The sequence below is a fragment of the Equus asinus genome, chromosome 5, assembly GCF_041296235.1.
Source record: "Equus asinus isolate D_3611 breed Donkey chromosome 5, EquAss-T2T_v2, whole genome shotgun sequence".
NCBI classification, from domain to species: Eukaryota; Metazoa; Chordata; class Mammalia; order Perissodactyla; family Equidae; genus Equus; species Equus asinus.
Window position 1 is genome coordinate 29,081,088 of NC_091794.1, and position 243,793 is coordinate 29,324,880.

General features: G+C 47.0%; 1 protein-coding gene and 4 long non-coding RNA genes across 16 annotated transcripts; 2 read left to right on the plus strand and 3 right to left on the minus strand.

The window, feature by feature from the left end:
* Positions 1-22,821: 22,821 nt before the first annotated feature.
* LOC106832573 (uncharacterized) lies at positions 22,822-51,664 on the plus strand. Of its 3 annotated transcripts, XR_011503223.1 has the most exons (4): positions 22,822-23,203; positions 46,426-46,738; positions 46,911-47,070; positions 47,157-51,664. It is a non-coding gene; the product is annotated as an uncharacterized lncRNA (long non-coding RNA). The 3 variants fall into 3 exon arrangements; XR_006528224.2 differs by having other exon boundaries at positions 22,824-23,203; positions 46,911-51,664; XR_006528225.2 differs by lacking the exon at positions 22,822-23,203 and adding an exon at positions 23,444-23,580 and having other exon boundaries at positions 46,911-51,664.
* A 7,986-nt stretch (positions 51,665-59,650) lies between these two features.
* On the minus strand, positions 59,651-75,498 carry LOC106832572 (uncharacterized). Its single transcript, XR_006528227.2, has 3 exons — positions 75,066-75,498; positions 67,392-67,578; positions 59,651-63,460 (listed from the first exon to the last, which is right to left on the minus strand). It is a non-coding gene; the product is annotated as an uncharacterized lncRNA (long non-coding RNA).
* LOC106832569 (uncharacterized) lies at positions 66,719-233,644 on the plus strand. 10 transcript variants are annotated; one of them, XR_011503227.1, is made up of 12 exons: positions 66,719-67,165; positions 67,399-67,570; positions 105,649-105,716; positions 197,610-199,334; positions 207,336-207,435; positions 207,874-207,955; positions 208,638-209,693; positions 210,832-210,933; positions 214,818-214,949; positions 215,767-215,861; positions 231,306-232,147; positions 232,246-233,644. It is a non-coding gene; the product is annotated as an uncharacterized lncRNA (long non-coding RNA). The 10 variants fall into 10 exon arrangements; XR_011503226.1 differs by lacking the exons at positions 66,719-67,165; positions 67,399-67,570 and adding exons at positions 82,394-82,448; positions 96,258-96,374; XR_011503224.1 differs by lacking the exons at positions 66,719-67,165; positions 67,399-67,570 and adding exons at positions 88,611-88,718; positions 96,258-96,374.
* Positions 78,743-82,420, minus strand: HES1 (hes family bHLH transcription factor 1). Its single transcript, XM_014843408.3, has 4 exons — positions 80,886-82,420; positions 80,660-80,755; positions 80,325-80,412; positions 78,743-79,667 (listed from the first exon to the last, which is right to left on the minus strand). The coding sequence occupies exons 1-4, from the start codon at positions 80,991-80,993 to the stop codon at positions 79,117-79,119; spliced, it is 843 nt and encodes a 280-aa protein (XP_014698894.1). The 5' UTR covers positions 80,994-82,420; the 3' UTR covers positions 78,743-79,116.
* On the minus strand, positions 224,437-231,299 carry LOC139045244 (uncharacterized). The gene is made up of 2 exons (XR_011503233.1): positions 225,655-231,299; positions 224,437-225,400 (listed from the first exon to the last, which is right to left on the minus strand). It is a non-coding gene; the product is annotated as an uncharacterized lncRNA (long non-coding RNA).
* Positions 233,645-243,793: the final 10,149 nt, after the last annotated feature.

Sequence of the window (243,793 nt, forward strand, 5' to 3'; positions counted from 1 at the left end):
CGAAGGACAAAGGAAAGATGTAGGCCTGGGGACCGAATCGCTTCAGGCCGCTTTTGAAATGACAATGAGGGTTTGAAAAACCCAGCACAACTTAGAACAGGAAGAGAAGGGGCTGCTTGTCTGTAAAGATGATGCCTTGGCCCTGGGTCAGCGGGATCTGGACTCAGCCGTGTTGGAGCTGTGTGTGGCCCACCAGGTCCTCTGGCCTTGTCCCTCCCACGGGCTGTGCTCTGCTCTCCACCCCCCACGCTGGGTTGCTGCCTCGGGCAAGCATCAGGCTCCAGGCTCCAGATCGAGGGATGTGAACTCATCTTCACGGAAGCTAAAACTCTGACACTTTAACTATCTACAACAGTTATGAAATTTTAAAAACAGCATTTTTATTATAAAAATAATATGTTATCTGAAGAAAGCTTAGGAAAAATAGAAAATCAGAAAAAAGTAGAATAAATTCTCCCAATCTCACTACCTATAGCCAATATTTGTTAAAAGTTTGATGTGTTTTCTTCCAGACTTAACAAAAAAAAAAAACCCCAGAGTGATATTTCTGAAAAAATATAGCTGTGATTATATCTTAACAATATTTCATAATGATTCTGTATAGTATTAAAAAAATTGTAGATATGATTGAATGGCTGTATACTATTCTATAAATAGATTCATTATAAGTGAATTAATATTCTTTTATAAAAAACATTTTGAATACTTCCTTTTTTACTAGTGTAAATAATGCTACAATGAACACTTTTTAAATAACTGCTTTATTGAGATATAATTCAATACCATAAAATTCACTTTTAAAGCGTAGAATTGAGTAGTTTTCAGCATATTCACAGTTGTACAACTATCACCACTATCGAATTCTAGAACGTTTTTATTACCCCTCAAAGAAATCCCAAACCCATTCCTCCTTCCCTCTCTCCAGTCCCAGGCAACACTAATTTCCTTCCTCTTTCCATGGATTTACCTATTCTGTACACTTCGTGTAAATGGGACCATACAATATGTGGTCTTTTGCATCTGGCTTCCTTCAATGAGCGTAGTATTTTCAAGTTCATCCATGTTGTAGCATGTGCCAATACTTCACTTCTTTTTATGGCCCAATCCTATTCCACTGTACAGATATACCACATTTTGTTTACGCATCCATCAATTGATGGACATTTGGGCTACTTCCACTTTTTTGACTATTAGGAACAATGCTGCTATGAACACTCATGTACAAATTTTTGTATGGACATGTATTTTCAATACTTAGCATATATACCTAAAAGAAGAATTACTGGGTCATATGGTAACTCTATGTTCAACTTTTTGAGGAACCGCCAGACTGTTTTCCAAAGTGACCGCACCATTTTACACTCCCACCATCGTTGTGTGGGGCTCCCAATTTCTTTATATCCTTGTCAGCACTTGTTATTTTCTGTTTGTTTGTCTTTTAAAACCATCCTAGTAAGTGTGAAGTGGTATGTCATTGTGGTTTTGATTTGCATTTTCCCGATGACTAATGGCAGCATCTTTTCATGTGCTTATCATCCGTTTGTATGTTTATCTGTGGAGAAATGCCTATTCAAATTCTTTGACCACTTTTAAATTGTGTTATTTTTCTTTTCATTGTTAAGTTGTAGGAGTTTTTTTTATATTCTGGATAAAAATCCCTTATCAGATATATGCAGAAAATGAAAATATTTTCTCCCATTCTGTTGTCTTTTCACTTTCTTGATAGTGTCATTTGACACGCAAAAGTTTTAAATTTTGATGAAGTCCAATTTGCCTATTTTTTCTTTGGCTACTTAATCTTTTGGTAGCATATCAAAAAACCATCACCTAGGCCAAGCTTGCAAGGATCTATACCTACGATGTGTTCCAAAAGTTCATAATTTAAGTTCTTATATTTAGGTCTCAGATTCTGTGTCCCATGAAACACCTAGGATTGTTTTCTAGAAGAGAATTTGCTAAGTTAAATGGCATGAAAATTTTGATGTCTCTGGATATATTGCTTTCCAACGTGGTTGTACCAATTTACCGGCCTATTAACAAGCACGAGAGCTCTTTCATTGCACTCCGTAAAGCTTTGTAAAAGGTTCCTATTACTCTTGTTAGACTAGGTATAACCAAATTCCAGCTGCGCTCTCTCCAATTGTGCCACTCATTCTTTTCTGACTGACATTTTTTAGGGATGAAGACACTCAGCAATGAGTAGAGCTTTTTGTGTTGCGGTAACTAACGTAATTGACTAAAAATTGAGGTAGCCATAGAGTGATTTATCTCCTTGTTGAAGGTGGACATCCACTGAGCCTCAGCTCTGTGCAAAGTGCTGTAGAGAACAGGGGAGGAAAAGGAGGAGAAGGGGATACAAAGATGGATGATACACAGCCCCTCGTGCCCAGGGCTCATACCCCAGTACGAGGAAAACTTCTTATGTTTGTAAGGAGCCCTGCCACAGCCTTCACTTCGGGGCCCTCCCAAACAGCTGGTGGTCGGCAGACACGATGTCATCCCTACTTCAATGATGAAGAAGTCAGCTCAGAGGTAAAATGACTTACCTAACGTCATGTGGCTAATGAGGCAAAAAGTAAGTCAACCAATATTTAGCGAGTGCTCACAACGTGCCAGGCACTGATCTAGAGATGTACACCAGTGATGAACGAGGAGCTCGCATTCTGGTTGAGGGGAGACAGACACAAACAGGTCAACAAATAAGTTAAAAAGAATCACGTGGGGTGGGGTGGAGGGCTACAGCTTTCCCTACTGTATGAGTCAGGGTTCCCTTGAGAAACAGAATTGATATATATTTTATGCATTTGTTATAGCAAATTCGCTCAAGAGATTATGGAGGCTGAAAAGACCCAAGATCTGCAGTCTGGAGACCCACAGAGCTGATGGTGCAGTTCTGGTCTGAGTCAGACAGCTTGAGAACAGGGAGAACTGATGGTGGGAGTTCCTGCCTGAAAGCTGGCAGGCTCAAAATACAAGAAGTCGATGTTTCAGGTTGAGTCCAAAGGCTGGAAAAGCCTGATATCTCACCTCAGGCAAGCCCCAGGAAATGCCCTCTTACCTGAGGGAGGGCCAGCCTTTTGTTCTATTCAGGCCTTCAGCGGATTGGATGAAGGCCTCTCACATTAGGGAGAGCATTGGCTTTACTCAGGCTACTGATTCAAATGTTAATCTCATCCAAAGATGCCTTCACAGAAACACCAGAATAATGTTTGACCATGTATGTGGGCACCCTGTAGCCCAGTCAAGTTGGCAAATAAAATTAACCATTGCATCTAGGTTTGGTGAATGCCTAACGGTGACATTTGAGCTACAAGTGTGAGCATTTGGGGAAGAGCATTTGAGGCAGAGGGAACAATAAATTCTGAGGTGAGAACAATTCTGAATATTCCAGAAATATAAAAAGGACCTGTATGGTTGGAAGGAGATAAACAAAGAGATAATTCATAGGAGAGGAAGCTGGAGATGGGCGCAGGGCCAGATGGAGTGAGGTCTGTGGACCATGGTTATAAGTTTGGATTTTATTCTAAGTGGGAAAGCATTAGAGTGATATCAGAAAGATCAAGGTGATGAAAAGGGTGCATGGGGTTTGTGTGCGTGTGTGTGTGTGTGTTGTGGCAGGGAGACCACTTGCAAGGTCAAGGTGACGGCAGCTAGAATTAAGGTGGTGGCTGTAAAGGCAGTGGTCAGAGGTTGGATATATTTTGGAAGTACAACTTGTAGAACTCATTAGTGGATTGAAAGTGAGAGGCAAAGATAACACATGAATCAAATATTACCTCTAGATTTTGGCCTGAGCAACTGGATGGATAGTGGTACCATTCAAGATGGGGAATGTTTGCCGGGCCTTTGGGGTGAGGAGTGGAGTTTTGGAGAAAATCGGAAGTTCTGTTTTGGCCTCATCAAGTTTGAGTTTGTTACCTCTGACTAGAACCTAGGCCTTCTAACCAGACAGGTGTTTTTCCTACAATGTCACCCTATTTATCCTTTCAAAATATCTTTATTGAGCACCTGTGTGCAAAGCTCTGTTCTAGATGCTGAGGAAACAGTACGGAACAAGCCAGACACAGTAGGGGCGTTATCACAAACAGTGCCAGACATCAGAACTAGCAACTCGTTCTTGAGGCTCTGCTGTGCGCCGAGCATTGTGCAGAATACACAATGAATCCGACACATCTCCACGTCGCCAAATGCTTTCAACTGAATTGGATAGTATAGGCAAAGAGACAAATAAACAACAATTGATAGCCATAAATTAGTTCAAAGTACATTTATCAAGGACCTGATATTCCAAGCACTCTGCGAACCATGCCACATGCTGGGAGTACAAAGATGAATTAAAATGCAGTCCTGTTCTCAAAAAGCTTACCTTCAAGTGGAGGAGACAGACACCTTCCAGGGGAGGCAAGATTAAGTGATTTTAGTCCAATGTGGTTGATGCAGGGCAAGAGGAAAGCACAAATATGCTTAGCAGGGACTATTATCCCACCTTAGGGGGGCGGCTGAGAAGAGATACTAACTCAGCCAGTCTTGAAGGAAGAGTCAGACCAAGAAAGAGCAAAGGCATTCCCCGCTAAGGAGAGAGCACAGGAACAGCGCCCCGCTGTAGAGTTTTCAGCAGAGCAGCGAATGGCTGGGCTTGCATTTTATAGCTTCATGTATGTAGATAACTGGTTGTTGAAATGAGGACCGGGGGCCAGGGGTGTCCTGGGGGGGGGGACTGGAGGTGGCAATGCCAGCCAGGAGGATGTGGCTAAGGATGACATCTAAGAGAGAGGAGATGGGAGCCTGAAATGAGTGACAAGAGAGGTTCAACGTGATGAGGGTTCTGCGATCCTGCAGACCTGGGTGGTCAGTTCTCAACCGGGAGGGGGCATTGAGAAGGGCTGAAAGGAGGGCTTGAGGGGGTTCAGATTTAAAGCAGATCAAGAGGCTGGCAGAGAGGGTTCAAGCAGAGGTGGTCCTTGATGACAACCAACAGGCACTTCCCTTGCCATTTAGCACTTCATGACGTCAGGTAATTCTCAGGGCGATGCTGTGGGTTAGGCACACAGCCCATTTCAAAGGCCAGGAGATTCAGGGGCAGAGGTTGGTGATGTGCCTGAGGTCAGACACTGCACAGGGGTGTGGGTTTCATTTTGGCTTATATCTGCCCTGGTGGAACTGGTTAGAACTGAGACAACACCACCCCAAGAGAGACCCTTGGCTTTACAACCGAAGACCTCAAGGAAATAGAACGAGAGAGGCTGAGCCAGAGCCTGTGGAGTTCCTGCCCAGCACTCTCGCCTCTTCCCGCCCGGCAGCCCCTCCCCCGCTGGGAGTGCCCTCCCCCACTCCCTGAGACGTGTCTCCCGCCTTCCCTGACCCCGACAGGCCTGACAGCCGTCAAGCTCATCACCTCTGAGATCAGAAAGACTGGGAAGTAGACATTAGTGGTCGTGAGCTGAGGAAACACACAGAAGGGCAATTAAAGCAGGCGCATGGTGGTAAGCTTGCCTTTAATGGTTTGCAGCTGTGGAAAGCACTCGCCTCCCCCTTCGGGCTCTGCCTTGCTGCTGGGGCAGCCTGTCTGTATTTCGCATCCTGACCAATTAGATCCCCATGTGTGCTGCAGGCGTGAAAAAATAGAAAGTGAATAATCCTTCATTCTCTGCATGGAGAGTGGCTTTGATCCTCGGCGCGGTGGCCCTGTTCCATCAGAAAGTGCATCCCTTCTCGGTTTCCTATTTTTTTTTCTAACCCAGTTTCCTTGTCTCAAAATGACATTAACCTCCACCCAGAGACCTGTGAAATGACCACAATTCATCTTCAGACCCTTCTGATCAAAGCTGGGTTGGGTTTTTTCTTCGTCTCTCTTTTAAACTCTAGCTGCACAGTCCCTCTTTTCTCACATTGGTTTGCTGCCAATGTTTCCAGGCTGAAATCAAAAGGAATAGTCTATTAATATCAGGCTTCTGCAACAAGGCCACCATTGTCTGCTTTACTGCAGAGTACCTATGGCCTTCTGGTGAGAGAGAGATCGTGAGCCTGTGTGTGTGTGTTTAGATAAGCAGTTTCAAAAATGAGCAGGAAGAGAGGGAGTTAATAATCCTGGTTTATTTCAAATGTGTGATAAATACCAATGACTCTGGCTGTAGATTCAAATACTGATCACCTGTTTTATTTTGAAAGCATTAAGGTCCTGGGGGCATATTTGGTAGGAAGATCTATTTTAATGCTACAAATAAGGTGGTGGTGGTGTAAGGGTACAGGCAACGAAGGAGGTGATGGTGGACGAGCAGGGGGAGGCGGGGTTGTGGGGATGACGTTGGTGTTGGTGTGGAGGGGATGGAGATAAAGTAGGGGGAGGGGAATGTGGGAGGAGAGGGGTGGTAGTGGGGATGATGTAGAAGAAATGGAAGAAGTGATGGTGGCATTAGAAGTATGAAGGAGGAAATATAGGAGGGGATGAAGGGAGTGGTGTGGTGGTGGAGGTAGAGGTGGTAGAGGGAGTGGAGAAGGAGGTAAAGGATGTGGTCTTGGTGGTAGTGGAGGCAGTGGTGGTGAAGGAAGTTGGAGGTGATGGGGCGGTGGTGGTGGTGGTGGAGGCGGTGGTGTGGAGGAAGTGGAAGAGGAAGTAAAGGAGGGGATAGGGGGTGCTGGTGGTGAAGGGAGAGATAAAGTGGGGCAGAGTTACTGAAAAAAGAACAAGCTGCTGTCTATGCTTCCTTCACCCTGTCTCAGTGGATCCCACAAACTGAGGAGAATCAAAAGCTTATCCCAGGAATCCCTGGTTTCACCCAGGGGTATGCAAGGCCTTTCCTCCTGGGTCACTGGGCAGGTTTTGGGTGGTGATCATTGCCAGCTGAGGCCTGTTTGGAAACAGCTCTCCCCGGATCAGTACCTCATAGACATATGTTCATATCTTCCAAGTTCACGACATACATCCATTACAGTGTAACCTTTCTGGAAGTGGCGGTGGAATGGGAGAAGTGATGGGGTAGACATCACCTGGATCATCCAAAGGAACGTGTTTACGGCTCTTGAGTGAACTGCGTGGTTCAGTAAGAAAAACTAACTGGGGGTCCTGGGGCCTGGCTTCTGGCCCTGCCTCTGCTAGCTGTGTGGCCTTCAATGGGCCACTTTTCCTCTTGGTTCCCTAGCCTCCCATTGGGTGAAATGAGGCTTTGAATCAGAAGACCTCTGCCAGCTCTGACACTCTGTTTCTACCTTGGAGAAATTAATGCAACCATCAGAGCTTTGCTTGAGTCCCATCCTGACTTTTTGAAGATGGAGTCCTATTTTTCATTTCTTCTAGCTGGTCCTTTTCTGAACGTAGATCAGAGGGGTCCTTAATTTACCTTTGTTAGCCTTGGATAAACGGATGGGCCACATCACTCAGTACCCATTCCCCTCAAGCCACGGCCAGAACCAAACCCAGATCAAAGTCAGACGGATTCTGTCCACACCTGCCTTGGAGGAAAGGTCACAAGTTTGGAAAGAGGGTTCCAAAGTGGCTGTTGTCACCTGTGATTGCACATTGCCAGAGGCGAGAAATGCAAGTCAGAGCCCCAGAAAAAAGTCAGACTATCTTGAGACCAGAGAGTAAGCAATTTCCATTGGTTCTAGAAAAGCTGGCAGAACAGGAGGAAGGGAGGGCATGAGGCAGGAAGGGCAATTCAGGAGGGAATTCTCTGCTGCGGATCATGAGTCAGGACAGTTGCTGGTGGTGAACTTTTGCACCAAAGGACAAAATTATCCTTGTCAGGATGCAGTGGTGTGGCAGGAGCACTGGAATTTTAGTCAAAGATTTGCCATTGCAACTTACTTCTGAGACATTGAACACATCACTCCCCCTCTCTAGACCTCAGCTTCCTCATTTGCATCGTAAGGGGACAGTAATAGCGCCAGCTGCCATGCTGCCTTGAGAGGAAGAGCAATTTGCGAACTGCTCAATATTCTATGTGTTAAAGGACTTTTGTTCCTGTAGCTCTCCTTGACCTTTGACTTGGCTCCATGAGGCAGGTGGGAGGAAAGGCGAGCTGGGTGGGGGCTCTTCTGACACACCTGAGCAGCCTGTAGCCATTGCTGATTTAATTACAGCTTTCCAACTGAGAAAGCACCACTTTGGGCACCTGCAATTGGAATATTCTCTGAGGGGCACTGGCTATCACCACATTTAAACGCCTCAAAGGATATAATTGAGGAGCCAGGCCTTGGAAGGAAGGACTTGGAATATGGACTACATGCTTTTCATAGATGATTGTGGTTAATTCTGGTAAGGTGGAAATGATTATCATTATTTTACAGATGAGGAAACTGAGGCTTGGAGACATTAAGTAACTCGCCCAAAGACACAGAACTGAATCTAAATTCAAAACCAGGCTTGTCTGTTTGTCCGCCTGTCTGTCTAGGTCACCATTACACCATATCGACATCTTACCAAAACAAGTTGAAATCTTTCTCTGATGGATTTTTAAACAAGGCACTTGCGGCCTGCCTGACACCCTAGATCCCTGAGTTGGCACTCCTTTCTCAAGGCCAGCTCTCCCCACCAGGGTCAACCACTGGGGAGGGCTGTAGGAACAGTGTGAGGGAAACCCTGAGTACTATTTCCCAGCATTAACTCTTATTCCTCCAAAAGAGGAATCTAAAGGTACCTCCAAAAAAAGCAAAGAAACAAAAGCATTCCTGGACAACCTCAGAGGGGAAGGAAGTTGACTGTTCTTGCTGTGGTTGCTGGTGGGCAGGGAGAGGACTGCTTAGAGGCTTTGTGAATGACACCCAAGTGATGGGGTCTGGGTGGTTGGTGCTGCTGCAGTGCTCAGGATACGGCAACCTCAGGATGCTTAGTGAAGCGGCCAAAACATCCCTCCCCTCTCCTGGGTCCTTCAGATTCAAGGCAGCAACAAATCTATAAGTGATAGAAAACGGTATGTGCTGTTCAGGAGCTTCTGTTTAAAGGTGGAGTTGGAAGCACATGTCACAGCTTTGGTTGTTTCCTCTTGTTGAAATCCTCCTCTGCTCTCTCTTCCCCGTCTGGATCCTTCTCATCTTTCGGGTTTTAGTTTAAATGTCACCTCCTCAGAGACGCCTTCTCAGATGATCAGATCCGAAGTCTGTCTCTCATAGCACACTGCGTCCTTCCCTGTCACAGGTGCACTAGTCACAACTTGCAATGATGCTTTTAATTATGTACCTGTGTAACGTCTGCCTCCACACCAGACTATTAGACCCACGACAAGAGAGACGCCAGGATGGGTCTGTTTCTTCGCCACATTTTACTGAGTGCCTAGCACACGGCAGGATGGATGGACACGTGAGAGTGGTTAGGATAAGCAGTTTTTGTGCTTGAAGGGTGAGCTCTAGGGGAAATCCTAGTATACAGAAGGAAGAGAAGACCTAATTCTATGCAGCTTTAAAAAGAAGGACATTTAGGGGCTGGCCCCGTGGCTGAGTGGTTAAGTTCACGCGCTCCGCTGCAGGTGGCCCGGTGTTTCGTTGGTTCGAATCCTGGGCGCGGACATGGGATTGCTCATCGAGCCATGCTGAGGTGGCGTCCCACATGCCACAACTAGAAGGACCCACAACGAAGAATATACAACTATGTACCGGGGGACTTTGGGGAGAAAAAGGAAAAAATAAAATCTTTTAAAAAAAAAAAAAGGACATTTATTACAGCACCTAACAAGGAGCCTTACAGCAGGTGCTTCCAGGATTGGCACAGCGGCTTCCTAATATCATCAGTGAGCTTCACCTGCAAGGAAGAAGGTGGGGGTGGGGTGAGGACGGGCTTGTGCATGGGCAACAGCTGTGTCCACTGCACTTCCTAGTTAAGGCCCTGGAGACCCCACGACTGGAGGCTAGACTTGTAGACAGTGGGGTTAAGAAAGAACATACCTTTTTACTAACTAAAGAAAAAGTCGAGATTACAATTGTTTCATGATTCATTGATGTAATGGTAAAGCTTCACGATCCAGAAATGCTAAGTAATTCATTAAACATCTGCCGTGAAATTAGCCCCACCTCCCTGCACAGAGAGATTAGACCTGGGCCCTTTTCTTGGAAGATTAAGTTAAAGAGTTTCCTGTGCTGAAACCACTAGGGAGTATCACCTGTGCAATGGCTGGGTGATGAAACTTGAGAAGAACTAAGAGGCCTCTCCTTTCCCACACCTACCTCCAGCCTTGGCCCACGTCTTCCTGTTAGACTTCAAAAATTCCTTGATTATTGTATATTCCTTGGGTTGCACACCTGGCTGCTTACTTGACACCTCCACTGGGCTGACTAATAGACCTCTTGAACTTAAAGCACCCCAAACCAACGCTTGGTTACCCTACCCTTACAAACTTGTTTCTTTCTCAATCTTCTCCTTATTAGGAAATGTACCACCATTCGCCTATACTCAAGCCAAAATCTAGGAGTCATGTTTGATTCATCTCTTCCCCTCACAGGCCACATCCAATCCATTAGCAATTTCTGTCAGCTCTATGTCCAAAATATATCCCAAGTCCAGTCACTTCTCCCAGTTTCCACTGCTACTGGCCTAGTTCTTGGACACTCCTCTCTTGGCTGGACCACTGCAGTGGTCTCTTAGTTTGTCTCCCTGCTGCTGCTCCACTTGGCAGCCAGACTTTTTGGTCATTTCAAAATGTGAAAAGATCATACCACTCCCCATCTTAAAAATATCCAATAGGGCCAGCCCGGTGGCATAGTGGTTAAGTCCAGCGTGCTCCACTTCAGCGGCCCAGGTTCATGGGTTCAGGTCCAGGGCGCAGACCTACATGGCTCGTAAGGCCATGTCATGGCGGTAACCCACATACAAAACAGTGGAAGATTGGCACAGATGTTGGTTCAGGGCTGACCGTCCTCAAGCAAGGAAAGAGGAAGATTGGCAACGGATGTTAGCTCAGAGTGAATCTTCTTCACCAAAAAAACAAACAAACAAAAATGTCCAATGGCTTCCCGATGCCTATGGGAGAAAATTCAATCTTCTTTCCTGGCCTACAAGACTCTACATGATCTGCCCTTTTCCCACCTCACTGACTTCTCACCAAGCTTTGTTCACTGTGTTCCAGCCATGGTCCAGGTGCTCCAGATTGTCACAATAGTAACTTCCTATGCCTGGAGTACTTGCCCCAAGAACTCTGCACACTGGGCTGTTCTCATTATTTGGTCTTAGCTTAAGTACGGCCTTCTCAGAGACGTCTTCTGTAACTCCTGATCAAAAACAGCACGTACCTTCAGTCTCTAACGTCTTACCATGTTTTATTTTCTTCATAGCACTTGTCACTCTCTGAAATTGTTTTTTCATTGGTTTACCTTTATTATTAGTCTTCCACAGCAGAATATATGCTCCATGAAGGCTTATATTGGTTATTGCTGTACCCCCGTACTAGAACAGTGTTCATATTTATGAGTACTCAGTGAATATCTGTTGAACAAGGACAAATTTTAAAGCCTTTGGATCTCATATTAAAATACAAAACTCTTTGCAAGAAGAAAGCAAGCGATGACCTTTTTGGGATATTGGAAAGACTGAGACACTGTAGGGGACAAAGGAAACCAAAAATATAGATAGGAGAGGCCTAAGACAATATTGTGATGGGTGAGCTTAAGAGCATAAAGGAAGGACGATAATGGGTGCACAGACAGGGGTCCATGATTTGGTCTTGGTCCATTAATGATAAATTTAGATACTGAAGATGCTAGAGTCAAGGTGAAGACAGTCACTCAAAGATCTCTCTGGAGTCCTTGGATTTCAGCATTGGCTGGACCAAGTTTGGAATCTCAGGCAGGTGGTTCAGCCCCTCTGGGCCTTAGCGTCTCAGGGCATTGGGCTGGGTGATCACTGAAGTTCTGGCCAACTCTGATTGCTCCATGTTCATTCAATGATTCATTCAGTAAGTATTAATTGAGTACCTACTGTGTTCCAAAACCTGTGCTACACACTAGGCTTACAGCAAAGGACAAGGCCTAGCCCCTCTCCTCATGGAGCTTCTTACTTCTAGATATTAGACACATAGGTATGCAAATAAATATGTATTTATCTGGGGAGGAGAAGCTTCCTTGCAGTCTGAAGAATGGTTTTCCTCTGTGCAGCAGATGAGGTGAAACTTGGCATTTTCAACATTTTATGCCAATCCCCTGACCCTACCTGGCAAAACTCCTACCAACAGGCGGCAAATAGCAGTTGGAGATGGAGGGAATGCCCTGTTCCCTCCTCAACTGTGTGATCTTGTGGTGGGTAAGAATCTTGGTGCATAAATTCTTTTGTGCAAGAAATACTACTTTATTTATTTTGTTTAAAATTATCTTAAATCCTTCTCCATGCCCCATCCTTTCAGGTGGAGGAAATCAATGCCAGTCATTACTGGGGCTCTCTCCTCTTCTCTCCCCAACAGGTCCTCGGGGAGGCATAGAACCCCTGAGCCCTCCCAGGCTTGGCCTTCTGGTGCACCCATGGAGCCATCCCGAGGAGGCCCTGCCACCTCCCCAAAGGGCTCAGACTGCCCAGGACTCCAGGGCCCTCTCTCCAAGGCTAGGAGAAATTTCTCATCACTCTTCTCTCCTGGGCTACTTTAAAAGGCCCCCAGAACACCCGGCATCTCTCTGCACTTTGGCCTCTACAAAAGACAGCAAGAGACTTGACTTTTAGGTGTTTTTTTGCTTCCCGTCCTACAGAAACTCCCAAGGCAAGGACTGTCTATCTGCATGCAGGGCTTGTGAAAATTCATGAAAATGCATCCGTATTAATTCTTTAAAAATGATCCTGCCATAAAACTTGGGCTTTGCAATCAAGGAAAATCTGCGTTGGTCCGCGTCCCAGCTTTACCTGGGCAAATCACCACCTCTCTAGTCCTCATTTCTCTCATCTGGAAATTGGGGAAATCATAGTAGACACTCCTTCGTGGAATTGTCATGAGAATTCAATATGGATGGCATGCAAAATACTTAGCCCAGTGTCTGGCACATGGCAAATACTCAATAAATATTAGCTATGATTTAATAATATACTATGTTAGCTATGGGTATAAAATAGACTGTTAACTTTGATCTCCTAGCTTAGCGACCACATATAGAAAGGTTTTGTGGAGGGTGGTTTCCCTGAGGTTGCTAAGCCCTCCCACCTTCCCGGACTGTGTGCAGGGCTTGGCGAGGCTGGCAGTGCTTTTCACGCCCCTTGAAGAGCAGGAGCTAGTCCAGTCATGACTTTTCCCATCAACCCTCTTGTCAAATCCATAAAGAGCGATGATCTCTCCTCCTCGGAGGTTCCTACTTACTGTGTGGCAGCTTTTGAATTACACCTCTCTTGTTCAGACAGATTGTTTTCCTTCCTTCTACTCCTCTTTCCCCTCCAAAACACCACAAATCAATATCATTTATATTGATTTTTTTTTTTAAGCCTACCCTCTGGGGAACTCATTCCCACCCTTTGAAAGTCTGGGCCAGCTTCTGATTATATTTTTCCTAAGGCTAAGTCAAATTTTCATTTGTTATGAAAATATTAAAACTTTTTAAAAAACAGCCTCAAGTCTTTGGGACTAACGTTGATGTGGGCTGTGTGCACACGTTGATGACAGGAGGGGCGAAGCCGGAGGGTAGTGTCAGGGAAGTGGAAGAATTCCCCCCACCGCCTTTCCTCAAGGTTCTTATGGCTGGTCAAATAATCTTCCAGCCAGAGAAGGTAAACTGGCCAGCCAGTGGGGATCCTGCCGACTACGCCAAAACTGTAGGGGAGGAGGACATTTCCTCTCCCCAAATGGGGGTTCGTCTGGCCGGAGAACAAATTAAATTCACATGAGACAGAACAGCAAGAGAAAATTAAACAAAGCTTTATGAGGAACCATGACCCGGGGCCTTTCTTCCCGAAGGAAGAAAGGGCACCGAAGAAGTGGGGTGCACACAGTGGTTATATACCCCCAAACAGGGTGTTTCACATGTGATTGAAATGTCCCTCCCACAATAGTCACAAGATTGCCCTGTCGGCACAGCGCTTGATGGACACAGCAGGTAGTGGTCTGCTATCTCAGAGGGCATAGCCAGAGGCAAGTTGATTGTCTGGAGCTGGGCGGTCACAGGTGAGCTCAGCAATCAGTTCCTAGCCTAAAGAAAGATGCTTAATCCTTAAAGAAATGCCAGCGTTGGGAGGGGGAGGGAAGTCAGTTACAGGAGGTTACCAGACTAGCACAGTAAAATGCAGATTTAAGTCCTTGCCTTTGGTATTGATTCAGAGTTTTTAGAGAGAAGGTCATCTCCTTTCTTCTTCCTGGTACAGAGAGGGAGGCACCTTTTACAGATAGAGATTTACCTTACAAATGTAAACGTGTCCTAAGGAAGGGCAAGTTCCATTCCTCAGAGCCTCCTTCCCTGTCCCAGTTTATCAAAAGCAATCAGACTCAAATAATCCTGATGCCAAAGAGACATATCTTGGGGTGGCCAATTCCAGTCCCCACAGTAGCAAGGCTTTTATTGATGGACATAGACAGAAAGGATGAAGCCTCAACGAAAGATGGGAAAAGGGGGACGAAGAGGAGTGTCCCTTTCTCATGCCTCATCTCCTGATCTCGTTAGGTGCTAATACAGTTTCTTCAAAATTCTGTGTTTACATTATGAAAATACAAACTAGATTCGCAATGGAGCCCTTCGGTTAACTGTGATTGCTTCTCCTTTCTCGAACTTAGTAACTATCTTGTTTTTCATTTGCTTTATTTTCTTCAGTATTAAACAACAATTAAAGTTCAAACTCTTTGCCAAAGAGCTAAACCTACTCCACAGTTGTTTGGATGGTCAAGTCTTCTAGCAAATTCATCTTTGTGCAGAAGTCCCTCCTGGAGCTCTGCCTGCCATGCTGGGGCCTGGTGCCCTCCATGCCTGGTGTTCAGCCCTCCTCCTGGGGGCCCCTTCCAGCATCATCCTGGGGCTCCCTTCACCGCCCCTCCGGGTTGGCGCTCCCCTTTCCTGCATCCCATGTCTTCCTCTTTCTCAGTTTACTCTCTTTTTTGTGAGGAGCTCATTTTCCAGTAAGTTCATGAGAAAGGGGGCATGCAGCCGTGCCTTTTTAATCTCAGTACCCCCCGGCGCTCGGCATTAGATGTGCTCAATAAATATTCATTAAATGAATGAAAGGATGAAAGAAGAAAGGAGGACAAGAAAACATCAGCAGAGAAAAAGTTATCACAGATCTAACAGATAGAAGGGAAGCAATAAATCCTTGATGATTTGATGTTTAAATGACTGACCCAAACTTTTAATTTATGATTGACATAAGTAATAATGAAAGTTCACAAGAACACCTGGATTTGGGGAACACTTCTCATCTTTTTAAAAGGCAGTTTGGTGTGGGGAAAGAACACAGGTTGTGAATGAATTACTTAACCTTTCCCTGTCTTGATTTTTTTGTCCATAAAAAAATAGGGATATTAGTACCTTCCTAGAAAAACTGTTGTGTCAAATAAGAACGAATCATTGCTGAGCACTTTCACATACTATCCCCTTAAAACGACGTATAAATTAAAGTAAAGTAAATCATTTATATGCAAAATACTGAGCTCAATGCCTAGCCTTTTGTAGTAATTGGTAAACGAAAATGACTTCCTTCCTTTCTTCTTTTAAGAACTCAGGCCACTCTGACTTGCCAAACACAACAGTATCAATTGTACTGAAAATGATTATAAAAAGCTTAGATTTGGATTCAGATGTGATGGCAGCGATGGTGGTGAGATGCTCCATTCTGATCTTGGCTCTCACGGTGACTTGCTGTGTATCCTTTGGCAAGACTCTCCCACTTTCTGAGCATCAGTGCTTTCTGCAGTAAAATGTGGGGCAGCGAGGGTGGTGACTAAGGTCCCCTACCCCCACCCCAACTCTGTCATGCTCTACTCTCATTCTATGAAATGCCCTTCCTAGAACCGACTCCACCCAGCTGCTGTCGGCACAGTTCGCCGCCTGTAAGACAGATGCTATCTCTGCCCCTGGCACCAGCCTCCTACCGGACTGGGGCCTCGGGTAGGTGTCCTCTGAGGCTGACTGGGGAGAAGAAGCCATTACATTCTTCTGCAATGTAATGCAAAACAGATTCAGCCTTGGCTCCAGCCAACACCAGGGAAGTGGACTTCATTGTAAAAGCCACCTTGTCAGCGTCAAGCCGGGGTGATTAATGACTCTTTAATCCCAGAGCAGAATACCTGACAAAATATGCTTGGGCCCAAAAGGCAGAACAAACCTAATTAGCCTGGTCAACCCACTCACAAGGTGTGGGTTGCTAAGGATCTCAACCGCGTGGAAAGGAAGCCTCTTCTTGCCTCTCCCTTTAGGTCTGTGAAAGAATCAAGTGGCCACAATGGGGAAGGGACTCCATTAAAAGGAGGGGACGGCCAATGAATAAACATGCAGGTTCCTGTGTTGGTATTTCACTGAATGCTGTTCTGAAGTGGGGTGCTTGGGGCCTCAGAGGCCGGCGCCCCCGGTATTGTGCTGGGGGAGGGACTGGCCATTTGAAGTCAAGGTGAGGACATACTGGGGGCAGATGGAACCTGCTTTGTTTGTGAAAGAGTTTTTCTGCTATTTATGCTAATGAGTGGGAAACACTTCTCAAGCATTTCAGATGATTCTGTAATGAGGCCCGGCAGAATGTGCCAACATTGTTGGCCCAGGACAATTTTAAACTCCCACTCGCCACATTAGCAGCTCCTTTCTTTACATGAAGGCCCTCGGAGGGTGAAAGAGGACAATGAAGGAAGAGTGAAAACATCACAAAGAGAGGCTTTTGTTTCGCGTTCCTTTGAACCCTCTCAAAAGCCCGGTTTCAAGGGGTGTGTTGGGCCTGCCTTTCAACGTTACTGAACCCAGAATCCCCTGTTGTTTAGCAACATAGAAAGCTGACCTTAATTGACTCCACTTCTGAGCAAGCTTTGTAAATCACTCTGCCCCAGAGTGAAATTTCCCGATGGGTCTGTATGTGATGTATACCACTCATACCCAGGATACCAACATGCCAATGCAACATACACACCTTCACACGTGCGCACTGACTTTCAGCTTACAACCCGCTTCATGGACCCAGTTTAGTTTAATTCTCACAAGCACCCAACCTCTGGATTAGGAATCATTATTCTCATGATACAGATAAGAGAACTGAGGTGCAGAGAAGGTAGGTGATCTGACCAGAGTTGTACATCAAGAAAGAATCAGGGGCCGGCCCTGTGGCCGAGTGGTTGGGTTCACGTGCTCTGCTTTGGCGGCCCAGCATCTCATGGGTTCAGATCCTGGGTGTGGACCTAGCACTGTTCATCAAGCCATGCTGAGGTGGCGTCCCACACAGCACAACCAGAAGGACCTACAACTAGAATATACAACTATGTACAGGGGGTTTTGGGGAAGAAGAAAAAAAAGAAAGAATCAGAGCTGTGACCAGAACTCAGGTCTCCCAGAAGTTTTCCACCCCATCACTGTTGTTCCAGGGACTGTACTTCATGTATATGTGTGTGCCAGAGAGAGATTGCCAGCAATGAATTTCCTAAAGACATTATTTTTTGGAGAAAGAAGGGCACCACTAGATTACAGCGACATTTTGGATTTCCCCTTAATTTCTGGTCATGATAGTATTCCCTTGACAAGACTTCTCCTTTCACTGTACTCTAGCTGTGCCCAGCTGATTTGTACCCATCCCCTTCCTGCCTCACCCCCCAAGTCACCCAGCTATAGACACATGGCTGGTGAGTGGAGCGGTGCTAGATACTTCCTCTTGCCTATGGGATGGCAGCTTTGTGAGCCTTATCAGTTCCAGGGGTGTTATGAGGAAGGGGTCCACCCGGGAGCTCATCTAGAAGTTTGGCTTCAGTTCAGTCCTGGGAGACATGTCTATATGCTCAAAGACTCCTGACTAATAATAATCAAAGTTGACTCTGATTTCTGACCAGGGCTGGCTTCATGGGCACGTGACCTGTGCGGTTGCACAGGACTCCATGCTCGAAAGGGCCCTGTGCTTGGTTTAACACTCTGCTGTCAATCTAGAGATTCTTAATCATTTCATTTTTGAACTTCTGTTTTGTAAATGAAGTCCAATGAGAGGGTGGAGTGAGGGAGATATATGCAGTTTGCGGGTCTACGCAATTCCTTGCTACTCCATTCGCATAGAGCATTCTCCACGGCCCAGGAGCACAGAAGTCCAGTGGGCCCACAAAGCACGGGAGTTCTGTGAAGCTCAAAGTGAGGTAAGAATGCTGCACTGCTAGTGAGTAAGCAGGCTGCTAATGGCCCCGAGAGGCCAGGCTTTCTGTTTAGACCAGAATGGAAGATGGAAGAATGCAGAAAGAAGACAATGGCGTTTTGTGAAACACAATTGACCAAAGAACCCATCATATCTTTCTTACTCATGTGACTCCCCCTATTAGCCAATATTTCCACTGAAAATGACCCCAGAAGGAAAGAGAGAGAGAGGAGGATGCAGTTGCTCATCCTTCCAGTAGCCTCAACAGCAAGCTAAAGGCAGAGGCTGGTGGGAGAATGTGCGTGTGTTACAAAGGGAACGAAAAACAATTGAGTTGGTTTTCAGCAGCACTTCCACTGTTCAGGTGTGAAGAAAAAACATATGCTTCTGTGAGCCACAAAGTCAAAATTCTGTAATTTTGGTGATTCTGCGTAGGAATTAAATGCTCTTATATTTGCATTTACAACTGGCATTGTACAATCTAAAGATGAACAGTAAAACTCAGGCTAATAATTAAAATTTTTAATTTCTCTTTCTTTAGAATGACATTAAAGAGCAAATAAAAACTACCATGACACGCTGAGAGAGAGAACACAGAGGAAATGAGAAAACTTTCTATTTGAGGGCCTATAATGGCACTTTTTTTCTGCTTTTTGGACAAGGGACGCCATACTTTCATTCTGCACTGGATCCCAAGTATTATGTAGCCAGCCCTGTTTCTGGCACAAGACATATAGACATGAATATTACGTGTTTAAAAAAAAAATCTGTGATCACATATCTCACAATTAAGTCAAAAAGAGCTGCTCTGTGAATGGTGCTGGTCCTTGTGTTCTATCTGGGTGCTGCTGGGGGCTGCTGCATGGTGCTGTGTTGCTCTGTGGGCAAAGGATGGTGGGGCACACCACGCTGGACGTACAACCTATGTGAATGTGGATAAGTCGCTTGTCCCCAGGCCTCTGTTTCCTTAATCTGCAAAATGGAGATAACTCATGCTTTACCCATTTCATCAGGAGTTCCAGTAAAAGAATGGATACGTTTTGAAAAATTTTAAATGTTGTACATGTATAAAGTACTTTATAATTTTTAGTATTATTAAAAAACTACAAAGCAGAAATCATGAACATGGCTGCCTTTGTTCCCTCTGACTTGCAAATTAATTTTGAATGAATTCCCACTGAATTTGTATAAATCCAAATTCATCTCTTCTCTTCTTTTAAACAAATCTGTTAATAACCGTTCAGAAGATAGTACGAAACTTCAATATATTCACTTTTTTTTCCCCTTGTAGTACAATATACATCAATATTCTTAAAGGCCAGAGTGGTTTGGCCAAAGGAAGGAAGTTTTACTCTACAGAAAACAGCAAAATATAAAGTAATTTATATAGTCTTCTATGATTACACAGTTGTCAAACCTGTGCAGAGAAAAATGACAGGGAAATAACCAAAAGCCTAACAATTGGAAAAATAACTTGGTACAGAAGACAAACGAGTCATAAGCACATAGGTCCCCTATTATTACATGGTTGACTGTTTTTATCACACCATTTAGATGACTTCTGGATTAAACATGTTTCTCCAAAGCTAACAGCCGCTCACAGGCAAAGTCTGGTTCATTAACCTGCTGAGACTAGAGAATGGCTGACCTTGTCCCTCCAATGCCAGCCTTATAAGTAGGTCTCTTCATACGGTAAGAACTTTATAGTAAGTGGCAGACCAGTACAGGAGAATAATGACTCTGCTGGGAGGGAAAACATTTTTGCCCTGTGACATTGGGAAAGCACCTTCTCTTAGCATGGGCCTCAGTTTCCCTATCTGACCTTGAGATGGAGTGGACCATGAACTCTAAAGGGCCATCCAGCACTGACATTCTGTGTTTTAATGGCTTTGATGTGACCTTCAAAGTCTTAGAGCCAATGTCACCTTCAGGACCACCTGACGTGAGGCGATGAGTACACGTGGGGACGTCCAATGTAGAGAGGTTCTCGGTCTCCAGGTGATGCAGCAGATCCGGGCTCTCGAATACCTGTTCCAAGTGCAAATCCACCGTGACCCTCAGCCTGATGTGCGCTTGTCTGGATGGGACTCAGTCTTCCCGATGCTGCGAGGAGTGGGCGCGGCCTTCTCTCTGCAGGTCGTCTGCATCTCCGCAGCACGCCAGCACAGCAGCTGACCTGTAAGTGTTTGTTGAGCAGTGCATTATGGTTTCATAATTTATTCCTCATTTTATTTCTCCTTTCAGACTGTAAGCCCTTTGAAAACGGAGGTCTCATCAAATTCTTCTCTCTCTTCCGGTAGTCCCTAGTGCACTCCCAGAACCATGCACATAGTAGGAGCTCAGCAGATGTGATTTCAAACATCTTGAGTAGACTTGAATGATGGCCAACACCCATTTTGCTGAGATAGATATTCTTGTTCATGAAGGACCCCAGGCTGCCCTAGATGTGTCCTGGTGTATGTCTCCTGCCCACTAGCAGGAGGAGTGGGGACTCACTTTGTGCTCCCTGGGGAAGATGTGGACAACCAGAAACGGTCAAGTTCCAGAAACTCTTCCTTGTCTTAACTAAAGACCACACCTTTCATGACCTTAGGCTTTCCTTGCTTTGCAGTCTTGTCTAAAATGGCATTTCGAATATATCCTATAAGCCAGAGATGAAAAATTGTAGAAGGCGGTTCATAGCAGCTGCGTTCATAATAGCCTCAAACTGGAAACAACCCAATATCCATCAGAGGGAGAATGGGCAAACGAAATGTGTTCTATCCTTACTTGGAAATACTACGCAGCAATAAAAAGGAGTGAACTATATGGATGAATCTTAAAAGCATGCTAAGTGAAAGAAGCCAGACACAAAAGAGGACACACTGGATGATTCCATTTAAATGCAGTTCTAAAACAGACACAACCTATCTAGAGTGAAAGAAATCAGAACAGTGATTGCCTGGGGGCAGGAGGGGGGATGATTTAACCGGAAAGAGGACACAAGGGAACTTTTGGGGGGGACGGAAATGTTCTAGATCTTGACTGGGGTGGTGGTCACATGGGTTACATTTGTCAAAACTCACTGAACTGTGCACTTAAAAAGCCGTCCATTGTATTGTTTGTCAAATTAACCCTCAATTAAAACCCCCACAATATTTTGAGATGCAGTTTCTCAGCCTTTCAATGGCTGCCTGTCTTTGGGCTCAGATAAGTGGGAGGGGAAGTGGTGATTCCTGCAGCTGTGACCACACTGCAGATTTCCTGACATACGCCTGGGGCAGCCCCAGCACGTGGCCCATTTCTCATCCAGGCACTTTGCTGGCACTTTCTGAATGCCTGTCTCTCCCTGCGCTCTCTCCGGGCCCACCGAAGACGTTCATCCTTCTCCCCCTTAGCATTTCTTCAGATCTCAAGTTCTCTCTGTGTGTTCTCTTCTCCAGGCTAATCCCCAGGTTTTCCGTCCACGCTTCACTGAAGGTGGTTTCCAAACCCTTCCTCCTTGTAATGTCCCTCCCCTGGACGCGTTCCAGCTGCCCAGGGCCCATTTAAATGATGCTCTGAACACTCTGGCACTTGACTTCTCCCTCCAAAGTGATTTCAGCAGGCGGAGGCAGGCTCTGAGCCTTTGAACGAACCAACAGGTTAAACTTTGTTTTTAGGGGAGAAGAGAAATGAAAACGTGGTGGGAATTCCACAAAGCCCCCTGTAACTGATTGACATGCATTTAAGCAGACAACGTATTTGTGCGATGCCAGGGGGCTGATGCATTAATAGATATAATTTGTAGGCTCCCAAGGAGAGGTTAAAGAGGCCAGCACAGAGTCCTTTGAGCCGACTTGGTGCTCCCGTGTCATCTGTCCCAGTCTTAATCAAGTTATCATATCAACCCACTGTCTCCTGGACCCCAGCTCTCTGTCTGAATGAGGAAAAGATTTGCAGACAAATTTCTAGCAGCAGGAAGTTGCTGCTCTCCTGCGAGCCTGGATAAAAAGTACCTGTAACCTCTTCAGGCCTCCCTCTCGCTCCTGCTGGGAGTTCAGTTCAAGTGGCTCCCTTATTTGATTATGCCTCTCAGGCCTTCACTGGTGTAGGTATCCAATCCACCACCATACCATGGGCTCCCTACAAAGCAGAAAACATTAGAGTCACTCTTTTGTGAAATTATGGGGAAGCTGAGTGGGCCAAGCGCTTGTGTGTGTGTGTGGGGTGTGTGTGTGTGTGTGTGTGCAGACACACAGATGTGTATAAAGAGAGGAATGCTGTTTGTTAGCAAATGTGGCATTGATTTATACTCGCTTCCTTTAGTCACAGAACAACTGAGTAGCATCTCTACCTTCTCACGATAAAAAAAAAAAGAGATAGAGGAAAAAAGAGACTCTTGCCAAGTGCTATATATCATTATTTTTTTTAGTGTTTGCAAAAGCTTTAGGACATGCATAATTTATAACCAATGGACCAAATTCTCCTGTTGTGGATTTCTTTGCTTCGTGACGATATAATTCAAATCACAGTGCTGTATGTTATTTTATAATGAGCATACAAATTATGACCATCTTTGGAAGTTTTCACGGGAGAGTATTATAAGACTAATGTTGATGTGTTGGTAGATTTGCGCATATCCGTCTCTCCTGTACATTACTTTCTGAGTGGTCAAAAAGAGTGGAGATGTATGTGTTTTAAGCATGTGCCTACTTTAGATTGTCTTTTTTCTTTTATTGGTTTTGTTAAAAAAAAAAAAAGGACATTTATTTCCCACACAATCACAAAAAGGAAAGAAAGAAAGAAAAAGCTTGGCAAAGCAATATTTTGTATTCATTTCAGGAACTCTCAACCTGATCGAGAAAAATGATGGAACATCTTCTCGTCTTCAGGTGCCCAAGACGTATTTAGTCCCTGAGAATCGTCCTAAGAGAGGCATTTTCCGGTTAGCCTGCAGCTTCAGGAAGACCCGGCACAGGAGAGAGGCTGGCAGAGCTGAAAGCTCAGAGGATGACATCGGACTTGCCGGGGCGCGTAGAGGACAGTGCTGGGCTGGTAAGAAATGGAGTTATCATTCATCTATTCATTCCTGGAAAAAAAGAAACACACCCTCCGAACTCAAGATGTCTATTGATTTATCCCCTTTAACAGGCAAGACACTTGAGAACCCACCGTCTTGGGGCTCCTTAGCGTTTTTATTGAGAGAAGAACATCCCTGGCGAGTTCCCACAGGGGCCGGGGAGTCCGAGGACCAGGCGGGGCGGGGGCGGCCGGGAGCGGCCGGCTTTTCTTTTCCGCCATAAAGGCCTTCACAATGTCTGCTGGAATCTCAACGGTTAAAGGGAGCTCGCTGCACAAAGGGGCGCTCTGGCTGTAATCGGGAAATAAATTTGATTTTCTGAATCCTTTGGCAGCTGGTGACAAAGGGCCAGGTATGGCGCCGCGGCGGGGGGGATCCTTGCAGAAGGGGCCGCTCGGCGGGGCGTGGGCCCAGGATGCACAAAGGCGGCCGCGCCCGTGGGGGGATCCAGCCGGGGCTCTGGCTGCCGGGTGCATGGCGAAGTCTGGCCCCCCGCCGAGCTCCGAGCCCCGGGCTCCCGGGGTGGGGGCCCTTAGCGGCTGGCCCCGGATCGGCCGGGGTGGGGTGTCGGGGGTGGGGGGGGGGCTCCAGTGGGGCGCCGGCCTGGTTGACCGAGGCCACTGTCCCCACTGCTGGCCTAGCTGCGCAGGGACTGAGTCCCAGGGACACCTCCTGAAGGAGAAGGGACCCCCACCCAGTGTCTTAAACCTGGAACTCCAAGGGCCTTTTGCTGGGGCCACAAACAGCAAGAGACTTAAAGCTTCAATCAGTTCATCCAGAAATGGCCACAAACCCCTTGCCTAATTCAGCCTTTTGCTGGGGTTTTCGAGAGGTCACCAGAAATTCTGCACTCATGAAGGTTTCCCAGATCATCCCAGGCTCCCTGAACTGGGGGACCCCTTTTGTCTTTATTTACGGCGTTATCTTCAGTGGCTTCATGAGCCTCGCCTGTCTGTCCTGTTTTAAGTCCCTTAAGGGCACTGGTGGATCTTATTTTTCCTTTGATGACCAAGGAGAAGAGCTGGGGAAACCTAGGGAATAGTAGCTGCAAGGCTTCTAAGGGCAGGAATTAATGCGTCGTTCATTCATTCAGAAACATTTACAGGGCACAGCTCACTGGCCTCCCAGCCCGGTACTGATGTCAGAATGTTTTCACCTCCTCTCCCCGTCTTGCTGCTGCGTCAGCTGCAGTAACAGTATCTGTCACACGCTCGGGGAACAGAAAGTGGCCTGCTCCCCCACCAGCCCTGAAGGCCCTTGAGGCAGAAGCACAGGCTCGCTCCTCCTCATGCTCAGAGTTGTGTGTGGCCATGTTTCCTCAGCCACCACTTCAGACACTAGCCAAAATGTGCACCATGAGGCAGTCCGTGGTGTCGATTTTATATGTAGGGGATGAAGGCATTCCAGCAAAGCAGGCTTATAAAGGAGCAAAATGTGTTAAATAACATACAGCTTACTAAGCCTCTTTCACACTCCGTCCGTGCCAATCTGTACGTAAATGGAGCCCAGTATCTCTAGCTGCTATTAAAATACAAGTGGCCATATATTTTTATTGCAGAAATGGGGTTTTCCTGCTGGACTAATTCTTCCTCAGGCTTGATTCATTTTGGCGGAATCTTCCACTTGACCCTTTCTCTCAGAATCAACGCCACCAAATATAATACCAAAACTTCTTGCTCCGTGTCCTTAGAATCTTTCTGAGAGGGGTCTTTTTTTTCTGCAGGAGCCATTTTATTTCAGGTTGATCCCTAATTAAATTCAGTAGAATCTAGGCCCTGTGTGCGTGAATGTGGACCCGTGCGTGTGAGAATGGTGTTTGCAATCAGCAGTAAGAAGCCTGGAAAAGAGCCCTGATTAAATGAGAATCTAAATATAGAACAAGTACCCCAGGATTTCTAGAAAGATAAATTATTCTCAACCCAGCACAGTGACAGCGGCTGACAACGTGTTTGTCTATGTCATAATGGAGTAGTTTTATTTGTGTGCTGTAATGCTGCTAGCATAAGAATATAATGATCATGCTCACAGAATGCCAGGTATAGGAAGGTTCCAACTGCTTCATTATGTTACTTATCTATCACTGCATAACAAATTACCACAAACATAGTGGCTTCAAATGACTGACATTTATTATCTCACAGTTTCTGTGGGTCTGGAGTCTAGGTACAGCTTAGCTGGATCCCCTGTTTCAGAGTCTCTCACAACGCTCTAATCCAGGTGTCCGCCAGGGCTGGGGTCTCATCTGAAACTTGACTGGGGAAGGATCCACTCCCCAGCTCATGTGGGTTGTTGACAGGATTCAGTTCCTTGGGGGTTCCTAGACTGAGGGCCTCGGCTCCTTGTGGGCTGTCAGCCAGAGGTCTCCCTCAGTTCCTTGCTGTGTGGACCTCTCTATATGGCAATTTACTGCATCAAAACCAGCAAGAGAGACAGTCAATAGACTGTGCTAGTAAGATGAGTGTTCCAGTCTTATGTAATATAATCATGGGAGTGACAACCCACCACCATTGCCAAATTTATTGGTTAGAAACAAGTCACAGGTCCTGCCCCCACTTGAAGGGAGGAGGAGGCATGGACCATAGGGGCCTCCTTAGAGTCTGTCCACCACATTCATTTCTCTTCCAGGTAGACTGAGGCCCTAAGATGGGCGTGTGCCTTGGTCTCAATCTCCGTGAGTTAGTTTAGTGGCTAGACTTTCATCCAGCACTTCTCTTCGGTCTGTGTTCTTTCCTTTATAGCATACCTCCATAATACAAGTTGAAAATTTGTGAAGTCTCTGGTTCTGGAAAGCAGACCATGGTCTCTACACCCTAGGTTGCTACCAGGTTAAATCTGCCTCCCCCGTAATCACTGTAGTCCCCTACAAAAGAATTCAATTCCCCTGGCCCCCACAAAATATCCCCAAACCAAAATGGTAGAAAGAATCCCCTTTCCAGATCAATTAAGTCAGAAAATTTTAAGAATCTCTGGATTTTCTTTGTCCCCCACCCCTACCCTGCCTAACTCCTTTTAACAGATAAGAAAACAGGTCTAGGAAAAAGAAGTGATTTATTCCAGCTCACGCTGACATGGCCTGGTTCTCTTTCTTTTTAACACATTTAAAACAATCACAGAGAATGTGCTGGCTTGAGCAACCGACCACAGGAAGGGCTGGCTCTCCATGGCAGCCTGCAACTCCAGGTCCCACCCAGGCCCTGAGACCAAAAAGAAAACAATCAAATAAATGAGGGTCCTAATCCCACAACCCATGTTGCCTTTTCAGGGAGAAAAATTACTCTGATCATAAATTCTGAACAGGCAAAGTCTACTTAAATCATTAATTCCCAAGGGACCACACATCACTGACAGATAAAGCACAGCTTAATGGGACCCTAGCTTTGCCTCTGTAATTTCAGTAAGATTACAATTCTCACCTCAAGAAATGGAAGTTAAGTCTAGTTTGACAAGAAGAGTGTGTGTGTGTGTTTTTTTGGGGGAGCAGGGGGTCCAAATCTTTGTCTTACCTCTTTGCTACACTAGAAAGGAAAGTAGCATATTCTGACCTCCAGTCACGGCATTTGGCCAAACAGTGTCCCAGCAAAGTTATGAACAAAATTTCCTCCTCCACTTGTGTTCTCATGAAAGGGGCCTCTGGCTGCATTCACCTTCCATTGTTCTCAGAGAATAATGAAGGAACAAATGAAACAGGATGCACTGAGTTTTGTGCCTGTTCATCTTGAGTTAAGATGCCATAAGTTACCTCTTTGCTGGCTTTGAAGGGCTGAAATTGCTCCATTTGTTGGAGTGGTTCGGAGACGAAGAGGGTGCTCCTAGGATGAGCTAAATAAGTACTTCTGATCCTGGGCTGCCTTGGTTTTATCTCCTGGGCCCAAATGGACTTTCTGAAGGTGCTTGTTTTCCAACATCGACAATCAGAAATATACTTCAGAAAAATAACCATTGAATCATTTGGGAAGAAATAAAGAAAGAACATTTACTTTAGCAATAAGATGATCTCTTCTGGGATGCATGACTAATTTGGTGGAAATGTTTCTATTTTAAATAAAGTCCACATGAGCATTAGAATAACATGGATTGATTTTCAGTGTGCTTAGACATGCTGACCTCACCATTTCCTGAATGTGGACTGTCAGGACTCTGTCTTTTTGCACGAGCTGCCCTCCATACCTGGAGTAGCTTGTGCCTCCTTTTTCTGACAAACTTCTTCCTACTCACCTGTTAGGGTCGACCGTCACCTCCTCTGTGAATCCCACCACCGCTCTCCTCACTACGCCCAGAGGCAGTCCCTTCCCTCTTTGGACTCCCACGGCCCTTCTTCATAGCTCTGTCTGGACATTGACTCCTTTTGCCGCCGAGAGACTGATAAACATGACAGTGGGGATTTGATCTCATTCATTTTCACTTTCATTTTGCAGGCCTTGCAGGACTTCTCCAGCTCACGGTGGCACATGTTTGATGGGTGGATGAATTGGTAAATTGCTTTGAGGAAAATCTCTTTGACTTGATTATTCTGAATCTTTGTTAACAAATTCTTACGAGCATTCCTGGGTCTCTGCAGCCAGATCTCGAACAGCATGGAAATGATAGAGAGCTGCTCTGTGCAAATGTTTGGTTTAGAGGGAACAGACAGACTTCCAGGTGGCAATGTGGCACAAATGAGTCAGAGCGCTCCTGGAAATCAGAAGGGGATTACTTCTCTACCATCCCATATTCCCAATCATTCCCTACATTTCCTGGGCGCTCAGTGTATCCTGACACTATACTATACACTTTACATGGACCATCACAAAGTCCCTTTGAGGTGGGCCCTATTGTGCTCATTTTACAGATGAGAAGACTGAGACACAAAGATGAAGTAGGTTGCCCTAGGTCTGCCAGCTAGTGACAGAGCAAGTGTTAGAGCCTGAGCTGTCTGACTGCAGAGCCCAGCTCGCCACCTCTAAAGGCTCCCAGAAGCTCTGTCCCAGGTATTCATTGGCTGTACCTGAGCATCTATGACACGCTAGTTCTTGCTTCCGGTGCCTCAGATACTTAGATGAAAGAGTTTGGGTCACTGCCCTTGAAGTTCTCTAAGGAGGGGTGGAGGTGGGAACTCAGATAAGCACACAAATTATTATAATGCAGGATGGACTGAAAGTGTCATAAAGAGGCGTGTGCTATGGGGAGGGAGCACGCACCATCTTGGGTATGGATCAGGACAGGCTTCTTGTAGGAGGTGGCATGTGCAGTAAGTCTTGAAGGATGGGAAGGATATTAACAGATTTGTGGGGAGGGATCCAGAGAGAGGCTATGGAGGAGAGCCCTAGTGGGCCCAGGTGGGAGCCGTGGGAAAGGAGGCTGGGAGGTGAGGCTGCGCCAGCACATAGAGGCCCCTCCTCCCCCCATCTGCCTGGAGGATGCGGCCAATCTGATAAGCAGAGCCAGGGGCTATTTTAAATGAGCGAGGAGAACCTGCAGGAGAGACGGATGAAGCACAGCCTGGTGGGGCTGAAGCTCCAACTAGTAGTTTAACGTCTCTGTTAAACAGGTTCCAAACTTGCCCCTCCTTCCTGAAGTGTCTACCTTCCCTGTTGGTTTCTGACAGTTCTCTATGCCAGCTCCCACATCCCCTACCCACCCCTCATTACCTTCTAATTTTGATTTGAGAGTTCCTTGGGAATTTCTTATTACCCTTCAGGTAGTTGGAGGGGGTGACTAACTTGTTTCTCGGTCTCCCCTACCGAGAGCCTTTCTGTTCCAGTTCTGTGATCATCCTCAGCTTTCCTTAGCTGCTCCTGCACAGCCCCAGTAGCACTCAGCCATGGAGCCCCAAGTTTTAAATATCACCTAAATGGTCCCTTTGCCCTCTCTCAGCCTACATAAACATTCTTAAAATCCCATTGTCTAATAAAGTGAGTTGAAACTCACTCATGTGAATCCACTTAATGGCTTTGAAATAAAGTGCTGTTGAGGAGTTCAACCGACAAGGTGTTCAGGGGAAGGGCTCAAGTCTGTCATTCCTGTGATGGTATCCTCCACCTCTGCCTGAATGTGTCCAGTTGTCGTGTTCACCATCTGGCGAGGAGCCTTGGCACCTTCCTCCCTCCCCTGTGTCACTAGCTGGGGTGATTCCAAACCCACTGGAGAAGCTGAGGCCACACTTTAGGAATTCAGTACTTCCACTTCTCCTCTCGGCCCTGTGGCTTCTGCTCACTCATGCCTTCCGCTCCCTGTGGCTTAGGGAGATTGTACAGCAATTGAAAACATTCTTTGAAGGGGGTGCCTTGTTTGTTCATCTTTGAATCCACTTAGCCTGGGCTCTGCTCACCAAGGTTATTCAATAAGTGTTTATTGACTTGCTTCTTTCCAGTTCACTAGACCTCATGGACTTGGAATCCATTCCCCACCTCTCCTCTGGTTGTGTCGCCCACAAGAGCGGTCCCAGCCATTCTGGCTCCCTTCACCCGGCTTTGTAAGTCTTGTTCCCTGACGCTGTATAATCATGTGCTTAGCTCCATTCTGAACCTCCTCCTACTTATCATGTCCCTCTAAACCTGCAACTTGGCGCTCAAAATGGAGACAATGGGCTTTGAAATAGTCTTTGAACTCCAAAGTGCTGGGCCAGTGTAGAGAATACAAGTATAGTGCTGTGGTTCCTATGAAGGACTATAACGGGTAAGAATAGTGGTGGGAGTGGGATGGTGGGATAAGAAATGACTTTAACATACACAGACAAGGCAAATGACCGTGAGTTGCACATACTAGTCTTAGGAGAATAATTATCTTCTTGCTTAACAAATATTGATTAGATATGCCTTGTATATTTTTAGTTGGAAAACAAAATGGATTTCTTTCACTAGTATATTTATGATTTCATTCCATCGACTTCCAAAATCTATTTGAGAAACATGCAGTGAGTTATCAATCAGGGAAAGAGAAAGAATTTATCTATTGGCCCCAGCTTTAAAACTGTGTGACCACTTCCGCTCTCTTGTCTCTCCTTTTGTAAAATGAGGAGGTTAGAAAAGATAATCTGTAAAGTCTCTCCTGGCAGTGACAGTCTATGGTTTATTGAGAAAACTAAACCATATTTTCTTTTTCGATTTCTTATAGGACCGAGTTCACCTTCTGTATGTCTCATCTTGATTTACATCTTGCTATTTGCCATTCTTTGTTGAAGTATAGTTTCCCCTGGCTAGACCATGTGCCCTCCCAGGTCAGGAATGTGTCTTGTTCAGCTTTGTGCTGTTCTAACATAGTACCTGGCATGTAACAGATGCTCAATAAATATTGTCAAATGGAGAGGTCAGAGATGCTGAAGACATCTCTGTCTTCAGATGATTAGGAGAATGGGCTAATGAATGAAAGTGAGCACTCATGTACTTGGAAAGGATTTTTACCGAGAGAAAAAGATTTCAAACAGCCTGTCTGAAAATGTTCTTCAGGGGTTGTTTCCCACATCATCTGAGGGTGGTGAACTAGGTAAGGCTAAAAGGATAGCATGTCTCTATTGTACCTGGTGTGTTCAGTTTGTATTCATTTTCTGACTTCTTTTGGATTTAGCTGGTGTCTGTCTGGCCATCTCCAATCCCTGACAGCATTTTAACATAATAAGCAGCTTCACAGGTTGATGGAGAAGAGCCTTCTGTACACACCTAGCTGCTTGTTCAGGAGTGACTGGGTTGTTGTGGTTGGCTCATCATTCCATCTGAGCTAAGGTGATGTCAAGACATCATTTCTAAGTGAAAAACTCAGTCATTCGTCCAGATGCTTTGTTTTCAAGAAGCAGATACCCTGACCTTTGGTAACATGTGTATATGAAGGTCTGTATCAGGGTCCATTAATTTGAAGGGGTCCAAGAATATCCTAAAAGTGGATACAAAATGTTGAGACTGTGCCAAGACTGCTGAGTTCGGGGACTGACTGAATGATTTCCTTCTTATCAGAACGACAGCCATGGTCTTAGTTTAGTCACTGCGTTTTTTTAGAGCAGTTTACGTTACTGTGGGTTTACTTTCCCTTGTGAAAAATTAATTTCATAAATAGGAGCATTCAGACAGGAAATGTTGTTTAGAGGATGCTACAGTTTTGGTAACAGCATGACATCTCATGCATCAGAATCCCTTGGTGTCATCTCCTTCAGGCCTGGAAAGGGTCCTAGACAGCACAGCTTCCAAGCTCTGTTGTCTGCTGGAGTCCAAGCCAAGAAGGTTCAATTCCTGAACAGATTCAGTGGGCAGAACGTACTCTGTAAACTCAAGTCAAGAGTCTGGAACATGGCCGGACAAGTGCTATGCCTTGCTTTGCTGAGCAGATAGAATGAGAAGGAAAAATAAATAGAGAAGATGAGGACTGAAATAATTAAAAAAGTAAAATTCAAGGGCAGATAAATAGAAAGAGGGGAAATATTTTACTGGTCTAAAATTGAAGAAATGTAGAACTGAGTATACAAGGAATTGTGAAATGAGTTCAGTCCTCTGTATAAATAGGGAAGCTGAGGCTCAGAGAAGGGCCAGGACTGCCCAGGGTCACACAGCTAGTTAGAGACACACCTGGCATTGGAAGCCAGGCCTTCTGACTCCGGTGCCAGTAATAGGAGACCATAAAGTCAGCCAAAACTTATTTTACTAAGGTCATTTATGTTTATTTAATAAAGCCAGAGAGTCAGAGAAGAAAAAGCAATTTAATTAGTTATGATCACCAGTTCTATTTATTGGCCCTCAATTCCTTCTGCCCTTTCTTTCTGTGAAGAGTGTTTGCTACGGTTCAGTTGTCCTCCCAAACTCTCCTTGAGGCCTTGCATCTTGCAAGAGGAAGAAACTCTCATCTGCTTTGTCTCAGGAGAGGAACCTGTAAAGACAGCCACCTGAGGACTTGCCAGAGCAGCCCCTCGGAGAATAAGATTTTATCCAAACCTGTTGTTTCTTTTGAAGCCCTTTTTTCAGTCTTTAAACATGGGACAGTTCGAACATTTCTTAGGTAGCATAGGCGTGTTTATTTGACTGCGTGGTAGATAATATTTTTGAAGAATTAACGGCTGTGTTCTCATTCCGCTCCCACCTCCACCCCCAGCAGACACTCACATCTGGGATTTTCTTCTGCCCCGAGGCCCTTCCTCTCTGGTCCAAACAGCTGGGGCCTAATCCCAGCACTGGCTGCTTCCAGGAAGGGTGTTGCAGAGAAACAGGCGTCAATTCCTGCATGTCCCAGGGAGTAGCTGGGGACAAGGCTGGAAGAGTAACCAGGGTCAGCTTATGAGGGCTTTAAATGCTCAATGAAAGCGTTTTTTCTTGATCCTATAGGCCGTGGGATGGCCAGAGGAAGTCTTTAAAGCAGAAATACTGTGATCAGATTTAGTGTTCAGAAAAGACCCTGGTTGAGCTGTGGAGGGTGGGGATAGCAGAGGGAGTTCGCAGTGGGGAGCCAAATGACTGGGCTCTTGCGATTGTCGAGGGAGAGGTGCTGATGGCTTGACCTTGGGCAGTTCCAATAAGGATGAAAAGGAGATGGATTCAATGGGAAAAAGCTAGAAGGAAGGTTTGGAAGGATCTGGCTGTGATGAGCAGAGGGTGGAGGAGGCCCATGAGGTTGGGGGTTTGAAGTGAGGGAGGGGTAGTCCAGGAAAATGAGAATTCTGGCTTGGGAGCTACAGCATATCTAGGGGAGTAGGTGGAGTGGAGAGGAGTGGCAGGATGCGGGGCAACGGGGGAGAGGCAATGACAAGTTCAGCTTCCGGCCCATTGAGTTAAGGAGCTTCCAGGACGTGTAGGTGGGTATTTCCTATAGGGAGCTGGAAATGCAGGTCTGGAATCAGGACTACAGCTGAACAGGTAGACGTTGCAAGCCAGGTGGTGACAGTAGCCATGGGCCTGAGTCTCAGATGAGTTTATGTCTAAACAAGTGTTCAACACTCTAACCATAGTGTCAGGGTTCTATACTGTCGCAGTACCAATCTTTCTAACGCACAACTGAGACTAAGTACCCTACTGCTATGCACAAACTTCAGTGGCTTTTTTAATGCAAAATCAAAGATTTCTTTCAAGGGCCTTCATGACCTGGCCTCACCCTGCTCTTCTGGAATTATTTCTTCTACATGTAAATACCCCTCCGCTCCTTACAAATTGAACTGTCTCTTCTTGAATGTGCTTTAGTTCTCCTGCCCGTTCTCATCTGTCTGCTTGGAACGCTTCTTCCATTTCTTCCAGTTGAAATCTTATCCATTCTTCAATGGATCAAATGAAATCTTTCCTGGTCACCCCCATAAGTGGTCTTTTGGATTCTTATACCTCATAGTTTGAATTGTGATAACGCTTCTGCTCTGTGACACCCCTCCACCCACCACCACCACGGCATACCTTGGACCCTCCGCAGCCCCCAGGACTTCCACATGGTACACCCAAGGAAGAGACACCTGTGCAGATGCAGAGAACAGATAGGGCAGATCTTGGCCTATCTTGAAATTCAAAAAAATTTCAAGTCGAGGATGTGGAATTACAAGAACCTGAACCTTTGAATTTTATACAGTAAGTAATAGATTTGCAAGACTACATTAACAACCTGGCTTCCTTACCCCAGATTGGATGAAGACTCTCCAGACTTGGGGAGAAGGGAGTTGGAGGGGACTTGATGAGGTTCAGGATGAGAGAACCAAGCCTGGGGGTACCACTCAGGCAGAAGAGGAATCAGCTTCTAGAGGTCACATAGGCTCTGTTCTGGTGGGCACTGACCCTCTGGTCTCCATCCACCCAGTCTCCATCCACCTGGTCTCCATCCACCCAGTCTCCATCCACCTGGTCTCCATCCACCCAGTCTCCATCCAACCCAATCTCTATCCCGCCCAGTCTCCATCCAACCCAGTCTCTGTCCCACCAGTCTCCATCGCCATCCCACCCAGTTTCCATCCCACCACCACATTGTTGGTGTCAAGGAGCCTCAGCAGCTGTCCTTCCTGTTGGACCATGGCCATGGACCATCCATCAGGAACCAGTCCTGTCAGTGCCCAGAGACTTTGGATAGTCCCTATCTGGCTTGCCCATGTAGACAACTCCTTTTCCTACAGCCTGGGACTCTCTTAAGCTCCCAAGATAAAGGGTGGGATCCCAGATATCCAGAGGACTGAGGGTGATGTGAACTTCTTCCCTACGTGTCTATACTTCTGTGACATTACATGGAAATAGCTCAAAATTTCTTCCTTGCAGAAATATCCTCCTGTTACATACTTCTCTATTGACATCAGATTATAATCTTTTTTGTGTTGTAGATATTTATTACTGCTGGCTATATTCTGTTTGCTTCTGCAGGTACACTCTCCACTCTGCTCTCTTCCCCAGAGGCTGGTCAGTGTGGGCCTCAGGCCTTTGGGTTTCTGTTGGGTTCAGCCAATGGGGAGCCCTGGCAGCAGGTTGGAGGCAGGGGGAGAGTGAGGTCAGGGCATTTATTTCCCTAGTTGTCTCCCTGTTGGGTTGTTTTCTCAGGGAAGCTCTTTCTGAACTCTTCTCTCCTGAGTTCCTGTAACCTCTCCTTCCTCTTGTTCCTTCCAAATGGGACGTAACCATTTCTCTGTTATGGCTGCGTCAGGTTACCACACTTATCTCATACTTCCCTACACCCTGCCTATATTGTCATGACTAGTGCCTTTATTCAGCTCCTTGAATTATCCTGATTTGGATGTGACATCTGTTTTCTGCTGGAACCCAGTTGCAGATTATATTTTCCAAAGAAGGTTAAAACACTATCTCCCATGCCACATACTCCTCTTACAAGGTGACTTTGACAATTCTCCCTTGAGAGGAAGTGACACTGTGACTTCTAAACTAGTCATAAAAGATGATATAGCTTCTACTCGATTCTCTTGGGACGTTCACCTTTGGCGCCCTGAGCTGTTACGTAAACAGTATGTCCTCAGGCTGCCATGTAGTGAGGAAGCCCAAGCTGGCCCACCCAGAGAGACAATATGGAGAGGCTCTGAGACTACAGGAGGGGACAGGTTCCTGGCCAGCCCCAGCTGCTTCAGCACTCCCTATCTGACTGCAGCTACAGGAAGGACTGGAGCTGGAATCTCTCAGCTGAGCTCTTCTCAAATCCGTGTCCCACAGATGCTATGAAAGATACTAAAACGATTGTTGTTTTAAGCTGCTAAAATTGGAGTGAACTGTTAGGCAGCAATAGATTACCAGGACAGACCCTGACAGATTTGTTATTTAAATGTTTCTCCCTTCTGAGCTGTGAGTTTTCTGTGGTGAAAGGATCATGCCTTACTCTATTCCTTAGAGCCCCTATCACACCACAGTCCATTCATGAATATTTGTGAATGGGTCCAAAGGATATGGATGATTTGAGTGTGGGTCCTTAAGGGAGATTTGAGTGTTCTGCTCACTTGGGAAATAAGAAAATAGAGAACATTGCGTTGTTGACCACATGAAGGCAGACTTGTGGGTCTACTTCTTCTCCTTACAAGTAGGCCTCTTTGAACCCCATTGACCAAGAGCAATGTCCCTTGGATTTAAGATATTCTTTTAAAATAATATTTGCCTTAAGAAGTAGAACACTAATTGTGCCAAAATGAGATCATGGACTTTCCCAAAAACTTATCTAAAGCCCCATGCTAGCTGTGGCCTCTGTGTTTTGTTTCGTGTGTGTGTGTGTGTGTGTGTGTGTTTTGTCGGTTCAAGGCCAGAAAGAGAACTGTCCCAAACTGGGAAATGGAGTTAAATGTGGGAAAAGAGGCCACTGCTCGGATAACATTCCTGAGATGATGGGTTTGAAAAGTGGGTGTGCCAGAAATTTCCTGGAAAGTTTATTTTTGCTGAGTTTTAAGCCTGACTTCAGGCCATTAGAGTTCTTGGACAATGCTAGTTTGTTGAAACATGTAGAAAACCAGCTGCCCCTAGAAATGAGGCGCTCTCTTGCCAGCTGAGAGTTTTGTGGTCTGGCTTGTCTGTGTGCTTGAACATTTAACTTTTAAAGCAAATGGTAAGGAAAGGTCAGAGGGACGCTGTGTCGCTCAGATGCAGGGCTGATCAGAGCTCATCTAGACCAGTGCCTCTCCCAGGGGAGCTTGTGAAAATGCAGATTCTGACTCAGGCCATCTGGAGGGGGGCTGACACTCTGTAGTTCTCACCACCTCCCAGGTGCGGCTGGTGCTGGTCCACTGACTACACTTTGAGGCCCACTGGAGGGCCTTGCTTACTCACTCTGGGGAGGCCCCCGATCTGACCACCTCCATTGGGCAGTGCTCCTATTGGGGCTCAAAGTTTTTTTTTAATTGCAAGAATCTTCTAGTAAGATGAAAATGCCCTTGGGTTGGGGGTGGGGTGGTGGTACAGAAAGGGTCTCCACCTGAATTTGTTCAGAAATATGTCATTGCTATTGAAAGTAAAAATGAATCATAACAACTAAACTTATGGAAATTCACCCTTTGGCGGGCTCTGTCCATGCTAAAGGCTTTGTGTGTTCTGTTGACTCATCTGATCTTTACAATCACCTGGTGAGCAGGTCCTATTGTGCCCTTCTAACACACGAGGAAACTGAAGCACAGAAAAGTTAAGTTCCCTGCCCCGGGCCAAACAGCCAGTGAGGAGCAGCACTGAGATTCGCTGTCAGGCATCGGAGCCCCAGGTCCTGAAGAGGACAAGGGAGGCTCCTGTACCTAGCAGGAGGGTCAGCTCCGGGAGGAGGCAGGAGACAGTGTGAAGGGTCAGCCTTGCCAACCTCTTAGTATTTCCAGAGACAATGTGGCTGCATGCTTGGCCTAAAGTGATGGTGTTTTGTCCACATTAAACAATTCATCCATGTCTTTATTTAGCATTTACTGAACATGCAGTGATGCACCAGACCCTGCACTGGGCGCTAGGGGGACACAGCTGAAGGAGCTTTATCCCTGCTGTCAGGGAGTTCAGAGTTGCCTGGAGGAGGATGAATAGCACCAATGCCAGGAGGACAGAAGCAAAAACATGCAACCACTCACAGCTAATCCCATTGCCATTATCGTGACCATGGAACAGCCCCTTTCAAATGCTGAGGTTATAAAGTCTCTGCCCCCAACACTTATTCTCTGAAGGATTGAGTAGATGCCTTGTGGCATCTTTATCGACCCCGTTTGCATAGTCCTGCTGCTCTGTCTTTCCTGCCGCTGTGTCCTCCTCTTTCTAAAGTACCTTTCAGCCCTTTCCCCTTTGTCTAAATCCTACCCAAGGGACAGGCCACCTCCCCCATGAAAGTTGTCCAGATCTCCCTCAACACATGTCACATGGGCCTGCCGTCATCCAGGGTGACCAACTGTCCCAGTTTGCCTGGGACTGAAGAGCTTCCTGGGGTACTGCGTTTTTACTGCTGCATAACGAATACCACAAATTGAGCAGCTTAGAACAGTACCCATGTTTGCTCACGGTTCTGTAGGGGGAAGTCCAGGCATGGCATGGCTGGGTCCTCTGCTTAGAGTCTCAAAGGCTGAAATTGAGGTGTCTGCCAGGCTGAATTTGCCTCGGGAGGCTCTGAGTCAAGATCCGTTTCCAAGCTCGTTCCGATTGTTGGGAGAATTCGGATTCTTGTAGCGTAGGGCTGAGATCCCTACTCAGCTGTCAGCTAGAGGCCACTCACCTCCAAGAGGCCACCCATCTTCCTTGCTATGTGACCACCTCCATCTTCAAAGCCTCAGTGCATCTCCTTGTGCTTTGGATCTCTCTGGCTTCTCCGTCTCTGACCTCCAGACCCAGATTTAAAGGGCTCCTCTGATAAGGTCAGGCCCACCCAGCAGATCTGCCTACCTTAAAGTCTACTTATTTACCCCTGCAAAGTCCCTTAATAGCAACACCTAAGTTTACTGTTTGGTTGAATAACTGAGTGGAGCTGTGTGTCCAGCAGGGGCCAGGAATTTGGGGAGTCGTCCTAGAATTCTTCCCGCCACATCTGGGGTGAAAGATTCTTGGTGCTAAAACTGGGACAGTCCCAGGCAAACTGGGATGGTTGGTCACTTTGTCAGCGAGTTCAGCAAGGATGAGCATTGCTTATTCATCTCTCTTCCTCACTTCTGACCATAACCCACAGCTCTGCACATAACTGATTCTTGGTAAGATGCACTGGATCTGGGTGACAGGCAGCTGCTGCTTTTGCATGTGCATCAATGCCATGCAGTGTTGGGACAAGAGGAGCATTGTGGCGGAGACCCCGTGGACACCAAGTCAGACAAACCTGGATTTGCATTCTAACTTGTCACCTTTCTAAGCTCTGGCTAGACACCGAAACTCTTCTATAAAACATAGACAGTAACAATACCCACCTATTAATGTTGCTATGAGGATCACATGCAATCATGTATATTAAGCGTTGAATTCAAGGCCTGGTGTGTAGTAAGTATTCAGTGAAACCAGCTATTATTAGCATTACCATACCCGAGTCAGCTGAGTCCTAGCAAACAGGTATTGTCTGGGGTGCATCTTAGGCAAGATGCAGAGGGAAGGGCTGTCTGGCTGACCATTTACGGTCCCCAGCCCTTGGAATAATAGAAGGGTTTTCCTGCAGTAATGTCCTGGCCAATCTAGGTAACTGAGCTCTAGTCTGAAAATTCCTTTGGTAATTTAGTGCAAGAAACACATCTTCCTTCAATTTAAAACTTTTGGGTGGTACAGCAGTACAGATGTTAAATATTTTCTGTGTATGACTCCAGAGGGTAGGGGGTGGGTCGGTAATTCTGAATCCTTTGAACATCTTAGCGGCCTCTCTGGATGAAAGGTGCGTGTTGAATGTGGCATTTTATGAAATTAAAAGAAAATAATTTTCTGCTAAAACAGCTGTGGGATCTCTACAGTCCAGAGGGATGTCTCAAAGCAGTCGGTGTACCTCGGGGCTCAGGGCCCTTTGGGAAACATCTGGAAACTGCACATCCAGCTCCAAATGGTAAATCAAGTATAAAGTTGTTTATTGAGGAATTTCTTCATGGCATTTCATTGCAAAAAAGAAGGAACTTCTAGGACAAGCTTGTGCCGCGAAAAGTGTACAAAGAGGATTTTATTGTTTTAATTAAAATAATTTCAACTTTGAATGATTCTTTACAAAACAACACACAGACAGAAACAAAAGATGTCCAAACATCTCCTACTCCTAGAGCACGCAGCTTTAGCTTTAAAGGGGGACGTACTGCCTTTGTCCCGGATCCAGCCAACCAGGTGGTCACACCATCGGCAAACCAATAACAATTACAGACATTACAATTTTCTGCTTCGCTGCCATCAACAAACATTGAGCAGTGGGGCAGAGAACGCCTGGAACATCAGCAGTGCGAATAGAAAAGGAAGACAAACAGACTTGTCTCCCAAGATTTAGAGTAGGCCTCAGGCAGCTCCAGAGCTAAAAAAAACCTCCTTCCTCCCTTCCTTCAACACAACTGTTCCAGCCAGGCTCCCGTAATACCTGAGCTTAGTGGAGCTTAGCGGACTGTAACAGGCCCCAACAGGGGCCCTGGTGACCTCCACAATAAATCACTTCAGTAAATCGTCCGTGAGATAGGGACTTCTCTCAGTCCCTGCCCGTCCCACGCTGCCTGCAGGTTGGTTTTAAGAAGCTGAAGTTGAGGGGAAATTTTTTTAAATTTCCTTTTCAACTCTGTTTGTTTGTGTGGATCGTATTTCCCATCATGAACGTTATTTTTCAAAATCTTAAATCTGTGAGCTGTTCGGCCCTTCTTTTCCGTGTCATTGAAAAGAAAGTTCCATCCCCAATGACTTTGATGTCATTGATAGTAACCCTTTTCAATGGCAGTCTCTGGGCCGGAGAGGACTTCAGAGGTCCAGGGGTTACCTAACATGGCTAGTCATCAGCACCAGCCTGGAGGTTCCCAGACCTCCGGAATCAGGATCTGGGGGTTGGTCCAGACAGTGTGTTTAAATGCCTGTGCCCCTCATCCAGCCCTTGGTGAATCTGATATGGCTTTTGTGAGATATACATCTGGGAACCGCAGGAGGCCTAAATCTTCTCCCCACCCTGTCATCCCAGTTTATAGATGTGAAAACTAGGTTCCAGAAAGAGGTCAAGATCTGTCCAAGGTCGTGTGGTAAGTGGCAGGGGTCTCCTGACTCAGTCCATCACTGTTTCCTTGGCCTGTCCATCTCCTGAAAAGGTCTCCTTGTTGGCCCATCAGGGATGGGGACGTTTCCCCAGCAGCTATGCATGTGGCGATTCTGACTCCAGGGCTCGGGAATGGCCCTGTAGTGAAGGGAGTGGCAGCAGAGTTTGAATTCATAGGACAGTTGCCTCTTCTGGCGACCACATTCACGTCACAGAAACCTCACTTGGAAGAAACTCAGTTCCTTGCCCGACTCACTCCATCTGGCTCAGCGCCCTGCGGGTCATTTCTCTTGTCTACTGTGTTTGTCCAAGACGGGTCATTGTAGCTAAATTTGAGATTTATAGCAGCAATGATATCACTACTGGTGGACTCTTTGTTTCCCTTTTCTCCTTTCCCCTTTCTTTCCTTCTTTCCTTCCTTCCTTCCTTCCTTCTTTCTAAGAAGAGAGAACAGTTATTTCCCCTAGCCACTAATCCTTAGAATAATTATTTGCTGGAACTTTATGAGCATCTGTGGCACGAAGCTGAGTGCAGACATCACCTCTGTGCACAGGAACCACCGGGGTGTTTGTTGGGAGCATCAGTTGAGGGCGCTGTATGTCCTGGATTCGTGCCTTCTTTCCTTTCTAAAAAAGGAAAAACAAGTTTTAATCAGTCTGTCATCACTCTTCAGTTCACTGCCGTCTGTGGGGGCAGCGGTGGGAGGGGGCAGTTTTCAACTCTAACATTCACGTGAAATAGTTTATTCATAATTTAGAAAACCAATGACTTTACTTAGGACCATTTTTTCTCTTTCTCACCTTCTCTTTTTTTTTTCTTTTCTCTCTTTTCTTCCTCAGTCTTTTTGTTTCTTCCCTTCACCCTTCCTTGTTGTTTGTCTCTCCCTTCTCCTCCTCATCTGTCGTCGTCGTCATCATCATCATCATCATTGTCATCATTGTTTCCTACCCTAGAGCTGGCATACAGAAGAGAGAGGAGGAGGGAGCGGGGGGGGGGGGAGAAGAAATTAGTGGATGAACGAATACAAGAATGTAATTATGATTACCACCGCTCTGGTTTGGGCACCTGTGCAGAGGTCTGAGATGGTATAATCCACATTTTGAACTGCTTAAACAGGAGATTTTCCTGGAATTCCCTCCTGCCTCATTGCATTTGATGTGGGGGAGCTCAGTAAAGGTTATAGTTCATTTTGAGAAGAGAGTGAATTTGAGGGTCTCCATCCTAAGCCAAAATTCTCTTCTCTCTCTGCCACCACACAATCTCGGACACTGCCTTTTATGTCTACACTAGATGGACCTCAGCTGCAGCTTGAGGGGTCTGAACACACGTGGAACAACTAAATGACACCCGCCAACTTCTACTCTAAACCAATTTCATCCCCCACTGACTTTGTTTTAAGCACCACAATTTTGTAACCTGGGAATCGTCTACATTCAGTGCCGTGCTGAGCCATATTGCAAACTGAGGCAAAAGGGAAAAATCAGTAATAGATCCTGTCTTTATTTAAAATTTTAATATTTTATACATCAGGAATGTTTTGCATTAATTTTTATTTTTAAAAATAATTTTTATTTTAAAAATATTGTTTATCTTGGTTATTGAGTTTTTTGACACCCCCTTCAATTCTTTTCTTTTTTTCTTTTTTTTTTTTTGCTGAGGAAGATTTACTCTGAGCTAACATCTATTGCGAATCTTCCTCTTTTTGCTTGAGGAAGATTTGCCCTGTGCTAACGTCTGTGCCAATCTTCCTCCATTTCATATGTGGGTCGCCACCACAGCACAGCCACGGATGAGTGGTGTAGGTCCATGCCCAGGAACCAAGCCCTGGCCGCCGAAGTGGAGTGCACTGGGTCAGCCCCAATTTTGCACAGTGGTCTCAGCTTTGCCTAACCACCCCCAACTCTCCAGTGCTCAGTTGACCAAGTCAAAAGTCCTGCTACTTCGACCTTGTAACTTTCTCTGTTCATCTCTCTCTTTCTCTCTGCCTGTCTGTCTCTCTCATTTCCAGTGCCACCACTTCGTATGAGGCCACGATCGTTTCTATCCAGGATATAGCAACAGCCTCCTAACTTGTCTTCCTGCTTCATCCACCCTTGCTCTCTCTCAGCCCTTTTTCTGCAGTGATTCCAGGGTGACTTTCTAAAACACAAAGCCTCTACTTGACTTCTTCCAGTGTGTTCCTATTGCCAACCAAATCGCTCCCACCATCCAGCTTGACATGGAGGCTCCTGTGAGGTTTCGCCTCAGCCTTCCCTCCATCTTTGCTTCCCCTGGTTCCCAAGGCATGAAACCAGTGCTCCCCCTTTTCCTGGTTGGGGAGGGTGGAACCTGAGCATACAGGAAGCACACCAGGCCTCTTGAGAGGGAAGGTACTTGTGAAAAACTAAATCAGAAGTCAAATAAGCTTCGACCTGGTTTCCTGTTTCCCCTTCTTGGTGATTCAGAATTGTTATAGCATGTTAAAGCCTCTGAGAAGAGTAGGGTAAGAAAACTCTTTACCTGTAATACAACATTTCCCTAATACTTGCCCTTTGAACCTCTTTTGAAAATTTAGAGTCAACTTTTTAAGAGAAATATTTTGCAGAGCAGTTTGAGAAACGTTGGTCTAATGGCAAAAACCGTTTGGACGATCAATCAAAACACCAAGGTTCTAGGGTTGCCACTGACGGTCATTCAGTCCATCATCCGTATTACAAGCAATGAATTCTGAGCAAACCAAAATGGACGTGACGTTAAGTTTTGGCCTCCAAGAGTGCACTGGGAAAATCGACAAACGAATTCGGTAAGAGATGTCACAGCCATTGGAACAAAACAAACGAACAAGTCCTGCTGGGGAGTCAGAAGGACCTTTGTAGCAGAAAGATTTTTGAACTGGATCTTGAAAGAGTAAGAGTTTGTGGATGGAAAAGCAAAGAGATACTTTTCTAAGAGCAGGACCAGTGTACGTAAAGAGCACAAAAGGACGTCAAATAGGTGGGAAAGGGTGAACGGCGCATGTGACGTCATGGGGTTGGAGGTGGCGAAGAGTTCCCCATGAGGACGAGTCCCACATTTCACAATCCAGAGGGCACTGTGTGAATGGCTAACCTTTGAGTTGTGCAGTGCACAGCCTGCATGCCTGAACATGGTGGCCTTGGAGCACATGTTAAAGAGTTGGGCAAGGCCATATCCTAGAGTGATACTAGACTTGAGACTTTAGTCAGAACACAGCCATGGCCTACTGAAATAACACTGCTATTGGTTTAACTTCTTTAAATCTATGTAATAGATGATTATTTAAAAATTTTAAAACATTTGAACAAAATATACATTTAGAATGAAAAGCAAAACCCCCACCCTTCCTTTATCCCACCCCAAAGCCAATCTTCTCCTCCTCGCTCTACTCCCAGATGACACCTCTATCAACAGTTTGGGTGTATCCTTCCAGAATTTACATGTATATATTTGTACACTTATGAATATATACTTGCTCTGTATTTCTAGAAAAAATAACTAGAAGTGGAATTGCTGAGCTGAAAGGTATGCATACTTTTATTTTGATTATACTCTCAAAAGGACAAACCACCACCAATAGAGTTGGAGGGTGCTCAGCGGTAAGATATTAAACCTATTGAACAGTGCAGATCCGTGAAGGGAGGTCTGGTAAGATAAGCTTCTGTTCATTGCTCTTTTTCTTGACTGTTTTTTGACACTGTCTCTCCCAGATAAAGTTTGTGCAAGGGGCCGGCCCCGTGGCTGTGTGGTTAGGTTCACGCACTCTGCTTCGGTGGCCCAGGGTTTCCTTGGTGCAGATCCTGAGTGCGGACATGGCACCGCTCGTCAGGCCATGCTGAGGTGGCGTCCCACATGCCTCAACTAGAAGCACCTGCAACTAGACTATACAACTCTATACCAGGGAGACTTTGGGGAGAAGTAAAAAGGAAGCTTGGCAACAGATGTTAGCTCAGGTGCCGATCTTTTTAAAAAAAAAAAGTTTATGCAAAAGGCTCTGATTTCTAGGTTGCTAATTTCATCCTCTGCTGGAGAAGGCATGTACCATTCCTTTCTGAGGCGAATCTTTGACCACGTCTACCAGCCATTCTTTGGGTCATTTTTCTGAATTAACTAGTTAGAACCAAAAATAAAGTGACAAGGTAGTCTAAAAGTCTCAGAGAGTTCAGTGCTGGGAAAAATGATGGATGGAAAGAGAAACCTCTCGGGCTGCTGTGTCCCATTTTACAAATGAGAACACTTGGATCAAGAGGTGAAGTGACGTGGGAAGGCCACACCGAGAGTGGGTGGCAGACGCAGCAGGGCGGTTCTGGGCTGCTGGGCTGCACCCCCTATGCCCACCTGCCCCAGGCCACGTGGCTTCTGTGTGGCAGTACTTCTGTGATGGGCACAGCCCTGTACAGCTTTCAGGACACGTTTGTGCTGATTATTTCGTGTTCCCTGCCTGCTCACAGACCTAGGAAGGGAGATGAGACAGTGCTGGAGTGCACGGGAGTCCTCGAAATCAGTGTCCCCAGGCCCTTCTGGAGACGTTCCTTTTTTTTCTTTTTCCCCAAATCCACTTTTAATTACTTAATTCTCACTTAATTATAAATGGCTCTTTACATGGATAGTCATAACTTTCATAAAATCTAAAGGATGTACCTAAACCACACAAAGTTTTACTAGCAACAATTCTTAAGCCATTGCAATGGTTAGTGACAGGGAGATGGCACCCAGCCCTTACACCTGCTTTCTGTTTAATTTGGTTATTTGGGTCTTACCATTTCAACATTCATACGTGGAATAAACTGACTGTCAACCATGAGGTCAAAAGTAAATGCTGCCCATGTTTTCTACATGTAACTCTCAACCTGCAGTTTTAAAACTTTAGCTAGAATCATCACAAAACCCACATTAATAACGCAAGCATTTAAACAAACAAATACTTTTAGTTTTCACTATTTCTCTTTTACCTGTGGAAACAAATGGTCCTTAAATGCTTCCAGACTGTGGCCTAGGCTAACGAGTCGACCAGTTGCAAAGATGAGGGGTGACTTTTCCTTCCTTCCCAGGCAGCGGTGCAGAAGTTTCCAGGCTTTCTCCCCTCTGCTCCAGCTGGAAAGGAACCCCAGAGGAGCTCAGAAAATCACGAATGGAGTGGAAGAACAGCCTCAGAAAAGTCAGGATGCCAAATCATCATGGTTTGATTTCTGCTTTCATGCACAAGCAGTTTTAGAGAAAGCAAAGCAAGACGTATCAGAGACACCACAAACCTAGTCTGGAGACACGTTCTTTAGCAGACAACCCCCGTACCCTGCTGTGTTGTCCTCATGCCGCTATCACCACTCAGAATGTGATTTATTTATTTCTATTTGCCATCCATCGTGCCCTCCCTCCCCCAGAACAGGAGCTCTGGGAGAGCAGGGACTTTTGTCCTAAGACAATGCCTGGCACGTACTAGCTGCTCAGTGAATGTTTGTGGAGTGACAGGATGCACTGACTGTCTGCCTTAGTTCTGCCGCTAGAACAGAACGCCACAGACTGGGCGGCTTGCAAACAACAGAAGTTTACTTTGTACAGCTCTGGAGGCTGGGAAGTCAGAGATCAAGGTGCCAGCAGATTTGGTATTTGGTAAGGACCCTCTTCCTGGTTCATAGACTGCCATCTTCCTACTGTGTCCCCACGTGGTGGAAGCGGCGAGGGAGCTCTCTCAGGTCTCTTTTATAAAGGCACTAATCCCATTCATGAGGGCTCCTCTCTCACATCCTGATTGCTGCCCAAAGGCCCCACCTCCTGTTACCATCTCATTGGGGGTCAGAGTTTCAACACTAGAATGTGGGGGAGACGCAAAACAGACCCTAGTGGTGACTGAGGAAGCTCTTGTAGGTGTATAGCCTGTCTCTCTAGGGAGATGAAAAAGCTGAGGCCAGTCAATGTCGTGGCCGTGTTGAGGTGTGAATCAGGCGGTGGGGGAGGGGGTGTGGAGACAAATAGAGACCGAGGACAGTCTCCCAACTCTTGGTGCCAGGGTACAATGACCTCAACCAAATAGCCCGAGGGAATTGAAACAGTTCTTTTCATCATTCACTGGATTTCTTTCCAAAACCTTCAAATCCTGTGGAGGAACAAAAGTAGGAGGATTATTTATGATCTTTGGTCCTTTTTTCTTTTTTTAACCTTGAAGCTGAGTGAACACAAACAATGGAGCTTACCCAAGAAGAATGTTGAAAGTTGCCCTTGGTTGTTTCACCCAAGTTCATCCGGCTGTTGAGAAGTGGCAGAGGAAATATGTCAGCCAGTGGTGTTGACAAATGTTGGTTTACGGAGAGTTCGGCCAAGTTCAGAGGATATTTGACACGCATGGCTCGCCACCCGCTTCTCAGGACCGGGAAAAAGGAACCACAAATATCTCATCATGTCCCTATGCCTTGGTCTCCTCATCTGTAAAAGAGAGTGACAAAGAACTAGCTCACCATGTTTGAGGATGCAGCAAGCTGGTGAGTACGAAAGTGCCCTGTAGACTGTCAGAGACTGTGCAGATGCATCGTGTTCCTTAGGAAAGGACCCGAATTCTGCCTGGCAGAGGTGGCATATCCCAGTGTTAGGATAATTTATTGAGACGTCCATTTGGAATTCGTTCTTACTGCATTTTTGTCTCTCTCATTCTAGGTAGATTGGCCTTTGGGTTTCCGTGTTTCAGGACTCTTTGGGCCACAGGATTGAAAGCAGGAGTTCTTCAAGATCGTTCTCTCTCCCTTTCTGGCCTGGCATTAGAGAAGATTGTGCTAATGGAGGAAGGAGGCAGCCGGGGGAGGCTGGGGAGCAGAAGGTGAGAGAAGGGGAGGGGGCAGAAAGCAGGCTGGAGAGGTTCTCTCAGACCTGAACTGTCCAGGTCCTTACTCCCTTCCCTCCCAGGGCCCCAGGGAGGAGGCAGAGCTTCCCTGGACCCATGGACCCCCATCTTCTGCAGAGGCCACGGCCCAGGAACAGGTGAGCGGCTGGCCTGTCAGGACCTTGGGCTGTGAGAACATCAATACCCAGAGGCCCTTCCATGACCCCCAGGTGGGTAGTGCCACTGTGCTTCCAGGATGAGCCTCGCTCACTTCTGACCAAATGGGTGACTTTCTCCACCAGCCTGGTGAACTGGACGCTCCTAATCAGAATTAATTTGTTTTCAGAAAAAAATCTTGTGGTGTTTCTTTCGTGCCCATGTTTGTGGAATAAAACCCATCGCCTGCTCCATACAGAACACTATCTAATAAATGCCCTCCGACAAAAATGCTAGGTAAATAGCCACACCTGGACGAGACATATCCTGAAAGAACCAGTAGGAGTCAGGAAATCTCAGTCCTGTTTTTGCCTCTGGCGCTAACTAGCTCCGTGACCTTAAGTCAGTCACTTCCCCGATCTGTGCTTCCATTTATTTATTGGCTGAATAAAGAGAACTGGCCTCAATTCCTGGTCTGTGTTACTGCAAATTTAGAATGGATTTGGGAAACATGGAATAGTCACGAAACCGTATTCTTAACCGAAGATATAGTTTAGAAGCTGTTCCAGGACTGCTAATCTCCTCTTCAAAAAGAATTGACTTTTCGGAAAAGCAGAGTTTCTGCAACGACAGAAGACAGCCCGAAAAAATGTGACATTATGTCTGTTACCTGCTTAAGCCACACTTGTTCATGCACTTGTGGTCTCTCTGTCGGGATTTTGGTCTTCATGGTAATGTGTACCTCTCGAGATTTTCATTCTAAAAAGAAAAGCGCCTTTGAAAAAAACCCATCCTTCCATAACGGGCTCATCTTTCACTGGGGCTGGAGCAGTGTAAACACAACCGCAGGAGGCTCCGTGTTTATGTTTTCTCAATGACTTCCAGATCAAATTTGCTGTGTTTACAAGATGGAGACACTTTTTCTAACCGCCAGCATTGCAGATTCAAAGTGGGGGGAGGAGGGGGCAGTGGGGACGCCCCAGCTGGGCTCTCTCTGCTTCCAGTTACGTTGCATCTCTGGCAGTGACTCCGTGGTGCCCCAGCAGGATGGGCGCCTAGCTCAGCAGCCCACTGTAGACACTGACTTTTCATACTTAAATCGAATCAAGATGCCAGGTTATTATGATGATGATTTTAAACTTTAAGCCTCAGGCCTAGAGGTAGGATCCTGACTACAGAGAGAATCTTTTTTTTCTATGCTTGGCAATTGTTTTACTGTTCCCTATGCCTCCCTCAGTTCTTGCCTCATCCAGACTCTGTGAATCTCATTTTGAAGTTTCTCTTAATTCCCTTGAATCGTGAACAGTGTTAACCAGAAGCCCCTAGGGGAGCATGAAATTTGCAGGTCATCTCTTAAGGTACCTGTTAGTATTCAGACATGAAGCCCTTGAATCTTTTACCTTGAAAAAACATATCCCTTTAAAACAACCATTTCACTTAAATGCCCTTATGTCAGATGCTTAATGCTTATTTTGACCATGGAGCTGGCACCCCAACTGGCTGTCACAATGTCCTTGCAGGGATTTGTCAGTGGGCAGTGGGAGGCATTGGTTCGTCCATCAGTGTCTTCCATTCTTTCATGGGGAGGAGAGCGGAATTGCCTTCAGGAGCCTGAGTCGCATCAGGAGCTGATCCACCAGCAGCACTGCCCGGCTGTGTGACATTGGCCGAGCTTGACTCTCTGAGGCCCAGTTTCCTCTTCTGCTTTGGGGATAAGCTGCCGTTCCATGGGAGATGCCAGGCATGAAAGGACCTTATACTTAGTAAAACACCATGGAAGTGAGAAGTTCTGTGACCATCAGGCTCAAGATTCTTGGGAAGGTGGCTAATGGGGGTCAGGGATGCTCTCTGTTGCTATGCAACTGGGGATGTTTGTAAAAACAAGTTAAAAATTTTTGTTTAAATCATTAACATCCCTGAAACTCAGACCTGAGGTGTCCAGTGTCTCTCCAGCACTCGCTTACCTTTCCTTGGACTCTGCCATTACCGTGGCAAACACGTCCCTCACTGGGATTCCAGTTGTCCCCCTGTCAACGGGAGGGTTGGACTTGCTGGGGTCTAAGGAGCCTTTCAGCTCCAATGGGCCGCCCTTTTGCTCCGTGCTTCTCAGGCTGGTGTGTAGGAAGACGTGATGGAGTTAGAGGGGAGAAAAGGAGAGTCTCCACTCATACTTCTACTGAAAGCTTTTTTGGAAATAAATAAGCAAATGCAAACTTTATTACCAGGAAACTCAGATCTGAACCGATTTTAATGAGCGCTCTTATTCGATGTTTTAATTTCAAATACGTGTTCTTTGACTGTCCCCATCTCACTCACAGACCACGCACACGTACAGGTGGGCATGCATCATACATACACACCTATTTCTACTCTCTCCCTCCCTCCCTCCTTTCTTTCTTTCTTCCTGATTTGATTGTAAGTGTCTTATTGTATGCTATTTAAAATTTTTTTGAAATTGAGTAAGTAAGAATATTATTTTTTTAAAAGCAAAAAAAAAGATGATTTATAAAGGAAGTGGGCTGTGCTCTTTTGTATTTTCAGTTCTGTAATTTTGTTGCTGCAACTCACGATGCAAGTTCTCTGCTGGCTGGTAATCAAATAAAGCCTTCACCTGGGTCTGGAGACGTTTTGTAGACCTGACCCTGATGTTGACTGCTGTGTGACCTTGGGACAATCACTTCCCCTCTCTGGACCACAGCTGCCTTATTTGGAAAATGAAGGGGTTAGACCAGATAGTCTCGGAGGTACCTTCCAGACTTAACTCTCTCAATATTGGTGTCTCTCACTTTAATAAAAAATCTGAAACAATTAATAAATAGAATCCACCCTCCCAAAACACCTTTTTACTGATGAAACAGGCAAATACAGTAAAACTGCTTGCATTACAAAAAAGAATTTTTAAAAAGAGCTGCTTCATTTTAGAAATAATTTGATTTACGTGTAGCTTTTCAAATTCTCTCATACCTATAATTGATAAAATTGTGGCTAATTGGACATTTCAGTGATGGTTCTTTATCCCTAGCAGCTGACCCTGCCACATCCATCAGACAGATTCCCAAGAAACATCCCTGTAACGTTCAGCTGAAATCTCTAATGGGTGTGATCAAATCAGGCTTAATGTTGGCTCCAGTGAACTGTCACTTTGAAAGCTTGTGTTGCTTTCTCATTATCATTTTATTTCTACCATTAGCCACATTCAAACATATAAATCACTCCTAACATCTTCCAGGATGAAGGTTAACTCTCCCTGCTCAGAGCTGATCATCACTACAAGTGAGGAGCAGGGCATTGTGGAAAGAGGGGGACACAGAGTTGAGGGGGCATGCATGAGGTGACCTTGGGTAAGTCACTTCTCTCTCGGGGCTCAGCTTCCTCGCACCTACGTGAATGCCAGGTTGGTCTAGGTCATTCCAAAGCGCCCTTCGGTGCTGATGTGCAAAGATGTTGTACAATAGTCCCAGCAGCCCCTGGGGCTGTGTATATAAGAGCATGATGCCATAAAGCATTTCTGATGACTGCCCCTGCCGCAGTCCGGTGTATAATGGACTGACCCATGACGTCCTTTAGCTTTAGAAGGCGGAAGTAGTTCTTCAGACCCAAGAAAAGCACCTTAAGGTGGGGGGTCAGCAAAAGGCTTTATTTATTAAGCTCCAACTGAGCCTTTCGCTTACGAGCTTCCTCCCTCCCACCCCCGCAGCAGCCCCAGCTCAGGCACCTCCTCGGTTGAATTGCGACGAGACCCAGTTTTCCTGTTCAGTCCTGCAAGAATAAGGTGAAGTCTGTGGATAGTGGGTCTCGGGGTCCTGGGGAGCAGGTGAAAAGGCTCAACTTCCCTTTGCTGCTCTAGAGAGGGGCTTTCAAACTTTTTGAGACACGGAATTCTTTTTAAAAAATGAAATCTAGGGGCCGGTCCCATGGCCGAGTGGTCAAGTTTGCGCACTCTGCTTCAGCGGCCCAGGGCTTTGCCGGTTGGATCCTGGGTATGGACGTAGCACCGCTCATCAAGCCATGCTGGGGTGGCGTGCCACATAGCAGAGCCAGAAGGACCTACAACTAGAATATACAACCATGTACTGGGGGGCTTTGGGGAGAAGAAGAAGAAAAAAAGAAATCTAATGTGAACCCAATAAATAAAACAAATAAAAGTGGTGTTTACCCAGCATAAACTTGTTTTGTACTGTATGTTCAGATTTATGACATTTATCATAAACTCAACAAGAGGTTGTTCTAACACAAAGTTTTGAAACTGGAGGGGCTGGCCCCGTGGCTGAGTGGTTAAGTTCGTGCGCTCCGCTGCAGGCGGACCAGTATTTCGTTAGTTCGAATCCTGGGCGCGGACATGGCACTGCTCATCAAACCACGCTGAGGCAGCGTCCCACATGCCACAACTAGAAGAACCCACAACGAAGAATACACAACTATGTACCGGGGGGCTTTGGGGAGAAAAAGGAAAAAATAAAAAAAAAATCTTAAAAAAAAAACACAAAGTTTTGAAACTGGAGAATATGGGTGACAGTTGCTGTCTTATCAGCCTCCACATCTGATAAACTTTTGTAATTTGTTTTGTTGCACCGTTTCCAGGTTGCAAATGGGAACTTGTTTTGAGGGTGGCATTGCCATCCCAGGACACTCAAGTATACAGAGATAAGAAACTTTTTATTCTGAGGTCAGCCCTAAAATGAGTTACAGATTTCTCTGTTAGTGGTTTCGGATGCGTTAATGCAGTATAATTTAGTGGAACGTGCATATTATTTCTTGTTTTCGTTTGAAAAAATATTTCTAACGATATTATAAAAATGCAGAATTAACTGTAATGCTTGTAGAGTTTCCGAATCACTTGTGTGGAATGTCTTTGGGCGGCAGACATGGAGAATTCTGGAGGCTTAGGGCAGCCCTGCTGGGGGCTCGGTAAAGTACGTTCTCTGCCACACAGGGGCAGGGAAAAGGGCCCACGGTGACGCGGAAGTTGCTGATATGTAAAGCCATGTTCCCAAACCAGATTCTCAAGACTTGGGGATCTTTCAGTGCCCTCCCTCTTGTGGTTTTCCATTCCCTTGATGGAATCTGTTTTTTTGATGTTCCCGCCTCTCCTCAGCAGGCTTCAGATGAGCTGGAAAGATCTTTAGGGCCAGCATGTTGGGAGAAGTACAGCCCTTCCCTGAGACCACCTGGAGGTGGGAGGAGAGGACTGAAGACCACTCCAAAGAGAAGGCTCGTCCTAGACACGCAATGAGGGTCACTGGACCTGCCTTCCCTGGACCCCCACCCTTCCTCTTAGATAGTCTCCTTCCAGTCCAACCCTGGAGGTTCTGGCCTTTATTTTTAGTAATAAAGCCAATATTTCCATAATACTCCAGTGTGCCAAGTTGTATATGAGGCACTGTGGGGACACAGAGATGAATAGGCTCAGGCCAGGCCCCCAGTGGCTAACAGTCAACAGAAACGTAAGCTCCTAGCCCGTTTCACCTGAAAGAGATACTAACTGGGTTCACGGTGCTCCTCAAATATTATTTTCAACAGCAACTCGGCTTGTCTCAACGATCTTTTGATACGAATTCATTTTTGAAGTCCCAGTAAGATCTCTTTGAATGCTCACATTCTTCTGCCCCCACTCCCACCCCGACCTCTGAAGTGTGAGAAAGCACACTTCGGGATGTCTGCCAATGATTGATGGCCCAGCTCTCTCTTTGTATTCCTTGGCCTGTAGGTTTAGATCTCAGATTGTTTCAAAATGGCCAGAAGCAGTCAGCATGTGGTATCTCTGAAATCTTAGAGACACCGGGTCACACGCTAGTATCATACAGCTGAAGAAATTATTAAAAAACAATAGAATTCTCAGTCAAGGTTGAAGCCTTTGCTTCTTGGGCAGTGAGGAATAGAATCCCAGGGAAAGCAATTTTGCAGAGGAAAATAATAAGGAAAATGAGAAGTAATGTCCGGCCTAAGCCCATATATTGTTTCTCCTTTCCCAGGGGTCCCCAACAGTGGAGGCGGGCCAGGGCCTGCTTCCCGTGTGCTTGCACACGTGTCCACTCCACAGCCCCACTGATGATCAAAGTGTCTGTCTCTTAGGTGCGGGGACGGGACTTTGCAGGTGATTCTCTCTCTCTGAGCGCACAGACTTCTAGGCATGGTTAAAGGTGTGGAAAATGAAAGGAGGTCTGTGAACAATTTTCTGTATTTCCAAGAGCTGGACGAGAATTCCGCGTTTGCTTGGCTATGGGTTTGCAGTCTCATCAAGATGCCCCCTTTCTTTGCTTTTGGTGTGTCTGGTCACACCAAGGACTACCTCTTGCAAACTAGAAGCTCTGCTGGGCCGAAGAGGACAGTGATGAATCACCTGGGGTTTGACAGCAGCCAGATCTGGGGTCAAGCTTGTGCTCATCCGCTTCCTAACCAAATGACTGATGGAGCTGCTTGATCTTTCTGAACCTCATTGTCCTCATCTGTAAAATAAAGACAATAATAATGCCCACCTCAGAGACTGGTTTGGGGTCGATCCACAGTAAGCCCTTGACTGAAGGCAGCTGTAATTGTTAGTAGCTTTGATTCATGAAAGATGAGAAACTGAATTACTATTTAAGAAAAGTAGCACATTGGTAGGCAAAAATCTTTCAAAACTTGTAGCTCAGAGGAGTTCTAGTTGACGAAAGGTGACACCGGCAACTGTAAGATTTTTTATTTTCAGTGGGGCAGAGCAGGAGACACCTGGGTGTGATTAAAATTTAATGGAGAAACTTTCATTTCGTTCCTTTGGGTTGTCTATGCCCATCTTCTGGTGTCATTAAACAGGCCCAGGACGATAGCACAGGCCACATGCCCCGTGGTGACCTCTTTCTAAGCCACCTCTGTGTTATCTAGATGGAAAACTGTTGATTGAAAAGAGTAGAACAATCTCCTCTGTCATGCAGATCACATTCGATCAGGACAGCATCCTGTTAATTCAAAAGACACCCACTCTTCCCAGATGGTGACATCAGTGACATCAGTGGGGAGGATGGGGGGGATTTGAGGACAGTTTACCTGGGAATGAAGGTTTCAATCATACTACCACCCAGTGGTGGGCGGAAGTAACTTGGATAAATGAAGCCTGTTCTAGGATTTGGCTTAATTCTCCATAATCTTACCACTACTCTTTGCTCTTGGAGGTCTTTCTTGGCTATATATTGAGACCCACAGTTTTTCTTCTTTTAAAAAAATATTGTAGACCTAAAACTGCTCTAAAAAATGAAGACTATATACGTATATTCAGCACAAGGTCATGAAACATTAAATTTGGTTCCCAACTTTTCTTCCTGTTCGTATGTTACATGACTTGAGGGCTGGAGTTTCATACCTAATATTATGGATTTCCCTATTTATTGAGCGTATGGGGAAATTTCCTGTTGAATGTCAACCCTCTTCCCCTCTTTCCTCCAACACACAGCCCTCCTACTCTCTTCCTGTGCAGTAGATGCTCTTTAGAAGGTCTCTTTTAGGTTTTCTTTCCGTCACACAAGGACGTTGCCGTGAATAACAAGGTCTTTCTTCTTGCAGTTGAAGACTTCAGCTTTATGACAAATGGGATATATTCATTTTCTTCTCTATGAGACACTTGAGATGGAATAGTTCATTGAAGGGGGAAGGGAAAACTCATTGTGGAAATCCATTTAGTTTTGTCTTGACTAAAATGAAAGGAATGGAGATTAACAATTCAAAAATGGAGCTTGTTAATTAAAATTAACTACAATTACACAACTTGTCATGCAGCTCACTGGGAATCATTTCTCTCCTGCTTGATTGTGATGATGAAAACTCATCTTCTTCTAGGATAAAATGAAGTCATTCTTATCACAGAGAAAATCTGTTTCCCAAGACTGGCAGCAGAAGTGTTTCTTTTTCTAGAACTAAAAAAAAAAAGCCCCAGGGCTGGCCCGGTGGCATAGGGGTTAAGTTTGTGCACTCTGCTTCAGAGGCCTGGGGTTCACCAGTTGGGATCCTGGGCACGGACCTACGCACCACTCATCAAGCCATGCTGTGGCAGCATCCCATATACAAAATAGAGGAAGATGGGCACCATGTTAGCTCAGGGCTAATATTCCTCAGCACAAAGAGGAAGATTGGCAACAGATGTTAGCTCAGGGCCAATCTTCCTCACCAAAAAAAAAAAATAATAATAAAAAATAAAAGCCCCTAAAATGGTATATTAAATCAAGTTGTTTTCCAGACTCAACTGTGTACTAGTGTATGTTTGAATATGGGGGAAAGTTCCAGAGTTTTAAATACCTGAACAGGTACACAATTTCAAAATAATTCTGATATGACTGAAGCTATACTCAAGATGCTCTGTGCCTGTATCATATGATTTGTTAGATATGATGATTACCATGTTCTAGAATTCCCCTCCCCACAAAGGAGATGAATTTATTCACATATGGTTACTGCTACACTGTCACGTAGATATGACAATGCTACTAAGTGAGACTTCGTCTTTTAAGAAGCTCTCCCAGAGAAATAAAGAGATTCAAAAGGAAGCAGAGGAGTGGGGGAAAATAGACTATGGGCTTTAATGTCTGGAATAATTCCAATTCTGTAACAAGGGAGAGCAAGACTGCCCTACCCCAAGAGGCGAACTCCACTGGCTCAAGTGATCATGAGGGACCCTCTCCAAGAGCGAAGCCATTCGCTGGCAATCGCAAATGGTTTTGCCCACCTCTGGCCTTTGGACAACCTGTTAGTAAGAGAAAGAAAGGTCCTTTTATGTTCAAATCTCCCTGCCTCTGAAACTGCCCTTCAGAAACGCTATCTTTCCCATTCTCTCTTTTCTTGGCAACACTCAAGTCCTTTGTAAACATCCTCCCGGAAAAGTCTCTGTAGATCTGTCTGATAAACTTCGAATGGGGGAGAGTTTAAACTTCTGTCTGAGAACAGATTGGATGGAGAGCTTAAAAGATTATTCCCTTTCAGAGAAATCACCCAGCTTGAAAACGTGTCGAGGTGACATAGAAATGATATAGTCCTGGTCTTTCCACACAGAGTTTTTTTTCTCTCTCCAGAACCCAAAGTTCTTATGAGGATTGTTGCTGATCAGGAGGATGGCAGGCCAAGGCTCTTGATTCTCAATCACAAAATTGGGAAAACCAAGGCAATGAAACATTAAGAGACAAAAATAGAGTTAACTAACATATAAACCACTCCAACCAACAGAAATAGCCCACTGGATCAGAAATGAATGCAAATTTTTTTTTAAAGAATTTGCTGGCAACTTAAATCTCATTTTTCAAATCCATCCATCTCCCCTTCTTCCCATCCTCTTCCATCACAGGCCAAAGGAAATATATTTGACTATTGAAAATATATTGATTTTCTCCCAAATTTAAGATTCCTAAGGAATCACATGAATGAAAGGATAGGGACCCCGATGGGTTTCAGGGGCAGCTCTCCACTTCCTCTTGTCTTACTCTGGTTTCTCCCCATTGGAAGTAGCGAGTTGCTTTATATGCAGTGATCAGTGGGCCTTTCCGATCCCAGAAGACATTGTCAGACAGCAGAGGATGGTTACTCCAAAGTAGAGGGGATTCCCACTCTGGATGGAGGTGGGACCAGAAGACCCTGAAGGTGTCTTCCAGGTCTAAGGCCCTGGGGACCAGTCCCTCAATCCCATCCCAGAGCTCCACTTGTGATTCAGAAGCAATTGGTGCACGTCTCAAGAAATCACACTTAGGTGTGTCCCCCTCCCACTCAAGTGATCAAACAGCAGGTATGGACGCTTGGTGGGAACAGCAGTGCATTGTCAGTTTGTTAGGCCAGGGTTGAGTGAGAGTGGAGAATGCTGGACTAGATGAGGTTAAAACAAAATAGACAAACAAATGAAAAGCCTTCTCTTCTTCAAGTGGTGTCTCTTAGGTGAGACCAGGACTCTGAGCTCCTAGATGACAGACTGTGTCTGATTTTTAAAATTAAGGCTTATTGAGGTATATTTGATGCAAAATAAACTGCACATATTTCAAATGTACAATTTGAGAAGTTTTGATATATGTATACACCCTGAAACCATCAACACAAACAAGATAGTGAGTATATCCATCACCCTCAGAAGTTGCCTCGTCTCCCTTTCCCCTAGTCTCTAGGCAACCACTGATTTGCCTTATGGTACTGTAGGTTAGTTTGTATTTTGTAGAGTTTTATATAAATGGAATCATAAAGGATGTACTCTGCTCTTTCTGGCTTCTTTCACTCAATATAATTATTTTGAGATTAATTCATGTTGTTGCATATATCAATAATTTATTTCATTTTATTGCTGAGTAGTAATCTATTGTATGGATATACTACAACTTCTTTGTCTATTCACTTATTGACAGACTTTTCTATTGTTTCCAGTTTTTGGGTATTAAAATAAAGCTGGGATAAGTCTTTATAATGACATACACTTTCATATCTCTTGGGTAAACACCTAGGAGTGGGTCCATATGTTAGGCCTATGCTTAACTTTTTAAGGAACTGTTTTTCAAAAACATTCCCACCAGTGGTGTGTGGGAGTTCTGGTTATTCTAACCAGAATCCGGTCTCCATCCTTGCCAACACTTGATATAGTCAGTCTTTTTAGTTTTAGACTAGTTTTAGTGGGTGTTTCATGGGTGTGTATCCCCTTGTGATTTTAATTTGTATTTCCCTAATGACTAATAATATACATCTTTTCATATGCCATCCATATTCTTCTTAAGATGAAATGTGTGTTTAAATCTTTTGCCCATTTTGTAATTGGTTGGTTTGTTTTCTTATTATTGAGTTTGGAAAGTTCTTTAGATAACCTGAAGAGAGGGAGGAGGAAAGACAAGCTTCATGGAAGAGATGAAATTTATTGGCAGGATTTTGACAAGTAGAGAGTAGAGAGAACATGAGTTATCAACTAGAGAGAATAATATAAAGTATATTCAGCAAGAATTCAATAGGATTGTAAGAAAGGCTGCATGAAGATAGTGGGTGGTCTTCATATTGTAGAAGCTCTTGAAAGGGAGGCTAAAGAGTTTGTGTTTAATTCTCCAGGCAATGAGGGGCCATGAAAACTTTTTTTTAAGACAGGTTTTTTAAGAGGGAGAGGATTGTTACGGGAGTTGAACCAACAGCACTAACGTGACCACTTCATGCTCACATCCTTTTACAGATGCAATCACACCTTGCCTGCTTGCTACCAGAGTCAGGAGGAGGTGAAAGGGAGGGCTAGGACTTATGGGAGAGGTTGATTGGCAGTGGGGTTTTAATCTCACTGGAATGTTTTCATGGGCATCGCCTTTCCCTTCCTGGATGGGTGGATGAGTGGAGTTTCCTTGGGCGTGTTTTTCTTGGGCACTTTTATTGGGTTTCAACTAAAAACACAGGATATTGGTATGGATCCTCATGGTTTAGGTTGAGCAGTCCACCTCCAAAACTTCCTTGAGGTTACATTTTATCTAACCCTCTCTCTGACTGTTCAAATGCCCGCCAAACACAGATTTATAGAATGCTGAAGCTGGAAAGGGCCTCTGGGACCATCTGAACCATCCTTATCCTCTTAGTTCCTCTGTTCTGTGAAGAAATGAGGGAGAGAGAATAACTCAATTCCAATGACGTGAATCTGATCACCCGGTTGACCTCTATAAAACCCTTCGACGGCAGCCCGAGGTCTTTAGCTAGAATGACTATATGTCCTGGTTTGCCCAGAATGGTCCTAGTTCTTGCTTGTTGCCCTGGTGCAATTACTCATAGTGACCCCATTCACTCCTTCAAAGCGAACCAGTTTGGATGATAAATTATATGGCCCCCTAAGGAATCCTTTCCAACATGTAGGGCTCGATGTAGAGACAGCATAGGGTGGGGGAAGTCTCAGAGTTACTGTGAGGGGTTTGTAAGCCCATCATGCTTATACAGTCCCTCAATCAGCAGAGAGGAAAATAACACAACTACATTTCAAGGGCCTAAGAAGAAGGTTGAAATTAAGCATAGGAATCACTTGAAAATGTTGGAAAAGAGGATCCAGCCCTCCTTATCCAGCCTCTCTCCTCACCTGCTCATCTCCTAATGCTCTGCTTCCCTCCTGTGGTCCAGCCCCAAGGGAGGGACAGTCGTGGTGCCTTGACGCTGCCATGCTGTTTCAGGGCTCTGTGCTTTTGAAAATGCATTCCCTCTGCTGGAAGATATCTGTCCCCCACCACCTCCCCTCTAGTCCACCAAATGAACTCCCCCCTTCCTTCAAAGCTCAGAGCTGCCCCTCCCTGTCGCTGCCTCCTACCACGGGGCAGAGCTGAGCTCTCCCTCTCCTGAGGCCTCCCTGTGCCCTGTAGTCTTTTTTGTCCTGGCACCCAGTAATAGACCGGCTGTATTTGTTTACGTGTTTGTCTCCTCCTGGACTGTGAGGCTGTCCCTAAGCTCTGGGCACAGTGATGGGCACAAGGAGGGGACAGAGGCAATATTTGTCAAGTGCGTTCATTCAATAAATATTTATTGAGCATTAACTTTATTCCAAGTGCTACATTGCAGGGGACCCAGCAGTGCATGCAACAATACCCCTGTCCCCAGGGTTATAGCCCAGTGGGTGAATGGATGTGGCGAGAGCATGGACCCATCTGTGCACCATGCATGAGCATACACAGGTATCTGTGCAGCTCAAGGAGCTTTCCTAGAACCTTGGGTTCCTCTCAGGAAGCCAAAGTCCTTCAGAACAAATCAGCCTTTTTCCATGCAGCTCCTTTGTGAATTAAACAGCATAAATCTCTGATCTATTTAAAAACAGGGAAAGGGAAGTCTGCAGAGGCTAAAATAACTTTCTCAAGGTCACTGAGTTGCATGGTTGGTCCCCCGGGAGAGAAGCCGTATGCCTTGGACCTGGCTTAGCCCAGGGTGAGGGTGGCTGTGGGCACAGCCGACTGTTTCCCACCGAGCTGCCCCTTCATCTGGGAAGCAGGGGCTCCCCATGGCTGAGTGTTTGAGAGAGGCAGGCTGTGGCTGTGACGGTGCCTGTCCCCAGGCAGGGGCCCTTCCCAGGAGCCGGTCCAAGGCCACAGAGGCTGAGCAGAAGCCCGCGTGCTGTTTGTGGTGAGGAGGGCTCTGTTCTCAGCGGTTTATTTGTGCAGTTCCTGGAGTGCAGAGGAGGACATACAGCTGGGGCTGAAGTGCATACCAGGTTCTGGGGAGTTTGGCAGATGACGATGCAAACCACTGAAGCAACAGAAGGGAGAGATGGCGAGGGAGTGGGGGGGGGCGAGGAGGAGAGAGGTTGAGCTATTGAGATTCTCAGGCCGAGCGAGCCCTGAGATCCGGCTGCAGAGAGAGGGGGCCAGGATTCTGTCTGTGCCCAGAACATTGTAAATCACTCTCTCTCGACATCCACCACCTTCCTCTCTCACCCCAATTCATTTCTGCTTTTAAACAATCCTCTCCACCGCAGCTCAGAATTTGTCTTCTTTCATTCGGAGGCTGCAAAACTTTGGGCTTCCTGGTTCCACGCTCCCTCTTCCTGCCCTCACCACCTGCGTAATTACATATAGGAACACCCCTCAGCACAGAGAGGAATGAGGGTAAGACGGCTCCTCTCAAAGTCCAGAAGGGAAAGGTGATCCCTCCCATAGGGGAAGGGGAATGGGTGGGGGTGTTAATCTCCAGATCTGACTGGGGATGGTGGGAGGGCCTTAACCCCAGCAGGAGCCCAGGTCTGCCTGCTCTGTCCATGGTCTAGGGGGGAGCTCGCCCCATGTCTTCTCAGGTTGGTGTCCTCCACCTCTGAGCATTGATTAGATTCCATGACAGCCTCTCCCAGTTCAAAGCAAACAAGGAGCCACAGGGAGGGGAAAGAAGGTGACTTGGAGGCGGCAGAGAAATGCCAGCTGCTGTCAAGTAACCTGAACCCTAAAAGCCAGATTACTCAGCTCCCCATGGCAGGCTTTGCCAGGAGCCTCACTCCAATGAGCCCTGGGCCTTCTCCTGCCCCCCACACGACTTCCTTCTGCTGCTTTAATCCTCTGCTGGTGGGCCAGTGCCCCTCCTTGCTTGCTTGTCACAACCACTCTCGCCCTTCCACTTCTTGGGGTCACTTGTCTCCTCTGTAGCCCATCAACAGACCCAAATATCCTTGAGTGTCAGGAGGCCAAAGGGACTGAAATGGCTTTCACTGGAGAGAGGAAGGAGGGAGATTCCTTCTAACTGAGGGGAGAGCAATGATGTGAGAAGGAGGGAATCTCGACTTTCATTTCGAAATGCTGAGTCTGAAGTGTGGTGGGAGATCCTTCTCTCTCCATTCCAGGAAATCTATTGAAAATCCAGAAAATCGATGGCCGCTGCAGCAGGCCCGCGCACAGTAGGAGAGGGCCCTCCCGGAGCTCAAGAGCCGAGCATCAGATTCCTGAGTCCAGCCTGACAGCACAGGAGAGCCCAGTCTCCTGGGCCCCCTCCCTGCCTTCTCTTCCTCCCTTTCCACCTAGAAAGTTCACCTCAGAGTGGGGTTCGGATCGATTGTGGTGCCTGATGTAGTGCACAGTACATGGTAGGTGCTAAATGTATTTGTTGAATGAATGGATGATTAAAACGTGAACCAAACAGAGAGGGGAGTAGAGGGAGACAAAGGAGGTAGAAATCAGGAGGGGGCAGAGACTGGGGACAGGCGGGATAAATGAGAGCCTGAAAGAGGCTCTGTGTCCTGGGGCATATCATGTATGCTTGCACCTCATGAATCATAAGCATCTAATTGCAACACCTGGCATAAAGCTTCCATAGTTCACATTATCTGCACATATAGACACCTATTCAGGGGCAGGCCTCTTGGGAGGGCAAATCAGGGGATTGTGGTCTCAAAGTTGGAGGAGCCCCGGGACCAAAGGATCCAACACTCTGACTTTACAGATAAAGAAACTGGAGTTAAATGAGTGCAAGGGACATTGCCAAGGTCACCATGAGTTGGGGCAGGGCCCATCTCCAGGTCAGGTTCTTCTGGCTCCACCTGGCCCCTCCAGGGTATTTAAAGAGGCAGCGTTTCCTGGGCCATGATTGACTGACTGATGGCTGTGACTCATTAGCTCCTGAAACCAGTCAGGCCCGGCCTCTCTCTGCCCTCCCTCTCAACACCACACCCAGGCTGGGAGCCTCTTCTCCCCTCTGCTCTGCATCTCCAGCTGCTCTCGCCTGCCCAGCTGCCTGGAAGCCCCAGTCTTTACAAAAAGAAGCATTCGTTTTGCTTGAGTTACCTCAGGGGGCCCCTTCAAAAAATACTGTATTTACACCTCAATTCCCCAGAGATTGAGAGGCCGCTGTCTCATTCATCTGTCTCTCTATAGTGACAGCACAGAGTAGGTGCTCAGTAAGAGTTTAGTGTTGGGAAGAGGTTGAAAAAGATGAAGACGGGGACTCTAGGCGGCCTCGGGAGCCATGAGCTTTATGAGATTTGTTTGCAGGTTTTCTCAGCAAAGCCCTGCACCCTGCGGGTCTGGCAAGAAGTGCCTTCATATGTCTGTTAGACCAGCAAAAAGTGTTCGCTGTTAGATCTCCATTTACAATCAAACACATGCAACTCTGAAGAAGGCTCCCAAACCAAGGTATAATTGAGCCACACGAAGTTAGTGGACAAGATGTGTCAGGGGATGGCGACTCCAGCTGGAACAGGCTTGGGAAGCCTTTGCCTGTTAATATTAATTTCCAGAGATGCAAGTGCACGCTTCCTTCGATAACAATTTATGACTCAGTTCACTTCCAGTCTAACTCTGGAGGTAATATCTCACATCCATAAATAGCCAAGAGCAGCTGTGTGACATGTACTGGCATGTGGACATCATGTGAATTTTGTTTCAATGTCTTGTTTGGAGTGGGGTCTGCAAAAAATTACATATTCGGTTACTTTAATGTTTCAACCGAGGGGAAAAAGAAAAACATGAGGATGGGCCTTCTACCATGCTTCAAAGATGGTGGCTAAGGTGCTCTTACAAGGTCTTAACCAAAGTCAAGGAGGATTGTAGAGATTCCCAGCCTGGACTTGTTATATCCCATGGTGCTTCTTGTAATTTCAAGTGATGTCGTAAGTTGCTCAAAATACAATTCAGGATACTTCCGCTTAAAATTTTGTGTGCACACACACACACACACACACATCCAGAATGACCCCTGATTACAGGCGTACATTTGCCGTTCATCACTTTTGCTAAGAGTTGGCTTCTGGGGTGAGAACAAACAAGAAATCAAGCAACAAGCAGACGACTCCTATCCAAATGTTGTAGGTCACTGGAATTGCCTTTAAAAGAAAAAAAAAAAAAAAAAACCTTTACAAAATAAAAACTATTAAATAAGAAAAAAATAGAGAACAGTTTTGTACAGAGAGGAAAACTACTATTAAAGGGAAACAATAAACAGAAACAAATCCTGAAAGCTTTCAATGTCTTACTGCGATTTTTACATGGTGTTTAAGAATATTTTGGGGAAAAAAACAAGATTATTTTCATTACTTTCATAAGTCACTGGGGCAAGTGTGATGACGTGGACCACGCTGGGTGCAGGGTTTGAACTGTGTGATATAAAAGGAGCCATGGGAAAGAAGGTCAAAAAGAGGGATGGGACTGCTTCCTGAGCAGTCTGTAGGCCTTCCACAGGTTCAGACTTCAAGGGGCAGCGGGAGCTTTGGCAGATTTGAAGGGGAGAAGGGAGAAGATGGAGCGGTGCTTCAGCAGAACATATCAGAAGTCTGGGGGAGAGAGATTGGGGAGGTAGAACAAAGGCAAAAAGTCAAAATCAGAGGATGTAGCAATAACCCATGTGCAAAATATTGGAGATGCTTAAGCCGGCGTAAAGATGTTGGGATAGATGCTGTGGTATTTAGATGAAATTATCTAAGCTCATGGTGGATGATGGCGGCAGGTAGCTGTGATGGGAAGGAAGAAATGAAAAACAGCTTGGAGCCTGGATATCCAGGAGGATGATGACCATTAGACTCTCCATTGCTCTGGCCAGTACAGTAGTCATCGGCCACAGGTGTCTAGGGAGCACTTGAAATGTGGCCAGTCTGAATTGAGATGTGCTGTAAGTATAATATATACACCTCTTTCAAAGACTTAGTACCAAAAAAAGAATGTAAATTATCCCATTAATAATTTTGCAGATGGATTACATGTCGAAATCATATTTTGTATATACTGGGTTATATAAAATATTAAAATTAATTCCACCTGTTTCTTTTTACTTTAAAAACGTGGCTACTAGAAAATTTAAGATTACGCTCTTGGCTCACATTTGATCTCAACTGGGCAGCACTGCTCCAGTGGCTTCCCATGGCACTTAGACTCAGATCCAAATTCCTCAGCATGACAGTCAAGGCCCTATGTGATCTGACCTCTGTCAGCCTTTCCAGCCTCCACGTGGGCCCTGTTCCCTGCGGTCAGCATGTTTTGCACTCGCTGGCCTTTCTGTTCCCTAGAACGGCAGTTCTCTTCCTGTCTCGTGGACTTTGCCCTGGCCGTGCCCCCACCTTAGTGTTCTCTACGCAGATCTTGACCTTTTGGATCCTTCCACCATTCACAGGTCATCCAGCCCAGAGGTCATCTTCTCAAGAGGATTTCTCTGACCACTCTTTCTCAAACAGCACTCTCTCCTTCCCCCAACAACACTCTAGCTCATTACCCTATTTTCCTCACGACATGTCATCAGTATAGAAATTACCTTAACTTTTGGTTTAATGTGGTTTTTTTTAGGAAGATTAGCCCTGAGCTAACATCTGCCGCCAATCCTCCTCCTTTTTGCTGAGGAAGACTGGCCCTGAGCTAACATCCATACCCATCTTCCTCTACTTTATATGTGGGATGCCTGCCACAGCATGGCTTGACAAGTGGTGCATAGGTCTATACCTGGGATCTGAACTGGTGAACCCTGGGCTGCTGAAGCAGAATGTGTAAACTTAACTGCTGAGCCACTGGGCTGGTCCCTGGTTTAATGTTTTATTGTCTATCTCTTCCTGACTATAATCCAACTCCTGACTATAATCTAAGCTCCGAGAGAGCAGGGACTGTATTTATCTTATTCTCCTTTATATCTTTGGTGCCTAGCGCCATGTCTGGCACATAATGGGTGTTCAATAAATATGTGATGAATGAATGAATTGAGAAATACAGAAACATTGAGAAGTTCAAGGTTTGGGGAGTGTCTTGATCCTTAATTGCTGTGTAACAAACCTTCTCCAAACTTAGTGGCTTGAGAACTAAAACCCACTAGTCCCACATTCAGCCTGGACACAGAACATAAACCACATCTTACTGTCTATATTAACATGACTTCATGCTATCTCTCTGTCTTCATTAGCAGAACTTTAATATTCCTCTTTCTTCGTTAGTATAACTTTATTTCTCCAGGAGTTCCCTGCCCGGGGAAAGGGTTTGACGGTTCATTAAAGGAACTTTCTCTCAACTCCCCAATGGGAAACATCAACAGACAGCTTGTGCCCTAAGATTCTTTGAATTCTTCGCCTGGAAATCCTTGCTTCGCTGTTTCAACCAATCTTGGATTCTTACATGGTGATTCTTGCCCAATTCTAACCATGTTCCCATACTGAAAGACTGCCTTAAATCAAGCTTCTAATTATCAGTAAATTCTGACACTGCCAAAGCTTTGCCGGGTGGTGTTCTCGCTTATTGCGATAAGCAATTAACTCAGCTGTGTCTTATCAACAGATTGTGTTGGTTTTATTTGGGAGCCAGCTTTGATAAGCTTCAAAGAACAGCCATTCTATTTTCTCTCCTCATTCTGTGGGTTGACTTGGCTCAGCTGGGCAACTCTTCTGCTCTCCATGTCACTGGCTGTGCCACAGTCCTCTTCAGACTCCATCAGCTGCAAAATCCAAGATGGCTCCCTGGCATGTCTGGCGCCTTGGCCGTGGTGTCTGGAAGGCTGGGCTCAGCTGGGACGCTGGGATGGCAGCTCTCTCCATGTAGTCTTGAGGTCTCTCCCTCTCCATGTGGCTGCTCTACCTGCTCTCCTCATCAGTGTAGCTGATTTCGTACGTGGCAGCTCAGGGCTCCTCAGCGTACAAAAGCAAAGGCTGCCAGCTCTTCTTAAGCTTAGGCCTGAAAGTGGCACAGTGGCACCTCTGCCGCCTTCTATTTGTTAAAACAGTCACAGGGCCCAACCACAACCAAGGGAGGAAAAAAAACTCCACCTCTCCACTGGGCGAATGACAACAAAATTGACTCTATCTTAATCCACTGGAGAGCTGAATTCAGAGACTTATTAGACACTCGTTAGCCGTCATGACTGGGGAAGAGAGTGGAGCCAGAGGTCAGGCAGGGCCGAGAAGGAGAGGAGCCTTCTCCTCAGTCCTCAGGCTGAGGCCCTGGGGCTGACTCACTCCTGGTGCACAAGCAAAGGAGCCCAGCAATGTTTGCTGAGCAGCCGCAACATGCCAGGCAGGCCCTGGGTTCATCTTAGCAGAGGGATGCAGCAAAAAGCATCAGATTGTCTCGTGTGCCAGTCTAGCAGTGAGAGACCTGAGCAAGATGGTCAGGAAGATAGTAGTTAAATGCCGAGCTGAGCTGTACCGACTATCAGTATAGCTGGCGTTCAGAAAAGGGAGAGACTTTCTCTAAGCTATTGTCAGACTTATTTTAAAAAATATAAACATTTCAGTTATAAAAGTAGCATAACCACCCTACAGAGTATTTGGAAAGTGAGGAAAGGAAAAAAAGAAACCACACCCATATTCTTCTTGACACAGCCACTCGGACAGCTCCAGTGTGTCCCTCCCAGTCTTAGTGTGTGAGTGGGTGCTGTTGGGGTGCTTAGGAAACTGCTAAGGAATGGGTGGCCCTGTGGGGCTGACCTGTGCTTATTCACAGGGTTGCAGAGAGGACTTCCCCGTCCTTTGCACAGGGATGCAGCTGGGAGAAAAGGGCTCAGTCAGGGCTCTTCTTGGGTCTCCTGTCGCTCACCAAACCAGAATGCCCAGATTGGGTGGCGGGTAAGCGCGGTGCGAACAGTCTCCCTGGCACTTTGTGGGGCAGGTCTCGGGGAAGCCCGGTGGAGCAAGCAGGTGCACTGGGGTTGGATATGGTGCCTGGAGATGGGAAAGGAAAGGAGGGAGGGAGGCGAGGAAGAAGGGAGGACAGGCAGAGAAAAGACTGCCTGGGGGGGCGAGGGGGGGGGGGCGCCGCAAGCTCAATATATTTGCCTGTTTGCCTACTTACTCAACAGAACTTCATTGACCTCTACTGTGTCCCAGACATTGTAAAGCTCCTGAGGCTGCAGTGCGACCATGAAGGACAACTCACGGGCGGTGCGATGAGCGGGTCGATGGGAGAAACACCCATGGCAGCACAGCACACAGTGCGAACACAGCAGGAAAATCCACGGGGAGGAGGCTCAGGTAGGGCTCTGGGGAGGAACAGCTTAAGGTGAGACTTGAAGGCTAAATATCAACCAGGTAGACAGGCGAGGGTGGGCTGGGGACAGGAGAAGTTTTTCCAGGTGGAAATAACAGTAAATACAAAGCTGAGAGATTTGAACAAAAGAAAAAAAAAGAATTGAAGCAGAAAAAGCCCAGGACTGGAAGTCTGGCGCCCGGGATTCTAGTCCTGGCTCCGCCCCTGGCTCGATGCAGGTGGGGTCCTGGAAGGATGGCTTTTGGCACTTTTCCTCCTAGGTGGCCTACACACCTGTTCCTCACTAGACTACGATCTCCTTGAAGGCCTTTCCCATTTTGTTCACCTCTGCATCCCCCAGGGTTCCCAGCCCCACACCGAGCACAAAGGGAAAGCTCAGAGGATGTCTACGGAATGACCAAATGAATGCAAAGCCCGCCAGTGCCACAGACCCCACTCATTCATGCAGGAAACAAAGGGATTGAATCAGCTGTCTCTGAATTAGCTTCCACCTCCAATATTTAAAGTGCTTTGCCAACTGTGGAGAAGTTTTTGTAATTGTATTATCATAAAAACAGCAGCAAATGACACTGGCCCTATTCGTGGCCCTGGGCGCCATGGTCAGCCTTTCATAAACCTTGCCTAGGCTGGCCAGTGGGGACATTTTCCACCTTCACTGACTGGGCCTGCCAAATTTGGTTGGGCTTTTTGTTGTACTGGCCTTCTTGGCTTCAGGAGTCCCCTTCTCAGTGAGGCCATCCCTGATCATCCATTCTGAGATGGACCCCCAGTCTTACTTCAGTCCCCTTCTCTCACAGCGCCCTATTTTAGTTTCTTCATAGCATTTACTATGAGCTGACATTCTCTCCTTCATTTATTTATTTTCTTTTTTGTTGTCTTCTCCATGGTGGAACGTGTGGCCTTAGAGAACTGTCGGCCTGCCTATCTTGTTTGCCCCAGAAACTCTGGTGCCAGGAAGGGTGCCTGGCACAGAGTATGCTTTGCACTAATCCTAGGTGAATGACTGATCAGCCAGCCCCCACTGGAGGCTGTTGTGGGGGCCAGTGACCTGTGCTGGGGCAGGATACCCCTTCCTTCAGGGACCCAATCCTGAGCGGCAGGTGACCTGAACGAACTGTAACATCTCTCCTAAAGAAATCCCTCAGGTAATAAACTCTCATTGTGATTTACCACGAAACTGGCATGCAAAACACCGGCAGTCACAGACAGGAAAGAAAAGCCCAGACAAATTATATCTGGAAAGTCAGTAACCGCTTTGTGGCTGGGGGACATTTGCGTACAGAGACTCTATTGATCTTGTTGCAAACAGCCACACGGTACTGGCAGTGTTTCTAGTGTGGCCTCACCAATAGCTGGTGCTCTGGAATCACCCGTTACACCCTTATATGCTTTTCCCACTGGTTTCTCTGGATCACAGTGTGACTCATTCACCTACGAAAGGATGACTCTTTTTCAAACCAGTCACACGAATATGATCTTCAAAATCTGATACTTTTCTTACTTCTTCAAGTTTAAGATTTAATTTCCCATTCTCTCTATAATTTTTGATTCTGAAAAATTCCTGGTAATTCATTTGTGCTGAGGATCATTAATCTTTATGTTTGAAAAAACATGCCTTTGATTGTATGAATTCTCATGCCACTTGGAAGACAGGAGGAAGGAAGGAACCTGCAGCTCCCATGCCCTCAGAGATTTTAGTTATGCGTGTTAAGGCCATGAAGCAGGAGTGCGGAGAACAGAGTTCCAGCTGCTCCCAATTGGTTCTGGATATATAGGTAGCAAAAGTGCGTGGACCATGGAGACTGAGTCCAGGTTGATTTGCCCTTGGCAGTCAGCAGGGAAGGGTACTCACGCAAACACAGATGGGCTGGAGGGAGTGGGGCTCAGGCCTGCCCATTTCCGCGAAGAACGAGGGAAGTCTGGCACCAGAGCCGGAAGATGTGGGTTCCAGAGACCCACCTCTGTTACTTTCCAGCTGTCGCCTTGGCCAAACCACCTACTCTCTTTGAGACTAATTATCCACATTTGCTATGAGGATAACATTACCAGTCCTAGTTACCCACATGGATTGTTTTTGGGATCAAATGAGACGGTGTTTGTAAAAACAATTTGTGAATCTTAAAATATTATTCAAATACGAGTTGTTATTTTTATTAATACCCTCCTTCCTACTGTACTAGTCTTATATAGCTTCCAGAATGACTTCTATATCGCAGGCACTGGGCCGCAGGCTGGGAGTACAGAAAAATACGTTGTTTTTGCTTCCAAAACTTGCACAGTCTTAGTTGGGGAGACAGATAAATGGATACTATAATCCAGTGTCAGTAGTGCTGTGTTAGATGCCCCAGGAGGGGGCAAGATGCTCCAGGGACAGGGGTCAGAGCAGGGAACTGGAGGCATCAGGATGGGCTTCCAGAAGCAGGTGAATCGAGCAAAGTCTTGAAGGACATATAACGTAGGAAGCCTCTGGATGAAGAATGGAGAAGGGACAGTGACAGCACAGGGACAATGTATGCAGAGGGATAGAAGCCAGAGAGAGCGTGCAGGGCTCAGGACACTAAAGCAGCTTTGTGTGTGGGTGGGACATGGACAGGATGCAGCTTTCTGGTAGGGAATAGGGTGGGAGAGTAGGCCAGGAGCACAGCACGCAAGTTTCTCTGGTCGTGTAGGCAATAGGAAGGCTTTGGAAGTTTCCTCACAGAGGCGTGGTTGTTTGGATATACAACTGGAGTATGACTGATGGGTTGGAGGGAGGCAAGGCTGAAGGTGAGGAGATCAGTCTGAAGGAGGTGAAAGCAAAATACTTGAAACTGCTACACAAAGGCAACGACAACAGGGGTTGAGATTCACAAGACAGGGAAGCCTGATGGTTGCTGGTGACCAGTGGGATGCAGGGAGGAGATAAGTGGTGGGGTTGAGGAAGACACGTTGAGCCTGGAAAACAGGGATAGAGCACCTCCTAGAGATGGGAACGGGGTCATGAAGTGAGTTTGAGACTCACTTCCATGTGGAGCTGTCCTGTGGGCAGCAGGATCCACAGTCCGGAGCTCAGGAAATCAATTCTGGAATGAAGATACCAGATTTGGTGGTCTTCGTCATGCAGATGACGATCACTGCCATGGGTGGATGAGTGACAAGAGCAAAAGGACATGGGTAGAATTTTCAGGGACCTCAATGCGGTGGGTAGAGGGAATCCCATGATGGATGTTGAGAAGTCTCGAGAGAGGTTGGAAGAAGTCAGGAAAAAGAGATGTCACAGGGGCTAAGGAAGGGGGGAATTTCCAGGATGGAGTTTGCATGTGGTCACAACCTCACAAATGTTGACAGAGGAAAGGCTAGAAAAGTGACCATCTGGTTTGTCCACTGAGCTGCCCTGACCACAGCCTGTCAGCAGAGAGGGGGAAACAGAAGCCTGGCTGCAAGGGTGGCAGAGGGAGAAGTGAGGCAGTGGAGGGTCCCAGCGAGACGTCAGGAGGAGAGAAATCCCAGGTAGAGGGCGAGGTGCAAGTTGGAGAAGCTGGCTCTGAAAGATGGTAGAGAAATAAATGTGTTTATATGCTGAGGAAAAAAGTCAAAACAGTAAGAGAGGTTGAAAATTCAGGAATAAAAGCAGATGTGTTGTGGGCCACCTCCCTGATGGGGCCAGGGATGGGACAGTCCCTGAGAAAGGAGGGAGGGAGGGAGTCAGGGGAAGGTAAGCTGAAGGGGAGAAGGCAGGAGATGAGCTGGACGGCACCTGGAAAGGCTTTTCACCTGAGGAAGGAGGAGCCGTGGTCTTGCCAGTGTACAGGAGGCAGAGATGTGTCCCTAACCCCCAGCCATGCTTCCCAGCCAACTCACGGCATTCCACTCCCCAGCCAGGTGCTTGTGCTCTCCATCCTCTACCCTGCTTCCCACCCTCCTCACATCTGAGGTGGGGAAAAGGAAGAGTCATCAGGCCAGCAGGCTCAAAAGAAAAGCAGAACCAGGCATGAGGGGGTTCACACCCAGGCTGCAGGTGGAGGGCATTTATTTACAACAGAACAAGTTTCCCGAGAGTGCAGTGGAAGAAGGGCTGAGGAGGGACCCATCAGATGAGGGAAAGCACAGAGCTGAGATCTGGATGCCTAGCTGGAGGTTGTACGCTAAACACGAAAACTTGGCTTTTTAAGAATTAAGTAGAATTCAGCTCAACATCAGGTTGGAAACTGATTGCCGTATCTCAAGACTATCAATTGTTTGAAATCCAACTTCTATTTGTAAACCAGTGTAAGTGTGTAAAGATGATAGCATTAGCTTTCTGATGTAGGAGCTCTGTGAATATCTGAGGCAAGAACAACATTGAAGTTACCCTTTTTGAACAGCTCCCAGCATTAAAGTGTTTCAAAATGTTTCTCCTTTGTATGGATCGTCCCTATTTTGAATTTAAAATGAAATCTCAAAGAGATCCCACTAAAGCAGTTTCAGACATTTCCAGAGGATCATAGATTACGGGCCCCCTCCAATCGTGGTGCCCCCCTCGTCACTCCCCCCAACTCTAAAACAAGAAAACCAAAATAACACAAGAGAGTTTTTAGTTTCAGTTTTTTTAGAGACTTGTTCTCCTCTGGAAGCCATGAATGGCCAATTCCACAATTACTCTGTTAGGTGGAGTTTTAATGGAAATATCTATCTCCAACATTCTATTTGTATAAAAATAATCATATGGGTCCTAATTATGGAGCAAACACAGGAAAGAATAACTTTGCATGTTCAAGAGTATTTGTTCTTCACAAATCTGGGACGTGCGAAGCCTTCTTTTATGTTTTTGTGTCCCATCCTGACCCCAGATCTCTCCTGGGTGTTCACTAAAAGGAAGAAATGGCTTAAGCATCTTTACACTCACCTTTACTCCTAAATGTCATATATGGCAGACGCTTCTGAAACTGATTTGACATTACGTTTGCCCTCTCCTGGCCCTGTTAAGGAATAACATTCCTGTTTTACATTTTGACGCCGTGGGGACAATTTTAAGGCTAAGAGGAAAAGCTGGTAGAAGAGAAACTGTAGCAGAAAACATGAGGTTTTGGGTGGTGGTGTTTGTCAATCACAGTAGTTTTTCTGTAGGCTACAGTTTTTTGTAAACGGGATTTATAAATTTCAAGTCTCATGCTGATGACTAAACTAGCAAAGTCAGTTTAACATGAAAACAGATCACATTTGTGAATAACAAAATAGTAAGTTGCAAATAGCTCTCCTTAAGTAACATTGCTATCACTAAGTGATACTTGCAATTCTAAGAGAAAAAAATGCATTGATTCCTGCTTGACTAAAGGCAAATTACAACTGGTAACATATCCAGGCATAGAAAGAATAGCTACAGTAAAGGCTTATTATTAATTTAAACTTCAATTATTTACTTGGGCTGCAATCACAGCTCCTCTTATCCTTACCGTAAAGATTTATAGTATAAATAATATTGCAAGAGCTATGTTTAACCTGCTTAAGAGAATACATTCTTTAAATGACTTTAATGCATTAGTTTAATGAAAGCAAGTGCTTCTGTAAACTACGAATTCAGACTCACTACAAGTATTTGCAAAGTTTATGGCTTTACCTATAGGATATTTAAAACTCAGATTTTTCACTAAGTCAGACTGACGTTCTTGTTTAATCAGATTAATTCAGTCAGTTTACTTAGTTCAGTAAGTGTACTACTGTAAAAACTCTAGACAGCCGAGGAAATATCTTTCCTAAACGGAAAGAGTCCTCGCAACCAATAGACCACATTTTCTTTTCAGAAAAGGAGTGGGCAACTGAAAAGGACGGGAAGAAATTTTTTAGGACGAAGAAGGGAAAGTGGTGATATTTCTAACTCTTGTTACTCTGTTTTCTGAGTAAGATAACAAGATATTACAGCAAAGGATGGGGCCTTAGTAGCAGACACGTGAGCAAATCCTGTCAGATGTGGTCTTCCTTTGAGGTTCCACACAGGGAACGTGATTCCCACTAACATGGCAGGTCTCCAAGAACCTAATACGTGTCCTATTTTCTTGCAACAGTGGAACTATAATGCCCATCCTTCAGGTCTGTTTCCACACCTTTAACTGCCGATGAAAATAGTTGGTTGTAAAAGCATCCCAGGACCTTGCTGGAAAGTTTTGAAAGATGCCCGACATCAGGTCTCACAGGCACAGAGCCTGTGTCAAAGCACAGAGGCACACAGAAGCACACTGAGGAAACAGAATCACAGCCCGTGGAGTTGAAAAGGACTTGGAGACTTCCGGTCCAACCTTCTCACCTTGTGAGGGAGGAAACCGAAGCTCAGACACTTAAGGGGACTTGCTCAGCATCTCACAGGTAGTGGCCAATTTGGAACCAGGACTCTCACTCCCAGTCCAGTTGCTTGACCACATCAAAGTGATTTTGCTCATTCTGAATTTGACTAGTTATTTGCTGTGCCAATAATTTCTAGGGTCACGAAAATTCACAAAGATTAATCATAATCTGGAGGACCCCAAAATTACCTGGTGTGACATGTCACCTTCTTTTGTACCACAGTGTACACTACTCCTCTTTTATGACACTTAACACAGAGTAATTAATTTTTTTCTGGTCTGTCACCTACTAGACTGTGAGCTTTATGGCTACAGAGACCACGTCCTTCTCCTCCCTTTGTTCCCATAGTACTTGGTTCAATAATTATCGAACGAATACCTGAAATTCAGAAACTAAGGGAGAAGCAGTTGTCCTTTCACATGGGGCATGGAGCAATTATGAGCCGATCCTGGAACCACCGGGCAGAGGACAGGGTTGGCTTTCTTGTTTGGTGAGCATCTCTCTCCATGGTTGTTTAGGAATCAGACTAGCTGACATGCATTGAGGGCTTCTGTGCCAAGCACCATTCCAATTGCTTTATGTGCATGTACTCCTTCCATCCTCACAACCCCATCAAATACTTCGCTACTAGCCCTAAATCACCAATGAGACACACAAAAGTAAGTAATTTGCCTTGATCTTACAACCTAAGCAATCTGAAGCCAGAGCACCAACGTTTAACCCCTGAGCTATTCTGCGGTAAGCCAAGGACCAAAGCAGACAACTTGGCCCTCTTTTTTTAAATTTGTTTGTGGGGAAGATTGTCACTGAGCTAACATCTGTGCCAATCTTCCTCTATTTTATGTGGGACGCCGCCATAGCATGGCCTGACCAGAGGTGCAATGTCCCTTTCCGGGGGGATCTGAACCTGCCAACCCTGGGCTGCCCAAGCCGAGGGTGAGAACTTAACCACTATGCCACCGGGCTGGCCCCTTGGCCCTCTTTTTTTTGACCTCTAAGCCAATTTATATATTTGAAAATTCAAATGCAACAACCAAGGCAAACTTCTTGAAATTCCCCCAAACTGGACCTATATATTTACCTGTCTCTGCGTTTCCCTTCACCTTCCTAGTCCTCTCTCTCCCTGCTGACCTCATCTTTCACCTCAGGCGGCTTCAAGGGCCAGCTCTTTGAAAAACTTACCTAGTTTCCTCTCAAAGCAGAATTAATCTCTCTGTTCTTAGGTGCCCTTTGTTTAAACTTCATTTCCACATCGTGCCGGGGCTGAGTCACGGGAGCGCTTCCCTACCTCCCTAGCTACACCGAGAGCTCTGGGAGGGAGGAGCTGTGTGGGAATTCCAGGGATCTTTCGGCGCTGGCAGTGGCACTGGCACTTAGTAGGTACTCCGCGTTTTCAGAAATGAGAATCATTTTTTAAGGAAGCCAGAGTTGCTGTCTGGAAGCTCTGTCTTTTTTGGGACGACTGTGTGGGTTAAGATGCCCTTGCCCCCCCCCCCGCCCCCTGCCCCTCTGCCCACTCCTGCCCTGGCTTGGCCTCCCGCTTGGCAGTGCCCCGCAGGCCGCGAGGGCCTCTGGTGCCCTGACACTGGCCTCGGCCCAGTTTCCCCGGCTTCTAAATGCGGCCCGGAGCTACCGGGGGAACTGGAAAAACACTGGCAGGCGGCCCCACCCCCGGGCCCTGGCTCGGCCGCGCGGCCGCATTTCTGCGGCTAGGGCCTGCTGCTTGGGAGGCGCTGGGGCCTGGGGCGGGGAAGCGGGGGAGGCGGCGGGCGCGGGCGGCTGCCTGCCTGTCAGCGGGAGCGGGCGCGGGCTCGTGTGTCAGCGGCTCCCTCCTCCCGCTCCCCGCCGCCGCCGCCCGCCCGCCCGCCCGCCGGGCCTCCCGGCCTCCCGCCGCCGCCGCCGCCCGCTCCCCCCGCGGCCTGGCAGGCTGCCGGCTGCACAGGCGGGGGTTCGCGCCGTTCTCACGACCTCTCAGGTTGCCTGAGCTCATCTGGGAGCTATTCATTTCCTGCCAGAAAGCAGCCGGGCCTGCTAAGCAAACCACCTTGGCCGCAGGGCCGCCGGGGCTGGCCCGGCGTGGCCGCCCTGGCCTGCTCGCGCCCGGGCCGCGGGCCGCGGCGGCCTCCCTGGAAGCCCCGGGCCGCCCCGGCGGGCGCGCGGCGGGGGCAGCTCGGCCGCCCATCTGGTTGCATTTAGAAGCCGGGGAGGAAGCGAGCAGCGGGTTGTTACCGGCCAAGGGGTGTGGGAAAAGTTAATTGACTTTAATGACAGGTTTCCCGGGACGGTGGTCACGATGAGGGGGTCCAGCTTAACCCCTGGGTCCCCACTCCGGAGACACGTGGCGTGGAATGGGCCGCGGGGAGCGAGCGCGCCTTCTGGTCGCGCTTAGTCACCACTTAGAGCAAGCTCCTGTCTTGACGGCCGAGGGCCCCCTTCCAGTTCAGCGCCTTTCCCGCTCCGGATGCTGCTGGGGCCGGCGGGGGGCCGGGGTCCCGGAGGGTCTCCATTGAGAGGCTAATACGCGCGGCGGCGGAGGCCGGCGGCCCGCATCCGGACGTGGAACTTGGAGCCTTATCTCCTGGAACCATCGGCACTGCCCCAGGCCAGGGAGAGGGGCTGACGGGTGTGCCCCGAGGCCGTATAATTAGCCCGGGCCCGAGGGGTCGGACGGAGGGTGGGCCCGGGGGGGGGGAGGGGGGAGTGAGGGGCGGGGGCAAGGTTGAAGTCGTCTTTGAAGCTTCCTCTCTCCCCCAACTAATTATTCCAGACACAGCCTGGGTGCAGGAGGGCACAAGGTCTTAGAAATAAACCCACTCACGTAATGGACTTGGAAATAAATGTCCCAGAAAAGGGAAATGACTCATCCAAAGTGACACAGTGAGTTTAGTGGCAGAGCTGGCACAAGAGCCTGAAAATCCCCATTGGGGCCTAGGGTCTCCTCCTTCTGCCCATAATGTACAGAACAAACTACCTCCTCTAATGGTCTAAACCCAAATTTCAGGGAAAAAGGACCATTTCAAACTACCAGTTATTTTCAAAGGGACAGATGTTGACTACTTTTCCTTAATGTGTTACTCTCTCCCCCGCGATATAGCTGTACTTTTGATGACATTAATAAAAATTCCCTTTTTCAGTTGTTCTCCTTCAGAACAGAGAAAGACAGAGATTGAGTTTTAAGTTGGTGTAGAGATTGCACGGGTTTGTGTGTGTCTGTGTGTGAATTTTGAAGAACATAAATGTACTTTTATAAAAATGAGACCCTGATGTATCCATTATTTCTGCCAGGACAGTTAAGAACTTCTTAGTGGGGCCAGAGGACGGGGTTACCAAATGAAGCATTTAAACTTGCATTGGATGTCTTAATAGAGCCATTGTTATTATATTTGGGTTTAAACAAGAGGGAAATCTCAGAAAAGTATGATAAAGAAGGGTGTATGTATGTATGTGTGTACATGTGTATATTGTTTTGGGGCGAGGGTGTGTTGGACACCTTTCACTTACGCAAAATGGGGCAAGTAGGAGCCCAATTTTAAAAAGTATCTTTTAAACCTCTCCCTCTGGGTCCGAAGCTGGGTGGAAGGTATTTGAGCAGTAAACTGACTGCTCCCTGCTAGATCATTCCTGCGGTAGAGCCGCTCTCCACACTGGCCTGTGGGAAACGCCAGAGCAAGGCGGGGGAGAGGTAAAGCTTTTGAAACAAGACAGAAAATCGTTGGCTTTATCTTTGTTAGGAAGGCTTCAAAGATTGATCTCTCCCGCCTCATCCTTCTCCTCCCAGAAGCCGTTCTAAAAGCAGGGGGGTGAGTGGAGGCCGGCGGGAGGGGCCGGCGCAGGGAGGAGGAGCGGCCGGCGGTTGGGGAGGAGGGCGCGCCCCCAGACCCACAGCGCGGCTGATGTGTCTGGTCTCGCAGGGCTCGTGGTTTTCATTTCCCCAACACCTGGATGCAGTCAAACACCTGGCCAAATCTGACAAAATCTGACAAGCCTTTGTGATGGGATTTGGAAGAAATTCCCTGCAGATCCTGGCACAGGTTAAAGCTGTCCGCTTTGAGTTAGGACTTGTTAAGGAGGGTTATGTGAGCTGAAACCCGAGACAACCCTTTTGCTTCTATCTGGAGCCCACATCTTGCCTGGAAATGGGGCATGACCAAGCGAAAGGGTCGCTTGCTGTTTGTATTAAAAGGGGAAGATGGCCTGTGTGCCTGCCAGCACGGCCCCCACATGCTTTCTCTATTAGAGCCAAGCACAGAAACTTATCAAAAACATATGTCCGGTGTTAATCATCTGGACTCGGGCTCCACTTGGGAGTCTAACTAGCTGTCCCTTGGCAGAAGGAATCTGTTGACCTTCTCAGCTTGCTCGAAGAGGGTGCAGAGAGGCATTTCAAACTTTTGGATGCTGGTACCAGGGTATGTTTAGCTGTACCTAAGGATTGACTAATTAAACGAAGACACCAACATCTGAAGGCTTGGAGGTTGCAGTGGTTAAGGGTGTTTTTACTCTGGACGTTGGTGAGCTACCCCAGGAGCCTCCCTTAATGTGCAGCCAGATGTACTACTGGCTCGATTAACTTCATGAATTCGGTCCTGTTCAACCTTCCTCAGAAGGAGCTAGTATGAGAACCAGGACTGAATGACAGAGATTGACCGCAAATTGATCAGGGAAGCCATATCAGAAGGGTTCTTCAACTTAAATGGAGTTTAGTTTGTGGAGGGGTGGTAAAAGTTTTAATGGATTTTAAAAAATGTTCCTTTAATAACAAAAGAGCCAGTTCTTGAATTCTCAGGTTGCATGTAATTCGAATTCTGCCAAGAGCCTTTTCTTTACATGTTCTGAAATAATCAGTTCTAAGACATAAAAGCCTTCCATCTTTTTTCTTTTATTATATTTTCTCAAATAAACTTCCCCAAAGGAAGATATTTTAAGAGCATTTTCAAACATCTTTGGCATCACATAAAAAAGAAATCTCGTGTAAAAAACGAAATGTCATCTGAACTTTTATAATACAAAGGCGCAATCCAATATGAACATATAAAATATATACAAATATAGTGCATGGTCAGTCACTTAATACAGGTCTCTACAAAAAAGTAACTTTTTAGAAATTAATAAAACCAGAGTAACCACTTAATCACAAAAGTCCTCTTCTCTCCTGGCGTCCAAGTTCCTGTTTAGTGTCTTGAGGGGAGAGAAGTGGGTTGGAGAGTTCAGGGGGAGGGGTGGCCTGAGCCCCTCAGTTCCGCCACGGCCTCCACATGGAGTCCGCCGTGAGCGAGGGGCCGCTGGAAGGGGACACTGCGTTGGGGCCCACGGAGGTCCCGCTGTTGCTGGTGTAGACTGGGATGACCGGACCGCTGTGAGCGAAGGCCCCGTTGGGGATGAGGAAGGCAAACTGGCCGTCGGGAGCCGGCACCACCTGGAAGCCGCCGAACACCTTAGCCGCCTCCCCAGCCGGGCTGCCCAGCTTGCAGGGCGCGCCGCCGGGAGGGGGCGCCGCGCCCCCGGGGATGGGCACGAGCGGAGGCGGCGGCGCGAATGGCGCGTGCTGAGGACCGCCGGGTCCTGGCGGGGGCGGCGGCGGCGCCTGCAAGGCGGGATGTGGCTGCCCGGGGTAGGTCATGGCGTTGATCTGGGTCATGCAGTTGGCCAGGTGGCCGAGCAGCCGGGTGCGCACCTCGGTGTTAACGCCCTCGCACGTGGACAGGAAGCGGGTCACCTCGTTCATGCACTCGCTGAAGCCGGCGCGGTACTTCCCCAGCACGCTCGGGTCTGTGCTTAGCGCGGCTGCGGGCCAGGAGGAGACAGACGGGTCACCGAACGGCCCTGGCCCCTAGGCCACCGCCTCCGCCCTGGGAGGTCCCCGCGACGCGCCTCCCTGACTATGGGCCTGCCGAACTGCCTCTGGCGAAGGGGGTGGGTTTAGAAAAACCAGCCACCTCTCCACACTAGCTTGGCGACCGAAGCTAGTGGCTTCCCTGTGGCTCCATTTAAACTGATCTCAGCTCCAGATCTGGCCGCCCCCCCCCCCCCCCCCGGCCCACGCGCGCGATGTGACCTTGGGTAATGCCCTTCCCCCCTTCCTCGCCATCTGAGCTTCATTTCCCCTTCTGTAATGGGGGAGGAGGGAGAGCTAAACCCGATGACCCCTAGGCTCCACGAAGCTCAAAACCGCCACGGTTCAAGTCCTTTCGCCCCCACCCGCTTTCCTGCTGCCAAGCCGCCCGCCGCCCTCGCTGCTACAACCTCTCTCCCTCCCTTTCCGGAACAGTAACAACTTGGAGTTGTGGCTATAAATAAGCCCCAGACCGTGGGAACGCAAGAGTGAGCCAAGGCAGTAAAATGTAGCTGAATGCCTCTCACAACCACGGACGGAAGTCTGGAAGAAATCACCGCGGGGCGAGAGGGACGCCCGCAGAGGGGGACGCGGCGAGCCGCCCTCACCCGTCATCTGCGCCCGCTGCAGGTTCCGGAGGTGCTTCACTGTCATTTCCAGAATGTCCGCCTTCTCCAGCTTGGAATGCCGCGAGCTCTGCACAGAAGAGGAGGCAGGGAAGGAAAGTGAGAGCCCCGCCAGTGACCTCGGAATGCTGGGGGTCCCTCCCCCAGGCCGCGGTGCCAACATCCCCAGACCCGGACGAGAGGCGCCCGACCCTCCCGCCTCAGAGACCGCAGTGCAGGCAGGGAAGATCCCGCCGGCGAGGAGCTTTCATTCTTAGTACCTGGGAAATAGTATTTCGGCTTTTTAATAATAAAAAAAAAAAGCACTACCCACTTACATCTTTCTTAAGAGCATCCAAAATCAGTGTTTTCAGCTGGCTCAGACTTTCATTTATTCTTGCTCTTCGTCTTTTCTCCATGATAGGCTTTGATGACTGTAAAGAAATCAAAGAGCCCTGAGTTTCCGTGAGATCTGCCATTTCACCCCGGGCTTTTAAGGGAGAGAGGAGCCCCCAACCCCGACTTAATTTCTTGGGGCTGCAGAGAGACAGGCACTGCCCTTACCTTTCTGTGCTCAGATGCTGTCTTTGGCTTATCCGGTGTCGTGTTGACACTAGCTGGGGTAGCAGCCACCGGGGACGAGGAATTTTTCTCCATTATATCAGCTGGCATTTTCTGTTTTTTTTTTTTTTTAATCCCTAGAGAATTTTATTTTTGGAGTCCTTCACACAGAAAAATTATTTTGTTTATGTCCCCTTTACTTGAGACTTTCACAAAACTACTGAGCAAGTGCTGAGGGTTTATTATAATCTCTTATGGCTACTTGGTGCTCGGTAGCGCTATTCCAGGACCAAGGAGAGAGGTAGACGGGGGATTCCGCTGTTATCAGCACCAGCTCCGGATCCTGTGTGATCCCCAGACCCTGGCGGCCTCTATATATATCTGGGACTGCACGCGAACGGCTCGTGTGAAACTTCCCAAACTTTCTTTCCCACAGTAACTTTCAGCCAATGGGAGGAGGAGACACGCGGCACCGCTCGTGGACCGCGCCCCCCCATTGGCCGCCAGGCACAAGGCCTGGCGGCCAATGGCGCGCGCCTGAGCCCGGGGCACCGGAGGCTACAACGTCAATCAAAAGGATTTTAACCCTTTGCTACTCTCCCTGCTGGGCTTTGTTTTAGAGAGGATTTTTCCGCATTGGTTTTGCTCTAGTCTAGTTTATTTTGGGGGGGGCGGGGCTAGGGTCTTTGCTCTTTATTTCCTTTAATATGTGTAATAGAGCTGCTTTGACACTAAGAAGAAGTTTGAAATATATTTTTTAAAAGGTTTAGAAGGACAGGGATAAAAGATTATACTTGCAGTGGCTAAGAGAAAAGGGGGAACGTGTGCAAGGGTGTGAGTTACCGAAACATCTAAGTGATTTCCCGCTCAGACTCTATACATTGGGAGGGGGTGAAAGTCGATCATGCAGAAAAAGGACAAAAAAATTCCTTTTTGGACGCAGAAAAAGGAAGAAATGCCTTCCACCTTACATTTGCAGGTTTTTCAGAGCAAGGTGGTTTTTGATGCCTCTCCACCATCCCCCTTCCTACCCCTCATTCCTCTTCTGGAGTTGGGGGCCTTAGACCCCGCGCTTCCCCAGGAAACAATCAGAATAATTTCCAACTGGGCAGAAAGGAAATGGAATTTCAAATGAAAGATGAACAACGGGGGCTTTGATGGCAATGCCTCAGGGACGCGCGCGCGCCCTCGCCACCCTTTCCCTTTCTACCCGCAGGCTCTCGGTTCTGCGGCACATTGCGGTGGCGGGCCAGGCGGCAGCCTCTCCCCTCCTTCTCGCCCGGCGGGCGGCCGAGGCAGCCTCGGCACCCGGCGCGCGCGGGCCCTTTAAGAGCTACACCAGCCGAGCTGCAGTTTGACATCAGCCGGCCGGCGAGGGCGCGCCTGGAGCCGAAGCACGTGCCAGGATGTTTTATTGCCGCCGCGGCTGCGGCCGGGCCGGGAGGATGTGTGTGTGCATGCGTGTGTGAGTGTGTGTGCGCGCGCCCCGGGGGCAGGGAGGCGGGGGGCGGCGGCGGGCGGCGGAGCGCGGGGGCTGGTTCCTGGTCCCCGGGAGAAGCCAAGAAGGTAAATAGCAGCTGCTGTGCTCGAGCCTGGGAAAACCCCGCCCCCTGCGCCTGGCCGGGGCTCATTGGCGCGCGCTGCGTGTGGGGTGTGTGTGTGTGTCCGGGGGCCCCCTCCTCCGGCCCCCGCCGGGCCAGGAATCCGAGGGGGCGGCGGGCTGGGAGCCGAGTCCCGGCGCTTACCACCACCGCCCCCCTCCCGCCTCCCCCCGGCCAAGGTCAGCCCTTCCGGGCGGGGAGCGCACGCCCCAGGGTGGAGAGTGGGGAATTATTCCAGTGCCCCACTCCACCCCTGATTTCGGGCTTGGGGTTTTAACTCGAAAAGCCTCACTAGCAACAGCCCGGGGGAGAGGTGGGGGCCTTCTGGTTTGATCCTTGCCCCGGCCCTCCCCCCCTCCTCCCTCCTCCCTCCTCCCGCGGGGCCCCGGCGCCCGCCGCGGTCACGAGATGCCTGACCGCACTTAGGAAGCAGCCGGGTCAGCCTCCTGCCTCCGCTCGGCGGCTGCGGTTAAAGCGTCTTCGCGCCGCCCGCTCCTTCTCGGGGCCCAGGGCGGCCAGGCAGCTCCCCCGCGCTGCGCCCGGGAGGCCGCCGGCGGGCGGCCGGGAGGAGGTGGGCGGCGCGGGCGGCTGCGTGCTGCCGGCTGGCCGGGCCGCGCGCCGGGAGGAGCCGCCGCCGCCGCCGCCGGGTGCCACGTGGCGGGCGCCGGGCCGGGAGCGCCAGGGCTCTGGCGGCGGCCTCCCTGGGGGATTTGCCGCGCGGGGCGGGCGACGCGCACTGCCCCGGCCGGCCGGCCGCCACCGCCGCCGCCCGCCCGCCTGCCTGCCCGGGTCGCCGGCCCCCGCGCCCCCACCCCCTCCGCCCTTCCCGCCGCCCGGGAGCTCGGCGCGCTGCTGCTCGGGCGGCTCGGGGCAGCCCAGGAGCCGAGCGTCTTGTTTGATGTCGGACCCCCGCCCTCCCAGGCTTGGAGGCCACCGGAGGCCTGGCACACATTTCTCAGACACTTCATTCCTTCCTTCCTCCGAGCTCCCTACTGAGATAATGTTGTAAATGATTTCACCAGATCTCGTCCCGGATGAGATTCAGTGGTTCCTGACTCTGGGTGACCTTGGGCGAGCCCCTCTCTTTCTTTCATTATGGAACGCACGCACCATGCCAGACAGTGTGTTAAACCCTGGGATTACGACGATGAGAGAGACAGTGGCAGCCTGAGAGGAGTTTCCAGTCAATTCTGGAGGCAGACAGACACTGAGTTTTTGATTGATGACTGGGCATTCCTCTATTATTCCTTTCTCTTAGGGCTTGGATGATGGCCTGAGAGATCAGGAGAACCTAAAAGAAACACTAAACTACACCTGTATGGGCCACAGCATTGCGAGTCTACTGGGGATCCAGGGATGAAAAAAATAGTTACTGCCCTCAAGAGGTGTACAGCCTAGAGGTACCATACTCCTGAGCTCAGCTAACATCTGTCTATTTCCTGTATATTCCTGTGGTAGGTCCTAGGTTCAAGAGAGACAGTTCTGTGTCTAGATAGAAGTAAAATGCTGTGGAGGTTTAGAATAAATTACTCAAGTTGGGGTACCCTGGAAAACCTCCTGGAGGAAGTGGCCTGTGCCTTGTGTCTTGAAAAATAGGTAAGATTGGGGCATTGGAATTCTGGTGTGCCATGGGCGGGCTGGAGAGGATGGGAGTACCCATGATGTTAAAGGCCTAGACTCTGGAGCTTGAGGTCCTCATTCAGGGGCTGTGGTCTGGGGCCCAGGGTGTGTGACAGGCGGGAGTATAAGAAGGGACAGAAGGAGGAGGCTCGAGGCCATGTCACAAGACCCTTAACCGTCTTGCTGAAGGACTTTGGACTTATCTGTAGACCATGGAGAGCTATGAAATGCTCTTGAGCAGAGAAGGGATGTCCAGGTTCTCTTTTAGAAAGACAGCTCTGGCAAAGGTCTGGAGAGTGGCTGGTAGGGTTTGGAGGCAGAATACCTGTGAGGAGGTTCAAGCCAGTAAAGGAGGCTCCTAAGTGACAGGTGTAGACTGACTCTCCCCCGGAAACACCTGCCTAGAACCAGCTCACCTGGGCGTTGACTGCACATGTCCAGTGTTCCAAGTTCAGCAGAAACCTGCCTTCCCTTTAATGCCATGTTCCCCCATGATCGGGAGTCTAACTAAGGAATCGTTGTGCCTCTGACCGTATTTACCTTCCAAGCCTCATTTCCATCTTCCAGGACAGCCCTCGAGTATGCAGCCAAACCTTTACCTCATTGCAGGCTTCGCTTACTCACTCCGGCCCCTCCAGCTAGTCTCTGGGATTTTTGGTGTTTCCTTAACACTGCAGAGTGGGCTGTGCGCTATCATGTTCTGCAGAAATGATGAACAATGCCTCCTTTGTTGACCTGCAACCTGGGCCAATGGGGGAGGACTTATCTTTCTTATTTTAAACAGATGGAAAAGTGGTGATGACAGAAAATTGTCTGTTGCTTTTGAAAGAAGTGGAGTTTTCCTGTGTGTTTGACATCCCCTTGGTGAAAGGTGACGAGCCTCTGAAGTTACCCTCCTTTTTGCCATGCACACTCTGGAAGCTTCTTAAAATGCTTCTGCTCAGCATCTGACTTTTTAAAAACTGCATAAATACATTGATCCAGATTCCTCCAAGGAGCTAAACTTTTCCCGCGGAAGCATGTTAACCTTTTCCAGGTTGCCCCCAAACCCAACAGAGCCAGTGACTTCCTCCACTATGCTCTGCTGCAACATTGACTGCTGTCCGCTCCTGGGCCCTAATTGACTAGCTGAGTATGCCACCCGCTGTCCCTGTAGCCTAGGAGCCTTGTTTGTCTCTGATTGTCCTCTCCTGAGGCCCCCTGAAGGTGCGTGGAGAATGTTGCATATAGTCAAGTCAGGGTCTCTCTGCACTGCCTGAAGCGGCCTTATTGGTCAGATAGTTAATAAGCAACTCGTTTATTGCCACTTTCGGAGTTTATTGCTTAGACTGGTAGAATGAACAAATCACGGACACACACATTTTTAGATAGACAAACGGGTCGGTCAAGTAACCAAAAATTTGCCATGAATTTGAGTCTGGGCCAAACAAAGGAAAAAACCAACCCAGGAAATCTCCAGCTCTCCACCCTTGTCATTCAAGAAGAAAGTTTCTTTGCAAATGTGTGCATAGACTGTTTTTCAGTGTCGTTATCCTGGGCAGTGAAAATAGCACCCATGGATACTCTCCCCACCCCTTCTCACATGGAGAACTAAGCTCGTAAGCTCGGGAGAAGACTTTTGGGTTTGGAAGGCTCCTCTGGGACAGAAACTGCCTTTATTTTTCAGTCATCCTCCCTCTGTCCCGAAGCAAAGAGAAAATTGAACCATGTTCATCCGTGGAAGTCACTTCTTTGATCCCGCTGCATGGTGCCCCATAAATACAGCCCTGTCTCCTTCCCCCCGTCTGCCCCGCGAAGGGTGATTTTTCTGTCTTATTGCATCACCTGTTTGCTTTAAACCATAAATACCTGCCTCTGGTGAGACTCTCTTTTGTCCTTAGGTATCGGAATGGTTTGTGGGTTTGGTTGAAAGCTAGAGAGGAGAGAGAGCGCAGAAGAAGAAAAAAGGTATTTTGCCTGAGGACTTGAAGCTCTTTTTTCCCTTTTCCTCCGCTTGACTGACTTTCTCACACTCAGATTCCCTGCAGCCTGCCAGAGACGTGGTAGCTGCCCTGCCAAGAGCTATCCTGGGAGGGCCATTGAAAGAGCCTCCAGTAAGTACACACTGGGTGGATTTTCTCCTCCCAGGACCTGCTCCGCACCTGTACAGGGAGCCGTCCCCCACGTATCACCTGATCGCAGCCCTTTCAGAGACCGTGAGAAAAATAAAGTCCAGGAGAGAAGACATGTTTGTCGTCTCTCCAGGGCTGCAGCCAGCTCCCTGTGGTCTGCGTGCCCAGAAACAGCACATTCCCCGCCGGGTATGCACGCGTGTCAGCGCGCATGCATGCCGGGTGGGGGCACCGGGAAGGAGAGGGAAGCCAGGGGTCACCTGCATAATGACTGCCTCTCTGCCTCTGTTTACTGGCATCCGCCTGACTGGTAGTTTTATGATCCTTTACTAGAAGCATTACTATGGTCTTCTAGATAAGACTCCATATATGCTGGTCACAGCAGAATCCATAACCAGGATTTCTTACCTTAAGGTTCATGGATGAATCCCCAGGGGGCCTATTAAGCTCCTGAAATAGAATTCAAAATTACTTCTCTACATGTGTATTTAGCAGGAACTTCATAAATACTTTTTGAATAAATGAACCAATGCATCACTTTTTCTTTTTCCTGAGGAGAGGATTCATAGCTTTCAGCAGAATCTCAAAGCTTTTTGTGACCCAAAATGGTTGAGGAAACTGATCCAGGCAATTTCTGCTTACAAGTGGGTACTCTAAGCCCCAGAGAGGGCAAGGGGCTAGCTCAAGGGCCTACAGCACCCCATGGCCAGAGTGGGGGTCAGAAGCCAGGTCAGAGCTCTTTCCACCACCCCACAGTGCTGGGGTCCTTGATAAATTTAGGATGGGGTTTTGGAGTTGTGATCACCACCAGAACCTGGCTTTAAACAGACATTAATAAAGAGACTGTGAATTTCCAGAACATTTTTTTTCCTTAATTCTGAAGCACTTGAGCTGCTCTGCACCCAAGTTTTGGATGGAGAAAGGGTTAGGCCAGAGAGCCAAGTGTCTACGGAGAGAAGAAGATTCAGGAATGCTTAGAGCAAGAGCCCTGGTTGCCATGCAGAGGCATTAGACACAACTGCAACTTTGCATTCCATCTTTGATAAAAATAAGTTGAAGAAAACTGCCTGGTTGGTTTCTGGCTGAGCTGGGACCTTGAAGGGCAAGCTAGGGGTGGCAGTGGAAAACACAAGCTTTTGACATGGGCTGATAGCAGCCTGTAATGCTTTCTGCCACCCCCGTCACTCCCCTTGGAAAACTTGACCAGAGCCAGTGAGCCCAAGGGAATGTGCCTTTTCTAATGGGCTCTGAAGGAGGATGGTTGCCAAGAAAGCCTTTCCCAGTGGCGGGGGGGCAGGGCCCTCTGGAATGGCTTAACTCCCACATTTGGCTCAGCCACAGCGGCATTGGTGGGAAGGTTCTAAGTGTGCTTGTAGCTTAACCTTTTCCCCTGTGAGCAGGGCTGCAGGGAAATGAGCCTGCAAGCCCAGGGATGAAGGAGGCCGTTCCTGAGGGGTTGCAGGCACGCTGGTTTGCACGCTTGTGTGTGAAAGGCTCAGAATTGCACTGGGGCCTCTGGCAGGCTCAGGAAGGTGGGATGAAGCCTAGCCCCTTTAAACCCAGGACATGCATTTCTTTGCCTTGCAGATGGCTGCTCCAACTGTGACATCAGATCACATTTCTCAAAAAAAATAAAAAACAAAACCAAAAAACTCAGCTAGCCAGGAAGACCATTTGGGTAAAACTTAGGACCTGAAAGTGATGTGAGATAAATTTGTACCACAGACTTTTAATTAAAATTGCCATCATTGTTATCCTTCCCTCATTTCTCAGCTTGTAGAAATGGGGTGAGGGGAGGCGGCGAAGGGACCAAAGAGGGGGCTGAGTTGGTCCATTCATTGAATGCATGGGAAAACAGCCCAGGAAGATGTGACTTGCCCAAGGTCAGACAGCCTCCCCAGAGAGGGAATAGCAAAACCAGAGTTAGGCTCAGGTTTCCTGCCCACTAGTCCAGAAACAGGCCCCACTTTATCTCTATAGGAGAAGAACATTTTGAAATATCATCCACAGGAAGTGACTAACGTTACCACCAAAGATGGATTTTCCAGTTGAGGACCAGAGCTGCCTGCTGCTGAGTGACTGTGGTAGTGTGGCGGAACATGCCCAGCACAGAACAAGGTTAAATTCCAGGCTTGCTGCACTGTGATTCTCTCTTGGATTTGCTCATCCCTCTATAACCTCTGGAAAAAAAGAGGTCTTGATTTCTAAGTTCCAGCAGATAAGAAGCCACTCACAGGGACCACACAGAATTGTCATCCTGCCTCTCAGTCAACCAAGCCAAGTCACATGTCATCCCTTCTTTCTTATAATTGCCCACCTGCTTCTCTTATTTGTTCTCTAAAAAGAAAGTTGGGAGAGAGAATATTTCTGGTCCCCTGAATCTTCTCCATCAATACTAGGTTTTTATCACAACCGAAGAAGATGTGATGCTAGGAATATCGAGAAGGCATTGGAGCACAAAGACATTGAGCTGCTGGCTGACTTCACATTTAGCAGAGCGAGAGGTGAGAAAAATAAGGATCCCAAGTGGTCGATAAATGATATTTGCATGTGAAAGATATATTTTCCTATTAGATACCAGGCTTAGGGAAGAAGAGAAGATGGTCCAGGTGGCTACCACGACTGCAGCTTAAGACTCTGGTGGGTTCCAGTGGGGTTGGGACCTTCTGGTCTCTCCCACCGTTGGCAGTACCTCTCCCCCAGTCTTATAGTACTTGACAGTTTACCAGGCACTTGCTAGTCCATTACAGCATTTTGTCCTCATGTCTAGCCTTATGATCTAGATTAGAGGGACTTTGGTGGAAGGCCCAGAGAGGGAGAGAGGATTCAAGCCATCAGTGCAGGAGACACTTGGTTGGACCATGGGCTGTTGGGGGCATAGGATATAGAATAGATGAGCTTTCTGGAAGACAGTACCTCTAGAGAGAAAAGGCAGGGCAGAGAGCTTAGAGGGCAGGAGAGAACCAACTTTTCTTTCTCAGCCACAGGGAAGAATAAGATTTCCAGAAACTGGAACAGAGGGGACAAGGGAGATGACTGTCAATTTGGTATAGAATGTCAGTGATCCAGAGGGCATCTTTGGAGCAAGGAGGAAAGGTCCTTTCTCGTGGAGCGAAGCCAGGAGGGAGGGAGAGGTGAGGGGAAGGAATCCCACTTAGCAAGAAGATGACTGAGCAGGTTCTGGAAAAGACACGGAAAGGGGATGACCATAGTCTCCCCTGGGCTGAGGCTAGAGCTGCTTAGTTCAGCAACCAAGGCCTCTGAGGGGCTTCTTGGAAAGAGCTTAAAAAGGGAGCCCAGCTCTGTGACTGAGGGCCCCTGTAGGATACTGGGAACTGCGTCCCTTCTCCTTACTCACTAGCTTTGTTCTATGCTGTCTGTACTGCTATAGGCATAACATAAAATCCCATAGACTGAAAGGGATTGTAGGATTGTTCGGGGGTGATGGCAGGGAACAGGGACAGTGGGGAGACTGCATCCTGTTCTGTAGCCAGGCTGAGGGTGGTGGTCGCGGAGAGGAGGTGGCGGGGTGAGGGTGCTCAGGACCAAGGGGGAGGCAAGCACATGGAATCCTTGTAGCACCAGGGAAAGAACCAAGGACCAAGGGTTCACCTCTGGCTCCCTGACCACTGTGGGCAACCGCCCACACAGTGCGGTGCATTCTGGGTCCCCTCAGTCCCACTCAGCAGGAGACGTTACGTGAGGCAGGGAGAAGAAACCTCTCCTCCTGCAGGGCTGGATTTCCACAGGCCAGCGTTAACTGAAATCTGAGAGGAGCCAGGGAGGGTGAGCTCTGTTGTAACATGCTCGAGTGTGGCAGGCTTGCCTGACCCAGGGAGGTCCCTTGATAAAGTCCCAGAGCATTGCTGGCTCCTGGAGGAGGTTGCCAAGCCCTGCATGTATCATACACACATCTAGCGGTGGTCTTTATCTCGATAGGCTCCCACAGTCCCGGAGGGACCCAATACTCAAGTTCAAGTATCGGATCTCCTTGTCCTGGGTGGTTATTCAACCTCTATACCCTCCTCACCTGTCCACAAAGTGGGCAGGACCGCACTGGGGGCAGTCCTAGATGTGGTGTCTAGACCCACCTGTCATCTGGACCGAGGGGTGGGCTCCCCGCTTGTTTTCTTTGTATCCAGTGAACCTGTATGGATGGTAGTCAGAGAGTAGAGTCAGGGTTAAAACCATCCAATTCTCAATTGCCTGAACTTAACTTGAATTAATTCAGTTCAATGAATATTTTTGGCACCTACTATGTAAAAGGAAGAATTACACACCTATTTTGACAGTTGCTTGCATCCCTGCTTGCTATTCCAATGCTATTCATCTGTGCAATGGTGACATCTCCAGTTTATGTTATAAAAATGTCCCCTTTACTTCCCACATTCTTCACCTCTATTGCTTCCCTGATAAAGAAGCTACAAAGCTCCTTATGGACTCCAGTATAACGCCCTTCACAGGGTAGGCACCCCCGGATATTGGGAGAATATATGCATGAATGAACTTTGACTTAAGGAAATATGTTTTATTAGCGATTCAGTGGAACCCTCAGAGAGTCAGCATATTTTGCCAGATTTTCTTTGGTTGCTGAATCAAAGGGGTGGGTTGACTTTGACCACTCCTGGTGACCACCTCTGGGCAGCCGGGATCCCCTGCAGACACTTCTACTCTGTTGCAATCAGGTGAATTCAGAGGAGTCTGTGGCTGTCCGTGTTTTCCCAGGCCTATCTTTATTGATGGTTATTAAAGACACACCACCACATGGCAATCCGAAAGTACAAAGCAATTCCCAGGGTAAGGTACGTGGGAAGAAGTGAGATACTGAGCTCCCAAACAATTCTACTGTAATCGCGGTGTGCCGTATCTACGTATAGTTAATAAGTAAGATTTAAGCAGGGGGGTTCCACCACTGGGCAGCAGATGGAAAGGAAAAAAAGGCCAGTGGGGACATCACTGGTCCTTCTGGAAAACTGGCAAAAAAAAAATGAGAAGGGGGACACCTGGGAAAGGTGACTCTGGTGGGCAGTCACCCAGGTGGTCTTGGCGCCCACAAAACGTCCTGAGGAAGGACCACTGATTACCTCTTCATCTGCCCTCATTCTCTATTTTCATGCCAACCCCTCATGGAAGATTCTGTATAACCAAGAAGTACCTAGTAGTCATGCCTAGACACACTGGGTTAAATAAGTGTAAATACGGCACACAAAAACACCTGTTTTTACAGAGCACCCCAACACACCTGTTGTTTTACGATGTTGAGTGATATCGATAAAGGAGGCTATAAAGTCGAGGTGAAATGGCCTCTTATATTTAAATAGCACCTTCCCCTGTGAACTTCAAGTGTTTTACAGCTGAGATTTGACTGCCCTGGTGATTATTTCTGTTAGGAATGTTGAACACATATCTCTGTATATGTTCAGGAAAAACTATAGTAGGTGGCTAAAAGGCAAAGATTCTGGAGCCACACTGCCTGGGTTCCTGTTCTAGCTTGTTTGCCTTCTTGCTATGTGACATCACCATTCTGTACCTCGATTTACTTACCTGTGAAATGGGGAGACATTCATGGTACTTACTGTATAAGACTGTCATGAGGACTAATTTATGTAATGTGCTTAGAATAGTGCCTGGCATATTGTAAATACAATATAAGTTGCCAGCTGCTTTTATCATTGCTATATATGTATCTCTGACATGTAAGACAGGTACGTACCCTCGTGCGTTTTTAAAAAAAATCATGAGATATTAATATTCTCGAAGAAATGGATGGACAGCCACTGTGGTAAATTGGTCCCTGAGTATTTGACAGATCAAAAGCTTCGGCCAGTCTTTTATGAATCCCAGGCTGTGAGAGGAGGAGAAATCTAAAGAATTATCTGGCTCCTCCTTCTTGTCCAGGGAGGAATGGTCTCTACCACGATCACTGTGGTGTGTGGGCACATGCAGAGCTTGGGGTAGCCCTGCCCTGAATAATTGAAACTCTCATTTTCTCATGGAAAGGAGAGTTGGGGATAGAGGCAAGGGCATCAGCATGGGCCTGGTGCACAGGATGTGTGGGCGAACCCTCCCCCCACAGGAAGGAATGGGAAGGGCTGCAGGGACACTTAATCCGGGAGAGTAAACACGGGCAGGCCCTCCCTGGATCCCAGTCTCACTTGTGCAAGATAAGATTGGTGGGAAAGATAAATGTCTGAGACCTTTCCTGCTGGCGTTCCCGCAGGTGACCATATCATTTATTAGGGACACTTTTGAGAGTGAAAGGTAGTGCTGTTAACAGTTATGTCAGGACAACTGGCATCCACTGGGCCACATGACCCTCCTAGTTCTGCGGGCCCACGATGGCACATGCTAGATTGCTCATCTGTCTATTCAGCTGTCTTTTCGTCAGAGATGCTTCCTATGAGAAAGTGAGAAGAAATATTATTTTTAAGTCGCTAATGTTTTAGCACTTGTATGTCTGTGGAAGGTGATACCATTGATCTGCCTTCCATAGTTGGGGGGGCGCCCCATCTTTGAACCTAGAGGACCTTGCTTACTGTATATAGGAGAAGGGAGGGGCAGAGGAGGCCCCAGGATGGTTGTGCTCAAGGCGTGTTTGACAGGCCTTGGTTTCTTCTTGATAGAGCAGGTGTGATCTGAACTTCCCCACCATCTGTTAGTTTGCAGCCAGGTTGTGGCTACAGCATAGCAATGCTGCCGTGGACTCTTGCAGCTACCGACCATGGCTGAGAACCTCCATTTGTCTGGGGCATGTGAATGTGAAAAAAGCTAGTGCTACCATTTGAAATCCAGGCCATTGTTTAATGGCCGAAGGAAGACCCCAAAGGAAGGAGCATTTTCCCACCTGAAATATTTGCCCTCTTAGCCTTGAATTTGACTAACTTTTTAAAGGTAAAAAAAACGAAAAACAAAAAAACCCAAACACCTTTTTTCTGAATAGGTCAAAGTCAAGGTTTGCTCTTTGTTAATTTCCTTAAGAAAAAAAAAAATAAGACAAGAAAGCAAAGAAAAATGGCTCCCTGGCTTGAGTGTTCTTATATGTGCCTCTTTAATGATTAATAATACCTTGTGGGCTATTGTTTGATGTGGCCTCTGCTGGTTTGAACAGGAGAATACTGATTCACTCTTAAGGCATTTATGAATCACAAGTGTTTACCCTGAGACAATAAATGAAAGGGGGAGATTAAAAAAAACACACACAAATATGCTGAGTTCTTTGAGTAAAACCTGGCGATAACGTGGGATCTGAGTCTTTGATACCCTGTGTGGGGCCCACTGCTGTCTCTCACGGGGTAAAGATTGTGTAGAATGACCAAATGCAGGTTTTCGAGTTGTATAGATTTTTCCTTTCACTTGCTGATAGTTGTGAGGCCACTTTTCCCCTCCATCTCTATGTCACATGCATTCCTTTTCTTCCCACCTGTCTGGTCACTCCATGTCAGTGGTTTGCAAAAGGGTCCTTAGGGACCCCCTTTCTCTTGAGTCTCACTTGCTACCCTCTTCGGTTTTCACCTGAACCTAGGCAAGGCTCCAGCGGGAACCCAGAGCGGGAGTTGGAGACCTGCCTTAATTAAAGTGGGGCCGGTGGGCTAGAGAGAATGGATTCAAGAGATTAGGAGATTGGTGACTGACTGGACCACGATGGGGAAGGAGGAGTCAAAAGATGACACCTGGCTTGTAGCTTGAGCAACTGTCTGCATAAACCCTTCTTCCACAGTTCCACTTTTAATAGAAACTGCTAGACTTATTTTCCCTTCTTTTCCCCCAAAGCCTAGAGTTTAGTGAAAAAAGTGCCAAATTTGCCCCTGACGATTCTTTTAAAAAGATGTTTTATTTTGAGATAATTTTAGACTTACAGAAAAGTTGCAAAAATAGTAGAGCTCTCTTATACCCTTAACCAGCTTCCCTTATGATGCCATCTTATGTAACTGTGGAATGATCATCAAAAGTAAGAAAATAATCTTGGTACGATACTATAAACTACAGACTTGTTTCGGATTTCACGATTTTTTCTACTAATGTTCTTTTGCCCTTCTGTTTCAGGACCTCATCCAAGAATACAGTGCATTCGGTTGTCTTGTCTCCTTAGTCTCCTTCACTCTGTGGCAGTTCCTCAGTCTTTCCTTGTCTTTCACGACACTTTTAAGAGTACTAGTTAGTTTTGTAGCATGTCCTCCACTGGCTTCTGTCTGAGGTTTTTCTCGTGATTACATCGAGGAGCTGTGTTATTGGGAAGAATGCCCTGAGGTGATTTGCCCTTCCCAGGTCAGGGGCTACATGATGTTGCTCTGTAGTCACGTGGTGTTCAACGACATGGATACGTTCTGGGAAATGCGTCGTTTAGTTGATTTTCTCATTGTGTGAACATTCCTAGAGTGTAACTACACAAACCTAGATGGTATAGCCTATACACACCTAGGCAGCGTGGTACTAATCTTATGGGATCACTATCGTATAAGCAGTCTGTCATTGGCTGAAATGTTGTTGTGCGGCTTGTGACTCTATCTCAGCGCTGTTGTAAACCATGATCACAGGTTAAGATGGTTTCTGCCAGTATTGCTCACTGTAAAGTCAAGATTTTTTTCCCTTTGTATTTCCTCAATGTTTTGGGGGCCATCTTTAAGACTGCAAATATGCTCTTTCTGCTTACGCTTCTGCCCACTAAATTTAGTCTGTCAAAGGATCTTGCCTGTGGCAATGAACACTGTGGTAATCTAATAGTGAATTTCCATTTCCCTCGTTCCTTCCACATTTATTAATTGGAACTCTTTTTTTTAAAGATTGGCACCTGAGCTAACAACTGTTGCCAATCTTCTTTTTTTTTTTTTCTGCTTTTTCTCCCTGAATCCCCCCAGTACATAGTTGTATATTTTTAGTTGTGGGTCCTTCTAGTTGTGGGATGTAGGACGCTGCCTCAGTGTGGCCTGATGAGCCGTGCCATGTCCACACACAGGATCCGAACCAGTGAAACCCTGGGCCACCGAAGTGGAGCGCACAAACTTAAACACTTGGCCATGGGGCCGGCCCCTGGAACTCTTCTTAAGGAGGGGTTACATGATGTTATATTGTAATAAAGTAGAAATTTAAAAATTCATACTCTTTTGGAGCTTAAATTTTAGATGGAGAGATAGACAAGCAAAATAAGTCAATGGGTTAGATAGTATTAAAAGGTGACAAGTACTATAGAGAGAAATCAAGTCATGAGGGGAGAAGGGAAATGCTGGGAGGTACAGGTTTAAATTGCGTGGTCAGCATAGGCCTTAGAGAGAAGACTTACAACTGGGGAGGGAACCAGCATGTGAATATCTGGGGTGTATAAGGGGGGAGCTTTGTAAAGAGAAGAAACAGCAGGTGCAAAGGTTCTGAGGCAGGACCATGCCTGCGTGCTCTAGGAAAGCCGGGAGGCCAGAGTGAGTGGGAAGAGGAGTGAGAGGGAGGAGAAGCAGAGTGACAAGGACAGATGGTGCAGGCATGGGGCCATTCTAATGACTTGGCTACTGCTCTGAGGGAGGCAGGAGCCATTGCAAGGTTTTGAGCAATGGGGTCACGTGATGCGCTTCACATTATTAAAAGATCTCTTCAGCTGGTCTGGTAGACAAGGATGGAGGCAAGGAGACCATGCTTAGGAAGCTATGCCATTCATTGCCAGGAAAGTCTCCCTTGTGGCCAGCAGCTTCAGGCCACCTCCTGAAGCCCCACGGCATATATCCTCCCCTCTCCACCTTGAAGTGGGGCTTCAGGAACAAGTTTGAGAAGCACTGGCTGGCCACGTGGACTCTAAGCTCTGCCACCCCTCATCGGGGCCTTCTGTTTTCTGCGTCCGCCTTTCTTCTCTCCACATGCACCACACACTTCTTTCTGCCCCGTTCCGCTCAGGTCAACCCCCCACCAACATTTGCTCACAATCTCTCGCCCCTCAGTGGTCTCTGCCAGTCAAGATCCTTCCATCGTTCCTGGCTCAGTTCTGCTACCCCCAGCCCCAGTCTCTGAACTTCTCCTCTCTTGGTCCAGGACACTAACTATGCACTGTTTCACGTGTGCAGCCCCTGGAGACAGACCTGGCCTTAAAGACCCCTGCAGCCTCAGGGCCCCTCAAACATGAGAACAGGCACGAGGTGCTTCATCAGCTTGGCGGTTGGTTTGCTGGTATATGGCATATGGTAAGAATGAAAATATTATCTTTCCTCTTAATCATCCAAGTACATTTGCATTATATTCCACATCTATTCCTATTTCTTTTGACATAAAAATAGTGTTTCGGCCTTTCCCTCTGCCCAACCCTTCAAGTAAAATTGAAATTCCAAATTTTCTCTTCTTGGGCCACTCTGTACTCCTGGGGGTCCTGTGTACTCCAGTTTGAGAAGTCAGATGAAGGGTAGAGGGAGAAGCAGGCATCACTGAGGGGTCATTTACTGCCAATGGATTTTTGTCTCTTTATCTATTGGTTGATTTAACTTGAAAATGCGTATAGTTAAAAATTTCGATGGGGCTGGCCCTGTGGCACAGCGATTAAGTTCACACGTTCTGCTTCAGTGGCCTGGGGTTCGCTGGTTCAGATCTCAGGTGCAGACCTACGCACCGCTCGTCAAGCCATGCTGTGGCAGGCGTCCCACATATAAAATAGAGGAAGATGGGCACGGATGTTAGCTCAGGGCCAATCTTCCTCAAAAAAAAAAAAAAAAAATTCAAGCAGTACAAAAGGGTTGATCCTGAAAGTGACCCTTTCATCTGTGGCCCCATCCTTCAAACCCTGTCCCAGAGGCAATTACTCTTCTCCTTCCCTTATATACCCATCCGGGGATTACTAATGAACAGTCAGTGGCTGGTAGCAGACAATAACTACCAATTGAAGGTAAACTGAGGCACTGTGAATACCAGCCAGCCCCCAGGACTGCACCTCCCAGGGCTAAAGGAGCTCCCGGGCAGAAGGGCCGGCTGCAGCACAGCCAACCTGCGGTGTTTATTGTTGTCTTTGGCTCAGACCACATGGGGTGAGTTTGCAAAGACTCCACACTCGAGTGGAATTGGGGCATCTGGTACCACCCTCTTTGGCTCCGGGTCTGTGCCCTCACAGGGAGAGTCGTTGTCATCGAGATTTCCCAGGTTGGCTGTTGTCTATCCCTCAAAATCAGCCAGCCAGAGAGAGGAGCACAGCCAAAAGCTACATCAGGAAGAAAGGCCGGTGGGAGAAGGGGCGGAGGAGGCCAGCCCCTGAGCTGCGATTGCAGGAATGCCCCGGAGATGACAGCGAGGTTTTGGGGGGGAGCTTTATGCTCCCTCCCCACTTCTCCTTGTGGCTCAGAGGCTCACCTGAAAGGCAGTCTGCTCCCTCTACCTTTCCCGTGGGAATTCAGCGCAGCCAGCAGAACCCCTGAACTCTGCTGGGCCACTGCCAGCGACTTTCAAGTCTTTCCCCCTGCCGATCACAGTGACATGATGTCGTTTTTATTGAGGCAAGATTAGATTTTTTTTTTTTAAGTTTTCAAAAGTGTGGTTCACATGATCTCTAGTACTTTTCCTATTGCTGGAAGACCACAGAGCTGCCAATTTCAATTTGCTTCAGCTTTTATCACTAGAAGAAGCTTAAAAGAATAAACAGAGGGGGAGAAAGGCTGGATGAAAATATTCCACTTGGCCCTGGCAGTTAGCATGAGGGTGGCAGGGGACACACGCATCGCCCACTCCCTTTTGTGTAACTGGTGTAACAGGAAGATGTCAGGAGACGGAAGTTGGGCCTGGCTGCTGCACAACACACAATGTCCACTGGACCAGAGAGTTTTCATGCCATAGGCACAGAGGGAACCTGTCACCTGGAGTCACTCACGGTAGCCAGGAAAGTGTTAGAGAGGATGCTGATCTATTGGCAGATGGGTAAAAGAGACTCATAGAAGAGTTGTCCTTCCTTTTAGTTCTAAATTTACTAATTCTCCTCTTTGGAGGCAAGATTTCCCATTCATTCATTCATTCCTTCAGCATATTTATTGAGTACCTACTGTGTGCCTGGCTCTGCTGGGAATGCAGGATGAATAAGGCAAAGTACATGCCATGCACCATTTTTAAGAAAAATTGAAGAATGCCTGTTTGCATGGCTCATGGTTTTTCAGGTGCCAACTCAGCCATCAAAACGGGTGGCGTGATGGAAAGTAGTGAAAAATGTGAGATCGAATCACATTATTTTGGCATAAAATTAGACAATGTGGTCTGCAGGAGTAAAGGACATGCTAGCGAAATGTCTCCCACTCCATGGTCGTCTTACAGTGGAAACAGCATTTTAATATCACCACCGTTGACAAGCCACTCTCAGATGCCTGATAGTCTGATTCTCACGAGAGCCTGTGCAGTGGAGAGGGGCAAATTTACCCCAGCTCTACACCTCACGCAGCACATAAGCAGTATGCAATGAGTGCCTGTTGAAGGAATGGTGAGTAAACCCCCAATTTAGGGGGGCGAGACAGGTTCAAGAGTAGTCAAGAGATTGGTCCCATGTCACCTCGTAGTAAGTGGCAGAGCCCAGACTGGAACCCAGAGGTCTTGCATACACACGTCAAGGCCTGTTGTCACTCCTACAGGCACCACTTTCTGGGGACTTCTCCAAACCGCTGTCCTTCCTTTGACTGGCAGGAAGGTGACTCTGGAGTCAGCTTCCTCGAAGGTGGCAGAGAGTCTTGGAGAGTAATTTCAATGGTCGGAGGCCAAACTGACCTCAGCTGTGGACAAGACACCTCGTGAGGAGACCCTGCCTCCTTGGAAGGTTCTCGCAGGGTTGGGTCGATTGGGCTAAGAAATCTGGGCTTCAGGTATTGTTTTTTGGGTATGGATTTCTAAACTGTCCCAAACTGAGTTGGAAATCTCCTTTTGAAAGCCTATGCGTCTCCCCAACTCCTTCTGTCTCTGTCAGTTATGTGGATCAGAAAAAGCTGGATTCAGAGCAATCTTGTGGAGAAACGACTCCCTGTTTGTGCCTTTAAAGCCTTGGTTTTTCTCCTCTCCAGTGGAATGGGGGCCGTCATGGGAGCTGGCTAATTCCCAGGGAGTTTAAAGTCTTCCTCAGCTTATAGGGCAAGGCAGCCTAATTGCAGCTGCAGTATCTGGGCCGGGAGAGACCCAGAGAGTCATTGAGTCCCTTCCGCTGCCTCCAGGGGAAGAGGATCCGAGTTCCTGCCCAGGAGCCAGTGCTGTGTATGTCCCTGCCAGGAAATGCAATGTGGGGCCAAGGAGGAGGCCACAGGAGAGGAGAGTCTGTCTGGATTTAAAGGGAGACCAGAGGGTTGTGAAACCCCATCTTCTTGTCCACTTTACCCTAAGAACGTGAGGTAGTGCAGAAAGCTTTGGACTGGAAGTTAGAGAAGGATCTGAGTTCTGGTCCGACCTCCTCTGTAGACTCACGGTGAAGGCGAAGATGGCATTCTTTGCCACCTCTCTGGGCTTCAGTTTCCCCATCAGTGGTCTAATCGTTTCCAGCCAATGCTGGAGGAGGAGTTTCCTGCCTAGGAGTGCAGGGTCAGAGCCTGGAGGTGGCGCTGAGCAGGGGGGCCTTGCAAGCCCTCTCATCGTCCTACCAGAACGGACGGCTCCTGCCTGTGCACGCATTGCATGGCCTCACGAGATTCCGTTCAAAGAAAGTCTTCCATTGGTTTTTGTGTTTAAGTTTGAAAACTACCAGCTAAGATGCTCTGAAAAATTCTCTCCAACTCTAGAATCTTATGATTCTTCCCTGTGCCTCCCTGGCTTCTGGACCTTGTCTCCTGTAACCTGGAGCACATTGTTCTTTAACCATTTGTATGCTTATTTTTCTCTTTTTTCAAAGGCTCCCTGCAGCCCAGTTCCACAAATGATTATGAGCACATGGACCTGGTGCACAGACTGCCTGGGGCAGAGTATCTGCCCTTAAACTGCTGGAACAAAGTTGAACCAAAGTTCAAAGAACAAAAATCGAACAAAGAATTACAGAACTACCCAGTGTCTTACTTCTAATATCCTTCGCCGATAACCGGCGCCTTGTCTCATCTCTCTAACCCTCAGCCAGCATGTGTAGGACACTTAGTAGGAGCTTGGTGAATATTTGCTGAGAGGATTCGTGAATGAATGGCTTGCTCCCCTCTTTGGGAGGAAGCACAGATGTACCCGTAGCTCAGGGCCTTCCCAGGACTGGCTGGAGCTGTGTGGACGCCGTGGGCTCTGGGTTTTCCTCTTACGAGCTGGGCTGATTACAACTGTTGGTTGTTGTCACCTGTTATCAGCTGAATTGTGTCCTCTGAAAAAAACATATTGAAGTTCTAACCCCCGGTACCTTAGGATGAGACCTTATTTAGAAATAAGGATTATTAAAGATTTGTGGCAGGGTTGTTGCAGATGTAATTAGCTAAAATGAGGTCAAACTGGAGTAGGATGGAGAAGAGACACAGAAGCAGAGACACACAGGGAGAAGGTGGCCGTGCGACCATGGAAGCAGAGGATGGACTGATGCATCTACAAACCAAGGCACTCTAAAGAATGCTGGCAAACACCAGAAGCTAGCAGAGGCAAGCCAGGATTCTCCCTTATGGGTTTCCGAGGGAGCGTGGCCCAGCTGACTCCTTGATGTCAGCCTTCCAGACTCCAGAACTGTGAGACCAGAAATGCCTGTTGTTTTCAGCCCCCCCAGTTTGCGGTACTTTGTTATGGCAGCTCTGGGAAACTGGTAACCACCCCACCCTCGATATTATGCGTAAAAGGAAAATCTATGACCTCTTTTCCTTTAACTTCTGTGAAATGTTCATGGGAAAAGCTCTTTGGCTTGAACTTACTTTTTGGAAGCGTTAACTATAGTTTCTCATCAAAATATTTCATGTATTTAAAGCTCTAAAAGCTTGGTATGTTGGGTTATATGTGTGGCATATATTCGATACTGAAACAAACAAATCAAAAAGCAAACATCCTCCCCCCAGACAAACAAAAAAAGCTCCCCCCTTAGTCTTCATCTCTTTTAAGGCTAATTTGCTGAGAGTAGGCTGCTAAGTTTGACCTGAGAGCTTGCATACTGTTCAGTGTGACGGTGACTGTTACTTCCCCCTCTAGGAGGGGGCATGAATATCTGGGTTAAATATGGTGCAGAGTCATTGTCCATCTCTCCACAGAAATGATGCCTCTTGCTTCTGCATATCTTCCTCGTGCTTTGTTTCATCGAGCCATCCTCCTGGGGGCAGATTTCCAGCTCTGGCTGCTCCTCTGGTGCCCTTGATCAAGGAAGCATGGCCCTTCCCCCTCAATCCTCAAGGAGATTGAGGAATTTGTAGGACCCACCTCATTTCTGGTTATTGAATAACTGGCAGGGCATCGAATGTCAGGGCTAAGAAAACAGACCAGCCTACCTGTTAAAGCAAATGACATCATAGCCCAGGCAGTTCTCATGGTGTCGGCTTGCACTGTCTGTCAGCAACTCTTTCATCACAAGCCCCACTTACATCATACTGTTCTGAACACCTAACCTGATCATTGTCACTGTGCCTACAACATGGGTGAGTGACAGCAGCTTAAGGTTCTGATTAAGCCTGGGCAGTCTTGCATGAGGGGGAAGGGGTCTTTTTTTTTCAACCTTAAGAATGGAAGATATCAATGGGGAAGAAATGAGGGGCTTATTGTGTTTTAATTCAAAATTCACCATTAACTTCCCAACCTGGATTTCCAGCCCACGGCTTCCCTCAGCAGTAGATGGGGAGAAGGGCAAACCATTAGCTCCCCCATCCTTCCCTAAATCTGGCCTACCTTACTAGGCCTTTCCTGCGGGGAAAAGAAGGTTCTGGCACCATTTCTCTGGCATGGGTACCACAGCAGCAACACTTATGGAACTCTGTGATCCACAAATCTTTGATGTGGAAAACAATGTTCTCTGGGCTTTGGCGGATGATCAGATGGCCTCCCTTAGGTTTTATTTATTTGTGGAACTGCTTTTCACCGCTGGTCCTGGATTCCCAGTTAATGTCTCTGAAAGATCACCACGAAGATGAGAAGAACAAAAAATGATCTTGAAGAGTAAGTCATGGTTTCCTCAAGTTAGAGTTGGGAAAATTGGGGGGAAACTGAAAGGGATTTCATTATTTTCAGTGATGTTAAATTCATTCATTTTCTCACTCATTCATTGACTTATTCATTCATTCATTCAACAGACATTTTCTAAATGCCACTATAGGCCATGCACTGTGTGATGTGTTGGGGAAATAAAGACAATGTCACAGTTCATTGATGCCAGTGTGACTTGTGCCTAAGGAGATGTCTGTCCAGGGGGCTGAGAGAGTTGTAGGGAAGAAGGGAGCTCAGCCAGTGGCCTGGGGAAGAAGGGAGGGGAGTTTTGTCCTGGGACTAGAAGAGTGATATTTTCAAAGCATAGGCCTTAGACCTCAGAATTTCCTGGGGGAGTTTGTTAAGATGCAGATTCTAGCCTCCCATTCCAAACCCACTGAGCCAGAGTCTTGGGGATGGGTCTGGGGAGTCTGCATGTTGACTCTTAGGTACTAAGTTGGAAAATGTCTGCTTCAGGATGCTTTAGGCTGTTGCATCAAAAAAGATGTTTCCAGTGAGAGCTGGAGTCAGTGAATGCATAAGGAAGGAAGTCTGGCCTTGGGGTAGGGGCTCAGAGCCCCCTATATCTATAAATTCATTTATAACTGAGCCATTGGCTGTTGTAGAGCTGAGCAAGGGACAGCCTATGACGTCTTTTTGCAAAATGTGATAGAGCCCTATGTCCCGTAACTGATTTCGTCTCAAAGCTTCAGGGATCTCCTTTCTTTTTGTTGTTTCCCCTTGTCTTTTCTAAGGAAATCGTTTGTATAGGAGGTTCGAAGACCTCCGTACGACTCTGAGGACATCACTGGGATGAATGGTTTCTGTTGCCTGTTGCTCAGCCACCTGCTCGGGGAGAGTTAACGTTCTCCTTCGAGGCTTCTTTTGTGGAGGACCTGCTACAGCGCTTGCTCAAGTCTCCAGGTGATCTTCAGCTAAGGAGAGAAAGCCCTCACCAGTTCTCGATAGTTTTCCTTAGCTCTCAATAAAAAACGGGAGAAAGTGCAGTGAAGGGGCAGGCTGCACACCACCACATGTAACGTGCCGTTTGTTCAGTGAGTAACCACAGCTGGAGGAAATCAAAACTGCAAATGGGGTTCCCTTACCATCCATTTGTTCCTTTGACAGAAATCTATTGAGTTGGTATTACGTGAGTTGCTGGAGTTTGGGCTGAATAAGACAGACACAGCCTCTGCCCTCATGGCAGGTATGATCTAAGGGAAGAGAAACGAGGAAACGATGGATTGCAATGAAGTGTGCTGGGAGCTAGGCTAATTCTCCCGTGGGTCCTCAGTGCCCACAGAGACTGCCCCTGACTAGGGCTGGATGGCTCGTTGGTACTCAGATATGCTTGTCCTGCATTCATTTCTTCCTTCATTCGCAAACATTGGCTGAACCCCTGTTATGTGTCATGTTGAATGAATTATGTCCCAGACTCTGCACTAATAACCTTAGAGGCAGATTTAAAAAAATGAATGTACAACCTTGTCCCGAGGAGCTCAGAGTCAAGTGAGGGAGTCAGACAAACACATTGCTTCAAGGCTGGAATGAGTCAGGTGTGCAGTCGGGGTCTGTACCAGGCCACAGGGGCATGTGGGATGGGGTGGGTGCAGCCAGGGCAGAGCGGTTGAGCGGGGACTGCTGCGCTGTAACTGGAAGCGTATGTAGGAGTTTTTTCGTTCTTTCAGTACAGTCATGCTCCGCGTAAGGACGTTTCGGTCAACGACAGACTGCATATGTGACAGTGGTCCCATATGACTAGCATCATACAGCCTAGATGTGTAGGAGGCTATACTATCCAGGTTTGTGTAAGTACACTCTGTGATGTTCGCACAATGACACAATCGCCTCATGATGCATTTCTTAGAACGTATCCCCGTTGTTAAGCGATGCATAACTGTACTTCTTTCTAGTCAAGAGGTTAACTGATATCTATTTCATCATTCAATCATTTAGGAACTATGGCTTGAGTCCCTGTGACGTTCTTAGTGAAGCAGCTAGACAAATCATTACGACTCGCTGGTCTCCTGGCAGGTGACAAGCTACAGTCGAGCCCTGGGAGCAAAATAGAAAAAGTGGAAGAATCTGTCTCTTGCCCTCAGGGAGCCCACAGTTGCCCTGAGATGGCCAAATGTGTCCAGTCACCTCCAAAGCTCCTAGTTCAAAACAAGGGACATGCTGCCCACCAGCAACAGTGGGTGTCCTTGTGGGTGGGAGTGAGATGCCCCCTCCCCAGGGTGAGGCAGTAAGTATAGCTCTCAATTTTTGGAACAGAATGTCAGCTCTGTTGTCTTCCAGGCTGGTATCTAAAGTATGAGGATCTATGGACAGCTGATATATATATACATATTAACAATAAAGTTTATTTTATTTCCAATTATAACATAATATATGCTCATTAACGAAATAGAAAAATACAGAAAATGTGAAAGATAGCATCCTCATTATTTGATATTTTTCTTCTTCTTCTTTTTCTTCTTTTTTCTGGTGAGGAAGATTGGCCCTGAGCTAACATCTGTGCCAGTCTTCCTCTGTTTTGTTTGTGGGATGCCACCACAGCGTGGCTTGATGAGCAGTGTGCAGGTCTGTGCCCAGGATCCGAACCGGCAAACCCCAGGCCGCCAAAGCAGAGCATGCGAACTTAACCACTACACCACTGGGCCAGCCTCATATTTTCCTTCTTTTTCTTTCGTGATTTTTCATGGTTATGATCATTGTACATATACAATTTTATTCACTTTTTCTATTTAACATGATAACCACATAAACTTCATTTCATATCACTGCATGATCTTTCATCATTTATATACCATGATTTACTTAATACATTTAAGCATATAACTTTTTAAAAATTTATTTCCCTTAAGATAGATCCCCAGAAGTGGAATTGCTAATGAGAGGAGCATTATTGAGACTCTCAATACATACTCCCAAATTGTTTTCTGAAGGGTCATACCAGTTTTTATTTCCATAGAATATGGGAGTGCATGAGTTTAATTCTAAATTGTCTGCTATTTATTCTTGCCGAAAACATGATTAAGACAATGAGTTAAGTGCTATCCTGGTATCTGATTGGGCCAACACACAGAAATAGGTTTGAATTACATTAGTTTAGTTCCTTTACGTTGAATTATAAATTAATACTATGTCTTTAACTTTTATTACAGACTATTACAAAACAAAAAAGACTCTTTTGGCATCTTCTGCTAAAGCATTATTGATGACCTCATCCATTGGACTACTCATGTTCCCTTGTATCAGGACATATTCCTCTTTAACTTCAGCCGTATTTCCATTTGTGATCAAATAATGATACCTTGGCTATCAGAAGCTCATTGTTCGCATCCGTGTTTGCTGGAAGTAAGGACTCTAAAACCATCTCTCCTCCTTTTTCAGGGTGATTGGGAAGACGACCCGACCATTAGCCAAATGCCCATCAGCCTATTAGCTTAACTGATGGTGAGGTAAGCTTCCAAAACTACAGGTTCTCTTTTAACCTCTGTATGGGAATGAAGTGGGACCTCCTATTCCCTCCCTGAGCTAGACATTGGGACCTGCATGTTCTGCCCAGAAGATGCTGAGTCTACTTATTAAGCTACTGCAAGGAAAAGATTGTGGGTCTACTTCTAGAAACCTAGGGGGGTAGGAGCAGTGGGGAAATGGTGACCGTCCTGCTGGGTGGTGGTGGTCGGGGTTGGGGGAACAATGAGGGGTGATTCCATGGGCAGGTGGCTTATCATAGAAACTCAGGGAGCAGAGAGCAGGAGCCTGTCCTGCTCCAGTGAGACCAAGGAGCATGAGGCAGTGACTGCATCACAGTGCCCCTGACTCAGCGACCCCCTGCTGGCACTCATTTCCTTGGTTAGTCCTCCTCTCTGAGAGAGAGAGAGACAGAGAGAGATGGGAAGGTTCCACTCCAACCCTCCCTTTTTGTGGGCTGAGGAGGGCAAGTCTGGAAAACGAGGATCATCGCCAAGGGTACTTAACTGCAGTAGCCAGCTTAACCTGGATGTCTACTATAATTGTCCTTTTCCTCCTGCAGTGATGTGTCTGATTTTTCCCTCCATTTGTATCTTGAGCTTTGCTGTTATAAATGTACTTATTTTTCAATTGTAAGCAACATGAATTTTTGTTTTATATTACATACAAGTAGGTAGCCATAAGCTTGGAGTTGTAAGGCTAACATGAGCAAGACACAATGAACAAACCAAGACATTTGACGAATGAGGCCTTAAAAGCTGGAGTCAGTGAGAACCCGATTTGTCAGGCACCATTTCTCTGTGTGGCAGGGCCAGAGCTGGGTTCCACTGCGTGGAAGAGTCATGAGATCAAAGGCAGGGCTGGAGGAGGGACTGATCGTGACTAGAGACGAACAATTGTCATTTCCTTAGCCCTTTACAGTTTGTAAAGTTCTTTAACACCCATTACACCGCTTAATCCTCATGCCAACCCTATGAGGTGAATATTGTTATCATTCCCATTTTACCCATGGGGAACTAGGCTCAGAGAGGTCAAATGGCAGATCTGGGTCTCCTGGCTCCAAATTTCATCTTCATCCCCATCCCCTGTCCAACACTGTCTGAGCTGGATGAGGAGACCAACTTGACTAAGGGGGAAGAAGTGGTCTAGAGAGCAGTGGGAAACAATGTGTTGAGTTAAGGCCAAGCCAGGCTAAGGAGGTCCCTGAGAGGCAGGCCATGCAGATTTCATGCAGAGGAAATAGGGAGCCATGGATGGCTTTCAAGCAGGGGTATCACATGATACAAGTGGTGAGATCCATGAGTCTGTTAGCTAGTGTGCATAGCGGATTGGGAGATAGAAAGAGGGAGTTTGGGAATAGAGATGCTAGTGACGAGGGTTCTAGAAGAAGCCTGGGTCTCCAGATGATAATGTTAGTACCCAGGATATCATCAGTTTCTTTCTTGCGATTCATCACTGTCCCAAGGAGCTGGAACTGGACAGCACTGAAACATTCTGTCCCCTTCATTCACTGTCTTTATTACTGAGCCAGTATCTCTGAGATTTGGTCCATGCTATTGTCAGCATTTCTGCTTTACCCTACCACAGGGCCCTCTTTAAGTAAAGTTGTGATTAAAACAATGCATGAATATGACTTAGAGTTGGAGCAAACAGTGACTTGACTTTTATTATCTTTAATGAATATTTACTGAGAACTGACTATATGCTCAGCACTGTGCAAAGTTCCTCTGTTGGAGAGACAGACAGAACGGGTGGCAGAACAGCTTGTTCAGGTGGCTCGTGGGCTCTGGGGTGGGGGTGGGGCTGTAAGAGAGGGTGTGGAGGAGGGGAAGGGGTAAGAGGTTAGACAGGGACACAAAGAAAGTGAGACAGGGCTACCAAGCCCGGCTCCTTTTCACGCTGGGGAGGTGAGGATTAGGTATGGATCCACCCGCAGCAGTGAATGTCCCACTCCGAGCGAGGTTGCCTTTGTCGTGTGATCAAAGGGTGTCCTGAGATGCCAACAACCCCAGCCGCAGCTAACTGTTCCTTTCTGCTCTGGTGGGGCCTGCGCTCTGAAACTGGCTGCTCCAGAAGAGTGAGTGGGGAGTCTGTCCCCTCCCCCACCTCCCCCCACATCTGCTCCCTTGGGGCTGCAGTGGAGAGCCCCATCCTCTAAGGGGAAGTCTGGGCTGTGAGGTGTAGCAGGACACCTGAGTCCAGCCACACTGACTCACTGGGTGCCCTTGGGCAAGTTATTTCCTCTCTCTCGTTCCTTCCTCTTTCAGAATTGGAGCAGCTCCTTGTAGCTCTAAAGATTTGATGGTGATTACTGCAGAATTGCAACGTGTGTGTGTGCATGTGCGTGTGTGTGTGTGTGTGTGTGACTTGCTGTTTAATAGGGTGCTAAGACAGCGGGGGGGCCGTCCTTCCCACCCCCCAGCCCCGCACGTGTGGCTCTCATTACTGTCAGGAGGCCTTAAGTCGGTCCCATGGAGATGAGAACAGACCCTTTAATTAGGCACCGTTCCCAGAGCGAGAGAGGGACCAGCCTGGGCCTGGCTGCCCTGGCGTCGCGGGGAGCCCAGCCTGCAGGGCTGGAGGGGGTTGGGAGGGGGAGGCTGCGGCCGGGGCATCTGAAGGACTCAGCAGGTTTACACTTCGCTGACCCGATGGATGAATGGGGCCCTGTCCACCCACATGGGGGCCTGGAATCTTCAATTATGGCAATTACATCAACAGGTCGGAAGGGCAGCACTTTCCACTGAAGAGGTTCGGGGCTTAAAAGAAAAATCCTAAAGCCACTGTTTTTTTTCTTTCTTTTAATGGGATTGGGTTGATGGAAGAAGACCCCATCTGCAGTCTAATTGGGCTGTGGGTAGAAAACAAAGATGTGGCATATTTTTTGGGTAAAATCTGGCTGGCACGTGCTCGCCTGACTCTGGACTCCCGGCTCTTCTCTCAGTCGACTTTGTGTTACAGTTCCAGGGACGCGTGCATCTCCCTTGTCGTTTTCCCGAGAGTGGGACGTGGCGCCTTCACCTCTGAGTTCTCCCAGCACGCGGTACAGTGGGTGGCAGTCAAGGGAGCACTGAACTGGAGTCAGGAGGCCTGCATGAGATCTTGGAGAAGTCGCTTAGTCTCTCCGATCCTCAGTTTCCGTATCTGTAAAATGGGCATAACGCTTTCTATTCTTTCTGCTTCCTAAGATTTTAAGGAAGACTCTAGCTCCTGCTATATACACAAGCTGGTAGGATATTTTCTCTTTCTAAGCCACTTTGACAGGTCTGCAAGCCTCAGAGTGAGGCCCTTGCCCCAGGAGCATGGGTGTCACCTGGGAGCTTGTTAGAAATGCAGACTCTCCAGCCCCACCCAGATCTGCTGAATCAGAATCTGCATTTTACCAAGTTCCCCAGGAACTTGTGTGCACGTTCAGGTGTGAGAAGCTGTCCTCTAGACCGAAACTCACGTACAATGAACATCAGTTACGTGAGTGAATGGGAGCGTGAGTGAATGTGGCCATGTTCTCGTCTGTAAAATGAGGACAGTAATGTTTTTCTTTCCCATATGAGGGGTGCCGTGAGGCCAAATAAAGAAGTAGTTTGTAATTGTAAGGGTATTTGATTCGGTCACTCGCTAAGCCATTCAATAAACATTTGCTGAGCAGCTACTATAAGGCAGGTTTGGGGTTTATAAAATATATTCTCTGCTTAGGAACCATTTGAAGTATTCTGAAAGTCTGATTTTTAAAAGAACTAAGTACAAGAAAATGTGGTAAGTGCTGTCAGATAGCTATGCTCAAAATAGGGGGTGACGGGGGAACAATCAATTCTGATTGGCGTTCAGGGCTGGGTGGGGTGGAAGAGGCTCCGTGGAGGGGGTGCATTGAGCTTCTGTTGGCCTGAGCCAGCCAGAGAAGGAAAAGCTCCTTCTAGACATCAGAGGCTTTGAGTTAGGAGAGAGGGTGCAAGATCTTGGGGTGGCCTTTAGCCCCAGGGTCTAACAAGAAGGACTAAAGTGACGGTGTATTTGCAGATGGTGCCATGACTTGTTGGCTAAGTATGGACAGGAGAGGTCTTGCTGCCTTGTTAGTTTCTTTTGGGCCCATCGTCTAGTTTATTTTAGGTTCCCGTCCTGCACTGGGACCATCAGCCTGAAAGTTATTCTCCTGCCTGCATGGTCAACTGCCAAAGAGCAAGATCCTGGTTTTTGTTATTTTGTTTGTTTTTCTTTTTATTCCTCATCTGCTGTAATGGGTGGACTTTATTGCCAACACCAACGTCCTACTTCCTAAGATTTTTACCGTAACCCTGAGTAGCAGAGTTTAGTTGAGCAACAGTATTAGGTTTTCAGATATGTCATTTAGTTTTACGACCCAGTTGGAAAGGCAAGTTGGCGCCCATGGTAACTGAGAATTGAGATGTCAGCATGTTTAGAAAATGGCCAAAGCCCTCTTCCAGCACCACGGAGATCTCTCACTGACCTGCTCCACCGCTGCCACCTGTGTCCACAGCAAGTGTGTCACAGGCTCAGGGCAGCGTGTCTCTGGTCTCTGCCTGGTCACAGTAGGTGAGACCAAGAGCGAGAGTGGGTGACATCATATGGGCGAGTGCAGAAGCAGACACAGAGTAGAGCAGGTGCAGGGCGCATTGTGAGTTCTCCTGCTGGTCAGGAGACTTCCAGCTTGATGTGAGGGCTGAGCTCTTTCTTGCTTGTCCAGGCCCTGGGGAGGGGAAGGGCCCCGTGTTGGGGCTCCTCAGTAGGGGAGCAAAGCCGTGTGGCAGATGCGTGGCTCCGAGCTCCGAAACTAAAGGCAAGGACTTTGTCTTGCTTGTATGGGACAGCGCCCTTGGGTGCTGAGTTAATATTTAACCAAACACGCAAATAAAGGTTATCTGTTTGTCTCTGGCAAGGACATTAGGGCAAATGGCTTTCTGAACCACTGCCCTTGGTATTAGTATTTATTCTCTTTGGGCAAAGGAAAGAGATAGAACATTCTTTTATCACTGGTCCCTTTTAGTTCTCTCTTGCCGTCCGTGGCCAACTTTTAAAAAAAATGATCCCAGGGGTTCTTGCTTGGGGTGGGTCTTCGCTAAATGCTTGAGAGGCAGCACAATGAAGAGAAATAACCTGAGATTTACAGCCAGGTAGGACCGGATTCAAATCTGGGCTCCTCCACTTATGAATTGTGGTACTTAGGAAAGTACCTTCATGGCGTCATGCCTCAGTTTCCCCGTCAGGAGTGAAGTGCCTTCCTTGCTGGGTGGTGAGGACTAAAGGACAGCACAGTGACAGCTGCTGTGCTTGCTGGTTGGCTCAGAATCTGGATGTGACCCAGCCCCCCGTGGCCCAGAGATGGAGAATTGCGAAGCCTTCAGTTCATGAAGACCGTTTCAGTGTCAGAGCTGGAGCAAGCAGAGGAGCCTCATGTCAACCCCTCATCAGCTAGAAAAGGCCACTGCAGCCAGGAATGCCCCACCCTGCAGCGCCCCCGTGGCCACCACGCCTCTGGGAGCCGCAGTGCCCTCAGGTTTCCCGGACCTGTTCTCAGCATCCATCCTCCCTCCACCTGACCCGGCGTTTGCTCTCCCAGCTCCGGCTGTCTTGCTTTGGACTTGACCCTTGTCGATTCCTTGCTATGGCCTTGAATCCACTCACAAGTGACTCTAATGGCACCCCCAGTGGGTTACTTCTGCTGCCTCTGGTGCACACCCCTCTCTTTCGGTGGGGCCAGGGGCTCAAGGCTTCAGAAGCATGTTCTCCCCTCTCCCCCTTCTCCTGGGTGCTCTGTCGATTTCCGGGGTGGCATTTCCTCTCTCTCTTTGTCTTTTATTTTTTATATTTTATAGCTGTGCGGAGCGGTCTTGGAGGCTTTTTGGGGGGTGAACACGCCATGTGCCTGCTTCATCAAGCAGAAGGATTCAGCAGGAGGAAAATCAATGTCCTTAAAGCGCCATGAAGAAATCAAAAGGGCTCTCAGCCTCGGCTTCAAAGGGCAGAGGGAAAATCCTGAGCGAGCTCCTGATGTAAAGGACGGAGGCTACCCCCTCCAGAGTCTATGGGGTGTCCTAAAACATCCATCTCCCTGCTCTGAGCCTTAGTTTCCCCTTCTGTAAAACGGGGACAGTAACGATTCCAATCTAGGCAACTTCATCAAGTTGCTGTCTGGACCACAGCAGATACTGGGTGTGAATGTTCTTGGTAAGCTACACAGCCCCGTGTACTCGGCGGGGGCTGCCCGTGTCAGTTCTCAGCCCTGTTCTGGGTTGAGTCTGTGTATCCTCAACTGGGCCAGTCCGGGGTCTGCTAAGCAGCCCCTTGCAAAGGCCCCTCGGCTTCCAGGACTGGAGAGCAGCAGCTCTGAGTTCCATCTGGTCCCTGTCCTCAGGCTCTTCTCCCGGATGCAGTGTGCCTTGTGGGTGATGAGAAGCCTCAAGGGATGCTCAAGGGTTACTTTGCTGAGAGGCTCCGGATGGGATTTCCCATAGCAAACACACCTGAACCGAGGACCCCACTCCCATTACCCCCAGTTAGAGGGGGCAGAATGGTGCCCTGGGAGATGTGTGGGGCTGCATGGGTGACGCTGCATCCCCAGGTAAGCAGGAAAAGATAGGACAGCCATCCCTATTGTCTAAGCAGTAACCTGGCCACCTGTGGCATCTGCATAAGGCATTTACATTCACCATAAAGGAAGCAGGAGAGTTGTCATAAGCTTTCCTTCGAGAAAGCAGCACCGGTCTGGAAGTATTGACTCGTTCATTCATTTGTTCAGTTACTTGTTTGTGTATTTCTTCCATCACGACATATTTAGCAAGGACTTGCTATGTATCAGAGCTGTGCTAAGGGTCCTACATACATTATGTCTTGTATTAGTCAGGATGGCTTAGGTAATGCTGTGGTAACAAACAATCCCCAGATCTCAGTGGCTGGAAGCAATGTGAGTTTATTTCTTACTGATGTCACATTCCCAATACAGCTCTTCAGGGAGGCGCTGCTCACGATTGCCACCCTGGTGGGGCTTCACCATCTCATGATGTCACCGTTTCCACATGAGCCCTCAGGATTCACCAAGGCAGGGGAAGAGAACATGGAGAAACGTGCACCAGCTGCTAAATGATCCTGCCTGGAAGTGACATGCACCACTTCTGCTCACATTTCAATGGCTGGAGGATGGCATATTGCCACACCTAATCTCAAGCAGGGGATAGGGGAGTGTAATCCTTCTCTGGGCCTTAAAGAGAGGAAATATGAAAAAAACATGAACTCTGTTAATTTCTCCCACATTGCTAACCCCCACGACAACCCTGGAGGTAGTTAGTATTCTGATTTTACACGTGAAGAAAGAGGATAAGAAGGGTACATTTGCACGGCTAGTAAGAGGGACGTGTGAGATTTGAACTTGGGACAGTCTGACTGCAAAGGCTTTATTGGTCCCTTTATCTCACCCTGTCAAGTACACAAAATGGCTCTGTCACAAGGTAGAAAATGACACAGGTCAGCCAAAGAAGGATGGGTAATGTGCTGTGTAGTTTTAGATTAGACGAAGGCGAGATCCCTTCCAGTTGGAGAAATCCAGGAAACCTTCACTGAGGAGGTGACTTTTGCCACCAGGTCTTGAAGAATAGGCCAGATTTGGACGTTCAGAGATGTTTATTCTTTCAATCTGTCAGTTATTCATTCGGGGTGCCATGTGGGTGGCTTCTGGGGAATCTTTATAAAATCCGTTTAGTTCGCAGCCTTAGCTTAGTTCCCACTCTTCTCTCACAAGAGAAGTCCTAGACTGGTGGGGATGGGAAGGGAAGGCGTTGCGAACTGGGTTTGACTAAGGAACTTTCCTGGAACAGGCTCTGGGGAGAGATCTGATACAGCGGGTCAATTAAGAACTGGATTTTATTGCAGATTTATTGCAGCCTGCCTTCCTTCCTCCCTTCCTTCCTTCCTCTCTCCCTCCCTCTCTCCCTCGTGTCCTCAGTGCCTGCTATCGGCCTAGGGCAAGTGCTGAGAGCCGGGGAAGGGGAGGGGGGAGCCCACTCTGACACAGTTTTGGGCCCCCTGGGAGTCTCAGTGTTTAATGAAGGGAGAGATAGGGTTGCAGGGCCCCTGGGTCTCAGTGTTTGCCTAGAAACCCAAGAAGAAGCCCTCAGTGTGGGGCAGAGTGACCCCAATGAGGGGTGTGGGTAACTGGAGTAAAAGAAAATAAGCTAGCCATGCAGAGCAGGGGGAGAAGCGCGCAGGGGGAGTCCCAGGCCTGCTGTTGAGAGGGGTGGAATGAGCAGGACCAGCCAGCACTGCTCCCCGACTCGGGCGGCAGCTGGGCCTCTGGGCTCACCCAGCGGCCGCTGACTGCACCTGGCTTTGCCCACAGCTGTGCTCCCGCGAGCGCCCACGCCAGCAGCCAGCTTTCGTCAGCGCCACTAGAGCAGAACTTGGCTGCTTTGCAGATTTTCTTCTGCCTCTCCCTCCCACTCAGGGAGAACTTGAGTTTCGAGGACAGAAGTCTGCCTACATCAGGGATGGTTCGGGTAAACCAGGAGGAGGGGTGCTGGAAGGCATCCTGGCACACACGCGGAGGCTGGGCCGTGCACATCTCCCTCCTAAGCATCACGGGCTGTCCGCAAAGCACCTGAGGTTTCTACTCTGGCGAAACTGTCATCAGGGTCATTCCTGGGGTGCATGGGATGGACGTGTGACCTTTCATGGAGCCTGCACGTCTTCTGCTTCTCTTTTCCCAGTCACACCATCAAAGGCTCTCAGTGTTGGAAGGATCTCAGAGGGTATACTGAGCTGGAAGTTGCTAAACCGACTGACGGTCACCTGGGAAGCTTTAAAAAATACACATTGCCAGACTCTGCGCCCAGATGTTCTAACTCAGTAGGTCGTTCAGTCATTGACTCTGCAGGTCGCATGCTCAGAGGGGTGGCCCCCTGGGCCCAGTGAGGCTGGAGAGTACTTTCTTTACTTATGCTTGGCAACCAGCCTTTTCTTGTGAATTTATCGTTCTCATTAAGGGAATGGCTCTCAAAGCCCGCTGAGAGGACCAACACTATTGTGCTCCTGAATGCAGGGCCCACCAGCCAGGAGAGGGTCTCTGCGCTGGCTCAGGTCCACGTCATCAAGGAGAAAGAGGGCTTCCCTGGGGTGGGGAGCATTGTCTGTGTCACCCCAGTTGCCTTGAGAAGCTTCTCCTGAGCCGTGGGGAGAGCTGATCAGCAAGAACCATCCTCACCAGGGTTCGGGTCTGCCCGGCTGAAAGGAGGGGCTGTGGAGACACACAGCAGACGCCCCCCTGCACCCACTCCCCAGTCTGAAGAGCAGGCTGTCTTCTGGAGGAATTGAGATCCTGGGCATTTCTCTGGGGAAACACTTTAATTTTCGTTTCTAAATTCCAAGAAGTGCTTAGCAAGAAGATAAGAGTGATTCTGCTCCATGTGCCCAGGATCTGCTAGTGCGGGCTGTCATGTGCTCCTTGTGACTGTGCGCTGGGAGGAGCAAGGGGTTGTCGTCCCGTGCTGGACCCAAGCAAGCTGAGCCCAGAAAGGATGTGGGGTTCCCTGGTATTTGTCATAAAGGGCCATGATGTGTGTAAGTTTCCCTCAAATTGTTCTGAAAGAAATTTTGTGTGTTTGTGCGTGTGTTTGTGTATATAGAGAGAGAGAGAGAGAGAGGGAGAGAGAGAGAACAACTGGTAAAACAAATGGAGTAAAATGTTGACAATAGAGAATCATCTAAATAAAAAACATACAGGTGTTCCTGTACTAATTTTATTTTTTCACTTTTTTTAAATTTAAAATTTACATTCAAATGAAAAATTTATTTTCCTTTTTTGGTGAGGAAGATTTGCCCTAACCTGACATCCATGTCAATCTTCCTCTATTTTTGAGTATGCAAGCTGCCGCCAGAGCATGGCTGTTAACAGAGTGGTGTAGGTCCGTGCCCAGGAACTGAACCCAGGCTGCCAAAGCGGAGTGTGCCGAACTTAACCACTAGGCCACCAGGGCTGGCCCTTAAAAAATTTCTTTAAAAAAGGGGATGTGGTTTACTCGAGGACAGAGCAAATTACTAGCGGGGCCCCTGTCCATGTAGTGCCGACTTGTTGCATCTTATCACCTCTACCGTTATACATTTCTTAGGTGCAACTTGAATGCCAGTCCTTGAGCAAACATCTGAGGCCTCCCAGACTAGATCATGTGCCCCGGTTTCATGCACTTTTCCTGCCACTTATCACAACGGGTAGGAGTGAATTATGTTTAACTTAATGCCTGTTTTGCCCACTGGACTGTAAGCTCCATGAGGGCAGGGCCTCATTTGTCTTGTTCCTGCTGCATCCCAAGGGTATAACACAGTGACTGGACTGCAGTAGATGCCCAACTAATATTTGTTGAAAGGATGAAGGAACGAGCGAGTGAAGGCCGGAGTGTGGGCCACAGATGTGCCCAAGTGGACACACACGTGTGCAGACATGCTCGCACTCTACTTTCTTCGTTCCATTGCTCTGTGTCATGGGCAGGCTGGAGGGGCCAGGATTTAGAGGGCAGCTGGTAGAGTGGCATCACGCCTCTGGAAATGACATCTGGGAATGAACGACATCCTTTGGGAAGAGAGGATGATGCCCCTTCCCAGCCAGCGGCTCCCTCCCCTCCCCACCCCAAGCCCAGAGGCTCTTCCGGGGGAGAAATGATGCTCTTGCAGCAGGTGGTGAAGGGGGAGCAGGCTGGAAGAGGGGGGCAGGGATGCCGAGTGGAAACCGCTGCCTTTCCGGAAACAAAAGAGCCCTTTAAAGTCACTTGATATCATGTCTTCCTGCCCTGGGCCTCTGCCAAGCCTCCTTCCTATTGTGGAGCAGGGGGAACAACAGAGACCTGTCTTTGCTCCTGCTGACGCCCTGCCCTGAGGAATGGGGACAAGGCCTGTGCTGGGCAGGCCTCCTGTGTCTAAAGTGTGCCCCATTGACTGAGGAGTTGTGATTTTAGTTTTCGAATAAGTAATACATTCACATATTTCAAAATTCAAAAGCGGTAAACATACATGAGGTGAAAGGCCCCTCGCACCTCTGCCTCCCATCCATCCTGTCCTCCCTATTCATGTTTTTAGTTTTTATGAATTCTCCAGATAGTTTATGCATACACAGCCAAATACACATATTCCCTGAAGGGGCAGCATTCCATAGACAGTAGTCCCCCCTTACCACGGAGGGGACATTCTGAGGCCCCCAGTGGATGCCTGAAACCGTGGATAGTACCAAACCCTGTGTATACTACGATTTTTCCTACACACTGATATCTATGATAAAGTTTAATTTATAAATTGGGCACGGTAAGAGATTAGCAGCAATAACTAATAATAAAATAGAACAATTCTAACAATAGACAGTAGTAAAAGCTATGTGAACATGGTTTCTCTCTCTCAAAATATCTCATGGTACCAGGCTTGATCTCGGGTAACTGAAACTGTGGAAGGTGAAACCGTGCATGAGGGGGCACTGCTATGTGCTGTAGCTTGTGTTTTTCACTTGATATATCTTGGCGCTCTTTGCTTATAAGTCAATAAAAGAGTGTCTTTGGTTGTTTTTCTTGGCTATATAGTATTCCATAGTGTCAGTGCACTGGGGAAAATGCCCAGCATATCTAAGGAGCCATGCTCCAGCCTTCCCTGGCCATGCTGTGTGTGTGAATTGCACACTTTTGTTCCTGGAATGGACTGAGCACTGAGGAAGGTTAGAGTCAGAGATGGGAGGGAGCGTACACCCAGGCTGTCCAGGACAGGAACCACTAGCCTCGTGTGGCTATTGAGCACTTAACATATGGCTAGCCAAATGTCAACTACTCACTGTATTTTGAAGATTTAATTAAAAACTGTAAAATACCATATTAATTAATTTTTAATATTTATTACAAACTGAAATTATAATTTTTGAATTTATTGGTTACATAAAATATATCATTAAAAGAAATTTCATCTTAAAAATTTTTTTTTAAATGTGGCTACTAGAATTTTCAAATGATATACGTGGCTTGCGTTTGTGACCAGCCTATTTCTATTGGACTAGGCGGCTTCCTTGGAGCCTCAGAGCCCACAGAGAGAGCTGTGGATGGGAAGGAACTCAACAGAGCAGAAGGGGAGAAACAGACGGATGGCAGCAGCCTGTTGAAAGCTCCAGGGCTGGGAGCCAGGAAGACTGGGTCCCTACCCATTTCATGGTGACTCTCTGGGTAACCCCAGGACCAGCCTTCTCCCTTCTCCATCTCGGTTTCCTCTCCTGAGCAGGATGATGACTAGGATTGGAGAACCTTGCCTCTAGGAGGGTAGGGATTCCTCTCTGCTTTGTTTTCTGCTCACTTCCTAGAGCTACAACAGTGCCTGGCACAGACTGGGTGCGTGCTGACTGACTGAATGAAAGTAGGAAGTGAAATGGCAAATTCGAGTTTTCCTTTCTAGGTGAGTATTAGACTCATCAAGGTATCAGGACTTGGGGTCTCTAGAGATGGTAGGATGCCTCAGACTATGAAGCCAAGACTCAGAACGCAGGAATGACTTCCCCGAGGTCTCTCTGGGGTGTTGATGGCAGAACCAGGACCACCTCCAGTTTCTTCATTCCTACAACCAAAGAACACCATCCAGAAAAAAGACTGCTACAAATTAGCATCTGCTCTTGGTAATGTCTGCCGCAAAGCAGTCTGGCCTTGGCACCCTCCTTCTTCCCCTCGACCTGTCTTCAGAGTGTGGGATGACATTTCCTGCTCCCGTGAGGCAGAAGGGCTGAGGAAGAATGGGATCAAGAGGGACTCACTCAGAACCAAGGGCTCAGCGGTTTCCAACGACCTTCAGACAGAAGGGCCTTGCTCCGGCATGAATCCCCAGGCGGAGGCCCTGTCATCTGCCCTGGCCTCCTGGCCCCAGGCCGCTAGCCTGGAGAAGCTGGAGTCCAGCCCTGAGGCCGTGAGGAGCCAGCGGGCAGCGATCAGCAGCCAGAAAACAGCCTCTAAATCATTCCTGCTTGGGTGGGAGGGGCCCTCGAGGCAGTGCAGGGGATTTTCATAGATTATATTGAAAGAATTACAATGGGGAGGGAAAGGAGCTGAGTTTCCAGAGTGTCCGGTCACTCCTGTGGGGGGCTGTGGGAGCCCGGCCCGGCTGCCTTTTTCTCTCTGGGCAGCAGCACACACAGTTTTTAATAATTAAGTAACTTTAATTGTCCTGGGAAAGCTGAGCTTGCCTTGGGGCATGCCGCACAAACTCATAATTAATGTTACCAAGAGAGATTAGCAAAGGAGAACTGAGAAATGATTCACTTTTTAAAAAGCACCTCACTGTGAAGCCTTATTATCCTAAGTTTAGAACCTCATTTATCTGCTTTGAGGGGGGGAAAAGAAAAAAAGACCTGAGACCCAGAAATGAATGCATGTGAAATGAAAACTCCATGTCTTTGTAATCTGGCTTAAAAACATCAGACGGGAAAATGTTGCCATTTATTGATTCCATTCTGGTGACTGAGGGAAAATTTAAGACAGAGGAAGATAATTAATAAATAATAATGCCTTAGTAAAAACTCAAGCTTTTTACTGCTATCCCTGTTCCTCAGAAATTACTTCATTTCAGGATTTTTTTGGAACAGCTTTTTTCTCTCTGGCTGTCTATGAAAGACATACCAAATTCTGTGTCATTTTTCTATGATTATTCGTATCAAATGGTCTAGTGGAGTGTCTGGCATTTCAGTGTTTGGTACATATTTGATGAATTAATGAGTGAGTGAGCACGTTAATGAAAGATGGGAGGACCCCAAAAAGGAGAGCTCTGTGCACAGACATCCTTAGTCAATATGAAGGGCAAGCTCAGCCCGTGCCTGGGGAAGATGTTTGTGATGGTGACGAAAGGAGGGTGCACGGAGAAAGAGGGGACAATGTGGCTGTGATGCAACAGCTGGGTGAGAGGGGGAGGAGAGAGAAGCCATGAAAGTTGGGATGGGTGTAAGAGCAAGGACATGGGACTAAGTGGGGCAGAGAACTCGGGGCCTCATGTGGTCCTCATGCATAATCAGTAGTCCATAGATAGTTCGTGACCGAGGGCCCTAGAGTAGTGAGTGTGAATCCTTCCAAAGTCCTAGTGTCGCCACAGCACTGCCCTGCTTTCTTCTTCCATTCAGACAACAAACATTTGTGTTATAAATGATGGGGGTCCCACCCTTTCACAGCGCCATTGCGGGTTTTTCTTCCATTTAGTCAATTAACAGTGACCGAATGCATGCTGTGTCCCAGGCACCATTTTACATGGACATAGATGGAAATGGGTGGAAGGCAGGTGGGGGCCTTTGGCTCTAAAACTTGATATATGATTCCCTTCTTCTCTCTGAGCCTCAGTTTCCTCATCCACAAGATGGGATCAATAGTAGGGGCTGCCTTGAGGCTCTCCTGAGAGTGTGGATGGCAGCTCATTGGGGGTGGGAAGATGATCCTAGCAATTCTTGGAGCCACTCTTCCAGGTAACTGTGGAGGAGTTTCCCTGATGGGTGCTTCTTTCCTTCTGGCTTCTCGGCAGCCTTGGTCCTACCCCGGCGTACTGTTCCCACCACATGCCCACCAGATCGGGCTCCCATGGCCCCTCCTCCCTTGTCCTAGAGTGGAGCTGCAGGTGATTCATCCCATGGGGCCACCTGCGAGGGCGCTCGGGCTGTCTCCTGGATGTCAAGTTAATCCCAACCAAGAGGCTGGTGGGTAGATAATGAGATGGTGGCTGATTCTGCTCAAGGTGTGACTCGTCTCAAGGTTTCTCCATGTGACCAGACAACTTACAAAAAATGAAAGCTTTTCAGACATGAAGGAAGGAAGCCATTCTCTTCCTGGTGCTGCCCCTTTGTGACCTCAGGCAAATTGTGACTGGGCCTGGGTTCCCTGAGGGGAATGGGGAGAAGGGGCATCAAAGAGGCCCCCCCAGAGCTTTTCCTGAGCACGTAGAAACTCAGGCACCAGGTGCTGAGGTGGCAGAGGCTGGGGAGGGCGTTCAGACCTGTAGGTGGAGAGGAGAGGCGTAGGGGGAACAGGGTTTGCCAGGCTCAGTGGCCGTGAATAGAAGTCATTCTTGGAAACTTGACTAATTAAGGGCGCTGATCGGAGAAAGTACACTCTGAAAATAATTAGTATTTCTAACGATGAGCACGATCCCTCAACCTGTTCCAAACATTAGACATTGTGACGTGCTTTCCCATCCTTATCTCATTTGATCCACACACAAATTCCAGGAAGGAGACATTGCTCATGTTGCAGATGAGGAAGCTGAGGTTTCTGAGGTTTTAGTTGACCAAGAACTTGAGCCCAGGTTCTCAGACGCCTACCACTCTGCCTGTCGTGAAGCTGCCATGATAATCCTAACACTTCCTTCCAGCTCTTAAGTACTGTGACACATTCCTGGTCTTTTCCAAAATGTGATGCCATATATTTCATCATTACCTTGGAGCTCAGGAAATTTTTGTTCATTTGCTCATCTTCCAATCACCGATTCATTGTTCATTCAGCTTCTATTTCTTGAGAACCTACTGTGTGTTGTAGCTAATCAGGATCCCTGATGCCCAGTCTTGGGCTGGGTGCGATTTTTGGATTTTACATAGGTCACACGGGTCCATGTTAACCGATCCAAATTGTAAGAGAAAAAAGGAAAAAGTAAGCCCCTCCCCTCTTATTCTTGATTCCCTGTCCCTCAGGGCTTCTCCTGACACAACCACCATTGCCAGTTTCCTATGCATCCTTAAGAAGTAGTCTATGCGTGTGCAAGCACACACACATGCGTGTGTGTGTCTTTCCCTTCTTCCAAAATAGCAGCGAGCTGTCTGTACTGTTCCTACATCTTGTTTTCTTGCTTGTAAAACTATGTGAGGGAGATAGCTCCATATCAGAACACGGAGAGCCGTGCCAAGCGTTCTAAATGGTGGATTAGCATTTCATTTTGTTTAACCGACATTTCGTTTTCTAAACTACGTATTTGCCTACTGGTGGACATTTGGGTGGTTTTCATTGTTTTGCCATTCTCATTTGCTTAATCCAAGCCTTCACGTTATCTTGGAGTAATTTGGTGTAGTAGAAGTTGCTAGGGATGGAGAATTGAGAGAGAAGAGTTCTATCCTGAGTCTTTATTAATTAGCTCTTTGACTTTTGGCAAGTCCACTGTCTCCCTGGGCCTCAGTTTTACCATCTGTCAAATGAGGACATTGGGCTCTAGCTAGTATCTAGCATCCTTCCCAGCCTGTCTGTCTCTGAGCCCTTGAGTCTCCCCAAACTCCAGAAGCAGCAGAGCATCCCACCGAGGGTCAGCCCCTGTGGCTTTGGGTGGGGTCTGCTGGGCCTGGTGACCTGGGAGCCTCTCCCGTAGCTGATCCCGGTGATGCAATATTGAACTTGGGCAAGTTCGGCCCTGCTCTCCCCTGGATCCGGCGTGATTCAGGGCCTGTAGCGTGGCTTCCTCACCAGCAAATGAGCTGCGAGACACCTTTCTTGGCAATGGGCTTAACGCCGGCTCTGGGAATGTCTGATTACTCATCTGTTGCAGCAGCAAACTCCCGGCTGAGAAGAGCAGGCAGCAGCGTGGCTTCCTTCCTGAATTAGTGACTTAAGCGCTATGGATGACTAATCAGTTCAACACCAAGGAGAACTGGGTGGTCGAGGCGGGGCTGGGGGTGGCAGCGAGGCAGATGGTGCCGCGTGATGAGTGGGATTTCGCCTCTCCAGCCCTCCACTGGAATGCCTTTGGGTCTCCACGCTCTCCTTCTAGGGGGCAGAAGAGGGGTCAGAAGAGGGGTCAGACTGCGTCCGCAGACGCCAGTCTCCGCCGTCTCCTAGAGCCTGTTTACCTGGGACGTCGTTGCTATCAGCCCGTGGCAAGCTTCCCCTCCAGCCTCAGCTTTAGTCCTGCAGAGGGAAAGCTAACTGCTTACAGAGACACCCAGTAGTGAAATCCAAAATGGATCATTTTGTATAATGTATTCTACTGTGTACAAGAAGCATTTTTTCTTTTTTTTTCTTTTTTGAAATTAATCTGCTACTGGAAGACGGCCTGAAGGTGGTGGGGAGTGTTCTTTTTGCCACATGTCTGGGGCGAGAACCACAGATGGAGAAATACTTCCCTGGCTGGTTCCCTGGCCTCTCTTATCTCAGGCAGTAGGATCTAGATTAATGGGGACACAAGGGGCTATTTCTCCTGTAAAGCGAGGTCCCCAGCTTCACAGTCCACCCCTCCTTTCTTTCTTCAAGTTTCTCCCGTCAGGCGTGCCCGGGCCCAGCCCTCTGCTTTCCAGCAGGGATTAGGCAACCTCCCTTTGCGGTGGCCCGAGGGCATGCCTGGACTGTCGCTGTGCAGCACAATCCAGGTGGCACCTCCTGCCCTGGCCTCACTTGGTCCAGTCCCAGAAGTGCTGACATAAGCTCCTTGGGTCTGGGCACTGTGTCCTGCCGGGAGTCTCTCTCTTCTTCTCCCAGGCCAGGTTGAGCTCTCTCCATCAGCCCCCTGACTCCTTGGAGAAGAGGGGTCCTTTCCTTCTGGCTCCTCCCCTTTGACTTTATTTTGAAATTGCTGTCCTGACTGATACACAAGACCCGTGGCCTCAGTCTATGCCCTTTTGGGCCCAGGCCACGGGAAATCTCCGAGCCTGTGTGTGTTGGGCCACCTGTCTCCAGCAACATGTGCTGGGCCCTGACTCTGGGGTTTGTATTCAGATGTTTCTCCTCGCCCTTCCACAGTCGACCAACTCATTGGGGGTTCTCTAAATTTCCTGTTCTTCCCACCCTCTCTTCTTTCCAGGGCTTGGTGGGCCCACATGCCCTCTTGAGGTTGAAAGGAATCACCATTTAACACAGAGCTCTGCCCAACGTAGATGCTCAATTGTTGAACGACTAGATGGGTGGGTGGTTGTTATCCTGGGCAGAGACACATTTCCTTTGCCTTCAAAACTCTAAAATTGCCTTTTGCTACATCTACCTGGACCAAGCGCTTAGTCCTCCATCACTTTCTTGGGTACAACTCCACCTTCCTTGTAACAATGGCATCAAAGTTCATCACGTTAGAGCGGCCCTGTTGCTTACAAGTCCATCACCTTCGCAACCCAAGTGAGAGGAGTTGGGCTTCGTGGAAATCATCTTCAGCGAAAATCTTTAATAATTTAGGATGAGTCACTCTACTTGCCCTTTTTCTAGAAATCCCCCCACGAAGTCACTTTATATGCTCCGAGTAGGCCACAGAGGACCTCCCCAAGAGGGAGGCACATGCTGGAGAAGTAGGACTTCATAAATGTGAGGTGAATTTTATCCTTTCTCACTGCAATTCAGAGCCTTTTAACATGTGGATAAGCCTAAAGCTCAGTGTAAAAATGCCCCCGGGAGTGCTCCCTCTCACTCCTTCCTCTGCCCAGTGCCTCTGGGCTCCAGGCCTTGGGTTTCCACCCCTTCCTCCATGGATTGCTCGTCAGTCGTCCCCAGCCCCTTTCCAGACCCTGGTCCTCAGCAAAGAGGTAAATGCCTAGGGATGAAACACACACCCACGCCGGGAAGGGGCAGAAACCGACGTGTGTATTTCCTGAGACCAGAGACGAAAGCTCACACATTGCCTGCTTTCAGATTAACAAGCTATTTGACTAAAGAGATTCTTTTCTTTCTGTTCTTCACCCTATCCCCATCCTTTCGGGTACTTTTCACACCAGGACACTGAAATCAGAGGGTATGGGAGGTATTTTTCTCTTTAGAAACCCTTTTTCAGGCAGCTATGTCAAGAATGTTTTCATACTTTGGGTTGGATGGGGAGGAAGGGGAAAAAAAAGTCTTAATCCCTCGAGATGGGTATTTCTCTGAAAACAGACATGCAAATGTTGGGCTTGTCAAACCATAAAATGTTTTCTTTATTCTTGAGAATTATGGTGTGCTGCCTGCTGAGCCTGGGTGATGTGACAAGTGAAGGAGGGAGTGCTGGTGGCAGAGCAGGCAAAGTGTGGGAAAGGGCTGGTGGCAGAGGCACGCGCCAGATAAGCGGGGACCAGGGGCAACTGCCCTGCACATGAGGCCATCCCTCCCCGGCCCCTCAGGCGCTGTTAGATTGGAGCTCGCCTTCTAGGAAACTGGAGAAAGCCAGATGCATGCTCTCAGACATCCTCATGCTGCTCTGCAGGTGGGGGCTAGCTGGTGTCACCTGTGTCCCGGCCAGCTGGCTGAAGCTCATACCTGCCAACCTGAGGGTAACAATACAGGCTTTGAGAGAAATTGTCATGCCTGGGTAGCCACCAGAGGCTTCTGGTAAGGAATCTCTCTAGATTCGCCACCACCAAAAGACCTCGGGCTGGGAGAGGGACAGATTTAGCAAATGCTTCCTGTGGGCACCTAAATGATTGCAAAGCACCTCAGGAGAACTTGCTGTCCCTGGGTGATGAGTTCACAGCTCTGCGGGAGAGAGAGACAAGAAAGCATGCATGCTAAAGCAAGGCAGCCTGGGCAGAATGCAAAAAAGCAGGGTGTAACCTTCCCCCCCACACAAATATGGTAAAACATTTATACCAGGTGAGAAAATGACTTTAAAATATTCCACTGCATCTGTAGCTCTAGAAAAGAGCCATTCTCATTTTTTTTAGGTTTTCGTTTCTCGCTCCCCAAGCCTTTGCCTCATGAAAGCATGGAAACAGGGCAGAAGGGGGCCTACTCTCCGTGGTGGGGTGCTTGGTGTAGGCACAGTCTCACTGAGGCTGCAGGGAGAACCGAGCAGTGGGCTGCCATCTGACCTACCTCTCCGGGTTATCGTTCTGAGGATCAAATGTGGTAATGGCTATGATTTCGTTTTATATATTATAAATCAGTAAATAACTGAAATGTAGTATTATTTCCTTGAGAATGACAGCTCTGAAGGCCCTAATGATGCCTACAATTTATTGAGCATCCACTATGTTCTAGGCACTGTCTAGGGGCTTAACACATGTTTCAACCAATAGAATGTATTGTGATGAGGGTCAGGACTTGGCCTTGCTCCCTGCTGTAGTCCCAGGGCCTAGCAGAGAGCTGGGCACAGAGAAATTCTTCAACAGACACTTTTTAGAGGCTGAAAAAGTGATTTCTAATCCTGACAGCCCCCTAGGGCATTGGCTCTGCTCTGCAGACGGGGATATGGAGGGCTGGAAAGGTTGAGTGGCCTGCTCTAGGTCCCATCGCTAGTTAATTGCTGAGTTGGGACTGGAGCTCAGCCCATCTGTCTACGTCTACGGAGGTCAGGCCCTTTCCTTGATGCTCAGGCCTGCTCTGGGGCCCTTCATTGGGCTTAACTGTCCTCAGCAAAGCAGGCTGCTGTGCCAGGAAGATGTGGGATCCTAGGGACAACGTCAGGGACAGGCAGGCTCTCGTCTCCTGGTTCTAAGGACCATGCAGAAAGTCTGTCCCAACTAACTTCATAAATGCCCCGAGCTCTTCTTTTCAGAAAGAGGTGAAACAGTATCTGTGGTAGGCAGAAAAATGGTCCCCCAAAGATGTCCATGACCTGATCTCTGGAACCTGTGAATATGTTGTGTTACATGTCAAAGGGGAATTAAGGTTGCCAACCAGCTGACCTTGAGATGCAGAAAGTGTCCTGGCTTATCCGGGTGGCCCCAATGTAATCATGGGGGGGTCCTTATAATGTGGAAGAGGGAGCTCGGAGAGTCATTATCAGAATGATGTGATGTGAGAAAGGCTGGCCATGGCTGGCTTCAGAGATGGAGGAGGGGGCCACAAACCAAGGAGTGCAGATACCTTCTAGAAGCTGGAAAAAGCAAGAAAACAGATTCCCTTCTAGAGCTTCTAGAAAGGAAACAGCCTGGCCAACCCGTTGCTTGGGCCCAGTGAGACCCATCTGGGACTTCTGAGCTCCAGTGTGTCGGGTAACACATTTGCATTGTTCTAAGGCATTAAGTTTGTGTGATTTGTTGCAGCAGCAACAGGAAACTAACACAGCATCTTAGCGAGGAGCAGGCCTCAGGTGGGTTTAACCTCTGCCTTGAACTCCAGGGGCAGACATAGTAGAAGCAGATATAGCTCTCCAAGGCTTTCCAGAAGACTCCTCTTCAGGCCCCCTCTTACTCCAGCCATGGTGTGGCCCCCAGGTGCTCACAGGCTTTGAGCAGCTTCATGGAGCTGGTCCTGCTGCGCCTCCCCCTGGGCCACCTCACGTCCCTCTTGTTTCCTGTCCTGGGACTCTCTGCCAAGTGGCATTGACACTAACCAGTGTGCACCCTGGAAGTGCATGGGACCACCCCTGACCAACAGTGGACAGGAACCTATGGTCAACGCGTCCCCCTTTCTACTCTTAGGCGGGCAGTTCTGAGATGCTTTCCACAAAGCTCTTTAGGAGTCCCGAGGAACTGAGCCTCATTTCCCAGGGGGAGGCTGCCTCAGTAACGCAGCCTTGCATTGGCTCTCCCCTCTTCTCCGTTTCCCTCTCAACTGAACCTCACTCTTGTCCCCTGGCATCATCACCCGAATGAACCTTTGTTTCCAGCCCTGCGTTTGGAGAAAACTGCTAAGACAATATGCCTGAACAGAACAGCTGCTCGCCTAGTATTTGCTCAGAAGTATATCCCCTGCGCAGCCTCACAGAGCTGTGGGGAGCTCGGGAGGGCGAGGGGTTGGGGGTGGCCGCGAGCCCTGGGACTGGCAGAGAGCAGCACAGCTGTGGATGAGCCTGTCCTGGCGTCTTGGCTGAGGGTACTTCCTGCTCTAGAGATGGGTGAAATCTGGAGAGAGAGTTTCCAGGCTCTTGGGGACTAAAAGGGCCCTGCTGGTTTAGCCACCCAAGTCCCCTGACTCTGGTGGGCTTTCCTCAGAGCATAACTACTGTGCCTATCATTCAGAGCAGATGTTTTTCTGATGAACTTAACTGCATCATTAGCAACTGACCTACAAGATGGGTGATTTGAGAGTGATTGGGACACTGGGAGCCTCCTGGCCCCACGGCTGGGCAGCTGTTCCCAGGGCTGGCGGAGCATGCCTTTGCAGCAGGCTCCTTCCCTGCCCCCACCCAAAGCTGCCTCTGTCACGCTCATCGGCCACGCTGCCCATGTGGATCCCCAGGCTTTCCCACCAGCCATGTCCAGAACAGGTGGAAATGGATCTTCTGGGCATCTCCAGCTGATGCAGATTTCACAGCGGGCGGAAGGGAATGAGGGGGAGCAGACGACCCAGCCCCTTCCCACGGCCACTTCGGAGGCCACACTGGTTGTTCAGCTGTCCACCCTCACTCCTTGCGAAAGAGGTGGGGCTTGAAATTGGGAGATCCTTTCAGTGGAGGTGAGCCGAGAAGCTAGGGATACAAAATAACCCAGTTCCTTATGGTATTAAACCTGAGCTTCAAGGAGCCATGGAGAGTGGGGACCCCTTTCCATCACTGCTTCAGCCAGAGCAGTTTCTTTCCAGCCTTATTGGATAGCACCACTGCCTAGAAGGCTAGACTGGTCGCTAGTCCCCAAATGCCCCCTCTCTGCCCACTTCCTGCCTTGCAGCCTCTGCTCTTTGCTCCCATCCCAATCCCCTTTCTGCACAAGCACATCCACCTTGTCCCTCTAGACCTGGCTCAGATGCTGCTTTCCCCAGGAAGCAATCCCCTGCCCTCTTCCCTCCCCGCTAGTTTTAGCAGTAATCCATTGCTCTTTCCTCTGAAGTCACCAAGGCTCCATCCACATCACTCCGATTAAACTGATCACTCTATGCCCGGGATCGTGATTACTTCTGTACTTGGTCATTTCTCCTACTGGACTGGGTCTTCTTCAGAGCAGGGAACAGCTCTTTCTTGGCTCTGTCGTCCCCATGGGAGATACTTGGTAGAATGTCTTTTTTGTTTGTTTGTTTTGTTTTGTTTTTATTTTTAATGAAAAAGCTGGTGTCAAAAGCTGCTCTTCCTAAAGACCCTGTCTTATTCTCAGCTGGCTGCTATAACAAAATACCATAGACCCAGTGGCTTAAACCATAATGGTTTATTGCTCACAGTTCTGAAGGCCGGGAAGTCCAAGATCAAGGTGCCCCGAGACGCGGTGTCTGGCGAGAGCTCTCTTCCTAGTTTGCAGGCTGCCGCCTTCTTCATGTTTTCACGTGGTGGAGAGAACGAGAGGGCTCTGGTCTCTTGCTGTGACAAGGACATTAATCCCATCATGGGGGCCCTGCTCTCATGACCTCATCTAAACTAATCACCTCCAGATACCACCACACTGGGGATTAGGGCTTCAACATATGATTTTGGAGTGGAGGAGGGGAGAATGCACAAACATTTAGTCCATAGCCTATCTTGTAATAACAGCCTCTGAATTCACTATCAGGAACTCTGTTCACAACAACTTTCTCCGGAGTATCTGCTGGGATGGGCACTGGGTTTGGAAGGAGGTAGTCAGTGGTGGGTGAGACCCAGTCCCTGCCCTCCAGGAGCTCACAGGCCAGCGGAGTTGCCATTGCACATTCGGACACCCACGCATCTTGTCTTCAGTGCTGGGATCGTTGGGGAGGGGAGGTTGAGTCGGGGGTCAGTGTGTGCCTGGGGCCTGGGAGGGAGAAGAGACATCCTGGTGGGTCATGCTGCCTGTCAGCTGTCTCAGGGTGGGCTCTGCCGCCAACTCTGGCCAGATTCTAATGGACTTTGAAAATACGGTCCCAGGTAAACGCCAAATGAGAGTTAAGAAGCCTTCTCCTCCTTTTAGTTGGTCTGTTTATTGCCTTATTCAGGTTTTTCAAGGCTTTACAAGTCCCCAAATACTTGAAGTTTTATAATGTTTTTGGATGAGTAGAGTTGTGCTATCCAACACGGTAGCTACCAGACACATATGGCTATTTAAATTTATTTAAATAAATGCAATAAAATTTAAAATTTGTTTTTTTAGTCACCTTATCCACATTTCAAGTGCTCGGTAGCCAGATGTGGCTGGTTGCTACCATATTGGACAGCACAGAGTGGAACTGCCCCATCATCACAGAACATCCTATTGGATAGCCCTGGTACAAGAAGTTGCTTTTTAGCCACTAGCTTTTAGTGTTTTATTTTTAAAGGGTGACCTACTTTTTGTCTTCTCCTTCTACCTTTCTTCCTAAATGATCTCTCCCTTTGGCCTCTTCCCGAATAATTTTTTGGGGACTCAAATTGGGAGTGCTCATGTTGATACCCTGGAGGTCCAGTCTCACCTCCATTGTTATTCGTTTCACTGGAGCAAATAGTTTTGCTTTTCTGTGCCTAGTTTTTGCTGGGCTGGTAATACTGTCCCCCTCAAGCCACTGTGAGAACAAATGAAAAGGGCTTGAAGCCAGCCGGAAGAGAAAGTAGCCAAGAGGCCAAAGTGATAATGATCTTTTTGTACCTGGGGAGAACCTGCCCTTACTCAGGGTGGGTCACACTGACCTGGTGCCTCCCTTCAAGGGGGGGTTGGGATGGAAGCCAGATGGTCTGGGAGCCAGCTTTTCTTAAGTTCAGCCAGAATGCTTTAAAACCCTGCCCCTATCCGATGAGCTGAAGAGAACAAGACAAGCTTCATTGGAGTTATAAACGTGCTACGATGATAATGCATTTATATTATATTTTCCTCCAGGCCAGTGTGATCTCTTTCACATATATTACTATGTTTATACTTTGGATATTCCAAGAGGAAATGGGGGCATCTTTGGTGTAACAGCCAATGCCATGTCCAGAGCATTTTGCAGCCTGCTGGGAGCCCAGGCGTATGTAACACCCCTGCGCTACATGCAGAGAGTGTCACTCACCGCAGGGGATAAGGAGGCCACACTGATAGGTTTTCCAGGGCAATCACTATACAGACAAGCCCCTATGCCAGGGACAGAGTTGGCAGACTGAAGAGGAAAACCTCAGTGGGCGACATCATTCACTCATTCCTTCCCACAAACTTCACTGGTTTGTGTACCCCATCACTGTGTTAGTAGTGGGCAGAGAGATGATAGAACCAGATTCTTGTCCTCCGGATGTAAAACTAGTTACCTAGAACATAGTGAAGTGACTAGTTTTGCTGAAGTAAAAACCTCAGTTTCACGTGGAAGTGATTCCCTGAGGTCTCCACCCACCCAGCTTCCTTCTTCCAGCTGTGGCTTTAAATTCAGGTGTTGGCTTATTAAGGATTTATTGAGTACCTCCTGCATGCCGGGTCCTGGGCTTGGAGCTGAGAGGGATGCAGAGATCATCAGTGAGGGCGCTCACAGTCCACAGTGGAGATGCAAGATCCTGCTTGCATCGAAGCAGACTGTGGTCAGCCCTCTAAGTGGGGCCCCACAGACAAGAGCCTCTGAGAAAGAACACAGACTCACAGAAGAACCCTCTGCGTCAGAGCTGGCAAAGTGCCCTTAGAGCTCTCCTCTTCAGTGGGTTGGTGCCACCTTCTCCCAGCGTCCTTACCTCAAGGCTCCCTATGGGTTTGAGCGGCCTCAGTAGCTGGTGTTTGACAGGCATGGGTGGGGAGGCCCACTCCTGCTCTCCCAGTATTCCGTGCGCCTCTGTTTCCTTGGCAGTGTCAGGAGACAGAAGCCATTTCTCAAGCCCTCAGTGAATGTTAGCCCTGGAAAAGGCTCCAACGAGGGTTTATACCAATTTCCCTCATTTGGGGAAACTGAGGCCCCAAGAAGGGAAGCAGCTTCCTTTGGCCTCCATGAAGGAAAGCAGTGACTCAGCCTGTCCTGGCGACCTTGATGTTTGCATTGTTGCTCTTAAGGTATCTGAAGACGGACACAAAGCAGGAGGGATGTCCCGCTGCCTACAACACGTTCACAGAGATAATCTGTCAAGAGAATGAGGGGCAAAAACAACAGCGAACAAGCCGTCTATTCTTGTCTGTGCCATTTTCCCATGTCAGCAGCAGACTGTGCTGAGAAATTTAGGTTTCTCCTTTCATGTTTCTTTTCACTGCGCCCCAGACAAAATGCCTTTCTTTCCCCCCTTGTCTTTGGCAGGATCCTGATCAAGGCTGTAGAAAAAGAATCTTTTAAGAACACATATATCTATCTATCGATATACATTCAGCCCCTGACAGCGACACGGAACTGTAGGGCCTCTTAATTACCCAGGAAGTGACAAGGTCAAGAGGTGTCTGAGAGCTGCCTTGTGGTTCTGGGCATTGATTTCTCACCATTGTCGCCGCTTCACAAGCTGAAGTGTGGGCCATGGCGCCTGTTTTTGTCCACCGTTTGGATTTCTTCCTCTCTTCTTAACCTCGCTTTCTTTTTTTTAATTATTAATTTGTAAAGAAACTTCTGGCATTTTGGGTATTGGTTGGAAATTCATAAAAGCAGGAGTCATTTTGGGTTGGATGACCAATCATAATGGCTGCTTGGGTGCTTGGGTAGGAGGTCAACTTCTTATAGAGGCACCTTCTCCTGATGCCCCCATTCTCTGGCTATTCTCTCCCACGTTTTTCCTATTAGTTTTGGACTTTCCGGGAGAAAATGACAAAGAAAATTTTTGTGTGTGTGTGAGGAAGATTGGCCCTGAGCTAACATCTGTGCCAATCCTCCTCTATTTTGTATGTGGGATACCACAACAGCATGGCTTGATGAGTGGTGTGTAGGTCTGCACCCGGGATCTGGGCCTGCAAACCCTGGGCTGCTGTAGCAGAGCATGTGAACTTAACCACTACACCACTGGGCCAGCCCAGACAAAGAAAAATTTAAATGCCCATGAGTAGTCACTGGCTGTATTTATAATGCATAGATAAGTTGTGCCCTTTGTTCTTTCTTCTTCTTCTTCTTCTCCCCAAAGCCCCCCAGTACATAGTTGTACATTCTAGCTGTAGATCCCTCCAGTTGTGGCATGTGGGATGCCACCTCAGCATGGCCTGAGGAGCAGTGCCTTGTCCACGCCCAGGATTCCAACCAGTGAAACCCTGGGCTGCCAAAGCAGACTTAATCACTTGGCCACAGGGCTGGCCCCACCCTTTGTTCTTCATGCAGAGTTTTGAGGCAGATAGTGGTATTTTTAAAGGAAGGGAGCTGATATTTTGAATCATGGTTATCAAGAAATTATATTACACTAGAAAAATAGAACTGAAGGTGTCTCTGGAAACTTTGGTTCAAAGTTTTAGAAATTCCTGGGAAGTATTGTGTTATATTTTGGGATAGAGAAGCCAGAGTCTTCTCGAGGGAAGTCAGAGAAATCAGCAATGCACAGAGGCTTATCTGAGTATTTTGTTCTTCAATAAAAACTGTGCATGAGCCAGCTCTGATGGTCTAGTGGTTACAGTTCCATGCTCTCTGCTTTGAGGGCCCAGGTTCGCTTCCCAGTCACAGAACCACACCACTCGTCTGTCAGTGCCATGCTGTGGTGGTGGCTCACACAGAAGAACTAGAAGGACTTACAACTAGGATACAACCATGCCCTGGTGCTTTGGGGAGAAGAGAGAAAAAAAGAGAAGACGATTGGCAACAGATATTAGCTCAGGGCGAATCCTTCCTGGCAAGAAAAAAAAAAAACTGTGGAAAGTGATTACATTGCCAGAGCAAAGAAATGGTTAATTCTTGGTTTGATAATAGAGGAGTTAAAAATGTTGCCAAGTCCTAGTGGATGTTAGAATTTCTACTAAGAAGAAAAGTCGGAGCCTACAGCATACAGGTCTCCAGTCTTTCATTTTCCACGTCAGACAGGAGCTGACCACGTGAACACAACTCCAGGATCCTCCAAAGCTCTCAGGAAGGAGTTGGGCATAGCATTTTTCTCTTCAGTGTACAAATGACGCCTTAGAAAGTTAAGGCCCCAAATCTAATAGGGTTAGACATAGAAAGAATCTATAATGAAGGAAATCTTACCTCTCTTTGGAGAAGTCTTGGATTTTCTTCCCAAACCTCCCTGCTTTTCATCAAGGTTTGAGGCATTCCTAGAATGGATAAGCCAGCTGTTTGGCTTTAAGTTTTTAGCTACAAAGGACAGAGTGAGGAGCTTGGGGTCGAGGCAGAGTTTTAGTCTCGCTCTGTATCTGATCTTGTACGAGCCACTTCCTCTCTCCAGATCTTGGTTTCCTCACCTGAAAAATGAGCACTTGGACTGGTTGACCTCACATTCAGCTGGGACCCAAAGAGCAGAAATAAGAAATATATTGACGCCTACTTTAGAAAGCTGGTAACTCACCAGGCTTCAGGTTAGGGACAAATTAAAATATATCTGGCCCTTTGTCATCTGTGAATATTGACTGCACAGGACCTGGGATCCAGCCTGAATTAAATATTCCCAATGCCTGTTCCTGAGATCAGAAATAGATTGTGGATAGATAGACAAGACATAGGAGCTGTTGAATAAAAACTGAACAAGTAAATATTTTAACATGATGCAGACACCGAGACATGAGTGTGTTTCATAGGTCTAGGAAATATCCCTGGCCTGTTATCTATCTATCTCCTCAATGATTCATATACATTCTCTGCATCCATCCATGCATCCATCCGTGTATCCATTAACCCATCCACCCATCCACTCACCAGTCTGCCCATCTATACATCTCATTCGTCCATACACTATGAGGGAGATGGGGAGAAGTGCCGTTAACAAGGAGGTTTAGAAAAGTGCCAAGGGGTCAGATGAAGGGAAAGAGCCCTTCTAGCTGGAGACTTTAGAGAAGGCTTCATGGAGGAGCTGGCGTTTGAGCTGAGTTTTGAAGGATGGGTAATGTGTGAAGAAGGGAGTGTGGGAGGGACGTCGTGAGCAAAGGCACAGAGAGAGGAAAGTACTATGCTTGTCTGAGGCACTTCGAGTAGCCAAAAAGAAGGTCAAATAAGAAAGAGGACTGAAGAACATGAACTTTGGGGGTCAAGGCAATTCAGGAGAGTAGCCAGCAGTATTTGGAGGACCTCGGACCTGGCTGTTTTCACAATAGAGAGAGTGCCAATGAGAATGAAGTTAACGAGGTGGGAGCGGGGGAGTGGGACTAGACAATGGCTAGCACATTTTGTTATGGGAAACGGTGTGTGAAGAAAATATGGAAAGGCAAAAGGAAACCCTGTGTATTGTGTGAAGTTTTACAAGTGCTTCATATTCAGTCTCCAAGAGTTCTACAAGCAACTCTTTATAAAACTTTGAAAAGTCAAGGAGACTTTACGTTCCTAAGAGACTCATTAAGGAGCGGGAGTTAGGAGGGTGTGAAAGGAATTTTACTGTTTTTGTGTGAGACAAGAGCCTTTCCACCTTCCTGCACCTGGCCCTCTTGTGCTATTTTTCTGGAACTGCAGAAATGGAAGCTCGAGTGGGAGTGGGTGGAGTCCACTGCTGTGCCCTGAGCCAGATGGTTTTCCAGCCTGGAAGCACTATGTGGATTGAGGACTGGAAGAGGAGCAGAGACCTGGCTGGAATCCTGTCCTCCTCTTTCGGTGCATGACTTGGGAGAGTGCACAACCTCTTTAAAATGGTATCATTAAAATGTTGATAGTAAGGATTAATTACAATGACATAGGAAAAATGCAACTAACCCTGAACTTGAAATCCCCCTAACATGCTGGCTCTTTCACAGGTTATCTCATTTATCCTTAAGATAGCCCACAGAGGTAGCAACTGTTTCCCCTTTTTTGCAAATAAGAAAATTGAGGCCAGAGAGTTTGAGCAATGTTCTCAGGATCACACAGCTAGTTAAGTGGTGGCAGAATGATGTTCCAAACTCAACACACTGGATGACCTTTGACGAGTTAGCTATTTAATGATTTTTGTTCTTCAGTTCTAGTAGAACTCTCGGAGATAGGGGTTCCTGACTGCTGTGGGCTATTACATAATTAGCATACATTTCTAGAAGCATCTTTAAGTAGAAGAGGGATGGCAGGTTGCAGATGGGAGACTGAGTGCTGGAGGAAAATATGAGGGCGAGGAGAGAATTGGGAGGCAAAGTAACTTTGCAAGTTCCTTAAATGGATTCCTTATGCATTTAAGGGGTGGAGGAAAGATGAGCTGAGCTGTGGGGATGACTGGGCCAGACGACCTCAGTGCCCTCGGGCTGCCAGCCCATACTCTGCCCTGTGGCTGAGGGACCTAGTAACCACAGTGGGTGGCAAAGCAAATAATGCTTTGTTGGCTTTGCTAAAAGAAAATAAGAGAAACACAGTTTACTCCCTGAGGCCCGTACGCTGAGCCAGCTGTTTCATAGCCCCCATGCTGGGCCCCTGTTCCTAAGTTACCTTGAATGTTCAAGTGAAGGGAAATCCAGGCTTTTTAGCTGTGGTGCCTTTTTCTTTTCTTATAATTTATAAACAGTGAAATGCTTAGATCTTAAGTGTTGCATTTTCAACGCTACATATCAAGGCTCAGAACATTTCTATCACCCCAGAAAGTTTGCTCAGGGTCCTTCCCAGTCAATTCCCACCTCCCCCAGCAACCACGATCTGATTTCTATCACCATTGGTTTGTTTTGACTATTCTAGAATTTCATAGAAATGCAATCATGCAGGATATTCTTCTCACATTTGTCTTCTTTCACATAGCGTGATATTTTTGAGATTCATCTGTGTGGTTGCTTGTCTCAATAGATGGTTCATTTTTATCAATAAGTAGTATTCCATTGTATGACTATAGTGCAACTTATTTGTCTTTGCTGTTATAATGGGCCTCTGGGTTGTTTCCAATTTTGGCCTATAATGAGAAAAGCTGTTGCAAACATTCTTTTGAGACTTTTTGTAGATGTATGTTTTCATTTCTCTTAGGTGAATACCTAAGAATAGAATCACGGAGTAGAAGCAACGGTGTGCTGGAGTGGACTAGTATGAGTTAGCAAAAGACAATTGTGCTCATCTCTTCCCAACTCTGCTTTCAATGATGTCATATTGGCACCTTGAAATTGGCCATGGTGGGATATTCACACCAGGGAAATCAGCAAATGCCACAAGCCAGGCTGAGTTTTCTTCCAGGGAGCCAGTTGCTAAAGATTTACCGGTATACCACTGGGTAGGTGTATGTTTAACTTTTGAAGAAACTATGAGTTTTTCAAGGTGGCTGCAGCATTTAACATTCCTACTAGTGACGGATTAGAGTTCCAACTGCGCCACATCCTCTCCATGATCTGGTGGTGTCAGCTTTTAATTTTAGCCATTCTGGTAGGCGTGTAGTGGTATCTCATTGTTTTAATTTGCATTTTTCTGCTGACTGATGATGTTGAGGGCTTTCACACATGCTTATTGTGTCATTTGTGTATCTTTCTTAAAGTGTCTCTTTTAGTGTTTGGCCATTCTTTAAAAATTGGGTTATTTGTCTTTTTATTATTGAGTGCCAAAAGTTCTTTACATATTCTGCATGTAAGTCCTTTGTCAAATATATGTCTTGTGAATATTTTCTCTTAGTCTGTGGTTTGCCTGTTTATTTTCTTGATGGTATATTCTTTTTCTGTGAGCAGACATTTTAAATTTTAATGCTGTACAATTTATCAAGTTTTCATTTATGGTTTATACTTTCCATGTCATCTCTAAGATATGTCATGTTTCCTCTGCCTGGATTGGCCCCTGTTGCCTCTGTCTGGAGAACCACTCATTTTTCAGGGCCCAACATAAAGGGCACCTCTCTAGTGAACCCTTCCTGGGCTTCAACTGGCAGCATTCTCGCCTCTGTGCCCTCAGTTCATACCTCCCTGACCATGCCGTGATGTAATTGTCTCTTTATGGGTCTTTGTAACCTATCTGATTGGGAGCCCCAACTCAGGACTGTGGGTCATATTCTCCTTTGTACCTTCTCTTCCTCCTCTTCTGCTCCTCGTGCCCTCTCTCATCTCCATCAGCACCCTGCTAGGAGTCTGGCGTATAGTAGGTTTATACTGAATGCTAATGGATTGAGTAAATTAACCTGAAGGTACCCAGGACGCCATGAATCTCCATGGTTGACCTCTTTGTCCTCTCATTGTGTTGTAATGGTTGAGAATATATTGATTGTGGATCAGACGATGGGGGTAGTTTATCCCACAGAGCAAAAATGAGCTTGAAAAATTCTACCAGGTTCTACCAAAGTCAGAGTCATTGAAGATCCTCACTGAGGATCCACTGAGGATCAAGTGTGATTCTGCTCTGAGAAGGTTAAGGGTGGTAGGCATGAGTGTGCTATGAGAAGGTTGGGGGAGAGAGTGTGTGCATGGAATGTAATCTGAACTGCATCTAAACTTTGAGACCCAGCTGACAAAGCACTGGGCTGGTGGTTAGACAAACCTGGGGTCAAGCACATTTATAGCCATATGACCTCAGGCAAGAGGTCTCACCTCTTTAAGTCTCAGTTTCTTTAGGTATAAACCAGGGGCAATGACACCACCCATCTCCCTAGTAGTCGTTGGGAAGAAAGGTAATGTACATGAGACAACTCTGGAAATGGTGCAGCTTCCAAAACACTGCCTGACCCTAGGGTCTCGGCAGTTCCTTTGGGGGACACTTGGTGGGTTCCTTATTCTGTGGGTTTTACTTGAGTGAAAGCTCCAGAGGTGTCTGCCCTGGGCAGTTAGATATGTACCAGAGAAAACAGAGTCAGAGGGGTCGTGAGGAGTCCACACAGAAGGGAAGAAGAATACAGGAGACCTTGCCATCCCATAGGAACGAATGTCCACCTCAGAATCAGAGAGCCCATTTTTTGAGGAGTTTTCTAATTATTTCTGCAGCTCTCAAATGGTTGCCAGAGGGGACTGTGATCAAGGCTTTCACAGGCCATTGATGAATAGGGTCTCAGACAGAGATTGGCAGACCCCTTATTACAAACTCAGAGGCGGAGGATGCGCATGCTGGAGAGTGACCCCAGGCCACATCCCTTTGGCAGATCCCATCTGAATCTAGAGGCGAGAGGGGAGCTGCCCTAGCAAGTCACTTCTCCCGGAGTCCAGTTTTCCTGGGGATGCCACTAACCCCCTCCCGCACTCTTCAGGGACTTTTCAAGAATGTCAGAGAGAGGGGGAGTCAGAGCTTTGGAAATTGCAAATAACTGTACAGAGACGTCGCGTGTGCACGCCAGGAGGGGCTCCCTTTAGCGTTCCTTCTTTCCTTCATTCATTTATCCATTCTGCATTTCTTCAACAGCCTGGTGAGCCACACTCTGGGATTCAAAACCCCTAGGCGCAGTTGTGTCCAGACTCCCAGGGGTTAAGCGGGCGCCACCCCCGCGTCCCCGTGCGCGGCCAGAGTCGGGACCTGCTCGGCGGCGCCCGCGCTGCCTTGACTCGCGGCCAGGCCTGGCGCGGCCGCCGGCGGTGGAATGTGCGAGCGCCATGTGTCACCGCCCCAGACTGTGGGAAAAGGCTGCTCCGCTCACCTCCCAGCAGCAGCCCGGCCGCCCGCCCGCCCAGCCGGGAAACAGGAGCCGCGGCCACCCGGCCCGGGCACTGCCGAGCGCGCGCCACCGCCCCGGCCGCCGGGCCCTCGCCGCAGGGCCCTTTGCCTGCCCTCCGTATTCTGCTGGGCTCATCTAGTCTCTCTCGGTTTAATCCGGTCTCGTTCGTCCACACAGAGAGGCCCTGTTGGGTGCAGGGAATGAAGGGGTCGGAGGCGCTGTGATTTAGAAGCTGGAGGGACGCCCAGCCACTGGGGGTGTCCGAGCCAGCACCTTCTTGGTCCCCTGCCAGGGGCCCTGGGGTGGGGCTCAGTGATGAGAGAGCTCTGAGCAGGAGGCCCCGCTGTACCTGCTTCCCGCAGATCAGAAACCACCGCCTGCAGGGGCTGGGCAGGAGATCTGCACCTCCCCGAGGGGTCCCGCCCCCACTCTCGGGAGGACCCCCAACTCTAGCCCGGCGCCTGGTGTGAGTGCCATCCCGTGGTGCTCAGAAATCCCCCGAGGCCACGACCTTCCGACTCCAGTCATCGCGGGAAACTTATTCAAGGTCACCCTGCTGGGTGGCAGCAGAGCTGCTTCTAGAATCCTAGTCCAGCGCCCCTTTTGCCGCTCCTCCACGCTCCTCTCCTAGGCATGTGCCCCTTCTCAGCAGCCTAGTGCCCCTAACTGAGGTCCCTGACTTAACTAGAGAAGTTGGGAGTGGGACACACGGGGACGGGGGTAAACCATGTGTCCTAGGACCCCAGCAGCTTTGCTTAACGTCAGCCTCATGCTGCCAGAGGTCCTACTCCTGTTACCTCAGCCCGTCTTCCTGGGAGTACATCGCCCTACAAGTCTTCCATCCTGGTTAGTGAATCCGCCACTGCATCCCAGCGCTCTACCACCACCTTTCCATTTCTGCGCCTTGTTCCTGCTTGTCCTTCAATGTCCCGTCCCGAGGTCACCTCCTCTGTGGAGCCTTCCCAGATATCCCCAATCAGGGCTCAACCAGTCCCTGTCCTGAACTCCTTTAACACTTGATTCCTGTCCTTTCTTATGGCATTTGTAGCCCCCTATAAGTCATGATCTACATGTTCTTTCCTCCTTTCTACAATTTCTCTTTTCTTTTTTTTAAAGATTGGCACCTGAGCGAACAACTTTTTTTTTCTTCTGCTTTTTCTCCCCCAAATCCTCCCAGTATATAGTTGTACATTTCTTAGTTGTGGGTCCTCCTAGTTGTGGCAGGTGGGATGTCGCCTCACTGTGGCCTGACCAGTGCTGCCCTGTGTGCGCCCAGGATCCAAAGTGGTGAAACCCTGGACCACCGAAGCGGAGTGCGCGATCTTAACCACTCGGCCACGGGGCCGGGCCCTACAGAGACTGCTGCCCTCCTTTCTCTATCCCCCACAAACAGCAGTCTGGGGCGGTCTGCTTTTGGAATCTGCTCGTTTGTGGCTGAATGAACTAACAAATGGATGCTTTTCAAATGCAATCTATCCCTGGCTCACATTTCGCTTACCAAGTGTGTGACCTTGGGCAAGTTGCTTAACTTCCTTCAGTCTCAGTTTTCTCACCTGTAAAATGGAGATAAGTTCATTGGTATTGGGTGTGAAGCGGGTCTGTGTGGCTGGCACACAGCAGGTGCTGAATAAAATATATGTACCTATATATGAAACTGCTAAAATATTTAGTATATAAATGCTTTTCAGTATACACATGGAATATGCAAATAAATGACACATATTTTCAATGTCTATTTCAGTATGGTACCTCTATCTCTGTTAGCTACCCTGGTGGTTGGGGAAACTCCTTGTTGTGTCAGCGTGCATCATCTTTAGTGTGCTTGCCCCTTCCTAGGGTCCTGCTGGGGGCTTTGGTGACACAGCCAAGATTGGACACAGAGAAGCCAATGTCTGGGTGAGGGAAAGTGTGTGCCTCTGAAGGTGTCCCTCAGCCACACTGGGAAGACTCTGCCCTTAAGGACCACTGATCCTCCTCCATCAGTGCATGAGTTTTAACCAGCTGGGCATGTCAGGAGCATCTGCTGGGTGCAATGCTTTGTGCTGGGCCTGTGGGTGATACAGACCCTCACACTCCCACCTGCAAAGAGCTTCTCTGCTTATGCAGGAGCAAAATGGGCGCATGCAGGGGAAATTACTGTCAGCAAGATAGAGCAACATTAATTTAGCGCTGTCATGTGAGGGGCAGGTGACTAGTGACACTGGGTTCCGAGGAAGGAGAGAACAGTGATGGTGGGTGTGTTATCTCCTGGGGCTGCCATAATGAAATACCATAGACCAGTGGCTTCAACAACAGAGATTTATTTTCTCACAGTTCTGGAGGCTGGGAAGTCTAAGATCAATGTGCCGGCCAATTTGGATTGTGGTGAGAGCTCTCTTCCTGGCTTGCAGATGGCTACCTTCTTCCTGTGTCCTCACATGGGGAGGTAGGGGAGAGAAAGAGAGAGTGAAAGAGCACGAGAGAAAGTAGCAAAGGCACGCTCTCAGGTGTCTTTTCTTCTAAGGACACTAATGCTATCGGATTAGAGTCCTACTCTTATAACTTCATTTAACCTTAACTACTTTCTTAAAGGCCCTGACCCCAAATACAGTTCATGTTAAGGGAGTTAGGGTGTCAACAGGTGAGTTTTCGGGGGGACATGGTTCAGTCCACAGCAGTGGGGCAAGGGTGTGACTCAGTCTAGAGAGAGACCTCCCTGGACAGGTTGGTGGAAGGCATGCCGGGGGCTGGGAACAGCTTGTGCAGAAATGCAGAGGCAGGAGTGAGTGAGCCGTGAGAAGCCTGGCCTGCCTGGTACCAAAAGCATGTGCTGGGTGGGAAGTAAGTTTGAGAAGCTTAGGATACGGCCAGATTATGGAAAGTTTTGAAAGCTGGGTGTTTGGAGGGTTTTGAATGCTGAGTTTGTGCTTGATGTGCCTAGAAATAGCTGAAGAGGTTTAGGAGTGGAAGAGTCAATGTTTATTAAATGACACAGCAACAATAAGGCTTTGAAAATGCTTCTCATGGGCCCAAGATATGAGACACCTGATCCCAGTTTTCAATGGAGGGCACCGAGGCTGAGAAAGGTCAGGTGAGCAGACGCAGGTCAAAAGCAGGTTGGTGGGGTGGCAGGATGGGCTATGCCGCTTGGCTGGCTCCACAGTGGACCCACATCCCATTGTCCACCTTGGCCCCTGAGTGCCAGGTGGGGAGAGCGTCTCAGGAAGGTCCACATTGCTGGGCTTGTGACAAGTGGATTAGGGGGAGGTAAGAGGCAAAAGCAGCTGGAACCTCTAGCAGCGTTCTAGATGAGAGCCGCCCGCCCGGCTAGGGCAGCCTCAGCCCACACGAAACTCTTACGCAGCAGTGGAGAGTGGATTTGAGTTGAGTCTTGAGGAATGAGGAGGATTCGGAAAGGATGGGTAGGAAGACAGAAGGGCATTTTATATCTGTTGGGATGTTTTGGCTGCTGTGATTGTAGCTGTTCAAGATGGCGCTCTGAACCATACATTTAAGTTAATGTTTTAACTGGAACACGCCAGATTAGACCCAAATCTAAACAATATGACAGTACAGACAGAACGGCAGAAACATCTGTAAGATATTAAGTGTCTGTGAGCAGTGGTGTTTCTGGTAAGTCAAAATCCATGGGGCTGACTTATAGGGAAACTAACCATTTTCTAGATGAAGAAACTGAGGCTCAGAAATAATAAAAGCTGCCGAAAGCCACACAGACAGTAAGTGTCAGGGCTGCTTGACCCAAGATCCATCTGGCTCTAATATCTGTCCTCTTTCCACCCTCATGATGCTGACACTGGGTCTGTTTGACACTTGGATATCAGGTATCCATGTGGTAAGTATATTTTCCAAACCCCAAATAGGGACACATGGTCTGACAAGTGTGAAGTCACTTATGGGGACCAGAGGCTAGAATGTTTTAAATTAGGACCATCCCAGCAAATCCAGGACATCTGGTCATCATAGATATCTAGGGGCTGCCCACACCCTTGGCACGAGTCTGGCTTTTGCCATTTAATACTCTTTCCCATCCTGAATGCCCACGGTCTATTTTTTGGTCAGAGCATATGCCACAGACAAGTGAGAGACATTTAAAAAAGATCAAACAGCTGGAGAGAGATCGCAATGGACATTCTTTTGAGGGCAGCCTAAGAAGGGAGAGAGCAGGAGAGGGCAGGGAAGTGGCAGAAGGTCAGAGGAAGAACCCCCAGATTCTGAATCCCAGGAGGAGGAAGGCACTGCCAGCCGAGAGCAGGTTACGCTGGAGGACCTTTCACCAGGATCAGGAATGTGGCCGCCCCTCCTCCTCTCCCTGCCTCTTTGCCCGTCTCTTTCCCTTACTCTTCTCATTTTTTGAACATCAACTACGCCCTTCCTGCCTCCCACTTGGAGAAGAAGGGTCTGCAGCTGTGGCGACGGCACCTAAGGGTGGAGGCTGCTGGCTTCTGTGGAGTGGAGACAACTTACTAGCTAGCTATGTGACTGCTTCGAACCCTTGTCTATAAAAAGGGCCCAAGAGTAACACGTTATTGTAGACTTTACCATTCTCCATGGGATCATATGTGAAACTGTCCTGTCAACTGTAAAGAATTGGACACATGTGGCGCTCAGTTTTGTAGTCAGTGGGAGTTGAGGTCAATGCCATGTTGATATTGTTAGAGAAAATGCTAGTCTTAGGAGCATTCGTCTGGAGAGGCCTAACAACAGTAGTTTGAGGTTTGTGTGTAAAGGAGAAGTGAGGTGGGAGGGGGTATGTGTGTGCGTGTCTGCATATATGTGGGTGTGTGTGTGGAGAGAGAGAGATTTGGCGTTTGCTAGAAAACACGTAATCATAGAGTATTAGGAACAGGCCTCAAAGAATGTATGACCATCCTCTTCACTTTACAGATGGGCACGCTAAAGTCCAGGCAGAAGAAGTTAATTTTCGAGGTCATTAGCTAGTCAGTGGTCACAACACGCATGGTCTCTAGGTCTTCCTGTCCAAGGATAAGGCTCCCCATGCCAGGCCCTGTTCAGCCCGTACCATACAGACAGCCCGAGGCTAGGAGCAGTGGGGGAGGCCGAGGGGAGAGCAGAGGTGCCCTCTAGTCTCAGGGTCTCACAGACTCATTGGGAAGGCCATGACCCAGCCGGAGAACAGCTCCAAACGGAACTGGCTGGGGTGCGGGACCCAGGGGACTGTGAGAATTAGATACAATGGCCACCCAGGCTGGGGTGGCTGGGGAGATGAGGGAATAGCTGGCGGAGTGGACGCGGACAGTTGGAATGCTGTAGCGTTTCCTTCAATGATACTTTTTGGTCCACCACTTGTCTAGAGGTAGCTAGTGACTTTTTACCAGCATCTCTATTTTGAATTGAAATGTACCAGTGCTTTGCCTTCCCCGAAAAGCTTATTAAATTACACATGGACGGCTCCTAAAACCTCTCTGCAAAGGGCTATATATCTGTGACAGAGACAGAGAGGCTCACCAGTTAATGTCTGCTTCTTAATCAGCACAATGTGCCAAAGGAAGGCGGCTCGTGAGTGGTTGGCAAAGCTCATTTGGCATTGCGGTGTTTTAACCTATTGTGCTTTTAAAGCGTTATTCTTCCAAAGCATTTCAAAAGTCTCTCTAGCTTCTTTCTCTGGGGGAGAACCAATTAGCAAGCAGTCTTTACATGCAATGAGTCATCATTAAAGTTACTCATCTAGTTTTTCTTTTTGTCTGGAAACTTGGTTGGGAACCTCTGGAAGAAGGGGACCCTGGCTGGTTCCTCTCTACACCCTCCGTGGTACCTCCCGTGAGTTCTTGCCAAGGGTCGGCTCTGAGAGAGCTTTTGTTCCATTACACTGATGATCAGAGCTGGTGGCATGCTCCAGTTACCCCCAACCCTCCTGACCCCCAAGCCTCGAGTTGTGAGCAACTAGCTTTACCAGCTCTGAACCTGTGGTTGTAGTAATACCTCCCATGAATTCCCACTGTCAGCAATGTCACCTGATGGCGAGTGTCTTGAGGCAGGGACTGACTCCTACTCATCTTGGTATCTTTATGCTTAGCCCAGTACCTGGTACATAGGCAGTGCTCAATAAATGTTTATTGGATTAGACAGAAATGAAACACACTTTCTTTCTTTTTTTAAAGGCAATCTTTTTATAAGAGTGTCAAGCTTCTTTTTCTTTTTTTTTTAGTGCTTTTTTTGGTGAGGAAGATTGGCCCTGAGCTAACATTTGTTGCCAGTCTTCCTCTTTTTTTTTTTCTTTCCCCAAATCCCCAGTACATAGTTGTATTTCCTAGTTGCAAGTCATTCTAGTTCCTCCATGTGGGATGCTGCCACAGCATGGCCTGATGAGCGGTGTGTCGTCCACACCCAGGATCTGAACTGGTGAACCCCAAGATGCCAAAGCAGAGTGTGCAAACTTAACCACTTGGTCACAGGGCCAGCCCCCAAACTGCATTTTCATTAAGCTACTTCTTTCCCCAGACTTGGACTATGTATCATTACAGGTAAAAGACATTTTAAAAAAAGATCATTTCCTTCTTTGGAAACTGTACTATTAACATTTTTTCTCAAGGTCAGCATTTCTGATCTGATCCCTACAGTTCACACAAGAAGTGATAACTTCCCTATTAAAGTCCCTTTCTCTTACCTAGACTGATTTTTTAATTTTAATTTTTGTTGCTGAGGAAGATTTGCCCTGAGCTAACATCTGTGCCAATCTTCTTCTATTTTATATGTGGGTTGCCACCACAGCATGGCTGCCAACGAGTGGTGTAGGTCTGCGCCCAGGAACTGAACCCAGGCTGCTGAAGCAGAATGCACTAAAATTAACCACTAGGCCACGAGGCCAACCCCTAATTTTAATTTTTTTCAAGCACAGACCCATCTTTGTTCTATGCAGGACAATGTATCTGGATTGACAAGATATTTCCTCCCAGTTCCCTCATTTAAGCAAGCTTTATCAGTTCGTTTCTGCCTTGTTCTAGTCCTGAAATGATTTTTTTTTTTGGACCCAGAGTTTATCACAGAAATTCACATTAGAGAACATTTCTGCATCCTTCTGGGATTTTCATCTTTAGATTGTTAGGATAAATCCACCCCCACTCCCCATTCTTTGGATGATAACTTGATTAAGAACATGATCTTGGGCTGCATATTCATTCATGTGACTATTAACTGATCCAGATGAACTTTCCAGGAATGTAAATACTGTAGCTGGAAGGCAAGATCAAAACCATTCCCTGTACAGAAATGTTCATCTTTCTATCGCAAGGGTAAACAGCAGTTCTACATGTAAGGCGATTTCATGCATTGTTACATCAAGTAGACTCTTGTGTCCGTTCTGTATGGTCAAGATTGTTTACAAGAAACAGGTAGAGGCCCAAGGGCCACAGAATCACCTGATGTTGCCGTGTGAATGTCAGTCCCACCAGAGATGTTCGGAGAAATCTCTGCTCTGACCGCAATTATCAACTCATACCGCCTAGTAGTATTTCATCCACCTGAACTATGTCACCAGAGGTTGAATAAAAAACTGTGTGTCCATTTATGACTATACCGGCGTTTTTTTTTTTTTTTTTTTTTTTTGAGGAAGATTAGCCCTGAGCTAACATCTGCTGCCAATCCTCCTCTTTTTGCTGAGGAAGACTGGCCCTGAGCTAACATCCTAGCCCATCTTCCTCTACTTTATATGTAGGGTGCCTGCCACAGCATGGTTTGACAAGCAGTGCATAGGTCTGCACCCGGGATCTGAACCAGTGAACGCCCGGCTGCCAAAGTGGAACGTGTGAACTTAACCGCTGCACCACCGGGCTGGCCCCCAGACTTTTTTTTAATGAAACAAACTCTCTAGGTTTCTTCTGTGTATCAAGAAATCAGTAGATCCTTCCGTAAAGAAAAAGTAAGTCTTTTTTGACTTGTAAGAATGTTTGAACTTTCTCTGGGTACTTATGTCATTGGGTCACATTTAGATGGAGAGCTTTGGAAAATTTGCCCCCCTCTAATAGACCCCAAATTGAGAGACCAAGAGTACATAAAATAGTGTAGGGCCTTTTGGGATTCAAATGGCTCTGGGCTGACCTTTCATCCAGGCTTCCATACGTCAACTAACTCCAGCTCAGGCCGGTGTCTTAGGCCAGGTCTAAAATAGGCTGTTTTCAAAGAATGGGTATTACCCTTGGGTTAAATAAATATTTTGTGTGATTCTTTTTCACCTGGCCAATCGATTATTGGATCAGATGGACCTAGAACCTTCTGGTTATTGTAACACTCTTCCATGTCTACCCCCGAAGAAAACGTCATCTATTATCTCAACAACGCACACACACACATTTACAGCATTTTGAAGCTGTGGTGAGATGGCTTAACTTCTTTAAGCAAATTACACAAATAAAGTAAAAAGCTCACATCTGTTTTGAGATCGACTCTGGTAGCACTAGCGTTATGGGATTTTATAGAAAGGCATTCCAGTCACAGCAACTACTTTCATAAAAGCACAACAGGGGTGCATGAAATTGGAGGAGTTCACTAGGTTAGATCAGTATTCAATCCGGGCTGCACATTCACCCGGGGAGCTTCTGAAAAATCCCGATGCCTGGGCCACCCGTCAGGCCAATTATATCAGAATCTCTGGGCGTGTGGCCTGAGCATCTGTATCTTTAAAAGCTCTTCCAGAAGATTCGCATGTGCAGCCAGTGTTGAGAACTCCAGAGTGAGATAAATGGAACTAGGGAGTCAGGAAAGTAGTCATGAAAAGGATGCCATGTCCAACAACAGCCTGAAGAGTCTGAGCTTTTATTTAGGATACATCTTCCGATGCCAGAGCTTGACAGGCCTTTAGAGATAATGTCTCATTTCAGAGAGGGGGACCTGAGGCTCAGACGCTTACTAAGTTTGGATGGCAAGATAATATAGTCAGCACCAGCTCTAGAAACCTTTCAATGTGTGCCTCCTGCCCTAAAAGTTATACTGAAAATTCAGAGAAAAGATCAGATACAACTCTACGTTTTTAACCATCCTCTTACTTAGAAATACTGGAGGCCGATGCTATGGATCTTCCACCTTTCTAGAAACATGAAATATCAGAATTATTCTCTTATTCACTGTCATAGCTGCAGCATTTATAGCTTATGTTTCACCACGAGGCCAAATATCCTGAGATGCAACAGTCATTACAAATCTCCTTTCAGCTCTTCCCTGCATTGGTACCAACCTCGCTGAAGGAATCTGCTGCGTATGCCCTCTGAGCCTGTCTTCTAATCTGTAGAATAGGAATTAAGAATAACTACGCCCTAACATTCTCACAAATGAGCTGACAAGTCAAACGCGTAGTATGTGCTCAGTAAACTAAATGGTAATTGTAATTATTAACTGCACTTCAAAAACACGTTGGGCTTTGTGTAGAAATAGCTGCAGAGGGGATAGAAAGATGTCTTGGTGTTTCTTTGCTTGAAATATCTTAATCTTGCAAAGGTTGTTTTGGTTTCCATTGATTGAAAACACAAATAAACCCCAACCAAAGCACTTCTTATGAAGGAATGAATGGATTTCCAATCTGTTTTCTTGTTTACGATGGAAAGTATGCAATCCAAGGAAAACACAGGTGGTTAGACCGTTCAGTTCAGTGCCTCTATTTTTATCGTATGTAGAGGTCTCTAAGTATACAAATGCAGATATTTTAAGTAATAGAAAATGAAGACTAACTTCTCAAGGTTAAACGGCTTCAGGTTTCCTATGACACATTTAGGTTTTTCTCTTTTTGCCATTTATTGGGAAAAAAAAATCCAGATCCGAGACAGGCTGAATTCCAAAACCTTTTTTCTTTTTTTTTTTTAAAAAAGCTCACAATTATCATTTTCAAAGAAGCGTTACTTTTCCCTTAAGGTCGTTTTGTTTTGCATCCCTTTTGTTTTGCAAAAGTCATATCTGCTTTGGCAGAGGAAAGCCATGTTCCCCGGTTGCACGGTTGCGAAATGAGGATGGGAACAGAGACTTGGCAGGTCCCCGGAGAAGGTGGCGCGACCCCGCGGCCCCCAGCCCTGCGCCCCCCGCCCGGGCTTGTGCGGACGTGTCTCGGGCGTGACCTCCCAGCAGCTGCGCCACCGGCTCAGCCTGCGGCGGGAGAAACCCGAGCTCCCAACCAAACAGTTCCATCTTTGGCAAGTCCTCTGGTATTTCAGGCGCTGCCGGTGGGAGGGAGGCCGCGTGCCTCGGAGGCTCTGGGAACGCACAAGCCTTCGCTTCCCCGGGTTTTACATTTCTGAAGGGTCTGAACATCTGCGTTGGAACCTCGAGTGAGGGCAGGGGTGGGGGCTGGGGCGAAAGCAGCAAACAGCAAACGGATCTTCAAGGAGGCTCCAGGGAACCTGGTGCATTCTCCTCCGTGGGGCTGATTTTTCTTTTCTTTTCCCCTTCTCCGCTGATAGAATGTGGCCAACAAGGGCTGAGATATTTAAGCCTTTGCAAGAGGAAATCTTTCTAGTCTCATTCTCCTTTCCCAAAATGGATAGAAGTTTTTACAAGACTGAGCCGCCTCTCCCTGCCTGAAGGACTGAGGTGCAGAGTTGCCATGGACAAAAAAGAATGGATTCTTTCCAGGAAAGAAGTTTCGAGGCCACGTAATAGTGTATAGTTAACATTTATCGAGTACTTACTCTGTGCTAAGCACTTTAATAGGATAACTCATTTAATTCTCACAACAACCCTATGAATCTTCTGCAGTAGGATTTTTTTTTTTTTTTGAGGAAGATTAGCCCTGAGCTAACTGCTGCCAATCCTCCTCTTTTTGCTGAGGAAGACTGGCCCTGAGCTAACATCTGTGCCCATCTTCCTCTACTTTATATGTGGGACGCCTGCCACAGCGTGGCTTGCCAAGCAGTGCCATGTCCGCATCCGGGATCCAAACCAGTGAACCCAGGGCCGCTGAAGCAGAACGTGGGCACTTAACCGTGGTGCCACCGGGCTGGCCCCTAAAGTAGGAATTCTTACTATCCCCATTTTACAGGCAACAAAACAGGCACAGAAAGGCTGAACAGCTTGCTCAGGGTCACACAGCTAGTAAACGGCAGGGCTGGGGTTTAAATTTAGGCAATCTTGTTGCAGAGCCTGTGTTTGTAACCTGCCATGCTGACGAGATGAAAGATGCTGTCTTCCCGAATTCCTCTCCTAGCATGACAGATCTCAACCAGGCGGACAAAGAAGCTCTGGAAAGTTTAGAAGTCAGACAGCAAGTCAGGAACTTCCTAAACGACCTGATTTGGTCAGAAGGAGCTGGGTACCGTGGGGTGGTGTATCCAACACCCTCTAGGCATTGTGTACGTGCTGTTTGTTTCGGACGTGTTGGTGGTCTGTTGATGCTCACGCTGTCGTGCTCAGGAAGGGCTCCCCGGCAGTGTGACCTATTGGGAAGGGCTAGGCCAGGCAGTGACAGCAGGTGAGGGCTGCAGTGGGTCTGCTACGGGCGTTGGTCCGAAAAGAGAAGAAAGAGGTATGAGAACAATGTGCCACCTGGCAGCCCAGCCAGGGCCTGACCTGAGAGTCAGCGGAGGGGCCTGGTCTCATCCTCTCTGCACTCCGGCAGTGTGCCAGGCCCTGGGAGGCCTCCTGCCCTGGAGCCTGAGTCTGCCAGGCCAGTTTATTGATGGACAAGGTTGGCTGGACTGTCGAGGCGTCAGAATTCGTGTCCTCATCTAGGACACCCCCTCCTGGTGTGGAGATATGAGGAGTGGATGGGGTCATGAGCGGTGCCTTTGAGGAGAGAGCAGTGAAATGGTTCGGGATGGTTTGGGGCTCATTTCCCCGGAGGGCGGAAGAACTAGGCTGCAGTCTTCCCTGCACCCGCCGCAGCAAGCTCCCTTCCGCCGGGCCCAGCCCAACGTCTCTCCAGCCTGATCCGGCCTTGCGGATTCCGCTACCTTTGCGCCAACAGCTCCTAAGGTGCTGTGTTATACCAGCCACGCACCCAGCACGTTTGCCTTCAGTCACGTGGAAGAGCCTTTCCCGCATGATCCCCTCTGCCGGCACTGCCCTTAGAGCCAGGGGCCTGGCACAGCAGAAGCAGAGAAAGTGCGTCCCCCTCCCCCACTCCATGGGACAGTGATGATAAGGGCACAGAGCAGTCCTGGGCCTGTCGTGTTCCCAGGCCAACCCTCAGAGTACAGTACTCCTTCAGGTGAGTGTGCTGCTGGGATGGGACATGCATAGCTTTTGTGAGTTCCTATGTGGCTCTGTCACTGGCTTACTGTGTGACCTTGGGCAAGTTACTTAACTTTCCTGTGCTTCTGTCTTGTCATGAGCAAAATGGTGAGAATACTGATAACCAGTTCAAAGGGTTGTTGTAAGAATTAGAATGAGTTAATAAATGTAAAATGCCTGGCATATGGTAAGTGCTTAATAAATACTAGCTTCTGTTTTTACTACTACTGCTACTACGATTATCATTATTATGCAAAACTCAGCAGCTACCTTACCTCTCTGAATCTCATTGTCCTCATCTGTAGGATTGGTGTAATACTGTCTGTTTTATAGGCTTGTTGTGAGAATGAAATAGTGTTAATTACTATTGTAAAGTTTGCATTAAGTGACTAAATGTGTTGCTTTAGCCTAGCTTATCTCCCAGGGGGTGGCTTTATTTTCAAATATGAGCAGGTTTCTTGTCAGAGCTTCAAAATACTGACCACAGCCAGTGAGGGCGCTGGGACAGTCTGCCTAACCTCAGCTACATCCCTTTTCCCAGCTGTAAAATGGTCTGGTAATAACCACCCCTAGGTTTCTTGAGGATATTACGAGGGAAAAATAGACAGCAATATACGAAGCACTTTGAGCTCCTGTGAAGAGAGACGCACATAAATGGAAGGGGGTGTTATAAGGCAGGGTAATCACTGGTTTCTGTCCCCCCCATTTTATTTAATTAGGAGAAAACTAGTAATTGGGAAGCATGGCCTTGTTAAAGCTGTGGCCTGGGAAATGGTTCTCTTGGCACCTAATCAGGACTTGTGACACGGCAAGTTTCTGCAAAGTGTGGGCAGCAGGGGACTTTCCCCCAGGCTCAGCGACAGGTCTGCAGATGGTGAGGAATCTGCTGTCTGAGGGCCATGGCCTGAGGGAGCTGACGCAGAGCTGGTGGGGGAGCCTGCCTGGTTGCCTGCTCCCCAGGAGGTCTCCCTGCGGGTCAGCGAGGAGACTCCACCCAGTAGCCTTCATCCCTGGGGGCTTGAAGTCACCCTTATCTGCAGGTTTCAGCTTGCTGCAGACCTGGATCCAGGCTTTTCCGTCACGGGGCATTCTTGGCCCCACTGGCTCCAGGGCTCTGAGAGCACCTCCCAGCTGGGCTTTTCTCTCTAGTTCAGTACTGGGAGGAAGACATCTGCCTGCTCTCCTTTAAATGGGCCAGACAGAGCAGAGACGGTGCCCGGGGCCCTGCGCCCGCCCCTCACTGTGCCCTCGTTCCTGAAGCAGCCTCCAGCTGGAAAGACTCGCTCCTCTCTGCAAGTCCTAGTCTGCCCATTCTCCTGGCTTCCACTGGAAGGCTGCCTCTGCCAGGAGGCCTTCCCAGTTACTATTACAGTCACGTGTTGCTTAATGATGGGGATACATTCTGAGAAACGTGTCATTAGGCTATTTCGTCATTGTGTCAACCTCATAGAGTATACTTACACAAATCTAGATTGTATAGCCTGCCACACACCAAGGCTGTGTGATGTTAATCTGATGAGACCACTATCATGTATGCAGTCTGTTGTTGACTGAAACGTCGTTATGTGGCACATGACTGTCCGCTCTTCCTCTTCTAGACTCTATTTGGTATAGTGTGGTTTTGTGTTAGTCCTTAACTTATCTCACCTTTGACTCTGAGCTCCTGGAAGGAAGGGAAAGAAAGTAAGGTAGAGAAATGAGGTATGCCTAGCCACATGTCATAGCCAGAATACCAGCAGAATTGATGGTGTTGATTTCCCCTCGTGGCATTGACAAAGCAAGCGGGAATCTTTCTGAAGAACCCTGAGATGAGCAGTTCTTTTTAAAATTATGAATTATCTTAAATATACAGAAAATATTATGAGGCACCCATGTATCCACCATTCAGATTACCAGGTGTTAATATTTTACCCTATTTGCCTTAAATATCTTCTTATATATTTTTTAAAAGAAATGAAACTTTTAGATACAGCTAAGCCTGTGCCTCTGCACTGGGGTCACCACTTTCCCCTCCCTCCTTGGGGTCACCACTTCCCCTTGGCATTTCATAAGGGGCCCTTTTCCTGCAAGCTGCATCCATGGATGGGATTTAGGAGCTTGGTAAACTGTTCCATTGTATGTGAAGTCATATATACACATCTTTCTCACACACGGCAGCTATTCAGGAAATCCTCTTGACTCAACCTTCTCTTGGTCTCCACTGCTCCCACTGCTCCAAGCCACCATTGGACCATTTACTCCCTTCCACAGCCACGGACATTTTAGAGTCTTAGATCACGTTACCCCTTTGCTCAAATCCACTAATGGCTCCTGATTTAATTCAGAGTCAAAGTCTTTGTGGCCTGTAAGGCCCTATGCAATATCCATCCCACCGCCCGCCCCTCCAGCCCCCCCTCCAGACCCCCCCACCTTCCTGCCTCTCTGACCTCGGTCTCCCGCTGAGAGCCATGCTCTTCTCACTTTTCCTGAGACACACCAGCATGGCCCCGCCCTCAGGCTGCTCCCTCTGGCTGCCACACTTTCTGCAGATACTCCCATAGTGAAACCTCTTACCTTCTTCATTTCTTTGCTAATATTTCACTTCTCAATGGGGACAACCTGGCATACCCTATTTAAACACAACCTCATCCCCATCAATCTCCTCTTACCCTGCTTGAATTTTTCTTTTTCCATAGCACCAGCAAATTGTTTATTTAGTTATTTATTCAATTTGTTATTTATTGCCTATCTCTTTCTGCTAGAATGTAAGCTCCAGGAGAGTAAGGATTTTTGTCTATTTTTGTCTGCTGATGTTTCCTTAGTCCCTGCAGTCATGCCCAGCAGATAGATGTTCCATAAATATTTGTTGAATGATTAAATAAATGGATGGATAAATGAATATGAGCATTTCTTGCTGGAGAGGGTCCTGAACTTCCATCAGATTTGCAAAAGTGTCTGTGACACAAAAAAATGATAGAAACCATTGACATGGTAAATCATCACAAAGTTTGCTGAAGGGGGCCAGCCCTGTGGCCGAGTGGTTAAGTTTGCACACTCCACTTTGGCTGCCTGGGTCTCCCAGGTTCGGATCCTGGACGTGGACCTATGCACTGCTCATCGAGCCATGCTGTGGCGGCATCCTATATAGAAGAACTAGAAGGACCTACAACTATGTACTGGGGCTTTAGGGAGAAAGGGGGGAAAAAAGAGAGAAAGATTGGCAACAGATGTTAGCTCAGGGCCAATCTTCCACGAAACAAAACAAAAAAAAGCTCGCTGGAAATTTTTGGCATGCCGGGTAGCCTGCCAAATGAAGCAGAAACTCGTGAGGGGTTTCTCTCTTTCTTCAACTTATGTCTCTCTGGAGACTACTGCTGGCAGCTACTGGGACATCCTTCCCCAGGGCTGGCTATGAGTCTCCCTGGATCAGCCTCAGCCTGACTGAGGTAGGGAGCTGGGGAGGCATCAGTGGAGAGTGTGGGCAGGAGCTCGGGCAGTGGGCCAGTTCAAGAGAAGCTGTAATTTTCTTTACTCCTTCTGCGTCTGGGGGCAGAGGCTGAACGTGGCTGTAGCCTCCTGAGTTTCCTTAGGGGAGCTAGGCAAGATGCCCAGACCAACAGGAACCACTTCCTGCCTTACAGCCTTCAAGCCTAGGCAAGGAGTAGGACCAGGAAGTCTCTTCAGAGCTCCAACTAGGGGAGACCAGACATTGGCCTGTGATGCAGAGAGAGATAATAGGTGAGTGGGGGGAAACCTGGAAAGCAAAAAGATACCAAAGGCCATCTCGAGGTAATAGTGGGAGTGAATTGGAGGTGAGTCAGCCAGCTCTCGGGGCAGTTAAAAGACAAGTGGGTAATTGTGGATGTAGTCAGCAGGGCACACACAGAAAATGAGGAACAAGTGGGTAATTGGGCCCATAGGCCCAGGATCCTGCCTGTAATTAGCAAATGGCGGGGCTTTGATATTTGCTTTGGTAACAACTTGTGTAGTAAATTGCAGGGAGGACCAGTGAACCGCCAGCCTTAGAGGTGACCCTGTGTCTATACTCCCCGAACCATTTTCTCACAAACTCTCACAGGCCGTGCACCCATGAATATAGGCCCAGAGTCGAGTGGGGGAGTGTGTGCAACTTTCTGCAGGCTGACAGAAGCCTGTGACAGCTTCTGTGTTCCCTGTTACCTCTTGCTTAAGTTTTTGCCAACTTGGGGCTGAAGCTGATGAGTGTGTGTGCTCCCACTGTTCATACACTGATTCCCACCTTCCTTTAAGCCACAGCCCTGGGACAGAGCTCCTGTGGCCAGAGATATAACCTAGGAATGGCCATGGGGAATTCTTGTGCAAGTGCCAGAGTAGAAGAGGGGGCACAAGGGAGTTCTGCTACAGTCTTGTTGAAATTTTGTCCATGAGGATGGCCTGTGCTGGTCCCTGATCAGGGACTGGCCTTCACAGATTTCAGATCTGTGTTTGCCTTTGTAAGCTTCTGAGAGGTTCTAACCAAAGTGCAGACCAGAAGCATAGGAAAATTGCATTGGGATTGTCATGGCAAATATTATCAATTGCCACAGATGCAGAGAGACTAGTGAGCACAGGTACTGGAAAGAGTGCCATGTGAAAGTGTCAGGAGACCTAGTTTGAATTTGGACTCTCTACTGACTCTTTTTTGGGTCTTGACCAGTGACTTAAACACTTGTGAGTCATCTCTGTCATTTATTGGTCTGTTTTTATTGACTGATTTTTCTCTTGGTTGTGAGTAAACATTTTCCTGTTTCTTTATATGTCTAGTAATTTTTTATTAGATAGTAGACATTGTGAAGCTATGTCATTAACTATTTGGACTTGACTGCCTTCTTTTAAAGAGTGTTAGACTTTGTTTTGGCAGGTGGTTAACTTACTCATGAAATTGTTTGATGCCTTTGAGTCCCTCTCTAAGCTTTGTTATGGAGGGTCCAGAGTAACCTTCACTCCAGGAATAGTTCAGCCACTTTACTCAGGTGTGACTCCTCTGGGCTCTCCATTGAATGCCCCAGAGGATCACCAGGGACTCTACCCTTTGGCTGATTGGTGCACAACCATTTTCCCACCTTCTGAGAGCTCTGGGTTGCTCAGCTTACTACTCTCTGGTTATTTCTTTTGCCTCGTCTTGTTGAATTTCATGTCATACTCAGGACTCAAGAGGATACCTCAGCAGACTTATGGTGCTCCTTTTCTGTGTATCTCCGCTCCTTTCTGGAATTGTTATCCTCAACTCCTAGCCACTTCAGCTTCCCCAATCTCCAGTCTCTCTCTCCTCTGCTTAGTGAATCTGCCAGGCTGTGCTTGTGATTTCCAGACAGAAATTACCTCAAGCATAAATCCAGGGTTATTTTAAGCTCACCTCACTGATCCTTCCTCGGGGGGAATCACAGTTTTGCACCGCCTATTGCCCAATGTCTTAAAGCTGTTGTAATTCTGTCAAGACTAGAAGTTGAAGTCTTCTCAAGTTAATAAAATTTCAGTTTCCCCAAGTGTAGAAACAGAGCGTAATAATATTTTCTTCAAAAGTTAATTATGATAACTGAAATACATAATAGAAATGGAATACAATGATGCATAAAATAAGCCAAGAAGCATAAAATAAGAAGAGTTAATAAATACTGGTAAATTGGTATTCTGAGACTTAATTTGCAGCGTGTGGGTGGGAAGTTCCCCACACCTCCAACAGGCAATTCTCAGACATCAGCAGGCTGTCCAAGAATTCAACTTAATTATGACGTTATCTATCTGGAGATAGCATCAGATTCCACAGATTGAGAGCTCAGTCCTACAAGATTGCACAGCCACCCTTGCCCACTTCAGATGCCAGTCGCAAGCCCAGGCTCTTAGCTGTGCTTCTGACCGAATGGCTGTAGGCTGGAGGTTCCAACAACCTCTCCTTGGACTTCAGATGCTAGTTGCAAGTCCAGGCTGTTCCCTGTACTTCTGACTGACTGGCTATATGTCAGATGTTCCCATGACCCCCTCTCCTCAGGTTCGATTAATTTGCTAGAGTGGGTCACAGAATTCAGAGAAACATGTTACTTGTGAGATCACTAGTTTATTTTAAAAGGATATAACTCAGGAACAGCCAGATGGAAGAGATGCGTAGGGCAAGGTGTGTGGGAAGGGGTGCAGATCTTCCATGCCCTCTCTGGGCACGCCACTCTTCCACAGCTTGCAAGTGTTCACAACCTGGAAACTCTCTGAACCCTGTACTTTTAGGGTTTTATGGAGGCTTCATTGCATAGGCATGACTGATTAAATCATTGGCCATTGACGATTGAACTCAATCTCTACCGGTTCTCGCTTCCCTGGAGGTTGGGTGGGGGGGGGGGGTGCGGTTTGGAAGGGAGTGGAGGGTGAGGGGGAGACTGAAAGTTCCAACACTCTAATCACATGATTTGTTCTCCTGGCAACTAGCTCCCATTCTTAGGTGCTTCCAAAAGTCACCTTATTCACATAACAACAGACACCTTTATCATTCCCAACACTTAGGAAATTCCAAGCGTTTTTGGGAGCTGTGAGCCAGGAACTGTGGATGAAGACCAAATATATAAGAGAAATACATTTTGGTCACCTGAATGACCAAATATATATTTCTTATAAATCCCAATATCATAACTAGTTCCATCTTTCTTTTCCTTGACACCACTAGTATAAATGAATTTAGCGTTTTCCTGAAATTGTAGAATTTTAGAGCTGCAGGGGATTTACCTCAGAGAAGATGAGTTTGTCCAAGAGCCTCATTTTACAGTTGAACAGACTGAGGCTTAATGAGGGGAAGTGATTTTCCCAAGACTTCATGGCCAGTAAGTAGGAAAATGAGGCTGGCATTTGGGTGTCCTTGCTTTCAGCCTAGAAGGCATCCATTCATTCAACTCACACTTATTGAATATTTACTAAGTTCAGAGCACTGAACTAACTGTTGTGTTGCCTGTATATAAAGTTCTGGATTGCAGAAATGTTTCAAAATTGATTTTGGAACATATTAGTAGATTTAATAAATCAGCATATAATTTTGGGCTTCTCAAGAGTGAGCAGATCTGACTGGCGTTAATTGGGGCAGCCTCTGTTGTCCAAGGCAGAAATGCAAAGTGCTTCCGGCGTGCAGCAACATGAGCTATTCCATTATCATGCTTCAGACATATGAACATTTCAGGTAATTACTGTGGTTTTATGCCTCCGTCCATCACGGTTATAGAGAAACTAAGGATTTGCTTTGCACGCGGCCATTCCAGGCACTCAATGCAGAAATGGATGATGAAACTTTAAGGAAAGTGATCAGGATATTGCAAGATGTGAAAAGAGCAATATAAGGTGTCAGGAAGCCTGGGTTCTAGACCTAGTTTGTTACTGCTCTTCTCTGGGCCGAGATTTTCCTGCCTGTAAAATGAGTGCAATAGACTAGATGACCTGCAATGTCCATTCCAGCCTGGAGACTCTTTACATCTGGAGCTCTACGCTGAGCTCTCCCTAGTGAGAGGCACCATGAGGCTTGGCCGGGGGGAGGGGAGGAGCCAAGTATGGAGGACGTGGAAAGGCATTCTAAAGCAAAGGGGCAACAAGAATCAAGGTGATGGAGCAGAGATATGGTTAAAATGGAATTTGTGATCTGATGCACAGCTGGAATGTAGAGAAGAACTGGAGGACCCAGGAGCAAGCATCCCTGCCCCCTCAGATGTTCTGTGAACCCCGTCTGAGAAACTCTGCATTATAGGTTAAGAGCTGTCACCTGAGGGGCCGGCCTATTCACATAGCGGTTAAGTTCATGCACTCCGCTTCAGTGGCCTGGGGCTGGCCAGTTTGGATCCTGGGCACGGACCTACACACTGCTTATCAAGCCATGCTGTGGTGGCATCCCACATAGAAGAACTAGAAGGGCTTACAACTAGGATATACAGTATGTACTGGGGCTTTGGGGAGAAAAAAAAAAAGAGGAAGATTGGCAACAGATGTTAGCTCAGGGCCAGTCTTCCTCACCAAAAAGGCATACCAAAAAAGCAAAAAAAAAAAAAGAACCTATGAATTAAAAAAACAGAAAAGATGTCACTTGAGTTGTCCCTTTGACATCAGAGGTTGCAAACACAAGTATGAGTAGTACAGAGATTGAATAGTGAGGCAGGATTGAGCAGAAGGTAGATATTTTATGTATGTATATATATAATTTAGATTACGGCTGAAACAAAGACAGAAAATTTCAAAATATCATGTAGAACTCCTGTCTTCTCCCAGAACAATGCTCAGATCTTTTTGGACTCTGGTTTGCAAAGCAGTGGTGAAAGGGATAGTGGTAGATGAGATGGGAACTGTTGGTCAGGAGGACATTCTAGAAAGCCTTGAATACCAGGCTTAAGGATTGGTAATTTATTCTGTAGGTTGTAGGGAGTGATTGGAACTTTATGGGCAAAAGACTTATGTGTTCAGGTCTGTGTTCCTGCTTTCTCTGGTTATAGTGTGGAGGATGGACAGGAGTGGATTGAGACAGAAGGACCCACCGGCGGGGGGACTGGCACAATAGTCCAGGAGAGAAAGGATGAAGGATGACGAAAGAATGAGGCCCCTGACATAGAGTGAGTGGTGGAAGGATGCTGAGGTTGAAGAACGACTGGAGCCTGCCTGCTGACTGACACGGAGGTGAGGGAGGAGCCCACCTTGCTTCCAAGGGCCCCCGCCCCTGTGATGGAGCAGCAGGTCACTGTGGAATCACCTCTGAGCCTGAGCAACGATAGAAAGGGGTTTAGGAAATAGACAAATCTGGGTGTTTACTTGATTCATTCTGAATTTCTTCCATGGGAAATAAGGATAAGTGCACCCATTCCTTGGAGTTTTTGTAAGGACTGATGAATTAGTATATACGAAAGTGCTAGGACATGTTAGCCACATAGTAAATTCCCAGTAAATGGTACTTTATTCCATCCATCTATTTATTAAATCCACGCAAGTTTGGAGGGAAATAATTAGTAGAGTTAGACCATAGCAAACATTTTAAACCTATTTTGAGTAGAGAGATCAGGGCTGAGGGGGTCTCTGTAGTGTCAGACCATCCCAGCCACGAGGCTGGGCCACTATTCAAGGCCAGAAAGTTGTTTCCAGCAGCATCAGGTCTGTTTCTTTCCCCTCCTTTCATTACCAACCCCCCGCTGTGATCCATTTCTAGGTCTCTAATGTAGTAAACGACAAAAAAAGAAAGAAAGGAAGAAAGGAAAGGAAGGAAGAAAGGGAGGAAGGAAAGAAGGAAAACACAAACATTAAATTGATCCGTTTATTTTCTCCTTGATCTTTTCTGAGGACACACCTGTGCCAGGCACTCATCCCCAGGTGTGTAGGAGGCCGTGCTGTTCTCCTCTGCTCCATGATCAGACAGTAACATCAGGTCTGACGCCCGCGTGGTGGCCTTGCCTTGGGAGATGCAGGCTTCGGTGGCGGTGCTCCATGGAGCCTAACCTCAGTTGCAGGTCTCCCATGTAATGAGCAACTCTGGGCATTATTTCTCAGGCTCCTGATCCCTGCTTGATTTGCCCATTGCTCAGATCAGACACACCCTTCCACGCTGGCCTCCTCCCCTCTTCTCAGTTCCAGGGGCCCAGTGTCTGGAGCAGGAGAAACCCTTCACTCAGCTCTTTAGTCAGGACTGCAGCCCTGGGTGCAGAGCTGTCTGCCAGCCAAGCACAAGCGGGAGCAGGGAACACTGTCAGGAGAGCAGAGATTTAGCCACGTCAGATCCCTCCTTCCCAGTTCCCTCCCTGCCTGTGCCCTAGGTCACAAATCCCCAGGCAAAGCAGCTGCAGCTATGATCTCAGACTCAGAGAAAGCCTGCAGGCTCGCACCTCCCCTCTTAGCTTCTAACCCAAATTGGAAGTTGCACTTTACACAGCCTACCATTGAGGGGTTGGGTTTGAGTCCCTTCCCCTTGAATCTGGGTGTGTTTGTGACTGCTTTGACGTGTAGTATGGCAGAGGTGACCCTATATGACTCCAAAGCTAGGTCATAAAAAGCCACGTAGCTTCCACTTTGTTCACAGGAGACTTGGTTCTCTGATCAACAGTCCCCACTGAGCCCAACCTTTCAGCAAGGTCCACCCGTGAGCCTGACGTGTGAGTGAAGCCATCTCAGACCCTTCCCACCAGCCCATCTGCCAGCTGAATACCTCTGAGTAACCGTCGTTCGTGCCACGGGGAACAGAATTGTTCAGCCAAGCCCGGCCTGAATTCCTGACCCATGCAAATCATGAAATATAATAAAATAGCTGTTTTAATTCACTAAGTTTTGCGATACTTTGATATGCGGCAATAGATAACTAGAACACTAGACATAAATAGAAGAAACTTTGCTGATGGCTTCTGATAAATTTAGGCTGATTTCATGTGATTCACCCTATCCATCTGCTCCGGACCATGATAATTCTATCTTGCTTATACTTGGATCAAGTTACCTCTTAGTTGAGCCAAAACTTCACCTGGGTTCACAGACAGCTCCCGGAGCCACAGCAGAGCTTTCAAGCTTCCCAACTCTGGTTGGGTTGTCAGTAAACTTCCCTATCCAGCCACACATTCCACTTAGTTCAACACCATGGTTGTGTGCTACCTTAATCCAAATGATTTGCAAAAAATGCTACAAAATGAAGTGTGACCGCAAAAGTCATTTTCTGTGGATCCGGATAAACAATGTAGAGACAGCATTTCCTTAGCATCGCCACATACAGAAAGGACATCTTTCTATTTCTTGGCTTTCACCTCCCCTCACATGTTGAGTGCAGGATTTCCACATGGCAGTTTTTCTCCCCTGTTAGCATGATTCTTGTCCTTACTTCACAGGGAGTGCTAGAATGGAGACATTTTAGAGGAATAAAAAGTCAATGAGAACTAAGCGAAACCAAATCATCAGCCTAGATTTCAGCTTTGATTTGGGGAACGTTCCCAGTTTCCTGAGTGGGGTGAGTGTGGCAGTAGAGGTGGGCTGTGTCCCCATGATCAAGCAGTATGCTTATGTGAGCACTTCTCTCAGCACGCTAACAGGACAGGCATGGACTTAGAGTTAGAGGATGTGGGCTCAGACCTGAGCTCTACCACATGCTCGCCATGTGGTCTTAGACAAGTTATTTAATCTCTTTGAGTCTTCTCATTAGTCAAAAGGATACAGTTTTAACCCATCTCAACTGTCTTAGTTTGGGTTTGGCCAGAAGCAGATGCTGAGACAAGGATGTGAATGCAAATGGTCTACTTGGAAGGAGGAGGGAGCACAGGGAGAGGTGTGGGCAGTGATAGAGGGAAGGGAAGGCAACCAGTAAAGGGTTCGTTATCAAGCCAGTTACCCCTGTGGGCAACTGCAGCTTAATCTCAATGAGGCTCCCAGAAAGGTGTAAACCACGTGTCTCAAAATTCTCCTCTTTGAGGGGTGAGGGAGCTGGGGTATTTACACACTAGCTCCTCTCAGCCATTGGCTGAAGGCTGGTCCCCAGAGGGGGTTAATTTCTCAGAGAGTGCTAATTTCCTAGCTCATCTGGACTGCTCCCATTCTGGAAGAAGCTCTCAGGCCCAGAGACTCAGATACCAGTAGTTGGAAAATTTGGAGCATACTAAAAGGATGAAATTGGAGGCTGCCAGGCAGTGCTCTGATAGCATCTGTTAGAAAGGATTGAACAAGATGTGTGTAAAAAGCTGGGATACGGCGGGCATCCAACGAACGCCAGCTCATTTCTCTTCTCCCGTTTCTTGATTGCCGCAGGCCACAGTGACCTCTGCCTTCTCTTGTCCTTATTAAATACTCAGCACTTGGTACGTACTGTTTTACCCACTGAGAGCTTGTCCCCCAGATAAACAGTAAATGCATCAAGGGTCAGCTTCTCCCATTTCTTACACTTTGCTGCACCTCCCACAGTACCCGGCTTAGCAGGAAATATATGGTAGTAGTAAATACTAGCCAGACAACACGAGCCAAAGAACCTGGTTTGTAATGGGAAGAGTTTGTATAGGTCTGGTGGGGTGATACATGTAAAAGTAAGTTGACATATATAACGTACTGTACTAATGTGGGAGGACGATTAATTATCCAGTTGATCGTTCTTCTTTTATTTGTGGTAGTCTAGATCATGAGGTTAAAGACAGCAATAACACTTTGAGGATACAATGACTCTCAAAGTGAAAAAGAAAGAATTTCTTCTGGGAAATCAGTTTTCCAGTCTCCCTTTTACTTTCCCCAATTATTGGGAAACAAACTAATTCTCTGTTATCCTCTGCTTCATTTGCATGGTACTTAATATTTAGCCATCGGCATTGGCCATGTGGTGTGTAGATTATGGGGCAACGAAGGATAGCAGAAGTTATTGACTGCAGGCATTCTCTAATGATTTTGTTGTTAGTGCTGTTGTGTCGATTTCAACTCCCAGCAACTCTGTGGACAGCAGAGCACAAGGCTGCCCGAACCCTTTGCGCCATCCTCTCACCTTCCGGTGCTCTATCAGACAATGCTTTGCTGTTATTCATACAGTTTTCATGGCCAAGTTTTTCAGAAGTGAGTGGCCAGGTCCGTCTTCCTAGTCTGTCTTAGTCTGGAAGCTCCGCTGAAACCTGTCCACCATGGGTGACCCTGCTGGTATTTGAAATACTGGTGACATAGCTTTCAGCATCACAGCAACACGCAGCCGCCACAGTGTGACAACGGACAGATGGGTGGAGTGGTTCCCTGACTGGATATGTATTAATTCTCATGATAACTCTATGAAGGCAATTCTGTTATTTCTATTTTATAGATGAGGAAATGAAGGTACAGAGAGATATTAGGCAACCTGCCCAAGGTCACACAGCTATTAAGTGGCGGAGCCAGGATTTAACCAGCTTGCCTGCTCCTGTGGTCATAATTATGCATGCACATAACACTTTTTTCTAAATTAACTATAGAGCAGCATAGTGTTGGTGTCCTGAATCATTTTTTCCCTTCCAGCACCAGTGCACAATAAAGCAATATGTATACGGTTATTGGGAAATTGGTCCTGACGAATCTCACATTGTTGCTTTCTGTCTACTTTCTCGTATATTGCTAATAGGTCCATTGTGATCAGAAGTTCGCCGAAGTGCCTAGCTGGATAGAGACTGACTTCCCAGTGTCATATGTGCTCTGAAGAGTCTGCTTCTTGGGGAGCAGAGGGTGTAGGTGAGCGAGCCAGAGCCTGCATGGGGAGTCAGGAGGCGCGGGCTCCTGTGAGGCTGGACACTCGCTGAGGGGACGAGATGGTCTGAGCTCACGCTAAGGTGACCAACTGTCACCGTTTGCTCGGGACTGAGGGGATCCCTGGGATGTGGGACTTTTAGTGCTAAAATGAGCATAGTTCTGGGGAAATCGAGATGATTGGTCACTCAAACTCATATGCCAAAGTATTCAATAAGGATGTTGTTTTTAACCGGAAAACAAGAAGGAACAGCTCTGTGGTTTTTCAAAGTGATAAGAAGAAAGCTCCTAGCTGTATCTCAAACGTCAAGTTTCTGAGACAATAAGAAAGTTGCAGTGGGAGGAAATTTGAGCCAGAAGACCTGAAGTCCCATTTATGGACTTTGTACTGTGTTACTTAGGAAATCATTCTAACCTCTCTGACCCTCGGTTCGCTTACCTGAGGAATGGAGATGATAGCCCAGCCTGTCTTACTCACACAGGTTGTGGCTGCCATCAAGGGACATAATGAAATTGGAAAGTTTATGCATTATGCATTACACATTTGGAAAGTTATGCATTTATGCTCACCACGTTACTACAGGATGACTAAGACCTGCTGCCAACAACCATCATGGCAGACAGTAAGTTCAGGTCATCTTGATGAATAAGGGGGAGGTCAGCCCCACAGGGAAACACAACATCTCCATACATACCTCTAATACGATGTGGAAAGAGTCATAGGATCCTGTCAACTGAATAGACCAACCCAGGTTCAGCCAGCATTTGAGAATGCATCAATTCCTTCTGAGGTCTCCAAGAGTCAAGATTTGTCCCTAGAAACTCAGAGGAAAGTATATATTGATAATGAAATATCCAAGACATTAGAACTCTTATATCCCAAGAATCTGTAATGACTTGCTCGTCTCTCCCTCTGCCTCCCGCTAACATTGCTCCTGTGACCTGGGTAAGCTGCCTGGAAACCTAGATTCTGATGTCCCCTGAGCCTACATCCCTCCCTTCAGAGCATAGAGGCCGTATTTCTTACTTCAGTCTCATGCATCAGCTGTGTTTCCTTGTGTTAACGTCTGCTGTGGTCTCAACTCAGGTCAAGACTCGGCTCTGGACCCGGCCTCTCCCATCTGCCTTTTCCACAATTAAATCTATGGATGTGGGACCTTGGAAGCTGGGGCCACAGGACTGGGGCTCCAACAGATTTCTGTGTACTCGAGTCTCCTCTTTTGAGGGGCCCAGGGTTTGGCTGCTGAAGGACATACAGAGAGAAGTTTTCCATGACTCTTCTGCAGCACATCGTGGAGCTTCCAGATTAGTGGTTCTCAAACTTCAGCACGCGGAAGAACGCCCTAAAGTGCCTGTTAAAATGCAGTTTCTGGGCCCTGTCTCCCAGAGTTCCTGATTCAGTACATCGCAAGAATCCGGGCTTTTCAGTAAGCTGCTGGGTTGCTTCTGAGACATGCGCTCTGTGAGTTGTACTGTGTAGAACTTCTGCTGGGAATTGGGGCGCTCTAGTTAAAGGGAGATTCAAGCTAAGCTAGAAAGATGTATCAAGAACTTTTAGAAACTGAGAATCTGATATTTAAAAAATAACTTAGTCTTTGGTGCTGTGCCTCAGGGCACTATTATTGGCTGAGGTAGTCATCGGTTAGAATTGAAGCAAGTTTTGGGGTCTTTTTCATTTTCTGATTGTTTGGATGTTGGTGAAATGAAAAACTGACCCAAGATCTTGAATACTTTTGCAAATCTTACCTCTTCTGTCCTCCTGATGTTTGGGAAAGCGAGAACATAGATTATTGTCTCTGTTAGAAGGAGAACTCGGCCAAATTATTTGACTTTAAAAAAACCCATAACTGTGCATTATTTTACTATTTCCATGCATTTGTGCATGCATTCCCTCACTCAACCCTCACAGGAAACTGCGTTGCAGCTGATATCATTGTCTCTATTTCCCAGGGGAGGGAATTGAGGCTCAGAGAAGTTATGGGACCTGCTCAAGGTCACAGAGTGAATAAGTGATGACACCAGGACCGAACTGGCTGCTCTGGCTCCTGATGTCACACTCTTTTCAATACCTTCAACGGCCTCTCTAGAGAAGACAGCTGCACAGCTGATACTGGAACCAGGAGACCCCGATTGTTGGGGAAGGAAATGGTTTTTCCAGGCCCATGGACACCTCTGCTCCCAAGATTTAAGATCCACTGTGACAGTTTGCTAGACATGCCCATCACATCACCTCCCAAGCAGGGGAAAATGAAAAGGAGCCAGCTCCAGATGGTTCCTTTAGGACTTTCTAGATAAAAAAAGGACAGATGGCAACTTAATTTAAAAGAAATGGAGGAAAAAATGGGAGATAACAGTGACAAATGGACATGGATGTGTTCCTACAGACATGACCTTCTGGCTGCGTACTTGCCTCTTGTCACAGCTCTTTCTGTGTCTAGCACCTTTGTCTCACCCCTCGGGGCACCTGGGGAGGTGAGGTGGTGAGCACCGACAGTTGCTGGAATTTATGGGACCAGCGCAGCCCCTCTTCCCACCCTCGTGGTAGGAAGGGGAAGCATGATCCATTTCCTCCCGGGTAAACAGTTTCACAGGAAGCATTTATCAAATGTCACAGGGGCAGTGGCGGGGTCTGGGATCAGTCAGACAGGATCTGCGTCTCTCCGACTCTCCCAGGCAAAGGCTATGGGTTTTCTCCTGCACAGTCCCACCCTCTCTGTCTCGTCTCCCATCTTCTCCCAACCCGCTGAGCCAAGGGAGAAGAGGACAGACCTGGAGCCCTCCAAGTCCACTCCACCCCTTGGAGTAAACAGAGTTTCTGTCAGGCTGGGCACCTATAATATAGCTGAATGCCAAGATCCTTCCAGAAGAAAAGCTGATAAGGAAATGTCTGGAAAAGCCTCCAGCAAATACAGCTCCATTACTCCTCATGGCTGGACTTCGACTCTGAAACCATCCCCCCTACTCTGAGGGGGAACCTGAGACTCATACTTGACTCTTCTTAGGCTGGGGAAGGTTGGCCATGCAGGACGGCTGCTTTAGGGTTCTCTCCTGCATTTTCAGGCTCCAGCCCCCTTGTACCAAAGCCAAGGAAAGAAGCCTTCCCTCACCTCGCCTGCTTTGCCCTCACAGGGCCCACAACTTGGTGTCTTTTCTTTGATGAGAAGCAGTGTGAAGTGGTAGTTAAGCCAGAGGCGTTTCAATCTCAACTCTGCTGGCTGTGAACTGCATGACCTTAGGCCAGTTACTGCGCCTTCCTGGGCCCAGCTTCCTCGTCTGTCATTTCCTTTTATACATTTCCTGAGCCTCATCTCTGTCTTAGGCACTGTGCTAGGTGCTGGATAAAAATGGTACCTCTGTGGATGTGAAGGTGATCTGGCCACGAAATCTGCTACCCATGGGTCGCCAGGGTTGATTTGGCTGATCTGGCTGGCTCAGCGGGTGTCCCCCTCCTCCCTTCCCTGCTCCCTGTGCATCACTCCAGAAGCTGCGGCTCAGTGTGAGAGGATGGCCTTCCCAGATAGAGGAGGGCCATTCTTTGTTCTTCCGTCATGGGTATCCGAGTAGCTGTGCTCGGCTGCTAGACCCTCCAAACAAGCTCTCAAGGTCCATTTGTAGGAGAACGAAGGGTAGTCAAGCTTCCAAGATTCTAGACATATCCAAATGAGGTGCTGCGTGGGGCAGTCTGCCTTTCTTAAAAAAAAAGCAAAAGCAAAAGTTACCTCCTTATAGATTTGTTGTGAAGATTAAGTGAGACAATTCAGTCAAACACTTAGCAAATCAGCATAGGATAGGTACTCAATAGCTGTTAGCAAGACAGTTATTCTCACTATTATGATTTCTATGTCTTTGCAGAAGAGTAGAATTTGCAAGGCCATTTGCAGCCTTGCATGCCTCTGACCCTCTCCAGCCATCCCAGAGAACCTTTCTGCCCTTGTCATTGAGTGAGGGCTGCCGTCTCCCTGAACTTCTCTGTGGAACCACAGCCCATTTACTCACTCACTCTGTTATTTCAATCAGTCAATAAAAATGTATGCGAGTGTGTCCTCTGTGCTGGCCTGTAGGTTAAGCGTAATGGAAGATGCCAAGAGGAAGATGAAAGACTACAGCCCAGCAGCCCCTGGCGGGCGAGGACATAACCAACTGCAGCTGAATCAAAGACAGAAAGAGGAGAGACTCCAGAAGAGCCGGAAAGTGGCAGTCCTTCGGGCAAAGAAGAGGATGTTTCCAGCTGGGGGTCTGAAGAAAGGCTTGGAACGGCTTCACGGAGGAGGTGGCATTTGGGCTGTGCTTCGAAGAAGGGAGAGGATTTGGTGGGTCCTGTGGAGGTGGGAAGAAGGGGCATGCCCGAGCTGGGAGGCCTGTTGCCTGGGCAAAGGAAACCACGTTAGCTCGAGAAAATGAAGCCCCTGGTCTCCAGGCTGTCAGTTAATTGTGCAGACATTCTAAAGCTTCCATTGTACTGTCAATAATACTTATGGGCCATTTTTCACATACATTATATTGTTTGAATTTCACAAAAATTGAGTGAGTCAGGTAGAGCAAGAATTATTACGCCCACTTTCCAGATGAGGAAATTGTGACTCAGAGAGGTGAAGGGATTTGACTAAGTCCACGAAGGTGGCCAGCAGGAATGTGGTCACTGAGCTCAGGTCTCCTGGCTCCAAATCCAGAGCACTTTTGGTGGCATAAAGCTACTACCTTCCTCTGCCCCAGTCCCTCCACCCCAGGCTGGTAACGCTGGTCTTTGGAGCCTCGAGAAGAGCTTCGAGCTGGTCCTTCAGCCTCAGTTGATGCCCCATCAGCACTTGCCACGACTCTGCGATCACATCCTTAGACGTCTCCCTCCTCCCTTCGGATGGCCTCCAATCCGTTTTCTATAATCACATCTGCTACACTGAGTACCCTTTCTGAAGCTAGATCTGATCATGCTATGCTCTTGCTTTAGACCTCCAGGAGCTCTGCTGCCCCTTGCAGGACCAACCCACACACCTTCCCCTGTTCCTGTAGGTCCTTCAGGATCCATCCTGTCCTTTCGGCCTCCCCAGCCTCCTTCCTTTGCTGGCTTCCCCTGTGCTTCCTGTGTGTGAGACACTGAATTTCTTGCAGTTCCCCAAATGCTCCAAGCTGTCCCATCATAGCTTTGTGCCCACATGGGCTCCAGAGCCAGATTTCCTGGGTTTAAAACTCAGACCCACCACTTAAATAGCTGTGAGATTGAGAACAAACTCCTTAACTTCACTGTGTCTGAGCTTCCTTATCTGTAAAATGGGCATAATGATAGGCCCCATCTTGTGGGGGTGCTGTGCAGACTCACTGACTTAATATACATAAAGATTAGTCCAAGGCCTGGCACATAGTAGGTGCTTAATACTGTTGTGCAGGAACGACTTTCCCTGGCTGTGTGAATTTTCCTGGCAAGCCCAGCCCTCTCAGGCTCCCTTCTCCTGGTGTCCCCTTTGGGAAGCCTGCCGTCACTGCCCGGGGTGAATACCTCTCTCCCACGTTCACAGACGCCCCGCACACGTCTTTCCTGCGCTCCGCACACTGTGCACACTGTAATGACCTGCCTAAGTCAGCCTCCTCACCACTGTTGGAGGTCCTTGAGGGCAGGGTCTTGTCATTTTTGAGAGCTGGGGCCTCTCTGAGTCACTGTGGTGCTTGCCACACCCAGCCACGGGTCTGTGGAGGGAGTGAGTGGTGTGCAGGGCTGGCACTGAGGGCCTCGTGGTGGCACGGCCACTGACATGTTGGGTAACTGACCACGCATATCTCCACTCCTTTGCCTCCCCAGAAATAAAATGGATGGCTGGCCTCCCTGGTCTGACAGGTGTCCCAAAGATGGCAGTACCTACAGGACCACAGAGGCCCAGATGTGGAGGGTACAAGATTTGGAAATGAAATGCTCAGTTAGCGTGTCACCCAGAGTGGATTTACAGGGAGGAAATGGAGCTATGAGTCAGGGCCTCTCACATGCCCAGGCCCCCTCCAAGGCCCTGTGCTTCGTGTTGTACTTGTCATTTTGTGTTCTTTTTCTTAAAGACGGCCCCCACCTTGTACAAGCTTCAGGACCCCCAGGTCCCAGTGGCCCCTGGACTTCATCCTTCCCAGCGAGCTTCCTCATCTTCTGTGCCTCTGGGACTCCGAGTCAGGGAGGAGGACCTGGCCCCCGGCTCCTGTCACGCTCTGCCCTCTCCTGCCTTCCCCACACTCACCAGTGCCTGAAAAGCAGCTGTGGGAGTTGCCCAAATCCATGCAGAGCACCTCCCATCGCCCGCACCCACTGTACCTCCCACGGGGTTTCTTGGGTCCTCAAAACCTCCTTGTTGGTTTTGGCTCTGAATCATGCCCCACCCTTCCCCACATGTCTCCCCCGCCCCATTTTGGGCCAGCCTCCTTGAGTGAAGGCTTGCTTGGACTTTGGGCGTTGAAGCCTCTCCCTTCCAGGGCATGGCCTCCAGCTCGATAAACCACAGCTGTGGAAAACAGCCCCTGCCCCCAACCCGCACTGCAGGCCTGCGGGCCAGTGAGGCCCGCCTGTCCCTTGGCCAGTTCCCATGTGTGGGAGGAGGGAGTGGGGGAGATGGCGGGGCGACGTTAGACACATTCAAACCATTTCCTTCTGGAGGAAATGTCATTTTCATAAAGACGCTATTTGAAGGCTACCTATACACACCCTACGGGGCGCAGTTCTCAGTCCTGGTTGTGCTTTTGATTTACTTGGGGAGCTTAAAATAATCCATCGATGCCTGGGTCCCACTCCAGAGATTCTGTTTTAATTGGGGTGGGATGCAGCCCGGCTGCAAGGACTTTTTAAAGCTGTCCAGATGATTCTAATGTGTGGCCAAGACTGAGTACCACTGCTTTAGGACAACATTCTGTAAATGTGAAGGCTGACAAAAAGTGAGGGTTTGGAGCAAAATGAGTTTTCGTGTAAATGACATAACAACGCTTGATCCCTTTGCCTCCCTGGTTTGACTGGAAGAGATACACTTTTGCCTCCCGGTCCTCCAGTCCAGGGGATGGGAAGCAGGCCCAAAACTCTGTGCGGTGGGTGAGGGTCACACTGGCTCAGCTCCCCCTGCCCAGGAGGGTGTGAATTTTAGGACAGAAACAGTGACTTTTAGGGGAGCAGGGCCAAATCGTCTTCATTTTGGCATGCCCTAGGCCTGAGTCAGAGGTCACCGGCTTGCCAGGAGCTTGAGACAAGGGTTCAGTGTTCGTATTCCAGCCCAGCCCCTGGGGCCGCCCCAGGCCTGCTCCTCCTTTTGGCTCCTCAGCTCAGAGAATTGCACCATTATTGCCTGAGCTGTTTAGTCTCCAAAACTCACCCTAGACTCTGCCTCTACTCCTCTCCAAACCCAGGCCATCGCCACGTTCTGTGCACACATCCACTGGCCATTCTCTACGCCATCCTTCCTCTCCAGTCCCACTGCCCAGGCCCTCCTCACGACCCGGCTCCCTACTTCTACTAGAAGCCCCTGCATTAGCTCCAGGCTGCTCCGGACTTTCCATGCTCTCCCTCCACACCAGATCAACGTTCCTGTCTTACTAAAGTCTCTCTGTCTCTCTCAAACACAGCCTACAAGTGATCCAAGAGCCAAAACTTTTGGTGACTTCTCTTTGCTTACACAGTGGTTCTTAAAGTGTCTTCTAAGGACCAGCAGCATCAACGTTATTTGGGAACTTGCTAGAAATGCAACTTCTTGGGTCCCAGCCCAGAGTCACTGAGTCAGAGACTCCGAGGGTGGGGGCCCACACTCTGCTTTAACCAGCCCTTCAGGTGATTCTGCTGTGCAGCCTAGACAATTCCGTCTACACTCCTGAGTGTGGCATTCAAGGCCTCCCCGTCTCCGGTCCCAGTCTACCTGTTAGCCCAATCCTCAGCTGTTACATCTCTCAGATCTCTGCCTATGGGACTCTGCTCATTGTTCCCTCCCTTTTTACCACTTCCAAGTGTCTAAAGCCATTTCTCCTTCAAGATCCAGCTCCAACATAATTTATTTTGATAGATTCCAAGATACCTCCTATAGGAAAATTTGTCCCTTGCCGACCTCCGTAGCATTGTCTTCCTCTCTCTTTCTCTTGGTTTTACCTTTAAAGCAGGGCTTCCCTCAATCATGGCAACTTATTAGAATCACTCAAGGAACTTTAAAACGTATGTATGCCAAGGCCATACTCCAGAGCAATTAAATCAGAATTTCAGGATGAAATCCGCCATTATATATTTTTAAAGTTCCCCAGATAATTTTAACGTGCACCTGAGATTAAGACTCTCTCCCCTAAAATAGTGAGAAGGGAAACCATGTTGGGAAGAGAGAGGAATTTAAAGCTAGGAGACCCAGGGTCCTATCAGGGCTCTCTCCCCACTGGCAAGTCACAGTGGCATGTCACTCTCCTTCTCCTGTTTCCAAACTGCCAGATGGGGCGCTCTGTTAGATCAGTGGCTCTCAAAGTTAGCAGATGCCCAGATCCCACCCCTAAAGATTTCCATTTAATTGGTCTGGGGGTGTGGATTCTAATGTGCAGCCAGAGTTGAGAACTACTCTCTTAGATCTTATCCAAGGGCCCATGAAACTGTGGCCAGCGGTTTACTTTTGGGAGCAAGGATGTCTGTCTCTTCAAATACTTGAACTTCTTCACCCTGGCGCCTATTAACTTTTCGTCCCAGGAGGATGAATCCTCCCACCTGGTGTCAGTGATGAAGGGCGGTGAAGTTCCCTTATCTGATGGCAGGAGAGCCAGAGGTATTTTGAACCTACCACAGGCAGCCACATTGGGTATGTTTGGCTGTCGTGGCAGGAGGTGGATTAAGGACCAGATGAAAATCCTCACCAGAGGCCTGGTGGAGGGTCAGTGAAGGGGCTCATTCTTCAGCCCCCTCATGGCCTCACATCCTGTTTCTCTGCTCTAAAACAACCTTGTCACACCAGCACAGACAGGGAGACAAGCTTTCCTGCACCGTCAGGTCAGGCTAGGGTCTTCTTTAAAGGCGGGTGTGAAAAGAGAACTCATAAGTAGCAGAAGGCAGGATGCACCGAGGGCAGCTGAGGTCTGACGCGGGCTGAGCAGGCAGGCACCAGCCTGAGGTAGGCAAAGTGACCAGCCACGAGGGGCAGCGGAAACAGCCTGCTTACTTAAGGGAGGGGGCGGGGAAGGGAAGGGAGTGCTTACATACACGCCTCTCTGATGACTGTGTTGCTGATCCCCAGAGACACCCCACAGCCTCCAGCAGGCCCCTCTGTTTATCTGCCCAGCAGGCTCTTCCCTCGCAAAAGGAAGCGGCCCACGTGCGGGGGAGCCCAGAGCAGAGACCCTCACCTCGGGGCCAGGAGAGCGGGGAAGGTGAACACGAGAGAGACAGTGCCCGAAACCTTCTTCCCCAGGCCACTCACCCCATGTACAACGGACCTTCTTCTTACTCTCTGCTGTCTTCTTCCACCCCCTACCCCGCAATGATCCCCTCTCCTGAAGATGGCCGGCTCCTGCGGAGGAGGGAGGGGCTGTGTTTTACAGCGAGAGGCGATGCCGGCTTAGGGAGGCCCGAGTTGTTTTGCAGATGAGAAAACAGTCCTGGAGGTGTGGTGTCTGGCCCAGGCCAGACCAGGCCGCCAGGACAGAGGTCAAGCTGTCTGTCTGGAGCTTGGAGCACTAGACCATGCTTCCTGATGACTTTACAGTCAGCCATTGAGGAAGAAAACGCACATGGAAAAGGAGCTTTGTTTTGACTCCTTGACGCTGGCTGGGACCGGCTCTCCCGCTGGGGGATGAAGGTGTCACAGGCAGTGGGTGTGATGCGTTCCACTCCAGCCCCCTCCCTGCGAGGTGTCTGGTGAAGGCTGAGGTGGGTAGTTCCCCAAGGTTAAGATTCCTGGGGTTGCTCCAGGTAAAAGTTTTTGGGCTTGAATGTTGGTCAAATAAAGCTTTCTGGTCCCAAGGAGGGAGATAAGTCTTAAAAGTCCCCCCCACCCCCCCTCCCCCGTGGAAGGCTCATCAAGGGTTTGGAGGCATTGAATCCCCTTTGCAAGGCCAGTTCTTGGTTGCCTTTGAGGTAGATGGATCAGAATGGTCTGAATTTCATTTCCTTGGCACGGGCTGGGGTCGGGGAGAAGGGGGCACGTGGGGAAGAGTGGGCGTGGTGGGGGGCGCGGGGAGGGGGGGGCAGCTGGGAGCTGCATTTTCGGTTTGTATCCCTTCCCCGGCCCCTGCCCCCTACACTCTTTGCAAATAGGAAAAGGCATAGGGGGCATTTTCAGACCCTTAAATTGTAAAGTCATCGGAGAATCCCCAAACTTGGAAGGGAGCTTAGATCAATTCTGCTTCAGATGGCCCGCCTGCTGGTTTTCCAGCTGACGAGTGAGACTGATGCCTGGGGCTGAGTTCTCCAGGCAGCCGTAAGCAGAGTTGGGCCCAGGCTCCCTCCTTGGCTCCCTGGATGCTTTCAGCCTCAGGACTTGTCTATGCCCTTTGGTCTGCTCTCACTATCCCTGTACTCTGGGAGGGCCATCCCCAGCTCTGTGATTTTTGGCAAATCTCTTAACCCACGCTGTCACTCAGTCCAACCCAGATGGGAAGCCAGACACGACCCAGGCACCTGGGAAACCAGCTGTGGCATCCACTTGGCCCTTCTCTGCCAAATCCTTCACAGCCTTGGAGAGAAGTCCTGGTTGGGCAGGAAGGTTGGGGAAAGTGTGACACAGCTTAGCAACACCTTGACAAAGGCTTGGCCTATGCAATGCACCCCCTCAAAAAAAAAAAAAAAAAACCCTAGAAAGAATGTAAAGAAGAACTACCCTAAACAACAAGCCTTTACAAGGATATCTTCATTGGTTTCTTCCCACACTAATCCACAGGAGTTTTTTTTAAGAAAAAAACAAAAAGGAGGAAAAGGATTGAAATGAGGCCAGACATGGTGACTGCTTTCAGAGAGAACAGGCCAAGAAGCCACCGCCAACTGCATCAATTAAGCTGCTCAGGGAAACCCACTGAAGGACCCACAGTTCACAATGTTACTATTTTTTCTCCAGAGAATTTTAGAACTGCCAGACCCCTAAGGTCTATCCCACCCAAAAAGGGGAAAACATAGATTCAGAGCAGGGAAGGATGTTGTGCAAGCTCCAGCAGCAGGATGATGGTGGCAGGGTCAAGAGAAACCCCAGCTCTTTCCTGCCTGTTTAGGGCTGAACTCCATCACAAGGGCTGTTTGCACAGGCGAAGATCAGGGTGCATCTCCGTGTTGCTCAAACAGCCACTGATGGCCACCTGCCAGGTGAAAGCATGGGCGAGACCCCTGGCCTGATGCTGGGCTAATCTTGAACGTCTGTGACGGATCACGCTCCCTTTGGAGCTCCTGTAGGCACATTAGGGGAAGTCATAGGTCCTGAGATGTGGGTAGAAGAGCTTCCTGAAGGGAAGTGATCAAAGAGCCGAGAGCGTTCATTCGTACTGTTAGCCTTGACACTTGAGGCTCCCTTTAGCATCCCAGAGACACACCCCTTCAACAATGGAGCTGAGGCAGCTGGGGAACAGACCTCGGCAGAGCCCCTGAGAACTGACAGATGCATCAGGATGGGCTGCACACTGCGGAGAAACCTGAAAATCTACTGCAGAGAAAGAGCGGGGTGTAGTGAGTGCATAGAAGTGACAGGGCCACTCTGCGGCTGGTCAGCATGGGGGTGGTTCCAGAAAGATGGACAGGAGGGGGGCCGCAGATGCTCTAAGAAGTGTACAGGGGGGCATTCCGCTGGCCCCACCCAGCAAGTGACCCGTGTTGTCAGAGCCACAGAGTTTAGAGATTAAGAATACAGGCTCCACAGTCGGACAGAAGGTCCTGACTCCGCCTCTTTCTAGCTGCGTGAGCCTGAGCCAGTTAGTTACCTTCTTTGAGCCTTCGTTTCCTCATTAGTAGGATGGGGCTTAGAATACCTATCTCATAGGTCATTGTGAGAATTCAGTACAACCACGAATGGCAATGTTTATCATAGGGCCTGGCAGTCAATATAAAATTATGATTATTACTTTTTCTTTCAGGGCTTGTTTCCAGATTCCATGAAGCCGCTGGCTTATAGAACAGCAGTCTTTCTTCTGGCACCGAGGAGAGAGAGTGTAGAGGGAGAACAGAGGCTAGAGTGCTCCTGTGGGACAGCACCTGTCTGGTGCTTTTTACTTCCAATGGAGCATGTGGGGGCAGCAAGGTGAGGAGGTCTCCTCGGTGGCCTGCAGCTGCGCGAACTCTTTAAATGCTTCTGAAGCACAAAGAGGGGTTGCTTCCTTCTTAGGACATGGGCTGGAGAGGAGGTCCCTCCATCTCCTGCTCTCACTCGAGCCACTCTTACCCAAGTTCCCTCTCACACTGTGACATGCCTGTCAGGTTTCTCACAATGTGGCCTGGGCTCAGACAGCTAATTCAGTTCTGGTCGACTGGGTGTGACCTGCCACCTCTGGGAACTACCACGGTCTCGGCCTCCCCAGCTAGAATCAGGTGTCCTCTGTGGCCTCCCTCTCTCTGAGGGCATGGGCTTGCTGGGCCTATGTGGTTCTTCTGCGAGATTCTTTGTCTCAGAGGTACCTCCTCACAGGGGGCCGGAGGACCCTCCCGCAGCCTTTGGGCTGCATGGCACTCCAGGGCTCTTATTTGCACGAGGATTAGGAAAATGTTGCATTTTCAGGGAGCCCTGAGAGGGACTGGGAATCTTCATCAGATCTGGAGGCAGCTCAGGAACCAGAGCAAGGGTTTGGGCAGAAATTGCTCAGGTCAAGATACAGCTCTCTTCTTCCCTACTACCATACAGATCTTAGTTTCTTCTCAAGATAAACTTTGAACAAATATTTAAAGAGTTGAAGGGGAAGGAGCAAATTATTAATCTGCCTAGGGTATGAACCTGACTCCATATCAGTCCTTAATCCAACAAACTGTGGCAGAGACTGCCAGTAGCCAAGAAAACCTTGTTCTCTTCTTCCTGGTCACCAGCTAGACAGACTACATTTCCCAGACTCCCTTGCAGCAAGGCATGGCCATGTGACTGAGTTCTAGCCAAGGGCATGTGAGCAGGAGTGATAAGTGCTACTTCCATGTCTGGCCCATCTAAACATCTCAGGTGCTCTCCTACATATTCTGTTCCCCTTTTGGCTGAATGAGGATAATGCCTGGGTGCCCTTGTAAGCCACATGTTGTAATGGCAGAGTCCATCTAGCCTGGATTCCTACAGAGCTGAGTGGAAGAGGGTCCCTGGGCTGACCTATTCACCAGTTCAAAACTCATATGTGAATAAGAAAAAAGCAGCCATTGCATTTGAACTCTAAGAATATTGGGGTCTGTTTGCTAGAGCAGTACACTGTCTCATATAGGAACAAACATTTGAGCCAGACAGGCAGCCTTTAGTCTTTGTGATCTATAAGCCTAGACAGTCTGTTCTTGTTATTTGTAGCAACTGTGTTTCATAGTTTCTGTGAATACTGAATTAGCAAATACCGAGCCATTGCTCATAGGAGAAATTCAGGATTATCTTCCTGTGAGAAGACACTTCTATTTAAAGACACCTTATTTAACTATGTTATTGATTCATTAACAATGAACTCACAGCCAACAGTACTATAACTCATGCCTGAAGAAACTTATCTAACACACATATTGTTTGCTCTATAAGGCACATCATAGCCTTCTTGTGCTAAGGAACAGCACTTTAGCACTATGCTTAGGGCCAATTTTAAACAATGAAATTACAAAAAAAAAAAAACCCACACAAATGCAAAAAATGTGGCACTAACTAGACTGGGAAAAGGACACTTGTTTACAGTATGAGAGCTGAAACAAGAAGCCAGAGCACGGACCGCAGCTGAGAATGTGTCAAGGGACTAAAGTTTTTTGCCTCTCTGTGAATATCCATGAATGATGGCCAAAGGGCCATGAATATTGACTTTGGGGTTTCAAGTAGGTGAAATATTTACAAATATGGAATTGGCAAGTGATGAGGATAGATTATAACTGGATATCACCAGAGTCCTCTGTCTTGATGTCTTGCTGTCTTGATGTGCACATCCTGGCTGGTAAGGAGGATTGGGACTACATGGATTGAGGGAGGGCTTAGGCGAGTACAGGGAGTGTGGGGAAGAGCACAGAGACCATGTGTGTGGCTCTCAAAGACCTGATGGGTCAGTACCTGTTGCCTCTACTTGCCCTGCTCATGGAGGATGCCTGTAGGCTGAAGATGGCACCAGGGTCTGGTCATCAGGCTGTAATTAATTGAAAAGGGATGGTAGAATCCCTGGCAGGATCCACAGTAACCACACTCTCAGTGGCTGCTTTTTAAGATAGGACCAAACCATGGGACCGTTTTTGGTTGCCTGAAAGCACCATGGTCTTTGTCCTGTAAGTCTTTGCACATATTGCTCTGTCTGTGTGGAGCTCTACACTCTCCCTCTTCTTTTTCTTCTTCCCCTCACATTGCCTGTCTAATGCTTATCCACCCATCAAATCTTGGCCAATTCTTTCAAGTTGGGATCCCAAATTTAGGCCAGGTGGCCCAGCTCTCTGCCTCCTAATACCCTCTACTTCCTCCAGCTTAGTGCTCATTATGTTCCGCACTTTTCTCTCTCCTTGGCTGGATAAACTCCATGAGGGCAGGAAACTTATCTATTGTAATCCCAAATCAAACTGCCTTAAATAACAAAGATGTGTATTGACTCTTAGAAAAAAGATATTCTAGATGGTAGGCCTCAACACTGCTTTAATTCAGTGGCTCAGGGATATAACCAAGAACCCAGTTTCTTTTGCGCTCTCTGCTCTGCCTTCTTTGTGTTAGCTTCATCCTAAGATAGGGTCCCATTCTGGTTATATAGTAACTGCTAAGAGCTCCCAGGATACCTGCTTCTCTGTCCACATGCAGAGAAAGAAACAAAGCACAGATTGTTGGCCTTCAATCGTCAAGCCAAAGTCCTGGTGTTTCATCTGACTGAATGATCTGAAGTCGTAGGCCCGCTCCTGAACTGTGGAAAGAGGAAGAGGATTACTATGATTGATTTAGATCTTTAGCTAGAGTGGGACCAGTTGTACAAGACTGAATGACTGTTAGAAAGTGGGAGAAGGGTGGATTGGGTGGTAGGGAGGCCAACTGTAGTGTCCAGGAGAGTAAGGACTGGTGGCAGGAAGGTCCCTGAGAGAGCGAGTCCTAGATGAGCTGGTTACTGGACATGTTATTAGAGAAGAGCCTCAGACTCATATGGACCCAGAGTGGAACCACTGCCTTCTTACTGAAGTAGGGGGATTTTCAGCAAGGCAGGCACCACTTTCAGAATGAAAACCCATTAGGACCAAAGCTAGAATGCAGTGATCCAAGAGGAGGAGAGCATGGTGAGAGGAGGTTGGAGAGCTGGGGCGGGGCCAGATCGTGCAGAGTGGTGCAGGCCATTTTAAGCTTTGCGAGATTAAGCATGAGCAGGTCATGTTTCCCCAGCTTCCCCAGAGAGGACTGTCAGACATACCACCACTGGAGAAGCTTCCCCTTTGCATCGAGTCATAGGAATGTTGCTCACCTATCAAAAACCTTTCTTGGTGACAACTGAAAATAAAATAGGGCAGCTGTCCAAACGTGTCTCCAGCATGGTTGGCCAGATCTTTGCTTCTCCAAGAGAAGCGACTGTTTGGGACTACGTTCCTCAAACTGAGGTACACAGTTTCCCTTTGGGGTGGTGACCAGAGAATTACCTTAATCCACAGGGTAAACTTGGTATATCCTCATGGGATATAAGTTCATTTAGTGGTAAGTAATTTGAAATATTTTTAGAGTAAAACAGAGATATAGTATGGAATAGTAGGGTGCAAATTCTGCATGGATTTCTAAACTTAACCACAGGCTTCAGGGAAAATTTGGGCTTGAGTGTAGTTGGGAGGGAGGTTGCGGGTGAGAATATAAAATACCCAGGGCCCTTGTTGGCAAGCCTCTGGGACTATGATTTCATTTTCCTCTCCTATTTGGGATACTTTCGGGAGAAACAAGAAGCACTGGCTTCAAATGGCAGAGCCACTAATGCCTGTGCTTCAGGGCTGGGCACTAACATCATTCTTAGGACACCATAATACTACAGAGCTGGATTAGGGGGCAGGCCCCTCCACTCCCCATCACATTATAACAAGATCCTTCGGGAACTTTTGATAGGTAATGCCCCTTGGATTTATCCAAGACAGAAGACTGCATCAGAGTGAAATCTGTGCTCGAACCAGTTATCTTAACGTGAAGTTGGGGCTAGAGTCTGCTGGCCTCATACGTGATGCCATTCGAACTCCTGGCTGTGACCCAAGGAAGAAGCGGGGTGGGGATGGGGTGTGGGCACCTCATAGACATTCTGCCTGCCGTTCGCCTCAGTGCAGTAAAGGTTATGTTTGTTTGAGATCATTGCTTTTTGTCTTTTCTTTTTCATAAATCTCAGTTCTTGGCAACCAATTTCCTTTCTCCCAGCGCACTTATTGCTCTCCGCATTTCTTCTGGACAATGGGTGCTAAGCTTTTAATCTTCGCGATTTTTCTCTGAGCGCCCACTCAGATCAGGAGGGCAGTGTCTCTTTGGTTACTCAATGAGTTTTTGTCCCTGAGAGCTATAAGGAGGTGAAAGGATTTGGAATTCTTTTTCTTTTTTATGAAGAACTTTCTCTATTCGTCCATGGGCAGTTCTTGAATGATCAAGTCCTGGGGGCGATTAACCTCTTGATATCTGTGAGTGTTTGAAATTTCCTGTGTGTGCCTCAGCAACAGCCTCCCTGGAATGTGTTCCTGAAATTCTGCAGGGTGGCCTCCCTCCCACAAAGTGGGACCTGTTCTACATGGGCCGCGGAGAGGAAGGAAATGTCAGACAGGTGGAGTTATGAGAATTACACGGAGGAAACAGTCAAAATGTCACTCTATAACTAATTCAAGTGTAATAGAAATTTAATAACGTACAGTGACCCATTTTGCATTTACATACCATCTTTCATCTGACCTTGGAAAATATTAATCTTTTCAGCCCCATGGTCTGGTTTATGTGAGGAGTCCTGTCTGTGTTTTGGTTTTTTTCTTCCTCCCCAAGGTGAAGAAAGAGTAACTGACTTATTCAAGTTTGCACAATAGCTCCTCAGATTTGAGAGAAGTTGGTGTTGGTGTTATTTTCAGGCCCCAGGGACAGGAGGGGGGATGGAAAACAAAGATGGCTTTTCTCTGGCCAAATGGTCACCCAGTGAAATCCCTTCCTGATGGGCAGCTCTTTCAGGTGAGCACACTGATTCAGTTAAAAAATATGAAAACAAAACCAAACCAGACCAGTGTGGCCTGTACTTTTCACAAGTGTCTGGTGAGAGGCGCTGGTGGGGCATGGCCCTTTGCCTCTGAGATCTCTGACCGGCGATTTAGGAATTTGTCTGGTTTATTTCATGAATGCCGCTGAACACGTGGCCGGGCATATTTCAGGGTCCTAAGGCAGGTCTTTGAAGGCAGTGGTGTCAGAATTTGGGGATAACATGAAAACATTAGCAACATCCAGGAAGAGGGGTGGGGCACATTTTATTTTGTGATCTGATCCGCGTTCTTCCCAATCCATGTCTGGGGAATAAATGAAATGCTTCTAGAAGCTAAATTTAGATGACTTATGGACCTCACTTGATACGATTTATGGAGATCACCTGATCTCCCTCCATCTCTATTTATTTATTTATGATTTCCATCTCATCTATTTCCACAAGAGATTTTAAGGGTCTTATTACAAATGCCTGAAATGAAAATCAAGATCAAAAACAATGGAAAAGGGGAGGAAAAATGTACTTCAAGTCGTAAACTACTAGATTCACTATGATCAGGTAGCAGCTTTAACTCTGAACCAAAAGACATGTGGCTAGAAGAGAAACAGCAGGTTATGCGATTCGTTTTGTCTGGTAGAAAGAAAAATGACAGTTGGTCAGAAGAGAGGACCTTTATCGAGCACTGTAGTGATTTCTAAAATAAATTCATGTAAAGATCTGTAAACAAGGCACTTTAGAAAACATGATGCTGTATTTTTAGCAGCACTTTTGCAACAGATGCAGCTGTGTATGTATGTGTGGGGTGCAATTGTGACATTTTATCAGACACTCCCAGGAATTCCCTTCTGTCCCTCACCCTTTGAGGACGGGGTGGGGGGGGCTTAGGGACGTTGGATCCAGGCAGGGGTCTCCATCACAGTTTTGGGTTACAGGCAATAAACACCTCTTCTGGTCAACTCAGCAGAAGAGGAAGCCTTTCAGAGGACGGGATAGTAGCACCAGTCTTGGTGACCCCCCTCCCCCCACGCCCCGGCATCTAGGTCCTGGTAGACCGTCCCTTTGGGGCTCAGCAGCTGAAGGGATGACATGCAGCTCTTCCTTCTGGTAGCACTGAGCTTGGGACAAAAATCCCAGAAGAGAGTCCAAGCAGCAATGTGTGGGTCATGTGGCAAGTCCTGGTTAGGGGATGTCAAGGAACTTTGACAACCTCACCAAAACTGCACACAATGAGGGGACAGGATGGTCCCCTAAAGGGAAGTGGAATGCGCTTATCAAAAGGAAGACTTGCTCCCAGCAGGTTCTTTACTCCATCCCACGCTGGCTTTGCTTAAGGAAATGTCCCTGATTCAAAAATAAGTTTTACTGTTTGCGATTATCTGAGCTTATCCTAGCAGTGTTTTCATGCTTAACTGACCTGATGATTGTCCAATGATCAGTCTGAGGAATTTTCTGTCATCAACAAAGGGACCTGGTGGGCAGTTTCCCAGGGCTGCCGCATCACATTACCACAAACTCGGGGACTTAACACAGCAGAAATTTATTCTCTTACAGTTCTGGAGGCCAGAGTCTGAAATCAAGGTGTCGGCAGGGCCGTGCTCCCTCTGGAGGAAGGCTCTAGGGGAGAACCCTTCCACGCCCCTTCCTGGCTTCTGGTGGTGGCCGGCACTCCTCGGCCTTCCTTGACTTGCAGCTGTATCACTCCAACCTCTGTCTCCGTTGTCACATGGCCTTCTCCCCCAAGTGTCTGTGTCTTCACATGGCGTTTTCCTCTCTGTGTGTGTCTCCTCTTCTTTAAGGACATCAGTTATTTTGATTTAGGGCCCACTCTAATCTCGTATGACCTCATCTGCTATGTTCTGAATGTTTGTGTCTCCCAAAAATGCGTATATTGAGATCCTAACCCTTAGTTGTAATGGTATTCGCAGGTGGGGCCTTTGGGAGGTAATTAGGCCATGAGAGTGGAGCCCTCATGAATGGGATTAGTGCCCTGATGAAAGAGGCCCCTGAGAGTGCCCTCACTTCTTCCACCATCTGAGGACACTGCCTATGAACCAGGAAGAGGGCCCTCACCCCATCATGCTGGCACCCTGACTTCCAGCCTCCAAAACTGTGAAAAATAAATATCTATTGTTAATAAGTCACCAAGTCTGTGGTATTTTTGTTACAGCAGCCCAAATGGACTAAGACAAAACCAGGACAAACTCCTCTTTTTTTTTGAGGATGATTAGTCCTGAGCTAACATCTGCCGCCAATCCTCCTCTTTTTGCTGAGGAAGACTGGCTCTGAGCTCACATCCATGCCCATCTTCCTCTACTTTATATGTGGGACGTCTGCCACAGAATGGCTTGTCAAGCAGTGCCATGTCTGCACCCGGGATCCGAACTGGCGAACCCCAGGCCGCCGAAGTGGAACGTGTGAAATTAACTGCTGCACCACTGGGCCGGCCCCAACGTCATCTTAACTTACATTTTAATAATGATTGCAAAGACCCTATTTCCAAATAAGGTCACATTCACAGATTTCAGAGAGACATGCGTTTCGGGGGGGACACTATTTAATGGAGGACGGGCAGAGAATGAAGTTTGTTCCTCTGGTAGTTGAGGAAGTCATCTTTAGACACCAAAGCAAACAGGTGTGACCTGGAGTTCATTGAGAAGGAAGCTCCCTTCAGAGGGATTCAACAGAGACCTTTGTTTTCCGACTCTAAACTCCTTTAAAAGTGCTTGGATTGTATAATTGGGGAAAACAGGTATTATAAAGTTTGGGGACTAGTATGTCAAGCCTTAGTTTTTAGGGAGTCTAACATCAAGCCAGTTTAACTTGCTTTGCCATGAAAGAAAAAAACGTTTTTGTTCTTTGGATGAATTAGTTTTTGGAGCACGGGCAGTCCTCAACCCTAACGTTTCTGTTTATCTCAGCGTGTTGTCCCCTTGGCTTCAGGCCTCCTTTGTTTCTGTTCTGCCCCTTCTTACTTTGCTTTTCCCAAATTTAGGACTGACAGTCCCTTGAGTTACTTAAGAGCAGAAACAAGGGGTCTGGTCTCTAAGGGAGCTGGAGAAAGAGAACAGGAACTCAGAAACAGAACACGTTCTGTCCCTCTCAGCTTTTACGCTCGCTCTGGACTAAGTCACCGAGATGTGGTTCCCATGGTGACCCACCGGCATGGTCATAGAGACTTTGCTGGGTGTCAACTCAGCTATTTTTTCCTAATCTCATATAACACATATAATAGCAGTCCTATGGAGAAACGCAATTGGGCTTGACGTGAACGTGGCTTTTTATTTTTCCTGACGCAGGTCTGGCTGGCAGGATTAGAGGCGGGGTTTTGAGCAGTGAGGCTGGAGTGGTGGACAGGGGCCAGATGACCAGGGTCACCGAAAGCCATGCTAAAAGTGGACTTTATCCAGGAGGCCTCCCTTTCTCAAATTGTGGGGTCGGACCACCTACATCAGAATCTCTTGTGGGTGCGCGTTAAAAATCTAGATTCCTGAGCTCCACCCCCATCTCCTAAACCAGAAACCAGGGAGTGGCTCCGAAGTTTGCATTTTTTGCAAGCCCTCCAGGGGATTCTTGTGCAAACTGAAGTTTGAGAACTACTGCTCTAGATTATGTGGAGCCTGGCAGGCGGTCAGCAGACTTGGGCTTCAGCAAGAAGTATTTTGGTGTTGTAGGAGGAGAATGAAGCTAGGAGGCTGTTTAATGATCCAGCATTTTATGAAACACGTAAATACTGTGCTTACTATGTGCCATGCACTATTTTTGTTGCTTTAGAAACATTAACTCGTTTAATTCTCCTAATAACCTCAGGAATAGGTTCTGTTATTATCTCCACTTTCTGGATGAGGAAACTGAGACACAGAATCTTGCCCAAGGTCATGCGTGGTGTAACTTCAGAGCGCATGTCCTCGACTACTATGATCTGCTGAGATGTAAGAGGGGGCCACCTCTTGGAGGGGGGACTTGAAGAAGGAAGACTCAAGTTCAATGGAGGATAATGGAACCATTCACCAGAACCTGAATGTGAAGATGTGCTGGGCTTTATGTACTTACGTTACCAGGACCTCCTCTATTGGTTGTGAGCTCTTTAAAGGTAGAGACATTGAAATTACTCACAGCTTCCAAAATGTAGCACATGTCAGATTGCACAGGCTCTAGGCTGTAAACCAGGGGTCAAGGTCCTAATCAGCTCTGTCAATATTTTGGCTGTGTGGTGAGTTACCAAACGTCAGTTTCTCCATCAGTAAAATGAGGGTGCTGGAGATGTGATGTTTCTTCCACTGTAACATGAGCAAGGCTGCAGGGTTGCACAGCTCCAGGGGTACCACTCACTTGGTGCTCTCAAACACAATGTGAACCCTGGTACTTGGGATTGTACGAGATGAGGTCACCGAGGAGGCGATGATAGGAGCACCTGCTGTGGGATTAAATGAGTTAATACAGGTCAAGTGTTTAGATGATGGCTGGGATAGGCAACTATTAGTTATTATCATCTTTAAATTTCTTCCAGTTTGAACATTGGCCATCTGGGATCCTTTGAATGTCGTTTTCTCCTCAGAAATAGGAAAAGTGAATTGGAACTTGAAGGACAAACATAGTCTATAGCAGACAATTTTCTCTGTTAACTGGTTTGTTCCTACCTAGTTGCCTGTATTGAATTCCTTTGACCTTCTTTCTAGTATCTTCTTCCCTGGAAATTTCCACCTTCAGGTAAGTGAGGAAAGCACAGGTCTTAGCAGAGGCTGCCTCAACCAGCACCTTCTCTGCTTGTCTGGCTCTGTCTCTGCAGCTGATCAAAGTCATCTGTGACAGTACATTTTTCCAGTGAAGGCTGCTTTGCCTAATGGTAAACATTTACTGCTGGGATGTCTGTACATTGTTGCAAGAAACCTGGAGAAACAGAGATGGGTGTTCTTAAACTACTTCATATAATTATTTAACAAAGAAATCTAGACTGGAGGAAATGCTTCTGCTGTTCCTAAACAATACGAATCAGGCAAAGACACTTTCCTGAGGATGCGTCATCTCATACTTAAATTTGGAAATGGTGTCTTCGGAGGGATTTCAAGAAATTTAGTTTCTTTTCATTCATTCATTCAATAAACCTTTATTATGTGTTTATTAACTACATGCCAAGCATACATTACATGTTAATAACCCTGCATACTATTTATGTAGATTTGAGGTCAGAAGACTGGCTTCAAAATCCTCCACAATCCACTAATTTTGCCAACTCTGCGAGCCTGTTTTCCTAGGCTACCTCACAGGGATGCACTTTGGGTAAATGACTTCATATACATTATGGATGTCCTACGTAAATGGGAGATGCCAATATTAGGACTATTAGGAATGTGCTTTCAGGGCAAGCCTTAACTTTGTAGATGATTATGAAATTCTTTCTGGTTAGAAAGAAGTCACTTAGGTAACTTCTCTTAGGACAGGCAACAGCAGAGAGCCTGGGTTGTTATAGTGGGTAAGCAGGCTTTGGGCCACTTGCTTTATCTCTGGGCATGGATTAAACCTTTAAAACCCTTTGGAGAGTTGGGGATGCCCCACTTCCCGTAAAATTTTCCAAAGCCAGAAATCCTCTAACGCCATTTGACTTCCAAAGTTTTTCACCAACCATTCGTCGCTTCCTCATTTTTCTGTCTCAGTGAATATTTCCTTATATCGCTTCATCATAATACACTTGCTAGTCTGCAGGAAAAATCCTCCTTCCCATCTCCGTGGTGATGGATTTACTAGAAGAGCCAGCCTGAAAGGAAAGAGAGGCAAGGGCAGGTAACATAACCCTTCTTGTTAGGCCTGTTCGATTCCTGTTGGGCGTAGGCTTAGACGATTTGGCCAAAATTTTCGGCAGTCAGTGGCAGAAGGCTGAAGTGAGTGCCCTGTCTTGGTCCTATTTATCAAGTCAGAGCTGAGTGGAGTGAGCTGCCCTGCTCCTGAGTCACGCCCTTGGTTAGCCCATAAGGTCTTGAGTTTGGAAAGGCACCGTCTGATGGGGGTCCATTCACAAGTTTCTAGGCAGCTCCAGGAGTTCTAGAAGGTACTGACTACTCTTGAGAACCTCATGAAAATCTCTTTAATTTCAGGCCAACCCTGCCCCTTCATTAAACCCTCAGACTTCTGTTTGGAGCATAAGAAAGGTCAGTTTCCTGGGCCACTGCGGACCTGACCACTCTAGATCTATACTGTCTAGAACGGCAGCCTCCAGCCACACGTGGGTATTGAGCACTAGAAATGGGGCTAGTCAGTATTGACACGTGCTGTAAGGGTAAAACAGTCACCAGAGCCTGAAGACCTAACACCAAAATAGGAATGTAAAAGATCTCCGTAACAATTTTTCAATATTGATTACATATAGAAATGATAATATTTTGACTATATTGAGCTAGATAATGTATATTTTAAAATTAATTCCACCTTTTTTTTTTTAATGTGGCTACTAGAATATTAAAAATTACCTGTATGGCTCACGTTATATTTCTATTGTTGAGTGCTGGTCTTGTTTCCAAGACTCTTATCTGAAAAGTCTTGGAACCCTGATCAAGAGGTTTGGCTAGAAGGGACAAGACCAAGTTTTCGTCAACTGGGCCATCTTTCTCTTGCTCTTAGCTCAGGCCCCTCTCAGCCCAGGACAACAGTGTGAACTCAATCACACTTCTTAGGTGACCTGCTTTGAAAACTTTGAGATCCTCCTAACTGGTTGAATTTTAGCACCCTGTTTTGAAAAGTACTCTTTCTAACTCTTGTGGGCTGAAATATGTCCCTTCAAAATTCATATATTGAAGTCCTAACCCCCAGTGCCTCAGAAGGTGACTGTATATGGAAATCAAACCTTTAAAGAGGTGAATAATTTAAAATGAGGCTGAGTGGGTCTTAATCCAGTCTGACTAGTGTCCTTATAAGAACAGGAAAATTGGACACAAAAGGAGACCCCGGGGATGTGCGCGCACAGAGGAAAGACCGTGTGAGGACACAGCGAGAAGGCTGCATCTGTTAAGTCAAGGAGAGGGGCCTCAGGAGAAACCAAATCTGCCAACATCTTGGTCTTGGCCTTCCAGCCTCCAGAACTGTGAGAAAATTAATTTCTGTTGTTTAAGCCCTGCAGACTGTGGTATTCTGTTATGGCAGCCCTAAAAACCAAATACACTAACCTATTTCTTGGTAGAGCCGGAGAAAGCTTAGTGACAAGAGAAAACAATTTCTCTAAGGCCAGAAATCTGGCTTCCTGCAACAATCTGTTGGGACCTCAAAGAAACCTGCAAACGTTTCTCTCCCCTGTTGCCTCTGCCTGAGATTTGCATCTGTTTTCCAGTCCCCGTGTCCACATCGTATGCTCTTCTGTCTCCTCTTCTGTTAGCAGTCTTCTTTGTTCTCTGACAGATGATGAAGATTTAAGAAGCAGTAGCATCAGAGATTTTGGCATTTGAAGATTTGAAGGAAGAGCTGACCTCAAGATTTCATATCTAGGTCTATGTAAACACACTAAGTCCCTTTTTCTCCATCTAAAATTCCTTCAATAAACTCATTTGAATGAAAAATAAAGTCATATGTATTAAAATTTCTATGAGATTCTGAATATGTTTATTGGTAGAAAGAATTTCCTTTTCTAGAAAACTTATTTCTGCTAGGCAGTGGGGGTAGCCACCAAGTTGGAAGGAAGGATGCTGGGCCAATCCCCTCTCGAGTTTTCTTGGAGTTCTAAGATCCACAAATCTGTAACTCCCTATTCCATCTACTAGGATGAAACCAGGGTTTCATCCACTGTGGATGGGAGCCATCTCAGGGATGGAGAGAGAGCACTCAGACCAGGTACATCTTGGGGCTGGTGAACTTCAGTGGAAGCTTCATCTTCAGAGCCACTCGCCCTCCAGAAACAGAGTTAAGGTAAATTCCTTTGCCAAGAAGTCAACAAACTGCCTTCTCAACTAGGTCAGTAGAATAAGCGTAAAAGGCCTCAAGCAACATCAATTTTCTTTAAAGAGACTTTTTGAACTTTTGGAACACGTGTCTATAAACTGGCTTGGATCCAAAATTCACTGAAGGGAGAAAAAATACGAAAGACGATGATAGACCCGAGGATTATCTTCTTGGCATTCCCTAGAACAGCTGTCTGGCAAATGTTCCACCGTGTCTGAGATTATTTTAGAAACTTTGTCTTGAAGAAGAACATGTAGGGAGAATACCAGACAGATCTGCCCTCAGTTTTTGGTCACAGAATAAGAATTTCAAGGACATTTGTGCTTTCAATGAGATCATCCTGGCGATGGTCTTATCATTTTTTGAAACTCAAATCATGTCACATCTAATAAATTTATAGCCAAGTGTGGTTACAACGAGTTGATACACAAATAACTGTTTAGGTCTTTCTCCTATTTTTCCTGTACCTTTTTCTCATTACAATGATAAATAAAATATTTTAAAGATGTTTTATTCCACTAAGTATCAATAGAAGCCCATGCTAAATGAAATACATATTTAGTGGTAAAATGATAAATGATATCTGTTTTCCTTAATTTTCTTTCAGGCCTTATTTTCTGCCCAAATGTTATATTTTCTGGGCTCAGTGAAACAGATTATGCCTGAGAGAGAGAAAGAGAGCTGTGAGGGGTGGGATAAAAAGTACAGCAAGACAATGATCAGAGTATCATAAAACTCAGTGTAGGCTCTTGGGGTCTATACCCGTGGGGGTGAGTGAGAGAAGGGCCTAGCATGAACCCCTCGCCACTTCTTGTTCACGTCAGAATTGCAAGGGAAGGAGCCATTTGTCAACCTGTATCACTTACATCAAGATAGTGTCTGAACTATGAACCCTTGACTCACAGCCATTACTTGAAAATGCCACCTTAGCAGTGCCGATGTTGAAGTCTGGGATTTTGGGGGGTGTGTGTTGGTTACTTTATATACTAATTATGGGGAGTATTTGTGTCTAATCTGGAAATCAGACTGTAATTTGTAACGTTATTTCCAAACTCTAAATAATAGTTTTAAAAAGAACTTTTGGTACGTGGCAGGATTTTGAGTTGGGGACAGCCTGGTCCACTTGGAGAGAATGGAGGGTCAGTGAGCATTCCCCAGATGTGTTATGTCTTTGAAAAAGAAGAGCTGAAACAGCCAGAGATGTGAGTTAGCCCAGCACACATAGGAACTGCTGGATGTTTGCAGACTATTCACATTCTCACAGAGGAAATGGGTATGTGCTAAGTGCATGTCTCTTCTTATTCACAGCCTTTATTTTCTTTCTCTTCTGCCTTCCCCAGGTTATATTAAGCTTAATTATAGGTTCACTAGGTGTTGTAGATTTCCTAAAGTCTGCAAGAAAAATAGACTTTCTGATCGACCCAGACAATGCTGAGTGCATTAAGACAAGGAGGAAGGAAGGAAGGAAAGCAGAGAGCGAGGGCAATCCAATCGCTGGTAAACAAGAAGAGACACACACTGTGTAATACTTCGTTGGCAATGCAGCATTTAGCAGGAAGGCAGCAGAGAACACAGGAGAATTCAGCCCAGGGAGGCGTAGTGTTCTGTGTGTGAGCTGGTGTTGGTTTTGTTCATCTTACACTTTGAGGACAGCACTTTCTTTTCTGGTGGTCTCCCCTTTTAAGAAAACCAGCATTCACATTACAAAATTAGATTTTGGGGTTTTTTTTAAAAGACATTTATTAAAGTGTTCTTTTCATGGGAACCATTTCAAAACCCTTAAGCGTTTTGTTTTTCAGAACATTTTTTCATTGAACGGGTCAGATTTAAGGGTAAAATGAAAGCCACTGCTAACTAAAGGCTGACGACAGGTGATCATCAGGCATCATCCGTTTAAACTCGTGAGGCTATAGGACTGCTTTACTGCGGTCGTTCCACACAGGTCTTTCTAGCAGCTCACCAGGCTGCCTCAACTGACACGTTACTACCCTGTCCTTGAAGGAGGCGGCCTATTTCCTGGAAGAAGAGACAAAAATATGTTTAATAGTCACAACTTTGACTTGTTTGTGTCTGAATTTCTTTAAATTTTTTATTCTGAAAGAATTTCATATTCACACAAAAGTTGCAAAAATGGTACAAAGAACTTTTTTCCCGAACCTGAATACTTTAGTGTGTAATTCCTACAAACAAGGAAATTCTCTTACATAGTTATGATGCAATCATCAAGATAAGGGAATTAACGTTGACACATTACCACCCATCCTCAGATGCCATGGTAGGTTTGACAATTAATCAGATCACGTTTATTATGACAAAAGGATCCAATTGAGGATCACTTGTGGCATTCATTTGTGCTGTGTGTTTAGACTCTCAGGTAAGTTCCTCAGTCTTCCCTTGACTTTCATAATTGTGATACTTTTGAATATTCCATGCTGATTATTTTGTAAAATGCCCCTCAATTTGCATTTGTCTGATACTTTCTCCTGATTACTTTCACATTATGCCTTCTGGGGAAGAATACGACAAAAGTGATGAGGCGTTCTCATGGGATCTGATCAGGTGGTACGAGATTTCAATTTGACCCACTATTGGTGATGTTCACTTTAGTCACTCAATTGAGGTGGTATCTGTTAGGATTTTTCATTGTAAAATTGCTCTTTTCCTCTTTGTAATTGCTAAGAATTGCCTGTGGAGGTATTCTGAAACTATGCAAATTTCCCATTTCTCATTAAACTTTCACCCACTGGGTTTAACACCTACTGATGTTTCTTGGTTGAATTATCACTACGATGGTTGCTAAATGATGATTTTTCTAATTCCCTCATTTCTTCATTTATTAGTTGACATTTTACTGTAATAAAATGTATTCTTTCCATTTATGTATTTGCATCAGTATGGACTTATAGATTCCTATCTCAATGATTACAATCTGTTACTATCATTATTTATTTTGATAAGTAAACTGTCCCAGAATTTAGACCAGTGGGAGCACCTTCAAACTGACTTCTGTGTCTTTTTGACACATCCCCATCATTCTTTGAGAGGCTGTGAGTCTTTGAATGGTGACTTTGCTGGGCTCAACAGAAAGGGGGCTCTTTGTAGAGTCTGAAGACCTGATTTCAGTCTTCTCGGCTCCTTCCACTCCTAGGGGGAGTACCCTTTCTGCTCTAAGGCTTAACATGGGGTACTCAGTCCCTCCTACCATCTGGAGCAGTTGCTATGAAGTTTAACCTGAGTGGGAGATTATAGTATAGGCTGACTTCCATTCCTAGAGACTTTCCAGAATCATTCTGTGCATTGATATTTCATGATGGCTTAATCAGTTGCGGAGGCACCGTTTGAAAAATCTGTCTGCCTGTCCTGCTTGTGGCCTGTAGGAGTTATATGTTTCAATAAAATAAATATATGCTTAAATGGCTCTTGCCTCTCCCAGGTGTTTGATGCAATGCAGACTAGAACCTTCTCCCCAAGGGTGCCCTGGCCTGGGTGGTATAGGGGTCCGTGAAGGAAAGTCATTTCCTGGGAGGATGAAGCCCAGTCCCTCTGACCCTGGAAGGATGCCTGCCTTATCTTCCATCCCCAGCAAGGCCCTATATCAGCTGGCTTTGGGCCATAAAACAGATGGAAATGGGTGTGGGTTGGCACAGGACTCCCAGTCATGCCAGGAAGCTGTTTAGAGGCAAGAATCCAGAACCAGGAATGTCTCCCATGGCTGCCTAGGGTGCAGGTGGCAAGGGGAGGTAAGAATGGCATGTGAAGTCATTTGCAATCTGGCCGCAGCTTGGTTTTCAAATCTTAGAGGAGATTACGGCTACAGTGTCTGGCTCAGTGCTGGACCTGAGGCAGATCCTTAAAAACCAGTCTCCTGCTACTTCCCTCACCTGCACTCAGCCCCAGAGCCACAGGCCGTTTGCTAGATGTTTCATGCGCTGCCACCTCGCTCTGCCTACCTTACATCCTACACTATCCTTCACGTGAAGGCCTCTCTGAACACTTCCCAATCCCCAAATTAAAAGACAAACTTGAAATTAATATCTGTATTGATTGAATTAAGTCTGTACAGAAGGAAGCTTGCTATCAATCATATTCATCATAAAATTTAGCATTCACAAAAATTTCATTGCATTTGAAAACAATCCATGTTAGATTTTCCTGGGTCTGTATGAGGACTGCTGAGAACATTATAGAAAATCTAAAATCAAAGAAGTTACTTACAGACCATTACTTTCAAAAGGAAAAATTACTGGAGAACCAGGAAAAACTTTAAAAATAAAAATGACATTTCACGTGGGATGAACATGCATTTTAAGATGTTTAAGATGATGTGGAGCAGGGCCCTCCAACTAGAAAAGTTGAGAGCTTACAAAGGACCTAAGCCAGCCAGACCAGTTAGGCGGCGAGCCCCCTGTGCCTGGGAGGTAGTACCACAGAGACTGCACTGCCAGAGTTTCGTGAAGTAAGCATCTTCCTGTGCTGGGTGGTGGAGCGGGAATCAGCCCCTAATGAGTTTGCGACCCTGGACGAATGGTGCCCCTCTCTGGGCCTCAAGGTTCTTTAACAGAACCAAAAAATAAACAAATATGCAAAAATCCTTTAAGCTCCCTTATATCTCTAAAAACTCCGTCTGCAGATGTGGGACTACACGATCTCTCTCCGTCCTTGAGACTCTCAAATTCTATGCATCGTCCCCTGAGCTTTGATTCCAGGAGCTATTTATTTTGAGCATCAGGTTCTGCACAGCCCGTAATCAAGGATTCAGCTCTCGCACTGCTGGTGTCTCCTCTGAAGAGGAAGTAGACCAGTCGGGTTTTGTGAGCTGGCATCTCCCCTGCTTTAAACATAATTGAGGCCCTGCCCTGGGGAAGGGGTAGGGAGAAAGAGAGGCATTCACTCTAATCCGTTAGTATACTGGTTTGTAGTTCTTGCCTTTAAGAATTACATCAAAGGCGGGGACGCATGAAGAAAAGATATTTTGCTAAGGTGAAGGAAGTATTAGCATTCTACAGTTGCCATAACAAATTACCATAAGCTGCGTGGCTTAAAACAATGGGATTTTATTCTCTCACCGTTCTGGAGGCCAGACGTCTGAAATCAAGGTGTCAGCAGGACCGCAGACTCTCCAGAAGCTCTAGGGGTGAATGCCCTTTGCCCCTGTCAGCTTCTGGTGGCTCCAGGTGTTCTTTGGTTTGTGGCTGCATCACTCCAACTTCTGCCCCTGTCTTCTCCTCTCCATCTTTCATGAGGACCCTTGTCACTGGATTGAGAGTGTTCTCAGGTAATCCAGGATGGCCTCATCTAGAGATCCTTACAACATTACATCTGCAAAGACCTTTTTTCCAAGTAAGGTCACATTCTCAGGTTTTTGGAATTAGGACACGGACGTATCTTTTCGGGGGGCTACCATTCAACCCCACTGCAGGCGGCATGACTGATGGATCCTGGCTCCTTGCCTAGCTCTGGGGTGCTTTGGGTGATGGTGGATAGGGAGGGTACCGCTAACAGTGTCAGGGAGAGGAAAGGATGGGAAGAGTGAGGAGTGGGCACATGACCCCTGCTGACAGTGGCTGGTGCTGTCATCAGTAGCCCTGCAGGTTAGCGAGGGCCATTTTGAGCACCCACCTCTCTTTCTTTCCAAAGGAGGATGCTGTCTCAGTAAGTTAGGCTTGGCTCTGCTGCAGTCACAAACAGCTCCAAAATCTCCACGGCTTACAACACCAAACATTTTTTCTGGCACTAGCCTCAGGTCTATGACAGGTTGACCACAGGATCTCTCCAGGTCACCTTCACTCTGGGACCAGGCCGATGGAGTGGTAGATTTGGAACATGGCCAGTCTGTGGCAGAAGGAGAAGAGTGCACGGTAAACTTTGAGCTAGCTCTTGAATCTTCTGCTTGGCAGTGATGGATGTCACTTCTCATTTCACTGCCCACGGCAAGTCACACGGCTAAGTCTGATGTCAGTGAGGAGGAGACATATCATCCTTTCCCAGGGAGGGGCAGTGAATATTTATGAACCACAGGAAGGCAGGCCACAGGTGCTGTAGGAAGTGCCCCTCCGTCTGTTAAGAAGCTGCATAGCTTCCTCTACCACTCCCCATACAGGGAATATTGCTGCTCATCCAGGCTTTCTCGAAACTCTTAGCATTCACTCCTCCAAGGACTGTACTGTCCACATGTTCTGACTACAACCTACTCTTTTTTTTTTTTTTTTTTTTGAGGAAGATTAGCCCTGAGCTAACATCTGCTGCCAATCCTCCTCTTTTTGCTGAGGAAGACTGGCCCTGAGCTAACATCCGTGCCCATCTTCCTCTGCTTTATATGTGGGACGCCTGCCACAGCATGGCTTGCCAAGCGGTGTGTACGTCTGCACCTGGGATCCAAACCGGCAAACCCTGGGTGGCCAAAGTGAAACGTGGGAACTTAACTGCTGCGCCACGAGGCCAGCCCCACAATTACTGTTTATCCCATACTGTCTAGGCCTCCCATCCCTCCTCATCCCTGTCTCCCAGGAAGAAACCATCAAATTGTAGTTTCATGCCATTGTCCAGAAGAGCTACTGCTGGGACTGTGCTTTCCAAACATAACCGACACAGAGTGTTTACTGCATGGTCACTTTCATAGCAGCCACAGGAAGAGCACTCTGCCCCTTCCTCTGTTCGCAGAGGCTCTGAGAAATGGTCAAGGGCTTGGCCCTGAAGCCGCAGATGGAATCGTCTGTGGATCCCAACAGTCTTCCACAATTAAGGCAGAAGAGGCCTTAGAGAGGTGGAGGGCAGCTCCCGTGAATGCAGAGGTCCACAGAGGAACTGCCAGGCTTCTGTAAAGCCCCTAAATTGTAAGTAAAATAGTGTGAAAGTACGTGTTCAGTGCATATGTATTTTCTGGGGTCAGGAGCCATAGCTTACATCTGACTCTCCAAGAATCTGTGAACCCAGGAAGGTGAAGGACCACAGAATCTAACCCAATCCTATCGTTGTACTGGTGATACAGAGATTGAAGTTTGGTTCCTGACACCAGATGGACTGACTCTACGTAATATATTAGCTAATAACTTCATCAAAAGCTTTTCCCTAGACCTTGGTTTCGTTTCAATGAGTAATTTCTCTAATATTACAACCTACTCTGGGAGAAAGGAAGACTCTTTGGAAAGTTACATTGACTTTTAAAGCCACAAGGGTGTCATTTGGTGCATTCCTACCCAGGCAATTATTACCCTTTGAGTGCCTGAAGAGCTCCCTCCTGCCTTCCCTTTGGTCTCCGCAGGGACTCATTCTGTTTCTACCAGGCCAGTGTGAAACGTACAGCGCTGGCTTACCAGAAGGGTTTACTTCGGGAATTTCACAGACAGGGCTGCTTCCGTCTTGCAAGGAAATTTGCATCCCATGATGCAGAATAGAGAATGACTATGGAAGACGATGGCAATAGGATTGCGTCAATATTACATGTCTGCCAGGCAGACAACAAATAGGTTTTAATAGCACAGGTCTGTTCATCCTTCTCTTCCTCCTCCATGAAGCTGGTTGGAGGTGAGTAGTATTTCCTTTTCACAGATAAGGAAATAGAGGGTCATTATTTTATTAGCCTCTGAGCAGAGATTCTTAACAGGGTCCCTGGATGGAGCTTTAGGGGTCTGTGAACCTGTGAAATGATTTGCAAAGACAAGTATGTACTTGTATGTGTATTTGGGGAGAGGGCAGAGGAGCATGTGATTTTCATCAGGTTCTACAAAGTTCTGTGACTGTATCTTATAGAATAACTGGCAGATTAGCCCAATCTTGACGTTCAGCTCTATCTTTTTTGATAGGTTCTGTCCTTTTTTTCCTTGGTTGCTGACCTCCACACAGCAGACAAAATTGAAAGCAAGAACAATTTTGTGGAGGAGTCACATTTAGATGTTTCCCTTACCTATCTCTGTTCTGGAAAGTTTACAATCTTTTACTCCCGATGGTCCCACGTAGGTTAGAGTCCCAGTATGAGGGGAAAGAAACCTTAACAATCACCAGGATTCATGGATGGGAAAACTGAGGCCTAGAGAGTCAGTCGCATTCACGTGATAAATCAGTGATGGACTTAGTGTTCATTCCTTTTTGAGAAATCAACTCCAAACTCAGAGGGGAACCTCTTGCCAATATTTCTTAACAAATGACAATTCAGCGTGACTCATTTTTCTTGACAGCATGCAAATGAAGGAAACAAGACTGAGCGGCCTTCTGTCCAGAAAGCAGGAAATGAAGCCTGTCTGGGACCACATATTCCCTTGGGACACGTCGTAGTGTCAGAAATGGGTTCTGGAAGAAGCTGGCCTTTGTTCATTTCTGTTTCGTGAGTGAGCTCCTCCTCTTGGCCCTGGCTGGAGGGGTGGCTTCCAACCCACATTCCCCAGGAGTGTTAAACCAAAGAGAATCTCATCAGGACTCCAGTCAGGCTCTGCTATCTCTAGAGCCGCCATCAGAAGCGCCCGCCCTCCTCAGCCTTGCTTTCCACTGACAGAAACATTGACTTTTCCAGATGAGATGTTCTGAGCCAACCAGTTGCTCTTACATGAAGCAGAACCACAGTCACGAGGAGGCAGCTTATCCTCGGGCCCTAAGAGGCGCGGAGCTGATGCTGTTGCACTTGGCTGGATTGATGTTTAAATGTCCTTTGCCTCACAGGCAGCCTTCCCTCCAGCCGGAGGGACCCTGGACCTCTGTAACCTCTGTGAGAGGTAAAGTCTACTGTTAATCTCACTAACGAGGGGTCTGTTTCACAAACCGGCCAAGCCCTGGTTTCTTCCAAGGAGACATAACAGTGTTTTCTGCAGAGGGGCCTGTGATAAGATATCTCAGAAATGGAGTGATTTAGGGCTAGCCCGGTGGCGCAGCAAAGTTCACACGTTCTGCTTCGGTGGCCTGGGGTTCGCTGGGTTTGGATCCCAGGTGCATAGGGCACAGCTTGGTAAGCCATGCTGTCTCAGGCATTCCACATATAAAATAGAAGATGATGGACACTGATGTTAGCTCAGGGCCAGGCTTCCTCAGCAAAAAGAGGAGGATTGGCGGCAGATGTTACCTCAGGGCCAATCTTCCTCAAAAAAGAAAAGAAAAAGAAATGAGGTGATTTATAAAAAGGATGTTATTTCCTACAGAGTAGGAAGCTGGAAGATCCTTTTAGATATTATTTACTCATTAGACAGACCGATAAAGAAACTAAAGCCCAGAGCAGGGCAGTAGCTGCTGGAGGGCCCAGAGCCACGTGGTAGGAGAGCTGGGAGAGAGGCCTGGGTACTGAGAGAGCTGCTGTGTTTGGGCTGCTCTACACATCCCCGTGTTTCTGTATTCCTCCATGCTCACGGAGTCTTCCTCAGACTTCAGTCTCCAGATGTGCCATAGTTTAATTTGGGGGTCCTCAAGTCAAAATTTCAAGAACTGAAGAATACGGATCATGAGACCTGCTGAATAACATCGAAGGAACTTCTGAACACGCCACCATTTAAGCGGAGAGGGTCCCTCCCTTCCGCTGCAATCAGGCTATTACAGGCTCGCTCTGCCTCTTACCCGCTGGGCGCAGGCCAAGCCCAGAGCCCGGGGCTCCTACTATGACTTGGCTGAGCAGCAAGCTATTCATCCACACGTCCAAGGCCACTTTTGTGCGAACAGCTTCGCATCACCTGCCCCTGGAGACTTCGGATCACCCCTCTGCTCCCCCGCCCTCCCCTGCTCCAGCCCCTCTCTGGCTGTGCAGGAGCCAAAGGGGATTTGTGATAACAGAGTCACAGGCACAGGCCCAACCCAGGCCCGAGGAGCTTGACCTGAGGCAAGAGCATAGCCCAGAACAACACACGCCACTCCCCAGCAAGGAGGGGTGGCCCGGCACTCAAATCGAAAACTCCTGGGCTTTTGATGGAAGCCATAAAACAAAGGTGAGGGGTTTCTGGGTGGGGGAAGAATGCATGATTATTTACGGCTCTGGTCTGGAGAGGAGGAGAGCAGGGAACTCTTTCCAACTTGGCGCGTGATTCATGTCCCCCGGGAGCCGCAGCGCCGCGGCGGGCGTGCGCGCCGGCAGCCCCGGGCCAGCCGCACGCCCGGCGCTCGTTTATTTATGGTGGCTTATCAGCGGCTGTGCACGGCGATAAAGTTTATGAAAAGAGGCGGCGTCGCCGGCAGGCGGGCCGGCCGCGCTCCTTTCCCACACTGATTAGGATCAGCCAGGGCTCTGGGAGCTGCAGTTAAGGATCTCGGGTGCCCGGAGCCGCGTCGCCCCCTTCCTGCCCCGCCCGCCGGCTGGCCGGCCGCTGCCCCGAGTGGGAGCCGAGGTCAGGGCTGCGGCCGGCCGTTCCGGGAGGGGCTGGGAGGGACCGCCCCGCGGGGGAGGGAGCGCTGCCCCGGAAGCCGGGAAGGAAGAGAAAAATGCCCTTCCAAGAAAAATCCGCAGTCCCCTTGTTAGGTGGAAAGGGGTGATGGGAATTTTTCTCCTTTGAAGATGTGGCGAATTCGCATCCTCTGCCTTGACTTTTCGGCATTCCTTTCCATCGTTGCATCTTCATTGCTTTCTCGTTGCCTTCGGACTCGACTCATTTTTTTTTCCTCGTCATGACCACGTTTTGTTTGTCCCTTCAGAGGATAGTAATTAAACCCCTACCTTGCCATGGGACACCTGTAAGCGCTGCAGAGAGAGAGATTCAGAGAGGAAGAGCCCGTGGTCCTGGCTCTCAAGGTTCTCAAGGTCATAAGGACAGACAGTCAAGTATAGAGTGACAGCAGCCCGGGGTTCTGAGTAAGCGGGAGCAGACATGGGGCTGGCGCTGCGCTGATGCTTTGGGGGCATTAATTTGTTTAATGCTCATAGCCACTTGAGGAGAGAGGTGCCATTATTATGCCATTTTACAGATGGTGAAACTAAGGCCCAGACAGGGTAAGTGACTTGCCTAAGAGGACTCAGAGAGTCAGTGGCTGAGCCAGGCTTTGAACCCAGGCAGAATGCCACAGAGCCTGTGCACCTAACCGCTAAATTTCCCTGACTCTCTAGACAGACAGTGAGCTGAGGGCGTGCAGCAGCCAGGACAGCTAATCCTGCAAGGCAAAGTCGATGTGGGCTTTCTGGGGGCGGGGGGCGGGGTGGAGACGCGTTATTCTGGTTGGGGCTTGAAGGGTCGGCATTCACAAGACAGACATGACGGTAAGAGGAAGGCAGTTTTACACTGTGGTCCTGGGTTCTCAGGGCGCGGCTCCTTTCACCTTCTGGTCTGCATTCTTTCTCCAAGGACTGAGAGAGCAGACGTGCAGAGCCTTTATATGGTGTGAAAACGGGATCACCTTCTTTAATCTGGAAGGTTCTATCTGCAGCTACTGAAATCCCACCAGCTCTCAAGTCTTAGCAATGGTCATCACCTCCTGGAAGCTTTCTGGACTGCCCCTTATCTCCCTGCCAATGACGAAAGCAATCCTGTCGTCTCCTCTCCTCTCTTGCACTTGCCTGTACACATGGAAGCTCTTGGGTTGGGGTTCCATCTGTCTTGATTACTAGTTGGTGGGTTCCTGGAGGGCGCTGGTGGACTCCCTCCTCCTTACCCACTTCTGTCTCAGGCCTCGTTTAATATCCTGCCCATAGGAGGTCCTTAGTGACGGCGCTCGGTGAATAAATATGGGAGATCCAGAAAGCTTCTGATCTCATAGGGGCCTCATTTACTCCTTGATGGATTTCATAATCAAGCAAGCTAAAAATGGAGACGACGTGTCCCCATCAGAGAAGGTCTGGACCACCCTCTGCCAGGAGAACACAAAAGCAGAGTTACCCAAGCTCAGAGTCCCCTATAATCCCTCCAGACTGGGAGCAGGATTAGTCCTGAGGCCCGGGTGTAGCAGGAAGTCTTGTGGCCCCAGTTATGGGGAAGGGTTGTGAGGGCTGGGAGCCAGGCAGATCGTTGCATAATCCTTCTTGATTTCAGTGAAGCTTTTCCTAGGGCCACTGGTGTGGTGTGGACATTTGACTCCAAAGGGTATGGTGTCAACTATGAGCACCTGTCAGCGCCACTGCTCAGGGGGTCAGGGCGGTGTCTTGTGTTTTGTTGTGTTTTTTGTTTGTTTAGAGCTAGCTTTTAAAAAATTTAATTGGAAAAGTAGTACATGCACATGATTTAAAAATTAAAATGGGGACCGGCCCCATGGCGTGATGGTTAAGTTCATGTGCTCTGGTTCAGTGGTTCACCAGTTCGGATCCCAGGCATGGACCTATGCAAAGCTCATCAAGCCATGCTGTGGTGGTGTCCCACATACAAAATAGAGGAAAAGTGGCACAGATGTTAGCTCAGGGCCACTCTTCCTCAGCAGAAAAAATTAAATTAATTAAAAATTAAAATTAATTAAAATGAGTCAAAAGGATATACAATGAAAATTCTATCCCCCACCGTAGACTCCTTAACTCATCCTCTCCCTCCTCAAGGGCAGCCATCAAGAGTTTCTCTTCCCAGAAATGCTATATACACATATATACAATATTTTTGTGTTTCTTATCATGACCTAATGAGGTGGCTGTGAACAGACTCAACGCGTTTGCACGTGATGGTGATGTTGTTATGGTTGTTGGTGCTCTGGAATAGAGGGTTAAGGTTTATTGACCTTGAGAACTAGAGAAGTTGTCTTGCACATTCTGAATAACGTTTAGTAATAAAAACTGTTTAGTAATAAAATCTGGATATCTCAAATACTACCTGGAAAAAGACTGATCTGGTCCAAGGGTAGTGGAAACAGGATCTGCGAAGGCAGAGTTGGCCACAGATTTGATCTGGATAGGAAATGCTGCCAGGGAGGTTCATGAGTATAATTGGTAGAGCTCAGCAGATTATTTGTTGGGTAGACTCATTAAAGTATTTATAAATGTCCTGTTATTTGTTGGTTACTCTGTTATACACTGGAAGGAGGGAGAGTCATAGAGGTGAAAAAGATAACTTATAATTGAATAAGAAGAACCCAAATACATTCACCTGATGTTACAATAAAGGGTGCCCTCAATAGACTGGTTGATGGAACTGGCATCATTTAATCTAGACAAGAAAAGGACAAAAGGTGACTTAATTATTTAAAGTACATGGAAAAGTGAGCTAGGTGTCCCTAGGTCTCCCCACCTGAGTACAGATGACTTCTTAGTGGCACTATACCCTAAGGCTGTCTGTAGCAAAGGATTTCCAGACCTCTGCACAGCCTCTCTGAGTTGTCCTCGGACCCCCCTGGGGCTGTTCCTGCTCACCACTCTAGTTACCCCTGGGCACCGCTAGGTGCTCTGGAACCAAAGCTCTGGGGAATGAGAAGAAGGTTCTTTGCTCCCTCCCCTTTGTGTGATCTTCCAGCTGTGCGGTCCCAAAGTTCTTCTGTCTGCACTCTGGTTTCCCGCAAAACTCCAACACAATGGTCTTTTCAGTTTTCCTTATGGTCCTGCTGCTCTTGATAGGACTCAGATATGAATCCAAAGTCTGTTTGGCCAAGGGATACTCACAATTAATTGTTTTTCTCCTCCAATGAACAGGACTGTCTTCCTGGCTCCCCCCCGGGCCTCTCAGATCTCCTTTCCCGCAGAACGAACTCCCTCCCAGGAGGCTCCTCGGCCTCTCACACAGTTGTCAGACATGCTCAGACACGTCAGACTCCAGCTTAGGTTCAAACCAGGACCTCAGTGCCCCCTAATAATAACTAGCAAGGGCTCAGTTGTCTTGATGAAAGATTCTGATCAATTGTTCCATAAGGAAGGCCAAATAAGAGGCTGTGGATATTAACGAAAGCAGGAAAGATTTTAGTGAGTGAAAAGGATTTCTTAGATCAGGATGATAAGGAAAGTTATTTTCCTCTCCCCAGGGAAAAGTCTGCCATCTGTCTTGAATAGTTCAGGAATTGGAGTCCTAGTTCTTGCCAAGCTGAGCCCTTGGTATTCCAGAGGGGGACTGAGATGTCCCACCTTTAAAATCCAATAGTAGTGGCCTTTGCCCTAGGTCAGGTAATGCAATTTTTCCATGTAAATTTTTTTCCATACCTTTTTCTTAAGTCTTAAACCCTTAGCACCTGCAGGCAACAAAACTAATGAACAAGTAGTAAACAGATATGAGTGGGGAAGCTTGAAAACCACCGATCGTGCTGGGTTTGTTGCTTTTTTTAAAGAACATGTGTGCTTGTGGTTTTATACTGCCTGCCCATAATGTAGCCATATTTTCTGCTATTAAACTTGTTCCTACTTCATGGATAGAATGAAACAGACCATTATTCCAGGGTGTTCCTGGAAGAGCCTCATGTTTCAGGAAACTCACCACGACTGTTAGTTTTCTACCGCTTGAGTACAGCCATGTGCCACGTAACGACGTTTCAGTCAACGATAGACCTCCTAAACGATGATGCTCCCCTGTGATTAGTACCATACAGCCTAGGTGTGTAGTAGGCTATCCCATCTAGGTTTGTGTAAGTATACCCTGTGATCTTCGCACAACGATGCAATCGCCGAATGCCGCATTTCTCAGGATGTGTCCCCGTCGTGAAGCCACATATGACTGTACACTTGAGCACCATTCTTGCAGACTCTCAAGTATTAGTTTCCTTTCCTCCTTCCCCTCCTCCCTCTGCTGTCTCACATCATGGCCCAGACTGACTCCCAGCCTCTGCCAGGCTGAAGATAACCTCTCTGTCTGGCATATCACCCATGGGCTAAATTTATTCTCAGGGGTGAGCTGAGGCTACTCTGACCAGTGACTCCAGGCAAGCATTTGAGCACCCATATCTTGGGAAGTGGAGGGGACCTACAGGGAGGAATGAAAGATGCAGAGAGAGATTGACAGGAAGCTGGCAAAGGGGCTTTGGAGAAATGGTGACACATCATGATACACAGTGACTATAGCATAAGTTGAGACAGCCTGAAGGATTTGACTGCTCCCAGCAAAGATTCCTTTTCTGTCAGTTATAGTGTTACTGTAATACAACCCCCGAAGGGAAACGCTTAGTGCTAATCAGGGCTCAAGAAGTCAGTGGACTTGATGTACAGAATGGGGTGTTTCATTTTATGATGTGGCTATGGGTTACATGAGAGACTAATAAAAGAACTCCATAAAATGTGGCTTGGAGCAGTGGGGTTGCAGCCCCTGCCAGAGGGTCAGCCTGCTCAGAAGTGGTTGTAGAGCAGGGCTGATGTCTAGCTGGTGTGCGCTTGCATGCGTTCTGGTTCTTAAACTACTGAAAGCCTTCTGTACCAGTTGTTAAGAGGCTGCCACTCTTAGCTTTCTAAGCACTCTCCTGCTGCCGTGACTGCCCCTACTCCAGGACCTCCCCAGGATCCAGCGACCAAATGCAGAAAGCCTGAAAGTCCTGTTCTATGCCATATCTCCAGTGCCACCTTGTTTCTGAGTGGCTGGTGCCCATGCAGTATCAGTTGTTAAGTACTTAAAATATCACCCGTCTTACAGCATGTCTTCCTGGGGATTGGGCCCGTCAGATACCTGTGGGGCAGAACAGGGACACAGTTTCATAAGACTGTTATTTCGGATTCCGGGCCAGTGCAGGATGCCCAAAAGAGGCTTTCTTAAGGGGTGCCTGTCACTCTCCTGGTGGCTGCAATGACACACCCAACCGTTCCCTTGAATCATATTTGGTTACCTCAAAGTAGAGTTTTAATAGGCCCAGGGACGACTTCAGGATTGAAGAGTATATTTGGAAGAAACAGACAAATTTGCATAAGGTTTCCCAACCAAGAATTGCATTTGCCATAGAATTTGTATTAGAAGGATACTTAGAAGACATCGGGTCTCTCTTCCCAGCCAGCACAGACTCCTTCTGAATCACCCGCCAACGGGGGATAGCCAACCCTTCTAGGTCATGTCTGCTGAAAGGGAACTCAGCTCTTTGAAAGAAGCCTTCTGTGTGAACCAGCAGGAGCTGAAATCTTCCTAAACAAATCAAAGTGTGAACTCCTTTTGTTGAATTGCAATCTTCTTACACATCTCAAATTTTGTTCCCTCACTTAGATGGAATAGCAAGCCAAAGATGGCTCCAAAGCAAGCAATGCCATCTACTAACATGTCCTTTAGTACCAAGTAAGCTGAGAGGGCCTACAATCATTCATTCATTCAGCCAATGTTTGTTGAGTGGCCCCCAGGTGCCGGGCAGTGTGCCTGGTGCTGGAGATTCAGCACTGAGCTGAAGGTGGTCCTGCTCTGAAAGACTGCCCAGTCCATTGGGGACCCTCTTTGCAGCTACGCACAGAGCTATTGTCAATTAAGGGACCCACAGAGGTGGCCCTGAGGCCTCAAAGAACAGATAAAAGAAAACAACTCTGCACCTGAGGGCTCAGTGGTCAGAGAGAGGGAGAAGAAGAACGCACCAAACAGCCCCTTGAGGAAATAACACCATTAGAATAGACAACCCGAGCAGAAGAAACAAGGACGTTCAAACACAGTACAAAAAAAAAAAAGGACTTCCTGGAACTAAAACGTATTTTTAAGTGAACTACTCATTGGATGAATTAAAGCAGAATATGGGCTTAGCAGATCAAGTGGGAGGATATCCCAAGTACAGAACAAAAGTACAAAGAGATGGAAATCCTGAGGGCAAAATCAGAGACAAGGAGGCTACTGGGAGGAGACCCAAGATGTCAGTAGTCGGAGTTCCAGGAGGAGAAGAAAAATAAACAGAGGAAGGAGAGCGAATGATTAGACAAGTGACAGAAGTCTTCATGAGTGAAGACTTGGATTCGAGGTTTAAAAAGAACTCCTGAGTTCCCTGTGTCTGAAAGGCAGGTACCCAAGCCCATCCAGATAAAATTCGTGAGCAGCAGGTGTAAAGAGAGCCGCTTGTCCCATTCAGTACAAAGAGGAAAACGTTAATTACAACGGGAAAGGAAAGAAGTGGGTGTCGCATTTCTCACCTACAATGATGGGAACTTGGACACACCTACAAAATACTAGAGCCAGGCAAAATGCTTCTTGCTGGTTAGGTCAAAAAAAAAAAAATGTTTCACCCAGATACAGAGGCACGTGTCTGATTAAAATACTCTAGAAAGAACCTGAAGCCAAAGAAACAGTCAACAGATAACTCAAGATAGGAGAAGATGAAGAAGAAAGAAGTCAGTGGTGAGCAATTGGGCTTCTCAGTCTCTCTCTGTCTCTGTCTGTCTGTCTGTCTGTGTCTCTCTTCCTCTTTCACTCTCAGGCAGTTGTAACAGAGGCCTCAGCTGAACCCAAGGGGGAACTTTGGAGCTAGAGTTGTTCTGAATAGAGATAAGTCTGACTTTTTCATCCGAGCCTTGACTAGTAGTTGCATGGAGGGTGCCCCAGGGAAGGGAGCACACCTGGGGTGTGGCCGTGCCCTTCAGCTTCAGGCAGTTCCTGGAGAGGGATTCAGCTGTAAGCTGTCAGCAGCCAACAGTCTTCAGCTGGAGGGAGGTTGTGGGGATACAGGCTGTGTACCCAGCATCCACAAGGCATGCGCGGTGCCGTTTATGTGAAATTATATATACACACTTAGGTATGTATGTGCCGTGGTGTGCTGGGAAATGTTTAACAATTGGCTCTGGGGTGGGAGGAAGCTCTGATTTGTAGCTTCTGTTGATTTCTGTGGTGTAAATACTTCTATCATGGCTGATATCAAACTACTAATGTGATGTCACTGCACATGGAGCTGGGACAAGATGCACACAACTGTCTATCCTGAGCTGGTGCAAGCTGGCTCCTACCCACCACTGTGCGTGCACGAGGAAATTTAGGCGCAGCATGTGGGCAAGGGGAGAGCATGAGGGGCAGCCCTGGCTGCATCTTGTTCGGTGGGAGCACTCTGTCACTGGGAGAATTTCTCTTTGGGCTCATTTTCTCTTTGTTGTCACTTTTCTAACCCTCGCCCCTACAATCCCCTGCCCTTTGACTCCCTTCACCCCAGTAAGTTGGTATTCTTTGCAGGTAGTATTCCAGAAGGAATCTCAGATCCTTGTTCATACTGGAGCCCAAGTGACCATTAAAACAAGAGGCTGCTTCTCCATAGGCAGTTCCGAGGATCAAGGTGAGAGCCATGGAGGGACTGGCAAAGCTCTGGGAGGGGCCCGGCGGTGCATATTTTTGGCTTTGTGGGACATATGGTCTCCGTTGCAACTGTGGATGCCCCTCAGGACAGTCTGCCAACTCCTGCTGTGTATGATCCCATTGTATCATAAACCTCCGCGTAAGTGTTAATTATGGCTATTTCAAAGGGCCCAGAGGAAGGAACCCCTTAACTCTACACCTTCAGCCCAAACATCGCAGAGCAGAGACTTAGGCCTCGGGGGAGGTTTTGTGGTTCAGCTGGCTTTGTGAATGTAGCTTTACCCAGGAATGTTCTTTGCACTTCTTTTTCTCCATGATTAAGTCAAGCGAGGAAAAGAGAACTCCTGAATTAAAAAAAAAAACCCCAAAACCCAAAACCAAAACCCCAATTCTACCAACAAACCCTTTTATCTGTTAGGTTTCTGTTAATTCTGGATTTGGAAAAACATACCTGGGAAGGAGGCAGGCACTCCCACTGCATTACCTCTGAGAAAGACACAGTAAGTAGATTAACAGCAAACCAGGTCAGGCCGGGGGAGCCTTTATATGGCTAAGAAATTAAACTCTTCGGCTTTCCAGCAAGTGAATTATTTGAATGGTAGTATGAAATCCACAAGTTTTCTATTTGTAAAAATGGCTCATGTAGGACCTTTTTTGGGCATCTGAGGAGCACCCCTAGCATGGGGGTGTAGATACTAAAGCTACAGCTTTCCAAACATATTTGGGGCAAGGCTCTTTTCTCCTAGCTTCAAGTTTTCCATCTTTAAATGAATACTTTAGATTTCTTGGACAGCCTTACAAATCTTTGTGAATTTGTGCTGCCATAGATTTCTAAATGTCATTAAAATGATTAAGCCCCTTACTGAAAAGAAATTCCTTGCCTTCTGACCACTTCTTGCATTGTAACCCCATAAGGTTGACAGCATGAGAGGCCAATTCTGTTTTGGCTTCCAATTTTCTTACAATGTGTGTGTGTGTGTGCGCGTGTGCATGCATCTGCGTGGGTGTTCATATTTTGGTGGTGAGAGAGTTATTTTCCAATAGAAAGTCTTTGCCTTATCACTACTTTGTTGATTTCCCCCTCGTAACCAGGAAGCTTAGAGCTGAATTTAGTGTCCAGACAAGCCCGCCCTGGGTATGTTGCAATTATCTTTTGGTGATTCTTCATCTTTTCTGATTCAGAGATTTCTATGGGAATTTGATGGAAACAAGGGGGAATGCCCCAGGAAGCATCCATAGATTCCCACAAAACATGCATAGAGAGTGGATGCTCATCGCTTCTTTTGGAGATCCTCAACTACCATGTTTTATGTTTTATTTGTATTACTTTCTGGTGTCCAAAATGCTGATGTACCTGAGGACTTCGAGACACAGAGGAGATGTGGCCAAGCGTTGGAAGGGTTTGTTCGTTTGTTTGAATGCAAAGGGAAGAGATAGTCAATAGTGTCTGAGGAAGAGCATTTCTCCGGGAACGTGTCACAACTTCATCCTGCAGTCAAGGGGGAAAGTGCTAGACCAAACTGAAGCCCTGGTTTTATCACTAGCCAGTTCTGAACTTAAACCTGTCCTCACTTCAGTGAGCCTCCGTCACCTTAACTGTCACCTGAGAACACCGCACAGGGTGGTGGGAGATTGAGAGACTGGAGAAGTGCTGTCTGCACTGTGAAGTGTGGCGCCGAGAAGAGGATTCAGTCAGGCTGCTTCCTCAGGCTCCTCTGTGATCAGCACTCAGATTAAATCCTGACCTGCAGGGACATGCAGAGGCCATCACCTCACCTTGTGCAGCAATTGCTACTTGCTGATAATGCAACAGTCCCGTGCCTCCGGGAAAAAGAGGAATCTTGAGGAAGGCTCTAAGACTTCTAAGGCTTGAAATGAGCATGTAGAAACTGCCAGGCTAATGAGGCCATGGGCCATTCCTCCGGGGTGCCCACGAGAGATGCTTTTATCTACCACAGATCCTCTCTCTCCCGTCCTCCACATGTGCACACTTAGCCCCCGCTTTGAGCTGCAATGCAAGGACCAGCCCCTCTCAAGGCCTTCCCTGACTGTGTTCTGTTCTCGTCTCTAGGCCACAGGATTCTCGTCCATCTGATTCCAGTAGCATCTACCACTCGTTCTGCTCATCTGTTACTAAAGTTAAATTAAATAGTTTATGGAGTACTCACTATGTGGAAGGCTTTATGCTGATCATAATCCTATAGTGCCTTGATTAATTTTTCCAGATTGTTCATCTCTGTACGTATCATACCCCCAATGGGATCACTTGCGCTGCATGCATTCTTCCTGACATCTAGCACACGGAGTTGAGAGCTAAAGTCCATGTACGAGCTAACCCACTTCCTGCTAGAACTCTGGTATAACACGGGAGTGAGTCGAACACATAATTATTAAAGTTATATGTGTTCAATTTAAAAAGTTGGGAAATATATACAAGTATAAATTTACCCATAATCCTGTCATCCAGAGATAACTGCTTTTAATATTTTGGTCTATTTCATTTTAACCTTCTTTAATCTATGTCTCTGTTTACCTAATTTGGAACATTCTGTATTCAAACTTTTATACTCTACATTTTCCCATGCCATTAAAATTTTTGAAAACATAGTTTAAATGGCTGTGTAATACTCCATTATATTGATGAACCATCATTTATTTATCAATTTCCTTATTAGACGTGTAGGCTGCTGTCAATTTTTTCGCTATTACAAAAATTATTACAATGAGCAGTTTTTATACATATATCTACACATCTATAAGTCTACATATCTGATTATTTCCCTGTGATGTATTCATGGAATTTAAATTACCATCCAAGGGGTACGGAACTTTGAAAGTCCTTGGTTTGTATTACCAAATTGCTGTCAGAAAGGTTTATGTTTTCTAGTCCCATCAGTGGAGAAGAATGCCTGGTTTATCATTCCTACATTCATTATCTTTTTCAATATTTATAAATTTGATTAGAGTACACGAGTTTTAGTCTTTTACATATTTCTTTAATCATTAATGAGCTCAAACATTTTAATATATTTCTTAGCAACTTTATTTCTTCTCTGAATTATCTGTTTATGTTTTTGACCATTTTAAACAATGGAAGCGTTAGTATTTTTCTGTTGATGTGCTACTCATGCATTATTGAAGGCTTTAAAGGCCATTTTAAAATCACCTGCGTATTTTTTTATGCCACATCATCCATAGCCACCTTAGAAGAAAGACCAGTCCCAGAGGCATAGAGCAGTTCCTTCAAAGATGACCTCAGTTATTTTGGGTTGTTGAATAATTTCTTCCTTGGGTAAAAATGCACGAGAAAATGTGCGTGCAGTTTTTTCGTCAGCACACTTACTTTCTATTAAGTGGATATTTTGTGCTGAAACAGATTCGCAGATCCACCAAACCAGACGATGCTGCTGGCGGAAAAATGTGCACGCTCTGGTGTTCGTGCAAGAATGAGAAGACCTCTGTGGCGCAGTGGCAGGAGGTCAGACCATCCATTGAATTTTCTTTCTTTTCCTTCCTTCCCTCCTCCCTGCCCTCCTTCCTTCTCTTCTTCCTTCCTGTGTCTTTCTTTTTACTTGTTGTAGGTCTAATGTGTCAGGAATGGCTTGACTCGTTAGATGATACATATTTTTCAGAAAGTCTCTATTTTATCTATTTTCCTCAGATAATATAGATTCCTGAAAGCATTGAAAGCATAAAGACTTTTTTTTGAAATCCATTCATAAGATGCACAAGAAGAATTCATCACAGAAACTTGAATCAATCTTTAAAAAAAAACAGGCTTCAGGGGCTGGCCCCGTGGCCGAGTGGTTAAGTTCGCGCGCTCCGCAGCAGGCGGCCCAGTGTTTCGTTAGTTCGAATCCTGGGCGCAGACATGGCACTGCTCATCAGACCACGCTGAGGCAGCGTCCCACATGCCACAACTAGAAGAACCCACAACGAAGAATACACAACTATGTACCGGGGGGCTTTGGGGAGAAAAAGGAAAAAATAAAATCTAACAAAAAAAAAAAAAAAAACAGGCTTCAGCAACTCCCTTGAGATGGGGCTTAGCATTATCTTGATTTTACAGATGAGGCTCAGAGAAGTTGAGCAATTTGCTCAAGGTCAACAGCCAGTAAAACAACAGCACCAAAACTTGGACCCAGTTCTGCTGATGCCAAAGCGCATACTCCATCTATACCACTCAGCTAGCCTAGTTAGTTATAGTTCTTAATTATGTATGATCAGAAAACCCGTAGCACATGCATGAGGCAGGCCCTGCTGGGGACAGGGCACAGTGGTGGGACATTGGCCAGAGTATTGGACTACCGGTCTAGGAGAGTCAGCAAACTCATAGATGAGAGAGAATCCTTAATGGAGGCCAGAGTGACTGTCTTCCTGACAAAATGGCCAAAGGGGAAATTGGTCACATTGATATAGAAAGGAAATGGTTAGTGAAAGGAATTAGGCAGTTCCTTTCCCTACTGAAAGACTTCAGGAGCTCCACGTGTGTGAGTCTGTTTCAGCGTCATTGTGAAAGGCTGTGGCATTTCTAGGACTACGAGGAAGAACAATGGGCCCCAGGAAGATGGAAGTGACCCCGGTGAAGCTCTGTCAATGTGTAGCAATAAGGCCCCAAAAGTCAGGGGAATGAGCTTCAGGTGTGGTGGGACTCGAACAGGAGGAAGGCGTGCCAGTGGATTGACAGGGGAATGGATGCTCCCTGTTTCATATGGCAGCCTCTTTCATGAGGTGTGTGATGAGTTATTTCCATTAACTGAGCTCCCCATCATGACTGCAAACAGTGCTCTCGGGAACCGGGACGTGGATGAGAGGAAGGAGCGCTTTCTGGTGGGGTGGAATAGATCCTCTAAGACGGTGGCTTTCATACTTTTTTGGACTGTGACTCGCAGTGAGGAGTACCTTTCCTATCACAAGCCAGTGACACACACATATGTATGAAACTGAAGCAATATTTCATGATATAATACTTGCCCTTATATGCAAGATACACTCTGATATTTTCTATTCTCTTCTATTTCATTTGAGCAAAAGTGCTGGTACCTCTTGCTAAATTAATTTCTCAGTCCATTAGAGGGTCATGACTTATTGAGTGAAAAATCACTGTTCTGAGTTGTACCGTGTATCAGCAAAACAGAATGTCCACAGAAGGCATCATTTGGGCTCTTAATAGCCATCATCGACAGAAAGTTACATATAGAGTTTTTTCCAAGGAGAAGAGATAAAATATAGATCTTTTAATTCTGGTTAACCTCTATCCTTCTAGCCTGCAAATAACGTCCACTGTGGTGGATTTGGGATTGTCCAGAATGTGACTGTGTAAGGCTGGGATTGGAAGCCCGTTCTGAATATGTGCCTGAGTACCACGTCGGTTCAGCCGTGCTGAGCCTGAACTAGGCGTCCTCCCTCACAAGCTTCCCAGGACCCCTTGGCTGTGCACACAAAGAGAAGCCGGCTTTTCTTGTTTGCGCCTTTGCTCCTTCCTATTTGATTGAATTTGAAGAGGAACTGTTTGCCTTTGGCTGCACATCCTGAATCATAATCAGGATGCTGCTGGCACAGAAAACCTGCTCCCACCCTTGCCTGAAATAACTGAACAGGGAAGTCGAGATCCTCCCCTCTCCAAACTTAAAGAAAGAGGCTCATAATTTATGGAGTGCTGGCAAAGCATCAAAAGTCAATCCAGTCACTTACAGTAAAATCAAGGAGGGCGGAACAATGAATATAAAGTGAGATTCAAACACCTCATTAAGGGAACAAAGTGTCCAGTTGACACCAGATTAATGATGCTTACATATTTGTAAGCCAGAGTCCAGTGGCCTTCTGAGAGACTTCCTTGTCCGCGGGATATGAAAGGTATAAAGCCACACCCTCAGCTTTTTCAGTCTTTCAACAAATATGCTTTGCTGAAACCATCTATCAAGCATGGTGCTACTAAGGTATATTGGTTTCTTAGGGCTGCTGTCACAAATTACTATAAACTTGGTGGCTTAAAGCAACATAAATTTATTCCCTCATAGTTCCAGAGGCCAGAAGTCTGAAGTCAAGGTGTTGGGAGGGCCAGACTCCCTCTGAAGCCTCTAGAGAACTTTCCTTGTTTCTTCCAGCTTCTGGTGGCTCCAGATATTTCTTGGCTTGTGGCTGCATCACTCCAGTCTCTGCCTCTGGCTTGGAGTGACCTCCTTCTCCTCCCTGAGTGTCTGTCTTCTGTGTGTCTCTGATAAGGGTACTTGTCATTGGATTTAGGGCCCGCTTGGACAATCGAGGCTGATCTCATCTGGAGATCCATAATTTAATTGCATTTGTGAAGACCCTTTTTCCAAATATGATCACATTCCTAAGTACTAGGAGTTAGGACTTGGTCATATCTTTTTGGGGGCCACCGTTCAAGATCCAGAGGGTACAAAGTTGAAAAGGACAGGATTGTTGTTCTCAAGGAGTTCAGGCTAGTAGGGGAGACAAATAGTTAAATAACTATATCAAAAGAATAACTGCATCCAAAGCTGCGTTCCAGGTGCTGAGGGATCTTAGAAGAGATTGTACTGGGAGCTGATGCCGAGGTTGTGGTGGGGCAGAAGTAGGGTGTGTGTTTTTTTTAACCTTTGAACTCTACAATTTCCTGGCATCTAGAAATCACTATAGAACGTCATCAGGTTGAAAAAACAAGTCCAGTTTGAATAGTGAGGATTAACACCGGCCCGGCCAGATCTGTTGGGTCTGGCTGAGTTCAGCTAACCCTTTTGGTTGCCTCGAGGTTTTGGAGAGTCGGCAGGAAAAGGCGAGAAAGCCGAAGCCCATGAATTGGTTGAGATTTTTGATGGCTATATTTCTGAGAGGTCAAGAGCTGGATGCCATGAAATGGGTCATTGGCTTTCTCTGTGGCAGAGAATGGGGAAGAGGACCGCTTGCATCTGCCATCCATCCCAGGTCGGAGCGTGTGTGCCCCTGCAGGGCCACCTCGGGCCAAGGCTGTTGCCCCACTGAGATCTCCTCCTCTGCTCCAAGGCCTTGGGCCGGATGTTCTGTCTGAGCCTGGTGTGGTGGGGGAAGGCAGCTACTGCCCCAAGACACGCTAGAGAGAAAAGACAGAACTGTTACTCACTTCTTTTTTGGGACAGCATTTTTACAAGCTTTGCAGAACATCACCTGCAGCTTTTTACATTCTCCTGGGACTTTACCTTCTTTCTGATTGTTTATTATATTAAAAAGGTTCTTGGTAATGGCTATTATGGAATTATTGTTAATGTTCTTGTGCATAATATGCTTGTTGTGAAAAATGTCTTTATGCCTTTTTTTTTTTTAAAGATTCACCCTGAGCTAAAATCTGTTGCCAATCTTCCTCTTCTTCTTTTTCCTCCCCAGAGCCCCAGTGCATGGTTGTATATCCTAGTTGTAAGTTCTGGTTCTTCTATGTGAGCTGCCGCCACAACATGGCAACTGTCAGATGCGTAGTGCAGTTCTGAGACCAGGAAGGGAACCCGGGCCACTGAAGAGGTGAGAGCACTGAACTTTAACCACCAGGCCATCAGGCTGGCTCAGACGTCTTTATTCTTAAGGAGCGCATGCGGAAGTGTTTATGGGTGATATGTGATAATGTCTACAATTTTCAAACACTTCAGTGACCATATGGGCACATAAACCTAATAACACAAAAATGTTAAGAATTGCTAGGTCTAGGCAGAAAGTATATGGATGTTCATTGCTCTATTCTTTCACCTTTTCTCTATGCTTGAAATTATTCATAATAAAAAACTTGAGATAGATTTGGAGAAGAAAATTCTTGAAACAGAGTTTGTTGACCTGTGTTTCATGGGCTCCGGCGGGAGAGGTGGATGGGTGTCGGGGACCAGGAAGCTTCTAAATTTACATGTAAACTTTTGTGCTGTGTGTGTGTGTGTGTTTCTTCCCTCTTTGTGGGGAGGGATTTATTGTTTGTGCTTCTCCTCTCATTCTCAAATGAGTCTATGACTGCCCCCCACAAGGTTAAACATCCTTGCTTAAAGCTTGAGATAAATTTGCATGCATTATACTTTTTGTAAATCGATGCAAACAGAGGAGCAGAGTCTGTTGCTTATGTATCATTAGTATTTTGTTGCAAAATTTAAATTAGATTATAAAACTAATTTGGATTCTACTTTCCCGTTATCTTCATTAACTGATTTCTTGATTTTTCTTAATTAATTCTTTTCCTATCATAGTTGAATTCTTATACTCTTTTACAAGTTTAAAATATTGGTTGCTAACATGAACAAATCTGTTTTCCTTTGCACTAATTTAAAACTGAAATAATAATTTTGGTATCCCTTTCTAGGTTATAAAAATAACACAGACTCACTGTATACAACTTGTAAAATACAGAAGTGTATAAAGAAGGAAATAAAACTACCATTAACCCGTGCTCCAGAGGTAACCACTAATAGTATTTTGATGTATTTCTTGCTTTTGGTATTTATGCACCTGTGTGTATGCATATGTATATGTGAACAAAGTTGGATAAGACTGAATGTGCAGGTTTATATTATGCAAAAAGAACACTTTAAACTTATATACTTTTTGATGCTTCCCCAATTTTTATAAAGAAGCATTTAAATGGATTTCTTCTGTCTTTGTATTAAATATGGTTGCTCAAATCCACGCTTTTAGGTTTTAGTGAAGATACCTTTCCCTTGAAATCTATCTCTTCTGAGTACTTACTACCCTCAGTAATATTAATTATGTGAAGTGCCTCACGTTACAATATATTTTGCCCCATTGAGTTGCCCCTCTGAGATGGGTAAGAAAAATTTTTTTTTTTGCTTTTTTTGGCAAGGAAGATTGGCCCTGAGCTAACATCTGTTGCCAATCTTCCTCTTTTTTTTCCCTCCCCACAGCCCCAGCACATACTTGTATACCCTAGTTGTAAGTCCTTCTAGTTCTTCTATGTGAGATGCTGTCACAGCGTGGCTTGATGAGTGGTGTGTAGGTCTGTGCCCAGAATCTGAACCAGTGAACCCTGGGCCACCGAAGTGGAGTGCGTGAACTTAACCACTTGGCCATGAGGTTGGCCTCAGAAAACATTTTTTTTTAAAGTCCATGCTGGTTATTGAGGATGGAACCAGGACAGACTTAACCCCAAACTGTTGGAAATCTGGCTGGTTGCAGTTGGGGTGGAGAGATTTGAATAAAACTCTTATTCGTGCGTGCACTGGTGTGTGTATACAGGTTTGATATTTGGTGAAATCAGAATAGGGCCAAGAAATCATGCTATGGCTGCCTGCATGAGCCTCCTTCCCAGGGGCCAGGAGGTTGCTGACCTTCTGAGCCATAGAGACCTCACGGGAGCAGAGGAGAGAAGAGGAGCCCCAAGAGGGAAAGCAGAGTTGATGGGGCCTGGAGAGATGGGCAGTGCGACACTTGTCCTACTCTGACTTTCCTTGGTGCTTGGTGAGGCCCTCATCAGATTTGATTGGAACCAGAGTTGTTTGTTTACTTACGTTAATATATGGTGTAAAGCACCAACAAAGCATCTTGCACTTAATCGGCAGAAAATGAATCCTATAAGACGGTACCTTCATGGGAGGCATTTGTGTCGTTCAGCAGTAAATTAGAGCATGGGGCTAGGATCCAGACAAACCCTGTGTAGGTTCTTGAGTTTGGCCTTTATTAGCACTATGACTTGAGGAAACTTGGTTAATGCTTCTAAACCCATTTTCTTACCTGTGAAATGGAGCAAGTAATAGTTCCCATCTCATTGGGATATTGAAAGGATTAAGTAAAAACATTCCTGTAGTAGTGGCTGATATTTGTCAGGGGCTGATCTCATTCCTAGAACTGATCTAAGTGCTGTGGCCCTGACCATCTTATTTCATTCTTAGGACTCTGTGAACTGGGTGCTAGCATCCCCATTTTGCAGATAGGGAAACTGAGGCCTAGAGAAGTTGAGTAACATGCCCAAGGTCACAGAGCCATTAAATAGGAGAACTGAGATGTGAACTGAGGGAGCTGAGTCCTCTCTCTGCTATCTTTACATCCCACTTTGCACAGCACCTCGCCCCTAGCCATCCCCTCATGAGGCGTTTGTGTGACTACACACCTGGGGAAGGCCCGCTGACACCTACAGGATTGTTCTTCCAGGTTGTTAGTTAGAAGGGCGTGAAATGTATTCCTGTTGTGGAAGAGAAAATGTGATTGTTTAGAAAAGACACCCATTCTGGGAGGCTGATGTTCAGTCCTTTGAAACAGGAGCTTTAAAAACTCATGTTGGAATAAGCTTGTGGGAGAAGGGTTGGTCTGGTGAAGATTTCTGCTGTTCCTTCTTCCAATCAGCTGCTGAGTTGGGCTGCCGCCAGACTGATGACTCTTCCCCCGCATGCAAGAGGGTGAAGCAGGAGGGTGTTACCGGGAACCGAGACCTGGACAGGCTTGCAGGGCTGGGCACCCAGCCGAGTCACACCCAAGTGGTGGGCGCTTGCCAGCTTCGGGGCTAAGCTCTTGCCCCTGTGAAGCTGGGCAGGGCGGGCAGCTCCTTGCTTGCTGATTCTCTTGTCTCCCAGGGCAACAGCCTGGAGCAGACTATGGTCACCCGTGGGAATGCTCCTCTTGAGTCAGCGAGGCCTGCAGTGGCCCTGGCCCAGGGTGTGGCTGTGTGTTCCTTTGGGCCCTGCACAGATGGCCTTTATCTCAGAGGATGTCACTGCACCATCACGGGTTAAGGGCTGGAGCTGTAGGACAGAAGCTGCTTGTTTTGAGCCCTGTTAAGTCCCCAGAAAGTATCAACTTTTAGGCCTTTTCATTGGGCTGCTGCTGTATGCATAAAGTGTTTAAGTTGGGGACACTTTAAGTCTGTTAGGAGATCCGTGCACGGCCATCAGAAAGAGACCAGAGACCGTGGTTCTAGAATCAACTCTTTTTTCTGATTTGTTGTATAAATTGGGAAGACCGCTTTCTCTCCTCTAGGCCTCAGTTTCCGCATCTGGAGAATTAAAATAACTCCTGTCCTGCCTGTATCTCTAGATTATGCTGAGAACCAAAGGGGAGGATGAATGTAAAAAGGGTCAGTAAATGGCAGAGTGTTGCCCTAAGGCCAGGAGCCATTTCTTTTCATGCTTTGGATATTACAGCCCTGGCTCCTTCTGGTTGTTCTCCTGTTTGAAGAGTCTGGCCACGGCCAGCCTTAAAGGACTGGCATTTGATTTCATGAAGAGAGGTGGCTGGATTGCTGACCTGAGATGCCAGCAGGGATATGTAAGAAACGGGAAGAGCTTGGAGAGCCAGTGTTGGAGGCCGTGGGATCCAGGCACCCCCACCCAGTCTGGGAGCCTCCTTCCATTTCTGCCTTCCCTGCACTGGGGTCTCATTTGATTAAGGGGAAATGAAGGTTTCTCCATCAGGGCCCCTCAGTCTTCTGCGGTACTCTTTGGGAACTCTTCTGTTTTGGCGGCACACGTTGGGGGTGATCCACCATGATGAAAATGTCTTTTAGGACTGTCGTGCTAGATCTTTCTCCATAGAGATAAGCCTTTGAGGTGCTGTGAAGCTCCACTCCCCTCTGGTTTTGCTGGGAGGGGAGATGGCCCACATTTGTCATTCTGGTTTCGGACTAGCCCCCTCTTTCATGTTTCCTGTTCCTTCTTTACTCTGTTTGTTGCTCTTGGCACGAGAATTTGTGTGGATTTGTTCATAACAATTACCCTCTGCCTTGAGAAGCATGTGGAATGTTTTAGGGGTATTTTCACAAAGTCCTGGGCCATATTTTTATGGCTGGAAATTAACCAGAGAACTGCAAAAATATAGGCTTGCTTATTCAGCTTTGCACCCCGAGAATAATTTCTTCTCGCCTCCTACTTCTATATTCTAGATCTTTGGGCCATATGTACTTCTTGGACTGGCTCCTTCCTCTCTACAGGACTTTGGGGTTACTTGTAGCTCCATGTTTTTATTGTCAAGTCTTCTGGTCCTTTTCTCACCTCCCAGCTATCATCATTCTCCTTGATTTCATTTTTTCTCACTTCAGTCCTCACCTCCTCCCCATGTCCCCTATTTCTTCCATCTTAGAAATCTCTCCTCTTTGAGGTGGAGGTGCCTGTCCACCCCAGTCTTTACCCCTGCTTCCTGGAAGGACTCATAGAGATCATGGATATTGGCTGGGAGCTGAGGTGGGTGGCCTTTAGTTACCTTTGAAATGGCTTTAGCCACTCAGACTACCATTTCTCTTGGGAAATGAATTGACACAATGGAAAACTCCAGCAAACATCCTTTTGCTCAGCCATGGTTGTAAAGTCCTGGTTCATTTCCACGTTTTAATCATTCTTTTCAGACTCTGGCATAAAGACCTGTTTCTGGTGCCTTTTATTTTCTGATTTAAGAAGGTAAAGCCTGGGGAAAACTGAATCTTGAATGTGATTCTACAGAGTTCTGTTTGTTGCTCCATCATTCCCCATTAGCTGGGCATCCACTCAGTGACAGGCATGGGGTAGGCACCGAGGACAAAGGAATTGGTATGATGACTTCCTGCTCCCAGGCACTCGGAATCTAGTCAAGGAGACTCCCCTGTGACACATGGTCAGGGCCAAACAAGGTGACATGGGCACACCGAGGAGGAAGTCTTGAATTCTGCTTGAGTAGAGATGGCATGGGGCAGTGGTGAAGCCTTTTCAGCTGAAAAGGTGAGATTTCAGATGGTCTTAAAGTACATGATTTTACTAGGGAGACAAGGAATTATGGGCAAGGCTCAGCATTAGGAAAAGCGAGGGATGATGAGAGGAGTGGTATATTTAGGGATCAAGAACAGCCAGATACAGTGGATGCAGTGGAGGTGGTAGAAATGGAGGAGAGATTGGGGAGTCATCTTAGAGAGCCCTCGTAAAGGGCCTTGGGCACCATATGAAGACGTTTGGACCTTGCTGATGGGAATCATTGCTCTCTACCCCTACTCCATCACCTTGACCTTTCTGTAGGGCTTTCCTGCCCCCAACCCACTATGAGATACTCTGAAAGACCTGCGTGAGTTTGTGGGTTTCCGGCTACAAAATGAAGGACAAACAGAAATAGCCGGAGACCAACTACAAGGAGATGCACTGGAGGATTCTGTGAAAATCCAGATGAGAACTGCAGAGTGTCCATGAATCCAGCAGCCTCTGCCTCACGGACTGCGTGTCAGTACTGCCCCGCCACACCCAGTGACATGCACTTCTCCTGGTACTGGGGCCGCTTCCGGCTTGACTCCTGGCCTCTGCGGTCACCCATCACCTCCCTTACCAGCACTCATCCTCTCATTTAGAGTGGCCTGGACTGGGGCCTCATCACCCACACTCAGGGACTCCCCCCTAGGACACGCATGCCAGAGACGTGGCAGGATGGCTGAGGTGTGGCCGCGAGCCCCCGGGGAGGAAACGCTTACAGGAACACAGAGGTTGTGTGTGTCTCCACTGAGTTTGGGTCAGGCTCACCATTTCCTTACTATCAAGCGCAGCCCTTATTGCCGTCCTCGTTTGAGGAAACGGATTCGCATGGGCTAGGGAGGCCTGCCTGCTTTCATGTGAACTCAGAGGCTTCCTGCTCGCGGCATGGGATGGCTTCAGACATGTTTCTGCCGGTCTTTTGGCTGCACCTAGGTAGGGTCTCCTATTACCTCACCAGCTGAACATCTCCTGGTGTCATCCTCAGGGGCGCTGGGAGCTCTGGGATCCTCTCCAGCTTCCATCTCCCAGCGAAGAAGGCCTGCAATCCCAAGTCTTCCCTTGACTCTTGGCCTCCAAAGGTTTGGAGCAGCGTTTGCCTGAATGTTCTAGGTGTTTGGCAGACAAAAGATCTCAAAACCTTTGGGAAAACATTGGGTTGAGCGATCCTAAGCAGTTTAATTTACTGCAGGCCTTCTCGAGATCTCTAATTTGCTCTCTCTCTCTATACATATATTTTGCATCTCCCAGAGTGGGTAAGAGTATGAACAGTCCGTTTCTCACACTTATTTGACCAAGGCTCTCCTCATGCCCCACACTTTGCCATTGTAGAGGCTTTTTACCAGGGGAAAAGGAGCTCAACTGATGCCCAGCTTTGTCTGGAGTAGACCCTGAGGACAGCTACACTTTATCTCCTAGACTTTGGAGGGACTCATAATTAGGGTCAGGAATGCCCCAGCTTGTCTAGGGCAGTCTTGGCTTATATGCCTTACTCCAGTATAACTCCAATAGACTCCGCCACTTTTACTATCAAAAGTGCCCCAATTTGGGGAATAAACTATTTGGTCACGCTGACCGTATCTCATTGCAGACTCCAGAGCCCAGCCACTTGGCACTTTGGAGCCCAAAGGGCAGTTCATTGTGAGGCTTGCTTCTGCCCATCAGAGAGTCTGATGTCCCCCTTTGACTCACCACTTGCTCTCTGATAACCTCTGATATTTGCCGGTGGGTCCCGAATTCTTTCCCCTTTGCTCAGCCACCATATTTGGCTTGGTGAAATGCCTCACCTTCTCAAAAGTGGTTCTGCAAGGGGGTTGACAGAAAATCAGTGCCCCTAAGAAATGAGACCTTTTGTGTGAGGTGTCCCTTTACAATGCATGACTTTAGTTGTGGCATTTCTGGACCTCCTGTGCTCGTGCACTTTTGGACTCCGCATCTGCTGGTCTGCTGCTGAATTGTTGGCCTGTGTCATTCTTTCTCCTCCTCCTCCTGTCTCCTTTTTATTCCTGCTACTGGAACAGCCACCTTCCTGCTGTCAAAGGCTCTGAAGGAATGTGCATTAGAAAATATCAAGAAACCACTCTCCTTTAGGGGATGAGAGAAATGAAAGGAAAAATGCCAAGCAAGCCAGCCAGGAACCAAGTACCTGATGAATTAGGGACGTCACAGAATGTATTGAGAAAAATGAAAGAGTTGGAAATTTTCTTGATTCTTTTGAAGGGGCAATTAGCCTCTAGGATTTGATGATTTGATTTCAACTTTTATTCATTTTTTTTTTTTTGGATACGTTTGCTGATAAATTCATTTTCAAAATGTTTGATGTTTGGCTTTCCAAAATTTTTTAGCAGGAGATTCAAAGTGGAAAGATAAGGATTTATTGAAGAAATGCTTTCCTTTTTATTTGACAAAGTAAACAGTGAGAAGCATCTTTAATATTTGCAAAAGCCTCAAAAAAACTTACCAGTTAGAAACACAAAAGGAAATTAGTGACCAAGTATTTGGATCTTTTTTTATCATGAGATGTTTTTGGATTTAAATCCTACATACCTGAGTTTTATCTGGTTGTCAATGTCCCAAGCAATAGGGTTTCCACTATTTCTTCATGGATGGTTTGTTTCACGTTCTTAAAGATGTCTGGGACAGACTCTTAAAACCCTGTCTCTTTCCCAAAAAAAGGTAACTATTTGGTCTTTAAATTTTATCCTTTTAAAAATTGCTCAAGTTATAGACCTTAAAAATTGACTGCCCTATTTTTGGTAACCATTTTGGCATTTTTTTCTTTGCCGCCCCCTGCCCCCGCCCCCAACAACTGCATAGTTGAGCTTTGCCTTCTTTCGAGCATGTGAAGGAAGTATTTTTTGCTAATTCTTTTAAAAGTATGGGGTTATTTGGCTTTAACACTGTCATCTAGGCTTTTCTTGTATGTGTGTGTTTATAGCAGTTTTTAATTGACCTAAATACCATAGATTTCAGCTCATCCGCCTGTTGTGGGGTCTTCGTGATTTTCTCTGATCAAACCAAACGAAAATCAAATCAGAACACACTCTTAAAAATACAACCAAATGGTCCCTCTGCTTCTCAGGAGATAACTAAGATTACTTTCTTCTTGTTTTTTTTTTTTTAAATATATCCATGCACATAAATATATGCATATATATCAGTATATCAAATTTTGTTTCAAAAAATGCTTCAACTGATTATGTAAATCCTGACTGAAAAATTTAAAAGAGATATTTGTACCTGGACATTAACATCAAACCTTGATTCCACAAGCTCCATCTTATTTTGTTGACTTTATTTTTAAGAAGGAAGGCCATTTAATTAAAAAAAATTCTCCTTTTCTTTCTTTTCTTCCCTGCTCCCCTCCCCCACCCCTGCGATTGTCTCCTAGGACCAGGAAGTTTATATGTAAACAGAAGCCGTAATCAGACCCCTGACCTCCTCTGGGCTTTCAACCCAATGTTTCCACCAAAGGATTAACCCCAAATACCAACTTGCTCTCAGAGGCAAAATGGTTCCCGAGGCGGGCATCACCAAAGGGTTTTCTTCTCTCTAGTCTTTCACATTTACCCTGCAAATAAGGTCTTCTCAAAGGGAGGCTTAAAGGCAGCCATTGGAAAGCAAATTGCCAGGCAGGCTGGAGCCGCGAGGGAGGGATGCTAAGAATTCTCTGGGCTCTCAAGCCTCTTAGCCTGTCCTCCTCTGCCACTGAGCGCTCATAACCTTCCAGATCCACGGGTGCTATGGGAAAGGGCCAGGTTGCTTGGTTTAATAATACATCGCTCTGTGCCTGTGTGTGTGTATGTGTGTGTGCACCCATCTTTGGATTTACACACAGGGAGTCCTGTGGATGGCCAGGCATCTCACAGACGCTGGCAGGGAGGGGGCTGCGGGGGTGGGTGGGGATCAGGATTTCCTTCCCAGGGGAGCCAGGAGCAATAACCCTGGCCTGTTGCACAGAACCACAGCTGTGTGCCTACCTGGGGAACGTTAGCAAATCGTTCTGTTTTATCCTTCGCTGCAGGTCTTAGAATGTCCATCAGGAGGGAACGCTTTGAACCAGGCATCACGCTCTGGGCGGGATTCCAAGTCAGCCCTGAAAACAGTCAGAGCTACCCCGGGTCCCCTCCTGGCTGCGCAGAATGGCTGAAAGAGTGGGTTCTCCCTTCTGCCCGGCCCCCCACCCCGGCTCGGTTCCCCACGTCGTCTGAAGAGCCCGCTCTGAGCCCAGACAGCGACGAGACAAGGCGCTTTTCTTACGGCAGGACATCCTCTCCTCACCCAGACCTCCAAGGATTTCTCATCAGAGAGACAAAGTGTCTTTATTTTAAAGGCTCCATGTAGCAGGGCCAGAAGTTTCTTGTGTTATTAAGAAGGGGGTGGGGGAGGGGAAAGGGCCGATGAGGCTACTTACTTAATAGCTCCTAACAGCTGTGGAAAGTTTGATGCAGCAGGAGCACCCGGACAGAAAATTAAAAAACTAATAAAGTCCTCAGTGTGGGGGCGCTGGCATCAGGACAGCTTTACTTCTCCAGACACCTAATAAAGAGACATTCCGGGACACTCACTCATAAGGGGAGTCTGCAGGGGTCACCGGGAACAGTGGAAAGTGAGCCATGGAAACCTAGCAGTCACTCACAGCGCCGTGGGGAAGTTTCGTTTGCTTCTCCTCTTCCCCGCCCCCCCCCCACCTCCGCTTTTCGCCGTTTTGGAAGAATGGCAGGGTGCTCAGGACCCAAAGAAGGAAAAGGAGGACTGAAAAAAGAGAAAAAGAGGAGGGGGGCGATTCCAGGAGCCTCGATGTAGAAATCATGCACTTTCATGGAGGGAACGAGCGTGAAGCTGAGGTTGGCAGTTTAGACATAGCAGGACGGGAGGTGATGGTCACCATGCAGGGGCACGTTGAGATCCCGAGGCGGCTGGCTTCTGGAGGTAGCAGAGAAAGGCGGTTTAGAGAAATGAGGTTTATTCAGCTGGATTTTATGAAGCACCCTCCTCACGAAAGGTTTTCTCGTGTGGGTTTTTCCACTGTCGTTACGAGGTCATTTTGGATCTGAGCTCCTTGGGGTCTGCTAGGTTCTGGGTTGCTGGGTTGGGACTTTTGCTTTAAAGGACATTTATGTTGTTTTGTCTTGGTCCTCAAGTTGGGCTTTGTGTATTTGAAGAAAAAATATGATGACTTGGGACAACCAAACCATCAGCCAGTTGTGGAGGCATCCACTGAGCTGGTGGGGCCAGTCTTCTCACACACACAACGTGCCAGCACCAAAGGTAGACTGCAGTGGCCTGCTAACAAAAGGAGAGTACAGTGGAATGAGTCAGCCAGAGCAAGACAAATACTGTGGGATCTCACTCACATGTGAAATCTAAAAGAATCGAACTCATAGAAACAAAACAGATAGGTGTTTGCCAGAGGCGGGTGGAAGGGGTGTGTGGGTATGTGTGTGACGGGGTGGGGTTTGGGGCAGGGGGAGGGATAGGTGGGGAAAAAAGAAAAGCAGGAAGAAAAGACAGTAAAAAGAAAATTGGCTCCATTTTCTAACCTGATGTTCAATTCCGGTCGTGTTTTTGAGATGGGCTCCGGCTAATTCTCACTTTCTGTGTAACATTCTGGTTGATCTGTAATCTGGAGACCAGCAGCCAAACTGGATCCTCAGGATCACCTCTCCACAGCAGTGGTTACCACCGGCTAATGTTACATTTGCTTAAGAAGAATACAGTTTGTGTTGTGCAAATTTGTGAAATGGCTTTTGCCCACTGGCCTCGAGGAGGTCCTTGCACAAATTTCCCAAGGGCTCCTGGTGTGATGGAAAGAGAACCGGAGACAAGGCACTCGGGCCCAATTCCAGCCGCCTGTGCCACTCACGGGCATGGAGGGGTTGAGCAATCACTTGTCCGTGTGGGCCTCAGTTTCTTGTTCTGTAGGATGAAGGGATGGGCAATGACTTCTAAGGCCCCTTCCAGCTCCCACACGCTGTGATTCCGTGAGGTTGCAACGTTGGTCTCTGTATTGATGTTCCTGGCTCTCCTGTGTCAGAAAGTGTTTTCCTTCTGGCTTTTCCTTTGGTTGTGGCTTGGCAGAGGCCGAGCTGCAGCCGTTGGGTGTGATGGAGGAGACTTCTGTGGTTATGTGAGTAAAATGAAATACAGGCTTTTGAACTTCTCAAGTGCAGAAACCCTTTCTTGGTCTTTTCTGTTTCTTTGGGCTTTTTCTTTAAAATAAGAAAAAAAAAGGTTTTTCTCCCATGAGAACAGTTCCACGTTTAAGAAAAGAAAAATGGTGCCATTGGGGTGGGCATGGAGTGGCTTGTGGTAGGTAGATCTCTCTGAGGGGGTCCTGGGAAGTTCTGATTTATACTGGAAGGATCTAGAGCTTCTCAAATTTCAAAGTGCAGAAGGATCACTGAGGGTCTTGTTAAATCCAGATTCTGATTGAATAGTGTGGGGTGGGGCCTGGGATTCTGCATTTCCAATGAGCTCCCAGGTGATGCTGCCTATGCTGGCCCATGGGCTACACTTTTAGTAAGAAGGCTAGGTGATCCCAACTTAGGCCTCCCTGAGGCTGGCCCAGAGAGCAGCAGGAGCTCACAGGATGGGGACATTGCAACCAGGCCCACCATCCTGGGGTTCTTTAGGTGTCTAGGTTCAGTTTATGCCCAGAATGAACCTGCAAGGTCAGCTCTTAACATAGGGAGTCCTATCCCTCCGGAAGGTGGGTCTGTCACAGTCTGGCTGGCAATCAGTCTTATGTAGGTTCTCCCTTTTGCCATCTGATACTTCAGTGTTTTTCTTTCTCTTTCTCTCTCTTTCTCTGTTTCCAGCATTGGGAGAAGAAAAATTGGGCAGTGGGGGTAAGAAAGGATAACGCATCAATTAGTTACAGAGCTACAGTATAGAATTAAATGAGCCCCATACTCTGGCTCATGAACAACATTATATTAGCAAGCCTAGAACTGGTGTTGGTTTTAGCTAAATAAAGAAATCTAAATCATTTAATACACCTTTCCTAATTGAGCCGCACACCAGGGGCACCTTCCTAATGGCATTATGGCACCAATTACCTCATTAGGAGAGACGAGCTGCTTTTATGACAGGTTTTGGAAATTAAAATGGCAGAGGGGTGTCCTTCAAGAGGACTAATTCTGGGCTGGGCTGAGCTCAGCAATGAGCAGGGGTCAGAAGGGTGCATGGGGGCCCGGGAACTGAAGGCGGGACGATGATCCCTGTTTGGTTTGACCCCTGGCTTGGGGCTGAGATCTGGATTCACTCTTCATGTGCTGTTTCATCAAGTATGTAAACTCCAGTGGCTCTTGCACTTGAGTTTGTGTAAGATCCAGTGGGAAGGCTTGTTAGGAATTCAGGTTCCAGGGCCCCACCCTGAGATTCTGACCCAAGAAGGCTGGGCTAGGCTCCAGCCAAACCATACTTCTAACAAGGTCCCTGGGCAGCTTTCTTGCAGGAAGCTCACAGACACTATCTCTTTGTAGAAATCAGTAGAGAGGCTCCTAGTGACTTCACCCAAAACTCAGCGAAGTATATGCAGGTTCCTCCATCACCAGGGGTTTTCATCTTACCAAAGAACAGACCAAATGAGATTTATGTGGATTTGCTTCTTTAGACACGCACAGCTAATTTTCTCTCTTTCTGTCCAGCGTGCTTTGGTTGGTTTGTGTGGTTGAGTACTAGGGAGACTGGGTTTGACTATTATCTTGGATGCTTACGTGCTGTGTGACACTGGGCAGGTCATTGTGCCCTGGGGGCTACAGTCTCCTCAACTCACAATGGGCACAGTCATGTGGGAATTGTAAAGTGCAAGGACATATTATTGGTCGAGACACTGTCTTTTGGCAACTCAGTTTCCTTCGCTGTAAAATGAGCGTGTTGCACCTAAGTATGAATTTGATTAGTCTAGGTAGCAAGTGGCTTCTCTTTCTGGCAGCTTTTCATGTTTTCTTTCCCTGTAGTAACAAGAACTTCAACCTCCAGATTTTGTGTAAATATTGAATTTATAGCAATGGTTTTGTAGAGTGTTCCAGTTTCCCGGGTTGATGATTAATGTGGCTTTCTCAGAGTGCACTGTGCCTTCTCAAAAGGCCTTGCCTGAGAGTCCTGTGAACTTCACGGTGGCTGAGTGTTGTTTCTGCTCTTCTCTCTATTGTCATGTGGAAGAGGGAGCAGATGCAGTCTGTGTGACCCCAGAGGGCAGAAGCAGCATCAGCCGATAGACATGTAGGGAGGTGAAATTAGGCTTAAAAATTAGAATTTCCTGATAATTAGAATGACTTCTCCGATCTAAAACTTTGCTCGCTTTACATTGCTTACCATGTCATGCACAAACTTCTCTTGTTTGGCTTTCAATGTCTCCATCACTTGGCTTTCACAGGCTTTTTCAATCCTCTGTCCTCTCCCTAATTACTTGAATTGTGGGCTTTAACTCACTTTTGTGATGGTCACTCTCCAAGCCATATTTCCAACCCAGATCCTGTTCTGCATTTCCAACAGCCTGCAAAGCATCTCCAGTGAGCTGTCTCGTCATTACTGCAAATTCAAAATGTCCTCAGGGGCACCCATCAAATTCCCCTTAACCTTGCCGCTCTTCCCATCTCCCTCATTTATGTTTGTGGAAGTATGATCTAGCCTTAGGGAATGAAAACTAACTTGGAAGATCCCAAACCTTCTCATTCTAGCATCTGATCATTTACTAGGACCCATTGTTTTGAAATATCTCACAGTTTAATAGTTACAAGAAATCTTATAGCCCATACTATTTCTTCTTCCTCCAAATCCACAGTGAAACCTGTCTAGGTTTTATAGCTTCTAGGTCTGGTTAGATCTCCTGTGTAGAGGAGAATCGTTTGTTAGCAATACATGTGCAAATGAGGTTTGTAGACAGCGTAAGCCAAGTGTAAATCTACAGTATGGGGATGCCAAAGAAACTCACCTACAGCATGCTTTATTAAGAAAAATACAGCCTCTAAAATGAGCAAAGTTATTGTCCTGACCAACTTGGCATTGACTGAAACACCCTTGGAGTGCTTCTTAACTTACTAGTATAGTGTTGTATGTGTATTACTTTTCTGAGCTGTCAAAGATGTTGGCTAAAAGTCTCCCATTACTATTATATTTCTATTGATTTTCCCCAAATGTCTAAGAATTCTTGCTTTATTTTTATTCTATATTATGTGGCAAAAAGGGTTTATGACAGTTATGTTTTCTTTATGGGTTGTTCACTTTGTCAATATTTATTTATCTAAATTTCACTTAAGCTTTTTGCTTTCAATTCTACTTTGATAAAAATATTGTGATCCTGATTTCTTTATAGATTGTGTGTCTGTGTGTATAATATATTTGCTAGTTTATCATTCCTTATTCTTATACTTTTTTTTCTTTAAGTACCTATCTTGGGATAGCATGGGTTTAGTTTTTCAAATATGAGAATTTAAGCCATTTACATTTATTATCATGGTTACTATGTTGTTACTTCAGTCAAGTTGCTTATGTTTCTGTTTTTTAAAATGTTTTATTGTTCTTTACTTAAAATTGTCTTTTGCTGAGGCTGGCCCCATGGCCGAGTGGTTAAGTTCACGCGCTCCACTGCAGGTGGCCCAGTGTTTCGTTGGTTTGAATCCTGGGGGCGGACATGGTACTGCTCATCAGGCCATGCTGAGGCAGTGTCACACATGCCACAACTAGAAGGACACACAACGAAGAATATACAACTATGTACTGGGGGGCTTTGGGGAGAAAAAGGAAAAAAAATAAAATCTTTAAAAAAAATTGTCTTTTGCTATGTTGTTTGTTTTTTCTTTTTTTTTCACTACTGATGTGGAATGTGTAAGTCCTATTTTTAAATTCTATTTGAATTGCCTTGAAAATTTTAAAAATATATGAACCTATATTTTCCTAATTATTGATTTCAAGAAGTGGTACATATTGGTTGTCTCTCTTGTAAGGTTAAGAAATAAACACACTTTTATTTCTTCCTTCTTCCCTATTTCACTCAGTTGCCTATTTTATTTATTTAATCTGGGATTTTAGATTCAAATATTACTTTTTTGCCTCAACATTTTGTTTTATGAAAATTTTCAAACCTACAGAAAAGTTGAAAGAATTTTACAGTGAACACCCATGTATCCACCATCTAGTTTCCACTAATGTCATTTTACCTTGCTTGCATTATCATGTATCTATCCAGTCTTCATCCATCCATCAGCCCATCTTTTAATCAATGCATTTCAAAATAAATAGAAGATATCACTGTGCTCCTCCCTAAATACTTCAGCACAAATATCATTATCTAGAGTTTAATAATTGCTTGCAGTTTTCTTTTTCCTTTGACGTAAAATTTACAAACAATGAAATGCACAAATCTTATGTGTATTTTCATTGAATTTTGACAAATGTATACCAGGTGTTATTTTTTAACATTATTTTCTCTTTCAATAATTATTGTTTTGTATTTAAAGACTATTTTACAATCACACTTTAAAAATTATTTAGGTGACATATAATTGATTTTGGTAATCACTATGAGTCCCATTTCATCAGAACTTCCCCATTCATTATTTTGATTCATCTCTCAGTTGGTTGGGGTATAATTTAAGTACTTTGTTCAAGAAGAATGTGAGTGATATTCTTTAGTAGTCTCTGAGTAGCTGAAACTTTTCTTCTATTTTCTTAAGACATGAAAGACAACTTGGATGAGTTTAGAATTCTTGTCTGACAATATTTTGCACTCAAAACTAGTTGTTCTCTATTGTCATCAGATATTTAATGTTATAGAGCTATTTGAAGTGAGCCTGAATGTATTTTTCACCTAGATAATTATAAAATCATTTTATTGTTCTTGAGGTTGACTATATCCAGTAGTCTTTGAGGTAATTATTATGAGTACTCTTGAGATCCTCTGATCTGCCAACATACATTTTTACTGTTATGTCAGAGGTTGGTAGTGGTCCCCCCAAATCCACATTTTCCTTCCTAGTAACATAATTCTTGATTTTCATATGGACACATAGCTTCTTGGAATAAAAATGATATTTCCCAGACTCCCTTGAAGCTTATTGTTGCAATTCCATCATAGGCTGCCCACTCTGATCCTTATGAATATGTCAGTTCAGGAAAGTTTTCTTCATTTATGTTTTTGGTTATTTTGTTTATTTTATTTATTCTGTTCTCTTTTGTTTTTTTCCAGGAACATCTCCTATCTACATTTTCTGTATTATCTGTTCTTCAAATCCAACAATTTTTCTCTCATTATTTTTAATCACTTTGTCTTTTTCCTCCTCATTCATGGCAGTTTTTCAAGTTTCTCATCTGTACCTCTGGTTGTGACTTTTTGCAATGCCTCTTCCTCTCTCTATTGCTTTTAATGAAAATTTTAATTAGCTATTGCTTTTTTGTTCCCTTAACTCTCTTGCAAATTTTGCCTCCGCTGGGCCAGCATCCTGTTCATTGCTGCCTCTGGCCCGCCAAACTTCACAATTGAAAGGGCGGCCAGTCATGTTTGGTGGGGATCTTAGTCTCCCTGCCGCTTACCTCCTGTAACCACTGCTGTTTCTCAGGAGGCCAAGCTGCAAGGTGGCCTTCGATGTCTCCTCCCTCTGCTCCTATCTGCACCATTGTTGAGCAGGATGACACCAAACTTTCCACCACGTGGAAGGCACACTGTCTTGTACCTGTCCTCCTTCCCCCCATTGCTTTTTCTTTTTCACTCTTCTTCAGGTTATTTCAGAGGGGATCTGGTGTAGAAGAAGTTAAACATTAACTCCAATGCCTTTTTACCCAGGAGTCTGTGAAAGACATGCTTTAAGCTTTCTCATATTGTGTGAGTGTATATTGTATGCTATAAATTTATTTAAAAAAAACCCAAGTCTTTGTAGGCAGGGGGGTAAAGGTATAAGAGAACAGAATTTGGAGTTAGGAGACCAAGGCTTGAGCCCCGATTCAGCCACTTATGATCACCACATGATCCTGCTCATCTGCTCTTCAGTTTACTCATCTGTACAATGAGCCGAACACCTTGGACTGAATGAAGCAAGTATTTGAAAGCATTTTTAAGTTCTTAAAAGCTGAAAAAAGATAAGAAATGGCAATCATTCTTTTGATGTTCTTTCTCTTTTTGCCTCTCATAGGCTGGGCCCATGGTATGGAAGGTATCAATAAATCCTTGTCGGTGACTTACTTGGAATGAATGTCCAGAAAATGCTCAAGAATATCTAAGGATCCAAAAAGGAGCGACAGAATAATTGAATATATAATTACTGCTTTCTTTGATATTTATGTTTACAAGCTTTCTTTGAACTGGTGGTATTATCTGCCTAGAAAGTACCAGAGTTTATTAACCATTTTCACATTTTCTCTCTGACTCCTCCATCTAACCCTCACTATCCATTCCCCCAACACTCAAAATTTATTGTAAAAAGGTGTCCTTTGAAAGGCTTTTTAAAAGAAATGTGATTATCTACAGCTCAGTGTCACTTTTAAAGTTGTCCCTTGATACTTTCTGGAGGCTGCAAAATATATTTAATTTCCAAACATTCTTGAAAGTCATCCAATAAATTCAGGCAGGGAGGGAATGGCCAGGGTACAGGGTGTGCGAGGGACCGCACTGTGAGTTGGCCGGTATCATTTATTATAAGCAATCCGGCAGGTGCGTAAATAACTCCTACCAGGAGGTTTTCCGCTCAGCTTCCCAAAATGGCTCCATTTCAACATCCAGCAGTGACGCTGTATTCTCAGAATTGGATTAGCCAAGGCCTGGGCGAGGTAAAATCCACTGGAATGAACCAAAGGAAAGGTTTGCTCCTACATCAACAGCATGAGTATGAAATAGACTTTTGTTTATTAAGAATGGTAGGATTCATCAGCTAATTGAAAAATCCAATTCTTTGAAGGGCAGATGTGCATTTCATATGATGTGGTTCAGTCCTAGAGATTCAGGTTTTGAGCACTTATGAAGTCTAAGACATCGTGCTGGGTGCCATGGAGGATAAAGAGATAAGCAAGACCTGGCCTTGGCTTTGGGAGTTCACACACTTGTTGGGAGACAGACGTATCTATCATCTCATCACAGGAGAGATTGAAAAATTAGAAACGCAAGCAAAATGCTGTTGGGTTAGAGAGGAAAACTTGGAGATGTCTCTTGGTTGAGGAGGCATTCAAACTAGGCATTCTTCCATTCATTTATTACTCAGACAATTGTGGAATGCCAAACTGGTTTCATACACTATACCATGAACACTCAGAGAGGGCCAATTGTAGTTGTTTAATTATTTACAGAAGAATAAAGTTCAACAGGCAGAAAAGGGAAGGGAGGGCATTCCAGGGAGTAGGAATTGAGTTGAGGCCTTGAGGCTGCATGGCATGCCCAAGAAACAGGGAGGACACAGGTGTGGCTCTGACCCAGGAGGTGTGTGTGCGAGTGGGGGATGGTGGGGGCTGGAGTGAAGGTAAAGATGGAAGATAATGAGAGCAAAACTGCAGAGGGCTCTGAATAGCCAGGAAAGGAAAAATAAATTGTACTTTTATTTATTTAGTTAGTTTTTTTTTTAGATCACATTTTTATGAGTCATTCTAAGTTTACCAAGATTGCTCCCTTTTAGGTGTAACAGTTGGAAGTGCACTAGCTTGGAATCAGACTAAACTTTGAATCTGAGCTGTACCATTTGCCAGATGAATAACTTTGGACAAGTGTCACCTAACCGTTCTGATGCTCAGTTTTCTCATCTGCGAAAATAGGGTTTGTGCAGATTAAGTTAGAAGAGATAGGTGAGGGCGCCAAGGACATTGCCCCCCTTCAGTGGATACTCGGTAAATGCTAGCTGCTTCTCCTTCTTTCCCTTCCCTTCCCTCTTCTCTTCTCCGTTTCCCACAGGAGGGCTTTGATGAAGAATATATTTCAGTAACATCACTGAGTCCTCAAGCTTGGTTGCTAATTTTTTTCTCAACTTTATCCCAGTGGTTCTCAAACCTGAGCAGGTGTCAGAATCTTCTGGAGGGCTTGGTTAGAAGACAGAGTACTGGGCCCCACCCAGAGTTTCTGATTCAGGAGGTCTGCTGGGGCCCGAGAATCTGCATTTCTAACAAGTTCCCAGATGCTGCTGATGTGGGAACCACACTCTGGGGACCGCTGCTTTATCTTGTTTTGCCCTGGGGCAGACCCTGTTGGTTGCTTACCCAGCAGCCATCCCCTCTTGGCTGCTGACAGAGCCCTGACTTGTTTTGGTGGCACAGAAAGATTCTTTGCTTTCAGAGTTAGGTCTCTATCTCAGTGCCTGAAGATGATGACGATGGGTCTAGACCAGTCATGGCAACCCCCGTTCCCTTACCCATTGGTTGGTCTGAAGGTAGGCAAGTGCCCCACAGTGTCTAAAGAGATGTGAGGGTGAATCTGCTGACAAAGACTCACAAGGGCAAGGGCTTTGTCCCTTGCCTCTTCTTCCTGAATGTGTACATGTTGCTCAAGTTACAGTAGCCATCTTGTGACCAAGAGATGATGAGCATGAGGAAGAGAACCACCATGGCAAGGATGTTAGGGCAGAAATACAGAAAGAACCTGGATCCCCAAAGGCCTCAGTGAGTTGCATGCCCTGGACTGCCCACCTCAACTTGTTCTTATGTGAGAAAAGAACACTCTCATTTGTTGAAGTCACCATAATCCGTTTTTTTTGTTACTTGCAGCCAAACACACTCCTAACTGATACAACCTGTTGTAGTTCTGTGATGTTGGTAGCATCAGCAATATTAACCGATTTTATAGATGAAAACACTGAGGCTCAGAAAAATGAAGGTGACACAATATATAGTGGTAGAGCTTAGATTCCAACTCAAGTTTCCTGATTATAAATCTTTGGCATTTTCCACTGACCTATAGCTCAGACATTCTAATTATTTCTTCCTACTAATATATATATATTATTCCGTTTTCTATTAAGGAAAAAGAAATTGATAAGTCCCTATCTATTCCGAGCTTTACTTGTACCTCTGCTGTTGTCAGCCATCTGACTTCTGATTGTGATTCATTAATTATTTAAGTAATTAATTTCACTCACATTTACATATGTATTATATAAATTATATATCTATATATATGGGATTTGGACTTTGAGATATCTTTTTTTGTAACGGACAACCTTGCATTTGTTCAGATTTTATCCCTTACAGAAAGAAGCTTTTCGAATTAGCTTTGCATCCTAACTTATAGAAGTGCGCTTCAGTTTATACTTCCAAATCTTTGATGACTTTGAAGTTCCAATCAAACAAAAATTATGGAGCAATACTAGAAATCTCCCAGAAAATGCAACTGGACCCAGACTTCTCTATAAGCCAATCCCAGTCTCAGACTTGGATATATATTCTCAGCCCACCAACCCCTTCATCATACTTGGGCCCTCCCAGCTCTGTTACCTCAAGCTGTCAAGCTTAGTGCAAATTTATTGAAGAGACCAGTGTCCCAATCACACTAACACATAGGTCTGTTCCCCCATTGCCTGGTTAGGATGATGGCTCATAGCCCTCTGGACCCTTAGGGAAGACTGAAATTCCATTTATTACCAGCTATTAGATCAGAGCTGGACATTGATGATGGGACCTAAATTAATTACCATCTCTAACAATATTTTCTTTAGTATAAGAAGAAGTGTTATTTATCTCAGTTGAATTACCTTAAGTAGTTCATTCATTCATTTCTCAAATATTTATTGAATGTCCTATATACCATCCATTTATACAGTTGCTCATCCATAGTTTATAAAAGGCACTTTCATAGCCTTAAGAGCGGCAACTGGGTTACAACAGAGAAGGAAACCAGTGCATATCGACTAAGTATACTGATCTCATTGTTCACATAGGTTGATATAGTTATGTGAACTTGTACACGTGTGGTTTTACTTGTTTTTATCACCATTATATGTTAACATAGTTATGTGCATATTGCTTGTATCTTATTACTCTTTTCTGGTTGGAGATCTTGACCCCCCGCCATCTTTTCCTCTTCTTAGTGTTACTATCAGTAACAAGGTAAGGAATCAGTTTGCTGTGCTGTCTTCCCATCTAGTAAGGAAGAAGGGCTTGGTAAGTCCCTATCTGTTGTGAGCTTTGCTTGTACCTCTGCTCTCTGCTGTCAGCCACCTGGCTTCCGGTTGTCATTATTAATTATTTAAGTAATTAATTCCACCCACACTTACTGAGCAGAGTTCACCTAAGCTTGGCGCTTTGGAGTAGGCAGAGATGAATAAGCTCAGGGCTCTGTCGGAAGGAGCTCATCATACAGGAAGAGAGAAAATGTGCACAAAAAAACTGCCGTTGATAACACCAGAAATCAAATGATAAATGTTATAGGAAAAGAGTGGCTAGGAGACCAAAGGTAAGAGAGAGGACTTCCAGCGGGAGAATCGAAGAGGTCTTCATGGTGGAGGTGGCCTATGCACTGGGTTGTTAAGGACCCAGCAGGATTTGGGTACTTTAACTGAATCAGAGACTATGGAATAAAATATGGAGAAAGCTCTCTCCACTGTGCCTGAGGGGCCAACAAACCCAGCTATGAGATGGGGACAATACTTACCAACTAGCTCAAGTCCTGGTACCACAATGTGACAGGACTGCCCCCAATATCGATATTTGTCTAGAATGGCTCTTGTACCAAACAGTTCACTTGCAGAGGCTTCACCATCTTTTGTGTAGAGGTTTGGCTGAAATGGTTTGCACATTTGCTGGAAGGGGTTGCTCCATATACTTCTCGGGGATGGAGAAAAGCCGAATTGCTGGCACTGGGAGAGCGCCGTATATTCTCAGTTCAGGAAGCGTTTGGGTGCGTTTCTGTAATGCCGTTTCTTTTCCCATAGCACAAAGGAATGACAGGAGGAGGAGCGGGGGGATCAGACAGCAAAATAGTGCTCGATACTTTAAACCAGCTCCTTTGAGTTATCCAAATGTACAACATGCTCCCCCACCCCGAGTTACGAGCAGCTGAATTGAATTAAAAAAACAGTCCCTGCTTTGCCGCGACCTGGCCTGCCAAATTCTCAGCTGGCGTGAGTTTTTATAGCTCCGTTATAAACCCCCGAAAAGTGAGGCATATAATGGAAACATTGACATAACTTGAACTCCTAGGAGCGGCTTGTGCCACAATAATTATCCTTACGTTTCATTGGCCCGTTTCTCTCCGTCCGCTGGCAGGACCTGCTGCAGCGGCTCTGCCTAACGGGCCAGGGGGCTGGAGGTTTGAAGCTGGGGTTTGCTGGGGAATAATGGGATAGTGTCTGCTGGTGGGAAGCCCCCTGTTCCATACATACCAGCCCCTCCCTTTTCCCTTCCTTCCCTTCTTCTCCCCTTGCTCCACAGCCCCCAACCCTCCCTCCTTCCAAAAAAAAAAGGCAGAACAGTTCAGTTGGTTGTAAAAATTAATGAGTTCAGATACAGACTTGCCTTATTCCGGTCCAGCTGCGTAACCAGGGCGATTCCGACCAGCATTCTAGACGCTGACATCAGCTCCACACCCCGGTACAATGCTGCTCTGTTTGATCTCAGAAACAGATCAGGCTCCTGGGCTTTATACATCCTGCTTCCTCCCTACGTAGACTCATTTTATTACCCACCGGGAGAGCTCATCTCAACTGCTCTCCCCCTGGGCAGCCAATACCAGAGGGTCAGGCCCTGCAGCCCACTCTTCTGTTACCAGCTGGACACTTTGATCTAGTTTTTCTGGTCCTCTTGGAGGACTCCCCCGCCCCCTGCCCCCCAGGCGTTGACAACTGGTGGAGAATGAGGACGATGATGATTTCACCACTTTCCACTTGCACAGCACTTCACGATTTGTCCTTGTCCATGCACTTCCACGTTCTTAATTGATAAGAACCACCCTGGGCGGTAGAGGTGGGACACCCATTTTATAGATGCAGAAAGTCTGGGAGAGCTGGTGAGTGGCAAAACCAGGAATGGATCATGGGGTCCTGGACTTCTAGTCCAGGACTCATCCTGTGGACTCAGGGTGTTTACCTCTTCGCACAGGCACCAGGCGAGGTAGATTTGGTTTCTGTTGGTGAACTGAGCTGGAAGAAAGCTTTGTGGACCCACTTTCCATCAGCTAAAGAAGAGGGGCAGTGACAAATCCACTGTAGGCCCTTCGAAAGTGTGGCATGGTGTTCTTATCTGCCCGAGCCCGCCTCTTCTGCAGAATGCTGCTTCCTCTACTTCCCAGGAGGTCCAGACAGACCTCTTGCTTATAGTGGTTCCAGAGGCACCAACCCCAAAGGTGTGTTGTAAGCACTTCCCAAAAGAGATTTCGGGAGAAGCTGCTAAAACAATGACAACGTTCTTTAGAAATAAGACATAGAAGTGTAAACCTTCTTACAGGTAGGGCTTCCTTCTGGAGTTTGGAGAGGTCTTCCAGGGTAAGGCGTTAGCAAGTATCAGTCAAGCAGGGAAGAGGAGCATAGAGGTTTGGATGGGTTTCCTATGGCTGCCATACAAAGTATTGTAGACGGGGTGGCTTAAACAACAGAAATTCATGCTCTCACAGTTCTAGAACCTAGAAGTTTGAAATCGAGATGTCAGCAGGGCCATGCTCCCTCTGAGACTCTGAGTAGACTCCTTCCTTGCCTCTTCCCAGCTTCTGATGGTGGCCGGCACTCCTTGGCTTGCCTGTGCATCACTTCAATCTCCACCTCTGTTGTCACATGGCGTTCTCCCTGTGTGTCTCTGTCTTCACATGCTTTCTTCTTCTTATAAGAACATCAGTCATGTTGGATTAGGGTCCATCCTAAATTAAGAGGTGGTACTCAATTGGGGGTGGTTCCTAATCCAATGACTAATGCCCTTATAAGAAGAGATCATTAATTTCATTACATCTGCGAAGATCCTACTTCCGAAGAAGGTCACATTCACAGGTACTGGGAGTTAGGACTTCAATGTATCTTTTTGGGGGACATAATCCAACCCATTACAGGGTCTTATGTTTCTTTCATGGTTGTCTAACTGCTTGTTTCTCTCAGAAGCTAGAGAATTGGACTGGTTACCAATACCCATTGACTGTGGTGTTAAGAATTTCTTATACTCGTTCGAATTTTTACATAAGTGTTTTCATCCTCACTCAATTCATACAGAAATCCTGCAAATGGCAAAGGGTTCTGATTCCCATTTCACAGGTGAAGAAATGGAGATGAGACGGGATGCTATTTCTTTAAGACTGCTAACATCGTACGTTGGATGGCTCTGGGAGCATCACTCGGAGCTCCTGACTCCCTGTCTTGGCTCTTCTCTGTTGACCACAAGAATGAGTCTCAGAGAGGTTATCTAACGGGCCAAGGACTCCGGCTGGGAAACTGAGCTGGTGTGCAGGTTCCCAAGCCCACATTCATTCCATTCCATCTTGTCTTTGGTGGACTTTGAACGTGACTCAGCCCTCCCCTTGACCCTCCATGAAGGTGCTGGGAACCAAGGCCAGCGAAGCCGCTTCTCTGAAGCCTCCTGGAACTCAGCAGCTGAGTCAGAAGCACAACTTCAAGGTCCTCACCCTGGGTCTCGTGCTCTGCCCTCCGGTCAGGCCTCAGCGTTATCAGAGAGCCCAGCTCCCTTTAAAGTTGCCTTAACTCGTGTTTATCATCATCTTCTGTCATTTCTAACCATTTCTCTGTGTCTCTTTCCTTTATAGACAACATAAACTCAGCACGTTTAGCTTTCGAAGTAGATTTGCTGCACAGTCTCATGGTTCTGTAGTGGCTTCAAATGTATTGTTTTGTGAGTCTCTCGTGCCACAGTGTTCACTGTGGGGAGCGGCAGGACACCAGGCAGGCTGATGTTTATTCAATTTTAGGGGGGGTTTCAGGCATTCCACGGACCATACAGATTATAAATACCCTGTCTCATTGTCCCTGAAGCTACTAAAATATTCCAGAAATGAGCGTGTTTCCACATCTAAGCTACATATTTCAGATTACCTCTTGTCCCCAGAAATGACTTCCATAAACAGCTTTCCATAAGCCACTACAACAGTCCTGAAATGGGAACAACATGGTCACTCCATCACTTATGGCCCTCCCGCCATCGGACTGGACGTGCATTGCTGTTTTCTGCCAGGGCTCTGATTTATCAGATGCTGTGTGAGTTCTGTGTTCAATGTATGTGACCAGCTGCTCTCAGTGCGCACAGCTTGCTGGTATTTTTTTTCACATGATTACATGGATCACATTTATGTCATATTTGTTGTTTAGGCTACAGATAGCCCTCGCTTTGCACAATACCAGTTAAGGAACACATGTACTTGTTGGGAATGGTCCTCACTTTGCACTCTCCTGTGGTAACCGCAAAGTGAGAACGCGTATCTGATACGCACGAGTTTCAGTGAACACAGTGCTGAGCAAAGCAAGGACTACCTATAGCTGCTTTTGGATACAATTGGGATAAAGAACGTAACTACAGCACTTCTCATTTTTTAAAGAAACAGTGAGTGCCCACCGGGTGCAGGGTGCCGTGCTTGTCTCTGTTCTGAAATACAACTGGCACAGACCCCACACTTGAGCAAAGTGGTAGGAGAGGTCAGAGTGTGTACAGAAATGACTGAATGAAGACGAAGACAGCTGGAAGTTGTAAGAGATGAAGTGCTGAAGGAGCTCAGAGGGTGCGTGGTCATTTTCTACTTGGGGCAGGAGAATCAGAGAAAGCTTATGGAGGAGTTAACATTTGGATCAAGCCTTGAGAGAGGAGTGGATTTAATACAGAAGAAAGAAATGGAAGGTGGGCATTGCAGGCTGAGCCAACAACAGGAGCAAAAGCCCAGGGGTGAGAAATCGTGAACCCCGGAGCTGAGAGGTTATAAATGGTGATTGGTGGGTGACGTTGACCAAGGAGGGAATCTCTGCTTCACAGTCCTCACACCAAAGGTGGGTGGCGATAACCAGTCGTTCATTAGGGATCCCACAGTGCTGTCACCTTCATGACCTTGTTTGATCCCAAAACAAACCTGTAAAGGACAGACCTTAAAGTCCCCATTTTACAGATGAAGAAGCAGAGAGTCGAAAGGCAAAGACTTGTCCGTGCCCTCACGACTAGCACGTGACTAAGCAAGGAGAAGAACGCAGGTTTTCTGAGGTCCAATCCAATCCTTTATCTACTGGGCCACATTGAGAAGTTGGTGCTCTTGACAATTGCATTTGATCTATGCTGAATTGTCCAGCTTCCTGAAAATACTAATTATTATAGCTAATCTCTCCTGAAGGAAACACCCATCGAGGGAAAAACAAGAAAATCAACCTAGGCATGTCTAATGGCTTTGAGTTTCATTGCTCACTTGCTGCCTCTATACTTAGTTTTACTTTGACAATTAATGTTGATTGCATTTTAGGAAATTGTTCCCCATAGGTTCAATCGTTAAAAATAAATAAATAAAGGACACTACCATAAAGGGGGGTTCTCATCGTGGCACCAAGCTGTCTTCTATTTTGGGTGGATTTTCCTTTTGTTTAGCCGGTAATTACTGCAGGACTGGGCCACTCCAGGCAAAGGCTGATGGATCTCCTAAGGAATATTGCCTGAACTCTTCCATCCTCTCAAGTTTACCACGAGCGTCACAAAGAAGCCTCTCCATCAATCACTTTCTGACAGATCAGTATGGATTTAATCCCAATCAGAGTATCTGAGAGCCAGGCAAGATGGGTGTCACAAGGCCCACCCTGGCTGGTCTGAATGCTTTGACCAAGTAAACACAATATGAAAGGGTTGGGGAGCTTGAAAGTAAAACTGTAAATGATCCCGTCTGTGATTCTTGGCAGATTATTCCTCTGGGCTGGACCAAAGAGGGGGAAACCAGAAGAGAGGGTCTCTCTTTGCTTTAAACAAAATATTGTTATGCTTCTAGCATCTTCCTTGTTTGGGGTCTTTTCCAAGTGAAAGTTCATTAGGGAGACGCGAAAGCACGTTTTGCTAATATCCATCAAAGAGAGGGGCTCAGTTTCAAAGCACAGAAGAAATACAATAGTGTTGAAGCAAAGTACATGAAAAAGATCTCATGGCCTCAAGAAGTGAGAGAGAAGCAGGGATGGGTGACTTGGATTTTTTCTTTAAAGCCATTCTTTATTTGGGACAAAATAAGTGAGACCCAGAAAAATTAGTATCTCCTGGGCTCTCTCTTATTTACATGGGGCAGCCTGAACTAAACATTCTGGAATGTTTGTAAATGTTTTGGTTTCCTTTTCCATATTTTCTCTTCTTGGCACCGAACCTGAAGGGCTCAGAATTCCTCACACGGTTCTTACCCACAGGGATGCCTATTATTAACATGTATTGATCTAGAGGATATACAGAAACAGGATTAAGTGCAGATCCGGAGCCCAGGGATTAGGTCTGGCTGGTGAGTAGAATGTAAACAGGGGATGTCTGAGCAGTGGGGAGCGGGAGGGGCTCATTAGAGGTCTGGGCTGGGGAACAGGGTGCCTTTGTGTCTGTCCTCAAGCCAGGGAGTGGGCCTGGATGCTGGTGAGCAAGAGCTGGCCTCCCTGGCTTGGCGGTTGGTCTGAAGGGGGCCAGCATGCTCCTTCCTGGGGCTGTCCAGGAATGTTGGTGGTCCCAGGATGACATGCCTTTCTTCAAGGGGCACTCATTCAGGCCAGGGGAAAGGATGCTTTCTGTTGAGCTTTTTGCTGAGGAAATCCCAGCTGACCTCAGGGATGCTACTGTGGGGAGCAGTTCTTCATTTCAAAAGGACCTGTCTCCCTTGGCTGCCCATGGGAGGAAGTAGCTGTTTTCAGTGCTTCTATCCTAGTGTACGGTGAAGCTCCCCAAAATACTTCTTTCAAAATAAGGCCTTGGGTGAACATGAGTGAGGAGCTCTAACTCCTCAGGGGAAATTCACCGTAAGAATTCAGGCTACAGCCTTGGGCAACATTGAATCTGGGTTCCCAGCAGTGAGACCGAGACTTGTGGAATGGGCCATCAAGATGGACCTGCTCTCACCCTGCTCGTGAGGCCCAACTGGAGAGGGATCCGGTCTGTCTGGAGTTCCCAGATTCATAGGTTCATTGGGGGATGTCCTCTAGGTCAGGGCTTCTCAACTTCAGCACTGTTGATGTTCTCATCACTAGCAGGGACACGGAGGAAGCAGAGATAATGCTGGCACCGTGGCATAGGGGTTATCATCACAGGCTTTGCAATCAAAGATGTAGGTTCAATTCCCAGCTTTAATTGCTGTTTCCTCATCTGTAAGTGGGGGATAATATCCCCCATCTGACAGAGTATCTGTGAGGAATAAATGTGATAACATATGTAAGTGGTTATGCAGCACACTGCCTGGCACATAGTAAGTGGTAAGCAAATGGTAGGTTTCTTATCTCGTGTCGTGGACTCTACAGAGAAGTACATGGATGGGCACATAACTATTTAGGAAGCACTCACTCTATGATACATACCCCACGATTGCTTTCATGAGTGTAGGGAGACTAGACTCTTCCCTCCTCAGATGCAGTGTCAGCTGTTGACTTAAGGTGATGCTGGCACCTGGCACCAGAAGCTGAGGGTGGAAGAAACACATGCCACTTGTCTCTTTTTCTTAGATCTGATGCAGAAAAGCTGAAAGGTGCTATTCTCTAGTAACTTCTTCATTTCTTCTGAACTGATGTAAGTACTGCCACTTGCTTTGGCAGCTGTGATCATGGCTTCAAGTCCAGGCCTTGGATGTCACCGAGTTGCATA

Coding starts and splice junctions, on each gene's coding strand:
- HES1 (XM_014843408.3), bottom strand. CDS start 80,993: ATGCCAGCTGATATAATGGAGAAAAATTCCTCGTCCCCGGTGGCTGCT. Junction 80,756..80,885: donor CAGCATCTGAGCACAGAAAG/GTAAGGGCAGTG, acceptor ATTTCTTTACAG/TCATCAAAGCCTATCATGGA. Junction 79,668..80,324: donor GCAGCGGGCGCAGATGACGG/GTGAGGGCGGCT, acceptor CCTGGCCCGCAG/CCGCGCTAAGCACAGACCCG.